The sequence below is a fragment of the Schistocerca serialis genome, chromosome 1 (genome assembly GCF_023864345.2).
Source record: "Schistocerca serialis cubense isolate TAMUIC-IGC-003099 chromosome 1, iqSchSeri2.2, whole genome shotgun sequence".
NCBI classification, from domain to species: domain Eukaryota; kingdom Metazoa; phylum Arthropoda; class Insecta; order Orthoptera; family Acrididae; genus Schistocerca; species Schistocerca serialis.
This window is the reverse complement of record NC_064638.1, coordinates 799295851-799584208: the sequence shown is the minus strand read 5'-3', so window position 1 is coordinate 799584208 and position 288358 is coordinate 799295851. Positions and strand designations below refer to the sequence as shown.

Below are 288358 nucleotides of genomic sequence, written 5' to 3'. Positions count from 1 at the left end.
TCACAAACTTGCTCTACAAGGATAGTATCTACTATTATTGACAGTATTAATCAACAACAAATGAGAACATAACAAAATACTAACACAGAAAGAAAATCAAACGTCTAATGACAGTAACGAAACTGAAAGCAGTTCGCAAAAATTTCTTCTGAAGTTATTTCACCTGAAAACACCAAGAACACCGGTTGAAGACTACTAAAGTTCCTAAATAAACTACTATACACAAACAATTAATTAGTACTTAGCTTTCGATGCGACGCTACAGTTGCAACTGGTCAGAGCCCTGTTCCTTTAAATGGCTATCGCTTCATCAAATAAAATAAAATTGTCTAATGTAATTAAGTTTACTGGCGACAGAATTTCTGTTTACCATGACGTCCGCCTATGTCATTTCCCAACTGAAACCGGCTCTCCCCATTTGGTAATGAAGGAACGTGGTCTTTAATGTGGATTCTGGATTATAACGTCTTTATCTTGGGGTTATCAGAGGTAAAGTAAATCTGTTTGTACCTCTTAAAAGTAAATGCCTGAACCCACGCATTGCACCTGTGATAGTTCGTTCCACCAGACCATTGTGGCCACATTTCCCAGCCCCAGGAGAGTGCTATAACGGATGATGTGCTTAGCTTACAAACTTAATCACGGTGGAAAATATGCGAGTCTATTAAATGGTTAAGTCGATGCAAGCTTCTAACGCGGAGATTATGCTATTCTCATTTCATCAGGAGGATGTAAAGACTCTTCTAGGCATCGTAGCCTTGATGTGAAGCCATTTTGAAATTTTGACTAATTCAACAAATTTCTTAGTTCGGGAAAATCCACTGTGAAGTGTGAAGTTACCGGATAATTCGATTATTACCGTCATTATTACTATCATTTTCTTCATACCGCTGCCGGAACACATGTGCTTGAAGATCATTTAATGCCTTTTGGTCATCATAGAAGCAGTTGCCCAAGAAAAGGTTCTTTCCCTGTCTACGGAATCCTATTCATGTTAATATGTTACTCGTAGATTACATTAAAACTAAAGTAATTGATGAAGACGTTACTTGATAACAAAAACGCGCTGCCTTTCTTCATTTACTTGCGCCTACAAATGGTTGTCGAATACTGCCAAACCAAAAGCCAAGGGATCTTACTGCCTTCCGATATACGTCGCTGTCAGTTCTTCCATATGATTTGGTCAACGTGACATGTTTCAAATTGTGTATGACACAGAATGTTTTAGAAAATCAATTGTTTTCCTTTGCAATAAACTGAAAGATTTTTAATCTAAGCTATCCAAGTTCGTAATTTCGCAATATTAGTTCAAATTTAATATTCGCTTCTATAATGCAGGAAAGTATTTGACAGTTGCAAAACCCCCATTCTTCTCATTGACCTTACACGTAGTCGCTGACCATAAATTCTAGCTCAGAGTGACACCAGTTTAAGTAACCTAATGTAGGGAAGACTGTTTGCCAGTGCTCTTTCTCACAGGAAAATACGCAATTCACTCATTGGGCTCCATAAGTACACCGTAACAGTAATTTCTGTGTGTATACAATGCATACGGATTGTAGAATTTAGTGGTGCTCTCTCTTCCACTTCTGTATACAATATGCCTGAACTAAACGGGCCCTTTATCATTACAGGCTCTGGGCAGCGTAACATCATATTGACAACAGTAATGTGCTTATACTGACAACCTCACTGTTCGTTTTACCTGATTTTGTAATCATTTAAATAAAACAACATGACCTTCCAGTGGGAGACATTTCGTCCCCCTTTTCCTTCTGTGAAATTTGTCAGTAAGCTTTTTGTCTTCCAACCAGCGAAATGCGGCAGAGTACGGCCGGTAAACCATTCACAAACCACGATTTAGTGCCGTTAAGACGATTTCTTTAAACATTGTCGCAGCTGAAGAAATTTAGTTTCTTCTTAAATCGTCGTATGCTGCAACGTTCACAGATGTCTCAAATAGGAAAAGCTCTTTATCCAGGTACGACGGTTATAAAGCAAACTTCCCACAGTTTGTGCCGGGTTGATCTTTTCGTCTGACAGCGCTGCGTAAATATTTTGTGTAAGAGGTATCACAAGTAGTGTTCCTGTTGCTGTGGGAATCATTGGTTGAAAACGAGTTTAACACCAATGGGTACAGGACTGCTAAATATTCAAAATGATTATCGACCTAAGTCTAAGTTCATCCGCAAACTGAGACGTATTTATAATACTGAAGCTAGACTGTGTATCCTTGTCTTCCTTGAGTGGGCATTGGAAGCAATCGGCTTTTGGCGGCCGTGGTGTGCGGACTTCTGGCGTGGGCTGTGCGCTGCGGTCTGTGCGCTTCGCTCGGTAAGTCAATCGCCTGTTGCAATAGTTAGCTGCGTTAGCTCAGACTCTTGATGGATTCATATTAGAAGGAGAGAGGGATCAGCCTAATAGAAGAGACACGTTGAAATTTGTTTTTGACCAGAAAGGGCAGAGACCGAATTCGTTCGAAATTGAGACTTGGCTAGAGGAAGTTGAGAAAATTTCGTTTGAGGATATTATAGGTATTCACCTTTCAATTGTGAGTACCATCGCGTATGTTCAGCTTAAAAACACCGAATTGTGTGACAAAATTGTTGAATCTAGTGGCGGAACATTTAAGTTCAAACATCACGATGGCGATATTAGTGAAGTTCATGTTACGCAAGTTTGCTTTGGATTAAGTACTGTCCGTATCTTTGAGCTACCATTTGAAATCACAACTGAACAGATCAATTCGGTGAAAGCTCTTGGAGAAAAGTGGTCTGTTGCTCACAAGTTCCTCGTCTTAAATGGTATCAGGCAATTGTGAGTTGATTTACACAAGTACATACCCTCGTATATAAATGTTTGTGGTTATCGGGCTATAGTAATGCATGATGGGCAGCCAAGAACCTGCGCGTCTTGCGGCGGTACAGGCCGTGTCCGCTCGTAGTGTATACAACGCAGGCCCAGCTACCTCCGGGCGATGCAGTGAGACCCCAGCCATGTCACGCTCCTGACGCTACACGCTGCTCGCGACATTGAAGTGATAATGGGCGTTAGCGACTTGGCGGTGACAACACAACCAAAGAGTCAAGAAAAAGAACGAAATACCTCTGTTCGAATAGAACAAACCCCGGAACCGATTTTAGTCCATCAGAATGATCAGACTCCAGAAAACAACAAGAAAACGGACCCACCACTTGCCAGCGAACAGGACCGAGCGCAAGAAACCCAAGGGGCAATAGAAAACGTTGAAACCTCCCCAAGAGTCAGCCGTCCAAGGAAACATAAAAAGAGGAGACTAGCTCACAAGGGCGCTGAACGACTGGCACCTCCTTTGCGAGAAAAAGCAAAGCAGATTAGCAACAAACTGCATCAAGAACAACATAGTAATCCGGTTCTGAGTATGCAGGCACCAGACCCCTTGCAAGGTAAATCAAATACACCATGCCCCACGTCAACGGGCCTTTCGTCACACGAAAGATTGAAGCTGCTAGCAAATTTCGATACAGACAAGGCTTTCCCTGAGACTAGAAATGCAGAAAAAGTGACATCGAGAGCTAATCAACACAAAAACTGCGCTGATGAATAGGACGAAAGGAACCAAGATGAAAAATTGAATGAAACTGGAGGAACGGGACAGTCTCCTGCCCCACGAGATTAACTGAACACGCCGAAACATACGCGTGAAAAAGGATTTTCGTCTGAAAGCACTTCGTATGACGAATATTGACTTCGGTAATGAATAGGACAATATGAACGCAGCACAAGCCTACAAAACCGCCACGTTGAACATTAATAAGATACGCTCCTCCCTGCATTTACAACATCTGCAAGACTTTCTATACGCATCTGACGTTGAACTGCTGTTACAGGAAGTTGTTGTTTTGTTGTTGTTGTGGTCTTCAGTCCTGAGACTGGTTTGATGCAGCTCTCCATGCTACTCTATCCTGTGCAAGCTCTTTCATCTCCCAGTACCTACTGCAACCTACATCCTTCTGAATCTGCTTAGTGTATTCATCTCTTGGTCTCCCTCTACGATTTTTACCCTCCATGCTGCCCTCCAATACTAAATTGGTGATCCCTTGATGCCTCAGAACATGTCCTACCAACCGATCCCTTCTTCTGGTCAAGTTGTGCCACAAACTTCTCTTCTCCCCAATCCTATTCAATACTTTCTCATTAGTTATGTGATCTACCCATCTAATCTTCAGCATTCTTCTGTAGCACCACATTTCGAAAGCTTCTATTCTCTTCTTGTCTAAACTATTTATCGTCCATGTTTCACTTCCATACATGGCTACACTCCATACAAATACTTTCAGAAATGACTTCCTGACACTTAAATTAATACTGGATGTTAACAAATTTCTCTTCTTCACAAACGCTTTCCTTGCCATTGCCAGCCTACATTTTATATCCTCTCTACTTCGACCATCATCAGTTATTTTGCTCCCCAAATAGCAAAACTCCTTTACTACTTTAAGTGCCTCATTTCCTAATCTAATTCCCTCCGCATCACCCGACTTAATTAGACTACATTCCATTATCCTTGTTTTGCTTTTGTTGATGTTCATCTTATATCCTCCTTTCAAGACACTGTCCATTCCATTCAACTGCTCTTCCAAGTCCTTTGCTGTCTCTGACAGGATTACAATGTCATCGGCGAACCTCAAAGTTTTTATTTCTTCTCCATGAATTTTAATACCTACTCCGAATTTTTCTTTTGTTTCCTTTACTGCTTGCTCAATATACAGATTGAACAACATCGGGGAGAGGCTACAACCCTGTCTTACTCCCTTCCCAACCACTGCTTCCCTTTCATGTCCCTCGACTCTTATAACTGCCATCTGGTTTCTGTACAGATTGTAAATAGCCTTTCGCTCCCTGTATTTTACCCCTGCCACCTTTAGAATTTGAAAGAGAGTATTCCAGTCAACATTGTCAAAAGCTTTCTCTAAGTCTACAAATGCTAGAAACGTAGGTTTGCCTTTCCTTAATCTTTCTTCTAAGATAAGTCGTAAGGTCAGTATTGCCTCACGCGTTCCAGTGTTTCTACGGAATCCAAACTGATCTTCCCCGAGGTTGGCTTCTACTAGTTTTTCCATTCGTCTGTAAAGAATTCGTGTTAGTATTTTGCAGCTGTGACTTATTAAGCTGATAGTTCGGTAATTTTCACATCTGTCAACACCTGCTTTCTTTGGGATTGGAATTATTATATTCTTCTTGAAGTCTGAGGGTATTTCGCCTGTTTCATACATCTTGCTCACCAGATGGTAGAGTTTTGTCAGGACTGGCTCTCCCACGGCCGTCAATAGTTCCAATGGAATATTGTCTACTCCGGGGGCCTTGTTTCGACTCAGGTCTTTCAGTGCTCTGTCAAACTCCTCACGCAGTATCATATCTCCCATTTCATCTTCATCTACATCCTCTTCCATTTCCATAATATTGTCCTCAAGTACATCGCCCTTGTATAGACCCTCTATATACTCCTTCCACCTTTCTGCTTTCCCTTCTTTGCTTAGAACTGGGTTTCCATCTGAGCTCTTGATATTCATACAAGTCGTTCTCTTATCTCCAAAGGTCTCTTTAATTTTCCTGTAGGCAGTATCTATCTTACCCCTAGTGAGATAAGCCTCTACATCCTTACATTTGTCCTCTAGCCATCCCTGCTTAGCCATTTTGCACTTCCTGTCGATCTCATTTTTGAGACGTTTGTATTCCTTTTTGCCTGTTTCACTTACTGCATTTTTATATTTTCTCCTTTCATCAATTAAATTCAGTATTTCTTCTGTTACCCAAGGATTTCTACTAGCCCTCGTCTTTTTACCTACTTGATCCTCTGCTGCCTTCACTACTTCATCCCTCAAAGCTACCCATTCTTCTTCTACTGTATTTCTTTCCCCCATTCCTGTCAATTGGTCCCTTATGCTCTCCATGAATCTCTGTACAACCTCTGGTTCTTTTAGTTTATCCAGGTCCCATCTCCTTAAATTCCCACCTTTTTGCAGTTTCTTCAGTTTTAATCTACAGGTCATAACCAATAGATTGTGGTCAGAGTCCACATCTGCCCCTGGAAATGTCTTACAATTTAAAACCTGGTTCCTAAATCTCTGTCTTACCATTATATAATCTATCTGATACCTTTTAGTATCTCCAGGGTTCTTCCATGTATACAAGTAACAGATATTAAATTAGAAAAGATACGTGGGTACAACGCCATAGCAAACCCTAGTATCAGTGCAGAGCTGGGAACCGCCATTCTCACGAAAGAAGGCATTCGTGTCACACAAATAGCAAAACTGGAAAACAGTAGAGGAACTGCAGTGACTGTTAACAACGCCCGCATCGTCAACGTTTACGCACCGTCAGGCAACAATAACAGGCGTGCTAGAGCGGATTTTTTAAAATGTGAAATCATTCATCACTTTGGTACACGTCAAGATTATATAATCCTAACCTGCGATTTTAATTCTGTACTTAGCCCGAAAGACCAGACACCGAATTTCAACAAGTCCTTAGAACTGGAAAGAATAGTCCACCAATTGCAGTTAACCGATACCTGGGAACATACCCATGGCGCACAGCCCGGTTTCACATATTTTACCAGTCACTCAGCAAACAGGCTAGACAGGATTTACGTCTCGGTCCAATCTACAGAACCATGTACTCCAGTCGGGGGTCTGGCGCACTATGTTTTCTGACCACGCCGCGTACATCGCCACAATAAATTTGGAAAAAGAAGAGAATTACCGAGCGAGGGGCATATGGAAACTCAACATTACACATCTACAAGATGAGGAATGTCGCGTGGCATTTACTAATGCCTGGAAAGAATGTGAAAAACGATTCCCGCTATAAAATTCTGCCATAGCTTGGTGGTTACAATGTGCTAAGCCTAAAGTAAGGAGAATGCTGATCGATTACTCACGACAGAAAAGCTTCTGGATTAAAAAGACGACTGGGTTTTATTTTATCTGCCTTTGGGACCTGTACACCCTAGACACACGATTAACGGAGGACTTTACCCGGATTCAGAAAATTAAAACAGAACTTTTAGCACTGAAGCGGCGACAGTCAGAAGGTTTTAAAGTCAGAGCGAGAATACAAAACTTTGTAGAAGGGGAAGAAAGAGCTATGTTCCATGTAATGCGTGAGAATAAGAGAGGAAACAGAATAATACTGACAGAAGTTACCTGATGGGACCAGTCACACAAAACAGAATGAAATTCAAAACGCTGCTCATAAATATATCACAGATATGATGTACAACAAACCTACCGTCCACGAGGCGCGGCGAGATCTTGTTAGAAACGTATTAGGTCGAATTAGTACAGAGCAAGTACAAAATCGCACGGCTGGAATAGAAGAGGACGAACTGAAAGACGCAATAGAGCAGAGTCCTAAAAATAAATCTCCAGGACCTGATGGTATCCCCGTGGAATTCTACCAAGTGTTCTGCCAACAAATGGCAAGCAAGTTGCTATGCATGTACAACGAACTCATGAATGGAAATGTTGACGTTCCCAAAGAATTTCCTGCAGGGACCATAGTTCTAATTCCTAAAAACTCATTTAGCAAAGCAATAGAAAACCTTCGCCCAGTAACATTACTCAACAGTGATTACAAAATTATGGCCCACGTATTAGCAAGAAGAATAAAAATGGTTATCAACTCTGTAACTGACCCGTACCAAACGTGTGTAGGCAAAGACAGAAACATCTATCAGAATATATGCGAATATAGGGATATACTATCAACCGCAAATGTTGTTATTGTTGTGGTCTTCCTCTATCCTGTGCAAGCTTCTTCATCTCCCAGTACCTACTGTAACCTACATCCTTTTGAATCTGCTTAGTGTATTCATCTCTTGGTCTCCCTCTACGATTTTTACCCTCCACGCTGCCCTCCAGTACTAAATTGGTGATCACTTGATGCCTCAACACATGTCCTACCAACCAATACCTTCTTCTAGCCAAGTTATGCTACAAACTTTTCTTCTCCTCAATCCTATTCACTACTTCCTCATTAGTTATGTGATCTACCAATCTAATCTTCAGCATTATTATTATTATTATTATTATTATTAACAGTCCATCCTCCTACCAACTCTTTTTAAATTTTTTATTTTATCTACTTTCTTATGTTTTTGAAGCCAAATCCTCATTTTTCTTACAATTTTTTTTCTTCTGGTCGGTTTCCTGTTTTTTCTGTAAGCCTTTGCTATCATAAAAGAGAATAAATATTTCTTCTTAATTAAAGGAAATTAATCTTCCTCTTGATAATGGAAAGACAAGTATATTAAAATAAACTGAACGTGAAGTCTCTCATCCTCACCCGACTTAATTCGACTACATTCCATTATCCTCGTTTTGCTTTTGTTGATGTTCATCTTATATCCTCCTTTCAATCCACTGTCCATTCCGTTCAACTGCTCTTCCAAGTCCTTTGCTGTCTCTGACAGAATTACAATGTCTTCGGCGAACCTCAAAGATTTTATTTCTTCTCCATGGATTTTAATACCTACTCCGAATTTTTCTTTTGTTTCCTTCACTGCTTGCTCAATATACAGATTGAATAACATCGGGGATAGGCTACAACCCTGTCTCACTCCCTTCCCAACCACTGCTACCCTTTCATGCCCCTCGACACTTATAACTGTCATCTGGTTTCTGTACAAATTGTAAATAGCCTTTCCCTCCCTACATTTTACCCCTGCCACCTTCAGAATTTGAAAGAGAGTATTCCAGTCAACATTGTCAAAAGCTTTCTATGAATCTACAAATGCTAGAAACATAGGTTCGCCTTTCCTTAATCTATCCTCTGAGATAAGTTGTAGGGTCAGTATTGCCTCACGTGTTCCGATATTTCTACGGAAACCAAACTGATCCTCCCCGAGGTCGGCTTCTACTACATTTTCCATTTGTCTGTAAATAATTCGCGTTAGTATTTTGCAGCCGTGACTTATAAAACTAATAGTTGGGTAATTTTCACATCTGTTAACACCTGCTTTCTTTGGGATTGGAATTATTATATTCTTCTTGAAGTCTGAGTGTATTTCGTCCATCTCATACATCTTGCTCATCAGATGGTAGAGTTTTGTCAGGAATGGCTCTCCCAAGGCCGTCAGTAGTTCTAATGGAATGTTGTCTATTCCCGGGGCCTTGTTTCGACTCTGGTCTTTCAGTGCTCTGTCAGACTCTTCACGCATTTCATCTTCATCTTCATCTACATCCTCTTCCATTTCCATAATATTGTCCACAAGTACATCGCCCTTGTATAGACCCTCTATATACTCCTTCCACCTTTCTGCTTTCCCTTCTTTGCTTAGAACTGGGTTTCCATCTGAGCTTTTGATATTCATACAAGTGGTTCTCTTTTCTCCAAAGGTCTGTTTAATTTTCCTGTAGGCAGTATCTATCTTATCCCTAGTGATGTATGCCTCTACATCCTTACATTTGTCCTCTAGCCATCCCTGCTTAGCCATTTTGCACTTCCTGTCGATCTCATTTTTGAGACGTTTGTATTCCTTTTTGCCTGCTTCATTTACTGCGTTTTTATATTTTCTCCCTTCATCAATTAAATTCAATATATGTTCTGTTATCCAATGATTTCTACTAGCCTTCGTCTTTTTACCTACTTGATCCTCTGCTGCCTTCACTATTTCATCCCTCAATGCTACCCATTCTTCTTCTACTGTATTTCTTTCCCCCATTCCTGTCAATTTTTCCCTTACGCTCTCCCTGAAACTCTGAACAACCTCTGGTTTAGTCAGTTTATCCAGGTCCCATCTCCTTAAATTCTCACCTTTTTGCAGTTTCTTCAGTTTTAATCTACAGGTCATAACCAATAGATTGTGGTCAGAGTCCACATCTGCCCCTGGAAATGTCTTACACTTGAAAACCTGGTTCCTGAATCTCTGTCTTGCCATTATATAATCTAACTGAAACCTGTCAGTATCTCCAGGCTTCTTCCATGCATACAACCTCCTTTTATGATTCTCAAACCAAGTGTTAGCTATGATTTAAGTTATGCTCTGTGCAAAATTCTGCCAGGCGGCTTCCTCTTTCATTTCTTACCCCTAATTCATATTCACCTACCACGTTTCCTTCTCTCCCTTTTCCTACTGCCGAATTCCAGTCACCCATGACTATTAAATTTTGGTCTCCCTTCACAATCTGAATAATTTCTTTTATTTCATCATACATGTCTTCAATTTCTTCGTCATCTGCAGAGCTAGTTGGCATATAAACTTGTACTACTGTGGTAGACGTGGGCTTCGTATCTATCTTGGACACAATAATGCGTTCAATATGGTGTTTGTATTAGCTTACCCGCATTCCTGTTTTCCTATTCATTATTAAACCTGCTGCTGCATTACCCCTATTTGATTTTGTGTTTATAGCCCTGTAGTCACCTGACCAGAAGTCTTGTTCCTCCAGCCACCGAACTTCACTAATTCCCACTATATCTAACTTTAGCCTATCCATTTCCCTTTTTAAATTTTCTAACCTACCTGCCCGATTAAGGGATCTGACATTCCACGCTCCGATCCGTAGAACTCCAGTTTTCATTCTCCTGATAATGACATCCTCTTGAGTAGTCCCCGCCCGGAGATCCGAATGGGGGACTATTTTACCTCCGGAATATTTTACCCAAGAGGACGCCATCATCATTTAACCATACAGTAAAGCTGCATGCCCTCGGGAAAAATTACGGCCGTAGTTTCCCCTTGTTTTCAGCGATACGCAGTACCAGCACAGCAAGGCCATTTTGGTTAGTGTTACGAGGCCGCAAATGTATGCCGAATAAAATGTGCGATAGTGACAGAGTAGATCATAAGTATCTCCTCTGAATCATGGAAGTAATGGGATTCCCACCACGATTCGTGAGGACTACTCAACAAATTTTGAAAAACAATGTAGCATGAATAATGATAAATGTACAACTAAGTAAAGAGATTGAGTTGACTGGATCCGTACGACAAGGTTGCCCAGTGTGAATGGCCCTTTTCGCAATTTCAATAGAAGCTCTCCTCGCGACACTCATGCATCAGCTGCAAGGATTTCGTATAAAAGGCAAGAAAATAGTGTGAAATGCCTACGCAGATGATGTGGGCGTCCTCGTTATAAATGAAGATGAAGTGGCGAAAGCTCTTCAGATTGTACACACATATGAACTTACTTCTGGCGCCAAACTAAATGAAAGAAAGTCAGGCATCATGCATGTAGGCAGAGGAATACGCATGCAAAATCGGGGACAGTTGACGGAAGTATCAAAAATGGATCAAATGGCTCTGAGCACTATGGGACTTAACATCTGAGGTCATCAGTCCCCTAAAACTTAGAACTACCTAAACCTAACTAACCTAAGGACATCACACACATCCATGCCCTTGGCAAGATTCGAACCTGCGACCGCAGCAGTCGCGCAGTTCCGGACTGAAGCGCCTAGAACCGCCTGGCCACCGCGGCCGGCACGGAAGTATCAACTTCGAAATGTTTGCTTATTGAATTTAGCAGCAACATCCAACACGCCATTGCCGTCAATTATAAAAAACTACTTGCAAGCATACGAGCGTCTGTACAGGGAAACAGTATGAGGCAACTGGACGAGATACAGTAAAGCACTCTAGTGTTTACCTTGAAACGTCCCCTTGGAAAAATTACAAATGACTGTGCTTATACTGACACACAATATTTTTCTAGCGCAACGCAATCTGACTTTCAGAAAACCCTACAAAAGAATGGCCCTGACTAACATTAACCTATACGTTTCACAAATCACTTACCTCACAAAAATCTTGGTTACTCGAACTACTGCAATACGGCGAGCACCACTACTGCCAGCTAAATAAAAGATTCAGACTACGGAAGGCACTTACTACTGATAGGCATAGTTAGCAAATGAAAGATTTTAAAAGAGAACAAACAATGTATTTACCTTAATAGTCATAATATATATAGCAGTTCATGACAAATTACAAAACTCCGCCATCTCTCTCCCCACATCCACCACTGCTGGCGGCTCACCTCCAACTGCGCAACGCTACGCACTGTTCACATCCAGCTGCCGCTGCCCAACACAACAATGGCAGACAACAATGCAAACCAGCCACAGACTGCACACAGCACAGCCAGTGATTCTCACACAGAGCGCTATGTAACGTTGCCAATAAGAAAACATAAACAGCCTACTTACATAGCCCCCATGCTCCCCACCAAAAAATTTTACAAATTGTTTTGGGCAGTGGCCAACAATGATTTGATAAAATTTTTCATAATTACAATAACAAAGATGTCAAATGCACACACTTATTCATACAATGTTGGTCAAAAGCTAAAATTTTCTCACAGTCCATAAAGACAGTCCAGATTGTTCATCACAGTAAAATTCCAGTGTTTTTCTCAAAGTCTGAGCAGTAAAATAAAATGCACACGGACGTAGTGGATTTCCATGCAGTCTTGAAGAAGTAGTGTTGTCCTTCCAATGGAAAGACAGTGCTGACTCTTGACATGCAGACAAGTAATGGGCCACAACAGAGCAAACCCACAGCAGAGTCAATCGAAGTTTTGAAGAGTATTGGTAGGTCATCACAGAGCAGACCCACTGTAGTCCTGGTAGAGATTACGATATTGGTGGGCCACCAGAGGCGCAGACCCACTGCAGTCCTTGTAGAAATAATGGTACTGGTGAATCAGCAAAGACGCAGACCCACTGTAGTCCTTGTAGAGACGGCCAGCAGCCATCTGTTGCAAATGTGTAGGTGCACAATCACCATCGAAGAGTCTTGCGGAGAATATAGCAAGTCCATAAACCACCACATGTCCACTCACAAAAAATTTGTTTGAAATGTCCTAAGAACCAGCAATGCTGTTATCCAGTCCCTTGATGAATTATTAACACACGTGCAAACACTAACAGTCCCTACTTCTCACATATTGTCCATATACTATGACCAACAGAAATGTGTGCAGTGAAATGTAACTTACAAGTTAATAATATGATGAACTGGTGACAATTACAATTTTATAACATGAGAATACAATTACAAAGATACAGAAAACATCATTAAAAACGTAATATTACAGATAACATTTGTAGTAATACAGGCTTTACAAAAGAATCGAAATAACATATACATCAGTGTTACAGGAATTATAAGTACCTACATAAAAGATCAGAATAACTTTTGAAACATCAACTTCACACATGAGCAATAAAACAAAACAGAATAAATAATGTCTAAACACCTTCATGAAGAAAATAACATAGTATTTGAACAATTCTACAACATAAATCTTATTAGCTAAACACATAAAGACAGGAAAAACACAAATACACAAGGGAACACAAACACATAGTGGGATAACACAAGGAAAGGACAGGGTTTCTTTTACTGCAGTATTTTGCAAACAAAACTTTCTTTACTTCTCGGAGATCTCCCTTCATTCGTCATTATTCCCAAAAAGTCCTATCTATAACTGCTTTCAGTATTCTATTCATATTTCTTTCAAAATAATTATTTCTGATTGTACAATACTCATTTTGGCCCAAATCTTTTTCATATAACTTCGCAAAGCATTTTTTCCCTATTGTCCATAGTCTGTTTCTTATATAGTCTACCCCCTCTTAAGCTAACTTAAATCTACTGAGCTCAGATGCTAAACAAAGGGACGAGGCAATGCAGCAGCACAGAACAATTAACACAAACAGCAATGACAAAAAAATACAAAAGGCAAAGCAAGCAGCATAAATTACAACTAATATAAGGCAATGAGCAGCAAACAAGAAAAATAAATCAGTAGTAAAACTGGCTTAAAAGAATAATACAAAGTGAAATTTAGTAGCACTATGCCTGGCAAACAGCAGCAGTAAATGCTATAACGTATACCTAAACATGACAAAGCTCAAGCAGAAAAAATAGTACACTAAAAATGGCCATGTCTAATACCTATGTCACATCTTAATACTAGAGTGATGCATCACAATTTATTCTAGAAAAGAAATTACCAAGTCATTAAAAATAGTATTTATGCAATTCCTGTGAAGGGAAATGTCTATTTGTGCTCTCTCATTTTGTTGGAGTACATCCATCATAAAGTTATTTTTTACTGAATCTGTAGACATAAAATATCTATATTAGTACATCTATAAAATTTTATTTTAACCAATGCTGTAGTGCAGCTAGAAACTAGATATTAAACAAAATAGGCAAAGCAAGGCGTCAAACGTCATTCACTGGCCATATGGCATTTCATAATGTAGTAAACAATCTTTCAACTAGCAAGACAATAGACATAAAATGTTTCTCATCATTTCATTTCAGTAAATATCATAAATTAAGAACTCTACAGTGTAATCATGTTTTCAAGTTTGAGGGTGTCGTATTTACAATGCTTTCTACAAAGGAATGTCAATAGCGAGGATAATGGCCTCCCTTTTTTTTCTACCACCTAATGGCTTTTTCTCAAGGCGGCTGGCACACCTGGCCGCTCAGCTGGGTGCCCACGATGCATTACGTGCAGGTGGTCACTTAACTTTCTTACCGAAATATTTACGACACCAGTTTCCGCTACAGTGACAGTCTCATATGAAAAAAAATCACAGGTTGAGGATTTGCGTTACAAATGTGTAGAAACAAAATCCAATGAATATAACAGTGTTCAAAAAATTTTCGCCGGCATTGTGATACATTCACGCATTTACACACATTTCATAACTCTTAAAGTACGATTCTTGGTTTCCAACATCCTTTTTCACAAGTCAGAGTCCCTAACCACTATTCATTACTCCTTACCTTATTACACATATAAATATTCGTCGACACTTCTTCAATATTTCATCATAACAGATACATAGCATAATCAAATTCCTCATATAGCATCAGCTTATTGACCATAAACATACCTCAGCAGCATAATACACATCGTCGTCGTAAAAATAACATCATAACACCTCAGTCAAATCTCAAAAACGTCGTAGCTTCCTCCAATAATTTCAAAACCTAAAAAAAATACTCTGCTCATGTCAAAAGTGTCATCTGCCTCAAACATACTTTAAAAATCATGATCCCATACCAAATACATCATTCAAAGCTCTCATAGTATCACAATGGTTCCGAAAAAATATGAACAGTTTACAAAGTACAGACAAAATACAGTTTCATAAGTGTGAAGTTATCCAACTGTGTAATTATGTAAACATCTGTCACTGATGTAGTAAAAAGGATGTTTGTTTCTCTGTCAAATAATCAGATAGCTGTGTAATTCTGTGTTAGAGAAATATGGTACCGATGTGTAAAGTTGTATAAGCAAATACCATATTAGCTAGGGCTCCTTGTGCTTGCCAAACACTTGGTACAAAAAGTAAGCGTGTACCCCCCTAAGGATTAATGAATAATACCCTCAGGTGTTACAGATTACAGCAATGGAATGAAATGTGTCATGGAAAACCTTTGTATCATTGTGCTTCAAATATCTTTGAAGATAAATGATTTAAGTGCAAAATTAATCACTCAAATACGTGTCCTGTAGCGCTAAATGTGCGTCTTGCTGTAAGATAATCTCTGTGGAAGTGTTGTAGTTATTGTCCTCTGAAAGCTAAGTTCTGCAGAAGCCAATGTACTTACCTCATGATAAACAAAAGTGAAATGCTTTGCATATAGATATCTTATTTATTACGCTTATTGTTGTGATGAAGAAAGTACTGTGCTGTAACGTATTGTTGTGCTACGAAAAGGCTGTCTCATTGTAGCTATACCACAAAAGTTACTACTAAAACATGTTTTACTTTACAGAATAATTCAGAAAAACTATGCAGATATAAAACAGAAACACTGCAAAAGCAACATTGTAAATTGTCACTCATTAGTAGCGTCGTGATAAAATCGTGTAGCTGTCACATAAACTAACCACTGTGTCATCTGGTATCTCACAGAAAGTACTTTAAATCCAGAATGTATTTTCAAGTAAACCAAAATGTTGCATTAAAATCTCATTAGCAGTACTGGTAAATGTTCTAAGTATGTAAGCCTTATAGTCGTTACGTAATCGTACAACTAACAAGCAAGAATGTACAAATAACAACATTGCGTCGTCTGTTCACTATAACAATGCATTCGTAATTGCTGTTTAAATAAGTTCTCTTGGTTCTTGATTGGATATTTAACTTCAAACATTGTTGCATGTTAACAGATTCTAAGTCTGACAAAGCATACTAGCGATGTAAAGTGAAAAGTTATATGGCAAAGACAAAGTTAAACAAACAGATTATCTTTCAATAAACGGTTTTACATGTGAAATGTGGTGTAAACCTTTACTCTTCCTAGTACGCAGAGTTTCAACTTCAACGCAATTATCATGTGATATACGTCGGATTCTATAAGGTCCATTGTAAACTAGAAAGAATTTGTGACTGAAGTGTTTCTTCTTATGTGACAATGAATGAGCTTTAATGAGAACTTTCTGACCAATATACAATTTCTTTGCATTTGCTTTACCGTGTAGTTTTCTCCTTTTGTCTGCTGCAGATTTTATATTTTTAAGAGCCAAATCAGTTATGTCTTTGTGTCGAATTTTACATGTATTCGGGAAAGGTACAAGCTCTCTGATTCTGTTCGGTGGTTCTTCATTCTTTAGTACAAGAGTGGGTGGTAAAGCAGTGGAATCATGAGGCATTTCATTCAGCACATTTTGAAATAAGTGTAAATATCTGTCCCAATGCTGATGCTTTCTGTGACAATAAAGTCTGCAAAGCTTATTGATTTCTTTCATAATCCGTTCAGACGGGTTACAATGTGGTGAGTACAATGAAATAAAAACAGGTTTGATTTTATGATTCCGAAGCATGCGTGACCAAACAGCAGATCTGAATTGAGGTCCGTTATCTGAAATGACTTTGCTAATGTGTCCAACTTCACGTAAGAAATTTTTAACAAAGGCGTTGGATACAGGCCGTCCAGTGGCTTTACGTAACGGTGTGAAAGAAACAAATTTTGAAGTAAGTTCAACAGCGACTAGAATGTACGAAAATCCATTAGATGCTCTGACAAGCGGTCCCAAGAGATCAACAGCAGCAAATTCTTTTAATTTAGAAGGAATGATAGGAAACAGCGGAGCACGATGGGAGATAGTAGATGGTTTCGCCTTTTGACAAAGTTTACAAATAGACAAGACTCTTCGAATTCTCTTTTCCCTATTGTTAAAATAACAAGCCATTCGAAGAATATGATAACATTTTCGTGGACCAAAATGTGCATAGCTGAAATGAATGTACCAAATGAGCTTATTAACAAAATCGTCAGGAATGCAAAGTACCCATAGCTTGTCATCAGCAGTGCAGCGTTTGCACAGTATGTTGTTTCTAACCAGATAATAATGCCGAATCTGTGTGTGTGTCTTTCCATGCCATTTGCTCTTGATGTCTTTCCAAATCGGATCTTTATCTTGTTCATGAGCAATGTCCTTTAAAGATGTGGTGATGAAGTTTTCAAAGGCGACTTTCTGAATGTAAAGAATACTGAAATTTTTTTCGAAGTTGCCTTCTGTGTTACTTTTCTCAAGCCCAGCCGGTGCGCGTGACAATGCGTCCGCAACAATGTTCTCCTTGCCGTGAATATAGACTATTGTGAAGCGGAATTCTTGCAGAAACAATGCCCAACGTTTTAACCTGTCATGATTTAATTTTCAAGACATAAGAAATTGTAATGCACGATGATCACTGTATACTTTTACGTGCTTACCAGAAAGAAAGAAACGGAATTTGTTAAATGCCCGAACGATAGCTAAAGCTTCTAATTCAGTAACGGAATAATTTTTTTCAGATTTTGTTAGCACTCGGCTAGCAAAAGCAATGGTTTTCTGAACGGTAGTGTCATTTTCTATGGCTTCTTGAAATAAATGGGCACCAAGACCGACTTTAGAAGAATCCGTTCTAAGGCAGAAATCTTGTGACAGATCTGGATGAGCTAGTATTGGCGCGTTAAGTAGCGATTCTTTCAAAGAATTGAATTCCAACTGTGCTTGTTCGTCCCAGTTCCAAATAGTATTTTTTCCAGTGAGAGAACAAAGTCTTGGTGTAACAAGAATTTGCATGTTCAGAAAACGACGGTAAAAATTTACGAGACCTAGAAAACTGCGGACTTGTCTTTTTGTGGATGGAACTGGAATGGCTCTGATTGCTTCTAACTTTTCAGGATCCAGCTGAATACCTTCAGAAGAAATAATATGTCCCATAAACCTCACCTTTGACCTACCGAATTCAGACTTTTCCAAGTTAACTGTAATTCCAGATTCTGCAAAAATACGTAACAAACTGTTGAGGATGCGATTATGTTGTTCCCATGAAGCTTCTGCTATTAGAATATCGTCCACATATAAGGTGATGTGACGTTTTAAGAACTCAGGTAATATGGAATTTAGCCCGCGAATGAATGCTGCCGAAGAAATTTTCAAACCAAAAGGAAGTTTCCGAAACTGATAACAAACGCCGAAACAAAGGAAAGCTGTGTATTTTCTACATTCTGGATGAAGTTCGATCCGATAAAAGCTGGATCTGAGATCAATGGAAGACAACACTTTTACACCATTAAAATTTTGAAGAAGTTCTTCCAACTTTTGCAGCCTGTCTGTTTCAGGAATAATGATAGTATTGATTTGTCTCGAATCTAAGACAAGCCTGATTGACCCATTCTTCTTCTCAACAACATGTAATGGATTGTTGTATGAGCTTACTGCAGGCTCAATAATGCCCTCGTCAAGCATAGATTATATTTCTGTTCTAACACGGTCCCTATAATGTGCTGGAATTACGTATGGTCTAACACAAAATTTAGTATGCTCACGAACACGAAATTGGTATTGAAATCCCTTGATTGTTCCTGTTTTGTGAGTAAAAATTGCGGAATGTTCTTGAAAAATCTCAAAAGGGTCCTGCCTATCAGTGTCATTACAATTCTCAATTGTTTGAATTTTATTCTGAATTAACTCATTAATTTCAAATATGCCGTCGATATCATCCCTGTCAGTACTTGCAGAGTGATTGTTAGTGTCTAGTTCCGTAGAAAATTCCGAACTGTTGTCCAACAGAAGGTAAAGCCGATTAATTTCTTCATCATGGTTTGAGAGCCAATCTTCAAATTTCAAAGCCATTGACTTACCTTCCTTCTCTAAACTTATTTCAGCATCGTGAAAGTTTAAGATTGCTTTGTATTCATTCAAAAAGTCTACTCCCAATATAATTTCTGTCGACAATAGTGGAACAATAAGAAAGTTCATAGAGAAGCTGTGGCTTTGACAAAAGAATTCTAAGTTGGTTTGTTGGCGTACATCTACACTTTTTCCAAAGATTGCACCTTGTAATTTAATCTTACGTAACGGAAGTGTGGGGCAATCGTTCGATTTGTTACATTTGCTAAAGGCTGTTTCATTAATTACTGAAATGGGACTGCCAGAGTCAAGTACTGCCGTAAATTTTACGTCATTTACTGTAATGGGAATCACAGGATATGCAATGTTGTTATGTTTTACGTTGTGTTCCTGGAGTAAGATGTCCCTAATGTCTTCCATTTTTACGTGATTACTAGCTACGGCAGCTGCGTCGTTAGTTTCATACGTACGTTTTGTGGCTGGCAGCGGTATGAGTCATTGCCTATTGTCTCTTTGTTGGCGTGCGTCGTTATTGGAATTTGGAGACCTAACGTCTACAAATTCGCCTTGTCGAGAGGGCCCTGCTCTGTTTGAATCCCGACAGTTCTGATGCAATTCAGGTCTGTCGTTACGATCATATCGTGTGTCGTCATGTCGGTAGATTCCATAGTTTCTTTCTTGTCGGTCACGTGGTGGAGAATTTCTCCCTGAATCGTAACTGCGCGCTGGACTGTTGCGTCTAAAGTTATTCTGTCTCCCCTGATAATATTTATTTTGGTTCCCATATTGTCTGTTTCTCTGATTGTCTCTGTGATAGTCATTACTGTGGAGAGGTGATCTTTCCCTGTAATTATTAGTACTCTGCCAACGGTTGTCATACGGGTGGTGTCTGTTTTGGTCACGATTTGTGTTGTGAGAATAGCCTTGTCGCGTCCAGTTGTTATTTCTTTCATCGTGGAATTGCGACGGATATGACCTGTAATTGTTGTGTTCCTGTTTCCGCTTTCCGCGATTGTCAGTGTCAATTTCTAATTCTCGTAAGAGTCCCTGAAAAGCTTCAATGTCGTCTTTGCAACGTCCTGCCAAAATAATATGTCGTAGATGTTCAGGCAATTTGATTAAGCAAATGCGGATGAGTTCTGAGGGGCTATATGGGTTTGACAGGTACTGATTCTTGTGCAACATGTCTTCAAAATATTTCATAAGACTGGAATATTCAGATTGTTCGAAACGTTTCATCATTATGATGCTATGTTTTACTCAGTCTTGTGTGGCTTGAGACCAATATGCTGAGAGGAAGGCATAGTAAAACTCTCCTTCACTGTGGCAATCGTGAATGACCGACCGCATTCTTACAGCTGGTTCATTCTCTAAGTAGCCACACATAAATTCTAATCTGTGCTCTAATGACCAGTTGGGAGGAAAACAATGAGAGAATTGATGCAGCCACGCTTGTGGATGAATGTCGTTGCCGGAATTCTTAAATGTTTTGAATTTATGTGTAGTAATGTACAGCTTATAGTCAAAATCATCATGTCGGCGAGTCGCATGTCGGTCATTATTACGTCGTTTCGGCGGTTCCATCTCAAAATTCGGTGTGCCTTGCCAATTTCTTTCATAATTTCCGAATTGTCCTGTGTTATTATTTTGTGGTTGTTCCGTATTTCTAAGTCCCTCTTCCCGTATTGGAGCGCGAGTGGCCTCTGAAATACGTAATTCTTGTATTACCTGAGTCAGCTGATCTTGTACTTCCCGGATTTCTCTTTGGTGTTGCGTATTAATTTGATTCTGATTTTGTTTGAATTTCCTAATTTGTTCGCACTCTTCTGTGTCATTAAAGACTACCGGTTTTGTGTTGATCAGATTATCATCTACCTTCGTAGATAAGTTAGTGAACTGATCCGAAAGTTTGGCTACTTTCTCCGATAGTGTACTTATTTCCTCAGTGTGTTTTTCTGAACCAAGTTTCAGAGTATCTACTGTGTCCTTTAAGTTTTCCTGAATTTTTGCAAGTTGCGTAACCGAATCGGTAGATGCAACTGAGTCAAATTTAGCTTGCAAGGTCTCATGATTTTCATGAACAATAGTTTGCAGTTCTTTTATGGCTGCTTCGTGATTCTGTAATGCATTTTCATGCCGCGAAAAAATAGGTTGAAAATGCTCACAAATTTGAGTTTTTACGTCATTACAGACTTTTTGACATTTCGATTCAATGTTATGTAACTCAGTAGTTAAATCTTCACGTGTTTGTTCAAGTGTGGTGTCTAACTTTTGAAGCTTTTGCTGTGTTTGTCTCTGATTTTGTTCCATTGTCTCTAACTTTTGAAGATTTTGTTCCATTGCGTCTAACTTTTGAAGATTTTTTCCCATTTGTTGCATTAATTGTAATAACAATGCATTAGTGTCTGGAATCTGTTCCTCTATGCTTTTCGGCAGTGCATTTGCACCGGCAACATTCACATTTTGACAAGCAGAAAATGTGTCTTGACTTATTTGAGAGAACGGTGAGGACCCAAAACCTGAATCTGCAGTATTTGCAAGATTGTGTCCTGTCATTTCGTATTCCTGAGGCGAGCTGTTCCCGACCGATCGATCGATAATGCTTCCCTGTTCACTACTTGTTTCACTGTCTACGCCATTGTTTGCCGCCCGCTCCATTTCCCTATGCACTATTACCAAATTACTACTTTGAATGTCTGTTAATTCATTACACAGTGGTGCTGGTAAGCTACGCTCGTCGTCACTATTATTTCTCAGTTTACTTTGGAGCCTAGTGTTACGTTTTTCACACGCCATTATTGTCACAATATTTCACACGATAACACAGAGAAGCACAATTTGAAGAGCAAAAATAAGAGAACACATTAACGTAGCACTGAAAATAATATCTCGTTAATTGTAAGCGCAACTGCGAAATACTTGGTGCAAATCTACATGCATGCCACAACTCTTTTACTGTACAAGAATGAAAACTACAACTGCAAAGGAAATTCTCTCTATGATTACGCACTACCAATAAACAATAGCTACACTAATTACACAAACTACAAGAAAAAATCAGAAGATTCCAGTGAGGTATCCTCGGCTAAGGGTCGACATATGAAACGTCCCCTTAGAACAATCTATACAAGACTGTGCTGAAACTGACACACAATATTTTTCTAGCGCAACGCAATCTGACTTTCAGAAATCCCTACAAAAGAATGGCCCTGACTAACATTAACCTATACGTTTCACAAATCACTTACCTCACAAAAATCTTGGTTACTCGAACTACTGCAATACAGCGAGCACCACTACTGCCAGCTAAATAAAAGATTCAAACTACGGAAGGCACTTACTACTGATAGGCATAGTTAGCAAATGAAAGATTTTAAAAGAGAACAAACAATGTATTTACCTTAATAGTCATAATATATATAGCAGTTCATGACAAATTACAAAACTCCGCCATCTCTCTCCCCACATCCACCACTGCTGGCGGCTCACCTCCAACTGCGCAACGCTACGCGCTGTTCACATCCAGCTGCCGCTGCCCAACACTACAATGGCAGACAACAATGCAAACCAGCACAGCCAGTGATTCTCACACAGAGCGCTATGTAACGTTGCCAATAAGAAAACATAAACAGCCTACTTACAACCTTAATCCATAAGAAGAGAAGTTTAGAGTTCTAAAAAAAGTTTTACCTTCAAGGGGATACAAAATTTTATGTTTTCCTTATGAGGATGAGAGACTTCACGTTCAGTTTATTTTAATATACTTGTCTTTCCATTATCAAGAGGAAGATTAATTTCCTTTAATTAAGAAGAAATATTTATTCTCTTTTATGTTAGCAAAGGCTTACAGAAAAAATAGGAAACCGACCAGAAGAAAAAAAATAGTAAGAAAAATGGGGATTTGGCTTCAAAAACATAAAAAAAGTACATAAAATAAAAAATTTAAAGAAAAGTTGGTAGGAGGATGGACTGTTAATAATAATAATAATAGTAATAATAATAATAATAATAATAATAAAAACGACTGAAGCATAGAAGCTAGCTGAAGAAGGAAAAACAAGGTGAGTGTGTGGAAGGGCTGTGAGGTGAGAAGGGAGGCCCTAAAGAAAAAGAAAAAAAAGAAGGCATTTACTCACACGTATACAATACTTTGAATATATCGAATGCTATAGTTAATATTGCTCCCATAAACTAATTTTGTTTTTTTTAATTCTTCTGGGTCTTCAGCGTGCAATATGTGTTGTAGATACAGTCTTAGATAAAAAAAAAATTGACCGCCGGGTCGTTCACGTAAGATAGACAATACAGTTGTGCTCCCCTCAGAATTCTATGTCCAGCAGTATGCTCGATCTGGCAACACTGTAGACTGTGGCACTTCCCGGAGGAAATCATGACTGCAGTCTGAGTACATCAATCTTGACTACGACCATAGTCTTGAGGTAAAATGCGAGACTATCTAATACGATGTCTGGCAACTGAAAACATATGTCGACAAAATTTTTACCGCCCCTTACCTCTCGGTGCTGAAGCTATGAGTGTAATATCTACAATAGATTCGCTTTCTGTCATAATGGCAATAACAGTTCGGTTCAACAATATTTTAGCGAGAGATTTCTTGGGCGACCATCTGCCTCTCTGGGACCCGTTTGCTGCCTACCGGCGGGGGCTGAGGCACTGAGCTACCTCGCCTTCTGCCGACATCTGCTCCACTCCTCACTCTTGACAGTGTAAAATGTTGTTGAGTGGTGACCTCACAAAATCTGTCTACGATTTATGTTTCACACTCGATAGCAACGGAGGCACAAAACCATTTTTATTTGATGAGTATATTATTTCACTAGTATGCAATACATCAATGTGGTACAGTATGAATTTCATTGTTTCTGATCCAGTGCGCTATAATTAAAGTGTCACATCCTGTTCTTTTTCCTTTCACAGGAGATTCTTCAAATAAATTATTTTTGTCATGGATTCATATGTGTTAGTCAAGGCACAGAGAGTAAATGCAATGTAATGTATTTGGTTTCTTTCTTTGATTCCCTATGATAAATGGATGCGAAACATTGTTTCAATACCTTTCAGAACCTGCTCTATAGCTACTCAGTCAAATTGCTTGTTTTGAGGTCCATAAATTAATTAATGGAGAAGTGAATGCTGTTCAAGAGTGGTATTTAAAATATTCAATTGGATTTAAGACGGCAAAACTGCCCATATTTGATGCTACCCAGAGAAAAAGTAAGTTGCTAGAGCCGCTGTTAGCAAATGTCTGCAGAGAGTTCCTAATTGCTACTGTGAAAATTTAGTAATGAAGCCCTATAGTAATCAAGAGGTTCATTTCCTTCATACTTATCACCCTGGCATGTGAGTCTTATGTGGAGAACAATACTGAAATTCGTATCATTGACGGTCGATTCGAATTTCTTCAGAGACGCTTGTATTGTGAAGCAGTTTGGCAGTCAGAAAGCTAAGATCTATGACCATTAACACACTGAGTCGAGAGGACGCGATGTGTAAAGATCTTCTTCCAATTTCCTTACAGAATTTTTCCTGGAAATTCCGCAGCTCCATAAAATAAATCAGAAAAAAAACCTCACACACTCTGGCCCCTACCACAGTTAGAACTGACGGCTCATACAGCTGTTGCGACACGAGACATGGGCAGTACCACGGGGCTACAGACGCACTGCTGCCAGTATGCCCCTCTCATCATGGTATTGGTCGCTCAGCCTCATAACGCATCGTGAAAGATAATAAAAGTTGTCACTTATGTAAAGAATAGAATTTCTTTAGCCAAAAAATTGAATTTTCTGTCTCAGTGTCTTAGTTTACATGAGGATTACATAGCACGAGTCATTCAAATGGAAAGTGAATTTAGCGAGTAAATTCAGTACCATAAGTGGAAGTAATTGCACTGTCACAGTTTCCAGATGTTTGTGACGATGTTGCCAATTCTTAGCTGTGCTAGGAACAGCTCTGTAACAGTATGCGAGGGGAATCTTGTGCTCGTGTCATAGGAGGATACGGTGAGGAGGTGTGGGGTTTGGTTAATATGCAGCGTTTTCTCCTACCAGTTGTGTCAAACATTCAGGTGTATGATCTTCCCACAAAATATATACGAATAAAACACTTACCTTGTTACCTTGTGACAAAAGATTATTTCAGTACAATAAAAAGTTTTTGGAAATCAACTTTTCCCACCTGTCAAGAAAAATAATGTAACAAACACGTTGCACCTCGAAATCGATTGCATCTATGTGAAGTCTTGTGATCATACAAGTAGAATTTCATAAATTGCACTAGAATGTACAAAAATGTTGGTGCGAATGGAAGCTATAAGAAACACAGTTAACTAATTATTCTGTGCCATGTAAAAATCAATTCATTTAAAAATTCAGAAGCGAAGAAACTAAAAATTATGCCCATTAAGACAGAAACTAAAGTGCAGATGCGGGCACTGTGTAGATCTGCGCTTTTTCATCTTCAGATCTATACAAATAATGTATACTAACCAGTGTATTCATTGCTTTCATAATGTTTCCCTCTTGTTTAGTCTTCTAATGATGTACTGGATCCACACCAATGAGTCTGATTGTTTCTTTGTATCCTTCCATCTACTACCTCTGTGTGTTATTGCCCGGTGTTCTGAAAGCAAAATATTATGCCTGCTCGCACGAGGTATTAGAACGAGGTCCACGCAAGAAGGCTAACGAATTATAATTAAAATACACTGAGACGCCAGTTTGTCTGTCGTCGTCGTGTTAAGTCGACAGAAATAGTTGGCTGCTATTGCCTGCATCACTGGCATCCCGTCGTCGTATTCTCTTACTGAGATTTTCATATTACACTGAACACAAGAGCCGGCCGGAGTGGCCGAGCGGTTGTAGGCGCTGCAGTCTGGAACCGCGCGACCGCTACGGTCGCAGGTTCGAATCTTGCCTCGGCATGGATGTGTGTGATGTCCTTAGGTTAGTTAGGTTTAGTTAGTTCTAAGTTCTAGGCGACTGATGACCTGAGAAGTTAAGTCGTCTAGTGCTCAGAGCCATTTGAACCATATCCTTGCTTTACGTCATGAGACGAACACGGCGTCACCTAGCTGATATTTGAAATACACTTCTGTTTTCTCTCACTGTCTCTCTCTCTCTTTATTTTTATTTTTTGAGGAAAGCACCGAGAAGCGCGAGTAATAAGCAAGTAGACATATAGTCTATTTACAGTCATTTTCATCGGGATATATTATGCAAAAATACACCTTTTAAGTGTATTATTGCGTAATTCCAATTATTGACAGTCTATTCGTTAGCTTGCTCGCATTCAGTGGGGTGAAACCTATCACAGAAGCAAGCAAAACACAAAAATTTCTTGCACCATGCGCAACACACAAACGAAATCTTGCTGCACTGACGTGTTCTACATCTACATCTACATCTATACTCCGCGAGCCACCTTACGGTGTGTGGCGGAGGGTACTTATTGTACCACTATCTGATCCCCCCTTCCCTGTTCCATTCACGAATTGTGCGTGGAAAGAACGACTGCTTGTAAGTCTCCGTATTTGCTCTAATTTCTCGGATCTTTTCGTTGTGATCATTACGCGAGATATATGTGGGCGGTAGTAATATGTTGCCCATCTCTTCCCGGAATGTGCTCTCTCGTAATTTCGATAATAAACCTCTCCGTATTGCGTAACGCCTTTCTTGAAGTGTCCGCCACTGGAGCTTGTTCAGCATCTCCGTAACGCTCTCGCGCTGACTAAATGTCCCCATGACGAATCGCGCTGCTTTTCGCTGGATCATGTCTATCTCTTCTATTAATCCAACCAGGTAAGGGTCCCATACTGATGAGCAATACTCAAGAATCGGACGAACAAGCGTTTTGTAAGCTACTTCTTTCGTCGATGAGTCACATTTTCTTAGAATTCTTCCTATGAATCTCAACCTGGCGCCTGCTTTTCCCACTATTTGTTTTATGTGATCATTCCACTTCAGATCGCTCCGGATAGTAACTCCTAAGTATTTTACGGTCGTTACCGCTTCCAATGATTTACCACCTATGGCATAATCGTACTGGAATGGATTTCTGCCCCTATGTATGCGCATTATATTACATTTATCTACGTTTAGGGAAAGCTGCCAGCTGTCGCACCATGCATTAATCCTCTGCAGGTCCTCCTGGAGTACGTACGAGTCTTCTGATGTTGCTACTTTCTTGTAGACAACCGTGTCATCTGCAAATAGCCTCACGGAGCTATCGATGTTGTCAACTAAGTCATTTATGTATATTGTAAACAATAAAGGTCCTATCACGCTTCCCTGCGGTACTCCCGAAATTACCTCTACATCTGCAGATTTTGAACCGTTAAGAATGACATGTTGTGTTCTTTCTTCTAGGAAATCCTGAATCCAATCACAAACCTGGTCCGATATTCCGTAAGCTCGTATTTTTTTCACTAAACGTAAGTGCGGAACCGTATCAAATGCCTTCCTGAAGTCCAGGAATACGGCATCAATCTGCTCGCCAGTGTCTACGGCACTGTGAATTTCTTGGGCAAATAGGGCGAGCTGAGTTTCACATGATCTCTGTTTGCGGAATCCATGTTGGTTATGATGAAGGAGATTTGTATTATCTAAGAACGTCATAATACGAGAACACAAAACATGTTCCATTATTCTACAACAGATTGACGTAAGCGAAATAGGCCTATAATTATTCGCATCTGATTTATGACCCTTCTTGAAAATGGGAACGACCTGCGCTTTCTTCCAGTCGCTAGGTACTTTACGTTCTTCCAGCGATCTACGATAAATTGCCGATAGAAAGGGGGCAAGTTCTTTAGCATAATCACTGTAGAATCTTAAGGGTATCTCGTCTGGTCCGGATGCTTTTCCGCTACTAAGTGATAGCAGTTGTTTTTCAATTCCGATATCGTTTATTTCAATATTTTCCATTTTGGCGTCCGTGCGACGGCTGAAGTCAGGGACCGTGTTACGATTTTCCGCAGTGAAACAGTTTCGGAACACTGAATTCAGTATTTCTGCCTTTCTTCGGTCGTCCTCTGTTTCGGTTCCATCGTGGTCAACGAGTGACTGAATAGGGGATTTAGATCCGCTTACCGATTTTACGTATGACCAAAACTTTTTAGGGTTCTTGTTTAGATTGTTTGCCAATGTTTTATGTTCGAATTCGTTGAATGCTTCTCTCATTGCTCTCTTTACGCTCTTTTTCGCTTCGTTCAGCTTTTCCTTATCAGCTATGATTCGACTACTCTTAAACCTATGATGAAGCTTTCTTTGTTTCCGTAGTACCTTTCGTACATGATTGTTATACCACGGTGGATCTTTCCCCTCGCTTTGGACCTTAGTCGGTACGAACTTATCTAAGGCGTACTGGACGATGTTTCTGAATTTTTTCCATTTTTGTTCCACATCCTCTTCCTCAGAAATGAACGTTTGATGGTGGTCACTCAGATATTCTGCGATTTGTGCCCTATCACTCTTGTTAAGCAAATATATTTTCCTTCCTTTCTTGGCATTTCTTATTACACTTGTAGTCATTGATGCAACCACTGACTTATGATCACTGATACCCTCTTCTACATTCACGGAGTCGAAAAGTTCCGGTCTATTTGTTGCTATGAGGTCTAAAACGTTAGCTTCACGAGTTGGTTCTCTAACTATCTGCTCGAAGTAATTCTCGGACAAGGCAGTCAGGATAATGTCACAAGAGTCTCTGTCCCTGGCTCCAGTTCTGATTGTGTGACTATCCCATTCTATACCTGGTAGATTGAAGTCTCCCCCTATTACAATAGTATGATCACGAAACTTCTTCACGACGTTCTGCAGGTTCTCTCTGAGGCGCTCAACTACTACGGTTGCTGATGCAGGTGGTCTATAGAAGCATCCGACTATCATATCTGACCCACCTTTGATACTTAACTTAACCCAGATTATTTCACATTCGCATTCGCTAATAACTTCACTGGATATTATTGAATTCTTTACTGCTATAAATACTCCTCCACCATTGGCGTTTATCCTATCCTTGCGGTATATATTCCATTCTGTGTCTAGGATTTCGTTACTGTTCACTTCCGGTTTTAACCAACTTTCCGTTCCTATTACTATATGCGCACTATTTCCTTCAATAAGAGATACTAATTCAGGAACCTTGCCCTGGATACTCCTGCAGTTTACCAATATTACGTTAACTTTTCCTGTTTTTGGTCTCTGAGGACGGACATTCTTTATCAACGATGATAATGTCCTCTCTGGTAAGCCGTCAGGTATTTTATCGTTTCGCCCAAGGGGGGGTCCCTCTAACCTAAAAAACCCCCGTGTGCACGCCACACGTACTCTGCTACCCTAGTAGCTGCTTCCGGTGTGTAGTGCACGCCTGACCTGTCTAGGGGGGCCCTACAGTTCTCCACCCAATAACGGAGGTCGATGAATTTGCAACCATTATAGTCGCAGAGTCGTCTGAGCCTCTGGTTTAGACCCTCCACACGGCTCCAAACCAGAGGACCGCGATCGACTCTGGGCACTATGCTGCAGATATTAAGCTCAGCTTGCACTCCGCGTGCGATGCTGGTTGTCTTCACCAAATCAGCCAGCCGCCGGAAGGAACCAAGGATGGCCTCAGAACCCAAGCGGCAGGCGTCATTCGTTCCGACATGTGCTACTATCTGCAGCCGGTCACACCCAGTGCGTTCAATAGCTGCCGGAAGGGCCTCCTCCACATTACGGACGAGACCCCCCGGCAAGCACACCGAGTGCACACTGGCATTCTTCCCCGACCTACCCGCTATTTTCCTGAGGGGCTCCATAACCCGCCTAACGTTGGAGCTCCCTATAACTAATAGGCCCGCCCTCTGTGACTGTCGGGACCTTGCCGGAGAATCGGCCACTGGCCCAACAGGCGAGGCACCCTGTGGTGGCTCGGAAACGATGTCATCACCACTAGGAAGCACCCCGTACCTGTTGGAAAGGGGTAAGGCAGCTGCCACGCGGCCAGATCCCACCTTCGCCTTTCGGCCAGGCATGCGCGAGCCCACCACTGTCCGCCATTCACCCTGGAGTGATGGCTGACCGGTAAGATGCTCACTGCCGGAAGACGCAGCGACATCAGGGGTTCCATGTGATTCCAAGGCCACCGAAGTAGGCATAGGTCTCACCACAGTTGCCCCAACGCCACTACGAGCCGACGCCTGCGCCTCGAGCTCGATGAGCCTAACAGACAAAGCCTCCACCTGCCCCCGAAGAGTGGCCAATTCTCCTTGCGTCCGCTCACAACAACCACAGCCCCTACACATGACTATGTTTACCCTACTCTATACGGTGACAAATTCCCAAGATAATCTTCTGATGAGCTACTCTGATAATCAAGAAACACTCACTGAAATACGAGACGCGAAAACTACGCTAGGTTTTCCCAGAAAAACTATTTAAAAGCTAAGCGCAGCAAATAAGTACAAAAACGCTTTATACAAACAGTACTCGCTGCTGCTGGTGCTGTCGCTCTGGCTGTCACAAGACAACTGCTGATTCAAGTGACTAGTGGCTAACGGCCGCGAAACAAACAAAAGACGGTTTTAGGGCGCTTTCTGTTCTAAACGATCAAGAAAACACTAAGAAATCTAACACGAAAACTACGTAAAGTTTTATCAAGAACTGTTAGTTACTATGCAGAGCAGATAAACACAAATAGAACCCCTTCCTTAGTGGAAGGTCGTAAACAAAATGCAAAATAAACGCTTTATACAAACACTACTCGCTGCTGCTGTCGCTCTGGCTGTCACAAGACAACTGCTGATTCAGGTGACTAGTGGCTAACGGCCGCGAAACAAACAAAAGACGGTTTTAGGGCGCTTTCTGTTCTAAACGATCAAGAAAACACTAAGAAATCTAACACGAAAACTACGTAAAGTTTTATCAAGAACTGTTAGTTACTATGCAGAGCAGATAAACACAAATAGAACCCCTTCCTTAGTGGAAGGTCGTAAACAAAATGCAAAATAAACGCTTTATACAGACACTACTCGCTGCTGCTGGTGCTGGTGCTGTCGCTCTGGCTGTCACAAGACAACTGCTGATTCAGGTGACTAGTGGCTAACGGCCGCGAAACAAACAAAAGACGGTTTTAGGGCGCTTTCTGTTCTAAACGATCAAGAAAACACTAAGAAATCTAACACGAAAACTACGTAAAGTTTTATCAAGAACTGTTAGTTACTATGCAGAGCAGATAAACACAAATAGAACCCCTTCCTTAGTGGAAGGTCGTAAACAAAATGCAAAATAAACGCTTTATACAAACACTACTCGCTGCTGCTGTCGCTCTGGCTGTCACAAGACAACTGCTGATTCAGGTGTTGTCCGATATATTGCTCGGAAAACATATCTGATTCATGTTGCTAAATACAGTTCTATCAGATATCAATTTGGATGCGTACCAAGTGTATAAAAGTATATCTTGAAGTACACAGAAAGGCGCATAGAGGTATTCGTCTGAAACATAGCCATGACCAAGATTGTAACTGGCGTCCACAGCATCGTTGTCTACCACCTTGACAACTAGAATGGTGACAGTGCTCGGCCGGTTACGTTCACTGGCATAAAAGCTACAGCATGAAAACACAAAAATGTTAATAACCCGAAGATCATTAACTTTGGAACCCATAGTAAAGTAAAGTAGTCATCAGTAGGAAGATTTGTTTGAACACAGGCACAGTCTTGTTGGAGGTGGTATGCCGTTGCTTTCCTCCGACCTTTGAGTTGACTTACCTTGCCAGTTAATAGGGAAACCTACATTTTAACGTGGCTTTCGGACCACAGTGCAACTCGGCATTTTTCGCGCCAACAAACACTGTCCGAGGGGAAATAAGTGTAAAATGGCACATAAAAAACGTGGAATTGACCAGGGATCAAACCCGAGGGATTGGTATTTGCAGTCTTGCTGTTTACCGCTTTGCCACCATGTAGCCTCCACTGTGACTTCTGCATGGCATTAAAATTACGGATATCTCGTTTGTGTCTGCTTTGGTACTTGCGGGTCCTTGTACCAAAGTAAAGAGAATTAAATTGAATGTAATGCCTTCAAGTTGGCATAAACAGAAAAGGAGAAAAATGAAACAACATAAACGGTCTCTCTTCGATGCCTCAATCTTCATTGCCGTTGTGCGTCTTATGAGAAAAAACGTGCTCTTCATTAAAATAAACATCTCTGTCTTGTTATGCAAATATTTGCGATGTATTTTACATTAAAATTTTACTAACAAAATTAAAATAGGATAAGTTTTACTTTTGTTCAGAGCATCTTAATGGCTGAAGAGAAGTTAAGCTGAAATTAAACAATATGTGCTTTAAACAAAGTCTTCTTTCTTTTAACACAGTAGACTCAGTACCGCGTCCAGTTCCCGTCCTCTTCTACAACTGCACTTAATCGCCGGGGAACAGAGGCAACAAGCTTTCTGATGAATCTGTCACTCTGTGACATTAAGCACATGCTTTCCAGCATCGGTATGAAGAAAATGATAGTAATAATGACGGTAATAATCGAATTATCCGGTAACTTCACACTTCACAGTGGATTTTCCCGAACTAAGAAATTTGTTGAATTAGTGAAAATTTCAAAATGGTTTCATATCGAGGCTATGATGCCTAGAAGAGTCTTTACATCTTGCTGACATGAGAATAGCATAATCTCCGCGTCAGAAGCTTGCATCGACTTAACCATTTAATAGACTCGCATTTTTTCCACCGAGACTAATTTTGTAAGCTAAGCACATCATCCGTTATAGCACACTCCTGGGGCTGGGAAATGTGGCCACAATGGTCTGGTGGAACGAACTATCACAGGTGCAATGCGTGGGTTCAGGCATTTACTTTTAAGAGGCACAAACAGATTTACTTTGCCTCTGATAACCTCAAGAGAAAGACGTTATAATCCAGAATCCACACTGAACACCACATTCCTTCATTACCAACTGGGCAGAGCTGGTTTAAGTTGGGAAATGACATGGGCGAGCGTCATGGTAAACAGAAATACTGTCGCCAGTAAACTTACTTACATTAGAGAATTTTATTTTATTTGATTAACCGATAGCCATTTAAAGGAACAGGACTCTTATTTCACTTGTACTTGATTGAACTAGAGATGTTGAAAAAGTTGGCGCTGGACTGTGATTCGAATTCGTATCTCCTCTTTCGAGGATCTGAATCTCTCGGAACAGTATAGTTCAATCATTTCGTTCCTTTTCCCAAGACTACAATATTCTCTAGATCTCCTCCGAAGGTAAGTATGTGGATCCAAATCCTTATCCAGCACAAAAACGTACATAATTTCATTTCAAGCCCTATCACGCGCACACCAGCCTGCTAGTGAAAATTAACGTGCATTTTTAATGTCTGTTCATGTGTTGCCTACAATCGCAGTGCCGCGGGGGATTAGCCGAGAGGTCTAAGGCGCTGGTCCCGGAGGAGGTTCGAGTCCTCCTTCAGGCATGGGTGTGTGTATTTGTCCTTAGGATAATTTAGGTTAAGTAGTGTGTAAGTTTAGGGACGGATGACCTTAGCAGTTAAGTCCCATAAGATTGCGCACACATTTGAACATTTTACAATCGCAATAGATTTCGTTATTTCTGGTCAAACACGCACACATCTTTCTGTTGGTGAGTAAGCAATTGATACTTAAGCTATATTCGTGGATGATAAAGAAGGACGGTAGGTTTGCGGTTCGATTGTCGCTCAGGCACTAAAATTTGTATCCTTATTTTAGATTCAAACACCTAGCTGCTGGTAAGGAAAACCTATATGTAACATTTGATTTTATGTGTCGGGCTCCGTCACAGAACTTCACATCATGCGCTTCGTCTTTAAATGCGTACTCACTTTGTTACTTTTGAATGGATGTATATAAGACATCTTTCGTGGTTAGTTAAGAGGGACGAAAGGGTGTTGATAGGAGTCCCGGTTTATTACAAAAACTGTCGTCTTTTATTTTCAAGTTTAGATTTGGTTACTGACATTGGCGAAAATTTCGGTAATTCATGACTCTTCATGGCTAGTCAGCAATATGATATGATTAGATTAGATTAGTACTTGTTCCATAGATCATGAATACGACATTTTGTAATGATGTAGAATGTGTCATTTTAATGAAAGATTTCTTTACATACCATGATTCAGTTTCTTTACTTTTTACTCCCTCTCTCATTCTTTTTTATTTCTCTCTCTCTCTCTCTCTCTCCCTCTCGCACACACACACACACACACACACACACACACACACACACACACACATTCTTTATATTTCTATTTGTTTGTTGTGCTCGAATATCAGCGAGGTACGAAAACGTCCGTGAATGAGTTTCTTAGTTTTGAGTAGACTTATGAAAGAAATATGAAATCAACTATGAGAGTTATTGATTTTTGATGCTTAGTTTGCAGGCAGTTCTGAGTATTATCAGTAATTACGCTCCAGTCCCTAAACCTAGTTACAGAAATGCGATTCAGACTCATTACGTATTCCAGGCCTTCGCAACCGCGTCTTTGGGACGCCAGCTATGGTCACTTCACAGCCCACTGTAGGATCACATCGGTTCGTCTTCTTCCTGCTGGTACTGTAACTGAGACAAGGTATCTTTGGCAACTCTGTGATCGACAAGTTACTTCCTGGTGTGCACGGAATTAAGCATAAAGTTCAGTTGATTTTTCCTGTGATTTCCATTGAATAATCTGAGTGTGTAACAAAAGATTGCAAATTTACGGTTTTCAGCCTAGGAAAGTCGTTGCACGGGGAAATCGCAACTGATCTCGTCCTTTAAATAGTAGTTTACGAGTTCCAGCCACTATTGACCTCGTAAGAGGTCTCTGTGGTAACGCGCTGACATGTGGAAAGTGTCTGTTATGGGTTGCAGTTCCAGTCCCACTGACTCTAATGTTTTCATCCCTTCTGTGAAAGAGTTACGAGCAGTCAGATCAAACATCGATAAGGATATCTCACGTAAATACCTTCGGCCCATAGTGCAATGGTGAAAAACTTACAATGCTGCACAACAGGTAACGCCTCTTTCCGCTGCTGACAAGCAAATTTTGAGTTTCTAGGAATACATAACTTTATTTATGAAATGCCACATTTGCATACCTCTTGAGTATGACACAGCATACCAATTAAACACAGACCCAACCGAAATCTAAGTGAGTAGTATTTTACTAATTCGCGCCGATAGAGGCACGCTTGTGTACAGATACTCAGTTTTATTAAAACACACTCTCGTCGTAAGGTTATTGTGGGTAGTTTTATTTCATTTCTTATATTACAGTGCACAATTTTCGTAAGGTTTCTTTTAGTGTTGTTAAAACAATAGTAAACATGAGAGAGATATTAATCATCAATGATATATGCAAATTCACTGATGTTATCTATAACAGTCTGACAATAAACATGCAGTTTATTGATTACATGCATGTAGAAGACTTGTTCTGAGTTAAAGCTGTCAAACAAAGTATGAAGAAGAATAAAATGCCACTACCACACGACAGCTAATGTAGAAAATACTTTTCTGACGTATTTAGGCACGACGCACTCTCCCCATACATAATATAAAAGTTTCGAGTTGCATCTGCTGCCTGGCCATCTATTAAACCTGAAAAGAACAAAATGTCACAGAAGTTAGCCTTTTTTCCACATTTGACTATTTTGGGTTGAGAATTGAAGGGAATTATGTTCAAAGTACCATTAGATTGATAACTCCAGCAAACAGCAGAATAGCGTTTTCAAAAATGTAGCAGTAAATGTACTTGAACTCACAAGGGGAGGCCGCCAATTGTGAAATTCAGATCCGATTCATACTGCGCATAATAGAAGCTCATGGCCAGAGGTGTAATGTGGCAAAGCACCAAGATGCACTTCTCAGCCGTTGTCGAGAAAATCGACAGTTAAAAGAAACCGTTGCTGTGAAATACTCTCTACGATTAATAATTTTTCTACATCGTCGTGGCGCAGCGGTAAGCGCTCGGGTTCGTAATCCGAAGGTCGCCGGATCGAATCTCGCGCCATGCAAACTTTTATTTGTTTTTTGTAATTTTAATGTCGCCGGATCGAATCTCGCGCCATGCAACCATTTTTTTTAATAGTTGTTTTTTGTAATTTTAATGTGTATATACACACAATAATTCCCGGCAATCAGTTGCAACAATTATGCATATAATAAGTTGTTGAAAGTCGTTTCTCGTGGAAAAACTGGCGACTTCGAACATCATTATGTTTTCCGCAAACAAAGTTGTATTTCACAAATGTTATTAATTGTCTTCATAATGTTAACCACGTATAGTTAACGGAAGACGTAGAAACGATATTCAGAAACGAATACGTGTAGCGTAAGTCAAACGTTCGAATTAGAACAGAGACCCCACGAACACAAATTTGCTGTGACAGGTATGAAATATAAACTCCATTACTCGCTCGTTACACTTGAAGGACAGATGTTGAATGGGCCGGGACGAGCAGCCGCATAACAGCGTAGTTGCTTGCTAACTTCGAAAGAAGGTAGATGCGGTCCCTAGCGCAACTTATAACATCGTCGAAAATCAGTGCGGACGGGAGAGCTTTGGTACACCCTGTTAAATAAACGGAAAAATGGAGACGGTACAATTGGAGAGCGATCCGCCTTCACCAACATGCCTAAGCAATTCATTAATAGTTATATATATATATATATATATATATATATATATATATATTTGAATTACAAAAAACTAATAAAAAAATTGCATGGCGCGAGATTCGATCCGGCGACCTTTGGATTAAGAACCCGAGCGCTTACCGCTGAGCCACGACGCTGTAGAAAAATTATTAATCGTAGAGAGTATTTCGCAGCAACGGTTTCTTTTAACTGTCGATTTTCTCGACAACGGCTGAGAAGTGCATCTTGGTGCTTTGCCACATTACGCCTCTGGCCATGAGCTTTTATTATGCGCAGTATGAATCGAATCTGAATTTCACAATTGGCGGCCTCCCCTTGTCAGTACAGCTCATCTACCGTGAGTGACACTGAAAGGTGGCTACACTGAGCCACTGCGCCAGAGATTGCGCCAAAGAGTATTATTAAGCCGCCTCCACGGTGCTTGTCGAGAGCTCGTAGCAGTCAGTGCCTGTTAAGAACTCGTAGAAGTCAGTGCTTGGAGAGAGCTCGTAGTAGTCAGTGCCTGTCGAGGTCTCGTGGTAGTCAGTGCTGAGATGTTGTAGCAGAGAGTGTTTGTTGAGATGTGCTATTAGGCAGTGCTTGCTGAGATGTGATATTGGAGAGTTCTGGTTGAGATATAATGTAAGGATTAGAATGATTTTCATCAATATAAATGAGGTAATTAACTCAGTTTGTTTTTATTTTAGTGTCCTAAATAATGCGTCATTACAGGTTCAGTCAACAAAGCATCTGGCGTGTGTTCTTGTATTAGAGTGTAATTCTACTTTCCTTGAGCAATTACGGTATTTCTAATTTTCTTTTATCACGTCAGTATAATTGGTATTTAAAAATTCTTGTCTTATTGAAGAAGAACCGTGCCAGATGTGTACGCTGAGTCACACTCCCACATACAGAACAATTACATTTGTGCTTGGGTTTTGTAGGTTTTATAGTTGCTGGGGACTTAATTAATTAACTGTGTTTACGAAAATTTTCATTTCATTCTTTGTTGTTGTTCTTTGCAGTCAGATAGCGTAATAATACTAGTCAGGGTCAACCGATTACGAGACACAGCGTAATCGGACATACAGCTACTAAAAACTAAAAAGTATTTTCAATCATATTTAATTAAGCCCCCATGCACGTGGCGACCGCTGCTTCGAATCGTCCCTTGGAATTCTTCCGATTGTAAAAATAGTAGACAGTAGTATTGTTGTAGTAATTTGTAGTTAGTAATTGTAGTCTATTTTGCATGTGTAGATTTGGTAATTGGCATTCTTCTAATGGTATTTTTTCGCAGAATTTGATTTGTTGTCTTGTTTACGCGTTTGACAATCTAGTGCAATTATTTCAATTGTTCGTTAATCGTGTTTGAGGCAAACATTTCATGTAAATGGTATTGTTGGAGATAAAGAGTCATTGTGTGTAATTTTCGTACAGTGACGAATTTTTTATGTTTTGTAAATGATTACGCGGTCGATGAAAAAGGCGAAAATGATGAATAGTGAGAATGACGAAATTGTTGACATGGCGAACTCGCCAACACAGGACAACAGTATGATGAATAATGGAGTTGAAAACAATTTATTAAGTCGGGAAGACAGTCCGGAACCATTTCAAAATTTTTCTCAATCAGAAAATTCACAGAATACGAGATTAACGATAGAAGATTCTGGGATAGTATCGAACACAGATAGCTTTACAGCTATGACGAAGGAAACTGGTTTTGCGGGAAATGTTAGGGGCGAAAAGAATTTCGAACAAGTTAATATGGAGCAGTTGATGGGTGCAATATTAAATTTGGGATCACAAATGGGAACAATTAAAACAGAGATAGGAACAGTTAAAACAGAGATAGGAACAATTAAAACTGATATGGGAACAATGGAAACACGGTTAGGATCTGAATTTAAAACAGAGATTGGATCAATTAAAACAGAGATGGGAACTTGGGAAACACGGTTAGACTCACGAATAGGGACATGTTTCAAAAATATGAAAGATGAATTAAAGAAAGAAATCAGAGAAGAAGTACAACCGATTTTGAATTCTCACAGTAATAGATTAATTGCAGTAGAGATTAGACAAAGGGAACAGGATAGAGAACAGGAAGAAAGAGATCGCGTGATAGTACAAAAATTTTCAGAGTTAAATTTACAACGTGCACACGATAAGAAAGAAATATTTGAGAGAATCAAGGAATCCGTACCAAATGACAGAATAAATAACCTAACACAACAATATGAACAGTTAACTACCAAATGTGTCACTACTGAAACCCGAGTCGCGACACTTACGGAAGACGTAAATAAACAGAAAGAAAAAATAGGTGATTTAGCGGAAAGAGTTGAGGAGTTATCAGATAAATTGACAAATCTTAGTTTACATGGGGACAGAGATTCAGATGATACAGCACCATTGCCATTTGCAGAAACCGAAGAGTACCAGAACATAAATAAGCATGTTGAAAATCAGGGAAAATTTAATGAACGCGTTAAAAGGGAAGTTGAGGCATTACGAAAGCAAGTCAAACAGATCGAAGGCGAAATTGTAGGAAAAGACAGCAAAAGAAATTTGGAATCGCAGATATCAGAGGGGTTTGAAGAAAATAATTTGTTTCATTTACGGGATGCGACAAGAGAGCGCCAGGCGCGCGAACTTGACAATAATCGTCATTGGGACTGGGACAGACGCGGTAGGTCTTTGTCGCCACGAGGCGAAAATTTTGACTATAAACACTTTTTGATTGTCCGGAAATTTAAGATCTTCCGCAATTCTAAGAATGACATACATCCATGTGCATGGTTAGATCAATTTATGTACGCACTTCCGCCAAAGTGGCCACTAAGTCACAAACTAGAAATTATGTGCGGCTATTAAAGTCCTCAGGGGATTCACTACTCTAAGTGAATATGTGCCGTAGCGAACATAGGGCCCCGAGCTGTAGTGGTGCTATTTCTCTTTTAGTTTTCTGTACCGCTGCCTACTCTTTTACTATTCTTTGCATCTGTCAAAACAACTCTTCGACTATCAATCTATCTAGACAGTAGATAAACAATAACCGGATATGACGATTTTACCCAAAAGTGACTTCGAAAATTACCGTTTGGACTTACTGTATCTTCATCAGCATTCATTCCTAGTTTAAAGGAAATTTTACCTGTTTATCTTCGTGACAATATTACTTCATATGTTGACGATATTATTATTGCTAAACGTTCTTGGAGTGAACACAACAAAATTTTGGATTCATTATTACGTATCTTTGCAAGAGTTGGTATTACAGAGAACTTGGAAAAATCTGAATTTGGTCGTTCTCAGGTGAAATTTCTCGGTCACATTATTGCTACAGAAGGTATTCTTCCTGATCCAGAGAAACTAGATGCTATTCAGTTCGCAATGACATTCCTTTTAAACGAAAATCGGTCGACAACTCTGTTTGGTTAGTTTGTATTCCTGATGAGTGGGTCAATAAATTGATTTGGGATACGCATTTCAGTTATGCACACTTTGGTCCCAGAAAATGCTTTCATAAATTACGAGAAAATTGCTACTTCAGTAATATGGAAAAACGTATTCGATCTGTTCTTGCCAAATGCAAATTATGTCAAAAGGCTAAGCCGCCAACAGTTTCTCACAGAGCACCGTTGTTTCTTATCATTCCAGCGAAATTAAAGGAGATGGCTGCAGTCGATTTGTTCGGTCCAGTGGTTCGTTCTACTAATGGTTTTGCGTACATTTTCGTAGCAGTGGAGTTGACGTCAAAATATGTGTGTTTTACACCTTTACGCAAAGCAACAGCTCGTTCAGTATCTAACGCTTTCATCAAACATTTTCTTAAAGAAGTTGGTCATGTTGATAAGGTTATATCAGATAATGGATCACAGTTTCGTTCTAAAATTTGGCTTCGTACTCTACAGCGTCGTAAAATTAAACCAATTTTCATTTCACTTTTTCACCCTCAATCTAACACTTCAGAGAGATGGATGAAGGAAATCAATAAATTGTGTCGTCTTTATTGTCATCAGAATCACAGAACTTGGGATCAGTATCTTCATATTTTTCAAAACATTCTGAATGAACTCCCTAATGATTCAACTTCTTTACCGCCTTAACTGATATTAAAAAATAAAGCACCAACAAATCGCGTTTCTGAAATAGTTCCTTTTCCGCCTTCACGGAAACTGCGGCATTATGAAGTTGTCAACCTGGCTCTGCAAAATATTGCATCTGCGGCTGCTAGAAGAGAGAAATCAGCTAAGCGTCCTGGTCGTTTAAAAATCTTGTCAGTTGGTCAGAAGGTGTTAATTAAGTCCCACCGTTTGTCTCACAAAGGAAAAGGCTTGTGTCGCAAATTTTTTCTGCTTTATAACGGTCCATATAGAATTCGCAGAATTATTCATGATAACACTGTCGAAGTAGAAACTCTTAAATCTCGACGCTCTAAAGGAATACATCATATATCTAACGTAAAAATTTTTGTGGAATGACATACTTTTGAGAAACCAACAGCTAGATGTAAACATGCGGAGAGTACAAGGATACCGCGCTGTGTTTTGGCGGCGGCACATACTCAAAGCAACAGTCAAGTCTGCGCGCCGCACAAGGCAGTCGTTGACCGCGAACAATTGCTTCCTACGTCACACGCCTACAGCTGATCGAGCGCTCAGTGCGAATGCACTGACAGTCGTAAACAAATACACAGTTTAATTTCTCCGACTAAATTCAGTATAAAGCTATAGTGACTTGATGAATTATGTTATTAACATTCAGTATTTTTCAGGATACGGTTGTATAAAATATTTAAGAACTTCAGGTAAATTCTGTGTGTTTCCGACGTTAAGAGGACGTGCTATCGAGAAATTTTCAGGAAGAATGTAATTTCGAAGAAGAAACTAATAAACTAAAAAGGTAACTATTAATTGAGTTTATTTTTCAGGTAACATATTTCCACTTAGGTACGTACTTTAGACGTAATTTGCTGCTCGCGATTACGTGATTCATACTTTGTGCTAATTTCATGTTCTATGAATTTACGTGTGAAGCGACGTGCTTGCGTACATTTGCTGATTTTTGTCAATGTTTTATTAATGAACAGGATTGTTATTTGTATATATATTATGCATCGCTTAGCTGCATTGCTTTTTCACTGATGTCATATTTTTTTTAATTATGTGCCTGCTGTGCTTATTTATTTAAATTATAATTGTAACCTGATTTATTGTGCTGATGTGTTTAGGTATGTAAGTTATACTTTGTGATTTATCTGCTTGCGCCTTCATGTTTACTTATTAAGATGACATATGAACATTTATTTGCTTATGCTGATATGATGCTAATGACATGTTTACTGCTTTGCGTATGGATTGCATATTTATACATATCTGTTGTTGTCACAACTACTCTTTAATTTGGTATATAGCAATGCTGTTGTACAGTGTACGAACATAGAGTTTAGGTTACAGTATGGTGGTAATTATAGATTGTTCGCTTGGCAGAGCCTCGTTGTAAGAATTGTGCTGCATCCACTTGTTGACATTCTGTTCTCTACTGGTATATTTACTCGCTAGTGCTTGTTTTGCTTACGCTAAATGCCTTATATTTTAAGATAAGAAAATGAACTGCTATAATTCGACGAACGACATTGGTACAAAGAACTTCGTTGAAGTCACATGAGCTGAGGTTTTATGGAAGCTGTATAACTTTATGCTATTAGGAAGGAGGCTAACGACATGACATACCAAAAATAGGTTTAGACCATTGACAATTATTACACTGCATTTTTCGTGAGCAATTGAAATAGGAAGTGACACTTGACACTAGAAATACTCCACATGTTTGCTTCTGTTTGCCATAATTCTTGAAGTGGTGTACACACTGTGAAATATTATGATCATTCACACTCCGTAATCGTACTTAATTACTGAGAGTTATTTGAACTAAGTCTGTTAGAGGTCATGTATGCATTTCTTTGTTTATAATTCATAATGAGCAGAAGATTTGGGTCAGATGGATTACACAGAGGTTGTGTGTTGGCAATGTGTCTTCAGATTGTATGGGATGATGAACTGAAGTTTGCATTAGGATTTTATCTGTACTTGTTCGAGGAGACTGACTAGAGGAAAGAGTTGTTATGGAAGTGAAATGAGATTGGTAATAAGGTTTATATGTATCGACGTATTGAAGAGGTATTATTGAGGTATTATTGAGATTGTGTGAAGTTGATGATTATTGGAGTTTTGGTGGATAAGAGGTAAAGTAAGTGAGGAGCATATATTGGCAATAAGGTTTATATGTATCGACGTATTGAAGAGGTATTATTGAGATTGTTGTGAAGTTGATGATTATTGGAGTTTTGGTGGATAAGAGGTAAAGTAAGTGAGGAGCATATATTGGCAATAAGGTTTATATGTATCAACGTATTGAAGAGGTATTATTGAGGTATTATTGAGATTGTGTGAAGTTGATGATTATTGGAGTTTTGGTGGATAAGAGGTAAAGTAAGTGAGATGCATATTTTTTTTGTTGGTCTTATGGAACAAGGAGGATGAAGATAGCAGACTAGAACACTAAAGTAGAAGGAAGATAGTCTATACACACACTTTGTTAAATCACTAAGCAGTATATACTTTTTTTTGAAGAGAGGAAGTATTTGCGTATCTTGGCTCACTGACAGTTGTTCAACAACAGTACATTTGATCTGGCTTGGCAAACATTGGTCTTGACATGATGACTATGACGTTGACTTAACTATTATTGACTGTTATACATTGCTGCCACTACTACTTGATACACATGATAAACATCAAATTTTGACAGAATTACATTTACACAGTTAACACTATTCAATTACACAGTAGTACTTAATGTCGATGAAAGATGAATGAGTGTGTTTTGTGTGTTTTCCTTTCCTAATCCTACCCACCTATCTCCTAAATATTATTTTATTTGTTTGTTGTGGTTTGCACTGACACCCATAAATATTATAGGTTTTGATATTTGAGTATTTGTAATAGTTAATATGAAAATTATCTGACATCATTTGTGTGTTTGTTATGATTTGTATGTTTAGTGTAAAAGCATTTGTATGTGCATTCAAACTATTGTTCATGCCTGAACTGTCTGATTAGTGAGGGTAAATATTATGGACTGTTACCTGCACTTTTCAACATGATGTGTGACATTTAGAAATGTTTAATTTCTGCTGATGAACTGTGTGATCAGTGATAGTGAATATCATGGACTGCTCTCTGCACCTACTCAACATTGCTGGGTGCCACTAATGGAACTGCTTCTACTGAAATGAAGTCACTTGTTGCTGTCTGCACCTACTCAGCATTGCTGGGTGCCACTGTTAGAACTGTTTCTACTGAAATGAAGTCACTTGTTGCTGTCTGCACCTACTCAGCATTGCTGGGTGCCACTGTTAGAACTGTTTCTATTGAAATGAAGTCACTTGTTGCTGTCTGCACCTACTCAGCATTGCTGGGTGCCACTGCTAGAACTGTTTCTACTGAAATGAAGTCACTTGTTGCTGTCTGCACCTACTCAACATTGCTGGGTGCAACTGATGGACTGCTTCTACTGAAATGATGTCACTTGTTGGTGTCTGCACCTGCTCAACATTACTGGGTGCCACAGATGGAACTGCTTCTACTGAAATGATGTCACTTGTTGGTGTCTGCACCTGCTCATCATTGCTAGGTGCAACTGATGGACTACTTGTATGGAAATGAAGTCACTTGTTGCTGTCTGCACCTGCTCATCATTGCTAGGTGCAACTGATGGACTACTTGTATGGAAATGAAGTCACTTGTTGCTGTCTGCACCTACTCAACATTGCTGGGTGCCACTGTTAGAACTGTTTCTACTGAAATGATGTCACTTGCCGGTGTCTGCACCTACTCAACATTGCTGGGTGCCACTGATGGACTGCTTCTACTGAACTAATGTGACTTGTTGCTGTGTGTACCTCTTCAACTTTCTGGGTGCCACAGATGGAACTGCTTCTACTGAAATGATGTCACTTGTTGGTGTCTGCACCTGCTCAACATTGCTGGGTGCAACTGATGGACTGCTTCTACTGAAATGATGTCACTTGTTGGTGTCTGCACCTGCTCAACATTGCTGGGTGCAACTGATGGACTGCTTCTACTAAAATGATGTCACTTGTTGGTGTCTGCACCTGCTCTCAACATTGCGGGTGCAACCGATGGACTGTTTCTGCTGAAATGATGTCACTTGTTGGTGTTTGCACCTGTTGACCATTGCTGGGCTGGAATTATCAACTATTTGTTTTTTTTTTTTGAATAATTAAAAGTATTTTATGTGAACATTTGTATAAACTGATTTTTTGTGTATTGTGTGAACTCTTATGTAACGTCACATGTATGAAAAGAAGTTGTATTCCTTACTGTATTTCATATATTAGGTTATTGAAAGGTCAGTGCAAAGCCAAAATTTTAACTAATTATGTGATATTTAGGTATTAATATTATCTTTTATTTTTGTCTGTATTTTTCTGGACGAATTTGGTGGTATTTTCACCTTCAATGCTGGCAAAAATACCATCAAATTCTGGCCTGTGGAGGAGGGGCATATGAAAGGTGGCTACACTGAGCCACTGCGCCAGAGATTGCGCCAAAGAGTATTATTAAGCCGCCTCCACGGTGCTTGTCGAGAGCTCGTAGCAGTCAGTGCCTGTTAAGAACTCGTAGAAGTCAGTGCTTGGAGAGAGCTCGTAGTAGTCAGTGCCTGTCGAGGTCTCGTGGTAGTCAGTGCTGAGATGTTGTAGCAGAGAGTGTTTGTTGAGATGTGCTATTAGGCAGTGCTTGCTGAGATGCGATATTGGAGAGTTCTGGTTGAGATATAATGTAAGGATTAGAATGATTTTCATCAATATAAATGAGGTAATTAACTCAGTTTGTTTTTATTTTAGTGTCCTAAATAATGCGTCATTACAGGTTCAGTCAACAAAGCATCTGGCGTGTGTTCTTGTATTAGAGTGTAATTCTACTTTCCTTGAGCAATTACGGTATTTCTAATTTTCTTTTATCACGTCAGTATAATTGGTATTTAAAAATTCTTGTCTTGTTGAAGAAGAACCGTGCCAGATGTGTATGTTGAGTCACACTCCCACACACAGAACAATTACATTTGTGCTTGGGTTTTGTAGGTTTTATAGTTGCTGGGGACTTAATTAATTAACTGTGTTAACGAAAAATTTCATTTCATTCTTGTTGTTGTTCTTTGCAGTCAGATAGCGTAATAATACTAGTCAGGGTCAACCGATTACGAAACAGTGTAATCGGACACACAGCTACTAAAAATTTAAAAAGTATTTTCATCATATTTAATTAAGCCCCCATACAACACTTACCATTACGCTACTAGCTGACACGTAGCTACTGCAGCTCCTGAAGGCAACAACAAATCCTCCAGAACTTCCGCATTCCACAGTGCTGTGTGAGAGTGCATATGGCCAGATCTAGAATTCTGAGAGACAGACAGTTACAGCTTTTCTTTTGCACTGCTCGACGTTTTCAACAAACATATAGCGTAATAGAGTAACTCAACTGGAAAGGAACACTTCCTACACTGTTGGCAGTTCTGTGTAGGTGTCAGTTACGTGATTTTATTTCAGTGATTACAAAATAGAGACGAATGTATGCACTGGGTAGCCGAGGCAGCTAGTTCAAGGCGTTTGGTCAACCAAGTAAATGAATGTACTGAACATGCTGCAAACCACTACAGGGAGCCTGTGTTTCAGAAATTCTCATCCAGTGTGGCACAATGGCGTTATGATAGAAAAATGAGTTACAGAGAAGAGGATTTGGTGGTCTGTTGGATTGTTCATTTGTTCATATACTTATGGTCTGGGTTCGATTCCAACTTCTGCCAATGATTTTTGATATGGAGAGACAGATTCTATTCTCTTCTCGCTACGCCAAATGAAGAAGGTATAATAGCATTGTGGTCTGACATTCACATAAAACATGATATTCCTTCTCTACCAAGTAGTAGTTAGGTTGAACTACAATAAAGTCAAAAGTGGCGACATGTAGAAATTCTATCACCAGTAACCTTTCTTATACTAGTTATATATTTCTAGTGACGAAACAAACGCTATGTAGGGTCACAGGACACTTATTCCATCTTTTATTTGAGCTTCTGTATGACGATAAAATTGGTTCTGAACTGTGAATGCAACTATGACTGACCTTAACACGGAATTTTATCCCTTCGGACAATACAGCTCGACTACGATTTGTAGTTTGTTTAAAACTGCAGATTCCTCAACATCTCCACATATTGTGCATGAGTGGGTTCGAATCCTGGCCTGGCACTCAAGTTTTCATTACGTATTATCAGGCTCTAGCATGAGAACACCTATCTGCTGATGGATAATAATTTTGATTTTTAATGTATTTTCATTCGTTGTCAACACTAACGACATCTGACGTTTTTGACTCCCAGTGAGACACAGAAGTATTTGCGAGATCACTGTAAGTTCAACGATGTTATTCCGAGCTGCTGGTGGAGAAAAATTCGGTAGCTGACGTCTCTTTGTGTCAACAACGATATGTGTGGGTTCGATTCTCAGTCAGCACTGAACTCTTCGTCATATTATTTCTAGTTCAAACACGCTCACATGTCGCTGCTGGTTTAACAAACCCATATTTAATGTTCGTTTTCTCTAGAATACAACAGCGATAGGTGCCAGGTTCTAGTCCTGGGAAGGAAAAAATTAATGTTTTGTCTCGTCATTTCAATTAAAACATCTGGCTACTGCCGAGAAGATCCGATATGTACATTTTGTTGTGCTTCGATATCAATCCGATTAGGTTCTTGGTTCGAATCCTTGCCCAACACAAAGATTTACCTGACGGCTTTTCAAGTAAATTACTTGTGAAGAAGCAATATTTAACATCTTTCGTATTTCGTTAACAGGGGCAATAGATGCGTCTGCTAAAAATGTTTACGTTATATAATTTAAAGTTGATGTTTGCTAACTGATACTGTCCAAAATCGAGGTATATCACTCTCTGTATGCCTAGTCAGGAATGACTGTTAGTTTCCGTCAGTCACGAAATCTTTGCTTAGTCTGCATGACCTGGATTTGAATCCATATGCAGAACGAGACGTTTCTTCGTATCATTTGAAGTTCATACATATTATCAACTAGTTGCTTGTGAATAACGTAAATTTATAATGTCATTTTGTGTTAAATGATAAGTACAGAATATTACTTTGAAGAGGAAATCATGAATATGACGAACTTACTACATGCATTGGTTATCTGACATAATAATGAGGGCGGTTAACATTTCAGGTATGTCATTTGTTGTAATAAATGTCAGCTTACAAGCCTTATGGACTGTCTTATCTGTGATAAGATGTTCTCTATTATTTGTAGTATCGCGGTATTACTTTACATCTTGAGGTATTGTGATACTGAGCAGTGTTTTCTAATGGTGACTTGTTGGATCCATTTTCAATAGTCAAACGACTGTACCAAGGAGCGATTAGAGAACCTGCTAGACAGCTGCGTTATGCGGGTTGCATGCAAATCAGGCGACATGCAATTAAGGTCGTTCAGATATCTTTCAGCACGACAGTACATCTGTGAAATGCAGTATTTCACAGTACATTTCGCTACCATTAACTGAACAATTATTTATAGGTTTTTATGTGGTGGGACTTAGGAAAATAACATACATTAACCCAGGTTGTCGCAGACTGCCTATCACCGATCTATATTGTGTCATCAGTTACATTTATAGGCTGAATACCTTGTAAAACACCTGCTGATGCCAAATGTTCTATCTGGCCAGGGGCGTGACGGATAATAAATTAGTCAATGGCAACACCATCGTTATCTTGTGGTTTTGTTTTTGCTGAGAACTGCCTGAGAGATTCAGTAACCGGCTTAAAAGTCTCTCTTAGTGTTTGCTGTCAATCCAGATGCCCTAACCATAGTAAGCTAATTTCTCTCGAATGGCTTTCCGCTCCTGAATGACTTTCTGCTTTGTTGACCTCTCGGTGTAGACTATTCAGACGTCTCTGCAGTGTGAGGCTTTATATATCTGCTCTTCTTCCTCTTATTGCCTGCTCCCTCTCCCCAATAACAAGGGCCTCTACATATATTTTCCTCTCAATAGCCTCAACCTTTTCAGTTAAGTCGGTTACTTTTTTTACCGATTTCATTAACTAACACATGTAATGCATTGATCTTTATCAGAAGAGATCAGTAATATGTCTCTAGCTTCCTGTGCATACTTCTAACTTTGTGTATAATAGCCTGAATTTTCGCATCCATTTACAATGGAATTTCTGTCTAGGTACACCCATTCTATTGGGCTGAGATCTAGACGTACGTTCGAATTTGTCCATGGTGCAGCGTATACTGATGTAATCACCTCTCTTACCGGGCTATATACACAGAAACTCTTGGAAGTTTCATCTATACCCACCATCATTCAACTTTCTTGTTTTATCAATAACGAGAAACCCATACTGCGAATGATTCCAGCAGTCGGCACATATCTTTGTTCCCAACTGTTTTAGGATTCTGGAATACGTTTGGCTTAGATAAAATACATCAGCACCCATATGACGGCCGAAACAGAAATATTTTCGAATTTGGTCTTGCTTTGCCACAGAAACATCATCCATTATGAACATAGTGCTTGGCTATAATTGTTCAGGTGGGGGCATGTCACTGCTCTCATTTAATGTCGTGTATGTAACACCTTTTACACAGTGCAGTATCTGATGTAATAGCTGATATTTGGACTGAAACAGTGTTTTTGAAATTACAAAAACACGTTCAAATCTGACTTCATCTACATGTTTTAGCAGTGTCATGAGAACATTAGTCCTGCCACATTTGAATGGACCTACAGTAATTGCTCATATATTATCAGAAAGCAGTATTCCATTCTTCTTCAGGTCTTCTTTTGTACCTTCACAGTACCAGTCACCTACAACAAAGTCCTTGTGCCGAGGATGTTTCACCCAACCTGCCATGATACCAACTACGTCAGGTAGTGACAAGTAGAGGGTATATGCAGAAAGACACACTTGGAAGGGTGGTAATAACATAGCCACCATAGCTCCGTCACTTAATTAGCTGAGCTACACTAGCTACATGGAGAATTCAACTGTACATATATATACACATCCATGAAAAGTAACTTCATCATTCTGTCTGATAATGACTGGTGCATAGGTGTTTGATGCAGCTGTCTGCTGCTGCATGATTATAGGTGCAGCACTGAAATTTATGATATTAATAAGTGTAATACTTGCACTAAATGAGAGAGATATGAAAGCAAACGTAAACACAGTTTGAGATTATATATACATATTATTTATTTAAAAATCATACATCGGATGCAGTATCTCAAAAAAGTCATCAGATTCTTTCATTATTTTCTTTGCACCTATACAATATTTCCTATATAAAGCTTCTTGATATGCAATAAATTCCGTGCGTATCTACTTCAAACCAATGGGCATCTCAGGATACTCTGGTTTTTCACACGCACAATTAACCTGTTTCTCTTTTGGCTCTGCGTTTGTGCAGAAACAAAGGCATTGTTCCAAATCATCAACATGTACGCTATGCCCATGTAGAAAGCTTACAACATCATAGTATGTCGAGTCTATGCTCAGCAACCACTGACTAGTCTCTCCAATGGGAGGCATAGTGCAGTATCCACATTGTATAAGTTCACAGCTGAGACGTGCCATAGATAAACACACTTGTCACCTGATTTCTTAATAGTGCTGTGTCATCGTACTCTGTTGTAATAGATAGTGTCACACCAGTAAGGCGAATGTCCAGGGGGCTACAAGTTGGAGAATACTCTGTGTCACTTGCTGTTTGATGTAGCGCTCAGGACAACGTATTTTGTCTTAGTCGAACTTAGAAATAGGCACTTTAACACCCTTCAACACATTTTCAGTTTCTATTCTCACATACAAGACCCAGCCATGATGTGCTTCTATACCCACATTTACATATTTTATTCCACTAGGAGTTACATTGTACTTAGAACTGAAAAACTTGTGCACACTTGATACCTCCTTATCTACGGTATCTGCACTCTGTCCCTGGGCTAGTGCAGGTATGTTCTGCTGGGACGGGTCACATGTCAATGACCAGAACTGTCCTCCAGTCTCCTGTTTAGGACCACCAGCAGAACTTGAGTCGTTGGAGACCATGCATCCTCACCACACAAATCAGTGAGGGGAACAGACAATACCAACTCCTTGTCCTGCTCCAGCAAGTAGGCTATGTGTGGAACTTTCTTATCCGCAGTATCTGCTCTGTGCTGCTGAACAATCACACCGTTGTTCTGGTGGGATGGGCCACATGTCGGTGACCAGTACTGACCTCAATCTTGCTGTTGTTTAGGACCACCAGCAGCATTTGAGACGTCCTCATCGTCCAAATCAAAGAGTGGGACAGACAATAACAGCTTCTTGCCCTGCTTTGGTAAGTGGGCTATGTGTGCTACAGGATCCCATGTGGTCGCTACAGGCTCAGACACACTGAAGGTTGTTGCTGCTGCAGGTCTAGAGATCGGTGCAGGTCTTACAAGATGACGGTTGAGGTTGTTACGGGTCTGGATGTAGCAGAGGTCGACACGTTGAAATGCAGACCAAGACACGAAAACAACCAATAACAATGCTAACTAGAGACAAAGACGTGATATGGAATACTTTCTTTTCTGCTTTTTTTCTGTTCTGTAGGACTGTGCTGGATCTAGATCTGATGCTTCATGGTTCTCTTTCTGCTGCTGCTGCTGGTTGACTGAGAGAGACTGTGATCGCAGAGCTGCTGGGCTGTCCTACATTTCCTCTGATGATGTCACTAGATACTGCCATCCTTTTGGCTGAAGTCTATCATGTGACCAAATTCAGTGTTCCTATTAGTTTGCACCCTTTTTTCTGGACCGCCATCTTGGATTACATCTTGGGAGGGGTTGGGAGGAGGGAGGGGAGTGGGGGAGGGCCGACAGTATCCTCTGATAGTGGTGTTGTCAACTAGCGCAGTTCGTCTCCGAGCCTCAAGGTAAACACCTATGGTTCATTGTAGAGTAGGGCAAAGATGATATGGGGTGTTAGGCAATTTCAAAAAAAGTAAGCAGTTCCAGCACAAGCATCTATCTCCATGAGTTCTGTAACATAACTGCATCATCCCACTGCATTCCTTGTTTGTCGAAGAGTATCCACCACATGCTCATGCATTATCTTTACTTTCCATGCATTGTGTAGGAGGTTATAGATACAGTCCTCAGCTGTTTGATTGCATGTAGTACACTGATTAAATTCATCCCCGCTCATCACCAGCATTTCCTCAATTGTGCACATTGATCCTTGCACCAAAGTGGGTGAACATCTTGCCTCTTGCACTTTGGAAGACTGACTGGACTTTTATCAAACGATCTACAGTTACAGCACACACATTTATCAGCATGACGTGTGAAGTGTAACTTAGCCCCATTCTGCTGCATCTTTGTTATTTGATGAAGAACATTCATCTTCTTCACACATTCAGCAAATATCATAGCATTCCAAGCATCATGCAGGTGGCTACGGACACAGTCCTCAGCTGCATGATTACAGATAATATACCTGTCAAACTCCACCTTCTACAGCACACACATTTCATCCATTGAACACACAGAACACAGTAAACAATTGTGTCCATCCACTCGGGAAGCTCAGCATAGACTGAGCGAATTTCCTGACATTTTTCCCAGGTAGCCATCTCGGATTACATCAAGGGAGGAGCAGGGGGGAGGGTCAACAGCGCTCTCTGGTGGCGGTGTTGTGAAATAGGTCGGTTGGAGTCCAGGCCTCAAGGTGAACACACTGGATGGAGCTACTGTCAAGTGCACAATCAATGACAATTCGAATTGTTTAAATAAACAATATATTGCACTGCATACAAAATAAAGACTTAAGTCGATCTTATGTGGCAACCCAGCACAGACTGAGTTCTTTTCCTGCCAATTTCCAGATGGCCAAAGGGAGGGGAAGGGGAGAGTGGAGATATGTTATTGGAGGTAGCCCAATTGACCTGTTTTCCCAGCAAAATTTGAATTTCCCACCAGGATGTCACTGAGACATCGCCGCATATATGGACGCCATCTTGGATCTGAAATCCTGAATAAATCTGGCAGTAATGCAGAGTGGGGCTGCACTGCCATTGCCCTACTACCTACATGTACGACACGACAAAGCACTTATTCGGTCAACAAAGTCCTCTAAACTCCCTCTGGAATTTTGGTATAATGTGGAAAGGTGATTCCTATGGCAGCTAATGCTGTGCTTACCTCCATATCTAGCCACTATCCCCTGTGAAAGGATTTCAAATGCCATGATATTTTTGAGCCCTCCCATGGAATTTATATAAGTGCATGCCTCTCTTTGAAACTTAAGGTGGGCTACTCCTATCAACACTTTATCACTGCATGTGGACAGTTTCCCCCTCATCTGCTATATTTTGTATGAAAGTGTGGACTTTTTCGTCTGGTTTGCTAACGAAGGTGGGTACTAGGGAATCCACGGCAATGTCAATTACAGGTCAGGAAGGATGTACTTGTTGGAACCCCGGAATTGGGAAAGTTAGGCTAACTGCGGACACCATTCTGCTTTGCGGGGTCGCATTTACCAATGCCTCTTTATGGCAGTGTGTTCAAAAATGGTTGAAATGGCTCTGAGCGCTATGGGACTTAACTTCTGAGATCATTAGTCCCATAGAACGTAAACTACTTAAACTTAACTAACCTAACGACGTCACACACACCCATGCCTGAGGCAGGATTCGAACCTGCGACGGTAGCGGTCGCGCAGTTCAAGAATGTAGCGCCTAGAGCCGCTGGGCCACCCCGGGTAGCGCAGTGTGTAGAACATCATTATCATCAGGAGTTGCTCAAACCTTGCTTGCCATGTCAGCATCCATCTCCAGCTATCTCTGTGACCCAATAGTGAGCATTGGTTTAAACTATACACATCAAAACAAACGAAAAGTATACGGCGCTAGCTGTTGGCTATAACTCAGGAAGCATGGGACCGCAATGGTGTCTTCTTCGTAAAAGTAAACCTTGCGACTTACATTTGTTGATCGATGAACAGCGTGGCGGCGTCAGGCAGTGACACGATGGATCATTGTACCCACGATGGGGCTTTGCGAAGGTGACAGAAGCAACGGGTGAGGTTGGTTGGCATTTTGTGGCTGCAAAGGCGGTGGTGGCGGCGCTTCTAGGCAGACTGGGGCAGGCAGCTTGGACTTAATGAGCAAAGCACTCATCCACTGCATCACATTTCTAAGCAGGATGGCCGCGCACAACGCTTTTACATATCTGCTCATGGCTTAGTACTTTGTATGTAGCACCTGAAAGCCAAACACACACTACTGGCCATTAAAATTGCTACACCACAAAGATGACGAGCTACAGACGCGAAATTTAACCGACAGGAAGAAGATGCTGTATTATGCAAATGATTAGCTTTTCAGAGCATTCACACAAGGTTGGCGCCGGTGGCGACACCTACAACGTGCTGGCATGAGGAAAGTTTCAAACCGATTTCTTATACACAAACAGCAGTTGACTGGCGTTGCCTGGTGAAACGTTGTTGTGATGCCACGTGTAAGGAGGAGAAATGCGTAGCATCACATTTCTGACTTTGATAAAGGTCGGATTGTAGGCTGTCGCGAATTCGGTTTATCGTATCGCGACATTGCTGCTCGCGTTGGTCGAGATCCAATGACTGTTAGCAGAATATGGAATCGGTGGGTTCAGAAGGGTAATACGGAACGCCGTGCTGGATCCCAACGGCCTCGTATCACTAGCAGTCGAGATGACAGGCATCTTATCCGCATGGCTGTAGCGGATCGTGCAGCAACGTCTCGATCCCTGAGTCAACAGATGGGGACGTTTGCAACACAACAACCATCTTCACGAACAGTTCGACAACGTTTTCAGCAGCATGGACTATCAGCTCGGAGATAATGGCTGCGGTTACGCTTGACGCTGCATCACAGACAGGAGCGTCTGCGATGGTGTACTCAACGACGAACCTGGGTGCACGAATGGCAAAACGTCATTTTTTCGGATGAATCCAGGTTCTGTTTACAGCATCATGATGGTCGCATCCGCGTTTGGCGACATCGCGGTGAACGTACATTGGAAGCGTGTATTCGTCATCACTATACTAGCGTATCGCCCGGCGTGATGGTATGCTGTGCCATTGGTTACACGCCTCCGTCACCTCTTGTTCACACTGACGGCACTTTGAACAGTGGACGTTACATTTCAGATGTGTTACGACCCATGGCTCTACCCTTCATTCGATCCCTGCAAAACCCTACATTTCAACAGGATAATGCACGACCGCATGTTGCAGGTCCTGTACGGGCCTTTCTGGATACAGAAAATGTTCGACTGCTGCCCTGGCAGCACATTCTCCAGATCTCTCACCAATTTGAAACGTCTGGTGGATGGTGGCCGAGTAACTGGCTCGTCACAATACGCCAGTCACTACTCCTGATGAACTGTGGTATCGTGTTGAAGCTGCATGGGCAGCTGTACCTGTACATGCCATCCAAGCTCTGTTTGACTCAATACCCAGCCGTATCAAGGACGTTATTACGACCAGAGGTGGTTGTTCCTGGTACTGATATCTCAGGATCTTTGCACCCAATTTGCGTGAAAATGTAATCACATGTCAGTTCTAGTATAATATATTTGTCCAATGAATGCCCGTTTATCATCTGCATTTCTTCTTGGTGTAGCAATTTTAATGGCCAGTAGTGTAGAATGAATTGGAAAGCAATGTTGCCGTGTAATTAATACACAGTGCCCAGGTTAGAAAAAGAAACTGTATTGGTTTATTTGCTCATGGGGGATTCCATGAGGAGGTTTGCTGGGTGGACAAGAGAAGATAACTCCAGCAGACCCAGACCCATATCAAAGGAGAAGGGAAAATTCAGTTGTGAAGAAACTAAGCCATATAGCGTCTCCTCTAGGCGGAGCCTCGGAACAGAAGTGAGATATACTTTTCGATTGTGGCTCCGAGAGCCCTGTCTCACCAGTCAGGTGATCAGGCAATGTGATTTCATTGGCAAGGAGGTATTATGACTCGGCCTGTTCTAGCATGAACAGATCGATTGTTGACACATAAGCTGAAAGGCGACAGACAATACAGACAGACTTATTGTAAAATTTCAATAATAAACATTAGTCGCATTTGCGACCTGGAGGCACCTTGTGCTCCACTCTACAAACACACCTTCTCTTCCCTTTCCCTTGTTCACCCTGCTTCTCAGGAAATATACGCACCTGCACTATTTCTGCCACAACATCTGTAACACAACTTCCTGTGTATTCCCTGAAGCGTCCAAAACAACAAAATCGTCTACACAACTCGAAGATCACTGACACATGCACATCCCTGTGCACCTGGCCCAGGCTCTCTGGCGTCAACAAAACACTCATCATCACCCAATGGGGCAGACACTAGTGTGCTTAAATCAGTTATCCCCACTTGTAATCACTTTGGTACAGGTCACACTCAATCTCTCCAGCACTACACTTATCCCCAGACTCCACAATTCCGCTGGACATCAGAGATAGTTCTTCTACATCACTCTCTTTAACTTAAGCAACGTCACTATTCTGTGACTTGCTTAAATCCCAGGAATTCATGTTTTGGCACCATCTACAATTAATTTAATTTTCCCACTAACAAGATTGTCCACCCATTTGTTACATTCTTCCCTACTCTTTTGAGGACTGACAGGTTTATCTACATTGACGGTAGCTGGACATTTCACAGAAATACGTAAACTACTCACAAGCCTGTTCCTCTCCCTTTCGGCTTAATTCCACTGCTTCCTCTCTTGTCTTTCTTCCTATTCTCTCCAAAATCAACCTATTCTTCACAACCAAAGGTCCACCTTGCATTATCCATTCCTCATGTTCTCTCCACATCTCCTCCCTGTATTCCACGGTTTTGTGATAAGTTATTTCCTTCATTTCAGAATCAAGTGTTTCTAATCTCTTATTCTTCTCCACATTTTCTGCTTGCAACTTATCTACTTTATCTCTTAAGATCCTCAAAACCTCCTGCCTGTTAGATCATTGCCGTATAACACCCCTGCTACCTGTGATACTCATCACAACATGAATGCCTATCAGCTATACAATCATAAATGAGGGAGAAAGAAAACCATAAAAATACTACTATCCTAATACTTCTCACTGCGCTAAATGCTTAAGCCCTCTACACGAAACAAAATCGAATTACGAGAACACTAACAATAACACTATCATATAACTCCTTTACTGCAACTTAATTACTGTAACCCGAGTGGCTGTTCATGTTTATTAGTATCAATCAAACCAATGACTAAACTTAGCTTCACCTCCCGAATTACTACTCACAGTCAACCGTTTATGTACTACTCAACAATGAACCACAAATTTTCCTCATGAGACCCACATTGCGCATATCAACCACTCGAAAATTAACACGTTTACGCCTCCTCCCATTATTGTCTGTGTTCCCCTGTCATCCACTGAACTTACAAGCACAAGTCAACCTCTGACAAAACCCACTGACTTACCATGACACTCGAACTCAAACATAAGCAAATCAAAATACTACACCCAACAATGAAGGTATTTTAGGCATTGTTGCTCATTCTACTGTCACCAAATAGTGTGGTGACAGGCTCAAAGATCCCACTTTGGACACCACTGAGGTGATCAGATGGTGATTGGTTGTGATTAGCCATGGGACTCAGGGAAAACAATTTTAACATTTACAAAGAACTTTTATTAGTTTCAGTACATTGCGTGGTGAGACAGGCACACCTCTCCTTGTTGACCCTGACTGGGGCCGATGAACAGGAGGTGGCTTTCACCTAGTGCTGTTGAGCCAGTGCCTCATGCTGCTGAGGCTGGCAGCCTCTGTAGAGAATGAACATTGACATTGTGCCGCAATGGTCTTCCACTCTGGAGACGGCCCTCAGCTCCACACATGACTGTGATGATGGCATGTGAAGTCTGCTTAGTGTGAGGTACAAGCCGCTGCCATCAGACAGAAGTTGACTGGCGGCTGCTGCTGTGGGGCCAAGTTCCACTGGAAAATCACTGTTGGTGAAGTTGATTGGCAGGTGATGCTGTCGGGGCAAGTTCCACTTTGTGTCGGTGGCGGTGGGCATGGCCGGTCGGCAGGTCAGTGACACCAAATACCGTGAAGAACTTAGTGCAGACAGCAGATGCAACCTTGCCTCAAACGCATGGATGAAGTTGTCAGAACCCAGCTTTCTCGCTGTCTGGCATTACCCTGGCATCGTGTTTGTACCACTGGCTTTGGCAATGACAAGTGCTGTGTATTATAATAATAATAATAAATTATATATAATAAAAGTGGAAAAAATTAAAGGATAGTAAAATTGCACTATTATTAACTTTACCTTGTATTGCTTCTCTTTTTTCTGTGTGTGTGTCCATCGTTCAATGTATTTTAATTATATTTCTCGCCTCCAGAAAGCTCTTATAGTTCTGCTAATCTTACGAAATAGGACCATGGACTTCCTCTTCTACATTTTAATTGTAGATGCAGGCAACCAACTCCAAGGACACCAGTGCCTCTCAAGATGAAGGAAATTCTTCCATCTTGACTCCACTACTCTCGACATAATTCTCTTCTTCTGTGCCGTGATGATGCACTGGTCACTGAAAGAAAGAAACTTAAAACTAACTGCATTACATAGCTTGGTGGCCACTGATACAGTTGGTCATTGCATACGCCTGCAGATATTTTCATACTTTGTTTAAATTCATGGGCATTCGTTTATTCTGTTACCATTCATGATCATTTATGCTGCAAAGAAAATTATCTGACATTTCTTACGGTATTTTGTCATTAGCCCTAAGCTTGCACATCTCGTATAGTTTTTCATAATGCTTCCTTTTGGCTGTAAATATGTTGTATATAGCTTAGTATTTAATTAAATATCTGTGTACATATATCAACATGTTCCTTAGTTCTTAGACGGTAGATGTATTTGCGTAGTATTTCAGTTTAGTTTCTTTGCATTTAGATTAAGTACACAATGCATTCCTGTTTTGGTTTCGCCTTCTGCCAGTCTGTTGCGCATGCGCACAGATCAATGTCTCCTCTGCTGCTACTGACGTCAGTGCATATTGTTGAGCGCAGACAGTTGAGCCATAAGCAAATTTTGTTTGCCAATTTTTGTCGATTTAGGATGAGTCCGTAAGAGGACTTGTTGTCCTTCAGAAAGTTGTGTAACACGTTTCAGTTTCTTGTTATAAATTTTCTTTCTATACTCTGTTCTGTTTTCTTGTGTAACCATGGCTTGTTTGCCGGAGACGAGGTACTGCCAGAAGTAAAGCTGTGAGTACCGGGCGTGAGTCGTGCTTCGGTAGCTCAGTTGGTAGAGCACTTGCCCGCGAAAGGCAAAGGTCCCGAGTTCGAGTCTCGGTCGGGCACACAGTTTTAATCTGCCAGGAAGTTTCATGGCTTGTTTGATTTTCTCCTGTAGTGTCATTTCTGTAGTGGGTACCTTTGATATGGGCGACTCCCACTCATTCGTTTGTTTTGGCTGGAACATCAATTCGTTAGGTGTGAAACCTGTTGAAGAATGTGGAAGGCTATTGACAACTTGCATGAATGGAGTTACGTATTCTACTCATTGGGTGTGTTTCTGAGGGGTGTATGTCCTAATAAACTAGTTAAATTCTTTAAAAACTCGTTCAACTGGGGTTGCTTCTGGGTGAAAAAGGCATACTAATATGTGCTTTATGCCCTGTGAGCTCATAAATTGTTTCCACTTTTGCCCAACGAAATATGAAGCATTATCACTTAGCAGTACCTTTGGTTTACCTGCTCTTCTCAAACAGTCTCACTCAATTCTATTTCTGATATTTGTGGTTGTTGAATTTTTTAATGGCATACATTTTGATATGTTTCCAGAAAATATTGTATAGTGCTACTACATATTTTACTCCCCCTTTACATCTTGGGTATGGACCAGCTATGTCCAGGGACACTATACCTATAGAGTTTTTGTGAGTATTGGGTGTAGCTCAGTATATTTTGACACATTGGACTGTTTTGACTTTTGACATATTGCACACTTTCTTAATACCTGTAGGACTCACCTTCTCAAATTTGGAAGAAAACGAAGCGTTGCAATTTTTTTAGTACATTTGCCTAATCCAAAATGTCCCCATACTTCATGTGTGTGTCTCATGAAATAGTCGATATAATCTTCAGCAATACACACACTCCACTGATCAGATTTTTCATGTTTCCTATAAAACAGAACGCTCTTGTACTACTGTTACCATTTACTTACCTTTCCATCTTCATCTTGTTTAAGGTTTTGCATGACTTTACTCCACCTGCAATCTTGCTGTTGTATAATTTGCATTTGCTTACAAAACTTATAGTAACCAGACTGTTGTGTTGTACTTTGCATTAATAACATTTTGAGTTCTGAATATTACTCTGTTAATTCACCAAATTCCTCTGAACCTTGTGGTAGCCTAGACAAGGCATCTGCAATAACGTTCTGACTGCCTTGGATATAAATGATTTCGAAATTGAATTCTTGTAAATATAGACACCATCTAGTCAATCTACGGTGCAATAGTTTACATGTTAAAAGAAATGAGAGTCACTGATGGTCACAGTCATGCCCCACAAAAAATATTCAAACTTTTTAAATGCCCATATTACCGCTAAACTTTCACTTCAGACACAGAGTAAGACCTTTCTGCTTTGGATAACGTGCGACTAGCAAAGCTGATGACCTTGGGTACTTCCTTACCTTCTTCCTCTTGCATCTGTAATAAGCATGCTTCCAGCCCTTGAGATGAGGCATCTGTGCATAGACAAAAATCCGTGGACACATCAGGGAAGTTAAGAATGTTTGTGTTGACTAATGCCGGCTTAATGTTATTAACGTCGTCTTGACACGTATCAGCCCATAGCCAAAGCCTATTTTTTCGTAAAAAGTTGAGCAATGCATCACTTTTCATCAGTTGTAGCGGTATGAATTTATAAAAAACGATGCTCGTCCTAAAAAGGCTTTTAGTTGTTTTTTATTCCTTGAAGCTGGACAAGTTTTGTCGGATCAGGTAATATACCTTGTTCTGACACAACATGTCCTAAAAATTTGACTTGCTCCTTACCAAAAACTTTTTTAAATTGGCTGTTACTCCGTAATCTGCAAATTGTTAAAGCATCAGTTCAATGAGCCTGATATATTCTAACCAAGTAGGTGTGGCAATTAGCAGGTCTTCTACATAGACAGTGACTTTGCTAAGCAATTCTGGTCCTAAAACCTTGTCGAGTACAGATATAAACAGTCATGCACTAATGTTCAGTCCAAAAGGTAGAACACGGAATTCGTAACTTCTGCCACCACAAACAAGTGCTGTATATTTTCTACTTTCTTCGTGGAGTTTTATTTGCCAGTAGGACCATTTGGGATCGAGTATAATGAAATATTTTGTATTTTAAAACTTTAGAAGGTGTTCATCCAAAATGTCTGGCCTTGTGCGTTCTTCTTATTGATACCTCTAGCATCAAGAACTAATCTTACAGAACCATCTGGTTTGCTTACTGGTAATCTTGGACTACAATAGGGTGAAGGTTGTATAATTCCCCATTTAATCGTATGATTGATCTCTTTCCTTACCGACTCTCGTTTTGCCCATGGAATAGGATATGACATTACACAAAATCTCATGTGGGTAGACATCAAATTTATATTCATAGTCTTTGATTACTCCTGGCTCCTTACTGAAAACATTGGCATACTAATAAAACAAGTTAGAAAGTTCTTGTCATTGGATATCATTTAGTACCTGTGATTCACTTAGCTTTTGCTCTACCATTTCGTAACTAACCTCAGTGTTTGTTTTTTGTTTAGAATCAAATTTGTTTGTGAAATATACACCTGGAAAGGAATATTGTACTATTACATTTGACTCTGATTTTTTTTGTTACTTTCATCAGTTGTTTTGACTAAACGAATAGAAAAAATCTGATCCTTAACATAAAAGTGCCATTTACCATTACCTATATCAATCTGTGTTTGTATGTTCTAAGTGTGTCCATGCGAATAAGACAATTTACTATAAGTTTGTCAATTATAAGAAAGTTGCACTTCACTATAAAATGTTCAGTTTGTTATGGAATAAGTGCCTGATGCTTAACCAATTTAGTCTTATTGCCTGTAGCAGTTTGCACCTTGCTATTTTGTACAGGAAATGTAGGGAATTTGCCTCTCTTCTTCAATTCACAGTAAAATGCATTTGGCATTAGGTTGGTAGGTGAACCTGTATCTAAAATTAACTGTGTGTCAATATTAAATATTTTCACCTTAATGATTGCTTGTATTTGTTCTTCCTGGACTTTATCTACTGTCCCTAACTCATGCAGATACAAATCATTCTTGATATCACCTTATTTGTCAAACCTTATGATACATGTTTGTGGTTTTGTTTAGCCCTCACTCCCTGAGAGGTCAGTAGCCTTGCGATTAACTACGACCGGTTGGTGTTTTCCGACAGCATAGTGTGATTTAATTCGTTACCTGGAGAATTTTCAGTTAGTTTCACTGTTTGGGTACTCCGTCAATTTGTGTCGTTAGCTGCTGTGCAGTTATTTTGCTGCCACATGCTGAGTCAATTTCTAATGTTGCTACCCTTAACGTAAATCTCTTCTACAGCTAGAGGTACATCTTCATAGTCTCTATTTAGTGTGTTAACGTCATTGGTTACCGTTGTTACTGGTTTTGTGTGGCTTCAGTGATTGTGTTTGCATCTGTGATATTCTTTATCTGTTTTTGTACTCGATCGTAATGCTCATTAAAAGAATACACCTTTTGTTTTACCTCTGTAATGTTACTGTTAACTTCAGAATGTATTTCATGCTTTACTTGTGTTTTCATATCATTCAGTTTTTCGTCGATTTCAGTGCAAAAATTTTTGGCTAAGTCATCGAATTTCTGTGAGACTGTGTCTTGCAAATCCTTGAATACTTGTTTTTGTTCTTGCTTCATTGCGTTTAGATCTTGTGTAACAGTGTTTTGTTGCCGTTTTACCATTTTCATATCAAATTATCAATTTTGGTATTCATATCGCTGAGATTGACGTTTATATTATATAATAACTGCCATAGCACTGCATCAGTTTTAGTACTGTGATTGCTGTCTGTTGTACTTCCCAAGTAACTGTTTGTGTTGTGACAAAGTGGTGTTTGTAATGTATTGTCAATATTCATATTTGGATAGCTCTCCGATGTTTCGTTCATGAGTGGTATGTCGCTCTGGGAGATGTGTGACACTGTCTCATCGATTGTAAACGTTGTGTTGTCAACGTTATTCTGTTGTGGAGCGTCGCTATCAACGAGTTAAAATTTCATAGAGTGGCTGAGATACTAGTTACAGCGCTCCTAGCGGCAACCAACGCTAACTCGGCCGCCATGTTCTCCTTAGTCAAAACATTAGGAAAGCGTTACTGTTGTTAGTGTTGGAAGTGTGTCAGCTGTTGTGATATTACTGCAATATTTAACTTTTCTAGTTGACTTTTCTGTTACAAAATATAAAGTCAACATGCCTGCAGTGTGTTCAGCGTTCAACTGCACAAATCGCAGCGATAAAACAACAAATATTTCATATTATAAGTATATTAGTACCGAAATACGACACACGTTTTTTAATGTTTATTAAAGAGTCATGTGCATTGGAACTGTAATTATGCTTAAGACAAATGCAGGAAGTAATTTATTTATCGTTGATTACAGATTTCCTTTAAAAGATAAGGAAATTACAAAAAGACGGGTTATAAATATGAAGCGAGAAAACTGGTTTCCTACTACAGCCAGTTACCTCTGTTCAGCTCATTTTGAAGAGAAATATATGTACCACACAAATGTCCAGAGGCGCCTTTTGTCAAAACCAGTACCTACTATCTTTAACTTTCCACCACATTTACAAAAGCAAGATAATGTATTACGACTACAACCCAGAAAGCGATCTTTCGACAATTTGCAAGATAGTGCTATTACAGTGACATCATTAGCACAAAGTAAGTCAATAATTTAATTTTACTCTGTGTTCTTATTACTTTGAAATACATACTTTCTATTATAATCTTATGGTGTAACTCTGTTATAAACTTATGATGTAACTACATTCTTTCAGTCTGTCGGACCAACATCCGTTTCTGCTGACCACAATTACTGTCTACCAAGCCCTAAGAAGTTGAAAACACAATATAACAGAGTACAAGCAGAGAATGTGCGACTAAAGAAGCGGATAAAGCAAATGAAGCAACTTAGTGTACGACACAAAAGAAGAATAGTGCAGTTACAGACTTTAGTTGCTGGTTTGAGAATAAGGCTATGTAGTTCAGTTTCTGATATGTTAAACAGTGAACATGTAGTTGGTTTGTTGAAGGAGCTATTGGAACTTCAGTGCAGTGCTAAAGTATGCCATTATTCTCAGCATATAAGGAAATTTGCCCTGACCCTACACTTTTATTCTGCCAAGGCATACAGCTACTTACGAAAATTTGTGAAATTACCCCACCCAAGAACGCTTCGACTTTGTTATTGAATTACTATGCTTGTGTTAACTACTTGTAACACATATTTCAAATAAATTCTCTTTCACAGTGTACTGGTTTTTGAGGCTTTACTGTTTACTTTGAAATAGCGACAAAAATATCGCATTTCTGCGCCCGTTACTGTTTCTAATAGTTAACCACAGCATGTTTAGAAGTTTCGCCGTAATATTCTGGTGGTACCTGCTCTAATTGCGCTAATCTATGGGTAACAAGTAACGTTATAGTGGATGGACAGACTTATTTGAGTTGTCTTGTAGTGTTATCTACATCGAAAAGTTTAGCCATATTTCGACAAAAACATCCCTTTTTGCTGTCAGTGTGCACTGAAATCACTGCTGTCTATTGCTTGTTTTAGAAAAAATAAAGCTAGTATGGGCTATTTCAAGTAAGTCAAACGCAGTTACAAGGGGGCGGGACACAGCAGACGAATGCCTTGACTAAAGAAAACATGGCGGCCAGAACTTCAATTTGCTTCAAACATGGCGGACCTATAGCCACTCTATGAAATTTTAACTCGTTGGTCGCTATCATTTGTGACTCCTACGACACTAATCTCTGATCTACTTCAAACTTCTGCAGTGGGCAAGCATGGCGCCTGAACTTCAATTGTTCGCTCTCGCAGTTCTACGCCATCTTAGCTGATTACGTTTTCGCAATCGCTGTCAACAATGGGCATATACTTTTCGGCAATGTTATGAATATGCAAAAAATAGAAATTTCACAAAAATGTTCAAATTTTATACGCTAATTGTTACACTTGATAAATGTAATTTACGTAATGTCAAAGTCATTTTATGTCTATTATAATGTGCAAATTATTGTATTACAATTCTGTATGTTTTACAGATAATGCGTATCAAACTGAAAAATTCCTGTAAATTTTTCGCCTATAAGATTAAAGGAAGGGAAATATGAGGAAAATATTTCTATCTACATCAAAAGAGGCCCTACCAAGCGTAACAATGCAAGCAACTTGCCTAGGTCCTACCTTTGCTGCGCTGAACAAAACAGCTTACGTGACCTGGGTCCAATTCTTATTCCTTTCAAAAATTTTCTCCTAAATTTTGCCTTTTTGCGTTACTTGCTCTCTGTCGTGATTCATGCAGACAGAAAATACAGGCAATTAGTTTTTATAATTCATAACAAGTCACAGAAATTTCTTATTATAACAGTAGTTAACGATCACTACTCACGACCGGTGCCCTGAAGTCCTGGCACACAGGTCGACAGTTGTAATACAAAAAAATATAAATAAATATAACTGAATATGGTTGCGTTACTAAACTTTCTGTGCTTATCTTAATTTTTCTTCGATTGGACTTCGCATACATTTTTAGTTGAAGCTACAGGAGGCAGACTCCGGGAACACTGGCGCTTGTCCTGTTTTAACATCATATTATTCACGCACACATATGATACATCGAGATCGCAACATTTCATATCTAAAATCGCGCATTCTCATCGCCCTTCTGCATACGAGAGTGTCTTAGTGTGGCTGTCTAAAACAAAAAACTGTAACGGCAAGAAAATGTCTTTTCATTTGTCTGCACCTTACCGCACATTAATAATTAACATCCTTGCTAATGCTTCTGTTCGATCAGTGTTTTATTTTTGTTTCGTTCCTAAATAAATAATAACTTTGTGGCATCTTGGGGGTCATTCATCATGTACGTATACAGCTGGCATTTGCAGAAATGAAAAAAAAAACAGGGTAGGCTACCTTCTCCCGCTTCTGGCTACAGATGTGTGGCTTGGTGCCACTATCTAAATTGTTCCGGTTCGGAAATCGTAGATCCGGGGCTGATGCACAGAGCAGTCTGAGTTGTAGTGGGTAGTCTCCACCTGACCTGTGTTTACGTTTAGTAAGTTTTGCTGTTTCCACTTCGGTTATTGCTGTCACAGTAAATGAAAACAAAAAGGAATTCTGTGGCCGGGAGCTACCAAATGAATTAAAATACGTTCGCATAATTACGGAAGGCTAAAATATGGTGTTAGTTTCGGGTTTTTTCCCACCTTGCTGACAGTCGAGCATTAATCACCTTGCAGAACAATGGAGTTATTTTTGTCTGTCTGCTAAAGAGATTTGGCTTTTATTAATCTTTTGCGCGGAGGCAGTCAATTTATTTGAAACGAAGTGTTTAATTTCACACAGTTGGCTAGTTTCAACTGTTCGCTGCATTTCAAGTGCACGTTTTCATTCTTCTAGCTCGTATGGCATTATGCCATAATAATGAACCAAACACGAGATGATAGAGTACTGGTACTCAAAGAAATTTACATCCGAATCTGGGCATACGATTGTGCACTTTAATCCGAATTATGCATTTTAGTATGGTTCACGAAATTCCGATGCTCTTGAAGTATCGTTTGTTGTCTTGTTTCTTTTATGACACAATGCAAGATCTTTTAATGTTTTACACGAACAAACCATACTCTGCATAACAAGGAGCCAATGGAGCCCTGACGGAGAGCCAGACTGTAGTCAAAATAATGTCACTGATTGCAAAAGCTGCTACAAAACCAGTGCTTCCTGAATCTCCCATCCATCCACCACAACATTTTCCGATTGAACATGTGAATTCTCCCTGAACCATAGCCTCCATCTCCCCCCTCCCCTGCCCCACCCCAGTGGCTGCCCAAATTGTCCACTGTCCTCTGAACTCATCTAAAATGCATCTATTACTGACACACTGTTCCTTAATGTGTTCCCCTGTTTTTCCTTCCTCTGGCCACCGAATACAACAGCACATCCCCAACAGGATCACCATTCACCCATGCCATGCCGCAGTGCAGCGGAAGTAAAGTGGCAACTCACTTTCCCTCCTGTAAGTTACTCAACATCTATTTTATGGATAGTAGCTTTTTCAGCAGCCTTTTCAGTATTTTCAGGGCCAACAGTCTGGATGATTGACAGATCTGGCCTTGTAACATTAACCAAAAAAACCGTGCTGTGCTGTTACTGCAAATGGCTGAAAGCAAGGGGAAACTACAGCTGTAATTTTTCCCAAGGGCATGCAGCTTTACAGTATGGTTAAATGATGATGGCTTCCTCTTGGGTAAAGTAGTGCCCCATTTAGATCTATGGGCGGGGACTACTCAGGAGGATGTCGTTATCAGGAGAAAGAAAACTGGCGTTCTACGGGTCGGAGCGTGGAATGTCAGACCCCTTAATCGGGCAGGTGGGTTAGAAAATTTAAAAAGGGAAATGGATAGGTTAAAGTTAGATATCCCCCCCATGAACCATGGACCTTGCCGTTGGTCGGGAGGCTTGCGTGCCTCAACGATACAGATAGCCGTACCGTAGGTGCAACCACAACGGAGGGGTATCTGTTGAGAGGCCAGACAAACGCGTGGTTCCTGAAGAGGGGCAGCAGCCTTTTCAGTAGTTGCAGGGGCAACAGTCTGGATGATTGACTGATCTGGCCTTGTAACACTAACCAAAATGTCCTTGCTGTTCTGGTACTGCGAACGGCTGAAAGCAAGGGGAAACTACAGCCGTAATTTTTCCCGAGGGCATGTAGCTTTACTGTATGATTAAATGATGATGGCGTCCACTTGGGTAAAATATTCCGGAGGTAAAATAGTCCCCCATTCGGATCTCCGGGCGGGGACTACGCAAGAGGACGTCGTTATCAGGAGAAAGAAAACTGGTGTTCTACGGATCGGAGCGTGGAATGTCAGATCCCTTAATCGGGCAGGTAGGTTAGAAAATTTAAAAAGGGAAATGGATAGGTTAAAGTTACATATAGTGGGAATTAGTGAAGTTCGGTGGCAGGAGGAACAAGACTTTTGGTGAGGTGAATACGGGGTTATAAATACAAAATCAAATAGGGGTAATGCAGGAGTAGGTTTAATGATGAACAAAAAAATAGGAGTACGGGTAAGCTACTACAAACAGCATAGTGAACGCATTATTGTGGCCAAGATAGACACGAAGCCCACGCCTACTACAGTAGTACAAGATTATATGCCAACTAGCTCTGCAGATGATGAAGAAATTGATGAAATGTATGATGAGATAAAAGAAATTATTCAGGTAGTGAAGGGAGACGAAAATTTAATAGTCGTGGGTGACTGGAATTCAAGAGTAGGAAAAGGGAGACAAGGAAACATAGTAGGTGAATGTGGATTGGGGGACAGAAATGAAAGAGGAAGCCGCCTGGTAGAATTTTGTGCAAAGCATAACTTAATAATAGCTAACACTTGGTTCAAGAATCATGAAAGAAGGTTGTATACATGGAAGAACCCTGGAGATACTAAAAGGTATCAGATTGATTATATAATGGTACGACAGAGATTTAGGAACCAGGTTTTAAATTGTAAGACATTTCCAGGGGCAGATGTGGACTCTGACCACAATCTATTGGTTATGACCTGTAGATTAAAACTGAAGAAACTGCAAAAAGGTGGGAATTTAAGGAGATGGGACCTGGATAAACTGAAAGAACCAGAGGTTGTACAGAGTTTCAGGGAGAGCATAAGGGAACAATTGACAGGAATGGGGGAAAGAAATACAGTAGAAGAGGAATGGGTAGCATTGAGGGATGAAATAGTGAAGGCAGCGGAGGATCAAATAGGTAAAAAGATGAAGGCTGGTAGAAACCCTTGGGTAACAGAAGAAATATTGAATTTAATTGATGAAAGGAGAAAATATAAAAATGCAGTAAATGAAGCAGGCAAAAATGAATACAAACATCTCAAAAATGATATCGACAGGAAGTGCAAAATGGCTAAACAGGCATGGCTAGAGGACAAATGTAAGGATGTAGAGGCTTATCTCACTAGGGGTAAGATAGATACTGCCTACAGGAAAATTAAAGAGACCTTTGGAGAAAGCAGAACCACTTGCATGAATATCAAGAGCTCTGATGGAAACCCAGTTCTAAGCAAAGAAGGGAAAGCAGAAAGGTGGAAGGAGTATATAGAGGGTCTACACAAGGGCGATGTACTTGAGGACAATATTATGGAAATGGAAGAGGATGTAGATGAAGATGAAATGGGAGATAAGATACTGCGTGAAGAGTTTGACAGAGCACTGAAAGACATGAGTCGAATCAAGGCTCCCGGTGTAGACAACATTCCAGTAGAACTACTGATAGCCTTGGGAGAGCCAGTCCTGACAAAACTCTACCATTTGATGAGCAAGATGTACGAGACAGGCGAAATACCCTCAGACTTCAAGAAGAATATAATAATTCCAATCCCAAATAAAGCAGGTGTTGACAGATGTGAAAATTACCGAACTATCAGTTTAATAAGTCACAGCTGCAAAATACTAACGCGAATTCTATACAGACGAATAGAAAAACTGATAGAATCCAACCTCGAGGAAGATCAATTTGAATTCCGTAGAAATGTTGGAACACGTGAGGGAATACTGACCTTACAACTTATCTTAGAAGAAAGATTAAGGAAAGACAAACCTACGTTTCTAGCATTTGTAGACTTAGAGAAAGGTTTTGACAACATTGATTGGAATACTCTCTTTCAAATTCTGAAGGTGGCAGGGGTAAAATACAGGGAGCAAAAGGCTATTTACAATTTGTACAGAAACCAGATGGCAGTTATGAGAGTCGAGGGGTATGAAAGGCAAGCAGTCGTTGGGAAGAGAGTGAGACGGGGTTGTAGCCTATCCCCGATGTTATTCAATCTGTATATTGAGCAAGCAATAAAGGAAACAAAAGAAAACTGTTCAGATGTTCGTGGAAAACTCAAGAATTCAGTTTACAATGGAGGAGGAGGTAGACGGCAAACTACATTTCCTTGATGTGCTTGTGTTTAGAAACGAAAATGGTAGTTTGGGCACTCAGTGTACCGCAAACCCACGCACACGGACCGTTATTTGCACCGGGATTCGAACCACCACCCACAACAGAAGCAGGGTGTTATCAAGACGTTAGCGGACAGAGCTAGAAACATTTGTGAACCTGAGTTGCTCGACGCTGAGATGGAACATCTCCACAATGCACTAACGCAGAACGGATATTCGTCCGCCGAAATAAAACGTGCGTTGAGGCAGCCACGCAGAAATCATACTGATGTACAGGCTACTGCAAGATCTAAGGTTTTCCTGCCGTTTGTTAAAAATGTAACGGAAAGAATAGGGAGGATCTTGACGAAGCGGAATATTACCGTAATTTACAAGCCCACCAGGAAGATACAGGAATACCTTAGGCCTGCCAAGGACGCTCGCAAACCATTGGAAAAATCTGGAGTGTATAGGATCCCATGCAGCTGTGGTGATGTTTATGTGGGTACCACCAAAATGGAAGAGCACAAGGGAAATTGTAGAAGAGGAGAAACAGAACGATCAGCTGTTGCGGAGCATGCTTTCCAGCCAGGGAACCACAATATTCGTTTCGAGGAGACGCAAGTACTAGCGGCCACGAGCAGATACTACGAAAGGCTCTACAGGGAGGCAATCGAAATCGCTAAGCACCCAAATAATTTCAACCGAAAGGAGGAGGGCGTCAAATTAAACGGTATATGGATGCCGGTGTTAAAGAAGATGTGTACCACTCGTCCACTACTGGGTGATGGCAACGGCGATCGACGGCGACAGACAGCGGCCAATTGCACTGACGTTTTCAAAACACGTGACGTCACGCCGCGGCGCGGGGGTGCGCGGACGCGGAATTTAGCGGCAGTCAGTAGCGAGCCAGTGTGTGTGTTGGACCTTCCATCAAGCTACGGACCCCCTTGAAGATGTCTCCCGCAGTCGGAGACGAAACGTTGGGAATCACCACAGAATTCATCAACCGACCACGGCATAACAGCCCGAATAATTATAATGGACATGATATTTCTGGCCGTGAAAGTTTATAATTTAGTATAATGAGGAGGTATTGAATAGAATTGGGGAGAAGAGGAGCTTGTGGCACAACTTGACTAGAAGAAGGGATCGGTTGGTAGGACATGTTCTGAGACATCGAGAGATCACCAATTTAGCATTGGAGGGCAGCGTGGAGGGTAAAAATCATAGAGGGAGACCAAGAGATGAATACACTAAGCAGATTCAGAAGGATGTAGGCTGCAGTAGGTACTGGGAGATGAAGAAGCTTGCACAAGATAGAGTAGCATGGAGAGCTGCATCAAACCAGTCTCAGGACTGAAGACCACAACAACAACAACAAAGTTAGATACAGTGGGAATTAGTGAAGTTCAGTGGCAGGAGGAACAAGACTTTTGGTCAGGTGAATACAGGGTTATAAATACAAAATCAAATAAAGGTAATGCATGAGTAGGTTTAATAATGAATAAAAAAAACAGGCGCGCAGATAAGCTATTACGAACAGCATGATGAACACATCATTGTAGCCAAGATAGACATGAAGCCGACACCTACCACAGCAGTAAAAATTTATATGCCAACTAACTCCACACATGAGCAAGAGATTGAAGAAATGTATGATGAGATAAAAGAAATTATTCAGATAGTGAAGGGAGATGAAAATTTAATAGACATGGGAGACTGGTATTCGGTAGTAGGAAAAGGAACAGAAGGAAACGTAGTAGGTGAATATGGAATGGGGGTAAGGAATGAAAGACGAAGCCGCCTGGTAGAATTTGCACAGAGCGTAACTTAATCATAGCTAAAACTTGGTTCAAGAATCATGACAGAAGGTTGTATACATGGAAGAGGCCTGGAGATATGGGTAGCTTTGGGAGATGAAATAGTGAAGGCAGCAGAGGATCAAGTAGGTAAAAAGATGAGGACTAGTGGAAATCCTTGGGTAACAGGAGATCCCTATCAGGTCGGATTGAGGGAGGACATAGAAGCAATTCAGAGGCGGGCTGTAGATTTGTTACTGGTAGGTTTGATCATCATGCGAGTGTTACGGAAATGCTTCAGGAACTCGGGTGGGAGTCTCCTAGAGGAAAACAGACGTTCTTTTGGCGAATCGCTACTGAGGAAATTTAGAGAACCAGCATTTGAGGCTGACTGCAGTACAATTTTAGTGCTGCCAAGTTACATTTCGCAGAAAGACCACGAAGATAAGATAAAGAGAGATTAGGGCTCGTACAGAGGCATGCAGGCAGTCATTTTTCCCTCGTTCTGTTTGGGAGTGGAACAAGGAAAGAAGATGCTAGTTGTGGTACGAGGTACCCTCCGCCACACACCGTATGGTGGATAGCGGAGTATGTATGTAGATATCGAATTTGATTGATGAAAGGAGAAAATATAAAAATGCAGTGATTGAAGCAGGCATAAAGGAATACAAACGTCTCAAAAATGAGATCGACAGGAAGTGCAAAATGGCTAAGCAGGGATGGATAGAGGAATAATGTAAGAATGTAGAGGCATATATCACTAGTGGTAAGATAGACACTGCCTACAGGAAAGTTAAAGAGACTTGGAGAACAGAGAACCACTTGTATGAATATCAAGAGCTCAGATGGAAACCCAGTTCTAAGCAAAGAAGGGAAAGCAGAAAGGTGGACGGAGTATATAGAGGGCCTATACAAGGGCAATGTACTTGAGGACAATATTATGGAAATGGAAGAGGATGTAGATGAAGATGAAATGGGAGATATGATACTGTGTAAAGAGTTTGACAGAGCACTGAAAGATGTAAGTCAAAACAAGGCCCCAGGAATAGACAACATTCCATTAGAACTACTAATAGCCTTGGGACAGCCAGCCATGACAGAACTCGACCAACTCGTGAGCAAGACTGACCTGTTTACCATCTGAGGGCAGCACTAAACAGCAAGGCATGCAGTTTTTGTGCCTCTGTATACAATACAGTATATAACAATACTGTACATTACAAGAATGGTGGAGTGTGGCAAGGTGATGCTTACCACAAGTGGTTTGATACATGCAAATAATGCAATGAGAAGGAAAAATTAACATTAATAATTGGCAAGATACTGAGCAGAAAAGGCTTTGTGATGCTGGATTTAAATGAATCATGAATAGGAAAGGTAGTACCTGCTAAACAGCCTTCAATAGGAGTTACTGGAATAATGCTTTATGGGTTTTGTAAAAAGGTGTATGTCTATAGAGTAGCATATGTGTCCTGTATACTGGTGTATGTGCCCTGTAGAGTACATGGCTCTAACGACATATGTTATATGCAGCTTCTGAAAACATCACAGCAAAAATAGGTAACATGAATAAAATTAGCTACAGTTCTGTAGTTATCACCAATGAAAAAATATAATATATAATCCGAGCACTGCTACATTATTAAAGAGAATGTGAAATGTGATAATCCAGTAGAATATTAGGTATAGGTAGTAATATTGATTGATTGCATGATTCAAGATTGTGTATGCAGTACTGAAGTGCGCTCAACAGAAGGATGCATGGACATAAACCTTGAAATTAAGTTAAAGTTGTACAAAGAATATTATGCCTTCACATATGATGAGCAGTCCATTTACTTGACAAAATCCATGGAAAAAGATATGCCAATGAGACGAAAGAAAGGTAAGACAGATGATACTTCACGGAAATGATCTACTTTCAAATACAAAGCCTAGTCAAATGAAGTATGTTGCTTGACAAAATCCGCATCACGCAGCGATGGATACAGACTCTTAACATAAACTAAAAGATGGAATGACTACTCCTCAAGATGGTTGAGGAACACATTTCAACAGGTCACATCAAATGACAGCAGTGCTCTGATTCAAGAACAAATTTTGAGTTTCCCAAAGCAGTTGAGCCATTGCAGCATTAATAAATCTTCAAAAGAATGTCTGCTCCCCAATCTCAACCACAGAATGTTATCAATTGCTTACTGTAAAGTTTCCAGATAAATCAATAAGCAGGTCATACTAGCAAAGTGTGTTTCAAACAGATTTTAATTTGAGTTTTGGAATACCTAGGCCAGATACTTGTAGACAATGCGATTTGTCGTTTAACAAAATAATCACAGCTTCAGATGAAACAGAACTGCACAACATCGAACTTGAGAGTCGGTTGTGTCATACAAAAGTAGACCAAGCCTACAAAGTGCTAAGAAACAAAGCATATACTTGGCCCCAACCAATAACAAGGAAGTCAAAAACATAGTAATGTCATTAAAAAAAATATAAAATCAGCAGGCTATGATGGATTGTCTATCAGTACACTGAAAAGATGCATAGACAACATATCTGATGCCATGGTCACAGCAGTAAATGATGTAATTGCATCAGGTTGTTTCCCAGATAGTCTAAAGACAGAACAAGGAGAATTTAGGTGTGGGGCTAAAGGTTAAGCCTTTTGATAGAACAGATGTCTCTGAAGGAGAGAGGGATCTGGATGAGAGGTTTAGGACTGGCTGGGAAACAGCGAATAACGAACGTTACAACTATGGAATGTTGAATAAATAAATCAATAAATAAAAAAGAGAAGAGGACTATAAACGGAACAAGATAATAGGAGGAAGATGAAACTAGCACAGTTGGTGACGAAAATATTTATTTATGTATATATAAAACACTGAAGAAGAGAAAGTGTTAAGATGACAGACGTAAGTGATAGCTAACAAAAGGGACAAAACAATGAAGGATGTGGACCATATAGGTGATCTAAATGATTAATGGAAAATCTCATATAAGATGTGAAACAAATACTAACAAAGAGATAGAGGGGCTGGCCAGTACTTACCTCAGCTCAGTACAGCCGATAGATACACACAAAACAGAACTGAAAATTTACATTCCTAGCTTTCGGAACTTTGTTCCTTCATCAGAGAGGAGAGAGGGGAAAAAAGGGAAGAAGGGAAAGTGGATTCAGTTACTCACAACCCAGGTTATGAAGCAACAGGGAAAGGTAAACAGGGAGGGTAGCAAGGATGGAGGCATGGTTGTCAGAGGGAAGCCAAAGATATTCTACTGTAAGTACTGTGCCAGCTTCAAACCAGAGAGGATGCATACAGAAGTAAAGAGGTATATAGTATAAAGATAAACACAACTATGTAGGATAAAAAGATGCGTGAATGGCTAAAGAGGAAAGGGAAAGAGGAGAAGACTGAAGAGTGAATGGGAGTGAGGTTGTTTAACGTAGGTTCAGTCCAGGGGGATGGCGGGATGAAAGGATGTGTTGGAGTGCAAGTTCCCATCTCCGCAGTTCAGAGGGACTGGTGTTGGGTGGGAGAAGCCAAATGGCACATACGGTGTAGCAGGTTCCTAGGTCCCTAGAGTTATGCTGGAGGGCATGCTCCGCTACTGGGTATTGGGCATCTCCTAGGCGGACAGTTCGTCTGTGTCCGTTCATGCGCTCAGCCAGTTTGGTTGTTGTCATGCCGATGTAAAAGGCTGTGCAGTGCAGGCATGTCAGCTGATAAATGACATGTGTAGTTTCACACGTAGCCCTGCCTTGAATTGTGTATGTTTTACCAGTAGCGGGGCTGGAGTAGGTGGTTGTGGGGGGATGCATGGGGCAGGTTTTGCAGCGGGGTCGGTTACAGGGGTAGGAACCGCTGGGTAGAGAAGGTAGTCTGGGAATATTGTAGGGTTTAACAAGGATGTTACGGAGGTTAGGGGGGCGACGAAAGGCAACTCTGGGTGGTGTGGGGAGAATTTTGTCAAGGGATGATCTCATTTCAGGGGTTGACTTGAGAAAGTCATACCCCTGGCGGAGTAATTTGTTGATGTTTTCGAGGCCAGGATAATATTGGGTGACAAGGGGGATGCTTCTGTGTGGTCTGGGGGTAGGAACATTGTTGTTGGACGGGGAGGAATGTATTGCTCGGGAAATCTGTTTGTGGACAAGGTCTGCAGGATAGTTGCGGGAGAGGAAAGCACTGGTCAGGTTATTGGTGTAGTTGTTGAGGGATTCGTCACTGGAGCAGATACGTTTGCCACGAATACCTAGGCTGTAGGGAAGGGAGCGTTTGATGTGGAAAGGATGGCAGCTATCAAAGTGAAGGTACTGTTGTTTGTTTGTGGGTTTGATATGGACAGAGGTGTGGATGTGAGCTTCAACAAGATGAAGGTCAACATCCAGGAAGGTGGCTTGGGTTTTGGAGAAGGACCAGGTGAAATTCAGATTCGAAAAGGAGTTGAGGTTATGGAGGAAATTAAGGAGTGTTTCTTCACCATGAGTCCAGACCACAAAGATGTCATCTATAAACCTATACCAGGCCAGGGGAAGCAGCTGTTGGGTCTTCAGGAAAGCCTCCTCCATGCGGCCCATGAAGAGGTTGGCATAGGAGGGAGCCATCCTGGTTCCCATGGCCGTTCCCCTGATTTGTTTGTAGGTCTGGCCCTCAAAAGTGAAGTAATTATGGGTGAGGATGAAGCTGGTAAGTGTGATAAGGAACGAGGTTTTTGGAAGATCTTCGGGTGGGCGTTGGGAGAGGTAGTGCTCAAGGGCGGAGAGACCATGGGTATGTGGGATGTTTGTGTAAAGGGATGTAGCATCTATGGTGACAAGAAAGGTTTCAGGTGGGAAGATCTTCCAAAAACCTCGTTCCTTATCACACTTACCAGCTTCATCCTCACCCATAATTACTTCACTTTTGAGGGCCAGACCTACAAACAAATCAGGGGAACGGCCATGGGAACCAGGATGGCTCCCTCCTATGCCAACCTCTTCATGGGCCGCATGGAGGAGGCTTTCCTGAAGACCCAACAGCTGCTTCCCCTGGCCTGGTATAGGTTTATAGATGACATCTTTGTGGTCTGGACTCATGGTGAAGAAACACTCCTTAATTTCCTCCATAACCTCAACTCCTTTTCGAATCTGAATTTCACCTGGTCCTTCTCCAAAACCCAAGCCACCTTCCTGGATGTTGACCTTCATCTTGTTGAAGCTCACATCCACACCTCTGTCCATATCAAACCCACAAACAAACAACAGTACCTTCACTTTGATAGCTGCCATCCTTTCCACATCAAACGCTCCCTTCCCTACAGCCTAGGTATTCGTGGCAAACGTATCTGCTCCAGTGACGAATCCCTCAACAACTACACCAATAACCTGACCAGTGCTTTCCTCTCCCGCAACTATCCTGCAGACCTTGTCCACAAACAGATTTCCCGAGCAATACATTCCTCCCCGTCCAACAACAATGTTCCTACCCCCAGACCACACAGAAGCATCCCCCTTGTCACCCAATATTATCCTGGCCTCGAAAACATCAACAAATTACTCCGCCAGGGGTATGACTTTCTCAAGTCAACCCCTGAAATGAGATCATCCCTTGACAAAATTCTCCCCACACCACCCAGAGTTGCCTTTCGTCGCCCCCCTAACCTCCGTAACATCCTTGTTAAACCCTACAATATTCCCAGACTACCTTCTCTACCCAGCGGTTCCTACCCCTGTAACCGACCCCGCTGCAAAACCTGCCCCATGCATCCCCCCACAACCACCTACTCCAGCCCCGCTACTGGTAAAACATACACAATTCAAGGCAGGGCTACGTGTGAAACTACACATGTCATTTATCAGCTGACATGCCTGCACTGCACAGCCTTTTACATCGGCATGACAACAACCAAACTGGCTGAGCGCATGAACGGACACAGACGAACTGTCCGCCTAGGAGATGCCCAATACCCAGTAGCGGAGCATGCCCTCCAGCATAACTCTAGGGACCTAGGAACCTGCTACACCGTATGTGCCATTTGGCTTCTCCCACCCAACACCAGTCCCTCTGAACTGCGGAGATGGGAACTTGCACTCCAACACATCCTTTCATCCCGCCATCCCCCTGGACTGAACCTACGTTAAACAACCTCACTCCCATTCACTCTTCAGTCTTCTCCTCTTTCCCTTTCCTCTTTAGCCATTCACGCATCTTTTTATCCTACATAGTTGTGTTTATCTTTATACTATATACCTCTTTACTTCTGTATGCATCCTCTCTGGTTTGAAGCTGGCACAGTACTTACAGTAGAATATCTTTGGCTTCCCTCTGACAACCATGCCTCCATCCTTGCTACCCTCCCTGTTTACCTTTCCCTGTTGCTTCATAACCTGGGTTGTGAGTAACTGAATCCACTTTCCCTTCTTCCCTTTTTTCCCCTCTCTCCTCCCTGATGAAGGAACAAAGTTCCGAAAGCTAGGAATGTAAATTTTCAGTTCTGTTTTGTGTGTATCTATCGGCTGTACTGAGCTGAGGTAAGTACTGGCCAGCCCCTCTATCTCTTTGTTAGTATTTAAAACAAACAGTGGGTCTTACAAATCTAAAATTACTGATATCAAATATGGAGTGCCTCAAGGTCCTGTCTTGGGACCCCTTCTTTTCTTAATTTATGTTTGTGATATACAGTATTGTTCTCCTAACTGTACAAAAATATTGTATGCAGATGACACATCAATAGTGTGTAAACACAAAGACTATGAGAGTCTGGAGGTACTGTGCAACAGTGTAACTAATGAAATAGTCAAGTATTTTAATGAAAGCCATCTAAATGTAAGTGCTTCAAAGGCTGCAATGATGGAATTTAACACAAGGAAACAAATAGAATTTGACATGAAATTATTCATAGGAAATGACATTGTAAAAAAGGAAAAAAGTTCTTGGGAATTACAACCCAGGACAGCCTCAAATGCGACATGCATATTGATTCCTTAGCGTGTAAGCTGTTGAAGAATGTGTTTGCTATAAATATGATTAGCAAATATTGTAAGGACATGTGTGTACTAAAAACTGCTTATCATGCACTATTCTCATCAAACTTAAACTATGCTGTAGAAATATGGGGTGCAACAACTCAAGCCAACCTAAGTACATTATTAATACTACAGAAAAAAATTATCAGAATTATTTGTGGTGCCAAACCCCGAGAAGCATGTCGGAATCTGTTCCCAAAATTAGGTGTGCTTACCATTATAGGTGTATACATATTGAAAGTTATATTGCTTGTGAAAACAATAAATCCAAATTTCAACTGTGACCTGCACCAGTATGATACAAGGCAAAAGTTCAGTTAACATGTAAATAGCCACAGAACAGCTTTGTATGAAAAAAATGCACTTCATGCTGGGCTGAAGCTAGCCAATGCCCTACCAAAAAGTCTCACAAACCTTCCTACTAACAAATTAAAAGATCAGCTAAAAAGAATTCTAATTGAAAACCCTTTTTATTCCCTAGACGAGTGTTATATCTGTACGAAAAGTGCTTCATAAGTACGTCAAGCTCATAGTTTTAAGTAACCTACAACTAATATAATGTTGATAAAAACAATATTTGTAATATTGTGATTGTATACTACCAAATGTAAAATTTATTAATACAAACAAATCTTTAGTTTGTAATTTATAAACTGGCGTATTCACAAGAATAATCTTTATGATGTCCTGAAACTGTATTATTTCTAGGGATTGTATTTGATTATTCGATGTTGAATAAATATTATTATTATGGAAATGGATAAAAGGAGCAACAATACACATTATATGTGTTGACTTACAACAGGTTTTAGTTTGTCCAACACTGTCACATTCCATGGTATTTTACCACAGACTGCTGTTGTCATAGAATTTCACAGTTCAACATTAGGAACTGGAAACATCACAGTAAATTTGTGGGATGAATCCACCGCAAGGAGAGCTTCAGATGAAATAGTTTGTTGTATGCTTAAATTTGTGACAAACAATTACAATATGCATGAAGAAGGTATGGAACACAAACTGATTGTACGGTCTGACTGCTGAGTCGGGCTGGAGAGTTTTGGCACTTTATTTCTATCTGGTGATCTCCAAGCACTTTTTACAGAAATACATCAGAAGTTTTTATATTTGGGTCATAGTTTCCTACCCCAGGACAAGGGCTTTGCAATGATCGAGAAAAGGAATAAAGTGTCAAACATTATTGTTCACTCAGAATGGAAGCATGTTATTGCTGAGGCCTTTGTCAATCCTTCAAAACTGAACATTCAGGAGATGATGACGGAAGACTTCCAGGATGTAGGATCCACTGACTTGGTTTTCAAAAAGCCACCTACTTTGAAAATCACTAATTTACTCTGGCTGAAGCTGTGCAGTGATGATCCTCCAGGTGCAAGCATGTGTTGTAGTCACAATGTGCTTTGGCTATGGGAAAGACATTATACCATAAAATATGGTTGTGAACATCAAGTAAAAAATTGTCTAGTGTGGTTGCTGCACAATGGGACACAAACTTCATAAGAAGAAGAAAAGGGATCTACTGGGCATGATGGATTATATGGAGCCAAAAAACATGCATTTTTACAAAAACCTGCAGTGCGACAACTGAGTTTAATGCATCAAATTTGTGTGTCAAGTTGATGACAAACTCATGTTCCCATACCTCTTTCAAGACCAAAGTATTCAGTTTACAATAAGTATTATTTCGTATGTTGTTGTAATTTTCTTTCTTACTTTTTGATTCAAGACAACCTTCATTACACCACAACAGAGTACAGAGTGATCTGGGATAATGCTGTATGTTGTTGTTGTGGTCTTCAGTCCTGAGACTGGTTTGATGCAGCTCTCCATGCTACTCTATCCTGTGCAAGCTTTTTCATCTCCCAGTACCTACTGCAAGCTACATCCTTCTGAATCTGCTTAGTGTATTCATCTCTTGGTCTCCCTCTACGATTTTTACCCTCCACGCTCCCCTCCAATACTAAATTGGTGATCCCTTGATGCCTCAGAACATGTCCTACCAACCGATCCCTTCTTCTGGTCAAGTTGTGCCACAAACTTCTCTTCTCCCCAATCCTATTCAATACCTCCTCATTAGTTATGTGATCTACCCATCTAATCTTCAGCATTCTTCTGTAGCACCACATTTCGAAAGCTTCTATTCTCTTCTTGTCCAAACTATTTATCGTCCATGTTTCACTTCCATACATGGCTACACTCCATACGAATACTTTCAGAAATGACTTCCTGACACTTAAATCAATACTGGATGTTAACAAATTTCTCTTCTTCAGAAACGCTGTATATCCATTCCTATACAGCATTTTTCCATTTTAATACTTACTTAAAAAAAAAAAAAAAAAAAAAAAAAAAAAAAAAAAAAAAAAAAAAAACTATGCTTAGTGCAATTTTAAAAAGCACAACCAAGTATCTTCAATAGTATACATGCACAAACAATACATATCTGCTATTACATTATTATTCTGCAATTTCCTAAAAACTATAAAATGTGCTACACAGCATTATTCATTTATTGGATGAACTTCCCACAATTTTTAAAGTTTTTCTTCCATTTAAAAAGATGTCAATATGGAGATAATTTAAAAGGAAGTGCTTCTACAGTACATTCAGCTGCTCACATGCAGACAGTAGCTTTCTATTAAACTACCATAATTTGGGCAATCATAATGAAAAATGTTTTATTTCATTGTTTCTACATTGTCCACCAGATTTACAGTTGACATATACCATTAGCACTGGTTACAAAGTATAAAAAATTCAATTCCCAGTTAATTTGTTATTTTCATAACAAATAAAACAATATCAAATATTATTACTATAAAGCACCAGTTCAAATCAATCATGAGAAAGTATGAGATCTTAGTAAGTCAGTGTTTAAGAACATTGCAGATCAAAGAATAGCGAGCCTCCTTCAAAATTTTAAAAGTAAGAGATCAAAACTGCATAATTTATGTAGTGGGCCAAATTTGACGTGACAGAATAACAAAACAGAAACAAAATCTTGTCATATACTATATGATGAAGCATGGTAACCAACTGGTACCGTTTTTCAGACTTGTGTCCCATTCTTCTTCTTCTTCTTCTTCTTCTTCTTCTTCACATCTTCATTTACTCCATCCCTTTGGTTAATATTCTTATTTGCTTACATGAAATAAAATATATATTTGTAAAGTTTTAATTTGATCCTATGCAGAAAGTCAAGCAAGAAATACAGTCCTGACAACAATAAAGTATAGTCAAAATTTCCTTGCTCCTAACTATAAAATTTATTTAAAAGATCAACACTATACAAATAGAATGTATATCAGCCTGTGTGCAGTCTCTTTAAGTTAATAATGTGTTGGATGAAGACATGCTTATAACATGACAGAATACAATTTACATGCTGTGTTATGTAACAAATCTGCAGGAATGAACATTTAATCCGACAGTATGAAATGCAAAATATAGTAAGCATTTGTGCCTGCAAAGTCTTGGAAAGTTATTAGAAATATTCTACAAATATAAGTCTTGATATTTATACCTACGCTTCTTTTTGAATCAAGAAGTAGCCATATTTACACCAATAGTGTATAATAAATGCACTGAAGCAGTAACATCCACCATTCCAAAGTGGCTATGAAATGCCAGCAAACACAATAATACAGAAAGTTTCATTCAAATGCAATTACTCTGAAACAAGTAGCAAGTATATTTCACCTTTCACTGTGACATAATTACTCTGGTAACATTTTTCTACAATTTTAATTAACTAGGCTACAAAGATAACTTCTTCGGCTTATAAGCTGTCAGCTGACGCTGTCAGTAAAGGAAACAACTTCCCTGTGCATATCAGCAACATAAACCTTTCTCTTATAAAGGGGAACTATGTTTGGTTTGCATGGCAGGAAGCATAAATTGTCCCAGCTTTTGATTTTGCCAGATCAGTAGCCTTCTTAGCTGCATCCTTGAGGGCATCTTTCTTGGTTGATCCTAAGCCCTGGTTCATTGTTTCCTCTCTTAATGGGATTGATGTAACAGGAAACAACGAAGAAAGTACATAATTGAAGCCTGAAACCATTTTCTGACAATTTTTGCGAAATCTTTCTACGCCAAATGCTTGTATAGCACGCCCAAATCCAAACACTTGAGAATCTATCCAAGCTGATCTTTCTGCTACAGTCCAGTTCGGATTTTCCTTGCTTACTCTGTATGTCACCTTTTCTATAACACTCTGAAACAGACAAAACAAAATACATTTAAGTTCTAAATAATTTGAAGTTTATTTTGAACTGAAACATACGGGTCACTCAAAATAGTTATTGTATCTGATAACAGTATGGAAATACTTTTCTTTTTTACTTTGTCATGTGTATTGGTTAAGATGTTCGACTACTCCTAAATAACAGTGTTTCCTTTTCATCTATATTTGAGTTTCATGTTTTTGAGTTAGTACTCATTTTGTCTGTCTCTCCTCAACTATAATTTTTCTTTGAAGGAGCAGACTACTGTAATATCCCTTACAGCCACGGAGGGCAGGGGTCCACATTGCCGGGAACCAGGTTTCCTGGAGGGCAATGCAGAAAGCAGGTGTAAAGCTTAACAGTTGCCGTAGTTCAGCCAGGTGGTTGAAAAAACAGTCGCAATTCTACTGGAGGATGACGTTATCGTGAGGCTGGGAAGGCATGAAGGACACAAGGAGGCAGGTTATGGCTCAGGGTCACCTGCTGCCTCTGAGTATTTGTAGCCATTTCTATGGTGGATGAGGCATCAGTGAGATCCAGGTCCGCAGGGGACACTAAGATCTCCACTGCATCCTCAGATGCAGAACTGATAGGGAGTGGTGGTATTGGCGCCACCAGAGGGTCCTGTTTCTTAGCATACTTATTCTTAGTTTGCTTGCTCTCTCGCTTCTCTTTAGGGGCTTGCTGGGAAGATTTCTCTGAAGGAGCTTCAAGCATGGAGGAAGGCCGTGAAGCTCTTCGTCCAGCAGCTTTTGGCTCCTTGAGCCACTGGGAGCCACTGGCGAGTGTCCGCCGTGACGTCAGTGGAGACCCAGGGAGAGAGGGCCCCAAGGGACCACTTCTGCATGAGACGAGCTGGAGGAGGCTGTTGCTTCTTCAGCAGGAGGGAGGGGACCGATGTCCTCTGCCTCTGCGTTTGGGGGCGGGGGGGGGGGGGGGGGGGGGGGGGGGAGGGAAAGGGAGGGCTTGCTCCTGAACTAGGTGCTTTAGGAGCAACGGGGGAAGATTTGGCCCCTACCATCAAGGGGCGGATGTATTGTGATGGCCCGGAGGGCCCGCTGTTCGTGTCACACAGTGAGGAACCACTAACCACTGGCACTTGGGACGGCAATGGTGATGTAGCTGCAGCAGATGTCAACGTCAACCGAACGCGGTGTAATCTTTTGAAATTACGTTTAGCCTCTATGTAAGTCAACTGGTCCAGGATCTTGTACTCCATGATTTTCCATTCATTTTGGAGTACTGGGCAGTCTGGTGAGCAGGGGGAGCGGTGCTCCCCACAGTTGATGCGAGTGGGACATGGCGCACATGGAGTATCTGGCTGCAGTGGACGTCCACAGTCTCGACATGTGGTGCTGGAAGTGCAGCGGGAAGATGTGCCCAAACTTCCAGCACTTAACTTCCAGCACTTAACTTCCAGCACTTAAAGCACCGCATAGGGGGAGGGAAGTATGGTTTAACGTCACAGCGGTAAACCATTACCTTGACCTTTTCAGGCAATGAATCACCCTCGAAGACCAAAATGAAGGCACCGGTAGCAACCCTGTTGTCTTTGGGTCCCTGGAAATGTGCCGGATGAAATGAACACCCCACTGTTCTACATTGGCATGGAGCTCATTGTCAGCCTCCAAGAGGAGGTCACAATGGGAAATAATCACCTGGACCCTGTGCCGTATGGTCACCAGCAAGAGATGACTTAGCCCACTTCATTGTGGATTATCCACCCTGATGCTACCCACTCCGATCAGGGGCTCTCCCCACGGGCACCACCCAGCGACAGCAAAGGCCAACTGGCATGATGGCCGTTGCCAGGAGTCCTGATGCCCCAGTAAGACAGGCATCTACACCTCGGCATATGTGGGGAGTTTGCAGCTCGGTATCAGTAGTGTGATCCCTGTGTTGTCAGGGGGCTACCACCAAATAGGTACATGACAACCCCACCACAACAAAACGCGCTGGATATTGGGGCAGAGAAATCCAGTATTGTCAAGGGGGCAAAAGAGGACAGGAGGCAACGAAAGAAAATGACGTACTCTGGAAAGTTTCCTTGCCCAAATAGTTGAATCGCAGTTGGAGATGCAAAGCCATGACAAGAGATTCAGGAGATCGAATCTGAGGGCACTCGTGCACCATGTAAGGTGTCCTTCCCCATATGGCCTGCACTTCTGTAGAATTTTGAAAGTGACAGGTCAAACCATAGAATGGGACCTGAACTCACACGACCGAAAAGTGAGAGACTCCTTTTAGTCGTCTCTTATGACAGGCGGGAATACCTCGGGCCTATTCTAACCCCCGGACCGGGAACTTTGTATATAAAATTAGGCACATTTATTAGTTTACACACACACACACACACACACACACACACACACACACACACACACACACACATTACTGGCACAATTTCCGAGAGTGTAGTTAGGAAGGAACCAGAGAGTACAACTTAAATTACTGAGAGTAAAACTAGCAGCAATGGAACCTCAACATCACAGCACGTCAGCAATCGTTGGTTAATATATTAAAAAACTAAACCCCGCCTCGATTGCGAAAAAAGCACCTAGTGTTAAAGTGTTAACAATGTTCCACTGGGAAGGTTAACACTTAACACTAGGTGCTTTTTTCGCAATCGAGGCGGGTTTTTAGCTTCTTTAATAGCAGCAATGGCATTTGTAATTCCTTGCTCATTACAAATAGGCTGTGGTTTCTAAGAGTACAGCTTACACTGGTGCAGGCGAAATGAACGGCAATCACATTCTTGTAATTCCTTACTTATCAAAAATATTTTGCTGTCCATTTCTGAATATGTTGCTATTTGTGGGTGTGATTAGGCATGAACGTGAGAGCTTAAACTGACAGTTCAGATTGCTGCAAGTGAAATGAGTAGCAGTGATATTTATTTTCTACATTGTCAAAAATTTTTAGCTGTTTGAGAAGAGACGTGGAGAGGAGAGTAGGCTTTGTGCATGCACAAGGTGAGGTGCTTCTTATGTTACTTGTGTTTGCAGCAGGTGCGTGTTGTACATTTAGCGTCTTGTCTGAGAATCTACATTGAAATATATTTTGATGTAGAATTCTATGGATATGATTTTTTTTTTTCTCTCTTGAGGAGATAAGAGCAGTTTTCAAGTTTTTAAGTTTTTGATCAAATTCTTTATCCGACACTAAAAACCGACAGCACAGGATTGTGAATTGCATCTGAGGGAATCACTTTAATACTGCAAGATGGCAATTCCTCTTCAGCTTAAAAATAATGTCATATGATGTGGATTTGCTTGTTCTCCCTACGAGTCAATTAACAGAAGAAATTTGTTCTCTTGCACATAGGTTGTTACCAAATTAGTCACAAATGTTTTACATAATGCTGTCTTTTAAGTTCAGCACATTTTGACAAAATAATGATGATATTCTTATATTTTGTCGGATCCTCACTCACCATTTTTTGAATCCCCAGTCCGTAAGAGTCATTACTTTCTTATAGACATATGTAGACTGTTGGTACAATTTTCCCGAAAGGTTTATAGCATATTAGGCTGTATACAAGTGAGCTAGTTTGTTCATATTTCAGTTTATTTGCTGTGTATGTAACATAAAAATTGAAAACATAAAATAAAATAAAATAAGAAAAGGAGTTTCTGCATTAGGACCTGACCTCACAGCCTCCAGTTTACCGTTCTGTACTCTTTTCGCTGTGCCAACAGCAGCCTGGAAATTACACTAATATTAATGGTTCATGTCCCTCCTGACTGGTGCCAAGAACAATATATTTTATTAATGCTTTGCCATCTAGAGCTTCCATTTCTGTCACATTTGTTTCTGGCAGAGCCCTGCATATGCCATAAATGGGATGGTGAGGTCACCTGCCTTTCTGTTGCGATGACGTCCAGTGTGAATCGTCCTTTAATGGGCAATAACTGGGCAACCATCTTTTGTTATTACAGTCTTCGTATACGTTAATTTTCAAGTACCATAACTCTGGTCAAAGAAGTGTTACATGCATGAAATTCATAATTCCGTAACTGTGCTCGTGAACAATAATCAAATATTCAACATAGCCATCTGCCCGTCATTTTAAACTACTTTAATGCATATTTTGAGTCCTTCAACAAAAGTTTTGCAAGACAGACCCACTGATAAGAAGTACACTTTAAAGAGGTACATCACACTTCTATGTAAATCACAAGTAGCCGATTAGTATTGGCCTTACCAGTTCTCGAGTGAATTGCTTTTAAGCGGTGTATTGAAATTTGTATTCCAGCATTCTGGAAAAACCACATATCATTCATTAGCTCACAAGGTGAAGCATAGAAACAGTTTGCTTACTTAAAAAAAGGATACATTCTCTTACTTTTGATAATTTCTTTATTTCTGAAATGCAAATGCAAGGAAGTCACACTCACTTCCACTAGACTGCTTTTGTCCACTTTGCAGCCAGGGTGCGGCTCGTCAAAACACTTCTGGCACAGATATGTATTGCTGCAAACACTGGTGTACAACAGTGACCGGCATTATTGCCAAACATGTGCCTACAATTCGCATGCTGCCAATGTTGTTGGTAATATGCAATTTTTACAGCACATGTAATGGGTAAATTAATTTTCAGTGAAACAGAATTCATTTCAAACTGCAAAAATTCTGTTAAATATTCTTTCAAAAGTCAGAAATTTTGCCAACTGAGATGCTATGCATTTGATCAGATGCTGCTGAGACTTGGACACGAGGGAGGACTGAGAAGGAATGCTCACTTAGTTCATACGAGCTGTCCACTGAAAAGTTCAGCTGAATGAACACATAAACGTCAATTATGTCTATATCTTTGATGATTACAAGAGACCCCACACGACGGTATTAAACACTGACATTTCTTATTTTAAATTTTTGTGCTGCACGCCCCTTAGCTGCAGTCGTGGAAATGGACAGCACAGGACTATAACAATACTAGATAAACTGAGAGAAACAGAACAGTGTTTAACAAAGGTTCTTCTGCCAATATCTTGTATCAAGTAGGGCTCTAACTTTTAACAACTATTCACTAGAGAGCACACAATAGTAACTACATGTATCAATAAATCTGTGTAACTAGAAGTTGAGAAGGGAAAAGATGAACAGATTAATTAGTTACCTCTATAAAGTGTTTATTTCTATTCTAAATTTGTGAAAATTTTATACCTTTTTTATACGAATGTTAACCGGCACTGATGCTATAACCTAAACTACAAACACAGATTCACTTAGCTTTCTTGCAGAGGGGTGAATACACTGAGGAAGTCAAATATCTTCGATCACACTGCAGCTTCTAAATTCAATAATGTTAGTTTTCTTAGTGTCACCTTGTCCTACATTATATATTAAATTGTCTATGATTTATTCCATGGTTCCATCTCTTTGCCAATAATCTATATGACTAAACGACTATCCCAGAACCTAGGGCACTGTGCCAGCCACCATTGTCTTGTGGCTTCCAAGGGTAACAGAAATCTGATTTTCAATATTTCATGTAATCATTAACCTAATTAACACATTTAAAATGCTGTCATAATCTACTCATTTACAGTTATAATCTTATGTTGAAAGTTTAACACAATAAGACAAGTATTACAGTTGCAAACTGTGTGTGTGTGTGTGTGTGTGTGTGTGTGTGTGTGTGTGTGTCGGCGTGCGCTTGCTTCCTTGAGCAGGTGTGCAATTGGTGACATGCTAATACCCAGACTTTACTCCTCCAGTCTTTGTGAATGAGAACACTTGGTGACTTCCAACAAACTTCAAGCATAATTTAAATCTTTTCTTAACTTTTTCTTGCTTATATGCTTAAAGGCAAATATTTAACACATTAACTCATTTCTAAACAGACATCTGAAGCTGTTTTATATATGGGAGCTCAATTCTTCAAAGAATCGGAGCTTTACTGGTAATCTTTAACTTCACTATTTCATGACAGAAACGTGGCCGACCTTTTGCTGCCATACTTTGAATATCATAATTTCAAGACCTGCAATCTTTTCAGTAACATGTCACAATCTGTATTGTGTGGTTTTACATGACTTCACTTAAAGTGAAGCTAGCTTGAGGGCATTAAGTTCAAACATATATGGCAGTAGTCTGACAACAGAATGGCCGCAGATAGCCAGTTTATCAACATAGTAAGTCTCTCCTTGGGGCTTTTTTGTTCTATTTCTGTAAACAGCACACACTTTCGCATTGTCTCACCCCATGTCTTCTCAGTTTAAGTATTTATCTTTTTTGTGGCTTTTTCAACAATGTTTTGTGGATCTGTTTCCCATGAAGGGTAGTGTTGTCCACAACCAATACAGACTCTCTTTGCAGTTTCTTTAAACTGTTAAACTGCGAACGACTTTCTTCTCGACCCACTTCTTAAATTACTGGAGTTTACAGACGTTGGTAATCACCAGTATCTGTTCCCACTTTGTATAGTAATTTGCACCTTTCAACAACATTTGAATATCCCCCAAGATGTACAATTACTCAGTTTGATGCCTTCTCCCTGATGCATTTACATGGCTTGTGACTCCAATATCAGTACCTTGCTGACTTTTCTGAATGTTAACTCTGTATCAGCCCAAGTTCACACACACAAAATATCGGCCCACCATCACCCCTCAATTACCTTACCTTCCGCAAACAGTGTGTCCTCCATTTAATAATATTGACCTTATTATCAATTTTTTCTTTCCTACACACATTTCTTCTATTTAAAACCCACTTCCTTTGAGTTGTGTCTTGATGCTGTGCCTTTTCATTAGAAATTGATTCTCCCTTTAAGAACAGGTAAGAGTTTGGCACATGTAAAAACTATCTTCTGCCCCCCCCCCCCCCCCAAAAAAAAAATACCTCAGTAATGTCCTTTGTTTTATGATGATAGAAACTATCAACATGTACATTATGCTCTTCTGAGTGATTCCATTCCTTTCCGCAAGTTGACAAGAGCTGTTTGCTTTGTTACAGCCAAGAACTTCGTTTCTTATCCATTGGACTATTTTCTGTGAAGTGTCACGAACTCTGCAACCCTGCCAGTTGCTTTCATTACACGAACAACCAGATACTGTTTTGTAGCTTCCTCATCAGTGATTCATAATTTGTGCAATTAAACATCTTTCATCTCTATGGACTGCCTCACCAAGTATCCTTTTTTATTATATGATCAATTAAATTTGCGCTGTCACAACATCAAGGAAAAAATATTAGCATAAATCACAACACTTGCAACACACAATATTGCAAACCATGCATACTAAAAATGAGAAGGATCATGTAATGAAGTTACTGCTGTGACGGCGCTGCCCGTGTTTGCTCATGCACATATGGCACTTTCCTCTTTTTGTGCCCCTCGACACAATGACAGGGCACTTCTCCTGTGTGCAATATAATCTTTACGTCTGTTGGAGTGTAGAAACTGGTGAAAGCCAGAAACTTACCGATTGGTCAACCTCTTGCCATCCTTAGCTAGGATACTATATGGCATGCCTCAGCAAAATAGCATTGCAGTGGGCATTCTGAATGCGATGTTGATTCCAATTTACTGCTTATACTGTAATTAGAAGGAGCTTGTTCCCCCACACCTCCCCACCCACTGCAACAGCCACTGTATCGAGGGGTGCAGGACCCATTTCTCCCCTAACCAGATAGGCTTAGTAAGTAGCAGGACCATTGCCTCCAGAACAAATCTAGTTACCAGCTCAGGCAGAAGACCTGAGGCCTTCCTGTCCCTTCACTATGGTTGCCTGACATCTTGTTTCGGTCTACAGCAGATCATTTCATAATGTCCCTGTAGCACAATGGACGTGTGACATTTTTTAACATAATGATGCTGCCAAAAACATCACACTATTATTTGAAGGTGAAAAACCTCAAAATACTTATTGTGACACAATTTATGTCAATGGAACTTCCAAATACTGCAAAACTTCTTTTTTTTTTGTCAAGTATTTACAGTCCATTGGTTTATTAACAGACATTACAATTCCAATGGTCTTTTATTTGTTGAACAATAAGGAAATTTCATGTTACTGGAATGGCCTTTCACCAGTTGTTGATAAATATGCTGATCTGGGCCTGAAATATCCCCATCAACAATATTTCCAGACTTTGAAGAAAATAATATGAAAGCTGGAATTATGAAGTGTGGACTGATTTAAGAATCCAGGGACATAAATTTCATCTAACACAAAGCTGTTGGTGAAAGGTACAAACATTTGGACTTTTACCTGACTACCAGTACAAATGAAATTGTGAAGTTTCCGTCTTACACATTTCGCTTAACAGTGCTGGATCCTGATATGATTGTTAACTGTTTTGTTGAGGACTTAACATCAAAAATCCCTGTATCTGAAAAATTACAGTTGTTTTTGAGTGCTTAGTGTATACTTATGTAGATGAAATTATTCCTTCAACCATGTCAGCTGAACCAAGTCGCTATATACAGAGAACCACCAATCCTCGTGAAAGTTTCCACAACAAGCACAATAGTCAGTTTTAATCCTGTAGTACAGATACACAGAGTGATCCGAAAATATGTTTACAAACTTGACATGGCACATCGGGCCTACAATAAGTATCAGTAATCATGTGGCCACAGGGGGTCACAAATGACACAAGGGGGCGCTACGGTCACGAGAAGGCATTGCAATACAACCGTGGTTGGAGCATACAGAGACTGTCGCCATTCACACTGTGGAAGCGTTGGGAGTAACATGGCTAGCTACACATACCATGAAATGACTGAGAGGCATTTGATTTATGGCATGGCCAGCTGCAATGGAAGAGAAGACAAGTAATTATATCACGCAAAATGTCCCAATAAAGGGGTGCCATGCCACACATTATTCACCACCATGCATCACGAACTACGAGAAACTGGCTCGTTCCATGTGCAATGGACAGCTGTGACGGAAGTATTCTTGAAAGGGTGCAGCGTATGCTGTCAACAAGTACATGAAGTATCCTGCACCACAGATATCCCCCAAACCTCTGCCTGGCACATTGTATATGATGGACTGTATTCATTTCATTTCATTTCCAATGCGCCCAGGCTTCGAAACTGGGGAACAACAACAAGTACATGTAATTTGTGTGGCAGTTTCTGCAAGAATCTGCGGCAGAGTGAAGCTTCACATCAAGTGACCTCTTTACAGATGAGGTGGTGTTCTCACTTGATAGTATGATGAATTTTCACAACCTGCATATGTGGGCGGATGTGAAATCATATGCTACATGTACATGTGCCTCACAATGCAAACCGACTCGTAACATGCAGGCTGGCATGATTGGAGACTGTTTAATTAGGCCGTACATCTCTCATATTTCTGTGAGGGGTTCTGTTGTACATGCTGAATGATGTTCCGGTGCCTATTCAACGTCACATTCAATTTCAGTGCAATGGAGTCCCAGTGCTTCTCAGCAGGCAAGTGAGGGCACATTTGCAGGCAACCTTTGCCGGCCGCTGGATTGGTCGCAGTGCACCAGTCACACACCACCATGATCACTTGATCCATTTTCAACCAAAGTTTTTCTGTGGGTTTATGTGACGGGCCTTGTTTATGTAACACCTGTTACATCACTGAAGGATTGTTGTGGCAGCAGGATGTCTTCAAGATACATCAGGTATCTTTAGAGGGGGCACCATTCAATGCAGCACAGTTGTCAAACCTGCCTGGATGCATCTGGGCGAAGCTTTGAGCATCTCCTGTAGCGGGCATCCCATTTGTAGCATGTGACTAAATAACTGCAATGCCACTTAGTAGCCCCGAATGGTCTTTGCAACCCTAGTTCCCATGTGATTACTGATCTTTATTGTATGCCAGATGTGCCCCGTCAATTTGTAAACTATTTTTGAATCATCCTGTACACAGATTTCCTGAGGTATTGGAGCAAATTCAACTCAAAACCATAATCAATTCCTCAAAATAAATGAATTAAATAAACTCCTTCATGATGTAGCAAGTGAAGAACTTCAAAACTGGAAAAATTACAAGAACACAATATCTGAAATTAGTTTCCTAAAAAATAAAATCTATAAACGCTAACTAAAATGAAAAATATTGCCAGTTTTAAAGACGTGCACCATACATACTAGAGTAGTATTACAATAAATTTGTAAATATATCTAAAAACAAAGATGATGTAACTTACCAAACGAAAGCGTTGGTATGTTGATAGAGACACTAACAAACACAAACACACACACAAAATTCAAGCTTTCGCAACCCACGGTTGCTTCATCAGGAAAGAGGGAAGGAGAGGGGAAAGACGAAAGGATGTGGGTTTTAAGGGAGAGGGTAAGGAGTCATTCCAATCCCAGGAGCGGAAAGACTTACCTTAGGGGGAAAAAGGGACAGGTATACACCCATGCGCGCGCGCGCGCGCGCGCGCGCACTCTCTCTCTCTCTCACACACACACACACACACACACACACACACACACACACACACACATCCATCCGCACATATACAGACACAAGCAGACATATGTAAAGCCTTTACATAAGTCTGCTTGTCTGTATATGTGCGGATGGATATGTGTGTGTGAGAGAGTGTATACCTGTCTCTTTTTTCCCCCCAAGGTAAGTCTTTCCGCTCCCGGGATTGGAATGACTCCTTACCCTCTCCCTTAAAACCCACATCCTTTCGTCTTTCCCTCTCCTTCCCTCTTTCCTGATGAAGCAACCGTGGGTTGCAAAAGCTTGAATTTTGTGTGTGTGTGTGTGTGTGTGTGTGTGTGTGTGTGTGTGTGTGTGCGTGTGTGTTTGTGTCTCTATCAACATACCAACACTTTCGTTTGGTAAGTTACATCATCTTTGTTTTTAAGATATATTTTTCCCCACGTTGAATGTTTCCCACTATTATATTCATATCAATAAAATTGTAAATATATTCAAAAATACTACACACACACACTTTTGGGTGTGAGACAGTTCCTCCATGGATAATGCTAAATGAACTAGTACAAACACCACTAATTCACATTTAACCTTAAGAGGTTCATTATCTTTTGATCTCAAGATGCACGATAATGAGGACCATTCCTTGTTGTTACATACAACAAATACAAAAAAATTTTACAGCCTCGACTAGAGGTGTGTGTGTAAAGCAACCTTTTTATAAGACGAAGACTTAGTCGACTGCGGGAGGCACGAGTCCTGTGCTCCAGGCAGACCCATAACTGTTTTGGGAGGCATGGGTTCCGTCTTTATGACTGCAGGAGGTGTGGGTCCTGTGCAGAAGCTACTGGCAACTAACAAAATCAACTGAAGAATTAACCACATCCTCCAAATAGCTTTAATATATTATAGTAATATGTAGATATCTTAATATTTACTATCACTGCACAAGACGACTGGGGAGGCGGGAGTCCTGGGCTCCAAGTCCTATTTTTCTACTGGGCTGCTCTCAGGTGTGTCTGCTACCACCAGTATCCCTCATTGAAAGTGCCAATATTTACTGTTCATATTGTACTTGTGCATGAGAGTCAGCAGAAACTTAACCGGGCAGAGGCAGAATGGAGGGAGGCACATAGGTACGACCTGTGGTACTTGAGATTCTAAGTGGGGTGGGGGGCGGGGGGAGAGAGGAAGGGGTGGGGGCAGGGGGAGAGAGGAAGGGCTTCCTTTTCTCCTCCCTCCCCTTCCCCCACTGCCTCCTGCAGACACCTACGTACTAGCAATTTCTTTTTTTTGTTTTAACGTGTATGTTTTTTTCTTTTCTCTCCATTAACTATATTTAATTTATTAATTGCTTTTGTTTTATTACAAACCTACCATTCTTGCCTCACCTACTCAATTAACTTAGCATTTCCCCATCTGTAATGTCTATTCTTTCATTCAAGGTGGTTCTCATTGCCCACTTTACTGAGTTTGCATTTTAATTGCAAGGCACAGTTGAATAACTAAATACTTCCAAGGCTAAGGGTGCTAATATACACTTGTAAGGTGGGGTCTGATCCATAGGGCAGACAGATTGGATCCTGGTGACAGAGCAATTTTCATTACTATCATTAGTGGTTATGTCTTAGGTTAAATTGCAAATTGAAGTGAGGACATGAGTCACTGTTATTAATATATTTGTAAAATTGAGATATTGAGCTCTGAAATCCCCTTCATGCTAACAGAAAGAAATAGATTACATGTTGACATCAGGTAACATCCTTCCTTTCTTTCACTTTCATCTGTACATTACTGACATGATGAAGCCACCTACTTGACACACTATTACATCACAGAGAGAAGAGGAAGCCAACCTCAGTATTTCCTCCAAATGATCATGAGTATGAGAAGCTACATTACATGTAAAACAAATGAGAAAAATGTAACTACTTTACTGCCGTTTAGTTGCATACAATTCCTCTCATACAACTTTCCCTTAATTTGATCTGAATTTTTTTTCTGTCACTATTCTTTACCCACACATTCTATAAGGAATTTCAAGCTCCAGCTGTACAAAACACTGATACTACCTGTAGGTCTATATGGTTGCAAAACTTCGATGTCAAGAAAAACGACTTAAATAATCTTCCTGTTTTTGAACAGGAAGTCATCTGGAAGACCTGCATTCAGGAAAAAGTTGATATCACTGGCATCGGTATAATTGTGAGCTGGATAAGATCTACAACAGCCCTAACATAGTATTGTAGGTTTGATGAAAACCAATGTTAGAAACACAAAACGTCAGTCACAATGAGAATTTTGTTATTTAAATTCCTCATATTTCTACGGTTCCATATGATAAAAAATGGCACCCTTATAGGATCACTTTGTTGCCCATATATCCGTTTGTCTGTCTGTCTGTCCCACTGTTCAAAATCCTTTTTATCACAAAGGAGTGCACATATCAAGTTGAAATTTATGTCACACATTAAGGTCTGTGGTCCCTTGGCAACATAAAAAAGAGAAGATTCTAAGTCAATGCAGTCAAAAGACATGGCCATTTATGTTACAAATTTTGATGCTCACAAACTCCCTCATCAAAATCTATAGGGTACTTCCTCTTGATGTAGAATCATGAAATTTGGCAAGAAGAGAAGTTTCACTGCACAAGTAAAAGAAAGATTATAAAACTGTTAATTTTTAATCGTATCACATGAAAAATATTTCTTTTGTTATTTGTTATCTGACTTCAAACTTGAAATTACAACATTCTTGAAAGTCTTGGAGTCCCCGAGATTGATATCTTCCCACTCAATATATAAAAAAATTCAGTTTGTACGGAACCCTCAATGTGTGAGTCCTACTCTTATACGCATTATTTTTTTTTACTTTGAAAACAAAAATTGATTGTTTACACAGATGTAAGTAGTCTGATCAAGATTTGGGTATTCAGCATAATACTGAATATTTACGAATGTTTACTAATGTGTCTAAAAGTTGATTAAAAAAGGTGTTTTTACACAATGGTGATAAACTTCCACCAGTAGCTTTGGCTCATTCAGGGGATGAGAAGGAAACATATGAACGAGTTGTCTTACTAATGGATGCCAATATGCAATCATGAGTGGATAGTCTATTGTGATTTAAAAGTTGCTGCAGTACACAGAGATTTGCTTGCTGGTTTCACAAAATACAATGTCCAGTCACATTAATGTGACCACCTGTCAAAAGCCTGAATAGTCCTTTAGCACTGTGGACCACTGCAAGACGCACTAGAAATGAGTCAGCGAGATTCTGGGAGGTACCACCAGGGATGTAGGGCCATGCATCAGTAGTGCCATGACCTGTTATGTTATGCGTCTCGATTGAGGGCCCATGGTGCAAACAGCCCAATAGAAGTGGTCCATAGACTCTTGGTTTGGTTTAAATAATGCCATGACCAGCTGTGCTGTTTCTCGATTGAGTATCCATGGCGTAAACAGTCCAATAGAGGTGGTTCCACAGACTCTTGATTGGATTTAAATTGGGGAGTATGGTGGTAAAAGGAGTACAGTAAACTCACTCTGGTGCTCTTTGAACCACACACATACAGTGGGAGCTATGTGCTGAGGAAAAATACTGTATGTAGTGGGGTGATAGTCCTCAAGGATAGATGCATACTTCTGTTAATTGATTGTGTCTTCCAGAATGACTAGATCAGCCAGGGAATGCCACGAAAACATTCTCTAGACCGTAACACTCCCTCCTCTGGCCTGAACCCTTCCAACAATTGTTGCTGGGTGTTTGTTTTCAGGTATTTCAGACTGTACATGCCAATGGCAATCTGTCTGAAGAATTACAAAATGTAGTTCACCTTAAAATGCCACCTGTCACCATTCAAAGGGAGACCACTTGTGGTGTTTGCAAATTCCGGCCTTTGTCAACGATAAACAGGAGTCAGCATGGCTGCATGAACCAGGTGCCTGCTGCAGATGCCTATATGCAGCAATGTTTGCTGAACAGTTGCTGGAAAGAACTGTTGGTAGCCGCTAGGTTCATTTTGGCAGTCAGCTGCTCAGCAATTGCATGTCTATTCCCCCACATACATCTCCAGAGCCACTGTTCACTCCTGTCATCTATGGCCCGTGGTGCACCACAGCTGCCTCAGCATTTTGGATAGGGTCATTTTGTCAAGCACAATATACTTTAACCACAATGGCAGTTACATTATACACCATCATGTTACACACTATAATTCAGAGTCCTCTAGCAGTAGAGGGCTGCAAATATGTAGATGTGAAGAATAAAGATGTAGCATGTAAACATCATTTGTTTTAGTTAAACAGCACCTATGGGTCATTCCATGTCAATTCAACCAATTTGAGAAAATGTTCCAGCTGATAGTCTCAGATTTGGCTGAAATTTAGCACACCAATGCTACCAAGTGTGGAACACTCATGTACAAAATTTTAAGTTCCCCTGCCAATTAGTTCCAGAATTATGGCTTGTGAAAGAAGGTGGCATGACCCGGAAATTGCAACCCGCATCTGGCAATCTATCTTCAGACCCAACTTCAGGCCTTAATAACTTTGGAACTATTACGCACAGTCCAGTGAAATTTTTACAATCCAATAACATCCACTTAGAGAACACACTCTATGAATCAAAACACCAACAACATATTTCTGAGGGAAAATAAAAAATTGCAAAATGTGATTAAAAAAAATGTAATACGTTAAAAGGTACATGATGTAGGTGCCCTCTATGGCAAATATATTTCACTCAAAAAGGGTATAATTTTTTTGTGTTAAGCTTAATGTGGCCTAAACACACACAGAACTCATCATGCCCATATCAGTCACAAAAACTGAGTTACATGCACACAAAAATTTGAAAAATTACCTGAAACACATGGGTTTTCGACATGTGGTAGCACAAAAGGGACAAGTGGTATCCAAGCCAAATTTCAAACGCTGCATAAGTAGACCATAATATAATATGTGGCAAAATTTCAACTTGTTATTGCAAGGCATTTGTGTACAATAAAAGTTGACAGAGATGTATTTGGTTACGTTTGCCCTGCAATAACAAGTTGAAATTTTGCCACATATTATATTATGGTCTACTTATGCAGTGTGTGAAATTTGGCTTGGATACCACTTGTCCCTTTTGTGCTACACATGTCGAAAATCCATGTGTTTCAGGTAATTTTTCAAATTTTTGTATTTTCGTGTGCATGTAACTCAGTTTTTGTGACTGATATGGGCATGATGAGTTCTGTGTGTGTTTAGGCCACATTAAGCTTAACACAAAAACATTATACCCTTTTTGAGTGAAATATATTTGGCATAGAGGGCACCTATATTTTTTTAATCACATTTTGGAATTGTTTATTTTCTCTCAGAAATATGTTGTTGGTGTTTTGATTCATGGAGTGTGTTCTCTAAGTGGATGTAACTGGGTTGTAAAAATTTCACTGGATTGTGTGGAATAGTTCCAAAGTTATTAAGATCTGAAGTTGGGTCTGAAGATAGACTGCTAGATGCGGGTTGCAATTTCCAGGTCACGCCACCTTCTTTAACAAGTCATAATTCTGAAACTAATTGGCAGGGGAAACTAATACTTTGTACACTAGTGTTCCACACTTGGTAGAATTAGTGTACTGAATTTCAGTCAAATCTGAGACTATGAGCTGGAGCCCCTGGTTGAACAGACATGGAATGACCCCTATGCAGTCTTTCAAAGTTACTGCACTAGGCACTGAAATGATTTTGGGTTTCTAGATTAGTCTGTGATTCTATTTTACATACAACATTCTAAGAACTGGCCTATTTCCGTAAATATTGGGCACAAAGGACTTGTCAACTTTGCTATAAACTCAAAACACATCAGTTACTCCGGAAAGACACTGTTTACTTTACACACACACAAGACTGATACTGGAAGGGGTTGGCAGAAGAAAGTGCTATCACTCAGTTTACTGATCAAGTTATCTCTCATGTTTTTAATGCACCGCATGCTGGCCTTGGCGACCAGACAGTTGCATGTGTAAGTTGCATCTGCGTGAATGCTTGTGTGTATGTTGTCTTTTTTTTTTTAAGGGCTTACTTGTTTAGCAGTCTTTTTGTTATGCCTATCTGTGACTCAATATCCTTGCTATGTGGTGAGTAGCAATCTATCCTTTTCAGAATATTGTCATAAACATATAACAAGTAGTAATACCAAGTATGTTCTTGTTGGTTATCATTTTCTTCCACTGATCCATTCAGTTCAAATCGATGTGAGCCTTACAGTGTATAACACATGACTTGGTTGTGTAGGCTGTCAAGGCACACTACCACATTTTTATTTGTGCCGTCCACATCTTCTGCTCTGATTTCACATAATATGTTCTCCAATTTCATTCCTTTTTGTTTCCAGCTCAGCTCTTTTCTACTATGTCCCTTTTGACAACAGTTTTAATTACTTTTTTCCCCTGCCACTCCACACTGAATTCAAACAATAATTGATAATCATTTCCAGTTATTAGCAGTGTCGGTCACAGTGTAGTTCTGGTGATGTGTGCTCTTCTCTAACCATCTCTCAGCTTGGAATCAAAATTACAGGTAAACAACTTTCACCTCTGTATTGTATACTCTGAACTTTTTACTTAACATTTTCTCATTTTTATGCCCCTACTGCGTATTATGTAAATTTCATTCACACCTCTTCTACTCAAGTGACTTATTATTTGGCAAGCATGTCGACTGAGGAGTAAAAACTTGCCTAAAATTAGTAAGTAGCACAGACAATGTTTAAAATTAATTTTAGCACTCATGCATGTGACGCAGCTGAAACGGAAAAAAATATCTACATGCACAAAAATTTCACTACACTGCTAATAAAGGCAGTAATAACTCACCTCTTCTGAAATGAGAGTTAAGAAAAAGAAAGGGAGCATGAACTAGGAAAATCTTCATTTATCTTACTGGTCCTGAGACTCTGCCATTTTGAACCTTTTATTTTATGGTAATTAATTTTATTATTGCCTGAGGAACAGCAACAGGAAACACTGTCATTCATAGCACATAAATAGTGCTATTGCTAATGCCACCAAAAGCTGCTTATTTTTTTAAATGCATATCTACATTTTGTAGTTTCTAGGAATGGCAATTATTTCCATTAACATATTTATTAGCAGTTTTCCACATTTAATATCACATTCCTTCTTAAACAACATGTGATACACCTCATCACTGTGAAGGCATGGGTGCATGGGGGGGTGGGGGGTGTGATATAAACAACTTACAAACTCAGTCATTTGGGCGGACGCAGCTTACTACAAAATCATGTAAAGGCTTCCCAGTGAGAGTGACTAGACAAAGGCCTGGTTTCAACTTTCCAACTGAACATTTAAACCAATGAAGCATGTGACATTATTGTGCAAACTGAATTACAGTCTGTGGTACTTTTAGAGAAACCAGTAAAATTGTAGCTTATTTTTTTATTTTTTATTTTTTAAATCTCTGGAGCATTTAATGCTTCCTGTGCACTAATTATGGGGTATCATTAAATCTTTCTTTTTTTATCATCATTTGCAAATTTCTTTTGGAATAGTTACTGCTTACAAGTAGTTCAGAAGTTTGACATCATTACACTAAAAATTTGACAGAAGTGTAGCCTTATACAGAAGTGAACAATAAACAATTCAGACACAAAGAGAATACAAGCTTTTGAAATACGGTGCTTCAGAAAAATGCTGAAGATCAGATGAGTAATGAGGATGTACTAAATCAATCTGTGGAGGAAAGAAATTTATAGCACAACTCGACTAAGAGATCTGGTCATTTGATAGGACACATCCCGAGGCATCACGGAAAAGTCAATTTGGTAATGGAGGGAAGTGTGGGAGGATAAAAATTGTACAGGGAGATGAAGGCTTAACTACAACAGGCAAGTTCAAATGTGAAATCACATATATTCACAAAAAAAAGAGGAATGTGTGCATTCTTACCATAACTCTGACATATCCAATGTTTCTGGTGTAGGTGACCAACAACTTCTGCTTAGGATCCACAACAGACTCTTCAACAACTTTGACTGTTCTGCCACTAATGAATCTTTCACCCCATTTAGGAACTCTGTTAGTTTTTGTAAGGAGTCGTTTTGTATAAAGCTTCTGGTCCCGAACTTCTCTGAATACTGTATCTTCACTCAAAACATGATTGCTGTAATCACAAGACATGTAATATCATACTTCCAGCAGTATCTATTTACAAGATGCTGAAATAGGATCAACTGGAATATACCCCCCCCCCCTCTCTCTCTCTCTCTCTCTCTCTCTCTCTCACACTCACACACACACACACACACACACACACACACACACACACAAGATTAGAAATCACTGAATCCAAAGCTTTCTGAATTTCTAAGTTCTTTCATCATGATAAGTAAAAAAGAAAATATTCCTGAGGGGGAGGGAATAGCATTCCAAATGCTAAACCATCATAAACCCAAAATAGGGGGAATGAATTAGAAATAACAAGGTATGAACAACACATATTCACATTCCACTCATAAGAAGCTAAAGGTTGCCAGTACGTCAACAATAAGAGCTAAAATTAAAATTAATAAAAAGCATGCCTGGAGAAACACAGGAATGTATACATGCTGCATGCTCCTCATCATTAGCAAATCTCTGCTACATATGGGAGAATGGTTTAATGTTGGTTTCCATTTACGAAAGAATCATTACTAACCAATCCAGTTTGCTATCATATTGTATGACAGTTGTATATAAATAGATCACCTGATCTCCAAATCAAGCAAAATTCCAATACAACTAATTAGTGCAATCAGTTGAAACCATCAATGTTACCGTAAGTAAACTTCCATACAATGTGTTTCACATAATTTTTACAAGATTCTTTAATACAATTGTCTCATAACATACTGTGAGGTTACATATCTACATATATCTCTCTCTCTCTATCCCCCCCATCCCCTAAATGACTACAACTAGTTGAATGTAGGGGCCCAAACTCAAAAATATATCCTGTGGTGTCTTGGCACTGTATTTCATTTTATATTAAGTAAAGTTTCAATACTACTGTTTGTGTTGTTTGTTTTATTTAATTAAAGGCTTGAATGATGCTAAGTGGAGATCAAGGGATGCAGCATGTACATGTGCGGACTACGTCAATGTAATTGTAGCCAGTTCCTGACCACTGCCTGTCCCTCACTGCTTTGCACTTCATACTGTGTCATGTTGCTGATATGAAGAAAATGAACTGATTCGCTATTTTACAGCTCTGTATACTGCTCTCAACATAAGGCATGCAAGCTAATGTGAGCCACAAGGCATGTGTACATGGATTTTGCTCAAGAATGCTGTATTTTATACTTAATAAATGTGTTATCACACTCAGCAATTGTCTTGTTTACTTCTTTTGGGAACTAAAAGAGGGTAGTAATCTTGTATGAGAGAAAAATTGCTAGAATACATGTGATATTCACTATATACAGGGAGAATGGGGACCAGGGAGGACTCAGGGTGATGTACTGATCCCCCCAAACTGATAAGTCTGAGGTGCTGTCTATCACTGACACTGAGCTAATGAGACTAACTTCACCTGTTTTGGGGAAACCTATTTTGTCCAGTGTCAAGAGGAGGCAAACACAGAAGGATAAGAGTTCTATTAATATTGGCAGTTGAAACATACAGTGAATGATAGAACCCCTCACAGAAATGGCAGCAAAGAACAGTAAAGGACACCTAGTGCACTCGGTGTGTATGCTTTGGGGGGGGAGGGGGGGGGGGGCTCATTCAACATGTTAAAGAAGTTATTCCAGCAGCCACTGAGTGAGCAGTGTGCAATCAACTGCAGATTGTGGTGCATGTTGGAACATATGATGCCTATCACCTGGGCTTTGAGGTCATACTTGGGTCTTCCAGCAACTGGCAGAGGAGGTTGAGAAGACCAGCCTTGTGCAAGGAGTTTCAACGGAGGTCACAATTTGCAATGTTGTCCCCAGAACTGATCATGGCCCACTGGTTATGTGTCAAGTGGAAGGAATGAACCAGATACTTCAGAAGCTTCTGTGACAAGCTAGGATGCGCCTTCTTAGGGTACAACCATAGGGTCCCACTAAATGGGTCAGATGTGCACTACACATCAGAGACTGTTACTAAGGTAGCTGACTGTGTGTGGGGTGCACACAAAGTGTTTTTAGATTAGGCAACACTCCATCCAATCCAGATAACGATAGCCACAGAACACCCGGACATATTATTGTAAGATCAAAAGAAATGCCTCCCACAGTTGAGAGTATTAAAAATCATAATGGTAAACTGCTGAAGCATTCGCAACAAAGTGTCACAGTTAGAAGCACTTATAAGAAGCAGTGAAGCTCACATAACACTAGCAACAGAAAGCTAGTTGAAACCTGAAATTGACAGCAGTGAGACTTGGGAGGGGGGGGGGGGGGGGGGGGAGAATTGCAGAGTATCTCTAAAGGATGGGTAAATGGGAAATGGAGTTGGTGTAGACAAGAAACTCAAATCCACTGGGATAGAAATTGGAGCTGCATGTGAGATTGGGCACTACTCAGTATCAAGAGTGGGCATAAAATGATAACTGAATTCTTCTATTGCCCACCAGACTCATCTCCTGATGTAACTGAAAATTTTAGAGAAAATCTCAGCTCACTTGTACATACATTCGCCAGTCATACTGTAGTAGGTTACACAGTCATATTGTAATCACTGGTAGGAACTTTAAGTATCCAACAATTAATTCGGAAAATTACAGTTTTGTTAGTGGTGAGTGTGGTAAGATATCCTGTGAAACATTACTAAATGCATTGTCTGAACTACCTACAACAAATAGTTAAGAACCCCATTCATGATGGAAATATATTGGATCTAATGGTAACAAATAGACCTGACCTCTTTGAGGATGTCCACATCGAAACTGGTATTAGTGAGCATGACCTGCTTGTGACAGCATTGATTACTAATGGAAGAAGTACAACTAAAACAAGCAGAAAGATGTATAAGTTCAGTAAACTAGATAAAAAATCAGTAGGGTCATATATCAATGAGGAACTTGAAACTCTCAGCACAAGGCAGGAGCATTTGGAGGAAGTATGCATCAAGTTTAAAAAAATAGTTGACCACGCACTTGGTAGATATGCACCCAGTAGAGAGTTCATAATGGGATGGACTCTCCATGATATACAGTCTCTGTACAGAAACTTCTAAAGAAACGGTGACTATGCATAATAGGTGTAAAAGCATAGGACTAGAGATAGAGAGCTGCTGAATTAAATAGGTTTGGCTGTCAAGAGAGCAATGCACGAAGCCTTCAATGACTACTGTAGATGAATACTGTCCGATGATATTTCACAAAACCGAAAGAAATTCCGGTCGCATGTAAAGGCTGTTAGTGGAACCAAAGTTAGTGTTCAGTCCCTTAGCGAATGAGCCTGGAACTGAGGGCAGCAAAGCAAAAGATGAAATGCTCAACTCTACTTTCAAATGTCTCTTTACAAAGAAAAAACTCAGGAGAATTGCCCCAGTTAAATCCTAATACCACTGAAATTATTAAAATTGAACAAAGTGCCAGGTCCCAATGGAATCCCTGTCAGATTCTATACTGAGAACGCTACCGTCCAATATCCTTGATGTCAATTTGTTGCAGAACCTTGGAACATATTCTGAGCTCAAACATAACGAGATATCTTGAACAGTATGTCCTCCTCACTGCCAACCAGCATGGATTTTGAAAACATTGATCATGTGAAACCCAACTTGCACTTTTCTCACATGACATACTGAAAGCTTTGAAAGGCAGCCAGGTACATGCAGTGTTTCTTAATTTCCTAAAAGCATTTCACTCAGTAACGCACGTACTCTTAGTGTCAAAAGTACTATCTTATGGGGTATCAAGGGAAATTTGTGACTGGACTGAGGACTTTTTGGTAGGGAAGATGCAGCATGTTACCTTGGATGGAGACTCATCGTCAGATGTTCAAGTAACTTTGGACATACACCAAGCAACTTCCTCTTCATGTTTAATGACCTTGCAGACAATATTAATAGTAAGATCAGGCTTTTCTGCAGATGCAGTTATCTGTACATATTACCGGAAAGAAGCTGCATATTTGGTCAGTTTTTGATAAGATTTCAAAGTGATGCAAAAATTGACAATTTGCTTTTAATGTTCAGAAATGTAAAATTGTGCTAAGATGAAAAACACGTAGTATCCTTTGACAGTAATATCATTGAGTCACTGTTGGAATTAGCCAAGTCATACAAATATCTGGGTGTAACACTTTTTAGGGATAGGAAATGCGAAGTTCACATAAGCTCAGCTGTGGATAAAGCAGATGGTAACCTTAAATTTATTGGTAGAATACCAAGGAAGTGCGATCACTCCACAAAGGAGATTGCTTACAAGTCATTTGTGCGACCAGTTCTAGAATACCGCTCAAGTCTGTGGGACATATACCAAATAGGACTAACAGGGGATTGTTGGCTGGTTAGTCTGATGTATAAAGGGACCAAACTACAGGGTCATCAGTCCCTTTTCCCTGATGCAAACATGGCTCAGGATAAAACACCCGAATTACGTTTGGGAAAGTAAAACGGGGAAAGCAATGTGGAACCACACTTAAAAAGAAAACAAATGGAATGAACTGAAAACAGGGAAAATGTACACCACAAACTAAAGTAGAAGAATGTATTAAAACCATAGAGCAGATGATCTGGACTGCCTGATCACAAGAATAAAAGAGGATTAGCCACACACTCTGCAACACACTAAAATGTCCACCCCAAAAGATAAGGCAAGATGACCACATGAAGGGAAAAGATGAACACTGGGACAAACAAATGCAAAGAAAGGGTGACAGAGTTAAAATGGAGGAAGGGTGGAGGCCCCGGAGAGAAGGCCAAACACCCACCCTTATGATAAAAACACCACTCACACATAAAACGTAAAACTAAATCTGCTGCTGAGCCATTGTTGCCCAACACCAAAGGTAGGCTGCTGGGAATGTTAAAAGTCTGTCGCAAAGCGGCTGAAACTGGGCAGTCCAGCAAGATGTGGACGACCGTCGTAGGGGAGCCACAGAGACACTGAGGTGGGTCCTTGCGACGGAGGAGGTAACCATGCATTAGCCATTTACGGCCAATGCAGAGCTGGCAGAGAACCACAGAGCCCTGCATGGAGGACTTCCACACATTTGTAGTCTCCTTAATGGCATACAGTTTGTGGTGCGTACTGCGACTATCCCATTTCGTCACCCAAAGCCTTGCGGCTAAAGACTGAATGCAAGTCAGTTTCATAGATGCCCATATCTAGAAGCAGTTTCCGTATAGCCTGTTTGGTCAGCCTATCGGCAAGTTCATTGCCTGGGATTCTGACATGACCTGGGATCCACAGTAAAACCACGAAACGACTGGACCGTTCCAGGGCATAGATGGAATCCAGAAAGGTCACTACCAAAGGATGGCGGGGGTAGCACTGGTCAATAGCTTTTAGGCTGCTCAAGGACTCAGTACACAGAAGAAATGACTCACTATGGAACGAACGGATGTGCTCAAGAGCATGAGATATGGCCGACAGCTCTGCAGTGAAAACACCGCAGCCATCAGGCAAGGAATGCTGTTCAATATGTCCCCTGTGGACATATGTGAAGCCAATGTGACCGAGAGTCATCGAGCCGTTGGTCTAAACCACTTCATGGACTCAGTACATGTCAAGAATCGAGAAGAAGTGACAGAGGAGAACCACGGAGTTAACTGAGTCCTTAGGACCATGTGAAAGGTCCAGGCGAAGCCACGGCCGAGGTGTACACCATGGAGGTGTACATGATTGGACCCCGAGTATAGGTGGTAAAGGCAAGGACTCCATTTTAGATAGAAGGGATCGGACACGAACTGCAATTGTAAGCCCTGACCTGCGCTGCCGATGCGGAAGATGAGCCGCTGTTGGTGGTAAAAGGAGACGGTAATTTGGATATACAGGAGAACTAGGAACATGTGCACCATAACTTTCAATGGAGTTCGGCCTCCAGCAGGACGCTGGTCACCGGACTCGTCCTAAAATCTCCCGTCACTAGTCGAACGCCACAATGGCACACTGGGTCGAGGAAATGCAATGCTGAGGGTGCTGTCAAACCGTAAACCTGACTTCCATAGTCAAGGTGGGATTGAACAGGGGGCCTGTAGAGCTTCAGCAGTGTAGAGTGATATGCATCCCAGTTGGTGTTGCTCAGGAAGTGGAGGGCATTGAGGTGCTGCGAGCATTTCCACTTAAGCTGTCGAAGATCAGGAAGCCAAGCCAATCGGGCATTGAAAATCAGTCCTAAGAATCAATATGTATCCACTACAGTGAGTAGATTGTCATTATGGTAAATTTCTGGTTCTGGATGAATGGTACACAGCTGACAGAAGTGCATAACACACGACTTTGCAGCTGAAAACTGGCTAGAGCCCATGACTACACCTTGTGGATGGCCCCCTTTAGACACCGCTCAGCAACACCTGTACTGTAGCAGCAGTATGAAATTCAGAAGACGTCTGCATACAGAGAAGGTGAGACGGACAGCGCTGCAGCCCCTGCTAGGCCGTTATTTGGCACTAAAAATAGAGATAAACTCAATACAGAGCACTGGAAGACTCCATCTTCACAAAGATATAAAAAATCTCAGCATGGTAATGTTTTCGAATGTAAGACTTATAATTTGTAATCATTATTACTATAATCTGTGTTGTTGCTTAAATACTTGAAACACATTCTACATCCTAGCGATAAAATCGCATCAAGAATCTATGGAACACGTAAATAAATAAATGAACCTATTTGCAATCACAGTTCTTTTATGGCTTTGGGTGGATAGTAAATAGCCTGAGAGTGTTACCATTTGGGCTTCATGGTCACTAAAACTTGTATTTTCACAAGCTGCCATATGCATTGTGTTAACAAATATTTGGTCCATGGTGGCACAAGCTTTTGTAATTATAGCTGGAATTGTTATTGTTTGTTTTAAACTGAAAATATCTCTTAGACTGAGCAGCATAGAAATCTCCACATACTACTGCCAAATCCATACCTCCATGTATTCTACATAGTAATGTTTCAGTTTATTGAGGACTGTCACAAATTTCAAGTTAAAAGAATAGTTGACCTTACACTGGACAGATATGTGCCCAGTGGAACAGTTCATAGTGGGAGGGAACCTCCACAGTATACAGTCACTGTAAAGAAACTTCTAAAGAAACAGAGATTACTGCATCATAGGTGTAAAGCGAAGTGTAGGGCTACAGATAGAGAGATGCTGAATGAAACATGTTTGGCTGTCAAGAGAGCAATGGATGAAGCCTTCAATAGCAAAATATTGTCGAAGGACAATTCACAAACTCTAAAGAAAGTCTGGTCATATGTAAAGACTGTTAGTGGCACCAAAGTTAGTGTCCAGTCCCTAGTAATGAGACACGAACTGAAATTGAGGGCAGCAAAGCAAAAGCTGAAATACTTAACTCAGTTTTCAAATTTTACATTACAAAGGAAAACCCAGGACAATTGCTCTGTTTAATCCTTGTACCACTGAAAAGATAAATGAAATACGCATTAGTGTCATTAGTGATAAGAAACAGCTGAAATTGTTAAAACTGAACAAAGCTCCAGGTCCCGATGCAATCCCTCTCACATTCTACTCTGAATTTGCCACCAAGTTAGTCCCTCTTTAACTACAATCTATCAGTTCTTGTAAAAAGGTGCAGGTCATACGAGTCTACAAGAAGGATAATAGAAGTGATCTACAAAACTACCATCCAATATCCTTCACAAGGATTTGTTGGAGAATATGAGAACATATTATGAGCTCAGACAATGAGGCATCTTGAACAGAATAACCTGGCCTCAACACCCAAAAACATTGATCATGTGAAATCCAACTCTCACTTTTCTCACATGAAATACTGGAAGCTTTGGATCAAGGCAATCCGGTAGATCCAGTGTTTCTTGATTTCCGAAAAGCATTTGACTCAGTATTGCACCTACACTTATTGTCAAAAGTACCATCATATGGGGTATCAAGTGAAATTTGTGACTGGATTGAGGACTTTTTGGTAGAGAGGATGCAGCATGTTATCTTGGATGGAGAGTCACTGACAGATGTTCAAGTAACTTCTGGTGTGCCCTGTGAAAGTGTGTTGCTGTTTATGTTTTATATTAATGACCTTGCAGACAATATTAAGAGTAAAATCAGGCTTTCTGCAGATGATGCAGTTATCTACAACAAAGTACCATCTGAGAGAAGCTGCATAAATATTCAGTCAGATCTTATAAGATTTTAACATGGTGCAGAGACTGGCAACTTGTTCTAAATGTTCAGAACTATAAAATTTTGCACTTCACAAAATGGAATAAATGTAGTATCCTATGACCATAATATCAATGAGTCACTGTTGGAATTGGCCAACTCGTACAAATACCTGGCTGTAAGACTTTGTAGGATCATGAAATAGAATAATCACATATATTCAGTCTTAGGTAAAGTAGGATGTAGACTTCTGTTTATTGGTAGAGTATTGGGAAAGCACTATCGGCCTACAAAAGATATCACTTACAAATTACTTGTGTGACCCATGCTAGAACATTGCTCAAGTGTGTGGAACCCATACCACATAGGACTAACATGGGACACTGAATATATACAGAGAATGGCAGCATGAATGGTCATTGGTTTCTTTAATCTGAGGGAGAGTGTTACAGAGATACTGAAGGACCTGAACTGGCAGACTCTTGAACACAGACAAAAACTATTCTGCGATTGTCTATAAACACAGTTTCAAGAACTGGCTTTAAATTATTACTCTAGGGATATACAACAACCCCCCTATGAATCGCTCCCACAGAGATCGTGTGGATAAGATCTGAATAATTACTGCATGCATAGAGGCATTCAAACAATCATTGTTCTCACACACTATACATGAATGGAACAGGAAGTGACCCTAATACTGGTATGATGGGATGTGATGTCAATTTCCCATTTCATGGGCGAGATCTGACAACTGGTTTTATCTATCAATGAAGATTTTTCGAGTCTAAAAACAAATTGTCAATCTCTGTTGTAATATGGCCTTCAAGCCTCATAACGACTTTTACTGTGACCCTCATCATCTTCTCCGCCCAAAAGTGACTCTGCAGTGGAGTCTGCATACCGAGTGAATCAGCACTGACATAAATACAATATACAATTTTCATATTTCACTCAGAAACACACACTGTAATGCGGAACATAAACTGCACTCTCCCTCCTCACAATTAACTACCTTTAAAACACATACTCTAGTAGCTCCAATTATGCGAAACCACTGCCGTTGGTTGCTTCTAAATTTTGCATTAACTATAAGTTACTTGTAATGTTACTTTTGCTTGAGATGTGATGTTTCTGTATGTTACGAGGCATTTTAATCCTCTTTTTGTCTGTCTTGCGTCATGACACGGTTTTCTACTATGATCTGCAACAGCTAAAATTATCAGAAAACTACATTGTGCCATATCTGGGTCTGTTAAGGATCTTTCCTAACATCGCATTCCTACTGTACGTGATTCATCGTGGTTTGTTACTGACCTATAGTTCAAATCATGCTATTGACGATGTGGAAGTAAGATGCCTAACAAAGTAATTTCACGATTAATGTTTCAACATACCTGTGCGGGTTGGGATATCTTCTCCAAAATCCTTGAGCAACTTGTTCCCAAGTATAGTGGAACACCGAACTTTGTTCAAAGTACCTCACCATTTTCGCACAAGGAATCGGCGCATAAAATGGGTACGCACACCAGTTTTTCAAGTACCTTTATTTGGATCCATTAATTACATCAACTTCGGAGTAAAGTTACAAAAAATTCTGCCAACTGCTTTTTAACAGTACTTAGGGGAATACACTCATCCTTACGTTCAAGCCATGCTACCTGCTAAAATCGTAGATAAACACTTCAGGGGTACAAACATTGGTGTCCACAGTACTTGTTATTGGGATCGAGTATTCGACTTCGTTTTTGCTGTTTTAGTTCATATTGCCCATGCTGAAAGCTTGCTATAATAAATATTTGTATATCTTAAAAAAGCACAAAAATTATATCATAGAATGTATTCGGTGAGAGCAGAAAGTGTTAAAGTAAATAAGAAGTTTTTTGTGTTGTTGACATTAAAAGATTTTATCTCGCACTGAACTTCACACTACTGTTGACAAATTCATAACAAATGCTTCACACATTGCGCACGGGGAACAATACCCTCTATGTTCATGAAGTGCGATTTGTTACGTATATAGTGTACGTGTGTAGTTACAGACTAGTTTCATGTATTTGGAAGAAAGAGAAGTTATTAGTGAGTGTTGCATAAGTAAGATATTCATGTTTCCCTATTCATGTTTTGTTTCGAGTGTTTCCGCATAATTAGAGAAAACTAGTTTTATTAATGCCCACATGTTAATTCAACACCTTGTTTTGCTAGTTTCTTCTTGTTCAGCGCGACAAAAAGTGAAATGAAGTTTGTTTGCAATACGATCGTAGTATAGCGGTTCCGAGTTCAGGTGAATGACCTATAGGAACGAAAACTTATTCTGTTACGGCTCTCAGTTAAAAATCCCATCGTGTGTAAGAAGAAATATCATTCACACCTCAAAAGCTTATACACAATAATAAAGGTGCATACATAGGTGCGTATTATATGTTGTTACCTTTAAAATGTTGATTTGTCTATAGTTATAGAACTAATACAAAACTTAATTGTAGGGCTACATATAAATATTCATATAGTCCAATTATAAACGACCAGAAAGAATTAGATACGCCCATAAAGTCTTCTGAAACATTTGTGAAAGGTCAGATTATAATCGTCCCATTTCATAAAAAGTGCCATGAACGGGAGACAGCGTCTAGGCAAATTAATTTCACCCTGTTGAATGTTTCTATAGTTCACATATTGGAAATTTAACGTGAGCAGTACAAAGCTTACTGGGTATAGTGGAACAAATAAAAAAAAACGTGTATCATGGAGGTTTGAATATTTTGAAGCATACAAACGGGGGAAGAACGTTCAGAGCGAGCGGAGAAAAGTGACTGTAAAATAGGGCGGTCTTGAAGATCGTCGCGTTAAAGCTTTTGTATATAATATAGAGGTAAGTCGTTAATCTGGATAATGTATTCTCCGTAATGTGTTTCCTGAAGCCAGCATCGATATGCCGCTGTAACCGATAGGACAACACGTGCGCCATTTTCAGTTTTTGACGAGAAATTAACTAGATTTTAAAAACTGACGTTACCGCTGTCTTGCCCTAAATAACTACCCCCACAATGTTAATGGCTGTAATGTTGCGACGCGTGGATAACGTGTATAGACTTGCATTCCGTTTTCTTTTTTAATATGAAAGCAGTGGCATAAGAGTGCGTCTTTCAGAATTTTTTAAGTCTCATTCAAACTGAGAAATGTTACCGACTAGAGAACAGGAATTAATTATCAAGAAATGCCAAGAAGCCTAATAAAACGTAGCGCACATAGTGCGTTGCAAACGATTGGCTGTACTATTGTAATTCGCAGTTTGGTAATTTACAGTAACCAGAAACGGAGTTGTGACAGTAAATGTTATTTAGATATAAGTAGTTATTGTTGTAGGGTTCTTGCCTGCGTTGCTTACCCAAATTCGTGCAACGTACTTACTAGTACGTAGAAGGGTAAAGGGTTGTTGTGTGAATGCTAGCCTCAGCATTAGTGTATTTGGCGAGTATGTACCTTGTAAGAGAAATATCAGCAGTACAGGGTTACTGATTATGGTGCAGTAATGAATGTGTGATAAATCGGGCATCATCTGTTTGCTGTGCTGATACAACGGGAATGAAAAACATAACGGGTCGTTGGTAGACTAGTTCCGCGAATTTCAGGTCACGAATGTTTTCGGGATGCGGTAGTGTTCGTTAGGCGAGTGCGTGGCCGCGACTCAAAAGACACTTAACATAGATTTGTAAGTAAAATCCTATCGTACTACGGCATTCACTACTTACTGTCAATTTCCTGAGTGAGTGGATTCAGCTTTAGCTAATAGAAAACACTTACCAATTTCAGTTGATTCTACTTTGTAGCAATTTTTTTATTGCCGTTTCTCTCTCTCTCTCTCTCTCTCTCTCTCTCTCTCTCTCACACACACACACACACACACACACACACACACACACACACACACACACACACACTTTTTACCGCCATCAGCATGTGAAATGAGATCTGTGGAAGCAGTCTGTAAAAGGAAGTTGTTACAATTATATTCAACTTTCATAGCTTTATGTTTGTCACGTGGGGGGGAAGGGGGGGGGAGTAGGGAGTGCATAATTACAGTAACTTATACCTCCTCCACAGAAGGTTGTGTAACTCACACTTGCATATCTTCTGCAAAAGACTTTAATTTAAAGGGTAGAATGTTAGCTTTAATGTCCTGCCATTAGCGGTGAAGCACAAGATCTGACTGGAAAAAAGTGGCAGGAAATCAGCAGTGGTTTGTCCAAATAAACCATTCTAGCACCTACTCAAAATGAGTTGGGAAGAAGACATATACCTAATAAAAGTGGTAACAAAGGATGGAGACTTGAATACTGCAATTCTCAAATGTGAGTCCAGTGCCTTGACCACTCTGTCAGTTTGCTTGATCCTGGATTAGCTGCTGAAATGGCAGTATGTTTATATGACAACATTGTCATCTGCAAACATTAAGAAAAATATGAATTCAAGGTGTTAAAGAAGGTAAACTTGATAAATTTATTATCATAATTTATTTTTTTTATTTTCAAGGGTGTTTTTCCTCAAATGATTCAGTGAGACCCACACTGTTAATATGGTATGTAAACCATTTGTAGCTCTGTTGTATTTCCCAGATTGAAAACCAGTTTCATATTTAACAGAAAGTAGCAACATATACCAGATGAATCAAAGTTGTAATTCTGCATTTATTAAAATTAGCAATAGTTTTGTATTACTGTAACATACAGCAACAGGTTACTGTAGCTGCTCCTGTCAGCATATTTACCACTTGGCTCATTCTACTTCCAAGGCAAAGTTCTGTCTTTATGATACCTGTGTCACCCCACATATTAATGAGTGAGTGATGTGTGGAACTGGTGTTTGCACCTTAGTGTAAACAACACAGATTTGACACATTTCATATTCTCTGGTCAGAATTAATTCACACTAGGGCATACTACCACATATTTGTTCAAAGAATTTATTTGCATGAATGTCTGTTCCACTGACAAAGAATGGAACTATTATTTTTTCTTTTTATATTTACTGTTGATCTAGATATTGGTTTACTAGCTCATGGTGCTTAATAGAAGATTTTTATTGACCTACATCATTAGTCCCCATATTCAAATTAGACGGAAAGAGGGAGGACTAGAGTGTGCTCTTGGAACTCCCCTCTGAAATCATGATTGTGGTGACAGACTGATCTGTAGTGTAGCTCAAGTGTGGCTTAGGTTGAAAGGTGATAATTTGTTTGAGAGTTGGCAATACCAATGAATATGAATATGCCAAGTAAAGACTGGCAACATATTGACATGTAGGTAGGCTAGTGTTTATACTTGCACCATATTCAAACTCACTTTGCCCTGTTTAATGCACTTTTTGTCACAAAAACTGAAGCTGTATGGCAAATTCAGAAAGTGTATATTAGGTAATGGACATGTCTCAGAGTATTTTGATGCATGTTACGTAGGCCTACATATAAGATTTCTAATTTACAAAAAAATACAAGGGATTCAGTACATAACTTGTACCACAAGTAGAATGGGTCTTCCATAACTTTTACTGAAACATAATTCTCAGCAAGTTCACAAGACCATTTGATCCAGCTCATGGAAAAAATTCAATGTTTTTGTGATTAATATAATGAACAGGCACCAGGAACATTATAAAACTTGCTACTTCCATATTTTTATGTATTTGTAATACCCAAGACATATATTACCTTTAGGCACTTGGGTTGAGTTCTGTAGGAGAGTCTGTAGTAGCATCACAGTGTAAACATATGGTAACACAAAAAGGGTTTCATTTTATCATAAGAGTGATTTTGAAAAAGAAATTTAAATAATTTTAATTTCATTGGTGAATTATTGAACTGATAGTGAATCATGTACTGAATTGTTTAGTCTTATCATTTCTTATGGTGTATGGAGGGTGACAGAATCCTCAGGAATTTGACTCTAGGATTTAATGAGCATTACCAGCATTGAAATCGCTCTTTAAGTTTATTCCAATTTAAGTGCTGTGGATCTCCTACAGTCTAGATATAGAGCATGCAACATAAGCCAAATAAAACATCGTACAGTTTTTTTCTCAGACATCTGTGATGTTTACAGCTTACTGACTGCAAATGCAAGTTTAGTAGTGAAAAGTGACTGTCTAGTAAAGCAATAGGCCTAAAACACGCAAAGCAATTTTTAAGGCTGCTGGTGTTTGTTAACTCCACAAGAAGTTAATTATGTTCTTTTTGCAAAGATGCACTCGGCATGGCAAGGGTGTGGAGGGGAAGATTGACGAGCAACATGCCTCTGGAGAGCATCCCAAACAAGTTGCTTTGGGATTAAGATTGTGCGGTAGGAATGGCCACTATATTTACTTAATTGTTCGTTCAAGATGTTTGTACGTGGGATAAAGCCTCATATAATATACTGTTTTATCATATAAAAACAAAGATGAGGTGACTTACCGAACAAAAGCGCTGGCAGGTCGATAGACACACAAACAAACACAAACATACACACAAAATTCAAGCTTTCGCAACAAACTGTTGCCTCATCAGGAAAGAGGGAAGGAGAGGGGAAGACGAAAGGAAGTGGGTTTTAAAGGAGAGGGTAAGGAGTCATTCCAATCCCGGGAGCGGAAAGACTTACCTTAGGGGGAAAAAAGGACAGGTATACACTCGCACACACGCACATATCCATCCACACATACGGACACAGTCTGCTTGTGTCTGTATGTGTGGATGGATATGTGCGTGTGTGCGAGTGTATACCTGTCCTTTTTTCCCCCTAAGGTAAGTCTTTCCGCTCCCGGGATTGGAATGACTCCTTACCCTCTCCTTTAAAACCCACTTCCTTTCGTCTTCCCCTCTCCTTCCCTCTTTCCTGATGAGGCAACAGTTTGTTGCGAAAGCTTGAATTTTGTGTGTATGTTTGTGTATGTTTGTGTTTGTTTGTGTTTGTTTGTGTGTCTATCGACCTGCCAGCGCTTTTGTTCGGTAAGTCACCTCATCTTTGTTTTATATATATATATATATATATATATATATATATATATATATATATATATATATATATATATATATATATATATATATATATATAATAGAGGGAAACATTCCACGTAGGAAAAATATATCTAAAAACAAAGATGTAGTGACTTACCAAATGAAAGTGCTGGCAGGTTGACAGACACACAAACAAACACAAACATGCACACAAAATTCAAGCTTTTGCAACAAACTGTTGCCTCATCAGGAAAGAGGGAAGGAGAGGGAAAGACGAAAGGATGTAGATTTTAAGGGAGAGGGTAAGGAGTCATTCCAATCCCGGAGCGGAAAGACTTACCTTAGGGGGAAAAAAGGACAGGTATACACTCGCACACACACACATATCCATCCACACATATACAGACACAAGCAGAAAGCTTGAATTTTGTGTGCATGTTTGTGTTTGTTTGTGTGTCTGTCGACCTGCCAGCACTTTCATTTGGTAAGTCACTACATCTTTGTTTTTTTATATATATATAGACACACACACACACACACACACACACACACACACACACACACACACACAGGGTGGTCAGAAAATGTCTGAAATGTTTGTAGCGATGTATGTATAGTATGTCTGCATATCTGTGTACCTTCTATTTCATAGAGAAAGACAGAGAGATGTGTGTATCCATGTTTGGCATGTGAACCATATCACAATTAGTAAATAATGCGATACCATGCCAAAAGACCTGTGGCACCATTAATATGGTGGAGATAAGTGACTCAGGAAAGACCAATGCCTCGAAACATCACAATTATGGGCTACACAAGGTATTAAAAAAAAATGTTATCATAGTTTCGTTGGTTTCACAACCAAACTGTTACTTCAACCTAACTCAGACCCTAGGCTGCACCACAGATTAGTCTGTTGCCACATCATTAAGAAAGAGTGGAAAGCAGAATGACAGTACTGGATCCTTTAGTGTAATTACCGAGCGAGGTGGCGCAGTGGTTAGCACACTGGACTCGCATTCGGAAGGACGACGGTTCAATCCCGTCTCCGGTCATCCTGATTTAGGTTTTCCGTGATTTCCCTAAATCGTTTCAGGCAAATGCTGGGATGGTTCCTTTGAAAGGGCACGGCCGATTTCCTTCCCCATCCTTCCCTAACCCGAGCTTGCGCTCCGTCTCTAATGACCTCGTTGTCGACGAGACGTTAAACACCACTACCCTAACGTAACCTGTAGTGTAATTGCAATCTGTAGTAGACCTAGATGTGTCTAGTATGCAACATAATCTAAGCAACTACTCAAAATAATTAAATCATATATTATTAAAGAACACAAACAACATATGAAGATATTGCTGATGCCAGCTACGAAACACATGATGTCACTGTCCAAAGAATACATCAGTGATTCCCGTTGTCTAGAAGACTGGCCATATCATTAATGGGATGTATTGTATTTATTATATTATTGCCAAGAGAGCAGTTTAATTAACCATGTAGCAATTGTGTATGTCCTCATGGTAGCAAAGTTAAAATGAGGTAATACCACCTTTCATCCATGTATGATACTGTCCCTTAACCCGTGGCTTTCTCATCTGCCCTTTAGCATGTAATGGCTGTGGTGCGACTACAACAGTTAACAACTTGTTTACGGGATGCAGTGTATTTGCTGGCAAGATAGTATCAGGAGGGGTAAGAGTTACATGTTCCCCCTCTCCTACACACATTTTTTCCTGTTGTATATGCTATATGTATGAAACCAGGACCAAAATAACTGTCACAATTTGTCTTTTATTGTCTTCATTTACCTTGCACCTTGTGGTTTTACTAACCAGGACCAAAATAACTGTCACAATTTGTCTTTTATTGTCTTCATTTACCTTGCACCTTGTGGTTTTACTTTGTTGTAATGAAAACTGAATTTTGTACAGAGCAAACATCAATACAAGGATAACCTACAGATAAATCTCTTCAGACTTCATTTCGTATTCATATTTGTTAGCTTCACCAAGTGTCAAACAAAGTTGTCACCTTCCGACCTAATTTAGACCTCAGACAGCGCTACAGATCAGCCTAGTCGCCACAATCGCAAGGGACGCTATCTCACTATAACTTTCACAAAGATATGGGATCTGTTTAGGACAATGTTAAACATCACTTCTCTTTTTACGGGGAAACTAATCTTATATTAATATGTGGAAAAGTGAAAGTAATGCCTTTTGAAACTAATTTTAACCACTTGATCTTCAGAGGATACTTTAAATACATTTATCCAATTTTTATTTAAGTTTAATGTGGTTTTGTAATATTTGTACTTTAGTCCATAGTCTTTAATATTTTACTTTGTTATTGTATTGTCATTAATTTTTTTGGATGAGTATAATGTTTCCTGAAAGTGCACTAATAAAATTGGGGGGGGGGGGGGGGGTTGATACCAGCCAATGAGATATGTTGTTAAAATTTGGGGGGGAGGGGGGGTTGATATCAGCCAATGAGATTTGTTGTTTCACACATTTGCATTCAATATATTTGTGAGAAATTAATAGCAAAAAATGCCATTAGTCTAGGGGTGATTTGATGTCAAGTAATCTAGGGGGTCCACATCACTTCTTTTGTTGAAATTTGACGTGCAGGTTTGGTATTTGATCACAGTGGAGATTTATAAATTTTAATACTTTTTGAGTAGAGGTCTTTTAAGTGGAAGGAGTGTAGATTTTACTGCAACATTTTAAAAATTTTAACCATCTTCAAGGTGTTGTAATTCAATGAGTAATTGTGATAATGCAAAAGAACATGGCAATGTAGTTGAATGGTCTGCATTGTGCACATTATGTAAGCTTTGTCATTTCCCAAACTATTTCTTTGGCACACAAAAGTTGTCAGTAACATTTGTCTTGACAAAAATTCTCCCATGTTGAAAATAGCTTGATGTCTTATCGCATTTGGTTTAGAAACCTCTCCTTTTGTGATCTTATATCCTGTTAGATTATTTATAAATCCTGTATGTTTTGTCACTTTTCGGTTCATAGTTTTTGAGAGAGACAGGTGTGAGGATTATGCCAGAGTGAGTGATGTTTTGGGCCTTGGTATCTTGGAAGGGGTGCGTGATCTATTTGTGAGAGCATCTTTTTCTCTACATATATCAAATTTCCTCAGATGTGTTTTCCTTGGAGTATTCGTCTTCAGCTCACTCTTTTGTCGATGTTTGCTCACAAATAAATTTGCTTTTGAATAGGTTCTGCCTTGAGGGTGCACACTTTTTCCCTTCTTTTTACACAGACATATTTCGCTGAAGTCAAATTTTTTACCACATGCTGTGATTTTTGTGGTTCATGTGGCAACAAGACTGAAAATAACAAACCATTTGATGATGCTCTGTAACTTCAGCAAGACATGTCCAGGTAAAAAAATGTTTGCTCAGGGTGGAACTATCCAAAAGCAAATTTGTCCTGTGGAAATTTGTAACAAATTTATTGCTGTTTTGGCTTTGCTTTCATCTGATGAATATGTGCAGAGTAGAGGGTGCAATAAGTTAGAGTTCTCTTGGGGCTTGTCCTCTTAACAATCAGAGGGTTAAACACAATTTAAAAGACTACATCAAGTGCAAAGTTAATGAGACTCAAAGCTTAATAAGTAGCCAAGTGGCATCTGTTGGTTGGCTTTCATCCAGTTGAGTTATAGTGGTCTGCAGGTTCAACTAAAAACGAGTATATGAAACATTCTGATTATACTCAGCTGTTGGCAGACTAGAAAGGAAGAAAATACACACTTCTGTTCATGCCAAAAACTTCGTATTCTCACATTGGCACCAAGGAGTTTGTCTGCAAAAAAAATCAGGGTGGTATTTAAACTCTTGTTAAAATAACTACAAAGTTGAATTTGAAAATGGTGCAGTAGCAGCACTGAGGAAAAAACACGGCAAAGTTCTTTCTAATGGAATGAAGACTTGAGTGCTTGAATTTTAATGAAGAGGTCAGCAGGCTTTGCACTGGTATGTGGTAAACTAAAATGAGTGTTACTAGACAATTTGATATAATTGTTAATTGTTTATTGAAACAAACATGACCAGAAAATTGGGTTTTCCAAATTCTTGCCTGTAGCATCATTTAAAAGGACTACACACTTTTGATGGATTTGAGAGCTTCCAATGCTGAATCAAAAGCTAGCATGCTTCATCAATGTGAGATTTTAACAGGAAGAAATGTACTTAAATCACTTTACTGATTTGTACAAGGACACTGATTCTGAAGAAACTCTGGTGTACAAGCAGTGCAACTAAGCAAATCATGTATTGTCGCAAGTAAACGACTGCCAGTCAATTATTTTGTTATAAAGATAGCATCAAAAATCTTCTACCTGACTATTCACACCTTTGTTTCGAAAAATCTGAACACTGTGAAGCAAATCCTTGAGTCAGATGTGGTGTCCAATGTTTTTGGTGGGAAAAGTGGAGCTACTGCACATCTCATTGTTTATTTTGTTAAGACTGATTAAGACTGAGCAAAGGCAATGTAAAAGTTTTTGCATAATTAGTTACAGCCAGACATGATACAGTTGTTACTTTAAAGAATCCTATATTTTATCTATGCTCTAAAGTATTGATTTGCATGAGAAACTTAACTGGGCGATGTAAACCTTCAGTAGAAGAAACTAAAAGGAAGTTTGAAATTCTGCAGCAGTGCTATCAATAAATCACTTTTGTTACTTGTAGTTACTTTTTTCTTATACTTACTTTTTTTGTTAGAAGTCACTTTTACTATGTTCTGAGGTGAAAGCAGCTTTAGGCATGTCGCCTGGGAGGGCTGAGGTTGAAAGGGGATTTTTCTGTGTAAAAAGATGTCTTATAGAGAACTGCACATCACACTCAGAAAAAACTGCCAGTGTTATGACAGTAAAAAGTAAAATGAAATTGTATGACAATCCAGAAAAAGTACTTACGAAGAGCTGCTTTCTTTTGGTGCAGTGTGCATACAAAAAAAATACTGGCTCTACCTAGGAGGAGGAGGAGGAGGAGGAAGAAAAGCAAAAACAAAAATATGGAGAGGAAAAAAAAAGAACAGTTCAGGAGGAAGCCAAGCAACAAAAACTTGCTGTGGAGAAAAAGAAGATTTTGTCATGTAGAAAAATATTTAAACAAAAACGACAGCAAGAAGAGGAATAACTTATATCACCTAATAATCTGACCTCTGAGGCTAATCAAAGACTCACAGAAAAAAGGTTTTCAGGAATTGCTATTCCTCTTGGTGAAATAAAGATAAAATAAGTATGAAGCATGTTGCTTTTGACAGATGTTAGTGTAAAAGTTAAAGAAATTATTTCTTCTTATTTGTAAACAGTCAATTATGATCTTAATTGGGCATTTTAATATGAGATATTTCCCCTTTAAATCAGTAATATTGTTTTGAAATATGCATTTTCACATCTAAAAACTGTTGGCAACCCTGTTTGGAGAAAAAGATGCTGTTTCAAATAGTAGTTAATGCAATTGTGGATTAGGGCATTCCTTCTGTGATACAAGATTCAAAAATAACTCACCCTGAGAGCAAATTTGTTTTTGGGCAACTTCCTCTCTCTCTCTCTCTCTCTCTCTCTCTCTCTCTCTCTCTCTCTCAGCTCAAAATTGATAACAGTTTTATAAGCAAACTACCAAGCATTATGGACCATCTTAATCTCCTTTTGTTCTCACTTCAGGTGAGTCTTCTCATCCGGAGGTCTGAGTGACCTGCCTCGCCTACTTTCTAACGTTTCCCAAATTACCCCTTTTTCCGTAGTGAGGAAGAAAGTAGTAGTCTCAGAAGGTAGGACAGTTTTGTGTACTTCTGTATGTGTCTATAACACTGCTGGAATATAGCCTCCAGAAAGTAAGTACTGGCCATTCTGTCTCTTCGTAATTTCGCACTGATGTCAAAGCTGCCAGTGTCTTTGAATTTAACTGATTGTAATAGGTAATGGCTCCACATGCTGGAGCAGAGAACTAGTCACATTAGTGTCTTGCGATTCCTTTACAACTGCACTTAATCTTGCATTTGCCTTATCTAACAATGATTTCACATATTCGTCCCATTTTGTATCATTTCTTTGTACCACCCTGAAATATTTAAAAGTTACTTGCTGCATATTTTAGACACTAATATTGTAATATGTTAAAATTGATTTCTTTTTCTTTTGTAAATGTAATGTCTTGGATTTAAGCACATGTAAAGAGAGTTATGATTCTTTGCACTAAATGGAAATTTTGTCAAACTCTTTCTGCCTGTGAAGCTGTTGACGGGATGTTAAACCCTAATCTTCCTTCCTTTCCTTCTTTCTGCATGTCCAATGTCAATAATTTCCTGCTGTAATATTCATTGTAAACATGCCTTTATTCTTATGGCATGTGGATAGCTGTCATCCTGTAATAAATCTCATTGTAGTGGTGTAGGTGTTAAGCTACCAGTAGGAGAAAAATATTAAGTGCAATACGTTAATTCTGTCTGAAGAAGGCAAAGTAGTTTGTCACTTTGACAGCAGTCATTCTATATCCCCTCTTCCATTTAGTGACTACATGACCTTTTCTCATAGATTCTGTATAAAATTGATTTCATGACCATATTTTCCAAGTAAATGGATAATAGTTAGAGATCAGGATTATTATGCCAGCTGTATTAATTCTAAATGTAATGCCAAAAGTAACTTTGACATTGAAAATTGCTTTAACATCTTACATATTGTTCATCTGCCAAACCTCAGTTGCTAGTGATAATGTAGTAATCATTTTTTGCATTATGTCCATGAGCAACTGAATAAATGCAATTGAAGGAGGAAAGGTAACAACTCATTGAGTAGTTGAATTACTGAATCATCAGTAGGCACATAAAAAATGCTGAAATCATTTCTAGCTTTAGGACAAATTATTCTTTAGAACTGTAGAGTACACACACATCTGCACACCTATATTGTCACAGCTGACTACACTGTGCTGGAACTGCAGCTTGACTGGTGCTATACGCAGGAGGAGTTGGGAACTGTACACAGTGGTATGGCTGGGGGAATAAAATAATGGAAGAGGGCTAAAGGAGGTGGTGTGAATACAAGATGAAATGCAAAGCAAAGTTGTATGCACTAATGGCTGGTAGATCCGGAAGGGCAGGATCATCTGCCTAATTGGAAATGTTATTCCTGTCCGCCACACCCAGAGGCACCCACCCTATATGAAATATGAGAGCTGTGTGTGTTAGTGCATATGATGTAATGGTGTGTGTGTGTGTGTGTGTGTGTGTGTGTGTGTGTGTGTGTGTGTGTGTGTGTGAGAGAGAGAGAGAGAGAGAGAGAGAGAGAGAGAGAGAGAGAGAGAGATAGGGGGGGGGGGGAGACCCAGTGTTGGCTCATAGCCTACTCCTCTTGGAAGATCACCAAGGGCCTGCTAAGCTTAACATGCCCATCTGGTGGACATATCAACACCACCACCACCACCAGTGTTGGATGCCCTCACTTCATGAGACACTGCAGAAAGTTTCAGGATGTAGAAACAGAGTGGTGATCAGGAACTTAATGACACCACTCCTCTGTCCCTTCTGCTGTAAAGGCAAAGAGAAAATTGTCAATGGCATGTGGCATATCCATTAGGTCACCTATCCAAAGTATTGGCCATGTCCAACAATGCTTAACTTCAGTCATCTGACAGGAACCAATGTAGCCACCTTGGATGGCCATTGACATTGCAAGATAAACTGGGCTGGCTCAGGTCATAGGACAGAAATGACATTGGATGTAGGACAGGCTGGTGAAGATTAAGACCAGGAGGATTATGGGATCCAAAAATGTGTTACAGCGGCAGTTCCCATCTGGTTTTGGAGGGAAGGATCTAGATAGCATGGTTGTGAAGCAGTCATTGGAATTGAGCATGTTGTGCTCAGCAGTATGTACAATTACTGGACATTCAATTCCACTGTTGGCCGCAATTTTGTGGTAACCATTTATTTAGGCACAACAGCTAGTAAAAATTCCAGCAGATCTGTAGTATGCTATGACCACTCTCAAAGGTGGCCCTGCCTCATTTAGGACAGGGTAAGCATGGAAGTGGGCTGGAGTAGGATGTACTGGGTGTGTTTATTGGACAGGTCTTGCACCTGATTCTTCCACAGGGTTGCAATCTAGATGACAAAGGCTTGGGAGTGGGTGTGACATAAGAATGGTGTAGGGTATTGGGTGTAAGTAAGAACAACTACGGCAAAGGATATGGTCAAGTTGTTCCAGTCCAGGATGATATGAGGGGGGTAAGGGAGGACTCTTTGCAGCTGGTTCCTGGAGTTCATCAGAGGATTAGGGGCATATGTTGATACGGCACAGGAAATGTGTATGGATAGATTTGGGGGATAATGCTTGTCTGCGAAAAGCCTTAGTAATGTGTTCAATATATTAGGCAAGAAATTGCTAGTACTTAGATGTGATATCCGCAGGTGGTTAGACTATACAGGGGAGACTTATTTGTGTCAAATGTATGACCGCTATAAAATGCAGGTATTGTTGTTAGCTAATGAGCTTGATATGGACAGATATTTGGATATCACCATCAGAGAAATATAGGTCAGCATCCAGGAAAGTGGCACAAGGGCTTAGGGGGACCAAGTGAAGTGGGTGGGAGAGAAGGTGTTGCGACTCTAAAGGCATGGGGAATAGTTTCTTGGTCCATGGTCTAGATATGAATATTTCATTGGTGGATTAGAACCAGACAAGGGGGCTGGGGAATTTGGGTGGCTATGGTTGCCTCCAGATGGTCCATAACAAGTTGTCTTATGATGATGTTTTTTTTGTGCTCATGGCCATGCCATCGGTTTGTTTGTACTTCTTCTCTTCAAATGAGAAATGGTTAATGCGTAAGGATGTTGTGTGTCAGGTACACAAAGAATGAATTTGTTGGTTTGGAGTTGGTAGCATGCTGGGATGGGTAGTGTTAGATAGCAACAAGCACATGGGGATTGTTGATGTGTAAGCAGATGGTGTCACTAGTTAAGCCTAAGATTCCATTCATCGACCAAGGATTTCTCATTACCATATAAATGCAAATTACATTTTGTCACATACTTTTCACTTAATTTATTGGGACATATTGAACATTAATGCGTTTTTGCCGTGTTCAGCATGTGTTCCTGCTCATGTCCTGGAGAAGTCATTCTTCTGCCAAAACCACTGCTGGCGCTGTTAAAGTGACGTAAATTCGTGTGAAATGCGGTATTCTTCAGCAGGACTGGCATGATTAAATTGTAAATCAAAAGTCATTAACCTCTTTTCATAATTTTTCTTCTGTTATCATAACGTGTAGGCTTTCACAGCCGGCGTCTTCAGTAATTAAAACTTCGGGGCTAAGAGGCCGTTGTCCAATAGTAGAAATACTTCTCCCTGACGTTTCGTTGCCAGCTGCGGGCAACATCATCTGAGGTGAGTCTACGACTGGCTGCTAGGCCGTGGAGGTCCTGTTTATATAGAGCGCGTAGAGGGTGCCACCACTCGTCACATGTTGTCAACAGTAAAACTATCTCTGGCTGGCATCATTACTCTCGATCGAAAGTAATCGAGTGTCACATCTTTGGTACAAAGTCGATCGCCATATCTTATCTAACTTCAATCCTTTTTCTTTCCTGTTAAAATTATTGTGGTGTTTAAAAATCTCTACAGCCTCTCTATACATATGTGCATAATAATGCGATGTCTTAGCTAGCACGCTCGTCTCACTAAATTTTATTTCATGGTCACCCGTTTCAAAAACATGTTCTGCTACAGCCGATTTGTCCGTGTGTCCCAGTCGACAGTTCCTTTTATGTTCAGTTAGGCAAGTCTTGATACTTCTTTTTGTGGTTCCAATGTAAACCTTCCCACAACTACACGGAATCTTATACACACCAGGAGTAGCTAAAGGGTGTCTTGCATCTTTCGCCGATCTTAAGCATTCACTAATCTTCTTGGTGGGTCTGAAGATTGTTTCTACTCTGAACTTGGCCAGCACTTTCTCGATGCGGTCCGTAATATTGTGAATGAATGGAAGAAAAACTTTCCCCACCGATGGTGGTGGTTGTTGTTGCACGTTTTCGGACATTTTTCTTCTGGGATGGAGTGCTCGTACCCAACGTACCCATTTTTCTGGAAAGCGGTTCGCAAGTGGTTTAGTTCCTCTTGCAAATAAGCTGGCTCACAGATTTTATTAGCCCACCAATGTCTTGATAATACCTCTCTTCTGCCTGGGATGATGGTTTGAATCCTTATGAAGATAACGATCGGTATGCATATCTTTTCTGTAGACTTTGTGACCCAGAGTCCCATCTGCTCGTTTAATTACTGAGACGTCCAAAAAATTAATCTGTCCATTACTTTCTGTCTCCATAGTGAATTGTATTTTTGAACTGATGCTATTCAAATGCTTCAAAACACGGTTCAGTTCTTCTTCACCGTGATTCCATATGACAAAAGTGTCGTCCACATACCGATACCACTTCAAAGGCCTTTTTATGGCTGACTGCAGTGCTTGCTGTTCAAAAAATTCCATACAAATATTAGCAACGGCTGGACTTAGAGGGCTACCCATTGCCACTCCATTAATTTGTTCATAGAACTCATTATTGTACTGAAAATAATTCGTGCAAAGGCAATGTCTAAACAAAGCTACTTTATCAGTAGGAAATATGTCAGATATGCAAGCAAGAACTTCATTGACAGGAACCATGGTGAACAGAGACACCACATCAAAGCTGCCAAGAATATCACTGGGGCTGACAGTAATCTCCTTCAATTTTTCGATGAAGTGCATAGAGTTTTTAATATGATGATCAATTTTTCCAATAAACGTTTGTAACAAGGTGGCAAGATGTCTAGTCAGCTCTTGAGTAGGGGATCCAATAGCACTTACTATCGGTCTCAGTGGGACATTAGGTTTATGCACCTTAGGTAGCCCATATAATATTGGAGGATAAGCTTCCGTTTTGCAAAGATCTTTTTTATCCTCTGAAGGAATAGAAGACTTTTTTATTAATTGATTGGTAACTGTCAACACTTTCGTTGTAGGATCCTTTTTCAACTTTTTATAAGTGGTAAGATCCAAAAGGTCACTGATCTTCTTGTGGTAGTCTTCACTCTTTCATCACCACGGTAGCATTTCCCTTGTCAGCAGAAAGTACAATAATACTCTTGTCCGCATTAATCTCCCGTAATGCTTTCTTTTCTCCTTGAGACAGATTACTGCTAGGTGGCTTAGCTTTACGCAGTATCCTGGCTGTTTCCGTCCTAACTTCATCAGCAGTGTGTGATGGTAACAGCCAAATCCCCGCCTCTATATTAGCTACAATATCCTCCGTTGGAATCTTCAGTGGAGTAATTGCAAAATTTCCTCCTTTCGAGAGAACAGAAGTTTCTTCCCAGGATAATTCTTTTCCAGACAAATTTATAACCGTTCGAGAATTGTCTATAACCGGTGTTTCCTGTCTGCTCTTCTGTAGATTATCAAACTTCTTCTTCTTCTGCCTAGTAGAAGACAGTTCTGCACTATGTTCCATGGATCTAAATGTTAGCCCATCTACCTTATTCCAATCGCAAACCTGCATTGTATTGCTAATAAATAGATGGAGATTTAATAGTTGACTGTATGTTACCGCCAGTCCTCGAAGTGTTTGATGGATCCGTTCTCGTAGCATTGCCAGTTCCATGCGTGAATAGATACGGCTAGCTTGCGCTGAATGAAACAATCTTCTCACCTTCAAAAACTTCGGAACTGTACCGGTGTCACAACAACGTAGCAAGAAAGTGAGCGAACAAAGCTGCTGGGCCTTCTTCTTGCGTAGGCTCTCCAATCGTCGTACCATAACCAACATACCCTCCCCGTAGAGGCGTCTAATCATAGCGTGTAGGCTTTCATGGCCGGTGTCTTCAGTAATTAAAACTTCCAGGCTAAGAGGCCGTGGTCCAATAGTAGAAATACTTCTCCCTGACGTTTCGTTGCCAGCTGCGGGCAACATCATCTGAGGTGATCTACAACTGGCTGCTAGGCCGTGGAGGTCCTATTTATATAGAGCGCGTAGAGGGCGCCACCACTCGCCACGTGTTGTCAACAGTAAAACTATCTCTGGCTGGCGTCATTACTCTCAATCGAAGGTAATAGATTGTCACATCTTTGGTACAAAGTCGATCGCCATATCTTATCTAACTTCAATCCTTCTTCTTTCCTGTTAAAATTATTGTGGTGTTTAAAAATCTCTACAGCCTCTCTATACATACGTGCATAATAATGCGATGTGTTAGCTAGAACGCTCGTCTCACTAAATTTTATTTCATGGTCACCCGTTTCAAAAACATGTTCTGCTACAGCCGATTTGTCTGTGTGTCCCAGTCGACAGTTCCTTTTATGTTCAGTTAGGCAAGTGTTGATACTTCTTTTTGTGGTTCCAATGTAAACCTACTTTCTTCTGTTAGTTAGGTTTATTAAATTTAATTTTGAGGCACATATAAAATGAACGTATATGTGCATGAAGTTAACATATTATATACTTATATAACTTACGATCTTTCACGTAGAATAACATGACTGTTCTCGAACGAAATTTCAAAATGCAATAGGCAGAGATTTCCAACTCTTCCCTCATCTTCAGTATCCCACAAATATAGTAGGTCGGCTGTGGTTGTTACAGTTCTTGCTCCAGGGAATTAGCCGACTGCAGAGGGGCAGAGCACGTGACAACAACCAGAGCGTGCAAAGTTTAAAAGCTGGGCTTCCAGAAGGTTATAACTGCACACTGTCAGAATTGTGCAGCAATTTTCATGTAGGGTTGATTGCTGCCCTGATATCGTGCAAGTGTTCTTTTTTCACCTTAAAATACAAGTTCCAGTTGTTATTTCCTTGTCAGTATAGTACACATACCACACAGAACCTTACCACCATATCGTTACAACCTGAAAACACCATAAACCCATCCTGCCCGAAATATGTCTTAATTAAGGTGAAAAGCATCTGGAAAACTGTAGGTTTTGAGTTATTCAGTTGCACTTAAACATAACCGAAAAATCACTAATTCAGTGTGTGTCCATTGTTCTGGGAATGATTATTCAAAGTAAAAAAGGCAAGGAAACTTGATGTAAAATGTACACCTTAAGAACAATGAGTGGATATTTTGCTGTAGCAGAAATGAACAAGCACTTATAGGTCTTGAGGTATGCATTTCAGAGCTTGTGTTCACTGGGTTGCTCCCCCCTCCCACACCCACCCCCACCCCTCCTCCCCATTCAGGCCACAGGCCACCACCTTTCTGTAAAGGGTGTTCAAAAAGAAAGCCGGAGGCATAATTACAGAAACCAGTACCTTCATGTGAAGTATTGACCCTGACTGTTGAGACACTTGTCCCATGTGACACGGGGTGGTGTATGGCTGTCCCATAAAATTCCTGGGGCTGCTATGTTAACCAGTTCCGCACGTACAGCTGGACATCGGCATCCGAGGGGAATCGTTTGCCCCTCAGAGCCTTTTTAAGGCGACCAAAAATGGCATAATCACAGGGGGAAAGGTCCAGACTGCATGGAGGGTGGCAGAGAACCTGCCATTTGAATTTCTGAATGGTGCTACAACCATGTTGGCTGTATGAGGCTTTGCATTGTCGTGGAGCAGAAGGACCCCACAGGTGAGATTGCCTGCTCGTTTTGAATTGATCGCTTGGCGAAGGGTGGTCAAGGTTTGCGAGTAATGCTGGGCATTCACTGTTGTCCCGTGCTGCAGGAAGTGAATTAGAAGGGGGCCATCTTGGTTCTCTTAAAAAGGCTCCGAGGGGCAAATGATTCATGTGGACGACAACGTCCAGCTGTATCTGCAGAACTGGTTAACACTGCAGCCCTGGGAATTTTATGAGAGAGCCATTCACCGCCTTGTGTCACAGTGGGACAAGTGTCTCAACAGCTGGGGTCAATACTTCTGACATACAGGTACTGGTTTCTGTAATTATTCCTCCTGCTCATTTCTTTTTGAATGCCCCTTATAAGCTTGGGAAGTAGAGAGCTTTCAATAAGGTATTTATTTTAGAGTCCTTTTTTGGTTTGAAAGCTAGTTTCTGTCACATTCCTGTATATTGACCGTTCCTCCTGGGACATCCTGTACATTATACCTTAACTTTAATTGTACATTTTTATTCTGCAACTGTTCATGAGCTGCCTTTGCTGACCAATCAGTTCCCTTTATCCTTCTTTAGGCTATTTATTAGATGGCCAAATATTGCTTGGTAATTATATTTTTGTGAAATGTTGTCAGAATTTGTTTTAGCAGCTTACACTATCATTTTATTTTGCCATGGATAAATTTTTGAGTGTTTGGTAATATTTCTATTCTTTCTTGAATTGTGAAGGAGGTTATAGAATGTGATACAGTAATATTCTGTAACAAACAGTGGAATAAGCAGACATAACCACTCATTGTGTAGTGAAAGCGTTGAGAGATATAGACCCATAAACTGAAACATGGTAACTCAGTTTATGAACATTTATTTTTCCCCCCCTCCTCCCTCCAATTTTATGTATGTAGAAATGTTCACCTACATAGTCGAGGGCCATATACCTCCAGATGATTATTTTCCTCAGTATCGTTCAGGCTAGGATCCATAATGGCATGGTGGGTGATATTTAGTTAGTTTTTATTTTGTGTGTGTGTGTGTGTGTGTGTGTGTGTGTGTGTGTGTGTGTGAGAGAGAGAGAGAGAGAGAGAGAGAGAGAGAGAGAGAGAGAGAGAGCGATTTTAGTCATTAATATTTTGACTGCTACTAATTTTTTGAAAATTTCTTTCTTTACTTTTGCATGGATAGAAGAGCTTGAAGAAACTCATGAATATCCGAGAAAGACACTGAATCAGGAGGAAGGCCCAGTTGGATACAAATTGGCTGACTGCTCAGATTATTAGGTGGTGAAAGAATTTCAGATAAGGAGGCAACAAGAACTTTTAAAGTAAAATGAATACACATCAGAGAATGCTGCCACAGCAGTATTGTTTGAGGTGGAAGTACCACCACAACAATCTGCAAGTCATGTTCAGCCAACTGCTAGAGCGTGAAAGTTTTTGCGATGTGACCCTTGCATGTGAGGGCCGAACTTTGCGTGCTCACAAGGTTTGTATGAAGTTTCTAAAAGATTTCTGGCAAGACTATGAAGAGTTAGTTCTTGGTTTTGGCTGTAGCGTGTTGTGTGCAATTTTTTCTCATATACATTATTGTAGCTTATCTTTTTCAAACATATTAAATGTCACATACTCGGACACATTTATTTAATAGTGAGTAAATTTCTAGTGTTATTTTTTGAATATTGTTAGCTGTTGTAAAGTACCAGTAAGTTCCAGTTTGAATTTCTAAATTCAAAATGCAAAACTGAGGTAAATGTTTATTTTCTTCCTCTGTGCTTTATTTTACTTAATTTATTGTTTTGACTAGTAGAAATTAATGGGTGTCTTTTGGAATTTGTTTTGTATAATTAATCTGGTTTTTTACTTCTGTGATAATCTTGGCACTCTTGGTATTTTTCCCTGAAATGGATTATCAGCAGTGAATTTCTCTTATCATTGCATTAACTAAGAAGGCCTATTTTGCCATCCATAAAATATTAGGTTGGTGCACAAGTTTGTAGTGTTTTTGTTTTGCATGCTGGAATTCCAGTTGCTGTCGATTTATTTATCGATTGTCAATTTTTATTTGTAGTTCACTGTTGTTATTTGAGTGTACATATTGTCATTGGGAGATATTGATTGGAGTTGCAAATGCTAGAAAATGGAGTGCCAAGCGGTGAAATCTGAACCTTTCCGACATGTACTTCTGCTTGAGTTCAGTAGAGGGGTGACAGCAGTGGAGGCAGCCAGAAATATTTGCACCATGTACGGTGATAATGCCATTGGACAAAGCACAACAAGAAAAGTTTTTCTTTGTATTAAGGAGGATCGTTCCGATGTTACAGTCCGATCCATGAAGCATGGCAGTCCACGCATGTCGAGGCATGGACGGAGATTGCATAGGTGACGATTCAAAATGAGAGCTGTGGTATGTGCATGTGCGTTGCTTGAAGAAAGTGTATATCCTGCAAATCGTGTTTCTCGATTGCTTATGCAGAATTTATCACTTTTCACCACAGTCATCGATGACAACTTGCTATGATCACGTTTAATGTATAAATTAACTACGCCATTCACAGCAGAGTTCTCAGTACCCTACTGAAAGCTCTTTGGTTGATGGTGAATGTGTGACATAGGTGCGTAGAACAAGCCTAAACTCGACTGCCATCTTTCGTGACACAACTATAGTAACTGTCCACGTTCAGAAAGACATTCAGGAATTGATGAAGATTGTTTAAATGTCTCAATCCACAATGATCCACGTCAGTGTACTTGATAACTGGCAGATGTGATGAACTGTGCTCATTCCAAGGACATATGACATTTGTGTGCCATGGGGAAGGTTCAAAAATCAGGTGAATGGGTACCACTTGCTCTAAGCCAGAATCACAATCAGTGGGTGGCCATCTCTGCTTGCTCCTCATCAATTGGCTCACGAGCAACACTGACTTTCCCTATCATGGATTGTTACTGATGACAAGAAGTGATGTCTTTCTACTTACATAAGGAATAGAATGGAAAAGTTGAGCCCTAACAAAGCAGCAACTCCCTGTACAAAAATTTATGCACATCCACAAAAGATAATGTTACACATCTGGTGGAACAGCAATTGTGTACTCAGAATTGTTTCCCTGAGGTGCAACCATCATTGCTGTCATTTATTGTCAGCAGATGAGTTGCCTTGCAGACACAATCCAAGAACAATGACCAGGAAGACTGAGTGAAATGATGCTATTCCTTGATAATGCCTGCTCACATTCTGTTAAGACTGACATTTATTCATCTTATGGCATACATCGCTTATCTTGTAGACTTTATGTACAGTTTAATTACAAATTAACATTCAGACATTGACTATAATCACTAGCCTCATCTGTTGCAGCTAGGAAGTTGATGAAGGTTCTTCTCTTCTCTTGTAAGCTTGAGCTGGACATTCTTATACAAGGGTTGGAACATGAATAGTGGCAACTATTTATTTACAGCTCGCACAAAATAGATACATGTTTCAAAGTTTTACTGACCTTCAAAGCAGTCACCAGCATTGTGTATAACCCGTTGCCAGTGATGTGGAAGTCGTAGGATACTCTTAGCAGTGCCAGTTGTGTTGACAGTTCAGGCGGCACGGTCTATTGCCCAACAAATTTGTAGCAGTTCTGAAGCGAATGTTGTTAAGTGTTTAATTCACTTTAGAAATAGAGTTGAACTCATGAGGGCTTAAGTCAGGAGAGTGCAGTAGGTGGTGTAGCACTTAGCAGCCCTATCAGTCAAACAAATCAGTAACAGCTTGCACTGTACATGCTTGAGCATTGTTCTGCAAAATGATGGTCAGGTCCTGCAGAAAGTGTCATCACTTCTGTCTCTATGCTGTTCATTTTTGGAATACAACCTACGACCAGCTTAGAGACAGAAGTGATGAAACTTTCTGCAGGACCTGACCATCATTTTGCAGGACAATGCTCAAGAATGTACAGTGCAAGCTGTTACTGATTTGTTTGACTGATGGGGATGCTAAGTGCTACACCACCTACTGCACTCTCCTGAGTTAAGCCCTTGTGAGTTCAACTCGATTTCGAAAGTGAATTAAACACTTCGCAGTATTCGATTCACAACTGCTACAAATTTGTCAACACAACTGGCACTGCTAAGAGTATCCTACAACTTCCACATCACTGGCAACGGGTTATACACAATGCTGGTGACTACTTTGAAGGTCATTAAAACTTTGAAATGTGTGTCTATTTTGTACAAGCTGTAAATAAGTAGTTGCCACTATTAATGTTCCAACCTTCATACTATATGCCGGATTGTTTGTTTCTCAGCAATGCATTTGCAATGTGGAGTTGGTATTTTTCCCAATTTGTCGAGGGCATCAACAGTTCTTCTGTAGCGCGTATGCGGTTTAAAGTTGTCTACACTTCTCGTGATTGATTGAAGCCGGGTGACTTCTCATTTGTCAAGAAGCTTTGGCATTTTGATGGGCAGTGTTCTCACCAGTGCTGTTTCCAGAAATTGTGAATGTCGAAGTTGGAGGTCATCATCTCTTTAGCAGTGAGTAGTGGTGGTTTCCTTGATTTAAGTCTTCTTCACTCCCAGCTCAGCTGTATCATTATGTATGGGCAGAGGGTTATTAATTACCTTGTTGTATTCTCTGAGGAGAGCATTTTTTGTTGTATCTCTGATGGTGGTATATGGCTTAGGGTTTGCAAGTATATGGTAGAGGTGGATTATGTTGTGCCACTGATAAAGCTTACAGTGTGATTTAGTGCCACATCAGTTCTGCTTGTGTATGGGTTATAATCCATACTGGTGCACAGTGTTCTGCTACTGAGTAGACAAGGCCAGTTGCTGATGGATGGAGTGTATCTGCTGTGGAGCCCCCCAAGTAGTGCCACACAATTTCTTGTCCTCATTTTGCTTGAAGTCATTGTCAGGTGCTCCTTGCAAGAGTGTGTCCTGTCCAATGTAGCTCCTAGGTATTTGAGGTAGCCGTTACAGTTAAGGCGTTTCCCTTCGAGGATAGCATTAATCTCTCTTCTTGCTGAGTGGTTGCTAAAGTGGAGGCGCGATTCTTTGGCCTTGTTTGGGTTTAGCTGCGAAAGTAGTCTTTCAGTGACTTTAGGTGGGAGCACAGGACATCTTCAGTGGCCTCAAATGATTCATGTTGTACAGCTAGGGCCCAGTTGTTCATGTAGGCAAACTTCCTAGATCGACAGAAAACACCATACAGGAGCTGCATTATGAAGTGATTTCACACCTGTCCTATTTACCTGATCTTGCACCCCCACATTTTCACCTTATGTGCTCTCTGTCAAACAATCTTAAAGGAATTTCCTTTCTGGATAAAAATGTGCTCTGAGCATAGCTCAGCAAGTACATCATCTTGAACCCATGTGATTTCTACAGCTGTGGAATCGAAAAGTTAGCCCAGCATTGGCAGACTGTTGTAAATAGTGAAGAAGAATATATTATTGATTGCTAAAATCTGTTATACGTATCTATTGTGTTTATTAAGTTATGGTAAAAAGCTATGGGGTCAATCCATGTAAAAATCACCCCACATTGTGTCACCCACCATTGGAGATTTCATGAAACTTTGAGTAACTGCTTATGCTCATAACTTAAGAACATCTGTAAATTCTTTTTTGGCCTCAGAATAAAACTTTAATATTGAATTTTCTGTTCTGATAATTTGGCTCTGTGAGAATGTCCATGCACGGTGGCACTTATCTACAGAAATACTCGTAACCCAAGTCGTTTTGAACTTTGAAGCAAGAAGTGGTGGACATTGCTTTGCTAAATGAAGTATTTAAATTTTTAAAAACATAAACAAAGAACAGTAGCAGCTGGAATGCAAATGGGAGGGAAGAGCAGGAACAAAGATATTGACAGCACTTGTGACGAAAACATTACTTCTTGCACAACATGCTTTCTCTTACCTAATATTTGGAAGATTTTCTGTTAAAAAATTTTTATTGAGACTGAAAAATTGTTGGAATTCTCCTTCACAGTTGGGCATATCTCCAGGCCACACAACAGCAGACTGCATGGTCTGCTTAATCCAACAGACAAATATCCTATAGTACACATTAAAAAGATTTGATTCTAATTTAGACATTTAACTTTACATTCTCAGTCAGCACATTATTTCAAAAGTCATTCAAAGGGACATCGAATGTTCCTTTAATATACCGTTTCTTACTTACAGACAAATCACTTCACGAATATTTCTGTATTTTTTCGAAATCTGTTTTCTATTTTTATGCTTTGTTCATAAAGTATGACATTTAAGATATTTAAATATTGCTTGGTATTGTATTATTATTATTATTATTATTATTATTATTAAGAATACCCACTGATCAGCCAGAACATTATGACCATCTACTTAATAGCTGGTATGTCCACACCCATGGGCGTGGATAACTGGGGCGACACTTTGTGGCATGGAAGCAGTGAGGCCTAGGTAGGCTGCTTAAGGGAGTTGGCACCACATGTGCACATGCATGCGCCCCCCCCCCCCCCCCCCCCCGCCCCCTTACACACACACACACACACACACACACACACACACACACACACACACACACACACACACACACACACACACACACACGTCGCCGTAATTCATGTAAAGACCAGGGAGGGGGTGATGAGCTCTGATGCCACGTTCAATTACGTCCCAGATGTGTTCGATTGGATTCAGCTCTTTCGAGTTGGAGGTCAGCACATCAACTGGAACTTGCCATTGTGTTCCTTGAGCCACTCCATCACACTCCTGGCCTTTTGACATGGCACATTATCTTGTTGAAAACTGCCACTGTCGTCAGGAAACATGATCGTCGTGAAGGGGTTATGTGGTCTACAACCAGTGTACAATACTCCTTTACCATCATGGCGCCTTGCACGAGCTCCATTGGACCCATGGATGCCCACATGAATTTTTTCCCAGAGCCTAATGAAACTGTCGTCACCTTGTCTCCATCCCACAGTACAGGTTTCAAGGAGCTGTTCACTTGAAAATCGAAAGATTCCCACCATCCTGTCGGCATGATGAAGAAGGTATCTCATTTCATCAGGCCATGCAGTGCTCTGCCATTACATTAATGTCCAGTGCTGATGATCACGTGCTCTTTTCAGTCGTAGTTGCTGGTATCGTGGTGTTAACATTGGCATGTGCATAGGTCATTGACTGTTGAGGCCCATAATTAGTGTGTTCCGTGCACTGTGTGTTATGACACACTTAAACTCTGCCCAGCATTGAAGCCTGATGTTAGCTCTGCCACAGTTCGCCGCATGTTCTGTTTTACTAGTCTGCCCAGCCTACGACATTTGACATCTGTAAAGAGGGGTGACCACCAAGCCCCATGGTGTCTGGATGTGATAAATCCATTGTGTAATTTATATGGAGTTTATGTTTGCACTCTGCTCAAATGTCTGACCAAAACAGAAGTAAGTGAAGACAATATAAGAAAGCATGATGTCTAGCACAAAACTTCTTGATGGATTCCATGAGGAACATAGGAAACTGGCACAGAAGAGAAAGCTTTCTTCAGCAAAAAGATATTTTTTACGTCAATAATTAGGAAAGAAATAAGAGATTTTTTTTAAACTTTAACACACAGAACTCATCATTTTGAAGAAGTCAAATCTGGGGGAATCATACGACAAATATTGGAAATAATGTAACTCCTTTTATGGTAAGATTTGCTTCAGCTTTGTAACTGGAAAAACTTTGTCAGTTTAAGAGTATAATAAGAATCTCTTCACCTCTGTCTCATTTTTTAGTTATTCTTTATTCAGTTTTCTTTCATGATACATCACAGCAAACTCCCACGAAAGTGAAGACACAAATTGATTGCAGTAACTCAATACTAATTGTATATTCCACAGTCTGGTCTAAAACAGCATGCTTATGGAAAATTTGTTAAGTATAATGGTCGGTTAGTATTCCCAGTCATCAAGTGAGTATACTGAATGCATGAAGTTTTGCAAAATCTAATTAGTGGATAGTGACAACTCCGTCTTACTGTGAAATAAAGTGCTAGCAAAAAGATATTACAACACAAAATGATTGACGTTAGCATTCATAATCTTTTGCTACTGGCGCAGTTGTGGGTAATGCGTAATTTCACTATGTCTTTAAGGGGAGCACACCCTGCCTATCTAACCCATGTTAATTTAGGCAAATAGTTGACCCATTTCTGAAAAACTGTTTCATGCAGGACCTTAATATTTTGACTGTATGTTTCAGGATGCTAATAGTCAACTGTACTGAAATCTACTTTATCCATTTTATACTTTTTAAGAAATACTTTTTCATATTTATTAACAAAAAATATTTAAGTTTTTCTGTAGAAAATATTTTTTGTTAACTTCCTAATGGGGGAATATTAATGAATGTAGTACCAGAGATGGCTTTTTATGTTATGCAGAGTCTGAAAATTTCATTCATTTATCTACGATAGTTTCTAATGTAATGGGGCATATGTACTGAAAACTTTAGTTTGCGGGAAATTGACTTTAAAGAAAAAACTTTTGAAATTTGTTACTTACAGTTAATTAAAACTGTCCTGCTGCATATGATGGCCTTCTTTGGCCTCTGGCAGGTCTTTCAGCTTCTTTTTCACCTTCCTGGATGTTTGTCTTGCTTTCTTGGCCATATTAGATGCAGATCTGCCTGCATCGGCTATCCTCATTTATCGCAATGTTGCAGCCCAGTGATTATATTTTCACCAGAATTAATTCTCAGCTTTTTCAGTACCCAACACTTTCCAATATTACTACAATTGAATGTAATAACAGCATCATGAACTCCTAGTTTCATTGTATGCATGCCTACAAATACAGTTTTAGGAAGGTGGTTCCAAATTATGCTGTTGAAACATTAATTTGTGTTCTGTGTCTGCCCATGCAGACATTTCCTTAGGAGGTTAGGATGAGCAAAGTCTATGAAAATAGGTTTTATTGCTGTAATAACAGTAGCAGGAAGAGAATGCTGGTAAGAATAAGATTCTCCAGTTGCCTGAGCCCTATTGTATTTGCACCACAAATTTTCTCCTGATGGACACAATCCATGACATGGCTTATCATCAGTGGAGGACTTACGGAAGAATATGGCCCAAACATCTCGCTTCATCGCCTCCAGATTTTCTTTATTTCTCCTAATTGCCTGCCCATAGTATACCTGCAAGTTTTCTATTTCAGTTTTAGTTAACCGACCCTGTCTGGTCAACAATTTTCCATCTTCTAATTTTTTTCTTCTCATATCAACAGTTAGTTTTCTCAGCCTTGTTCCCAAATGTTTTTGAACGTGGCCTACACATTTATTTTGCTAATATGGCATGTCCATATGGCTTAGAGTTTACCACATTGTTGTATGCCTTACTGTCACCATCACCCAAATATTTGGTGTGCTGTATGCCTCTTGTTTCTACAGAGTGATGAAATATTTGTTGTACTCCATGAGCTTCCAAACCACCACCTGTTCCTCTAAAGTTAGCCACACAGTTGTGTTCTTCATGTTCATTGACTTTACAATATTTGCAACATTTAGACATTATCTCCACATCTAACACTTTATCGGTGCCTACACTCGTGGAAGTCACTACTCCATTCAGAGAAGTATGTCCTCTTTTCTGCCAACTTCCATCAAGTGCAACTGCAATATCTGAACATTCATCATTTTCTTCCACTGCTTCCCTATCAGCCAGTTTCTTGTTTTCCTCACTGACCTCACATACAGCTTTCTCTAATATTGCAGTCAGTTTTTCAAATTTATTTGGTGGTTGATGTAAGTTCATCACTGAACAAAATTTTCTCCTTGCAGCCGTGCGCTTGCCAATGGATCGTAAGGCATAAACTAATCTAGTATTAATTTCATTAGGGCCACTTGCATCTGGTTTTGAAGAACTCATAAATTAAATCACAGCTGAGCATTTAGTGCAAATGAAATCCAAGGCAATTGCTAGGCCTTTTCTCCCACTGGCATTCTCACAAATTTTTACACTCAGTGACTCACCACAGTGTCTACATTGTACAAATTTAGAAATTACATTTGATAATATTCTCAAATTTATAATAATGTTACTGCACCCCTTGTCACTTACAGTAAATTTGTTGCAACTCTCTTGAAATGGTGAGAGCTTCTTTGATGACGCACTTGTTGAAGAATTACAATTAGAAACATTTTTGTCAGGTGACATAACCTCTTGTAAAGAAAGCTTTATAAACTTGTTTCCTCTAAATTGTTGTTTCTTGAAAATGCCTTTACGTATCATCATCTTCAATAAACACAACAAAACACACGTAAAACAAGCACTGCATCTACATCTACATCTAAATTTATACTCCGCAAGCCACGCAGCGGTGTGTGGCGGAGGGCACTTTACGTGTCACTGTCATTACCTCTCTTTCCTGTTCCAGTCGCATATGGTTCGTGGGAAGAATGACTGCCGCAAAGCCTCCGTGCGTGCTCGAATCTCTCTAATTTTACATTTGTGATCTCCTCGGGAGGTATAAGTAGGGGGAAGCAGTATACGAGGGTTGTTTTTTAAGTAAGGGCCGTTCGCGTGTATAGTCCCGTAGTTCGCACGGACGCCGCAACAAGCCACTGCGCCACTTGCCGGCATCCTTCCCGTTCACACTGATGCAAGTTGCAGCTCTGTAGCTGATGTGTACGCATCGCTGTGCTACTTTATAATGTTTACGGTTATTGAATCGCCTGCCGCGTGTGAGATACGATCAGTGATACGTTTTTTGACCGCGAGAAGCCTATCAGCTGCAGAAACTCATTGTCAGTTAACAGAAGTTTATGGCTTGAATGCAATGAGCGAAGGTAAAGTGCGTCAATGGGTTAGAGAGTTTAAAATGGCCGTCAAAACGTCCATGATGAAGAACGCTCAGGCCGGCCCTCTGTGACCACTGATGATTTGGCGGCTGCAGTCAAAACAAAGATTCGTGAAGACAGAAGATTCACAATTTCCACTCTTTCTTTGGAATTTCCACAAGTTTCAAGATCGGTTTTGTGCAAAATTGTGTCTGAAAACCTAAACTTTAAGAAACTGTGTTCTCGGTGGGTACGCAGGCTCCTCACAGAGGACCACAAAGGGAAGAGATTTGCCACTTCATTGGACTTTTTGATTCGTTACGAGGAAGAAGGGGATGACATGTTGAGTCAAATTGTCACTGGAGATGAAACATGGGTATCCCATATCACTCCCAAAAGCAAGCGACAATCGATGGAATGGCGACACACAACCTCACCCGTCAAGGTCAAATCCAAACAGATGCTGTCAAAGCGCAAGATTATGGCAACTGTGTTCTGGGACCGGTGCGGTGTTTTGCTAGTGGACTTTATGCCAAGAGGAACGACAGTCAACTCAGATGTCTACTGTGCAACTCTAAAGAAGCTCCGCAGAGCAATTCAAAACAAAAGGCGCGGCATGCTGACAAAAGGAGTTTTGCTCCTGCACGATAACGCTAGGCCTCGCACCTCTCAAAAGACTCGGGATTTGATTGATTCTTTTGGCTGGGAATTTTTGGACCATGCACCATACAGCCCCGACCTTGCTCCTAGCGATTTTCACCTTTTCCGGTACCTGAAACACCATCTTGGCGGGCAGCACTTCAATGATGATGTGAAAGCGGCCGTGAACTCTTGGCTGTTGGAGCAGGCGGCCGAATTCTTTGAAGAGGGAATTAAAAACTTTGTTGTACGGTATGACAAGTGCTTAAATAAATGAGGCAGCTATGTAGAAAAGTAGGTAAAAGTGTGTAGAATCAGAAAATAAAAGTTTTTTTACAAAAGTATTTGTATCTTTTTTTTTTTTTTTTTGAAAATAAAAATGGCCCTTACTTAAAAAACAACCCTCGTATAGATACCTCATCCAGAAACGCACCCTCTAGAAACCTCGACAGCAAGCTACACTGTGATGCAGAGTGCCTCTCTTGCAGAGTCTGCCACTTGAGTTTGCTAAACATCTCCGTAACCCTATCACGTTTACCAAATAACCCTGTGACGAAACGCGCCGCTCTTCTTTGTATCTTCTCTATCTCCTCTGTCAACCCGACCTGGTACGGATCCCACACTGATGAGCAATACTCAGGTGTAGGCCGAACGAGTGTTTTGTAAGCCACCTCCTTTGTTGATGGACTACATTTTCTAAGGACTCTTCCAATGAATCTCAACCTGGCACCCACCTTACCAACAATTAATTTTATATGATCATTCCACTTCAAATCATTCCGTATGTATACTCCCAGATATTTTACAGAAGTAACTTCTACCAATGTTTGTTCTGCTATCATATAATCATACAGTAAAGGATCCTTCTTTCTATGTATTCGCAATACATTACATTTGTCTATGTTACAGGTCAGTTGCCACTCCCTGCACAAAGTGCCTATCCGCTGCAGATCTTCCTGCATTTCGCTGCAACTTTCTAAAGCTGCAACTTCTCTGTATGCTACAGCATCATCCACAAAAAGCTGTATGGAACTTCCGACACTATTTACTAGGTCATTTATATATATTGTGAGAAGCAATGGTCCGATAACACTCCCCTGTGGCAAGCCAGAGGTTACTTTAACGTCTGTAGTTGTCTCTCCATTGAGAACATGATGCTGTGTTCTGTTTGCTAAAAACTCTTCAATCCAGCCACACAGCTGGTCTGATATTCCATAGGCTCTTACTTTGTTTATCAGGTGACAGTGCGGAACTGTATCGAACACCTTCCAGAAGTCAAGGAAAATGGTGTCTGCCTGGGAGCCTGTATCTAATATTTTCTGGGTCTCATGAACAAATAAAGCGAGTTGGACCTCACATGATTGCTGTTTCTGGAATCCATGTTGATTCCTACAGTGTAGATTCTGGGTTTCCAGAAATGACATGATATGAAAGAATAAAACATGTCAGAGATATAGGCCTATAATTTTGCGCATCTGCTCAACGACCCTTCTTGAAAACTGGAACTACCTGTGCTCTTTTCCAATCATTTGGAACCTTCCGTTCCTCTAGATACTTGCCGTACATGGCTGTTAGAAGGGGGGGCAAGTTCTTTCACGTACTCTGTGTAGAATCGAATTGGTATCCCGTCAGGTCCAATGGACTTTCCTCTGTTGAGTGATTTCTGTTGCTTTTCTATTCCTTGGACACTTATTTCGATGTCAGCCATTTTTTCGTTTGTGCGAGGATTTAGAAAACGAACTGCAGTGCAGTCTTCGTCTGTGAAACAGCTTTGGAAAAAGTTGTTTAGTTTTTCAGCTTTATGCGTGTCATCCTCTGTTTCAATGCCATTATTATCCCAGAGTGTCTGGATATGCTGTTTCAATCCACTTACTGATTTAACGTAAGACCAGAACTTCCTAGGATTTTCTGTCAAGTCGGTACATAGAATTTTACTTTCAAATTCGCTGAACGCTTCACGCATAGCCCCCCCCCCCCCCTCCCCCCACGCAAACTTTGACATCGTTTAGCTTCTGTTTGTCTGAGAGGTTTTGGCTGCGTTTAAATTTGCAGTGAAGCTCTCTTTGCTTTCGCAGTAGTTTCCTAACTTTGTTGTTGAACCACTGTGGGTCTTTCTCGTCCCTCACAGTTTTACTCAGCATGTACCTGTCTAAAACGCATTTTACGATTGCCTTGAACTTTTCATAAACACTCAACATTGTCAGTGTCAGAACAGAAATTTTCACTTTGATCTGTTAGGTAGTCTGAAATCTGCCTCCTATTACTCTTGCTAAACAGATAAACCTTCCTCCCTTTTTTTATATTCCTATTTACTTCCATATTCAGGGATCCTGCAACGGCCTTATGATCACTGATTCCCTGTGCTGCACTACCAGAGTCAAAAAGTTCGGGTCTGTTTGTTATCAGTGGGTCCAAGATGTTATCTCCACGAGTCGGTTCTCTGTTTAATTGCTCGAGGTAATTTTCGGATAGTGCACTCGGTATAATGTCACTCGATGCTCTGTCCCTACCACCTCTCCTAAACATCTGAGTGTCCCAGTCTATATCTGGTAAATTGAAATCTCCACCTAAGACTATAACATGCTGAAGAAATTTATGTGAAATGTATTCCAGATTTTCTCTCAGTTGTTCTGCCACTAATGCTGCTGAGTCGGGAGGTCGGTAAAAATGTGCCAATTATTAACCTAGCTCGACTGTTGAGTTTAACCTCCACCCATAATAATTCACTGGAACTATGCAGCTTTACTGTACGATTAAATGATGATGGCGTCCTCTTGCGTAAAATATTCCGGAGGTAAAATAGTCCCCCCATTCGGATCTCCGAGCGGGGACTACTCAAGAGGATGTCGTTATCAGGAGAAAGAAAACTGGCATTCTACGGATTGGAGTGTGGAATGTCAGATCCCTTAATTGGGCAGGTTGGTTAGAAAATTTAAAAAAGGAAATGGATAGGTTAAAGTTAGATATAGTAAGAATTAGTGAAGTTCGGTGGCAGCAGGAACAAGATTTCTGGTCAGGTGAATACAGGGTTGTAAATAAAAAATCAAATACGGGTAATGCAGGAGTCGGTTTAATAATGAATAAAAAAATAGGAGTGCAGGTAAGCTACTACAAACAGCATAGTGAACGCATTATTGTGGCCAAGATAGACACGAAGCCCACGCCTACTACAGTAGCACAAGTTTATATGACAACTAGCTCTGCAGATGACGAAGTAATTGAAGAAATGTATGATGAAATAAAAGAAATTATTCAGGTAGTGAAGGGAGACGAAAATTTAAGTCATGGGTGACTGGAATTCAGTAGTAGGAAAAGGGAGAGAAGGAAACATAGTAGGTGAATATGGATTGGGGCTAAGAAATGAAAGAGGAAGCCCCCTGATAGAATTTTGCACAGAGCACAACTTAATCATAGCTAACACTTGGTTCAAAAATCATAAAAGAAGGTTGTATACACGGAAGAAGCCTGGAGATACTGACAGGTTTCAGATAGATTATATAATGGTAGGAACCAGGTTTTAAATTGTACGACATTTCCAGGGGCAGATGTGGACTCTGACCACAATCTATTGGTTATGACCTGTAGATTAAAACTGAAGAAACTGCAAAAAGGTGGGAATGTAAGGAGATGGGACCTGGATAAACTGAAAGAACCAGAGGTTGTACAGAGTTTCAGGGAGAGCATAAGGGAACAATTGACAGGAATGGGGGAAAGAAATACAGTAGAAGAGGAATGGGTAGCATTGAGGGATGAAATAGTGAAGGCAGCGGAGGATCAAATAGGTAAAAAGATGAGGGCTAGTAGAAATCCTTGGGTAACAGAAGAAATACTGAATTTAATTAATGAAAGGAGAAAATATAAAAATGCAGTAAATGAAGCAGGCAAAAAGGAATACAAACGTCTCAAAAACAAGATTGACAGGAAGTGCAAAATGGCTAAGCAGGGATGGCTAGAGGACAAATGTAAGGATGTAGAGGGTTATCTCACTATGGGTAAGATAGATACTGCCTACAGGAAAGTTAGAGAGACCTTTGGAGAACAGAGAACCACTTGTATGAATATCAAGAGCTCTGATGGAAACCCAGTTCTAAGCAAAGAAGGGAAACCAGAAAGGTGGAAGGAGTATATAGAGGGCCTATACATGGGCAATGTACATTGAGGACAATATTATGGAAATGGAAGAGGATGTAGATGAAGATGAAATGGGAGATATGATACTGCGTGAAGAGTTTGACAGAGCACTGAAAGACCTGAGTCGAAACAAGGCCCCGGGAGTAGACAACATTCCATTAGAACTACTGACGGCCTTGGGAGAGCCAGTCTTGACAAAACTCTACCATCTGGTGAGCAAGATGTATGAGACAGGCAAAATACCCTCAGACTTCAAGAAGAATATAATAATTCCAATCCCAAAGAAAGCAGGTGTTGACAGATGTGAAAATTACCGAGCAATTAGTTTAATAAGTCATGGATGCAAAAACTGATAGAAGCTGACCTCGGGGAAGATCAGTTCGGATTCCGTGGAAATGTTGGAACACGTGAGGCAATATTGACCCTACGAATTATCTTAGAAGCTAGATTAAGGAAAGGCAAACCAACGTTTCTAGCATTGGTAGACTTAGAGAAAGCTTTTGACAATGTTGACTGGAATACTCTCTTTCAAATTCTGAAGGTGACGGGGGTAAAGTACAGGGAGTGAAAGGCTATTTACAATTTGTACAGAAAGCAGATGGCAGTTACAAGAGTCGAGGGGCAAGAAAGGGAAGCAGTGGTTGGGAAGGGAGTGAGACAGGGTTGTAGCCTATCCCTGATGTTATTCAATCTGTATATTGAGCAAGCAGTGAAGGAAAGAAAAGAAAAATTTGGAGTAGGTATCAAAATCCACGGAGAAGAAATAAAAACTTAGAGGTTCGCCGATGACATTGTAATTCTGTCAGAGACAGCAAAGGACTTGGAAGAGCAGTTGAACGGAATGGACAGTGTCATGAAAGGAGGGTATAAGATGAACATCAACAAAAGCAAAACGAGAATAATGGAATGTAGTCAAATTAAGTCGGGTGATGCTGAGGGAATTAGATTAGGAAATGAGACACTTAAAGTAGAAAAGGAGTTTTGATATTTGGGGAGCAAAATAACTAATGATGGTCAAAGTAGAGGGGATATGAAATGTAGACTGGCAATGGCAAGGAAAGTGTTTCTGAAGATGAGAAATTTGTTAACATCGAATATAGATTTGTCAGGAAGTCGTTTCTGAAAGTATTTGTATGGAGTGTAGCCATGTATGGAAGTGAAACATGGACGATAACTAGCTTGGACAAGAAGAGAATAGAAGCTTTTGAAATGTGGTGCTACAGAAGAATGCTGAAGATTAGTTGGGTAGATCATATAACTAATGAGGAGGTATTGAATAGGATTGGGGAGAAGAGAAGTTTGTGGTACAACTTGACTAGAAGAAGGGATCGGTTGGTAGGACACGTTCTGAGGCATCAAGGGATCACCAATTTAGTATTGGAGGGCAGGGTGGAGGGTAAAAATCATAGAGGGAGACCAAGAGATGAATACACTAAACAGATTCAGAAGGATGTAGGTTGCAGTTGGTACTGGGAAAAGAAGAAGCTTGCACAGGATAGAGTAGCATGGAGAGCTCCATCAAACCAGTCTCAGGACTGAAGACGACAACAACAACAACAACAACAACAACAACAACATGCACTTCTATTTCATTACAGGATAAACTACTATTAACAGTGACAAACACGCCACCACCGGTTGCATGCAATCTATCCTCCTTTGTAAAAATTTTGGCAGAATTTATCTCTGGGTTCAACCAGCTTTTCGTACCTATAATGATTTCAGCTTCAGTGCTTTCTATCAGCGCTTGAAGTTCCGGTACTTTACCAACGCAGCTTCGACAGTTTACAGTTGCAACACCGATTGCTGCTTTTTCCCCACATGTCCTGACTTTGCCTCGCACCCTTTGAGGCTGTTGCCCTTTCTGTACTTGCCCGAGGCCATCTAACCTAAAAAACCCGCCCAGTCCACGCCACACAACCTGTGTAAGTATAACAACTACTTGCAATCACACTTGAACAAAACTAATCATGTGTTTGAAAGTGTGTTGTTTACATAAAGAAAATTCCTAACGTGCAATGTGGGGGTGGGGGATATAAAGATCTAAAATATATGCAGAAAATTGGGCATGGCACATAAGCACACATGGTAGGAAAATGCTCGAAAAAATTTTTTTCAGCAAAATACTTTTCAGAGTACTTAAATCAAACCAAACCTCATCTTTCGAAATATGATGAAAACCAAAAATTGATTTTCTTCGTCGTGAACTACAGCGTGGTGCCCTGAATGAACTATTATTTAATATATTAAATCTCCTTTTAAAAATGTTTGATTGTGATGCACTCCCCCCCCCCCCCCCCCCACTCCCCCCACCCCCAACTCCCAACCCACCCCCACCTTTCACTTCCTTGTGTGAGGCAAGCAAGGGCGGCAGCCGACTGGAGTCGGCCGCTGTATAGCCTGTACAGGCTTGAGAGGATGAGCTCCATGATGCCTCATAGATACTGTTCTTTTTAACAATAAATGAGAGTTGATTGTATTTTATATATTGATTACAAACTTATCACAATTAAGTAACAAGTTTCATGTATTAGTTCAGTTGGCAAAATGTAATATAAATAGAAAAATACATTATACATCAGCAAAGACAACTAGACTGCATTTTTCGTTTCACATCAGTGACAAAAAGAAAAAAAAATCATAATTACACTTTTTCAATGTTAGCTGCCTTTTCTTGAATTGAGCCTGCTATTTTAAACGTCAGGAAAGAGAACAATTATATCTGGCAACCATGACATAACTGAAGGGAAAGAAACTAACTGGAGAGAAACAGTGAATCAAGAAACATAATATTTTGCAAATAATAGCCTCAACCATAGTAGCCAAAAGAAGAATGTTTGGAGCCACTGTATTTTGGGGAAGTTGGATATTTACAGCAGCACTGGGTCCCAAGAAGTACCTCGCATCTGTTCGCACATTGTTTTCATTGAAGTTTTGAGGTCAACATATGATACTGCTGTTGCCAGCTGACTGTTGTGAGACTGAACAGTTTTTCAATGCGTAATAGTGGATTGATGCAGCTGAAATGCTGCTACAGTAGCAGTTGAGACTGACAGCAAACATAAGCTAGTTGATCTTAAAGGTGAACAAGGTGAAACTGAACAGCCGGTGAGTGTAGAGTGTGTTTGTGAAACTTTGTCACTGGAAGAATATCAAGAAGAGCCAAATGAGGAGCATTAGAAAAAACTTGACAAACAACTGGAAGATCATATTGCAGAGTCGAGAGTAGAAAAAAAAAGTTAAAATCAAATTAATTATGAATAATTAAACACTTGAAAACCTAGGTTAGAGGAGGAACTTGTTAAAAATAGCATGTTCGTGAGAAGAGTTCAATGGTAATTGAGAAGTACAGCATACTGAAGCTGTAGGAATTGTGCAGGAAGTGTCATCCGAGGTAAGTGCCCAAAGAAAATTGCAGGAAAATCATTTCTTGCATGTAGCAACTTGAGTTAAAAACACGGGAGTTCAAAACTTTAAAAAACAGAGTGAACTTTAACGGTCACAGAATTATGGAATTAAAAGGAACACCCCAACAAAATCCTTGGGAAAAGTGTATACTGCACCAGTAGATTTTGTGCATGGAATACAACACACTGAAACTGTTACAGGAAATCACTAGGCAGATGGCAAACATTGCTGAGCGCATAAACATTAAATGTACTGAAAGGACTACTTAGCAAACACAGAGATTGTAAGACCAACACTATTGATTTGAAGAATCTGAAAACAAGGGAGAATTCAAAGGGAAACTGTGCCATCAACCAGAATTACGGGGAAAGCTAGCGAGTGGTAGGAGGAATTTTTGTCTAGACAGTGGAAGTCATCTATGTAATAAATTTTCGTGTTTCAAGCCTTTAAGAGGATTTTGTGGTCTAGAGATTTCTCAGCAAATTATTTTTTATACTCGAAAATCGTTTCAGTGGAAGCATGCATACATCTGCGCTAGACCCTCTCGGCGCTTGGGGCAATTGCATCTCCAATCTCTCTCTCTCTCTCTCTCTCTCTCTCTCTCTCTCTCCGTAAAGCTATTGTAACGTTCTAGGTCAAAGAAAGTATTGAAACGGATGTTGTACGTGCTCACCGCATGTCTCAGGTACATGTTTTCAACAAAAGTGAGGATGAAAAAAGCGGTTATGGTGCCACTTTTTCCAATGAATTCAGGGATTGACAATTGGTAGCTCTATTACTGTTCAGAAAGTTCATATAGATGGAAGCAAGCTGCCGGCCATGGTGGCTGAGCAGTTCTAGGCGCTTCAGTTCGGAACCGCGTGACTGCTACGGTCGCAGGTTCAAATCCTGCCTCGGGCGTGGATGTGTGTGATGTCATTAGGTTAGTTAGGTTTAAGTAGTTCTAAGTTCTATGGTACTGATGACCTCAGATGTTAAGTCCCATAGTGCTCAGAGCCATTTGAACCATTTGGAAGCAAGCTAAGATGAACAGGACACTGGATACTTTTGATCATAAGCCACCAGAGGAATGCAGTTATTGAAACTGTTGTTACTGATGACAATTTGATGGAGAGATGCCTTGAGCCTGCATGCAGCACAACAGTAAAGTCATTAATTTGGACTTATACTCCAAAACGCATGTTCTTGAATGTAAAAGTCATCCAAATTGCTAACAGTCAGGTGTGTGTTGATTTTAACAATGAATTTAAGGGTGTCCTGCTTTACGTGATTCGTAGGAATCGTTATCAGCACCACGGCTTGCTCATTCACCATGATAACTGAAGCAAAACGCTTCAAAAATTTGGATTGGTGCTTAGGCCGGTATACACTATCAAATTTCTTTGTCCAATATCTTTGTCAGATATTTTTGTCAAAGAAATTTGATGGTGTATTAGGGAACTTCGTCAACTGTCGTAAAATATTTGACCAAATGTAGGGCGTCGCTGTAGATTTGATCAAAGAAGTCGCTTGTCTTCTGTTCACTGCAATGCGACATGTTACCACGCAGAGCATTACTGCAGCATTCGGTCATCTGTAGTGTTTTTATAAACATTGCTGGTAAATACAGTTGGTGTGTACCGACAACTACAAAATTAGTAGAGATGTATGAAGCTGATGAGGCGCTTTACAGTGTGACACACCCTGAATACAAAAATAGATTAAGAAGATATGAGGATACACTTCACTGAGCACATACAGAAATGTATGCTCTTCCATTCTTAAGTAATTGATGTACGACTTGACGTCCTCCACTATAAGCTCATGTAAGAAGTTTTGTTGAATGCTTTTACCGTGTCGTCGTAAAACCAACTGCTTCACCCAGGTAAGTTCTCCCCCCCCCCCCCTTCCCCCCCCTACAGCTTTTCTCTCCCGCATGTGCATACAGTACAGTTGTGGTACATGCCACTGCTGCTGACACCAAGTTGTTGTTGTCAGCCATCTTGAACTTTGACAAAAAATATGATGACAGTGTAATACCTCTTTTTAGCACCATGTCGAAGATCTTTGTTAAATATATTTGACGAATATTTGATCACATCTTTGACAAAGAAATTTGATAGTGTAATCCCGGCCTTATTCCAGAGCAGTGTCACGACTAGAATTGTGGCTAGAGAGACTCGCACTTCAGAAAATGATTTCTTCCAAGAAGAGGAAGGTATATTGTATGGCCCAGAAATAGTAGATTATTGGCAAGTTGCAAAATTTTAAAGTTATAGACACAAAAAATGAATTCAAAACTTTAAATGCACATTCCTTGAGAATTTTTTGCTTGTTTGCATGTTAAAAAAAATTGTAAAATTAGATGCAGGTTTCGATTTAATAAAATAGGCACTTGTAATTTTGGTGTGAACCTCAAAATACAGCACTTTTTCATGATGTTCATTATTTATTTACATTTAAAGGCAACAAAATAAGTTGATTTTCTCTACCTGCGTTTTCAAGTGGACGGCATTTTGAAATGCTCTTCAGATTCATAACAGAAACTAATTCTGATAATGTAGCCATTTTGTGCCAAATAGGTTCATCAATTTAAATAATATTTAGGAAATGTACTTTTGTTTGTGATTATAGATTTGTGTGAAAAAATGTTTTGCAGGAAAAAGAATGCTGAACATGAGCATACAATAATGCTCAGAAGACTTGAAAACCCCCTTAAGAGGAAATCTATCCTATAGTCTTTTTACAAACATTTGAAGATGCTTTTCCATCAGTATGGAATGATAAAAAGAAAACCAAGGGCCGCAGCTGGAGAGTGGGCAGTCCTTAATGTGAAGTAATTCCAGAATTGGAAGGATTTTGAGAGGCAGTTTAAAGAGAGATACTGATCTGAAGAAGACCAGCAGAAAGTAACCCTAGAATTAGTGGACCCAAAACTGTACTGTCCTAAATGGGGTTGGGGTGGATTGTGAAAGTATTTTGAATGGGACCAAACAAGGATAAATTTGTTGGATGAACCTAGTAATGAGAGCCATCTAATGAGAGTATTAATCAGTAGCGTGCCCGCCCATGTGCAGGAGAAAATGACTGGCAGGGAGTGATCGAGAGTCAGTTAAATTTTAAGTTATTGGGAACAATTGGATATACTTAATAAAGCTCGCGAAGAAAAAAATGGAGAAAGCGTGGTCAGAATTCACAAGTGGAGGCTCAACCCCAAGAGGGACAGACAGTGAGCAAAAGTAGTTGCTGCACAGTGGAGGAACGAAAACTAATGATGCATGTAAGGGGTTCAAACACAAAGAAAGTGAAATAACTGTGGTAAGATCAAATGAAGGGTAAATATAAACAAACACAATTGTTAAAGTTGAGGAAACTGAAAACTCTTTGGATGCAAAGTGATTGATTTGCTCCAAGTGACTGTATTGCTACGAGTGTTGCAGTGAGCTGCCGGCTGTAAATCATTACGATTAAACTTATTTTTATATTTTTCTAAGCTGTACTCGTTATAGTTTGAAGTTAATGTAAAGAAAGTGGGGTTTTAGCTTGCAGTGAATTTTTGTAACATAAATCTAATGCAAAAATTAAAAATATAGATTTGTGTTTCTCTGATATTAACCTGAATAAACTACTGCTTGCTAATCATTCCAAGGTTTTTCCATTGTGATGAGAGAGTATTATTATTATTTCTTTCTTGTCTCAGACGTTATGTCCGGTTAAAAATGGAAGGTGACGCGGACCTTGATCAAGCGTGACTTCCTTTTAACTGTACGGTATATGTTACATTGCATTTAGGAACTTTTGGGTAATTGAACAAGTGTCAATAATTACAGATTTCTGTAGTTGTATATATAAGTTTGGATGTAGCTGTATTGCATTGATGTACTGGTGGATATTGTGCGGTATGACTCCTGTAGTTGATAGTATAATTGGTATAATGTCAACTTTATCCTGATGCCACGTGTCCTTGACTTCTTCAGCCAGTTGGATGTATTTTTCAATTTTTTCTCCTGTTTTCTTTTGTATATTTGTTGTATTGGGTATGGATATTTCGATTAGTTGTGTTAATTTCTTCTTTTTATTGGTGAGTATGATGTCAGGTTTGTTATGTGGTGTTGTTTTATCTGTTATAATGGTTCTGTTCCAGTATAATTTGTATTTATCGTTCTCCAGTACATTTTATTATTATTATTTGTAGGACAAATAATAATGAAACCAGGAAAGTAACACCTGTGTCATGACTAATGACAGCTAGTACTTAATTTGATGGTTCATTTAAGTTTTTCCAAGTAGTAACATTCTGTGGACTTTGTGCTGGGATAATTCATTGGGACACCTTCTGTAATGGGTTGAAATTATTATGTACAGGATTTCTGGGTGTATTTTTAAGGATCTTAGGATAGCCTCTGTATTAGACTAAAAGTGGTCATTGAGGAGAAACATCTTGTTCGAGTAAGAAATGTTAAGGTTCTTCATAGTTTTGTATTGGGGGAAAGGTGAGGGCAAATCTTTCACCCATAGATGTACTTTTCCCTTCATCAGATCCTTGAGTCGATAAGTATTGTATTGGGTAAGGAGGTATCCAGAACTGTTTCAAGAAAGTGTGTTCCCTGTGGAATATGAAATGTAATGTATTTAGTTGTTAAACCCTGGGTGCAGCCAAAGTGCTACTATCCAAAAGAACATGTGATATGACATCCCAAATTCCCAAGAAGATACCCAGATTATATCCCAAAGTAATTAACAAAAACCATATTAAGGGGGAATGCAATGGAAAATGTAAAAATTTATTAAAAAAATCATGCAGCCATATTTATTAATGTACAAATCTAAAATTTTGCATGTGTAAAGCAAAAGAGCTGTGGTTTAACAGAAAAATATAATAAAATATGCAGGATTAATATTTTGCCAGAAATCTGAATTTTTATTTTTTTATTGTCTTTTATAAAAAGCCATAACTCAAATTCTAATCATGCAATTAATCTGAAAATTTTGTTGTAGTGTCCTGAGAAGGATGTAAGACCACTGAACTGTAGTTATTAATTCGTGGTATAAATTGTATCATTAACAGAGTTTTAAATTTTGAACATCCAAAATTAACTTTTTTCTACATACAATCATCTAAAAATCAGAATGTAACTGCAGGATCTCATACTTTTTAGTTCCAGGGAGGCAGCAACACATGAAAAGTTCCTGAAAATTTCATAGCATTAGTCCCTATCAAAAGGCTTCTAATAATGTAAAAAATGTAAAACATAGAAAATGGGGTTTAAAGATTTTCTTCTCGTACTTCTACATGTAATAAGCTTGCCTCAATTTTAAAATCCTCCATACTGATACTCCTCATCCTCCAGGTTTCTCTTCTGTCCTCTTCGAATCCGTCTGGGCTGTATTTGCAGGTAACACACTGAACTGTTAGCTTTCTTGACACTGCTCTCGTTGATGGTGCAAAATGCTTTTGTTGTAAACACACCAGGATCTATACCAACTTTCTTCAGCACTTATGCAGTTATGCCATTATTTCTGTTACTATAACATAAAACTGCATCATACACACCTATTTTGAGTATTTAAAATCCACAGAATGTCCTTTTGGGCATCTAATCCAAATTAAATTATTGAGGCTTTCATTTGCATTTTGTGTCTTCCCGTGAAGACACTTCCTCAATACATAAGGGTTTGCGTGAAACCTGAATGTGGGCTTAACTGCATTCGTAACAGGTTCTGGTAATAAGTGTTTATGTGAAGATGTCTCATTTCTGTTGTTGAACTTACACCAATCATCTTTCGGATACAGATTGTGCATTGGTGTTTGGTCAGTGGATAGTTTGTGGAAAAAAATTACCCACACAACACACCTCATTGCCTCTAAATTGTGTGTGTTTTTCCTGATAGCTCTCCCATAAAATAACTGAAGAAAATCAGTTTCTTTCAGAGTAAGCATTTCTTTTCCTCCCAGTGGTTTTCCATCCTCAAGTACTTCACCTTTCTTCTCTTTCAGCAAGTGACGCCTACCATCAAGCCTCTTTTGGATGTATCCAACACATCCCAACTTTTCTATTGTTGTATTGTACGGATTTTTATCTGTTACAGCTTTGAACGAAGAGGAGTCCCCATCACCAAGGTGTGATTATGTTGTAGCTGGTGATTTAGCATATCTAATACCATACTGGTCCACAGATCTGGAGAACATCCTTGCAACTGCAGCAGCCTCCATGCCCCCACTTGAGCCACTATAATTTTTAGAACATGCTACTGCATGCTTTTCTTGCCACAGTTTCTCAATGTCTTCATTGGACATTTTCCTTGCTGCGCACTGGTGACAGTATTTAGACATAATTTCTACATCTAAAACTTTACCTGGATCAATACCAGTAACAGATGCAAATCGAGACAGAGATGTGTGATGTCTTTTCATCCAGGTCCCATCCCCAGGATCTATTTCTTTCTGGTTATGTTCACCAATTCCTCCCCTGCTTTCTTCATAAAAGCTTTGGCATTGTCACATACAGCATCAGACATTTCTTTATTTATTTTTTCAAAGCTTGCACAACATGGAGGCATGTCCAGAAAACCACACAATAAATTACCTCCTTCCCTTCCCTGCCATCTTCAAGGCATCTCAGAGCATATGCTAACTTTTTAAATTGCTTTCATAGGTACCAGTGTCAGTTTTTTTTGGAGGAGGAAAATGAAAATTTGTAGCCACACAAATTAATTTAAAATCGCAAGCTATTCTCACTCTTCTTTCTTCAACAACAATTGTGCATTCCGTATTTTTACAGCTAACACACGAACATGAGAACTTTATACCCTGGCAGAGAGACTCTAAATCAATAAGTCTGAATCCAGAGGAATCCATATAAATATCATTCATGCATGCGTACAATTCTCCTGTCTCAAGTTTCGATGCTGAAGCTGAGAGCTTATGTTCTTCATTTCAAGCTGCTTCCTCTTTTTTGTTGGTAAACAGATTTCCATGAATCCTCAGTTTCCTAAACACAGTTTTTCCACCACCCATTATGTGTAAATCTTGACTTACATGTATAGGTTTGCGAATTCAACCTTCCACCTACTAATATCTGTTAATATTGTCAAAAGATAAATAAACCACTTGCAAGAAAGTTTTCAGGCAAAGATATAGATGCCAGCCAAAGATATCGAAAGAAAATAGCCTTCACACTGACAAAAATTCCGCTGAAGCAAGTAGTTTCCCAAATGTTGGAAAAGGTGGGAGTGGCCACCAGTGCAGAGTTAATCAGTTTAATAATTTAAAAGCATTTCTAAAGTTGCTATCTTGATAAAATTCACACACAACATAGTTTAAACTGTGTAGTTGAAGAAAATAATATTTTTGAAAAACGATTTTTTGACCAAAATCCATTATATTCCCTCTTAAACGGTACCCAAAACATAGAGCATTAGGACTTCCTAATACCACCCAGTCCAGAATTGCAACAAAGCACAACAAACTTTATGTTCTTATGAAGTGGTCAGTGACATAAAGTAATAATGGACATACGTATTTCAGCCCATTCCCGTAGAGGGCGTAATATATGTGGTCAGAAGGTTATAAAGTTGGTGGGAAGGCTTTCTTTCTATACAGGCTAATACACAGAGATATCTTCATAGATTCTTCTTAAAGGGAGAGGACACAGCTTTAGAAAAATGGAGTAAAAGTCAACACAGTATGACAGTTTCTAATTGATGAAGAAGAAGCTAGAGGTTTATCTGTTACAGCTGCTAACAAAATAAATTTTATGAAGCAGGTCCTAAAGAATATTCTTGCTATACTTGGTGCATGTAAGCTTGTCCATTGTTGACATAAGTACGTAGAACTTAGGTGAATTACATTGAAAAATAAATAAGTGTTGTAGTCCATTCTTGATATAGATTCTTTAAAGAAACCCAATTTTAAAGAAGTTGAATGACCTTAGTGCCATAATCAGCCAGTACAACTGTGAAATATTAATAAACGTCATTCAATCTTAGCATGGGCCACAGCAGAAGCGTCATCTATATATGTGGGTCCTGAAATGTTGAAATAGTGAAAGCACGCATATTATGTGAGACATAGATTGATAAGGAAAGGCAAAAATAGAAGAGAGAAAATAATTGATGTACTTTGTCATAATCTCCTAATTTGTTGTATTGGCTGGAGAATATAATTACTTGTGCACAGTGTTGCTTACGAACTGTCAAAATCATAAAGTATGAGATGAGTCCTTGGTGTGTATGAAGACGAGTGTATAAACAGGGGACTGTGAATTTACTTTTCATGTATACATTGATTAATACTAATCAAGCAGATACTGGATTTGTGAAATGGACAAAAAAGAAACAAAAAGGTAAGAGGTGGAGTTTTATTTATAGTTTCAATAAGTGTTGATATGCCATTAATATTAGGAACAGACTACCTTACCTGTGGTTACAGAGCTAGCAAGGGAGGGGAGTTATGTAATGACACAAAATTGTTGACATTAGCATTCTTTCTCCTAATGCTGATGCAATCGCAGGTAATGCCTAATTTCACTACGCCTATAATGGACTGTTATTTAATGTATTTCATTTTCTTTCAAAAGAATTTGATTCTGGTTGTTGTTTTCCTTTACTGTGTGTGAGGCGAACAAGGGGCGAAGCCAACTGAATTTGGCCCACCGCATAATGTAAACTGGCCGCTCTTGTGCCTGCCACATAGGCCAAAGATATTTAGAGGATGAGATCCATGATGCTTCATAGATACTGTTCTGTTTAACAATAAATAACTGTTGATTGTTGTTAGAGATTGTGGAAAACTTGTAACAAAAGTAATGTCTTGTACACTAGCTCAGTTGAGCAAAGTGTAATATAAATGGAAAAATAAATTACATATCAGCAAAGGCAACTGGACCACATTTCTATGTCGTAGCTATGGGAAAAAGAAATATTGTTATTACATTTTTCCATGTCATCTGCAAGAGCCTGAGAACAGTATCTATTAAATGAGTTAGCATGTTAGGCCTAATGGAAGTGTTATAGATGTAGCCACACATTAATGGAAAAAATTAATTGGACAGGTACTGAAATTGTGTAGAAATGGTAGACAGTGGAGGAATGTCATGGAGAGCTGTGTTGATTAGACGTGTTAAAAGTCACCCATGTTTGATTAACTTTGAGTGGGGAGACACAGTGGTCAGTATAATGTGTAACGGAGCCAAAGATTAGAATGTGCAACACAAATTTTTGAGGCATATTTGGTGTAACAAACAGAGTGATAAAAAAATTAGCATAGCATAGGAGAAGGTGATAGAAGAGTCAAAATACTGTAGCCGAAAAACTACCAGCTGATCTCTCTCTGACAAGGAGAGGTCCCCAGTAGTGGGATAGAACTATATATACAGTAATGTAGGTTAAGATCCCAGGTATCATACTCTGCAGCCATTCACCCTGGTGAGCCTCATTTGCGTGTAATTGACAAAAAAAGTTTCGGAATGTTGCATGATGCTCAGTAGCATTAAAAATTTGTATTATGAAGACTGGTTGTGAGGTGCAGTGAATAGGGTAAGGGTTTCACATGCAAGAGGTTGCAGGTTCAGATCGTGTCAGGTGCATGAAATCTTTCTTTTTTTTTTATTTTTAAATCTTTTTTGAAATGAATTTGATCATTTTAATCAATTAATTGGTGTAATGTTATTTTTTTTTTAATTTCTGTTCCTTTGTCACATTTTCATCACCATATGAACTTTCCATTCCATTAGGAATTTTTGTGAATGTGGATTTATTTATATTTATATATTACCATACTCAGTTATTTGAAAATTTTGATCCATTGGTTAAAAAGCAAAAGACAATATAATCTATTTATGTTGACTGTGGAGTGAGAAATGCAAAAACTCAGGCATGACCATACATTAACCAACAACAGAAGTAAACCAGCTGTCCTATGGAAAAACCTGTGTTGTCTTAGTATAGGCAAAGTATAAGCCACAGGTGTTGCCATTATCCCAGCCAATGAACTGAATCGGTACTTCAAATTACCTACAACAATTGAACCACAAACAAAATAGAGTCATTGATTACTTAATGGGGATAACTATTTTTTTTTTTTTGGCATGTTAATTGTCACAGAAACATAATGTAGCACAAATTCCTATTACGCTGTAGACAAAATAATGCAGAGGAAGATTTAAATGAAGGAGAGGCTGATTAGATTAATATTGTCCCTGTAGAACTTGCCATTTATGCTATTATTTAAAATGTAACTGGCACATCACTGTTTGAGACTCTCAAAGAGCAAAACACACAAAAAAGACCAAGCTTCAAAATATTTTTCAAATTTATTGTAGTTCTGTGATAAATTACAGTTCTTTTCTTTCCTGCTTGTTTCACCACAAGATTGTTTCATATTCTCTGAACAAATCTTACAAACCCATTTTGAATGTTGTTTCACCTGAATTGTAGGAATTTTAACAGGAATGTTGCATCCAACAAGCCTATTACTGATAGCTGCACTAGGAACAATTTCTTGAGCAAGTGTCATACCTTCCTGGGGAATTGTCCTTCAGCAATTTCTTCAGTTTTTCCCCACTAATACATTTCTCCTTCTAATCCAGAATCATTCAGTGGTTCCTCTAAGAGTTTTCAAATTTATTATACACTCAGCAAACTTGCCATTTGTAACAGAATTACAGAACTCATCAAAATTAATGAGTACACACGTATGAATCTCACGATAACGCATGCACGCAGTGGCTCTGTTGGTCACAACAGCAACTCCTATGTTTGCTACTTCTCCTATCAAAGTAATTCTTTAAACTGGCAACAGAGGGCAGCATCTGTCCAGGGACAGGCAGCAAGATGTCCATACATTCCCATACCAAAGCAGTCCAGTTTTCAAGTGATTTGTGGCTCGTGTGTTGTGAAGCATCACAGCCAAAGATATATCAGGTGAAGTCCTTTGAACGCAGTTTTGTGGCTAGAGTAAATGCTTGGTTGCCAAAGTCTTAATAAGATATATAATTCACATTGGATCAGATATGCTCAATAATGTTCATGTCTGTGGAGTTTGGTTGCCGGTGGAAGTGTTTAAACTCAGAATAGTGTTCCTGGAGCCACTCTGTAGCAATTGTGGATGTGTGGGGTGTTGCATTGTCCTGCATTCATTGCCCAAGTCAGTCGGAATGCACAATGGACACGAATGTATGCAAGTGATCAGACAGGATGCTTATGTGTGTGTCACCTGTCAGTCGTATCTAGACATATCAGGGGTCCCATATGACTCCAACTGCACATGCCCTAAACCATTACAGAGCCTCCACCAGCTTGAACAGTCCCCTGGTGACATGCAGGGTCCATGGATTCATGAAGTTGGCTCCATACCCATACATAACCATCCGCTCAATACGATTTGAAATGAGACTCGTCCGACCAGGCATCATGTATCCAGTCATCGACAGTCCAATGTTGGTGTTGATGGACCCAGGTGAGACGTAAAGCTTTGTGTCGTACAGTCATTAAGGGTACACGAGTGGGCCTTGGGCTCTGCCCATATCGATGATGATGTTTCGTTGAATGGTTCGCACGTTGACACTTGTTGATGGCCCAGCGTTGAAATCTGCAGCAATTTGTGGAAGGGTTGCACTTCTGTCATGCAGAACGATTCTCTCCAGTTTTTGTTGGTCTCATTCGTGCATGATCTTTCTCCGGCCACGGTGATGTCTGAGATATGGTGTTTTATCAGATTCCTGATATTCGTGGTGCACTTGTGAAAGGATGGTTGTACGGGAAGATACCCACTTAATCGCTACCTCGGAGATGCTGTGTCCTATTGCTCGTGCACCGACTATAACTTCATGTTCAAACCCACATCTCTCTGCATTTGAATACGCATGCCTGTACCAGTTTCTTTGTGCTTCAGTGTATATTGTTAAAATAATTTAATTATGAAGTGCCCATGATGTAAGGAGTATAAATTCCTCTGCTATTGTGCCAAATGTCCTGCCAAGGTCTCTATGAATTGATCTGCCACACCACTCCTCTCCATGATCCTAAAGCTCACTAACAATGAACAAATTTCTGACTTTTCCCACAGTACAAATGCTGAAAAGAGGCAGCTGAACATGTTCTCTACATGGACCTTAATTCTTTTTCCTCGTGCCATGAGATGATAAAGGCTCTCAAAAAATTCTTCCCCCACACGTATTAGTGTGATATTACTACAGTGAACTCAGAATTATGACGCAAGTACAAAACTCATTCCATGAACCACCCATTTACTTTTTTATATTTCAGTCTTATCACCAAACAATGGAAAATCCAGGATGGAATGTAACAATATTTGAGAAGGAAAGTTGCTACTCACCATATAGCAGAGATGCTGAGTCACGATAGGCACAATGAAAAGATTCACACAAAACTTCTGGCCATTAAGGCCTTTGTGAGCAACACGTGCACACGCGCGCGCAAGGACTTGTGGTGGATGCAGCCGTGCCATCTAGCAGCCACTGTGGCCCTTCCTGTTTGGAATAAATAAAATTAATCATTTATGTAATTTACCCCTTCCCCTCAAAAAAGCTGTTGGATGAACTTCAATAGCTGTTTCACAACCAGTCCCATTTGGATTCCATCTTCGCCAGTTTTTAAAAGTACCTTCTCTGAACTGAACTGAGAAAGTGGGAGTGTACCTCCTAGTTATCATTTGGTTGCCCAACTATTTCAACATTGATCTCCATCTGCTCCTGTCTTCCACATGGCTCTACTTCTTTCTTCATCTCCTGCAACAGCTTCACACTTCTCACAGCTCCCATTTCTCCGTTTCTGCATCTCCATATCCTCATTGGTTGTTGGTTCCACTCTTGAACCTCCACCTTTGTTCCAAATTGTTTATTTTAGCTGCTGTTCACTATCCTCCTATAAGCTCTCTGTTTCACTTAAGTTTCTACTTGCCTTTACTGTTGTACACATTGGTTTCATTATCCATTTATCCATTACGTGTACCACCTTATTGAGTCCCTTAACCTCACATTGCGTGTGCGTGTGCGCACGCGCGTGTGTGCATAAGTGCTTGCTCATTTTCTTTGTTACTTTCAACAGAAAATGAGTGTACAGAGAGCAAGCTGCTTATTATAGGAATGTTGTTAAAAAGGGGCACATAGATTCACCTTGCATTTACATCCACACACTGCAAAGTCTGTGAATTGCATGGCACAGGGCATTTCCCACTGTACCACATATTAGGGTTCCTTTCTGTTCCATTCATATGTGGAGTACAAGGAGAATGATAGCTTAAATGGTTATGAACATGCTGTAATTACTCTAGTGCCCCCCCCCCCCCCCCCCCTCTCTCTCTCTCTCTCTCTCTCTCTCTCTCTCTCTCTCTCTCTCTCTCTCTCTCTCTCATAATGGTGCACCAATATGTAGATGTGACATGTACCTAGATGTCTTGTATATGACTGTTACTTGAAACTTTCTAAGGAGGCTTTTGCAGGCTGAGTTGTAAGTTATCTTTTTAAGTGTCTACCAATTCAAGTTTTACAGCATTTCTGTGATACCTTCCCATGAGTCAAACTCTATTTGTGCCACTCTTCTCTGGATACATTAAAATCCAAGGGAAAACCCTGAAAAGTCAGAAATTACAGATTTTCTTTTTTTTTTTTTTTTTTTTTTTTTTTTTTTTTTTTTTTTTTTTTTTTTTTTTTTTGCGTAATTTAATACTTCAGACAGTGTAGTCTTAGAAGAATTTCAGAATTGGGCAAAAATGTGACAAATCGAGAGATATTCCAGTAACTTGAAAACATGTAGGGGGAATATTCTGACAAGTCCAGGGAATGTAATGGGAAAATTTAATTACGTTATAATTCCTAGCTTGTGTAGGTCTGTTACGGCTAATATTATCATTGTCGCCAAAGTCATTGTGTTTAATTTGACCATTTTAGATTGGTTTGTGGATTTTGTAAAGGAAGTTCATTGTGCTGTGTCAAAGTAATATAATAAAGAAAATAGAGACTTATCCACTCATTAAGAAAAATATACTATGTCTTCAGAGAAGCTGACCAAAACAAGAAGAAATTTGATGGCATTGTTGTTGTTGTGGTCTTCAGTCCTGAGACTGGTTTGATGCAGCTCCATGCTACTCTATCCTCTGCAAGCTTCATCATCTCCCAGTACCTACTGCAGCCTACATCCTTCTGAATCTGCTTAGTGTATTCATCTCTTGGTCTCCCTGTACGATTTTTACCCTCCATACTGCCCTCCAATATTAAATTGGTGATCCCTCGGATGTCTCAGAACATGTCCTACCAACCGATCCCTTCTTCTTGTCAAGTTGTGCCACAAACTCCTCTTCTCCCCAATTCTATTCAATACCTCCTCATTAGCTATGTGATCTACCCATCTAATCTTCAGCATTCTTCTGTAGCACCACATTTCGAAAGCTTCTATTCTCTTCTTGTCCAAACTATTTATCATCCATGTTTCACTTCCGTACATGGCTACGCTCCATACAAATACTTTCAGAAACGACTTCCTGACACTTAAATCTATATTCGATGTTAACAAATTTCTCATCTTCAGAAACGCTTTCCTTGCCATTGCCAGTCTACATTTTATATCTTCTCTACTTCGACCATCATCAGTTATTTTGCTCCCCAAATAGCAAAACTCCTTTACTACTTTAAGTGTCTCATTTCCTAATCTAATTCCCTCAGCATCACCCGACTTAATTCGGCTACATTCCATTATTCTCGTTTTGCTTTTGTTGATGTTCATATTATATCCTCCTTTCAAGACACTGTCCATTCCGTTCAACAGCTCTTCCAAGTCCTTTGCTGTCTCTGACAGAATTACAATGTCATCGGCGAACCTCAACGTTGTTATTTCTTCTCCATGGACTTTAATACCTACTCCGAATTTTTCTTTTGTTTTCTTTACTGCTTGCTCAATATACAGATTGAATGACATCGGAGATAGGCTACAACCCTGTCTCACTCCCTTCCCAACCGCTGCTTCCCTTTCATGCCCCTCGACTCTTATAACTGCCATCTGCTTTCTGTACAAATTGTAAATAGCCTTTCACTCCCTGTATTTTACGCCTGCCACCTTTGGAATTTGAAAGAGAGTATTCCAATCAACATTGTCAAAAGCTTTCTCTAAGTCTACAAATGCTAGAATCGTTGGTTTGCCTTTCCTTAATCTAGCTTCTAAGATAAGTCGTAAGGTCAGTATTGCTTCGTGTGTTCCAATATTTCTACGGAATCCAAACTGATCTTCCCCGAGGTCGGCTTCTACCTGTTTTTCCATTTGTCTGTAAAGAATTCGCGTTAGTATTTTGCAGCTGCGACTTCTTAAACTGATAGTTCGGTAATTTTCACACCTGTCAACACCTGCTTTCTTTGGGATTGGAATTATTATATTCTTCTTGAAATCTGAGGGTATTTCGCCTGTCTCATACGTCTTGCTCACCAGATGGTAGAATTTTGGCAATACTGGCTCTCCCAAGGCCTTCAGTAGTTCTAATGGAATGTTGTCTACTCCTGGGGCCTTGTTTCGACTCAGGTCTTTCAGTGCTCTGTCAAACTCTTCACGCAGTATCGTATCTCCCATTTCACCTTCATCTACATCTTCTTCCATTTCCATAATATTGTCCTCAAGTACATCACCCTTGTGTAGACCCTCTATATGCTCCTTCAACCTTCCTGCTTTCCCTTCTTTGCTTGGAACTGGGTTTCCATCAGAGCTCTTGATATTCATGCAAGTGGATCTCCTTTCTCCAAAGGTCTCTCTAATTTTCCTGTAGGCAGTATCTATCTTACCCCTAGTGAGATAAGCCTCTACATCCTTACATTTGTCCTCTAGCCATCCCTGCTTAGCCATTTTGCACTTCCTGTTGATATCATTTTTGAGACGTTTGTATCCTTTTTTTCCTGCTTTATTTACTGCATTTTTATATTTTCTCCTTTCATCAATTAAATTCGCATTAATAATACTTCAAAACATTTAAAACTGCAAACACATGACACAGGAGAACCATGTAAGTGTAAAAATAATTGTTTTGCTATTGTCAGCTATGAAAATTGAGGGAATATTATTAATAAGATGAACCAATTTGAAAATTGTGATGAAATAAACGTTATATAAATGGTTCAATCACAGCAATCCTATACTGTGCAGGCATCCCAGAAGTGAAGAGCAAGAGGCATAATTTCAAGATACAACTTATAAATCCAGTGTTTGTGTTACCCTTAATGGAACTGTCCAAGAAGTACATGTTTGCAATCATTCATTTGTGTCATGGCAAGGAATAAAGGAGGACAAGGTAGATCATTTACATAAGGAACTTAAATCTGGAGACCAGTCTCCGCGAGACAGCCAAGGAAGACACAGAACCCTCCAACAGGCTTTAACAGATGTAACCATAAATAATAAGACATATTAGTTCATTTAAAGGTCACAAGAGCCACTACAGTTTGACAAAGATAGAAAAATATCTACATATCTGAGTCCTTGAATATACAGAAAAAAAGTTCACTATGTTCAAGTAGTAGTTCAAATATAAGAATGTATCGTATGAAACGTACCACATTGCGATCAGTTCAAATTTCAATGTAAGTTTTAGATATCCATGATCTGATCTTATGGTCTCTATGATGAATATGTAGTCAGGAGGAAAGTTTGGAGAAGGAATAGTCATCATCATCATCATCATCTACTGAAAAGAAATGCAGCCTCATTCTGAACATTGATGCAATGAAACAGCCCGGAATTGCATCTTTGAAAGCAAAAAGTGTTCTATGATGGGAAGAAAAAGCAAAGAAAAAATGTCAAGAGTCCATCTATAGTTGTTGTAACTATGGACTACAGTAAAAATTTCCCTTGGCCAAATACAAAAGGCAAATTAAATTCATTATATATGACAGTTGTCTGTATTTATTTTTAATGTTTACGTTTTGGGAATGGGATAGTTATTATTAGGGATCCATACCACAATCAGTAAAAATGAAACCCTTGTACAATTACTTTGTTGTCCTGTCTGTCTTTTCAGCTGTTTAAAAACATTTTTCTCGGGAACAAGTCGGAGCGTATTAAATTGAAATTTGCATCGCATACTCAGGTATATCCCCTCCCCCCTGCCCCCCCCCCCCCCCCCCCCCGCCCCCTCAATGAACCATGGACCATGCCATTGGTGGGGAGGCTTGCATGCCTCAGTGATACAGATAGCCGTACCGTAGGTGTAACCACAACGGAGGGTTACCTGCTGAGAGGCCAGCCATATGTGTGGTTCCAGAAGAGAGCCAGCAGCTTTTCAGAAATTGCAGGAGCAACTGTCTGGATGATTGACCTATTTGGCCTTGTAATATTAACCAAATCGGCCGTGCTGTGATAGTACTGCGAATGGGTGAAAGTGAGGGAAAACTGCAGCTGTAATTTTTCTCAAGGGCATGCAGCTTTACTATATTTACTTGGGTAAAATATTCCGGATGTAAAATAGTCCCCCATTCAGATCTCTGGGCTGGGAGTACTCATGAGGACGTCGTTATCAGGAGAAAGAAAACTGGCGATCTACATATCAGAGCATGGGATGTCAGATCCCTCAATTGGGCCGGTAGGTTAGAAAGGTTAGAAAATTTAAAAAGGGAAATGGATAGGTTAAAGTTAGATGTCGGTGGCAAGAGGAACAAGACTACTGGTCATGTGAATAAAGGGTTATTAACACAAAATCAAATAGGGGTAATGCAGTAGTAGGTTTAATAATGAATAAGGAGTGCAGGTAAGCTACTACGAACAGCATAGTGAACCCATTATTGTAGGCAAGATAGTCACAAAACCCAGACCTACCACAGTAGTACAAGTTTATATGCCAACTAGCTCCGCAGATGATGAGATTGATGAAATGTGTAATGATATAAAAGAAATTATTCAGATAGTGAAGGGAGATGAAAATTTAATAGTCATGAGAGACTGGTATTCGGTAGTAGGAAAAGGAAGAGAAGGAAATGTAGTAGGTGAATATGGAATGGGGGCAAGGAATGAAAGAGGAAGCGGCCTGGAGGAATTTGCACAGAGCATAACTTAATCATAGCAAACACTTGGTTCAAGAATCGTGGAAGGAGGTTGCATGCATGGAAGAGGCCTGGAGACAATGAAAGATTTCAGATAGATTATATAATGGTAAGACAGAGATTTAGAAACCAGGTTTTAAACTGTAAGACATGTCCATGGGCAGATGTGGACTCTGACCATAATCTATTGGTTATGAACTGTAGATTAAAAGTGAAGAAACTGCAAAAAGGTGGGAATTTAAGGAGATGGGACCTGGATAAACTGAAAGAACCAGAGGTTGTACAGAGTTTCAGGGAGAGCATAAGGGAACAATTGACTGGAATGGGGGAAAGAAATACAGTAGAAGAAGAATGGGTAGATTTGAGAGATGAAATAGTGAAGGCAGCAGAGGATCAAGTAGGGAAAAAAATAAGGGTTAGTAGAAATCCTTGGGTAACAGAGTAATATTGAATTTAATTGATGAAAGAAGAAAATATAAAAATGCAGTAAATGAAACAGGCAAAAAGCAATACGAACGTATCAACAATGAGATTGATAGGAATTGCAAAATGGCTAAGTAGGGATGGCTAGAAGACAAATTTAAGGACATAGAGAATTACATCACTAGGAGTAAGATAGATACTGCCTACAGGAAAATTAAAGAGACATTTGGAGAAAAGAGAACCACTTGTATGAATATCAAGAGCTCAGATGGAAACCCAGTTCTAAGCAAAGAAGGGAAAGCAGAAAGGTGGAAGGAGTATAGAGGGGGTCTATTCAAGGGTGATATACTTCAGGTCAATATTGTGGATATGGAAGAGGATGGAGATGAAGATGAAATGGGAGATAAGATACTGCATGAATAGTTTGACAGTTTTGGATTCCTTAGAAATTTTGGAACACGTGTGGCAATACTGACTCTACGACTTATCTTAGAAAATAATTATGGAGAGGCAAACCTACACTTGTAGCATTTGCATACTTAGAGAAAGCTTTTGACAATGTTGACTGGAATACTTTCTTTCAAATTCTGAAGGTGGCAGGGGTAAAATACAGGGAGCAAAAGGCTATTTACAATTTGTACAGAAACCAGATGGCAGTTACAAGAGTTGAGGGGCATGAAAGGGAAGCAGTGGTTGGGAAGGGAGTGAGACAGGGTTGTAGCCTATCCCTGATGTTATTCAATTTGTATATTGAGAGAGCAGTGAAGGAAACAAAAGGAAAAATTCGGAGTAGGAATTAAAATCCATGGAGAAGAAATAAAAAATTTGAGGTTTCCCGATGACATTGTAATTCTGTCAGAGACAGCAAAGGATGTGGAAGAGCAGTTGAATGGAATGGACAGTGTCTTGAAAGGAGGATATAAGATGAACATCATCAAAAGCAAAATGAGTATAATGGAATGCAGTCTAATTAAATCAGGTAATGCTAAGGGAATTAGGTTAGGAAATGAGACACTGGAAGCAAAATAAATGATGATGTTTGAAGTAGAGAGGGTATAAAGTGTAGACTCACAATGGCAAGGAAAGCGTTTCTGAAGAAGAGAAATTTGTTAACAAGTACAGATTTAAGGATCGGGAAGTCGTTTCTGAAAGTATTTGTATGGAGTGTAACCATGTATGGAAGTGAAACATGGACAAGAAGAGAATAGATGCTTTTGAAATGTGGTGCTATAGAATAATGCTGAAGATTAGATGGGTAGATCACATAACTAATAAGGTGGTATTGAATAGAATTGGGGAGAAGAGAAATTAGTGGCACAGCTTGACTAGAAGAAGGTATCAGTTGGTAGGACATGTTCTCAGGCATCAAGGGATCACCAATTTAGTATTGGAGGGTAAAAATCATAGTGGGAAACCAAGAGATGAATACACGAAATAGATTCAGGATGATGTAGGTTGCAGTAGGTACTGGAAGATGAAGAAGTTTACAGAGGATAGAGTAGCATGGAAAGCTGCATCAAACCAGTCTCTCGACAAACATTGAGCTTCTATGTCAGTGCGGTCAAAAGACATGGCCATTTATGGTACATACTTTGATACCCGCAGACTCGCTCATTAATACCTGTAGGATACTTCTGCTTGACATAGAATCATCACATTTAGCAAAGAAGGAAGGTTCTGTAGTACAAGTAAAGGGCAAAAAGTCAGAAAATTGTTAATTTGTAATTGTATCATACAAAAAAATTCTTCTGTCATTTGTTATCTGACTTCAAACTTGAAATTAGAGCACTCTTGAATGTCTTCGAATCTCTGGAATCGATATCTTGCCAGTATCAATGTTGGCATAACAGCCAAAAATTGTCGAAATCCTAGATTCGCAAAATGGATGAACTTTCTATATACATAATTAAGTTTGTACGGGAACTTAAGTACGCAAGTCCTACTTGTACCTGACCAATTTTTTTATTATCCAGACAACATCAGCTGAAAAGGAGCAGATGAAGTTACAGCATTCCTTCATCATTTTGTACACAATTTTTCAAATCTATATATCAGAAATCTAGAGATCGTTTGGGACTTCTGCAGAGGGCAAAACAAGAATGCCACTGTGTTCAGATTCTTTCACCATCTAGTCAATACAGAAAAATGACTGGGCATTGTTAAAATCATATTCCCCATAAGACGTTATTCGTGCCTTGGTTGTGGTAGAAAGTACAGTGGAGCCACAGTATTTCAAGATTCTGTGCAATACAAGATGGTCTTAAGAAAATTAAAATTTTACATAAAACTAGAGTAGAAATATGTTTTCATATGTTGTCCACATTTACATTTTACGCACTTTCGAAATTGTGACATTTTGAACTTATTTTACATGTACAATACAGATAAAACTGTCACACTTAGTATTTTTGCTCCTAATGCACAGAAATAACTTTGGCCTCGACTGCTAATGCATTTCTATTACAGATGAACAGGTACCATTAGGTTTTGAGGAATATGCAGCGACAGTGATCGTTAAAATACAGTACACTGAAGTAACACTGCCGTATACATTTTCAATTTTTGACTGATAGTTGTTGTATGTACTGTAGTTGGTTGTTTAGTAACATCTGAATTGTAGTGAGCCCACTAACTGTGTGTTTCTTACTGCTTTAATTCATACATGACAATGAGTGGTAGGATTAAGAGAAAATTTGTGCTGTCGAACGTGAAACTGGAAGCTTTAAAAACACTAGACAAAGGAGAAGCCAACGACCTTGCCACAGTGGTAACACCAGTTCCTGTCAGATCATGGAAGTTGAGTGCTGTCGGGCTGGGCTAGCACTCGGATGGGTGAAGGTCTGATTTGCTGAGCGCTGTTAACAAACGTGGTGCACTCAGCTCTTGTGAGGCAAATTGAGGAGCTACTTGATTGAAAAGTAGCTGCTCAGGTCATGAAAACTTACGATGGTGGGAGGGCGGTGTGCAGATCACATGCCCCTCCATATTTGCATCCAGTGATGCCTGTAGGCTGAGGATGACGCGACAATCGGTCAGTACTGTTAGGATCTTCAGAGATCTGTTGAGATGGAATGTAGTTTAGTTAGACAAAGGAGAAACATTAAAAAATCTTACTGCTGAGTATGGAGTCAGTGAAGTGACAGTTGGGGTTTGGCGTAGAAATAGAGGCAAAATTGAGAAGTTTTAATCAAACAAATGTTCTGTTTCGTAATTTGAATGGAAGTCAATGAAGAAATCTGAGTATGAAGAAACGAGTCAAGCTGTTCATTTGATTTACTCAACAAAGACAAAAAGAAAATCAAATTTCAGGGCCTATTCTGCAAGAAAAAGCTATATTTTTTAGAAATAAGTTAAAGAAAGGTGAGGACAGTTTTGATGCAAGTTCAGAATGGCTGGATAGGTGGAAGAAGCAACATAGTGTAAGGCAGCTTGACATTTTTCGTGAAAATTTCTGCAGAGTCTCAAACTATTACACAGTTTAGCGAGAAATAAAAGAAAAATTGTACCAGGAGAAAATCTTACTCCTGATCAGCTGTATAACTGTGATGAAATGGCGCTATATTACAAAATCCTGCCATCTAAAACTCTAGCCTGAAAAGAAGAAAAATCTGCCTCGGCCTACAGAAAATATAAAGAGAAGTCAACAGTTTAGTGCTGCATCAAATGCAAGTGGAAACCAGAAACTGAAGCTGCTGGTGATAGTAAAGTCTACTAATCCTAGAGCTTTAAAAAATGTCACTGCTTTAGCACTACTTGTTACATATGTCCACTAGAAATCTGCGTGGATGGACAAATATTTTTAAGAAGTGGTTTTTTGAACATTTTGTTCAAGAGACCCAGAGATACCTAAAGAAAAAGTGCTTGCCTTCCAAAGCAATCTTAAAGCTTTGACAATGCTGGTTCATGCCCTAATGAGGAACAATTACAATAAAATGGTATTTGCACATTGTTCTTACTGCCTAATGTCATGAGTTTAATACAGCCTATGGATAAAGGCATTTTACAATGCTTGGGAAGAAGTGTCGTTGTTTGCTTCACACACTTCTACAAACACAAGGTGAAGGAACCATCAAAGAATTTCTTTAAAAAAAAAAAACTGCGATAAAAGATGTAGTTTACTGGATAGCCGATTCATAGTGGAGACACAAAAAAGATGTTGGCAGAACTGAGGAAAAGTTTGCTGGATGTGAAAATGCTAATGCGAATGATGCTTCAAAATAGACCAACAGTTTGAAGTGACAGATCTTGCAGTTATCAAAATGGTTACTGAACCTTCTGAGGGCAGTGACAGCGAGAAATTGCCTGAAGTAATTGTACCAGTGACCACTCACACCGAGGGTTTGACAGTGCTAGATGTGGCATTGCATTATATTGAGCAGCGTGCGGAACTTACTATAACTGACACCATGCCTCGTAGATGGTGGCATAAAACCGCTGCCAAAAAATGAGGTTCTATTTTAAACCAGAGGACAATGGACAATTTCTTTAAACTATAACTTATATTTTTGCAACTGGATACGCTTGCCCATATATGTACATACAACACAGTATGTACTACATTGTTTTTATTATTTTTTTGTTATTGTGCTCATTAAACACTTATTCATGATTTAACCATTGATTTGGTGATATTTTTGTATTATCTGTGTTTTTTGTAATTCGAGGTAATGTCAGCCTCAGTTAGCTAGAATTACTGGGTCTCTACAGTATTAGTATAATTGACCAATGTCAAATGCTGAAGGAGTGGTGTCAAGTTTTCTGGAATTTCTTCATGCACCCTTTGCCACCTGTTGTCATTGATGTTGAGGAGCAGCCAAATGTAATCAAAGGATGGACTGCGCATCTGGATAATACAGTATACGAAAAGAAACTCCCTTACCAATCCAGGACAATAAGAGAACAGGAAATCACACAGTGTAAGGAAGCACTGGTTTAGTTTAGAAGCAGCCTGTTACTAAGTTTCGTTACTGCTACCTGGGAGGAAAAGACAAGCTACTTACAAGCAGAGTTCAACCTCCCATCTGCTTGAAATCAACATACTGTAGCTCCTTCATGACAGTAAATGTATAAGTTTTTCTGTTCCACAAAGTAAGTTTCTATTTTTTGAGGTCTGTAACTATTTGAATTTAGTTATCCTGATTATTTTACTGACAATTTGAAAATATCTACTGAAGAGTGCAGAGATTTGCAAGACCAGAAAATATTTTGCTGTAGTGAAGTGCAAGTGTATTTAGATAGTCTGCTTCTTTAGTCCCACCCATTTAAAAAGGACAGAATAGTATCTCATAATGTATTGTTATAAAATTACATTTATTGTAATGAGAAATTAAAAAAAAAAAAATTAAAAAGTGGTTAGTGTTTGAAATCTAGTGGCTACTTGCAATATGTTATCGACTTGGCATATTTTTCCTATGTACAAGTTGCTTAATTAGATGTATATAATTTGAGCAGTATGATCACCTTAAACAGAAATAAAGAAAAAAACATGATAAATTGAAAGATTTTGAGCCTTGAAACTTTAAATTTTGTCTCCTGAAAAAAAAGGATTTACAGATTTTTTTTTTCTCCTGGACTCATCATTTAATATCAAGTGTCTTGCAAGCAACCTTCTTTGTAGGCCAAGTGCCACACCAATGAGCCAAAGTCTGACCACCTGCTTCACCTACAACTAAGCCTATGTGATCATTCCGTTTCAGGTTCTTCCAAATTTTTACACCCAAGTATTTGTTTGAGTGAACGGATCACATTTGTGAATGATTATATTGTAGTCATGGGATACTAACTTTTTTCATTTGTTGAAGTGTGCATTTAATTACTGAATGTTCGAAGCAAATTGCCCGTCTCTGCACTACTTTGAAATCGTATCAAAACTGGCTGAATATTCATGGATCATTTTTCAGACTGTACTTCATTACAGATAACCGCATTATATGCAAAAAATTTGTTACTATTAATATTTTCTGCCAGGTCATTGTATACAACAAGAACAGAAGGGCTCTCAATACACTTCCGTGCCACACACCTGAAATTATTTCTACGTTTTTTTATGCATTTGTGTCAAAGGTAACGTGCTGCATTCACCGTACCAAGAAATCCTTAAATCCAGATACAGATAACTGTACCTTCATTAATAAGTGTTGATCTGTCATTGAGTCAAGTGCTTTTTGGAAGCAAAGAAATACAGCATGTTCCTGATTACTTCGATCCAGTGCTTCCAGAAAGTCATGTAAGAAAGCAGTGAGTTGGGTTTTGTATCATGAATATTATTAGAATACAAATTAAATTGGGGTATTACTCCGGTTTTTCTTTGTATAGGGGCATCTCCCTCTCTCCTCCCCCACCTCCACCCCACCCCACCCCACCCTCTCGTGATCAGTGTAATGTCTTACATTCCTCATCAATGCAGACAGTCGTACAGTAACTGCAATTGTGCCAGCAGGGTATACGTAGTTATGCTAGCCTAACATTTGGTTCCTGAAGAGACAAAGGAAACTTTTCAGTAGTTTTAAGAGAAATAATGTGGATGTTTGAGCTGATGTAACTACAATGGCCTTGCTATGTTGGTGCTTCAAACTGCTGAAAGCAAGTGGAAACTACATTCGTTATATTCCCAGGGACATGTTCAGAGAATTTAGAAGGAGAAATGGATAGGTAGATGTTACCTATAAGTGAAGTGTAGTGGCAGGAAGAACAAAATATTTAGTCAAGTAAGTGCAGGGCTGTCAACACAAAATCATATAAGGGTAATACAGGAGTAAGGCTAATAATCAATAAGAAAGTAAGGTCACGAGTAAGATACTACAAACAGCATAGTGAACCCATTATTGTACCAAAGATAGACACATTAGTACACATCTACGCGCATATTTGCTGTACATATGATGTAGGGATTGAAAAGATGTATAATAAACAAAAGAAATTATTCATAACTTTATGGGAAATGAAAATTTAACTGTGATGCAGTTTGTAATTCAGTAGTCCAAAAAGAGTAAAAAGGAAAAATAGTATGAGATTGAGAGATTTGTTGACACTAGATTGTTTCAAACAACTGAACTTTAGGATGAAAGTAACTTTTACGTGATGTGTCACTGCTAAATAACATACTCAACAAAACTCGAACCAGACATAGATAACTGCTATAGTATAGTGTAGAAGGTAGATGAAAGAAAAAAATATGCTGTTAGACGAACAGAAATGACACCTTTATTCAAAAACTACAACTACACTGAAGTCATTGTGATTTATGATGGTCCCCTGAACATTGCAAAAAAAAAATATTGCTGCACACCATTCTCAGTAGGGTGTGTGATCAACATGGATGGCAGTACATGCTGTGCAGTGTGCTTTCATGCTGACCACAAGGTTGGAAGCAGTTCTTGTGGCAAGGAATTCCATTTCTCCATGAGCGCAGTTGACAACTACTAGATGGTCATCTAGTGCGTGTGAATGTGCTGCAATATGTATGCTCAATGCATCTCTCACGTGTTTGGTGGAGTTTAAGTTGGGGGAACAGACAGACCAGTCAGTTTGTCAAATATCCTGTACAACATCTAACAAATAATTGAGGGCTTAGAGGAATTTGTGGCAGGCTGCATCGAACAAGTCAGAAGACTGATGATGGGGGTGGGTAAATAAAGAGAGAGATTTTGAAAGCATAATTCAAAGTGCAAAACATTTTCAGATGCTGATTTGACCTGGCTGTAGTATATTGGTTATCAGCTACAGATTAATATTGAAGGAACTTCACAAGGGTGGGAAAAAGTGAGGGGGCCTGGATAAATAGACAGAACCAGAGTTTACTGAAAGTTTCAAATGGGACATTAGGCAACTATTGACAGAAACAGTGGATGAAATTCCAATAGGCGTATTTCATCCACAGTGGATGCAGTTGAACTCTGTGACTGTTCTTTTATAGGTGTAGAGTAATAACTGCTACCAGTCATAGTTGAAGGTGACTTTATTTAACACACAACCAGCTTCAGGCTTGTATCCAATCATCAGGTGGTTTACATTCATGTACTTGTTTCCATACTCGATGTTGGAGATCACTGTTTAAATTAAAAAAGACAAAACTGAAAAGATTGAAAGGGGCTAAGGGACATGTGTTGTAAAATATTGTAGTACTTACATATAGCTGGAATGTCCATATCATTTTCACATTATAATTATCACTTTTTTTTATGAATTCTTGCTGGCAGATGATTTAAGGTTAAATAGACTGCCACCACCATTCCTCCAAAAAAAAAAAAAAAAAAAAAAAAAAGAAAAGAAAAAATAAAAGCTAGTTGTTAAGCTGGATGGCATCCATGTGTTCCTGCTATTTTATAGTGAACTCCTTCCTGTCTGACCTATCAACTAAGTTTGTTAACAAGTAGCTTGGAGAGATGTTGTGAAGCCTGTAGAGGGACAAGGGAAAGCCTTTGGGGAAAAAAGTAATTGAATGAATATCAAGAGCAAGGCAGACGGTGTTAGTTATTTGCATGTTTTGTGGATTGTAACTGCAACCTGTTGCTATGATGTGGAATGTAAGTCAGTTTTATAATTAATATGCTCCATCCCTCCCTCCCTCCCGGAGACCAACTGTATCAGCCCCACCCCATTCCTAACTGATTAAGTAATTAAAATATGCCGGCCGGAGTGGCCATGTGGTTCTAGGCGCTACAGTCTGAAGCCGAGCGACCGCTACGGTCGCAGGTTCGAATCCTGCCTCGGGCATGGATGTGTGTGATGCCCTTAGGTTAGTTAGGTTTAATTAGTTCTAAGTTCTAGGTGACTGATGACCTCAGAAATTAAGTCGCATAGTGCTCAGAGCCATTTGAATTAAAATATAAATGTTCTTGGCACGACAGATCACTGTGTCAGACATGTTAACCGTGCAAGTTGTTCTCTGTGAATGGTTGCATGTTGAGGGCTTTGTTGAACACTTTTTGAGTGCACTTGCAGTTTTCCTCTGTTACTTTCCTAACTCTACAGTAGAAAGTTTGATTGCCTTATCTCAGTGTTCCCATTGGAAGTAATCTCTGTTGGTCCCAGATCCTAATGTGCATTCAATAGACAGTGAATTTTGCAGTGGTTTGCAGAAAAATTATGATGCTACTACAGTGAAAGTTCCAGAATACTGGGATGCCACCTGATTGATTCAATTTCAAAACTAGGAAATGGGTTTTCATAATGAAGACTATCTGAGAGCCAGTCTACAATCAACTTTTGCGTCAAGTCATGGAGCCTAATTACAGCTATTGATCATCAGATTAATTCACCCAAATAATCTCCATATTACTCAAATGGCAGTAAAAAAGCATACTTAAATATTTTCCTGTGTCAGGTTCACTTTTATGTGAATTTAATAAGCATACCTAAGACGTACGTCCTGCCAGCCAGAAATCTAGTTGTAGAGTGGATACATACTGTTTCTTGGGGCACTGTTAACTTTTAAATGTAACTTGTATATGGTGAAATAAACAGCCGAAGTACAAACATGTTGCATGTAAGAATGCAAATACTTACACTCCCTATCAAGCTACACAATTTCTTACGTGGCTGCTCAGTGCACCCTTTCAATTGTTCGATCTAATTTGCCAGTCATTTCATGAAGTGAAATTATTTTTGTAATCATAATCTGGAAAAGCAATGTTCTACAGAAAAAATGTAATAAAATTAAGAAGCAGTTTTGGACACGTAGATAGATATTTAAAAATGGTTACCAGTTTCAGTCCATTTTAGACCATAATCAGAACATAGTGACACAGAGCAGAAACTGTATGTATGAGGCATGGATGTCATTGCAGCTCGAAGACAATTTTGTCCATAGGAAAAGTACTCCAAATTGGCTAAGGAAAGCATATGCAGTACACCTACACCTCCCCCTTTGTGCAAGAGTTAAAGTGGATCATACCTTTGATTCGGAACCAGTTTGAACGGAATGCAGTTGTGCAAGAGTGTCCAAAGTGTTGGAAGTTAAGTTGCATTTGTTCAGTGTATTGCAAGCAGGGACTAGCAAAAGTATGTGTTGCTACGGAGACTTACGAAAAGTTATAAAGGGCTTATGGAGAACTTACTACATCCAGGGCATATGTTCAGGTGACAAAATACCATTTTATTTGGCCAAGAAGTAGTGGAAGGCAAAGCTTGTGCATAGATCCAAAATGTGAACAACAAATGATAATGTGAAAGTAGTGAACTGATGATGAGATAGGTAGATAGATAGATAGGTAGATAGGTAGATAGATAGATAGATAGATAGAGGAGAGAGAGGGGGGGGGGGAGGAGTTAATTTGAATTTCTTAAGTGTCCATCATATTTTAACAAAGGATGTGGATGCATGAAAACTGTGCAAAATTTGATCCAAAGAACCTCACAACTAATAGAACAACAATAATTGGGAGGGTGTGTCAGGAACATCTTCAAGTGATCTTCAAATGGAGTCTCTTCATTCACATTATCATAGGTGACTAGGCATGATTTTTCAGATATGATCCCAGAATTAAACACCAAAGTCTGGAGTGGCATAACGGTAAACTCTCCCTGTTCAAAGAAAGTGAGAATGAGCAAACCCAAAATCAATGCTTTCGCCGTCTCCTCATCTTCCTGTCTACAGTTCCTGGATTCCCCATTAAGAATATGTACCTCCAGAACAAATTTTCAGTCAATCTTCTTATTGAGATGCTCTTGAAAAACTCAAGGAAAGCTGTACCTGAGCATCCAGGACTGGATGTACTCGGATGTGCATCGTGGCTATGTGCCATCACACAACTATCTCTGTCCATCTATTTTTGGCAGGAAATGGTATCCCTGTAATTTCCTCAGTCCACCTATTTACTGGATCTTGGTCCGGTGACCTCATTTTATTGCCCTGTTTGAAATCTACTTAAAGGGTATTTCTCTGATACTTCCAAGTGTAACTGACCATCTGAAGTTTATTTTAACAGAAGCCTTCCAGGATTGCAACAAAAACTGGAAACATAACATTTGCCACTGTGTAACTGTCAAACTAGTACACAGGGGACAACCTTGATGTGTGAAAAATAGTAGAATTCAAGCTTATGAAAAAATTGCTCTCGTTACATTTTTAACTCATATTTGTGTAACTAGAATCCACATAGGCAATAAAAAAGATTATACAGGTTTGCCACATGTTCTGGAAATCAGGGCATTTCCAACACATTGTGAAAATATCAGGTCCCTCATTCGTACTGCTTCTCCTATTCCTACCACTCCCCTCAGCTTGCAGTCAGTGCTGCCACCACTTCTTGCCGATAGCCTAGCAGATACCAACGAGAGGCAGGTTATGCATGAGGAGTGGTTTGTTTGGATCTAATTCTTAGAGGCTGTAGATGCAGTGGCCAGAGATGTGGTCATTTGTGCGTGAGTTGTGTCTGGGTATTTGTGTGAATATGTGTACTTTCGTTTTCTGATGAAAGCCATGGCTGAAATTCAGTTGAGAGTGCGATTGTCTTTTCTACGTGCCTTTCTGCAGCTCAGCAATCGTGTTTACGGTGAGTTGCTACCTATCCTCATTATTATTGATTCTCAGAGTATTTGAACAAGTTACCTGTTGCATGGATTGACCAATGTGGTCTCATTTCATCAACATGCTGTCCGTGGCTCGAGAATAGCTGGCCACATGGGTGGATATACACAATGAGGCAAAACTGGAGTCCGTTTCTGTGGGTATCTGTAATGGATTGGGCCTGCTGATCTGAAGCACATTTGGTCCTCACTAATGTGCAGGCCCTGCCTTTTGGATCTAGTCTCACCGATCTGCCTGCAGGCAGGGTCTGTTTGTGTGTGGCATAATGCAGCGGATTTTCATGGTTTATCTTTCTGCAGAACTGTTTTGAAATAGGCAGGGCACATTCTGAAAAAAGTTTGAATAATATTACTATCTACTAGTAGTAGTGAATTAGTTACTCAAGAATTAAATGCACAGAGAGAACTTTCTTAGGACATTGCATTCTGATTTCTGTTGTGCAACTGACACTGACGTTGTCGACACACCACTTTCTATAGTTCCTAACGTTCTGACGACTTAAAGTGTGAGTGTGGATCTGTGTTATATCAGCTTATTCCTCCAAGCCATCTTCCACTTCTTTACGAGGTGACTGATGTGGAATTTGCAACCACTCTTCTTTACTGAATAGCTGGCTGCTGGAAACCCTCTTGACTTCTTCTCTGTCGAATAATGCTAGGTACATGAATTTTTAGACTCTTTCTACTTATGACATACAAACTTTAGTTTTTGTCAACTAACGATGTATTTGACGTCCATACACAATAAAAATCTCACTTTCCACGTGAATATGTAACTTCCTGCAAGTCTCTTGTACAGTTGGACGTGAGAAACAAATAGAGTTACAGTTAAAAGAAAGTTGGCTTGGATACCATGACCTTTCTTAACATGAATCGTAAAATGAGTTGCCTCTAACAAGGTTGCGTCAAGAGTCTACAAGAGTACTTATTCAACTGTTCTAATTTTAATAACAATAGTCAATGACACAATGAGCACAGAGCTGCATATAAACTCCATGGTTCTTCCTTACACACTCACTAAAACATCTATGGATTGCCCGACAGGTACTTGTCGGTGCCGTCCAACTGCTGCGTCTACTTTCTTGCCGCAACTGATTTTAAACCTGCACACACAAACATCTGACACGCAGTAGGTAGGATTCTACCATCCCACACTCATATCCAGAATATCGTGTGTTCGAGATGGTGGAAGGCTGAGTGGTTCTAGAATTTACACAGAAATTCTCGAATCGGTACAAGTTACTGTCACGACATGCTGAATTGTGACTGTATATAATGTCGTGTGCCTTTGTCACTGTGTGTGTATATGTGCCTTTAAACATCATGTTAACAGAACAGTTCGCTTTGTGTCTTAGACATTCTTTTTAATAGTCTGTGACACTCTCTCCAAGTGAAAAAGGAGTGGTGACTGTCAATATGATAATATGTGAAAAAGAAAGTTTTTTGTAGTCTGACTACACTATGTAATTAAATAACAATATAAATAACAACAGATACAACATAATATTTCTGGCCTGGGATAAAAATGGATCACTTTCAATGTACTGAGTGAGCTGCAGCTCCTTTCTAATATTTCCTAACCTACTCTTTTTCAACCGGATAAAGAAATTAACAGTTCTCAGAACCATAGTAGTTACTGTCTACTTTGGCATGTCTGTTTTTCAGTACTTTGAATTTTGAATTTTTAATGTAAGTACATGCCAGCCACTGTATCTCCAAGAAATTTTATAGTTTTCTAGAATGAATTTTCCTTTTGATATAAATAAATATTTACATTCTCCATCACCTTTATTTTTATAATAGTTGTGTAGGAAGTTTATACAGTATTTCATAAATTGCTACATTTTGATCATAGATTGTTGTACACTCCAAGAAGAAAGTTTGATATTGTGAGAAAATTGAAATTTAAAAGTGTGTAACTGTTTATATTTTTATCTTTACAGGTTGTGCTGTCAGCATGTAGTACATACTTCGATACAATATTTTCTCAGTACGAAGAAAAGAATCCTATTGTGATTTTGAAGGATGTTAAGTTTGCAGATATACGAGCACTTGTTGAATTTATGTATCGTGGAGAAATCAACATAGATCATGTGAGTATCAGTGCCTTGGTTCATTCTGCTTGGAAATTTTAATTGATTATATGTTTGTGATCTAATCAACTCACCTCGCAGCTCCTCATGCCCTACCATCCCATTATCATCGTAAGCACTTTGCACTAGTAAGAGGATTGGTTCCTTCCATTGCCACACCAGATCACGTCGTACAGGACATTTCAGACAAGCTGTGGTGATTATAATTATTAAATTTGGCACTGAAATTTATCTGTGGCTCAAATAAAAATCAGATTAGTTATAGTCAGCAATTATTCTCATTATTTCCCCAGGTAATAATTGTGAAATATTGTTTGGGTACACTGGTCATGTAGATCAGGGCAGATAGTCGAGACCTCAAGGAGCTAGTCAGCAATAGCTGAGTTTGTGTTTCGGAACTCTCTCTCTCTCTCTCTCTCTCTCTCTCTCTCTCTCTCTCTCTCTCTCTCTGTGTGTGTGTGTGTGTGTGTGTGTGTGTGTGTGTGTGTGTGTGTGTGTCGCAGGAACTTGAGAGCTTGTGTTGACTTCAAGGGTGGAAATTATTGGTACAACCTCAGTAAATGTCCCTCAAACTAAAGGCAAACTATGCGCCCATCGAGTGGTTTGCTGTTGAAGCAAAAGGGTAGATAGCGAACAATCTCCGAAGCGTTTGCTGTATTCCTGTTGCATTAGACTTGCTCAGGTATTCAGGGCTGTGCTCTTTAGCATTTACTTCCTTAGTTCCTCACTGAGTGAAAGGGTGCAGTTGTATGACACTGGACATGTATTCATGAGGAGGAGCAGTTCAAATTCTTGTCTGTCTATCCGGATTTACATTTTGGAAAAAATAACTAGCTTCTACTCTGTGTCTAATGACCTTATTGTAAATGGGGCATTAAACCCATAACTTAATCTTCTTTCATAGATTATCATTGGAATCAGTGTCCAAACTCTTAAAATTTCCAAAGTATAATCATACAATCTGGGAGAAATCAGGCTGAATCTGTGTAAAACTCCTTGATGAATAATTCTTGAGAATGATAGTTCTGAAGAACTGTAACAAAATACTTGTCTCAATACATTTTCCGTAGAAATTCCTTCGAGAAAATTTCACAATTTTATGTGAATGAATCTGGGAGGTAAAATAACATTCAAATCTTACCATCTATATGCAGATACCAGACGGAGATTTAATTGACGACTCTTACAGAAGTAAAATTCACTGACAAGACACACCAGTTATAAATTGTTGGGCCAGTTCTAGAATATTATTTATGAGGTTGGGACCCGTACTGAATCAAATTGAAAGAAGACACAGTGAACAATCAAATACTAGCTGTCTGATTTGTTGCAGATTGGCATAGTCAGTGTGGAAGTGTCATAAACTGCTCAGCAAACTGCAGTGGAAAATTCAAAAAGAAAGGCATTATGAATTGTGGAGAACCTTTCTCTCGAGATTCGGGGAGCCCATGAACAGCAAAAATGAAGAAAATTACTGGCTCCAACACGCACCCCATGTAATAGCACATTAACAAAATTAGGTTTCAAGATTACGCCGAGAAATACAAGCAATTCTTTCCGTGTTGCCTCTGTAGATGGAACAGTGGGACATAGAAATTATGATATACTACTAGATCCTCTGCCATCCACTGTAGAATGGTTTGTGGAATAGAAGATGAAAGCAAGAATTTGTTTTTCCTTCTTTTCCAAACGAGCCTTTTTACACATATTTAAATAATCTTAATATTATCATACATTAATTGCTTTAGGTCTTAAATATACTGACAGAAAAAAAAAATCGAGGAGGAGTTGTGACATAAACAAAAGTGGGTAAGCATGTTTCTACATCTGAAAGATGATGTCTAATCCAATTTCATGCCAGTCATGTAAGAGTGGCGCTAGTAGTGCCATTATGAGAACAAAAATCAGATTTGCTTTAAATACACTCCATAACAGTTGTGAGCATTAGTGCCTCTGGGACTGGACTGGTGAGTTGATGTGTGCTAAGAATATTTTTAACACGCAAGGACCATTAGCAACAGCTCACTGAGTTTGAATGATGTGTAATAGGGCTATGAGAAACAGGATGTTCCTTCTGAGATACTGCAGTGTACACCATTTTGTCAATGTGCTGACTATTAAAAAGAACACTACCTCCATTTGATGATGATACAAATTTCTGTTGGTAAATTAAAAGAAAGGTACTAATCAAACAACGGAAAATCTTAGATGGAATGTAGAGTAGTTTCAGCTCTCTGGGACTGCAGACATGAAGGCAAGTTGCATTTGTGTGTGTGTGTGTGTGTGTGTGTGTGTGTGTGTGTGTGTGTACTGCTGACAAAGGCCTTAACGGCCGAAAGCTATAACTGTGTGAATCTTTTTATTGAGATACTGCTGTAGCCACCATACATGATTGCTGCCTGCGGTGGTCATGATAATGTATGGACACAAGATGACCAGGCTCCGGACACCCACATGGCACTACCAAGAGAGAAGACCACCATGTTTGGCATGTAGCTCTGGTGCATTATACTGCATCTGCAGCAGCAAATTGAATTGCATTTGGCACTACAGTGACAAAAGGAACTGTTACAAATTGGTACAGCTATGAGCCAGAAGCCTTGTAGTGTGCAATGCACTGACTGCATACTACCACCATTTGCATCTTCACTGGAATCAAGCAAAAGCTCATTAGAGGGCAGGGTGAAGGTCTGTTGTGTTTTCTGATGAAAGCTGGTTCTGCTTTGGTGTCAGTGATGTCTGTGTGTTGGTTAGGAGGCCTGTTGAGGGCCTGCAACCAAACTGCCCGCATGCTGAAAACACAGGACCTATACCTGGCATCGTAGTCTGGGGAACAATTTCATATGATAGCTAGAGCACTCTCATGGTTATCCCATGCACTCTGACTGCAAATTTGTACATCACTCTGCTGATCCGATCTGTTGAGCTGCCATTCATGAACGGCATTGCAGGGTGTTTTTTCCAACTGGATAACACTTGCCCACAAACCACTATTGCAACCCAACATGCTCTATAGAGTGTTGACGTGTCGCCTGGACCTGCTCAATCACCAGATCTGCCTCCAGGCGAGCACATGAGGGACATCATTGAACAATAACTCCAAAGTCATCCATGAACCGCATTAACTGTCCCTGCATTGGCCGACAAAGTGCAACAAGCATAGAACTCCATACCGCAAACTAATGTCCAGCACCTGTACAACACAATGCATGCAAATTTGTATGCTAGAATTCAACAATTTGGCAGTTACACTGTAATGCACTTACTTTTCACATTTGCAGTGGCTTATCTCACACTACATCAACATGTGATCTTGCAATGTTAGTCACTTAAATGTGTTACCTAGACATATGCATTCTCAAAATTTCATTGCTCTACATTAATTACTTTTTGGTGTGTCTTTCTTTTTTTTCTTTAAATCAGTGTGTGTATAGGGCTAACTTTTAAATTGCTTCCGGAGCTTATGTTTATTCTTTTGATCAACATTGGAAATCTCATTGACTTTACTTTGCTTATCCTAATGTTTATTGTATAAGCATAGAGAGAAAATTCTAGGTTGATAGATATTTAACATAGTTAAGGTCTGCGATTTCCGTTACGTTGTTTCACCTATTATATTCTCTGATGTTTTCTTGTTTTTCCCCTTTCTTACTGTAAGTTCTATGGCAAATGAGTAATTTATATTTCAGTCCCATTTGGCTAGTTTACTAAAAGCCGCAGAAGACTTGAGAATTAAAGGCTTGGCAGAGGTTTCCTGGCGATCTGAAACCCAAGCAAATCAATCTGTAGAGGAGAATGTGAACAATACTGACACCCGATCATCACAAATGGACACAGTGGTCAGTGATAATGAAGTTGAACCACCACTGAAAAGGAGGAGAGGTCGTCCTCCCATGGATGCAAGCAGTCCTGTCTTCCATCCAAAAGTGACAAGTGTGTCAAGTGTTGTCACCAATGAAGCAACTTTTAGAGTAAGTCCTACAAAATAATTTATTCTATTGCTCATTTTGAATTAGTTATATCACATTGTAGCCGCACGGTTGGAGGCGCCATGTCACGGATTGCGCGGCCCCTCCCGCCAGAGGTTCGAGTCCTCCCTCTGGCATGGGTGTGTGTGTTGTTCTTAGCATAAATAGTTTAAGTAGTGCGTAAGATCGATGACCTCAGCAGTTTGGTCCCTTAGGCATTCACACACATGTCATCACTTTGTAATAGTAAATATGTTCATTAAATGCTTATACTTCTCATTAACTTCAGAGTGTATGGAACAATTAGTGTTTGTTTTTCCTTTTTTTTTTTCTTTTTTTCCCCCCTCACTGAAAGTTATTGAAATCTGCCATGTTTTCATTTAACTTTGGAATATATTCTGAGTTAAGTTCTAGATTTCTTATATGTGGGGAAAGTAACATTCGCATGTTGGGTAAGTCAAAAAAGCTGTATCTTCATCAGTTATTAACATTAACTGAAGCCTTCAGGAACTTCCAAGTCAGGTTTCAACTAGTGACCCATAGCATACCAACCAGCAACGCTAATCACTACAGCACTCAGCATGCACCACAGCTTACAGCATTGCTCCCTCTCCTGGAGAAACAGCAACCCACCGATTCAGAAGTTCTTTTTGTATTCAACTATTGCACCTTAGCTCGAGATCATGTCAATGGTCCTGTTATGATGGTGCTTGCGGATCCTTGCGACTTGTGATGAGGATAGTTCCTCCCATCAAAGATGTAGTTTTTTTGAACATCGTATCACTAATCTGCATCTCTGGACTGTAGGATTGTTTTATACAGAGGGCATGGATGACATCTCTGCCCTTTGTCTTCTTGATGAAGGTTTGTAATCCTAGACTTCACCTGAAGCATTAGACGAGTAATGAAAGATATAATACAAACCAAAGCAGCCCTTTAGTAACTTTCCAATAGTCCTACTTTCTGCAGAGCCAAAAAATCCAAACCAAGTCTCCTAAACTGTATCTGTGCTTTGCACTTTAGCACTCACTCTTGGTCCTTCTCCTGGGCGTCGAGAGTCGGAGCCAACTGTCTTGCATCTTCAGTCCTGGTGATGTTTCACATAGTCATATTGATCATCATCTGGCAGAAATGGGAACAATGTATCCACTGTCATTTTGGCCTTGTGACCATGTAGCAGGAAGATTGGTCTGAAGCCTGTAGTGTCTTGCTTCGCTGCATTATACTGAGTGTCATGATTGACAGTATCATCTTTCAGTCTCTCTGTTCAACATCAACATACATGAATGGCATACCTGCCAACATCTTATCAAAGTGAAGTGTTCTGTGAGGCCATTCATTTGTGGTTTGGTCCCTTCCGAATCTCTCTCTCTCTCTCTCTCTCTCTCTCACACACACACACGCACACACACACACACACACACACTCCATTATTGTAATATTTCATTAATGTGTATTTCCTGTACTGTATTTGTTGCATTTCTAAAGATACTCTTTTGTAGTGTGCACATTTGTGAGAGTTAACTTGGGTGAATGAATCTGCATGTGTTTACAACTGTTCTGAATTACAGTTGTAATTGTATTGTCCATTCACCTGTTAGTTAACTTAAGTACCAGAATATTATAGGTAAGAAAAATTTTTGCCTGCTTTCAGAGTGATGGAGAACAGCATCAGTCATTTCCTTTCAGGCTTTACTTAAGCAAATGCAAATTTCAACTAATAACTAGCCATTATCATTACAGTATTTAGAGTTTTAATACATGCCCTATTATGTCAGCTGCTGCTGTTTGGGCTAAAACTAGAAAGGAAATGACGGATTCTTGCTCTCCATCATTTTGAAAGTCATATCACACTCATTGAGTGCATTCCACATTCTTAGTAGAAGGTAATTTGTGTGTCTGCTTCTTCTTCAGATGTAAAATAATAAAAATGTGGGTAGTGGAAATATCCAACAGCATTTCAGTAATCTTAAGTCAAAGTGCTTAGGAAGACTAATTCGTAATTTATATCCATATCATCAGTACTTTATCCATTCTGTGTATGATCTTGATGAGGCAAGTTTCATGTGATAAAATATGGCTTTTTTCTTTCGTACAGGACAGAACTGGGACATCTGATGCAGAAAATGAAACTTCAGCTTGGGATGAAGCAGAAAATGAGGTGATTAATTGTGATACTTCAGCAGAAGCTACTCCAGCTGCATCTTCAGTGAGTGTCCAAAGTTATTCAACACTTCTCTCACACCTCGCCAAGGGCACCCCGACCCCATCACAGGTACCTCACCTCACCACACTGCATGTTAATTTGCTGACACATTCATACTTTTGTTTGTTCTAAATTTGCCAGTGATTGTATTTTGCATTGTTTTGGTTCATAATTATTTCTAAGGTATTATTCAGAGAGAGAGCTGTTTTTTGGGTGGCACATTCTGACTCCATAGTCAGCACAAAGTTGAGGCTGTAGGCTAGCATAGTTTATTTTTTATGGTTCTGTACCTCAGTCGGTAAAAACAGAACCCTTATAGGATCACTTCACAAACCATTTGTCTGTCTGTCAGACCATTAACGCCCCATTTTCTCGTGGTATAAAGTTTAAATTTGTCACATACAGTACTTGGCGGTGTGAAAAATTTAAGTTTTGAAGTCAAACCATGGAAACTCCAGGTTGATAAATCAACAATGTAAGGGAAAGATAGATTGTTAACGTACCGTAAAGATGATACGACACATTAGCTTTTAGCAACAGCGGCCTTCAATGGAAGCAGCAATAAAGAGGGGGCAGGGAAGGGGAAGGGATAGCAGTGTACAGATGAGGGGAGAGAAGAGCATAAGAGCACTGTCTGGCAGTGTCTGCAGGGACTAGGGGACTAGACTGCCAATAGGCAAAGTGTTGGGTGGTTGTGAGGCAGGGAGATGGAGGGGGGGGGGGGGGGGGGGGTGATGGGCGAGTGCGTTGGCAGACGGCGGCACACAAAATGGATGAGAGGCAAGAATACATAGGCAGTGATAGGACAGAGGGTTGGAAACTTTTGGGTGGAAATACGGGGATAGTATGTTGCCTTAAGTTGAAGCTGGGATAATTTCAGGAGCAGAGAATGTCTTGTAAGGACAACTCTCTTTTGCGAATTTCAGGAAAGCTGGTGGTGAAGGGGATAATCCAGATGGCTTAGGTAGTAAAGCAGCCATTGAAGTAAAGCATGTTATGTTTAGCTGCATGTTATGCCTCAGGATGGTTTACTTTTCTCTTTGGTCACAGTATGGCGGTGGCCATTCATTCTGATGGACTGCTGGTTGGTAGTCATACCAATATAAAAAGCTGTGGAATGATTGCTGCGGAGTTGCTATATGATGTGGCTGCTTTCACAGGTGGCCCAGCCACTGATGGGGTGGAATAAGCATGTGACAGGACTGGAATAGGAAGTGCTAGGTGAGTGGATTGGGCAGGTCTTGCACCTGGGTCTTCCACAGGGATTATATTCTTGCGGCAATGGGTTGAGATTTGAAGTGGCATAGGTGTGGACTAGGATGTTGTAGAGGTTGGGCGTGCGAAGGAGCACCATTTAAGAGGGGTAGGAAGGATATTGGGTATGATGTCCCTCATTTCAGGGCATGGTGATAAGCAATCAAAGCCCTGGCGAAGAATGTGGTTCAGTTGTTCCAGTCCAGGGCAGTATTGGGTGACAAAGGGGGCACTTCTATGTGCTTGGTTCTTGGGGGTGGTTGGAGGATTGGGGGTGTGAGGAGGAATGGCATGAGAGATCTGTCCACAGACCTGGTCTGAGGAATAGTCCTGTCTGTGAAGGCATTTGTGAGACCCTCAGTTTAATGGGCAAGGGAGTTCTTGTCACTGTAGATACACCATCGCCAGGTTAACAGTCTGTATGAGAGGGATTTTTTGGTGGGGAAGGGTAACAGCTGTTAAAATTTAGATACTGTTGGTTATTAGGTTTAATGTGGACAGAGGTGTGGATGGAGCCATCAGAGAGGATGATGTAGTCATCATCCAGGAAGATAGCATGCTGGTTTGAGGAGGACCAGGTGAAGTGGATGGGAGAGAAGGTATTGAGGTTGCAAAGGAACGAAGATAGGATGGTTTGACCCCTAGTCTAGATCATGAAGATGTCATCAGTGAACCCAAACCAGACTCCTCCACTTATAAGTTCTGCCAGAGTGATCCCATATCATAAGTACAGAAACTGAACCACGTTCTTCATCAGCACTTTGATTACCTAACATCATGCTCAGAAGTGAGGGATATCCTACCCTAGATCCTTCCTACCACTCCCAACGTGGTATTCCATCACCCACTCAAACTCCATAATACCCTGGTCCATCCCTATGCCAATACCAATCACAGTTCCTTGCCTCTAGGACCATACCCCTGTGGAAGACTTGCCCAATCCACCCACTGAGCTCTTCCTGTCGTAGGTTTACCCTACCCCACCAGGGGCCAGGCCATCTGTGAAAGCAGTCATGTCATTTACCAGCTCTGCAACAATCATTGCACAGATTTTTAGATTGGTATGACTAACAACCAACTGTCGACCACGATGAACAGCCACCACCAAGCTGTGGCCAAGAGCAAAGTAGACCACCCTGTGATACAATGTACAACTGAACATAACATGCTTGATTTCAGTGGCTGCTTCGCTATCCAAGTCATTTGGATCCTCCCCTCCACCACCAACTTTTCTGTATTGTGTAGATGGAAGTTATCCTTACAAGTCATTCTCCGTTCCTGAAAATATCCCAGCCTCAACCTAAGGTAAACAACTGTCCTCCACACTCTACTGTCCCACATGCGGGTGCATTTACCTTTTGGGTGCATGTCTTTTTGCTGTACAGCGGACCCTCCATTTGATGAATATGGACACCCACTCCTTGAGGGAAGCCGCTGTGTTCTGCCGGTCATGTGCATTAATTGACGCAACCATCGCTCTTCACACTCGCCAGGTCTGGTTGATACGAACAAAAATGAAGTACGGGAGTGTGAGTCTCTTGGTTGTTTATCCTACAGTGAGGCTCATCAGAAATGTGACTTTCTTCATCCTGTTTCTATGGCATCTAATTTTGCCTCTGTTACATCCTTTCGTCTCTTCCCTCATCCTTATCCCTGTCTGTCTCACTCTCCTCTCACCCTCCCCTGCAGTTCCCATGCCATGCCCTCCAGGTGCCACTTCCCTTACCTGACTGGAGGAATGTCCCCATTCTTAATCGCCTGTCAGTGATGGACCCCCCTCCTGAGGCTCCTTCAACCCCTCCTTTTGCTACCCCCCCCCCCCCCCCCCCCCCCCCCCCCAAGTGTCTCTCAGAATGGAGACTTCACGGCAAACAGACCTCCTATGCTCCTATGCTCATATGCCCACAGCCCTAACTGCCCTCCTTCAGCAACTCCCCCCTCCCTTTCTCCTCCTTGGGGATTTTAATGCCCATTAGCTCTTCTGGAGCAGTGCTTTATTGTCTAGTTTGGGTCTTCTCATAGATCAGTTTCTTGTGGACCACAACCTGTGCATTCGTAATGAACCCATTGTAATGCCACTTGTGGCACTTTCTCTGCCATTAGTGTTTCATTCACATCTCCTAGCCTTCTCACTTCATTACACTGGTTGCCGCATGATGAACTCTGCAATAGTGACCATTTCATGCTGATTCTCTCATTCCCTTTCCACCTCCCAGTGGGCAGGTTACCCCACTGGGCTTTCCATTGTACTGATTGGCCTCTATATTTGTTCCACGACCTATTTACCTGCCTCTTTGTCAGGTTGTATTGATGAAGTTGTCTGTTATATGCCCAGTATGATTATTCACACCTCCTGCACTGCTGTCCCCCCGCTCAGTGGGCACTTTGGTCACCGGTTGGTCCCATGATGGAGTGTGGCCACTGCCATCACCATCACCATCTGTGATCACTGTCGAGCCTTGCAATTCCTTAAGAAGCACCAGACCTCTGCCAATGTTATTACCTTCAATGCCTTCAAACTAAAGCCTGTTATCTAATCAATCAATCAATCAAACAGGGTGTTGGGAATGTTTAGTCTCCTTACTAGGTTCTTCTCTTCCTTCGTCACAGGTGTGGGCTACACTCTGCAATGGCCTTCTTCCTCCTCGGGCCTTGCCCTCCTAGGTGGTATCAGTATGGATCCATTGGTTCTTGCAGAACACACTGTGACCAAATTTGCAATGACATCTGAGTTACCTCCTTCCCAGCTGAATTCCTCCTCCAGAAACAGCAGACTGAAGCTACCCACTTATGTTTTACCCCTTGTCAGGCAGAATCCTGCAATGAACCTTTTACTGAACAGCAGGCTGGTCCTCTCCTTTTTCCATGATTCAGCTCTTGGCCTTGATTCCATCCCAAACCACTTGCTTCAATCTGTCATACACGACGACGTCTCCTGTGTAGATGTTAAACCGTATTTGGCTCCAAGGTTTTTTCACCTGTCAGTCGAGGGACAGCATCATGATTTCTGTCCATAAGCCTGGTAATGACCTTTTGTCCCTCAATAATTATTGGCCAGTCAGTCCGACCAACAAATGAGCGAAGTAGCACAGTGGTTAGCGCACTGGATTTATGGACTCGCATTCAGGAGGGTGACGGTTCAAACCTGCGTCCACCCATCCTGATTTAGGTTTTCTGTGATTTCCCTAAATCGCTTCAGGCAAATGCCAGGATGGTTCCTTCGAAAGGGCACGGCCGACTTCCTTCCCTAATCCAATGGGATCAATGGTCTTGCCGTTTGATCTGCTCCTCCAGATCAGCAAACCCAACACTGCAAGTTATTTGAACAGATGATGATTTATCGGCTCTGTTGGGCCCTTGAATCTCTGAACCTTTTGTCTCCCTACCAGCGCATCTTTCAGGGGGGACAATCTCCAATTGATCATTTGGTACAGTTTGAAACTGCAGTTTGGCACATCTTTTCTCAGCGCCGCCATCCGCCACAGTTTTCTTTGATCTTTGTAAGGACTAAGACGTGGCTTGTTGCCATCACGTCTTTCCTCCACTTCATTAGTGGGGTCTTTGGTGCCCCCCTCTTGATTTTAATTTGCCAGTTCGTCACACTGGTTGTTCTGACTTCGTGTTGGCATGTTCTCTGCAGCCACCTATCCTCCCATTCTCTGTGACCTCTCCAGGATCAGTTTTGCAGCTTCACATCAAATTCCTTTTCGCTCAATCATGGGCCGATACTGGGGAAGCAACCCCGTCTAATAATTGGGGACACCTGCCACATGGTGTCCTTCCATCCGCCTCTTCCAGCGGGAGTCTACCGCCCTCTCCCATCTTTGTATTGGCCGTACCAGGTTGAGCCATGTTTTTTACTCCATAAAAAGCCCCCTTGCCTTAGTAGTTGTGGCCTCTACTCACGGTGTTCCATGTTTTGCTATACTGCTTTTGCCTTTTGGCCCTTAACACTATATATGTCCTCCCTCTGTTGTTGTCACAGGAGTTAGTCCTCCCAGATTTAAGTACCTGAATTTTCTTCCAGAATTGGAGCCCCTTGGTTAGCAATGATATGGGTTTGGGAGGCCTTTGGCTTGCCTCCTTGCCGGCCAGGCTCCCCCCTTTTTCCTATGTTTTGTCTGGTCTTTTGTGCCATTTTGTTTCCTCTTTCATTGGGTTTTCTTCCCCTGCTGTTGTCTCTGTTTTGTCACGATGGTAGTATGGTGTGGGGATCAAGATGTGTCTGCGTCGGTGCTGGTGACCCATCGTGCCTAGTGCATCTGGGGTGCCCCCTGCTCTTTGTCCATTTTCCCTGGTATTGTTCCTCCCTTCTTTTCTGTCACCTAGAATCATGAGACTGATGAACTCGTTATTTGGTCTCTGCCTCATCACCAGTGAACCAACCATCCATCCCTGTTAAAAATGTAGGTCCCCCTTGCCTAGCTGGGGTGGGGCAAGTTAGGAACACGCAAGTCACTGGAGTGGTGTCCAGTAGAAAGATTATTATTATCATCTGTATATATAATTAAGTTTGTATTGAGTCCTGCTCACACCTGTCCAGTTTTTTTTTTACGTCTATTGCAGTAGTGACACACACAAGGTTATTGGGAGAGGAAATACCAGGAGAAAATGTTTGGTTGCTATTTTGTTCCTGTGAAGTCCAATATTAAAAGAAAATATTGGTTTAAAACTGTTTCCTACATTGGCCATACTGAAATTTTACAAGTCTCTTAAAAGTTAAAAGTTTGTCGATATGAGAGTTCAGTTCGATGCATTTACAAGAACAAGCTAAAAGCCAAAGATTGGGGTAGTTTTGTCTTTCAGTTAGACCTATCACACCAGCTCCCATTTCCTGTGCCATGCATTTGCAGTTTGTAACAGGCCAGTAAAGCACCCTTATTTGTCTGGGGTGGTATTTTCATCTTCACATTTTTAAAGTGATGACTCAACTGTGTAATTAATATTTACTATCAGAAAATTTGCCCTACTAGCTCGGACTGAGTTGTTTGACAGGCCACTAGTGTTTTGTCTACTGTCACTACCAATCCTGTAAATAAGATGTTACTGTTAGCATCATGGCTTTCATATTCATTACGAATGCTGTGTTGTTTTGTTTGTGTTTGCTGATAGTGAAATGAGTGATTACAACACAGTTCCACTCCATAGCAAACACTATCTTTAACAGTTTTTTTGAGAGCTAAGATTACTATAGTTATTTATGTAGATGCCCAACATGAAGCACAAAATGCAAGTGTAGTGGTTGCATTGCTTAGGAAGACAAAGCTTTGTCCCATTTTAGCGGTCTCATTTTTAGGTCCAAAAAATCTTCTTTTTTTTTTTCAAATGATAGAGTGCAGCAATCAGTCCTTTCTTCTTTTTTTTCCAGGTTTTATTATGCAAATCCAGATTTCTACTACTACAGTAGTATTCAAAGAACTGTGACTGAAGCCCAAACAACAGGGATCTAACATGCATCAAGATTAAAAAATAGTGCTTTGATAAAGGCTAGGCACTAGCCAAAATCTGGATTTGCGTAATAAAACCTGCAAAAAAAGGGGGGGGGGGAGGTGATTGCTGCGCTCTATCATTTATAAATTTCATAACAGTTGCTGAGTGCACCCAGTTTCGTAATGGAAAGTAACCTGATGATCATTTTTTGCATTACCAGAATTTTTCATGTGTGGAAAGTTGTACTTATGTTTGATATCAGTATCTCACATCAGCAATTTTATCAAAATTTCATTTTCAAGTGAGTGGCTGCATCACAGCTCACCTTCCCCCACAAAACACACACACACACACACACACACACACACACACACACACACACACACGCGCGCAGATTGGAGCAATTGTGTTCCTGATTGTGAATCCTTAGCACCGGCTTGAATATCACATGCTCGATGTTGGGCAAGCAGGATGTAGACTGGTATTACAGATTTCAGATCAAACTAGTAGGTTGTTCTTCAAGTAGCATAAAGAGTGTCATTATTCCAGGGTGTCATTAACCCAATGGTTGTGACACTATAGTGTGAGATAGCAAACAAATTAAGTAGGTGTGTTTGACCTCATTTCTGAGTCATTTATGAAATCCTAAGTAAATTCAAATGTCTGGGTTGGAAGCTTACTGATATGCTGTGCATTGTCACTGTCTGGGCGCAGCTGAGTATGTGAGCCACTTGCCTACTCCCTCATTCTTACTGCTTCTTCCCTTTCTACCACTCCCATCAGCTTGCAGTCAGTGCTGCCACCACTTCTTGCTGCTAGCCCAGCAGCTGCTGAAGAGAGGCAGGGAGGCATGAGGAGTGGTTTGTTTGGATCTGATTCTCAGAGACTGTTGACACAGCAGCCAGAGACAGCTGTTATGTGTGCATTAGTTGTGTCTGAATGATTGTGTGAATGTGTGAGAGTGTAATTGTCTTTTCTGTGTGCCTGTCTGCAGCTCGGTGATCATCTTTACAGTGAGTTGCTACCTGTCCTCATTATTATTGATTTTCAGAGTACTCACGCAAGTTATCTATTGCATGGATTGATCACTACAGTCTCATTTTGTCAACATGATGTCAGTGACACGTAAATAGCTGGCGATAACAGTGGACTTCCGTGATGGGCCAAAACTCCTGGCCATCAAATCGGGCCTGGCTAACAGATCAGGCCTGCCTATCTGAAGCCCATCATTTCTCACTAATGTGCAGGCCCTGCCCGTTGGATCTACTCTCACAGATCTGCATGCAGGCCAGGTCTGTTTGTGTGTGGCATAATGCAGTAGATTTTCATGGTTTATCCATGGACTCAGGGCTGCGGTACTCCTTGGCGGACTAGAGGCCACTGATAGTGGACTTCAGGAATTACAAGAAACATTGTACAGTGCGTCATTTTATAGATATTTTATTTATTCTAGCACATTTTGACACTTTTAAAGTAGTTTATATATTAGAAAGTATGGATGATAAGAGGAAGAAACTTGTCGCAGTCACTAACAGCTTGTATGCTACGTACTCACGTATTTCACGAAAGAAAAGCCACACAATACCTGTAAAATAATGGACATAACACAGTGGGCAATAACAGACAATAACAAACATAGTAGAACCAACATTTATTGGCAGTCACCTATAGTGTTCGTTTACACAACTCTTCCCTGTCTTATACATTTCTTTCAAGAGGCCTACATTTTTCTGAGGTTATGGATCAGTGATGATGTAAATCTGTCTTGCTACTCCAATGAAATATGTATTTTTGTCACCAAATGTGTTTCATTTTATTGAAATAAAATAACATCAGTTGTGTTAATGAAACATATACATACCATTTGGCTTGCCTTTCTCCATCTCAAAATAGTTCATTCAAAAGATGTTGATGTTAGTACTTAAGATTTTTGCTCACTTATTTAGAAATACAAAAGTCCTTACATTTTTTTGTCAACTTATGTCTTTACTAACCCTTGAGATCTCAAAATTTGCCCCTCCAGGGGCCAACAGCTCTTTTGTGGGGTACGTGTGTGGCGCGCACGGGTCCCTGAGCTACTGCAGCCTTTATTCTTTTCCAGGCTGCTTTCCCTGTCCTTCCTTTCCCATTGTCCTTTCCTTTCCTTCTCTTGGTGTTGTTCTTTGTCAGCCCAGCTATCCTCATGACTTAATTTTGTCTTGCAGTTTTGGCTGGTTGCTTTTCCCCCTCCTCTCTGGCTTTTCTTTTTTGGTCCCCTTCATGGGTTTGACCTCCATTTCCAAATTTGAAATCTGCCGTGTGAGCCAGATGGGGAAGAACTCCCTCCCTAACGTCTTTGACGTGGATTCCTTTCCACCTCCTCTTCGTCTCCTTCTCCCTTTTCCCCCTTCCCTTCTCTCCCTGCCAAAGCCCTTTCGCCTCCTTGCTAGGTCACCTGCTTGGTAGCCAGTCCGTGCGGTGGGGCTTTATGTATCCATCTGGCTGAACTCCGTGATACCACAGGGATCATGCTGCTGGCGCCTGTGCTGTGAATGCCTTGAGCAAGCCTACAATTGGTTGCCCATCTTTTCAGGGCATCGGAACTCCTGGCAACAACCGTCCTGCCGTTAGGTGCTGTCGTTGGGTGGCACCCACAAGGTGAGCTCCTGTTCAGAGTGGGGGTGGTACCAGGGCGGACATTTGGCACATGAAATATGTTGAACTGTCTGGCTGCTCTACTGTGGTCGATCCCTTCCTTAACGTAGTTCTGTCTCAGTTCCTGTTTCTGCGTTTCCAGCCACGCCTTCATGGGATACGCCCTGGGAAGAGAGCCAGACATGCCGGCTTGAGGCGAAACCCTTTCCATGTTTCCTGGTCTGTACTAGGACTGACAGGGAGACTTTTGCCACCACCAAACCCCTTTTCTTTGTGGAACATACTGAGGACAAGTTTGGTGAAGTTGACTCATTAAGCAAGATGAGATGTGGCTTTCTCCTTAGAAAGACAACTTCTGCCAGTCAGCCAGCCTCCCTGTGTGCCTGCGACCATTTAGGAGACAACCCCATGGCTATTGCTCTACATCTACATCCACATCCACATCCACATCCATACTCCGCAAGCCACCTGACGGCGTGTGGCGGAGGGTACCCTGAGTACCTCTATCGGTTCTCCCTTCTATTCCAGTCTCATATTGTTCGTGAAATGAAGGATTGTCGGTATGCTTCTGTGTGGTCTCTAATCTCTCTGATTTTATCCTCATGGTCTCTTCGCGAGACATACGTAGGAGGGAGCGATATACTGCTTGACTCCTCGGTGAAGGTATGTTCTCGAAACTTTAACAAAAGCCCGTACTGAGCTACTGAGCGTCTCTCCTGCAGAGTCTACCACTGGAGTTTATCTATCATCTCCGTAACGCTTTCGCGATTACTAAATGATCCTGTAACGATGCGCACTGCTCTCCGTTGGATCTTCTCTATCTCTTCTATCAACCCTATCTGGTACGGATCCCACACTGCTGAGCAGTATTCAAGCAGTGGGCGAACAAGCGTACTGTAACCTACTTCCTTTGTTTTCGGATTGCATTTCCTTAGGATTCTTCCAATGAATCTCAGTCTGGCATCTGCTTTACCGACGATCAACTTTATATGATCATTCCATTTTAAATCACTCCTAATGCGTACTCCTAATGTGTGCTCCTCACAAGTCACTCAGTATGACACAGGTGTAATTTTCCATAGGGTCCTTATGCTCGAGTTTGATGATGAACTTATGGGTAATCAGGAATGATGTGGCATTTGTTTCATCAGCATGTCCAGAAATGCCCTAAGGACCATCATGTTGACACTGGCACTTTCATCGTGACATTTGAGGGGAATACCCTGCCCGAGAAGGTCAAGGTAATGGTGTACAGAAGCGACATGAAACTGCACATTCTACCTCCCGCGCGTTGCTTCCACTGCCTCAAGTTTGGCCACATATCCTTGCGATGCAATGCCGCTCCCGTCTGTGGTGACTGCTAGCTGCCCTCTTCATGTGGGAGCCTTTGCACCCCCAACACCTAACTATGTAAACTGCGCCGGTTGCCATTCTCCCCACTAACTAGTGTGTCCAGTGTACATGAAGGAAAAAAGTATTCAGGAAATAAAGACCTTTGACCGTCTCAGCTACTTTGAGGCCCGGATGAAATTTGACAGACTTCATCCTGTAAACCTCTCCTCTACCTTTGCCTAAGTTACGCCTTCCCCTCCTCATCCATCACCCTTACTCCCATCCTGCTGCCCTTCCCTTTCTTCACTCTCGGTGGCTCCCATCCCTACCCCTCCAGGAACCACTCCTCCTCCTCTTCCCCCTCCCCCTCCCCCTCCTCCATGTCACCAGGGAAAGGTCCTCTTCTCTGGCTCCTGCTAGGGATGGAGCTCCATCTCGGAACACCCCTCCCCAGTATTCTCAGGACTGGAAGCTTGCACCCTCTGGCCGGAGGAGAGATCCGCACTCAGAGGTCCCAAATCAATTCGCTCTCTATCCAATCCTGACATCACTGCCACTTATTCCCTTACTGATAACGCCTCCTCCCTCCCTCCGAGGGAGAAGAAGAAGAAGAAGAAGAACAAGAAGAAGAAGCAGCAGCGCAAGTCAAAGGACGAGGCTTCCGCGGCTTCCCAGAGGGCTTCGCCCCCTCCACCTTGTACTGAATAACACCCAGTTTTTCTAGATGTCACCACATCCTCGTTGGTGACTACCACCGACCAAGTGATGTGAGCTCAATTTGGTTTCTTTTTCTTACCTGGACTCTCATCACACAGTAATCCAGTGGAATTGCAACACATATTATCGCCACCTCCCGGATATACAGCGGCTTGTTTCCTCCTACTATTTGTTCTATCTTGCTTTTCAAGAAACTCAGTTTCATGATGACCACTCTCTAATGTTTCATGCTATTGGGCATTCTGTTGAAACTGTGCTGGCCCCGGAGTAGCATCTTGAGGGGTCGGCACTTTGGTTCGCACTGATTTCATTAGTGACTGGATCCCCCTTCATACCAACCTGGAAGCGATAGTGGTTAGAGTGCAGATGACTCTGGCAATCACTGTTTGCAATGTCTGCCTCCCTCCAGGCAGGCCACTTCCTTGGGGATTTCAATGTACCCCCCCCCCCCTCTCCCCCCCTCCCGTGGGGGAATGCCACTACATCAGGTGGGGATCTTATAATTGACCAACTTGCTACAGACTTTGATTCGTGTCTCCTCAATGAAGGTTCCCCTACCCACTTCAGTGCCACTCATGGCACCTTTATTGTTGTCGATGTCACAATCTCCTCCTCTGCTCTAGTGGCTTGCCTACATTGGTCAACCAGTGATGATAATTGCATTGATGTGATCGTGCAGGGCACCTCTGCCACTATTCTTCATACTGCTGACACTGCTGTCCCCCTGATCCACAGGTCTCCCTCACTATCGACCAGTATTGTGGTGGACCAAGGACATATCGGTCACTGTCCAGGACTGCCAAGAGGCGCTGCAGCAATTTAAACACCACCCTCCACAGGCCAACTTCCTCACTTTTAAGTGTCTTCTTGCTAAGGCTCATTACCTTATTAAGCAGAGTAAAAAGGAATGCTGGGAGTGCTATGTTTTCTCCCTGGGGACATATGGCTGTTCATCGCAGGTTTGGTCCAAGCTCTGTAGCCTTCTGGGCTGCCAGTGACAGTCAACTGTCCAAGGGTTATCCTACAAGGTGCTCTGGCGACTGATCCATTGGTCCTTGCAGAACACCCCGCGACACACTTTGCGACAGCTTCAGCATCCTCTTCCTACCCTGCCATCTTACTCTGGCAGAAACACAGAGTTGAATAGAGCTCCTTCTGTTTCAGCCCTCACCAAGCTGAACCCTATAATGAACCCATCACTGAACGGGACTTCTTGCAGGCTCTTACCTCTTCACTTGACACCGTCCCAGGCCCAGATTCCATCCACAACAAGATGATCCAACACTTGGACATTATGCAGAAGCAATATCTACTCAGGGTCTTCAACCACATTTGGTTCACAGGTGCCTTTGTCTCACAATGGTGAGACAGTATAGTTATCTTCTTCCTTAAGCCTGGGAAGAACCCAGCAGCCCTCGACAGCTACTGCCCAATTAGCCTGACGAATGTACTTCGTAAACTGCTTGAGAGGATGGTTAGCTTCTAATATGTTGGGTACTCAAATCTCGCGACCTTTTGTCCCCGTATCAGTGTGGCTTCTGGGGAGGACAATCTCCAACTCACCATTTACTTAGTTTGGAAGCTGCAATCAGACAGACTTTTACTAACTGTTGGCACCTTGTCACAGTCTTCTTTGACCTACATAAAGCATATAACACAGATTGGTGCCATCGCATTTTAGTTACCCTCCATGACTGGTGCCTTCTCGGTCCCCTTCCAATTTTTTTTCACGAATTTTTATTTGACCAGGTTTTCCAGGTTCAGTTGGTTCTTCACTTAGCACCCCTCAAATTCAGGAGAATCCCACAGGATTCTGTATTGTGTGTGCCACACTCTTCTTCATAGCCATCAATGGGCTTGTAACCTCTGTTGGCCCTCAGGTTACCCCGGCGTTGTATGCTGACGATTTTTGCACTTGGTGCAGCTCCCAGTCAGTAGTGTTAGCTCTGTGCCAGCTTTAAGGTGCCATCCAATGGACCTCTGCATGTGCTGTATCTCAGGGCTTCCAATTTTCTCCCACCAAAACGTGGGTTTTGCATTTGTGTCCTCAATTCGTAGTACACCCAGCTCCTAGATGTTGCAGCACAGTCCTATTTCTTGGGCCCTTTTTCTTTTTTATGGAAAGCTGATGTGGCTGCCCCATATTTGCTTCCTGAGGACTACATGCATGCGGAAGCTTAGTGCTCTCTGCCTCCTGGCCCACACATCTTGGGTTGCAGACCATGCTACTCTTCTCCATCTTTACCATGCTCTGGTCTTGTCCAGACTAGGTTATGGAAGTCAAGTTTATGGCTCAGTGGCTTCTTCCACTCTAAAAATACTTGATCCTGTTCACCATTGTGAGGTGTGTCTGGCTATTGATGCCTTTCGCACTAGTCCCGTTGGCAGCCCCTCACAGAAACAGGGATTCCCCTCTACAAATACGATGAAGCCCACTCTTGTTTTTTTACACAATCACCATTCGCAGATTCCCTGACCATCCCATGTACTCTGTCCTCTTTGCAAGCGAAGGACGTCGTCTCCTGATCATCACCCACGGGTGGCATTGTTGGTTGGAATGCATCTCACTTCCCTCTGTCTAGATCTCCATCTCCATTCACTGAAGTGCGCTACTTGTATATCCTCTCACAAGCCCCCTTGGATGGTGCATAGACCACTTGTTAGGACTGACCTATTCCAGGGTCCGAAGGTCTCGGTCACCCCTATGGTTTTCTGGAGTCTTGTACAGTCCATCCTTGCAGAGTTCTAGGGTGCAACCATCTTCTACACTGATGGTTCTAATGTGATAAAGTGGCATAAGCTTTCATGTCTCCTACCGGCTTAGAACACAATTTATTGCCAGAATCATGTAGTGTGTTCAAGCAGAGCTGCTGGCTGTTACTAGGGCCCTCCATTTCATTACTCAGGCCTCCCTCCACAGTATTTTAATATGTACCAACTCATTGAGCAGCCAGCTACTCTCGTCATCCTTTGGTCTCTGCTATCCATGACCTTCTCTCATCCCTTGGTCATGCTGCCTGCTCAGTTGTCTTTCTCTGAGTCCCAAGTCATGTGGATATCAGGGAATGAACTGGCTGACCATTTGGCTGGATAAGCTGATACTCACCCTCCATTCCCTTTCATGACTCCAGCTGTGGATATGCAGGTCTATGTCAGATCTTTCTTTTTCCCAAATGTTGAATGACATCTGGAGTGCTACTGCTCTCAGTAATAAACTCCGCACAATCAAGGAGACTACTATGCTTTGGTGCTCTTTCTTCTGCTCCTCTTGGAAGGAGTCCACTGCTTCATGCTATCTACGCATTGGTCATGCCAGGCTCACCCATGGTTCCATCTATGTTACCTATGCAACGAACCATCCCCACAATATGGTTGTGGAGCCAGACTGACGGTATCCCAAACATTGGTGGAATGTTCCCTTCTTTTGACCCTTCGTGCTGAGTGTAGTGTTTCTTAATTTTAATGTTAGCGGATGATTCACAGGTGGTTGAACTAGTCCTTTAACCTTTTATGCCTTTTACTGAGTGTGTTTTAACTTCCTTGTTTTATAGTTTGACTCCCCTGACTGGATCCATCCACTTTTAGAGGACCCTCTTTCTTCTGTGAGTAACTTTGGAATCGAGAGACTTCGGACTCGCTGTTTTTAGTTGTCTTTCATTGTTAAAGTGATCAGTCTACTGTCATATGAACACAAGTCACACAATATTAGTTGGTGTTATTCTCAGAGGCAGTTATTTGTATTCTTATTGACTGAATTTTAGTTACACATGACTTGCTCTTTGAGTTACTGGAACTTGTCACCACTGTCTACAATAAAGTAAGCATCGTTTTGATTAAGTTTAAAAATGCAGCATTTTTTCCCCAAAAACACATTCCTTTCACATATCCCATTAGATTAGCAATGTTATTACTTGTGTTTTAGTTGTAGACAGTAGGATATAAACCTACCCCCCCCCCCTCTCTCTCTCTCTCTCTCTCTCTCTCTCTCTCTCTCTCTCTCTCTCTCTCTGTGTGTGTGTGTGTGTGTGTGTGTGTGTGTGTGTGTGTGTGTGTGTGTGTGTGTGTGTGTTTTGTTGATGTTGTTGTTTTCATGTTAGCACTGTAAAATATTATTTTGGGAGGTGGTAGTAACATCAAAACAAGAAAATTTCTAATAAACATGGGCTCTAAAATACACACCTTAAGAGCTATGAGCATGTATTCAATAGAAGAGATGTTTCATTTTATGGTTACTGCCGTCTCTCAAAATATTCAACACCTGTTTTCAACACTCTGCAGTTTGAAACAGAGTATATGGTAAATGTTCCTTTAAATGCACTTTCAAAATCAGCTTGCAACACTGTTAATTAAAAACTTAGACAGTAGCTACTGATATTACCATAACTTCCTTATTTCTTTCCGGCCTCCTCCTCCCCCAAAGGAAACATTCATACCAGGTCTATGAACTGAAAGTTCTTGATAACTTGTTGCAATTTATTTTTAATCAAAGTGCTGCATTTTTTTTGTTTATCTGATGGGATATCTGTTCTAAGGAATTGCTCTTCCATTGTTCCAGACGTTTTTCCAAAAATCATAAATGCTAAGAATGAAAAATTTGAAGATGAACTGAACAGTTTTTGTTTTGTTATAGACAGTAACAAATAATATAAGAACAAAGTTTACTCAGCTCTTAATAAAAGCCATATAATTTATTCTATATGAAAATATTTAGCTTGCAGATTTCCCTCAAGTTTTAACTTTACACCTAGTAGCTCCACCTTTACAGTCCAAATATGTACAATAATTCCAACCACAGTATATGGAGACAAATCAGTACTCATTTGGGAGTGCATAATAAGTTGAGTTAGAATTACAGATGGGTGTTTCATTGAAGTAGCAATGGGCATGACATATCAATATACTGAAGGCAGACTTGTATGAACGCTAAAAAAAAAGTTATTAGATTCCCTCCTGTATACACTGTATAGAGGTGTTTTGAGTGTAAATGTGGATGAAAACATTTTCATTTTCTTACATGACAGTAATAATAAGAATAAGAATAATGTGGTTCCTATACAATAGTTCATGAAAAGCTAAAAACATTCCAGTCTCCTGATATATGTATGTTAAAAAATTTGCAAATCATGTTATAACCTTGCACCAAAAGCACTAATATTGCAAATAAAAAGACATGGTGAAGCCATGTCTAGAAACCTTGGAGAAAATATTGGCAGTAAAGATATCAAAAGTGATGGAATCAATTAATAAACACTCCCAAAAGAGCAATTTGTAAATGAGTTATAATTTCAGATTCCCCATCTTTTCCATGTGTTGTTTCAGGATGTCATCCCCTTTGTGTTTAGAAACTTTTTTTATTACCATTTTCTGTAGACATTCACTCAATGTTAACATGCATCTTCTCCATCTCTTCTACTAATGTGAAGGGCTATTAAAATATGTCTCCAACTTGGTTGTGCTTCTAAAATGAATATCTGCTTGAAGTTATGTTTTATTGTACATATTATTTCGTTTTTATACTTAGAAAAATACTATAGCATCTACAGTCTGTAGCAGACTAGCTTATTAACACAGCAGTTTGTCTCCTGATGAAGTTCCATAGCTGAAATATCAAGGTATACATTTAAAAACAGTGTGGCTGCTCAGAAGCTTAATAAGTTTGGCTGCCACTGATATACATAATTTTGAGACAATATCTTCCAAGAAATGTAGGAAATCTATTCTTGGAAGACAGAGTCTCAAAATTTCAGCAGTAAACCTTGCCATGTCAACACAATAATACCCTTGTGGTGTCAACTAAGACTTTGCTGCTGATCTCTGTAATGCTACCACTATTACACAATGATCCCCCTGAGCAAATATAACGCTGTTTCCTAACTCTTTTCCTTCCCCTCTCTTCCCCTCCCTCTCTTCCCCTCCCTCTCTTCCCCTCCCTCTCTTCCCCTCCCTCTCTTCCCCTCCCTCTCTTCCCCTCCCTCTCTTCCCCTCCCTCTCTTCCCCTCCCTCTCTTCCCCTCCCTCTCTTCCCCTCCCTCTCTTCCCCTCCCTCTCTTCCCCTCCCTCTCTTCCCCTCCCTCTCTTCCCCTCCCTCTCTTCCCCTCCCTCTCTTCCCCTCCCTCTCTTCCCCTCCCTCTCTTCCCCTCCCTCTCTTCCCCTCCCTCTCTTCCCCTCCCTCTCTTCCCCTCCCTCTCTTCCCCTCCCTCTCTTCCCCTCCCTCTCTTCCCCTCCCTCTCTTCCCCTCCCTCTCTTCCCCTCCCTCTCTTCCCCCTCCCTCTCTTCCCCTCCCTCTCTTCCCCCTCACTCTCTTCCCCTCACTCTCTTCCCCTCACTCTCTTCCCCTCACTCTCTTCCCCTCACTCTCTTCCCCTCACTCTCTCCCCCCGTCTCCCTCCCTCTGTCCCCCCGTCTCCCTCCCTCTGTCCCCCCGTCTCCCTCCCTCTGTCCCCCCGTCTCCCTCCCTCTGTCCCCCCGTCTCCCTCCCTCTGTCCCCCCGTCTCCCTCCCTCTGTCCCCCCGTCTCCCTCCCTCTGTCCCCCCGTCTCCCTCCCTCTGTCCCCCCGTCTCCCTCCCTCTGTCCCCCCGTCTCCCTCCCTCTGTCCCCCCGTCTCCCTCCCTCTGTCCCCCCGTCTCCCTCCCTCTGTCCCCCCGTCTCCCTCCCTCTGTCCCCCCGTCTCCCTCCCTCTGTCCCCCCGTCTCCCTCCCTCTGTCCCCCCGTCTCCCTCCCTCTGTCCCCCCGTCTCCCTCCCTCTGTCCCCCCGTCTCCCTCCCTCTGTCCCCCCGTCTCCCTCCCTCTGTCCCCCCGTCTCCCTCTCTCTGTCCCCCCGTCTCCCTCTCTCTGTCCCCCCGTCTCCCTCTCTCTGTCCCCCCGTCTCCCTCTCTCTGTCCCCCCGTCTCCCTCTCTCTGTCCCCCCGTCTCCCTCTCTCTGTCCCCCCCCGTCTCCCTCTCTCTGTCCCCCCCCCGTCTCCCTCTCTCTGTCCCCCCCCGTCTCCCTCTCTCTGTCCCCCCCCGTCTCCCTCTCTCTGTCCCCCCCCGTCTCCCTCTCTCTGTCCCCCCCCGTCTCCCTCTCTCTGTCCCCCCCCGTCTCCCTCTCTCTGTCCCCCCCCCCGTCTCCCTCTCTCTGTCCCCCCCCCGTCTCCCTCTCTCTGTCCCCCCCCCGTCTCCCTCTCTCTGTCCCCCCCCCGTCTCCCTCGCTCTGTCCCCCCCCCGTCTCCCTCGCTCTGTCCCCCCCCCGTCTCCCTCGCTCTGTCCCCCCCCGTCTCCCTCGCTCTGTCCCCCCCGTCCCCCTCGCTCTGTCCCCCCCCGTCCCCCTCGCTCTGTCCCCCCCCCGTCCCCCTCGCTCTGTCCCCCCCCCGTCCCCCTCGCTCTGTCCCCCCCCCGTCCCCCTCGCTCTGTCCCCCCCCGTCCCCCTCGCTCTGTCCCCCCCCGTCCCCCTCGCTGTCCCCCCCCCGTCCCCCTCGCTGTCCCCCCCCGTCCCCCTCGCTGTCCCCCCCGTCTCCCTCGCTGTCCCCCCCCCGTCTCCCTCGCTGTCCCCCCCCGTCTCCCTCGCTGTCCCCCCCCGTCTCCCTCGCTCTGTCCCCCCCCCGTCCCCCTCGCTCTGTCCCCCCCCGTCCCCCTCGCTCTGTCCCCCCCGTCCCCCTCGCTGTCCCCCCCCGTCCCCCTCGCTGTCCCCCCCGTCCCCCTCGCTGTCCCCCCCCGTCTCCCTCGCTGTCCCCCCCGTCTCCCTCGCTGTCCCCCCCGTCTCCCTCGCTGTCCCCCCCCGTCTCCCTCGCTGTCCCCCCCGTCTCCCTCGCTGTCCCCCCCGTCTCCCTCGCTGTCCCCCCCGTCTCCCTCGCTGTCCCCCCCGTCTCCCTCGCTGTCCCCCCCGTCTCCCTCGCTGTCCCCCCCCGTCTCCCTCGCTGTCCCCCCCCGTCTCCCTCGCTGTCCCCCCCGTCTCCCTCGCTGTCCCCCCCCGTCTCCCTCGCTGTCCCCCCCGTCTCCCTCGCTGTCCCCCCCGTCTCCCTCGCTGTCCCCCCCCGTCTCCCTCGCTCTGTCCCCCCCGTCTCCCTCGCTCTGTCCCCCCCGTCTCCCTCGCTCTGTCCCCCCCCGTCTCCCTCGCTCTGTCCCCCCCCCCCGTCTCCCTCGCTCTGTCCCCCCCCCCGTCTCCCTCGCTCTGTCCCCCCCCCCGTCTCCCTCGCTCTGTCCCCCCCCGTCCCCCTCGCTCTGTCCCCCCCCCGTCCCCCTCGCTCTGTCCCCCCCCGTCCCCCTCGCTCTGTCCCCCCCGTCCCCCTCGCTCTGTCCCCCCCGTCCCCCTCGCTCTGTCCCCCCCCGTCCCCCTCGCTCTGTCCCCCCCCGTCCCCCTCGCTCTGTCCCCCCCGTCCCCCTCGCTCTGTCCCCCCCCGTCCCCCTCGCTCTGTCCCCCCCCCCGTCCCCCTCGCTCTGTCCCCCCCCCGTCCCCCTCGCTCTGTCCCCCCCCGTCCCCCTCGCTCTGTCCCCCCCCCGTCCCCCTCGCTCTGTCCCCCCCCGTCCCCCTCGCTCTGTCCCCCCCGTCCCCCTCGCTCTGTCCCCCCCCGTCCCCCTCGCTCTGTCCCCCCCGTCCCCCTCGCTCTGTCCCCCCCGTCCCCCTCGCTCTGTCCCCCCCCCGTCCCCCTCGCTCTGTCCCCCCCCGTCCCCCTCTCTCTGTCCCCCCCCGTCCCCCTCGCTCTGTCCCCCCCCCCGTCCCCCTCGCTCTGTCCCCCCCCCCGTCCCCCTCGCTCTGTCCCCCCCCCCCGTCCCCCTCGCTCTGTCCCCCCCCCGTCCCCCTCGCTCTGTCCCCCCCCCCGTCTCCCTCGCTCTGTCCCCCCCCCCCCGTCTCCCTCGCTCTTTACCCCCCCGTCCCCCTCTTTACCCCCCCGTCCCCCTCTTTACCCCCCGTCCCCCTCTTTACCCCCCCGTCCCCCTCTCCGTGTCCACCCGTCCTCTCCCCCCGTCAGTGTCCACCACCCTCTCTCCCGCCTCTGTCCCCACCTGTCTGTGTCCACCCCTCTCTCTCCCGCCTCTGTCCCCACCCGTCCGTGTCCACCCCTCTCTCTCCCCTGCCTTTTTTTCTTATTTTTCCTACCTGTTACATTGTTAAGGGACAAAGACTGACTGAACAATATTCAAAAATGTGTTGAACAAATGTTTTTAGGCTATTATTTTATTAAAGGTTTTCATTTTCATAGGATTATGTCTTTAAATATCAGCCTGAAATCTGCTTTTCGTAATACTGGTTTTGTGGGGTCATACCACATTAGATCACTAAGGACAGGTACTATCAGATGTTTTATAGTCATTACTGTTCTAGTGATTTATCAAAGAGTAGTGGATCTTTTTACCTACTTAGGTGCCATATGTTACATTTATTTATGGTTAGGATCAACTGCCAGTCCTTGCACCAATTGTGAATCTGCAGGTATTCCTGCATTTTGGTACTGTCTTCTGGCATTGCAACCTTACTACGCCCAACAGAACCATCTTGAACAACGTCATGGTGTTTGACATTGTCCACTAGATCATTCACATATATTGAGGATCACGATAATAGTCATATATCACTTTCTTGAGGCACTACTGAAATTACTTTTACATATGTTTTGTTCCCTCAAGAAGGTGTCGGATTCTATCTCCTAGGAAGTCTCGAATTCCATCACAGTCTGTATTTAAGATTTTGTTACTATTCACTTCACCGTCAAGTGAAGATCAGTTTGTCATGTGCTTTGCTTTCAGAAGCTGCAGTGAAAATGAGGCTTTCAGGGGTTTCAGCAGCAGCTTGAGGTGCCCCAGCTTTTGCCACATGTGCCCCAACATCACCACAGGTTCATTCAGCAAGCTGAAGCCTGTAACCATTGGCCTAAACAACTTCTAGCTTTTTCCAGACTGTGGGCAATTCACCTACTATCTCCACAGAACAAGTTTACTGACTGCCTATTTCCAAATATGTAACACCATATAAAGCCATTGGGAATATGTGTACAAATCAGTCCAAGTAGATTGCAGCAAGAGGTCATATTGCTCAGCTGTGATGCTGCCCGTGGTATAAGTTTTTTCATCTTTTATTCGTCAGCTCTGCTGTCTTTTGGAATAGTAATGTATGCAACTTACAGTTCCCATTTCTCCCTGATTCTGATTTTTGGCTGTTGTGCTCCAGTGTTCAATCAATGGGATTCCTACAGTAGTCTGGCTTTTGGATTTTCTTGCACTGAAGATATTATTTCTAACATAAGTTTATCATTCATGCCACAGCTTTGCTTGTAATCTGTCTGTGTGACCTTTGCAACAACTCAGTTGTTGATCAGATTGTTCCCTCAGAGGTCTCTGTCTCATATAGTGTGCTACTCCATGTTTTTTCTTTTTCTTCCAATGTCTCCCCAACTTCCAGAAGCCTCTGGACATGTACAACCTGTCCATCACATGCAGAGATGTAAGACATGATTAATTATGAAGTGAAGTGTTTCATGTTTTTTTTAAGTTGTACAGTTTCACTTGTGTACAGTCCACAATGACTGCAGTGTACCTATATGGCCCAGATATTCATGGTTTTGGTGTTATTGCCACCATTCAGTTTGCATTTTGAAAATTTTTCTGCTCCTTTAGACATATTCTTTGCTGAACAGTTTTCACATGGTCAAATGTGATTTTGTCCAGTTGCAAAATGCCCATGTATTTGTAGAGTTGGTAGCACTTGATGGCTTCTCCATTTGTCATTGCTATGCCTTCCCTTTCTGTAATCTTCTATGTTTTTAGTGCCACTTGGTCATATTTTTCCTGGCTGAATTCCTTATTGATGCCAATGCTGAATGTCTGGGCTGTAATGATCAGTGACTGTGTTTTGACTTCCAGTTCTATGAACTATACACATACAGTGGATGAGATTTTCCACAAGTGTTAGGCCAATCTCTGGCCCACATATGTTTCCATTGTTATCATCAGTCGTAATGAGTCACGAAAGTGAGTCACCTTAGATGAGTGCTTTCTTGATGTTGAACAATCTGTAACTCCTTATTTCCAACAAAAGTTCAATCTTGTAGTGCTACACAGTATTTTCTGTAACATTCCTAATTTTTTCCTTACTCCATTGATTTCCAGGTATTTTGTTGTCCAACCATCAAGCAGCGAGTCATCCACTTTTGAAGTCGATGCACAGCACGTGAAGATTAGTTCTCTAGCTTTTGCAGTTTTCTAGAATAATTTTCCAATCAAAACCTGGTCTGTTGCATTTTTGCTTCTTTATTTGTTGCCTTTTTTTCCTCCACTTGCAGAGTATTAATTTCTTCAGAGTAGCCATTAGTTTTATCAGCTTATTGCTGGTCTACAACTTAAACATAGTGGGACCAGAATGAAAAATGCTCCTATCAAAGCACAAAAAAGGCAGATATGTCCTGGGCAGTGTTGGGGACTTAAAATATGGGAACTAGCATTCCGATTTATGTGGCAACTTCAAAGATATGTAAATCAAAACTTCTTGATATATTCACATTTTTTTATTTGTTAGTATTAGTACTCCTGTCATATAATATAATGCATCATATCAAGTAAAGTAACATGATGTTATGTCGTGTAACATGGCACATGCCATCATGTCGTTAGGGGCCCCAACTTATAAAAAATATTGGGGATCTTGCCCCGAGAAATTTTCTAAACTTTAGATGAAAAACAGCGAGTTTTAAAGTTTCTTAAGCATTTTAGAGTCATATGATCAACATTATAACTTCGAAAACTGGACTCTTGATGACTTGACACTTCAGGAAACTCGACAAGCCCAACACTTTTTTGGCTTTGAAAAAACAAACAAAACATGAACACACACGGTATTTTCGTAAAAAGCTAATTTAATTTACAGTAATAATCATGCTTATAGACTATTACAGAGAAGTGAGTATACAGCTCTGAAAAGACTGAAATTATATTTAAATAAATCCTAAACTATCATTAACAGAATAAAACATAAAATATTGTTGTTGCACACTAATAGCACTTTGATTAATAAGTGAAATAGGTAATTTAAGCTTACTATGAACCATGAACCATGGACCTTGCCGTTGGTGGGGAGGCTTGCGTGCCTCAGCGATACAGATAGCCGTACCGTAGGTGCAACCACAACGGAGGGGTATCTGTTGAGAGGCCAGACAAACGTGTGGTTCCTGAAGAGGGGCAGCAGCCTTTTCAGTAGTTGCAAGGGCAACAGTCTGGATGATTGACTGATCTGGCCTTGTAACAATAACCAAAACGGCCTTGCTGTGCTGGTACTGCGAACGGCTGAAAGCAAGGGGAAACTACAGCCGTAATTTTTCCCGAGGGCATGCAGCTTTACTGTATGATTACATGATGATGGCGTCCTCTTGGGTAAAATATTCCGGAGGTAAAATAGTCCCCCATTCGGATCTCCGGGCGGGGACTACTCAAGAGAACGTCATTATCAGGAGAAAGAAAACTGGCATTCTACGGATCGGAGCGTGGAATGTCAGATCCCTTAATCAGGCAGGTAGGTTAGAAAATTTAAAAAGGGAAATGGATAGGTTGAAGTTAGATATAGTGGGAATTAGTGAAGTTCGGTGGCAGGAGGAACAAGACATCTGGTCAGGCGACTACAGGGTTATAAACACAAAATCAAATAGGGGTAATGCAGGAGTAGGTTTAATAATGAATAGGAAAATAGGAATGCGGGTAAGCTACTACAAACAGCATAGTGAACGCATTATTGTGGCCAAGATAGATACGAAGCCCACGCCTACTACAGTAGTACAAGTTTATATGCCAACTAGCTCTGCAGATGACGAAGAAATTGAAGAAATGTATGATGAAATAAAAGAAATTATTCAGATTGTGAAGGGAGACAAAAATTTAATAGTCATGGGTGACTGGAATTCGAGTGTAGGAAAAGGGAGAGAAGGAAACATAGTAGGTGAATATGGATTGGGGGACAGAAATGAAAGAGGAAGCCGCCTGGTCGAATTTTGCACAGAGCACAATATAATCATAACTAACACTTGGTTTAAGAATCATGAAAGAAGGTTGTATACATGGAAGAACCCTGGAGATACTAAAAGGTATCAGATAGATTTTATAATGGTAAGACAGAGATTTAGGAACCAGGTTTTAAATTGTAAGACATTTCCAGGGGCAGATGTGGACTCTGACCACAATCTATTGGTTATGACCTGTAGATTAAAACTGAAGAAACTGCAAAAAGGTGGGAATTTAAGGAGATGGGACCTGGATAAACTAAAAGAACCAGAGGTTGTACAGAGATTCAGGGAGAGCATAAAGGAGCAATTGACAGGAATGGGGGAAATAAATACAGTAGAAGAAGAATGGGTAGCTTTGAGGGATGAAGTAGTGAAGGCAGCAGAGGATCAAGTAGGTAAAAAGACGAGGGCTAGTAGAAATCCTTGGGTAACAGAAGAAATATTGAATTTAATTGATGAAAGGAGAAAATATAAAAATGCAGTAAGTGAAACAGGCAAAAAGGAATACAAACGTCTCAAAAATGAGATCGACAGGAAGTGCAAAATGGCTAAGCAGGGATGGCTAGAGGACAAATGTAAGGATGTAGAGGCCTATCTCACTAGGGGTAAGATAGATACCGCCTACAGGAAAATTAAAGATACCTTTGGAGATAAGAGAACGACTTGTATGAATATCAAGAGCTCAGATGGAAACCCAGTTCTAAGCAAAGAAGGGAAAGCAGAAAGGTGGAAGGAGTATATAGAGGGTCTATACAAGGGCGATGTACTTGAGGACAATATTATGGAAATGGAAGAGGATGTAGATGAAGATGAAATGGGAGATATAATACTGCGTGAAGAGTTTGACAGAGCAGTGAAAGACCTGAGTCGAAACAAGGCCCCCGGAGTAGACAATATTCCATTGGAACTACTGACGGCCGTGGGAGAGCCAGTCCTGACAAAACTCTACCATCTGGTGAGCAAGATGTATGAAACAGGCGAAATACCCTCAGACTTCAAGAAGAATATAATAATTCCAATTCCAAAGAAAGCAGGTGTTGACAGATGTGAAAATTACCGAACTATCAGCTTAATAAGTCACAGCTGCAAAATACTAACACGAATTCTTTACAGACGAATGGAAAAACTAGTAGAAGCCAACCTCGGGGAAGATCAGTTTGGATTCCGTAGAAACACTGGAACACGTGAGGCAATACTGACCTTACGACTTATCTTAGAAGAAAGATTAAGGAAAGGCAAACCTACGTTTCTAGCATTTGTAGACTTAGAGAAAGCTTTTGACAATGTTGACTGGAATACTCTCTTTCAAATTCTAAAGGTGGCAGGGGTAAAATACAGGGAGCGAAAGGCTATTTACAATTTGTACAGAAACCAGATGGCAGTTATAAGAGTCGAGGGACATGAAAGGGAAGCAGTGGTTGGGAAGGGAGTAAGACAGGGTTGTAGCCTCTCCCCGATGTTGTTCAATCTGTATATTGAGCAAGCAGTAAAGGAAACAAAAGAAAAATTCGGAGTAGGTATTAAAATCCATGGAGAAGAAATAAAAACTTTGAGGTTCGCCGATGACATTGTAATTCTGTCAGAGACAGCAAAGGACTTGGAAGAGCAGTTGAATGGAATGGACAGTGTCTTGAAAGGAGGATATAAGATGAACATCAACAAAAGCAAAACAAGGATAATGGAATGTAGTCTAATTAAGTCGGGTGATGCTGAGGGAATTAGATTAGGAAATGAGGCAATTAAAGTAGTAAAGGAGTTTTGCTATTTGGGGAGCAAAATAACTGATGATGGTCGAAGTAGAGAGGATATAAAATGTAGGCTGGCAATGGCAAGGAAAGCGTTTCTGAAGAAGAGAAATTTGTTAACATCCAGTATTGATTTAAGTGTCAGGAAGTCATTTCTGAAAGTATTCGTATGGAGTGTAGCCATGTATGGAAGTGAAACATGGACGATAAATAGTTTGGACAAGAAGAGAATAGAAGCTTTCGAAATGTGGTGCTACAGAAGAATGCTGAAGATTAGATGGGTAGATCACATAACTAATGAGGAAGTATTGAATAGGATTGGGGAGAAGAGAAGTTTGTGGCACAACTTGACCAGAAGAAGGGATCGGTTGGTAGGACATGTTCTGAGGCATCAAGGGATCACCAATTTAGTATTGGAGGGCAGCGTGGAGGGTAAAAATCGTAGAGGGAGACCAAGAGATGAATACACTAAGCAGATTCAGAAGGATGTAGATTGCAGTAGGTACTGGGAGATGAAAAAGCTTGCACAGGATAGAGTAGCATGGAGAGCTGCATCAAACCAGTCTCAGGACTGAAGACCACCACAACAACAACAACATGAATAAGGTTCAGGGTTCATTAAATAAAAACAATATCTCAAAGTTAATGCTTTAATACAGTTAATAAAGTTAATACAGTATGTCTAATACTTTCAGTCAAAAAGTATGTAAACAGTGGGTTTTAATTGAGTCTTACATCCCAAAAATATTTAAGTATTTGAGAATAACTAATACTACAGTGATATAGTAATACATTACTAAACTAGTACTAATATTTCGAAACTGAAAATTTAACATTATGCATGTATTTAGTTCTCTATTTTATAAAGATCTTTAATATTGCTCTAAATGCCGTTATTATGGCTAGAGTGCCTTTAGAAAGGTGCAAATGTTGATCATGTGACTTGATTACTGAATATGAAGTCATTGATGAGGTCGAATATCTAAGTCATCCGAAACATCTCGGTGGGCATGAAAAACAGCCAAGTTGTTGAATCGCTTCTTCCCATTGTTAACCAGAGATATGACTTCAGACGTCTAAGGGCACTAAATGACCATTCTGCTGTTGCTGTTGTGATTGGAACTACTTGGAGAAGCTTAATGCACTTCACTACTTCACATAACATTTCTCCAACTGCAGGCTCTTCTGTAATGTACTTTCTTACATCACGCATGTTTTTTTAAGACCATTTGTTTTTTATTAGTGATATCGGCTAACATATTCAAGTGTAAGCGCAGTCTCTCAATTTTCTAGGTCATTTTTTAAAAACTCAGTTGATTTTTCCAGATTTTTCCAAATTTGTTTCATCTCTGTTTACTCAAAGCAAGCACTCTTGTTAAACTGCAATGACCTGTGTGACTCCAGTTTAAGCAAACTGATCAGTAATGCAAGGAAATAAGATTGCCATTTTTCTGACAATTACTTTAATTTTCTGCATGCTCATCGATAAAGCTTTAAATGGTCGCTCAAACAGTACAACATTTTGTATGTTGCTGGGCATAATTCTGATTTGGTATATACATTGTTTTGCATGTCGAAAGAGTTTTCAACAATTAAGTCACTAGTGAATAAAATCCTTAACGTATAAACAATGAAATGATAACCAACTATAATAACCAGATTTTTTAATTGTATCCAAATGCAGCACGTAAATACAGAGCATTTGTACAAAACGTAGTTTCATGTCTAGTTGCACGATTTTTTTGCTTGTAAAACCCGAATGATGAAATATATTTGCAAAAGCTTCTAATAATTATCTCAAGAACATGTTTTTTTATCGGCACTTGTATCTCTTTAAACCATGTCAGCAGATGTGATTCATGTAAAACTGGATTTTATACGCATTTTGTGTGCAACTTAGAACCACGGATAAAGCTTGCACAAAACAAGATGGCCATTACTTACGTGTATTTGTCTACTTTCTCACAAAATTTGAATCGATTTGCACAAGTTTGAAACATTGAAATAGCACGGGTGTAAAAAGACTCGCAAAATCTGAATGAAACTAGATGTTTCAAAGCAAGTTCTCAATTTTATCGTAAGATTGCATTCTTTATTTATTTGATTCACTTCAAACCGTTTCCACGCATTCAGTTCACATGGGAGTAAATTTTAAGTTTTCATATAGTTTGACTTTAAACCATCCTTTCTCAGCAATGGATAAATTATGTTTTCCCATTCCTGGCGTATAAGCAATGGCAGTGTAGTAACTACAGTGGTAGCTTGAACTAGCGACCGTAAACAACAGAAGTGCATTTGACTGATAAGTTGTGAGCATGCAGTGTTAAGTAGTGGGTGTGGGACCCTAGTGTGTGTGGTGTTGTTGTTGTGCAAATTGTAATTGTCACACATTGCAATGAAGCAACTAACTGAACATCTGTAAATTAGCAGTTCATAATGTTCTTTTGAATGTTTTGTAGAAGAGGAAAGTATGTGGGGAAGTTTATCCCTCACACCTTGCATCTCAAACAAAAATAAATGACGTTTAGATGCCTGCCACCACTTGATTGGTATAAAAAAGCAAGCAATTCTTTTCTGGATAAAGTCATCACAGGTGACGAGACTTGATATTATCACTGCGACTCTACCACAAAACAGCAAAGTGCATAATGAATCATCTGGTTCATAAAGACTGAAGAAAGTGCTAATATAATGTGAGAGTTAAACATCATACCAATGAAGGACTTTCCTAGCAGTTTCACATTGATGTATGAGCATTCTATGCCTTGTACTCAAATGTAAGGGGCTGTGTAGAATACCTGAAACAGTAAAATCACCATCTTAACTTTTTTGCTCTAATTTTTAATAGTCCCGTCTGGAAATGTTTTGGACTGACAGGGTACATCAAACACATCTGTTACCATTACTATGATTGAAGTCAAAACCATTAATTATTAATTTCTGTAGGATCAGATTTGACATATAGATATAAGAACGTGTTGTTTATATATTTTTCAGGAAAGTTTTGCTGAACCTGAGGAGAAAGAAAAGTTAAAGCCTACGTCATACTCAGATGGTAAGTGTAAGAAGTTTTCTTCTTTGAGAGTAGCTTGAATGTTTCAAAAAGTGGCCTGTATTTATGTCTGTATTTAATATTCCACTTAATATTAATTGAAAATTTTTATTTGCTAAAAAACTGTAACTCATATCTGTTAAATTTAAACATTTTTTACTATTCCTGTTTGGATTGCTAGTTTTATTATTGTTTCTGTTTTCATTGCTTTTTTTTTTAGGATTTATTGTATGATATTTAAACCTATCATTAGGTAACCATATGAGGGGCAAAATCCACAATTATTGCTTGCAGAAACTTGGAGAGAGTTTGGTGGGTGAGGTTTTAACTTTATAATTTTCATCTGTGATACTTAGCTTTGAAACTGGCATAATTTGGGATTGTTCCAAACAAGATTACAAAACTGAGAAATGAGTAGTAAGTAGATTGTTGCAGCCTTGAAAACTGAATGTTTCAGTATATTCTGAAAATATTAGATACATTATTTTTGAGTTTATTACAAGAAACAAAAATTATGAAAATTAAAAAAAATGTTATCTTCGATATTGACGAATGACTTTCCTAAATCTTAGAACTTAAAAATAAAGAGGAAATACAAAAACAAGTTATTTGGTTTTTAAAATATTTTTTACTCCGCCATAATTTATTTTCGTGTGGTAATCTCAATAACTGAGACACAAAGGCCAAAGCAGCATTCCTTCCATCACCATTGCTTTCCTTTCTGATGTGCTTACCAGTACCTTTTTACTCTGACTAGAAGAACTTCGAGATAGACGTGTGTATTATATGCCATTTTATTGCAAGCCATCTGTGTTCTATAATGTCTTTCCCCTCTCAATTTGCCCAGATGTTCACTCTTATAATTGTGTTTTTAGCCAAGTGATACACTTTGCCATTTATTTACCAGATTCTCAAATAAATGTCTAAAATACACACACTCCTCACACAAATGAATGGGGAAGAAACCCTTATAAGCGGTATAGTGGGAAGCACCCAATGCTATGCATTTCAGTGCCAAGTATACCTCTAGTCTAGATGGACGACTTGCCTTTTGAAAACTTGGGTGATGCTGAGAACTTAAACCAAACCAGTTAGTGTAGTCTGAATAAAAGTTGCTAACACCATAATTCATGCATGAAATTTCAAATTATTGATCTGAGTTCTGTTCCTCTCTCTGAAGTCAGAAGGCCTGCTGCTCTACACCTGTCTGTAATTCTCCATGCTGTTTCTTGTATATCCCTAGTTACCCTATTCCATGCGATTGAGCACTTGTGATGGTTCACCTTCTTTATTTATTTCATTGTTTGTTGTCCTCGGTGTCGATGTGATATTAGCTTAAAAATGGGTTGTGGAAGTACAACACTGACTACTTTAAATAATGTAGCCAACAGGTGCACAGTTGTGTTTCACAGTAGTTTACTTTCCCTGTTAACAACTGCCCAATAATACACAGTTATATATGGCCAGTGCACTATTATTTTAACTTTCCATAAGCCTCATTAGTAGTTTGCAGGCAAATCTCCACATGCTGCTACAATAGTTTCCTGTTGAACATATACGAGCAGTGAACATCTAACCACAAAGTTCACAGTTCTTGAAGAATAGAGAGGTATGTATGCAGCTTTAACACACGGCCTAATTGTGTTACACTTATTTCATGGATGCATTGTTGTTGATCTAACCAATACAGGTTCCTTGTCTGAAACTCGGCCGTGGACTGACTGTCTCAGCACCAAAAATTGGGCCCTTATATATCCTCATGATAGGAGGTGCTGAAACTATGCATTGTTCGAAGTTAAATTTACAGAAATTACAGTTAAAACTTAACTCATTAAATTAACTGAATACATCGAAAAATTCGTTCCTTTTAAAAGTTTCTTCTGTTACAAGATTTAGGCTGAATTATTTGTTTAAATGATGAAATTATCATATATCATTATGCAAACAATACTTTTGACAAAACTCCCTTAAGAATACCATTAGATGTTCCTCCAAATGCTTATAATTAGTAGAGAATTTATATTTGTTTATATGTCAACAATAGAATGAAACAATTACTGGTTTCACCTTATAACAAAAGATACCATCTAGGAATAGTCAAAATGAATCAGAGAATCAATTACCTACATAAAACTAAGCCCAAAATTAGATCTGGTGTTATAGTCTTCAAAACTAAGGGCCAACCTTTGTCTTTTATGAAAATGCATATTATACTAATGTATGTTAATGGTAAGTAGTTAAAAGTGAAAAAATGAATTTTAAGGTGGCAGATGGCAAAACAAAAGGGGAAGTAAAAAATCCCAGCTTGCTTCGTCACACGCTAAATCACAGAAAAGGCTTTACAATTATCCACAACTGACTGACAAAATGCTTTGAGCCCTACATATGGCAAACAGATCACAAAGTTAGAGATAACTGTCATTGTGGTTATTATAGTAGCATTAAAATTACTTGTTGACTTGACATTTCATACCTTGAAACAGAGTTTTTCCATTCATAACTTTAGTGTTATGCTTAAATTGTCCACTGTTTCCAATGTAACACAACAAAGCATCAGTGCACTTGAGTAGTGCACAGCAGCTGGCACTCTCAAAGCAAGTGTTATTTAGTAACTGGAATGCTGAGCCCTGCTTGCACTTTCTACCACTGCAACAGCTCATTCCTTGTTTCACCAAGCCTTAAACATTAGCCAACTGAGAGCCATTTTGGTAGTGCCATTGTGGCAGATGTCATGCTTTGAAAATGGTCTGCTGACTGTGAGCCTCAAAATTATTTTAGATTTGACACAGTAATACAGGAAAACATTGTTGTTACTTTGCATTATCGTGTCAACTATAATTAAGTGGCAAAGTACACTGTGGCATGCAGATCACGGTGTGCCACATTTTATTGGACTGCATTTTATTTGCTGATCAGCAGACTGCAGTGATTTGCCGGTGGATCTGCAGTCTATTTTGTGTAATCAAACAGATGTAGTTTGCGTTTTAAAGTTTTGTGAATTATCTCGTCTTTTTAACAAGATTTTGGGGAGATATTTTTAATGTGTCAACAGGGTGGCTGGCTCACCAAGCTTTTTGTAAGTGGTCAGCCAGTCTCATTTCCCTGTGTTGTTCTTTTAGCTCTTCTGTGTCTTGATTTCATTCTGTTTTTCTTTCTTGATTAGCTATCTTCCCTTCCCACTGGTTTTAGTGCATGTGAGAGTGCCTGTGCGATAGTGTGTGGTCATTTAGAGTGCATGCATGTACGACAATTTTAGTTCTTACCCACATTTGAGTGTTTTAATAAATGTCATGGTGCTGATAACCTTGCCATTGGGTGTTAGGCTGGGAAATATGTTCAGCTGCTCTGCAGTTTTCATTGGCCATGCTCAAAATCCACTTTAAGAAAAGGTTCAACATGTGTAAAGTAGAAGTACTCACAGCCTTAATGGGTACTGCAGCAGAAGAGATCACCTCACTTGCTTAGAATACCTAAATGCCGTTCACACAGTGCGGTACATGTATCCAACAGATGTGCCAGTCCTAGGTTACCTAGTCTACCTAAAAGTATTTGGATGAAGGTGTCCTTTTACTTTTTCAGTCAAGTCACATGCAAATATAGTGGAATCTCATTATTATGACCCCATTTAGCACAGCGGGCAGGCTGTATCATGGGAAGTCGGAGAAAATGCAGGATTTTTTTTTTGAATTCCAGGGTTTTTCCAGTTTCTTTAGTTTACAGTTAATGTTTTGTAATTTTGACTGGTAAGAACTGATACACTAGCAAAGAATTTTACTTTGGCCCGCCGCTGAAGAATACTGCAGCAATAAAACATAAATGAGAGAAGAACGCCAAAATAAAGCTTTAGTTGCTAAAAATTTGCACAATTTACAACAAAACACTGTGCACATGCAAGCATCTGCTGATAGCAAAATGTATCAAAGGCTTTAGGACGAAAACTATGCAAGACTGTATAACGACAGACTGCTGTTGATGAGTGTGGCACCACAACTAATTAAATTTCTAACAGGTGGAATGGTGGTTTGAGAAGTGCTTCATTGAAAGTAAATTTCCTTTTACGCAAGATGAAGGTGTTAAGTGTGAGAATGTCTGATGATGAATTTATCTGACAGTGTTTGACTCTCATTCAGAACTAATATTTTGAGGATCAGCCATTTATGCCATTATTTAAAATTTTACAGCACATTTGTGTTTATATATCTTAAAGGATAACACGCCAGAAAAGACCAGTATTATATGTGAAAGCTTAGCTTTTCTTGTAGCTATGCTGTATGTATATTAATTAAAACAATTAACTTTTCCTATATGTGTGTGTTTGTGCTACTTAAGTCATGTTACTATTGGCTGACTACATTTTGTGTTTTCTCCTCTGAATATGTGCTGTCATTCGCTGGCAAGATCACATGACATGAACTATGATTGACTGACAAAAGCACATCACACTCTCCATTTTAGTCCTTCAGAAACCAGAAGCTGTATTTGGTGGAATTCATATTTATATATTCGTAATACGAAAATATGCCACGTACATGTTGCTGCGCATCAAAGATCTTTCCAAAACACATTGTGTTTTCTGCTAGATTTTGTTGCCTAAAGTGCTGGGAAGTTCTATACCGATGTATAAAACCTATATCATTCAAAGGATTGATAAGTTTTACAGTTCTGAGGGAAAGTATGTTGTCACATAACTTGGAAAAAATCTACTTTCATCCAGGGTATAGTGTATTTTCACCCAAGAAAAAGATATTTTTAACTGGGAAATCTGGGATGCCCCACATTCAAATCAGTGATAGTCTGTCACTCAGTAAACCACCTTTAGCCGTAGGTGGCTCTGTGGAGGTGAGAGTATGTTCATGGTAATCACGTGCAGTAGCTTACACATGTGAAAACACTGTCTCTGTGATGTTGGAGAACCACCTTAGGCACTTCCGATCTCAGAAGCCCGAGTTTCTGTGTGATCTCTAATTTGCTTGCATCTTGCGCAAATTATCAACCTGTGTTCAAAGTCTATTCTGACGTTCTGCTATGTTCACTGCACTCCTTTAACAGACTGCTCAAGTATCATGCCTACACTATCGCCATATCTCACATCTAGCCGCAACATTTATGTGTCATATATGACACAAAGACAAATAGAACAATCCTTGCCATGACTTTTAACCACTGTTTACATTTGGTTCAGCTTATTATTTATTTCTTTATTTATCGTATGATGATGCAGAGCTTGACTTAAGTACATAATTTTAAGAGTATACAGTGTAAGAAATGACAAGCAAAATACAGGTACAGAATCAAATGTCCAAAGTATTATACTAAATTATGTACACATTACACAAGTTCTTAGATTTCTAAGTCCAATCTGTTGATCCAGTTGAGCCCTTCAGGTGATGCATGGTGGATGTCATTTATTGGTCCCCTGAAGGCTCGTTTCGGGCATTCACCAACAATGTGATTTATTGTTTGCAGGGCAGCTCCACAGTCACGATCTGGAGATGTTGCCCAGCCCCATTTGTGCTTTAGATATCCGCAGTTCCCTTGTCCTGTTCGGATGCGGTTGATAGTTCTCCACTGACGTCTGGGGAGTGTGAAACCTGGAACTCGCATGGAAGGCTTTTCAACCAGGTGACCGTTGAACACTGACAATTATTCCTATTGACTTCTCCATACTTCGTTGATGTTAAAGTCGGAGGCTTCAAGATGACGTGCAGTTCGCCAAGGTGGTTTTCTCGACTTCAGATGCTTATGTTCTGCTATTATCACTGTGTACGGGTAGCTGAGGGTTCTTCTGAATGTTTCTCCAGATCTTCAGGAGAGCATCTGATCTTCGTAGAGCTGGATGTTGGATGTTACTTAAAACTGGTAGCCATGCAGTTTGAGTGCTACATATGCAGCATTGTCTGGTTGAGTTGCACATCTGTCTTGCTACAGTGAGCACTGTTCATCCATGTCGGGCAACAGTATTCAGTGACAGAGTATGATAGTGCCAACGCAGTTGATCTTAGGGTTTGAGCACTGCAACCTCAGGAGGTACCAGCAAGCTTCTGAATGATATTATTACGGGTCTTCAATTTTTTGGCCATGTTGGAGAGATTTTGTCGGAAAGTTAGGGACCTATCAAGTGTCATTTCGAGGTACTTTGGAACTTTGGAGTGCTGCGGTACTGTAAGGTTTGTCCTTGGAGTTTAACTTCTGGTTTATAGTCAGAGTGTCTGTTCCGTATGTGGAATGCTGAAGTAACAGTTTCCTGAGGGTTTAGGCGGAGGCACCATTTCCTGAAGTGTGTGTCCAGGATTTCCATGTCGGCAGTGAATGTGCTTTCAGCAGTGGTGAAACTGGAGCTCTGGGCTGCCAACCAGATTTCATCAGCATATATGAATTTCCTTGAGGTTGTGGCTGGCAGGTCATAAAGGTACAAGTTGAAAAGGAGAGGGGCCAGTACAGATCCTTGAGGTAGTCCGTCACTTAATTTGAAGACTTTGCTTCTGTCGTTATCAGAGTAAATCTCGAAAAGTCTGTTGCGTAGCATCTTGCTAAGTAGGTTTGTGAGTTTCCAACACTGAATGATCTTCACAAATTTTAAGAGAAGGCCTTCTCGCCATACGGTGTCGTAGGCAGCAGATAGATCCAAGGAAGCAGCTATGCTTGCGCCTGTCTCCTCATATCCATTTTCAATACGGGTTGTTAATGCAAACACTTGGTCATTACAGCTTCTACCAGGCCTGAATCCAGCTTGTTCTATGGGTATTTGTTTATTAATTGTTTCATAGATCCAGTTGTAGATGAGTTGTTCAAGTAGTTTGTAAGTAACACTTAACAGGGCTATTGGGCAGTAACTTCCTACTTTTATTGGGTCTTTGTTCAGTTTAAGGATTGCTATTAGCTTGGTTTTCTTGAATAATGGTGGGAGATTTCCAGTGGAGAGAATGTCTGAGAAGAAGTTAGAAAGCCATATGATAGGTGCTGGTCCACAGTGTGTTAGAAATTAAGGGTACATCCCATCGAATCCAGCTGCCTTCCCAACTTTCATGTTTCTGATGGCGTCTCTTACTTCCTCTTCATCGAATGGATTGGAAAATTTAGAGGAATTTGGGGCTGCTCTTTTCTTGGCGTTGAGCTGGGTTTTGATTTCCCTTCTTGTGTGCTTATCAGGGTGTATCCGACCCGGGAGAAAACCGGGAATTTTTCGTTGTTTTAGTTTTCAGTTAAATTTTTGTAACTTTGACTGGTAAGAATTGATACTGTAACAAAGGATATTGCTGTATCCCGCTACTGCAGAAAAATAATGCAACAATAAAATGTGAACAAGGAGGAGGAAAAAAAAAACATAAGCTGCAAAGGAAATGTGCCATATACAACAACAAAATGCAGTGCTCATACAAGCGTTTGCCAACAGCAAAATGTGTCAAAGGCTTTAGGAAGACTATGCAATGCTTCATAACAACAAATTGCCTCCGATGAGCATGATGTCACAACTGTTTACATTAGATTCGTTTTAGCGCCAAATTCATATTCTTAAAGAGAAAAAAAACCATTTCACAAAGTACCTAGCATCCAGTGGATGTTGGTCTATTGAGTACTCACATGATTTTGATGCACGTCCCTGTTGGTTTTTGAACACACTCTTGATTTCTGAATGAATCGTAAGCCCCACACGGTAGCCGTGCGGTCAGAGGCAACTTGTCACGGTCCGCGCGGCTCCTCCCGTCAGAGGTTCGAATCCTCCCTCAGGCATAGGGTGTATGTGCTGTCCTTAGCATAAGTTAGTTTAAGTTATATTAAGTAGTGTAAGCCAAGTGACCGATGACATCAGCAGTTTGGTCCGACAGTAAAAAGAAGAAGAAGAAGAAGAATCGTAAGTTGATTTTTGAATGCGTGCATAGTGTACATTATGTCTCTGTCAGGGGAATCCTCGTCGCATCTAGAAATAAAGTTTCCTGCAGGCAATAGGGGACCTGGCTATACAAGCTGAGCGGAGTAAAGCCGAATGAGTGAACGCAAATCACACTCTGATTATGTTGTTGTTTGGGTTTGCGAACGATGAGCGTTGTTTGAATTACTAGGGAAATCCATAGATTCAGACTACCAGAGTGGAAGTAATCGACTAACAAGAATGACAGGTAAGAAAGCTTACATATTATCTTCTCGGTGTATCCAGGAAAATGAAATTTTCTCAGAAAATTTTTAGCCAGATCGCTACACTAGTAAGAGTCAGTTGTACAGTCCCCGTCTAGCAACCGCTTAAGTTCTATTCTGGAAGTACTGCGGAAAATGGTTTGTACGAACATAACAATGCCTAACCGGAGAATAATCAGGGATAACTAAACCCGTGATTCTGGCAGGGTTAGTGAAGTTAACCGGCGAATAAGTTTTGACAAAGGCAGAAATAGTTCCAGAATTAATCATGACAAGATTGTTTGTTAGAACGAGGAAGGAGAAGAAACAGGGATCACACAAATTAGGGAAGAATATGAGGATTCCAAATTTATATAAAAATCTCGTACTACTACTTTTCGATCTCACGCTCGAGAAACTGGAGCATATGAACGAAATGTGAAACTATTTTCTAACATAAAGCTTTTTGCTTTTAGTAGGCCTAATAGGCATTTTATGTTGGTCTTCTGAATTATATTCTGTCGTGTTATAAAAATGACAATTTGTGCGAAAACAGTCTCGTTTATTTGGTGTGTGCTACAATTTCTGTAGTGTTAGAAAGGCCTATTTTGTTTTTATCTAGCAGACAGTGACAAAATAGACGTAATGAGATCGAGAAACCACACCAGTCTTGGGTTCTATTTGTATTAACAGCTTACGCAGTATTAGACTGCGATATTTTGATTTTTCATGTAGCAAAACGTTCGACGAACTTTGATGAGGTAATAGATTCTTTCGCAGAAAGGAAAGCGCGCCATGTAAAACTGTAGCAAGATTAGAGAGAAAACAATGCTAGGCGCTAAGCATTGAAGTAATGTGTACTGTATTGCTTGTCTCTTGTCTTTATTGGTTTTATGTATCCTATATTTAATTTGATGTCACCCAAAACAGAAAGTTATTAGATAACAGGCAATAAAGAGTGCAAATTTTCTGAAAAGTTCTTGTTCTCCCATTTACAAATAATCCCATCTAGTATTAATTGCGAGTGGGTGTGGTTATTTTTTTTTAAAAAGAGGGACAGGATGTGAAACTGGGCGACTGGGAGCAGGAGAAGCATCACAGGACATTTTAATTTCCACTGTCCTGAATATAGTTTGATGGCATCCAATACAAAATATACACGTTTCAATTCCACGGTGCGAAATACAGTGACGTGTGATAGAAGAATACTGTGTGAAGAGGGGTAGCACTGCACTCTGGCACACTTAAGACCAAATAACATGTCTTACATTTCCATGAAAATATATGTTATATGTATCAGACCCTTCAGAAAGATGTGCCCTACAAAATAAACATGTTTTTGAAAATTCGATTTTTTTAAAATTTTTGACATATCTTAAATGCTCGAGGGATGGGGGCTGGGAGGGGGCAGGGGACGCCACTATCTTAGTATTGTCCTGGTTTGGAAATGTCGTAGATCCGAGGCTGATGCGCAGAGCAGTCTGAGTTAGAGTGGGGAAGTGTGTAGTCTCCACGTGACCCGTTTTTACATTTATTGATTTTGCTGTTTCCTCTTCATTTACTGCACTCACGTCAAATGATAACAAAATGGATTTCTGTGGCCGGGAACTATCAAGTTAATTAAAATACATTCATATAATTATGGAAGGCTAATATACGTTATTAGTTTCAGATTTTATTTTATTTTCACTTTTCTGACAGCCATGCATTAAACGCCTTGTAGAACAATTAAGTTATTTTTGTTGGTTTGCTAAAGAAATTTGGTTTTTATTAATCTTTTACGCTGAGGCAGTCAATGTGTTTGAAACAAAGTGTTTGGTTCCACACTGTTGGCTAATTTCAACTGCTTGCTGCATTTCAAGTGCATGTTTTCATCTTCTACCACGTGTGGCATTATGCCATAATAAAGAATCAAAAATGAGTTAATATAGTACTGGTACTCTTTAATCTTTAAGTATTGGTACTCTTTAATCTTTAAGTATTGAGTGACATATCTGGGTATGGGTGCTGTGAAGCTGAGTTGTGAAGCACAGATTAGGTGTATATCCTCTGTTCCAACGTCCTGAATGACGTAGGTGGATCCTTGGTATCAAAAACTACTTCCAAGTTTACGGTTTCCATCCATTCACAAAGAGCTTCACCATTACTGTCATTTTCACAATATCCCCATAGATTATGATGGCTGTTGAAGTTGCCCAGGAATAGAGATGGTAGATGAGAAGTAGGCCAGTTTACTCTGGGAGGCTTGTCAACATTGACTATTGTTACACTATAAATATTTGCTGAAATTGTGAAAATATCGTTTTTGCTGCTCACTGAAACTACCTGATAATTTTTCATATTATGCTTGACGTAAAGTGCAAGACCATATTTTAGGTGGCTATTTGAGGCTATTAGTTTATATCCTGGTATTTCCTCTCTGCTCCTTATCTGTTGATCGTCTGCTGTGTCTGTTTCTTGGAGTGCAATGACGTTGACTGCATGGTTTTTCGATAGTTTGGATAGATAGTCACATTTCGACCTGCTTATTCCTTCGATGTTAAGTTGGCATATACGAATAGATGGTCCAATTCTACGAACTTGTGTGTCCTGAGAAGGACTTTTTGGTTGTTTCTCTGCCTTCTATGACTGGGAGGCCTTTTCGGGCAGTTCAGTCTCATCCTGTTGTTACTCATTTAGCACCACCCAGGAGGCACATGTGACTTCGGGTATGTCATGGACGTGAGTAACCTTACCCCAATCTGGGTTAGTGAGCAGCTCATCCATAGTTGTACCTCATGTAGCAATCTCTTATGGGTACTACCTGCTGCACAGCTTGAATGGCTGCATTGGACACTGGAACCTATCCTGGAGAGTTCCAGTCGTTACATGTGCCTTGTGTATCCAAAAATATATTAAAATCCAGATGCAATAATAAAAATGATGATAGTGATGATGATTGATAGATAAATTGCTATTCACCACACAGAGGTGGTGTTGCGCTATAGACAGGCACATTGAAAAAATTCTGGTAAATATTATACGTTTCAGATGTAGAAAACATATGCTCGCATGTGCCCCTGCCCCCCCCCCCCCCCTCCCCCCACGCGCACGCACGCACGTGCGCGCTCGTGGCCACTGTCATCTCTGGGCACGAGGCCTGACTCTTAGCACCCAGATACGATAGAGACTGTGTGTGTGTGTGTGTGTGTGTGTGTGTGTGTGTGTGTGTGTTTTTTTTGGTCAACACTACCTCTTTGTAGTGAACAGCTATTTATCCATTTTAGATTATATTTCATCTGTTTGGCTTCAGTTAAACGTGTACTTCATGTCTACTTCATAGTTTTTTCAAAGAGTGATGATTCATGGTTGTATGTTCTTCACATCAACTAACATTGTAAAGTTCCACACCACACAAGTAGCCCTCAGAGTTGTTCAGATACCCGTAGCCACCTTGCGTATGATGTAATTGTGATTAGGAACTTTGTATGAGAAGGGTTAACATCGAGGTAGTATAATATGCAGCTCTTGTAGTTAGTTGGCACAATTAGATTTTGCAGTGTAAAAATGAAAAATATTTTCACTGTAAGATTAACATTATAAAAAATCATTCTTTATGCAGTGTCATCACAGTAAATATCTTTCAGAAATGACTTTTGCAATTAGAGAATTTTTGAAATTGTGTCCTATATATGTTCAATAAGCACAAAATATACCAACGATGAAATTTCCATTCAATTCCATGGCACCTCTTGATGTTCCTTCTTGATGCATGTGAAACTGGCAGCAAATAATGTATATTGGTGTGTGTTGCTACTATCTTATGTGTAGCCTTTTCAAAAAGTCTTTATACTGATAATAAGGAAATTGATCTATAAGTGCATACATTATACAGGGTGATTCAAAAAGAATACCACAACTTTAGGAATTTAAAACTCTGCAACGACAAAAGGCAGAGCTAAGCACTGTCTGTCGGCGAATTAAGGGAGCTATAAAGTTTCATTTAGTTGTACATTTTTTCGCTTGAGGCACTGTTGACTAGGCGAAACAGATGAATCTTTCGTTTCAAAGATTGTGTTTAGTGATGAAGCAACTTTCCACACTAACGGGAAAGTCAACCGTCACAATGTCTGTATATGGGGCACTGAGAATCCGCGGGAAACAACTCAGTATGAACGTGACTCGCCTAAGGTGAACGTTTTCTGTGCCATTTCAGCCAATAAAGTTTTTGGTCCCTTTTTCTTCGAAGGTGCTACTTTAACTGGACTACAGTATCTGGAGATGTTAGAGAATTGGCTGTTCCCTCAGCTCGAACAAAAAGCACAACAATTCATATTTCAGCAGGATGGAGCGCCACCACATTGGCACTTATCTGTCCGTAACTACCTGAACGTCAACTACCCGAGGCGATGGATCGGCCGCCAGGCAGCCCGTGACAGAGCACTTCATCACTGGCCTCCAAGAAGCCCTGATCTTACCCCCTGCGATTTTTTCTTATGGGGGTATGTCAAGGATATGGTGTTTTGGCCACCTCTCCCAGCCACCATTGATGATTTGAAACGAGAAATAACAGCAGCTATCCAAACTGTTACGCCTGATATGCTACAGAGAGTGTGGAACGAGTTGGAGTATCGGGTTGATATTGCTCGAGTGTCTGGAGGGGGCCATATTGAACATCTCTGAACTTGTTTTTGAGTGAAAAAAAAACCTTTTTAAATACTTTTTGTAATGATGTTGAACAGAAGGTTATATTATGTTTCTTTCATTAAATACACATTTTTAAAGTTGTGGCATTCTTTTTGAATCACCCTGTATATTTCTGTATTTATGTAGTTTACTAACCTGTATTTTAATCTATCTGGAAGCTGAACGTACTTGAAAGACACACACATAAATGACTTTATTAAAATTTAATTGTAAATTTCCCTGTTCCTCATAAGTACATTTGGTAATTTATCAAACCATGTAGGGATTTAGTATTCTGTGGTTTAATAATTAATTCAATTTCCTCCTTCCTTATTTGCTATAGTTGTATGATAAGTGTCTGTGCCAAGAATGAAAATTTATCCTGTACGACAAATAATTACCTTAGAACACGGGCCTATTTTACACTCTTGTCTGTGCCAATAAAATCGTAATTTTACTAACTTGATACTCACAGGAAGCAGTACTTAAATGTTTCGTACAACTATGGTGAATCATAATGTTATCTACACAGAAGTAATGTAATACAGAGCCAACTGAAACAGGTGTGATTATTGCCAAGACACATTCGAATTCAGAGAATTAAAATTGCGCAGCTTCTAGAGAGATTTATGTGGGACACACTGTAGCTCACTGTGTTGTTATTTTTTCATAATTTTATTGAAAACAAAAATAATGCAAGGAAAAGATAGATTGCTACTTACCATAAAGATGACACATTAAGTTGCAGATAAGGACAACTAAAAGACACACATTAGCATCAGCCACAGCTTTCTCCAGAAAAAACGTGCGCGCACGTACACACACACACACACACACACACACACACACACACACACACTTATTCACACAAAGAAGCACATCTCACTTGCACATGACCACCATGACTGGCAGCTTGGACCAGCATGGGCATTCAGATCCATGCTGCTGGAGATGACAGTCATGAGTGTGTGAGATTTGCTTGCTTATCTGAATAAATGTGTTGTGTTTCTCTTTCTGACAAGGGCTGTGGCCACAAGCTAATATGGAAGGGTCTTTTAGTTGTGCTTGTCTGCCACTTAATGTGTTATCTTTATGGTAAGTAACACTCTGTCTTTTCCTTACATTGTAAATATTCCAGACTGGAATTTCCATTGTTGAAAATATAATATAAAAACTGCTATATAACTTAATGCATGTTATTCCTACTTTTCATAAGACATGCTCCCCGGGTACTGATGTTGGGATACAAATCTTGTCAGAATCACCTGAGGAAGTGTTGGGCACAGCAGTTATCTAGTTTCCCACAAGTTTAGGGATGCTTCTAGACAAATATGCCTTAGATCAATATTTGTCTATTTTCACAGTCATCACAGATACCAGGTCGTGATTTCCTTCAAACTGAGTGATGGTATCATTGAACTACTCGTAAAGTGAAGATTTCCTACCAGTTATGGCAATAATTGGTTGGCGATTGGTTTTCTTTTAAATTTTTTGTATTTCAACAAGTTCGCTTAACCAAAAACAACTCTTTTCGAAAAACGAGCAACAGTGGCTGCTCTTTTGACAAAACTGTATTGATTTCTGTGTTGCTTGTTGCAACAAAAAGATCAAAAGAATGTGCAAAAAATTGAACACACATTTGGAAGGTTGAAAAACGTGTCAGTTGATCTCATGTGTGAAACATTGCTCATTATTATGGCGATGACTTTAAACTTACATTTGGTGATAATAGCCTCATGCTGTGAGTGCATAGGAACTACTATTATTTATAGTTGTTCACCTATTGTTTCCTTCACAGTAGTCAAATAGTTTTTAATTTTACCAAATAATTGGTTATTAGAGACTTCGATAATGTTTTACAAATTTGTAAACTACAGTTTGGGCTAATATGTTTTAGTTTTATTAAAATGTTGTTTATATAATGTCATGCAAGTAGAATCGTATCTTAAGTTATTTGTGTAATCAATCGCTTATCAGCGGAACATTTCCAGACTGGCTAAAATATGCCAAAAGTAAGCCCCTTTACCAGAAAGGGGATGAAGAGATACCACAAGCTATTGACCAATTTCACTTTTGCCAGCTTTCTCAAAAATATTTGAAAAGGCTGTGTTAAAGTATTTCCTTAAGCATCTGACTCCAAATAATATATTGTCCAAGTCACAGTTTGGCTTTCTTAAGGGTTCTGATATAGATAAAGCTATTTACACTTACAGTGAGAATGTACTTAATTCATTAGATAAGAATATTATGGTGTCACCAGCAATGCTGCGAAATGTTTTGAATCTTATCTAATAAACAGCAAACAAAGGGTGTCACTGCAAAATACCTGTGCAGTAAGCAGTCAGTCTTCATCTGATTGTGAATTAATTGCATGTGGTGTTCTTAAAGATTCCATCTTGGGTCCATTGCTTTTTCTTATGTACATTAATGACCTCTCGTCTGTTGCATTGCCAGATGCTAAGTTTGTTTTGTTTGCAGGTGATACAAACATTGCAATAAGTAGCAAGTCAAGTACAGATTCAGAAATAGCTGCTAATCAAATTTTCACTGACATTAGTAAATGGTTAAAGATAATTCACCATCATTAAATTTTGAGAAGACATACTATATGCAGTTCAGAACCTGTAAGAGATGTCCTTCCAGCATGTGTATGACATGTGAAGACATGCACAGCAAAGAGGTTGACAGTGTTATAAATTTCATTACCTACTTCCAACCAATAGCTTAATACATAGTATCAATACTAGGAATAAGAAAAACCTACATAAAGACCTAAAATCACTTAGCTTGGTCCAAAAAGGAGTCCAATATTCAGGAACACACATTTTCAATAAATTGCCAGCAAGCATTAAAAACTTGGTTTCAGATAAAGCACAGTTTAAACAGGCCTTGAAAGGCTTTGTGATAGGCAACACCTTCTACTCTATAGATGAATATCTTAACAGGGACTGTTAGACCAGCTTAAGTAAAACTGTCTATTAGATGTCAGTTTTGGCAGCACTTAGTCACAACAGTCAAGATTAGGTATTTTGTGTGTGGTACATTTATTAACAGTGCATATCAATCTTTCCTTCTGACAGTGTATTAATTCTGTAAATATTAGCAGATCCAGTTCACTGTAATGTCTTAACTTATTTTTCAAATGACCAGGGCAGTAGGTATTATATTCAAATGTTTTGTGTTTTCTATGTTACACTTTCTGACATGGTCCACACCCACAAGAATCATCTCATTTTTTGGGTCTATGGAACGAAAACTGAATCTAATCTAATCCATAATATTATTTAGTGTGGTTGGCTTCATAACATTGACAGATTTACGTATGGGTCGGTGCATACAAAAATTGCTTGGGTACGTGTGTCACAAAAGAAAATATCTTGGTTAGCTTCCTGACCTACAAGAAATTATCTGCTGGGAGTAATGGCATTTTCCTTTTTTTATCCTGTACAGTAAAATATTATACGTCACTTGAAGCTCTTCTAGATGAGCACATTCACATCTGCAGCATTGAAAATTATGTGAAAAAATTAAAACATCTTTTAAACAGTGAAACTTAAAATGAGAATTAATGAACAGACAGTGTATTCTATAACCTATACATCCATATGTAAAATTTAATAATGTAATGTAAAAACCGCCGTTATAATAAACAATATCCAGGTTGAACCAAACTCAAATTGAGAGCATTGATTAAGAAGGGATTAGATTTAAATGCGACTGTTATCAGCAAAGAAAAGCAAAAGAGCAGAGAGTGGGAGGACTCCTGTGTCACTTAGCAATCAGCTCCATTCAGAGTTGAGAGTGGTTGGGCAGCAGTGAGTGGCTACCGGGAGCTAACTCGCCAGCAGTTCTATCTGTGCTGAGTCTAGTGTGGTAGTGGAGCAGTGAGCTAACTCGCCAACTCTCGGAAGTCAGTTACTTGCAGCTTGCTTGCTTCCAGTTGAGTGGCCGAGTGCACCCAGTCTTCAAAGCTTTGTGTCTTCACAGTGAAGAGCTGGCTCGTAGTTCCTAGCAAGTCCCCCCCCCCCCCCCCCCCTCCCCCCCCAAAAATCAAGAATGAAAATACAAATTGAGAAAGTGTTTCACATTTTAATGCAGTGCTCTAAAGAAATAAATTTTTTGTGCTTTCTGTTCTTTTCATCTTGGACAAAAGCTGCTCATAAACAACATACATATATGTTGTCTGTAGTGTATTTTTCTACGGATTGGGAGAAGTTGCATACTGTAATGGTCTTTGACATAGTGACTAATTCAACATCTTACCTGGGATGCCATTGCAGCATCCTGCCTTAGAATCTTTGTTCCATTCACTGACATTACTGGATAGGCAGTTTGGACATGAAGACCTAACACTCCTTTTTTCTGACTCATGAGTTGTTTGCTCTATAGAAGAATATAGCTTTTTGAATTAGTTCAAGAACACCTCGCCCATCTCCACTACTCCTACGTAACTGATAAAAAACGCATTGAAACCATTAGACTACTTTGTATAAAATTTTCTATTGTTGCTATCAAATTATGACATTATGTTGCTGCAGTCATGGACTGTGCGGCTGGTCCCGGCGGAGGTTCGAATCCTCCCTCGGCCATGGGTGTGTGTGTTTGTCCTTAGGATAATTTAGGTTAAGTAGTGTGTAAGCTTAGGGACTGATGACCTTAGCAGTTAAGTCCCATAAGATTTCACACACATTTGAACATTTTGACATTGTGTTTTTGTGTAACCTGTGCAGACATCAACTAAGTATTAGCAGTGCACTCTCTGTCCTCACCAAAGCAAATTTGTTGCATCCCTTTCAACATGAGGCTCTTTCTTCAGTTGTCAAATATAATTTATTATTATTTTGAATTAATCATGTTGAGTCTTCCAATCTTCCTATGATAATTGTATCTAATCGCTACATTGACGAAGTAGGTAGGAAACTTACCTGAATTTAATGTTATGTTACGCATTCAGTTTGTTGCTCATTGGACACTAGCATTTGCATTTAAAATTTAGGTGCACCAGTTACGACAACACCTTCAAGTGGCATAACAAGTCAGATAGCAGAGCAGTACAGGGATGTCATCAAATTAAATGACTACCTGACAACAGGAAGGCGGCAGCAGTTTTGGGAGGAGCCATTCACAAGGCGGATAATGGATGCTATAAAGAGCAAAGAATTGGAAATGAAGACTGGTGCTGAATTACTTGGTGTGTCGTACGGCACCTTGTATGGGCGGTATAGAGATGCTTATGGTTGTCTGAAACATCCTTACCGGTAAGTTCTAAATATTGTAAGGTGTTTGTTTTATTGTTGCCCATAGAGGTACTTTTTTTATTTATTTTATTTTTTCCTTATTTATTTGAGGGGAAGTTTTACTTTAACTTTAGTTTTACTTCAACTATAGTAAAACTTTCCCTCAAATAATTAAAATAGATTGTAAATTATCTGCAAAAAGTCTATAAATCACAAAATTGTAGATTTATTTATTTATTTTTATTTTTTATTTATTTTTTTTTTTTGTGAAATGTGTGTGAGAAATCCTTGATGCCATTTGACAAGGAGCCTAAGTGTGAAACTAATTACTGTATATCTAAAAACAAAGATGATATTAATATAATAGAGGGAAACATTCTACGTGGGAAAAATTTATCAAAAAACAAAGATGATATTAGTATAATAGAGGGAAACATTCCACGAGGGAAAAATTTATGTGACTTGGTCTTGGTCTTTAAAAATGTCTGCTTGTGTCTGTATATGTGTGAATGGATATGTGTGTGTGTGCGCGCGAGTGTATACCCGTCCTTTTTCCCCCTAAGGTAAGTCTTTCCGCTCCCGGGATTGGAATGACTCCTTACCCTCTCCCTTAAAACCCACATCCTTTCGTCTTTCCCTCTCCTTCCCTCTTTCCTCATGAAGCAACCGTTGGTTGCGAAAGCTTGAATTTTGTGTGTATGTTTGTGTTTGTTTGTGTGTCTATTGACCTGCCAGCGCTTTTGTTTGGTAAGTAACATCATCTTTGTTTTTAGATATATTTTTCCCACGTGCAATGTTCCTATTATATCCAAACTAATTACTGTGAAATAAATCAGTCGTTCAAAAAGCAAAAATTAGTTGCAGATTTTTTGTCAGTGATATTTGTCTTGTATCCTTTGTGAAAGAACTCTGGAAGATTTCAGAGACTACCCCTCCCTTTTGTTTTTTCCCTAGCAACTGTGATGCTTCTCCAATAGGCAGGAACCAAACAACTGGCTGAAATAAAGTTTCTTTGTTCGGTGACCACAGTCATAATACATTATCTGAAGAAATCATTGCTGCCACTAGACTGTAAGTTTTTACTATTAATCTGTTTCACTATTGTGGTTTTGGCTGTAGAGCCGTTTCGAAGCACAAAGGCGAAAGAAAGTCGGTAAACATCCAACACATCTGAACAACACATTGTCATCAAATTGTTAAAACACATTCATGGATGTATATACCAGCTGTATCCCCTGTTTTTAATTTTCCCTCAGATTTTGTAATGAGGCAACATGTACACTTATGTCGTGATATTTCAATGCTGAAATGTCAGATATTTACTGATTTATTATTTTTTTTTTTTTACCTTTGCAGGTAAAAACATCCCTTCAGGTGAAATTGTGATTGTGAAATAAGAGTAACAAAAACTTAGTCAAATGGTGATATTGATTTCATTAAACAAAATGGCTGTTTTTGCGTAATTCACTTTGAAGGCAGATGTAGCAACCAGGAGAAATTCATAGTTAGAATAACGAAAGAATTTGGTGTCATTTTTTTCAACTAGCAGATGTTCTACCGAAGTCTGGTAGGAGATAAAAGTATGTAGAGGGGTTGCACAAACATTGCTCCGCAGGACACAGATGTCCCCATGGACTACAGGTGCATGTAGTATAGGCTACCTGCTAGACAGCCCTATTGATTATGTTCTGTGCAGTGTACAAGCTACTTGTCCGCCCAGCCTGCGTTCACTCAGCTGAGGCAATATGATCACATAGAGTATAATCCAACTGTCTGACTGCCTTCAGATGAGCATTCCAGTTGGAACTGCCTGATACAGAGCACTCGAGGTGGACTGGATAAAACTGAATTCTAACATGACTAAGCAAGAAAAAATGTTTCATTCCCCAAAGGGCCCTCAGGAGCTAAAAACAGTGCCACTATATTGATAGGATGCACCAAAAGATAACTGCGAAGAGTTAATGATGTCTAAAGTTTTATGCATCGTGGTCGCTGAGGAATGGATAAATTTCCTATATTTTTTTCGTTGGATCGTCTTGGAGGATGTAGTGCAGGAAATTAATTGAACTACCATCATGGACAGTAGAATATCATTTGGGTGAGGTTGAGTGTATTGGATATTTACATCCCTACCTTAACCACCTGTTCAAAGGATATTTGATTCAAGGCATGAAACCAACCATCTGAAAGCAGGAAGATATGATCATTACCTCAAAAAAGGTGCTGTCAAAAATCCCATAGTCACTCATTAATATTTGCTTGCTGAACACTCTGTGCAAAATATAAGAGCGATTCATATAATCAGATAATTGCACACAGAATGTTAACAGATCTTGATCAAACACACTATGGTTTCAGGAAGGGAAAGCTGAACAGTACATAGTAAACCGAGCAGTTGCAATCATTGATAATGACTTACTTGACTTATTTCGTGTTGCTCTTGTGCAGAGCATAGGGCTTCAATGAAGCTCTCTACAAACATTTTCTTGGCTTCTCCCTGCACTGTCCTCCTCTTTGCTGACTGTGATCTTCCTTGTTTCCTTTTACACTGTGAGGTACAGCAGAGAGCATCTCTCTCTGCAGCATCCTCGCTTTTTCAGAGGGTGTGTCTGATCCAGCTCCACTTCCTTTTCTTGATTTGGACAGCAATAGGTTCTTCTTGCATTTGATTCCAATGATTGGAATTGGTTTACCAAAAGATTTTAAGGATTCTTTTAAGACATCTATTGATGAAGACTTGCAAACCATTGGTGATTGTAGAGGTAAGCTACCAAGTTTACATCCACATACCAGCACTGCTTTCGTGTTTGTTCTAAATATTTGTGGTTTTGTTGTTATGGAAATCTCTCTCTCCCTCTGTAATGCATGCAGCTGAATGAAGGCCCCATGGTTTCATGCTCTGGCTTCAGCAGCAGCTCCTCCATCTTCAGTAACAATACTCCCAGTGTATGTGAACTTGTTTACTTGTTCAACATCCTCATCGTACACTCTCAGCTTTCTCAGATCTCTTGTATCAATTTTCACGAACTTCATCGTGGTGGCATACACTTTCAGCTCAACAGTACTGGCTTCATGTTCAAGATACTGCAGCTTTCCCTCCATGTCAATATGGTTTTGCAAGAGGAGGATGTCGTTGGCAAGCTCTAGATCTTCCAGTCTCTGTCAGTCCCCATTGTATTCCTCTCTTTTTCTTCTTGTTCTCCAATTCCCATATCACGCCATCCAGCACCAGTAAAAAATGGTTGCAGATAAAACACACTCTTGGTGAACTCGAGGCTTACTCTCATGGATGACTCAGCATATGTACACTCCTGGAAATGGAAAAAAGAACACATTGATACCAGTGTGTCAGACCCACCATACTTGCTCCGGACACTGCGAGAGGGCTGTACAAGCAATGATCACACGCACGGCACAGCGGACACACCAGGAACCGCGGTGTTGGCTGTCGAATGGCGCTAGCTGCGCAGCATTTGTGCACCGCCGCCGTCAGTGTCAGCCAGTTTGCCGTGGCATACGGAGCTCCATCGCAGTCTTTAACACTGGTAGCATGCCGCGACAGCGTGGACGTGAACCGTATGTGCAGTTGACGGACTTTGAGTGAGGGCGTATAGTGGGCATGCGGGAGGCCGGGTGGACGTACCGCCGAATTGCTCAACACGTGGGGCGTGAGGTCTCCACAGTACATCGATGTTGTCGCCAGTGGTCGGCGGAAGGTGCACGTGCCCGTCGACCTGGGACCGGACCGCAGCGACGCACGGATGCACGCCAAGACCGTAGGATCCTACGCAGTGCCATAGGGGACCGCACCGCCACTTGCCAGCAAATTAGGGACACTGTTGCTCCTGGGGTATCGGCGAGGACCATTCGCAACCGTCTCCATGAAGCTGGGCTACGGTCCCGCACACCGTTAGGCTGTCTTCCGCTCACGCCCCAACATCGTGCAGCCCGCCTCCAGTGGTGTCGCGACAGGCGTGAATGGAGGGACGAATGGAGACGTGTCGTCTTCAGCGATGAGAGTCGCTTCTGCCTTTGTGCCAATGATGGTCGTATGCGTGTTTGGTGCCGTGCAGGTGAGCGCCACAATCAGGACTGCATACGACCGAGGCACACAGGGCCATCACCCGGCATCATGGTGTGGGGAGCGATCTCCTACACTGGCCGTACACCACTGGTGATCGTCGAGGGGACACTGAATAGTGCACGGTACATCCAAACCGTCATCGAACCCATCGTTCTACCATTCCTAGACCGGCAAGGGAACTTGCTGTTCCAACAGGACAATGCACGTCCGCTTGTATCCCGTGCCACCCAACGTGCTCTAGAAGGTGTAAGTCAACTACCCTGGCCAGCAAGATCTCCGGATCTGTCCCCCATTGAGCATGTTCGGGACTGGATGAAGCGTCGTCTCACGCGGTCTGCACGTCCAGCACGAACGCTGGTCCAACTGAGGCGCCAGGTGGAAATGGCATGGCAGGCCGTTCCACAGGACTACATCCAGCATCTCTACGATCGTCTCCATGGGAGAATAGCAGCCTGCATTGCTGCGAAAGGTGGATATACACTGTACTAGTGCCGACATTGTGCATGCTCTGTTGCCTGTGTCTATGTGCCTGTGGTTCTGTCAGTGTGATCATGTGATGTATCTGACCCCAGGAATGTGTCAATAAAGTTTCCCCTTCCTGGGACAATGAATTCACGGTGTTCTTATTTCAATTTCCAGGAGTGGAGTTATTGTAAGTATCCCTCATAACCTGTAGTATCTTCTCTGGTATCACGCACCTTGCCAAAGATTTCCACATATGACTCTTTTTAATGGAGTTGAATGAAATACAAAACCTGCAAAAAAAAAAAAAAAAAAAAGAAGAAGGAGGAGGAGGAGGAGGATGAGGTGGAGGGGGGGGGGGGGGGGGAGAGAGAGAGAGAGAGAGAGAGAGTACTAGCAATGAGTTTATTTGATTGTTCAATTATGACTCTAAGTTTGTTTATTTGAACTGTACGAGAACAGCTACTTCTAAAACTAGCTTTCTCCTTTTTCTTATCTGCAGTCTGAATAAGAAAGAGAACCAAAAGATGAAGGTGATCCTGAAATGGCAGAAAATATGTTTAATTCAGAGCCACTTTCAAAGGAAGAAATAAAGACGGCAATCTTACAGCTAAAGAATGGAAAGGTTCCAGAGTCAGATAATGTTCTCGCAAAACTTCTGACCATTGACCTGGACCCAGCCACTGATCTTCTCCACCATAAAGATGTGGAACTTGAAAAGTGTGAGTGCAGGAGTGGAGAGGGTGACTCCCATCAAATTTCCCAAAAAGGACACATCACTAACTGGCATAATTTGAGGGGAATCACCTTGCTTACAATTCCAAGCAAAGTGTTGGCACAGATAATCCATAATAGAATCAAGGTTCAAGTTGAATCATTGATGATTACCATGAATGTGATGTCACTGCTGTGATAAACGGTGTCAGGAGTATTTGATAATCTTTCAGGACTGAAGTTACCAACATGTTTGTGTAACTCCTTCAGAGACTACCTTCGCAGTAGAGTACTGAATGGACATCTCCTGATTCTACTGCCAAATGAGAAATAACAAAAGGATGCTGTCATAGGTCTCTCTGTGGCCCTGACTTCTGCGATGTTGTGAGCAAGTCACTATTGGAAATGATAAAGGAGTCACTGATGTCATTAGTCATTACATATGCGGCTGATAACCCTCACGGTAGTTACTGGAAATTCTACAGCTCAGATAGGGCAAATGTGTAACCCAGCAGTGCTGTGAACAAAACAAATTGAGGATTGCAGGAAATGACTATCTACATGATGCTGATGGGAAAATTGTTGAAAACAAGGAATCCGGGTATTAGACAAAATGGTGCCTGGTTAGTAGGAAAATGGTAAACTGGTATTTGGGGATATATCTGAATGAGAGTAGAATGTACACACATTTGGATGCAACAGATGAAGGCATGCAACAGGTGAATGGAAGGGCAGGAGAGTGCAGGGAAGGATTTTGTGACACCACAGGTGTATATATAACAGCACAGACTGATGTGTAGAGCAGGGCAGGGTAGCACAGCACCTGCTTCCGCCTTCGCCGCACAATGTCCGGGACACAGTTTACTGTGTGAGTATAACACATGCTCCCACTGGGTAGTGTCTCAGAATGATGACAATGAAGGTGAAGGTATTGGAAATATTGGTGGCTATAAGGAGGTTACATCTTGAACTGATGGTCATGCATGATTGAGCTTTCTTCATTAACCAAACATCAATGTTGTAATGATCAACTAAAGAAAATGAAGAAACTTGATCTTTCCAAGCTTACACAACATTCCATTGTGCATTGCAAATAAAGGCCAAAGGAAAGAGCAATTGAACACCTGTCAGTAACCCTCCCTACCATTTCTTCACATTGATGGACCAAGCAAAATATGCCACTGACAGGTCAATATTTCATTTGAGGTAAAATATCTGAAGTGATTTCGCTAACAGAAGCATCTCTCCTAGGAACTCACAGACTTACTGCTCAAGAACTCGAACCACCGTGGAACTATGATGCAACAAGTGCTACACATCCATTGTACTCATCAGAAGCCAGCAGTGTGTCTTTGACACTTCTTCAGAACTCAGTAGATGTGCCTTCAAGTACAGCTGTGGAACCGTATGCACAATTCATGTATAGTAACAATTTCTCTAATTAAGTTTCCAAAGTAACCTGTCCAACTCTTGCTTAAATCGTTACATTGTAAGAAATTTCAGTAAAACTTAACTCAGGAACATGGCGAGTTTTTCTTCACTTGCAGTTGGTTTTTAGGCATTACACCCCTTAGAAAATGTAGATTTCCGCATGAGCCCATGAACCTAATGGAGTTCGGTACCTTCACATTTGAAGGACTGCACACTGGATTAACAAGGAAAGACTCTGTGACAATGGCTGAACTGTCTCCCAGTATGTGCACGCACTGTGGCGAAAAATATTTCCTTCGCTAGGCTGCCCCTGCCCCTACCATTTCCCAATGTGCACCTGGCGTAACCCTCCAACTGCAGTCGATGTCTATTTTTTTTGTATTACATTGCAAACCATTTACTCAACAATTAGTATAGTTGTAAGAATTGTGTTAAAGGATTGTAACAAGAAAACTGAAAAATAAATTTAGAAGTGATTTTTATTGACATTTAGTGTATGTGCATGTGGGAAATGTGAAAATCGCGTTCAGTGCTATAAACACAGGAGCACTTTATTGTAATTTTTCTGAGTGTGGTATATCTTGAAGCACGGTTCCATACACAAGCTGGCAATAATGATTATTGAACTTCTCATGCGGGAAGACCTAACTGTAAGTGTGGGAGTGAGACTTAAGAATGCATAAAAAGTGACTCCCGGTGTTCCAGAGCAACAGAAGGATTCAATGTGAAAATTGTGCCTTCCAGTGTACAAACAGCGGACCTACACAATCTTCCAGAAAGAGCTGAATGCACACATTTACATCACCTGCAGATGAGTGGTTAAGCTGGTGTCACACAGGATGTATTTCTCATTGTTAACCACACCTGATGTTTCCATTGTGATTGGTGTGTGCATAGAAACGAGCTAGTGCATAGCATGGAACATGCACCTCAACATAATTTTCTGCTGTAGCACTATCCAGTGAGAGTTCTTGGCTGTATCTGGTTTGTAAAATACACGGTTTGTTTATGAAAATGAATGGCTGTAAAATTCCTATATTAGCTCTGTTAAAATGCACATTTCCTTCCTTGTCCATATGCTAGTCATTTTGTTCTGTCTGTTGTATCCACACACAAAAACGTCATGGATATTAAACATGTTATAAGGCAAAAAGGAAAGTTCCATGTCCAGTCAGTAATGACACCAGTTTATAAACTTTTATAAAAGTTCCTTTCAAATAGTGTGGTGCAAATGCACAATAGTCTTCCACATACAATAAAAAATTATTTTATCATTTTCACTTTGTAGTATAACCGTAAGTTCATTCTTACTGGGTCTCTATGCAGTACGGTAGCAGAATTCTGAGAACACATGAAATATAGGACTTGAAACAAGAAAGTATCAAATATCCTACTGAAAGTAGTGGAAGCTCTCTTGTACATAAAGCCAGAAAGTGTTTAAGTGTTCTATTATTGCAATATTACTGTTACATTTCTAAACTTTTATAATATAATTATAAAACTGACTCAGTCAATATTGCCACAACCTGTGGTGAATGCAGGACAGTGTCATGGTTAGCATCACTGGTTTACTGTGCCTCATACTTTGAATCCCACCGTCAGCAATTATTGATTATTATTTGTGTAATGCAGCCAACCAGTTGCAAAAAGATTTTACTTTAATGTGGATTTTCACCAATTATAGGTGTCTTCATCTGGAAGTCCAAACAATTACATGTAGTACCAGATGAACACATTTATAAGGAAAATGCTCATGGTGAAGGGATTTTGTTCATAAATCTGTTCATCTGGTACTATATGTAATTGTTTTGGCCTTTTTGATGAAGACACCTATAATTGATGCCGACACTAGGTTAAAGTAAAATCTTGTTGCAACCAGTTGGCTAAGTTATATAAATCCTATTCCTGTACGGTTGCTGGCTCACAGCCATGTTTAAAATTGTAAGAATTATTGAGTATTTAGGTTTTATTGTTTCAGGAGGGTCCTATGTTTGTAACATTTGTATATGCTAGAATATTTGGTGTTTGTATTAATGCCAGCATTCTGGATTACTTGAAGTTTGTATAAATAGCTGCACTCTGTAAAGGAATTCAGTTCTGTTCTGGCTGTATGTCAGAGTTCGTAAGAATGTGCTTTCAGTGCTAAGTGTTGTATTTCGTTGACAATCATGCTTGTGGGAATGGACTTGATTCTGGTTATGATGTGACAATGTCGTAGCAAGAGGTTACAGTTACAATTCATGGAATACGCGGGTAACTAATTATTGCAAAATATATATATATATATATAAAAACAAAGATGATGTGACTTACCAAATGGAAGTGCTGGCAGGTCGATAGACACACAAACAAACACAAACATACACACAAAATTCAAGCTTTCGCAACAAATGGTTGCTTCATCAGGAAAGAGGGAAGGAGAGGGAAAGACGAAAGGATGTGGGTTTTAAGGGAGAGGGTAAGGAGTCATTCCAATCCCGGGAGCGGAAAGACTTACCTTAGGGGGAAAAAAGGACAGGTATACACTCTCTCGCGCGCGCACACACACACATATCCATCCACACATTCATCTGGTACTACATGTAATTGTTTGGACTTCCAGATGAAGACACCTATAATTGGTGCCAAATCCACATTAAAGTAAAATCTTTTAAAGTAAAATCTTTTTGCAACTGGTTGGCTGCATTACACAAATAATAATCAATAATTGCTGATGGTGGGATATATTATGGTTACTCACTTACCTTTGTAGTCAGTTTTTGTGCAAGTGTGTTAATTTCCAAAATCCAGCAAAGAAAAGCTGTTCAAATCCTACAAAGAATGCAGTGTTGTGTTCTTATAAAGATCCCTGGTCCCTGCCGACGACGTCAGTAGGACTTTTCATGTTGTTTGGAAATGATTTGATGGACTTACAGATCAGAAAACAAGGTGCCAAATATTTGCATGGGTAAAGCAACGTCGAAAAGAAAGAGAAATGAGCAGTAACCTAATAGCTTAAAAGAAGAAAACTGAACATATGAATTATATAATGGCAATACCTGTGAAACTAATCTAGGAAGAATAGTGTCTAGTATTGTATCAGACTTGGAGATAAATTAATCGCCTGGTTCTTTTGGAGGAGGTTGATCCACATGCTGATGAGGCACAGACCCTATTCTAATTATCTCAGTCAATTTAAGTTGGTTGGTTGGCTGGGGGGGGGGGGGGGGGTAAACCAAAACAGCAAGGTCATCAGCAGCAGTCCCATTGGATTAGGGAAGGATGGGGCGGGAAGTTGGCTATCCCCTTTCAAAGGAACCACCCCAGCCTTTGCCAGAAGCAATTTAGGGAAATCATGGAAAACCTTAATCAGAATGGCCAGATGCAGAATTGTACAGCCGTCCTTCCAAATGCGATGGATTTAAGATGAGAAGCAGCAAAAGATGTGAAGTTGAGAAACTGAAACACACATGAACATGTAGTGATAGAGTACCTTAATCAAAGTTTCACAGTTCATGCAGACACAGATAATTTTAAAAGGTCGAAGTTCATGTGACATTATATGTGATAGAAAAACGTGCTGTTCCAAACAGTATGACCAAGCGAGGTGGCGCAGTGGCTAGCACACTGGACTCGCATTCGGGAGGATGACGGTTCAGTCCCGCGTCCGGCCATCCTGATTTAGGTTTTCCGTGATTTCCCTAAATCACTCCAGGCAAATGCCGGGATGGTTCCTTTGAAAGGGCACGGCCGACTTCCTTCCCCGTCCTTCCCTAATCCGATGAGACCGATGACCTTGCTGTCTGGTCTCCTTCCCCAAAACAACCCAACCCAAACAGTCTGCTAGACACTTATTTTGTGAATGAACTACAAAAGTATTTTAATTCTTTGAGTGGAACAGAACACAAGATTTGTAATGTCTTAAAGTATTACTGTAGATTCAGCTTTAGAGGGACAGTGCAAAGAAATGATGATTGACGTTAGCACTAGACAAGAAGTGCATGTTATTCTCAGGGTCTACATGTCTCAAGTCTTGAGCTCATAATGTGTACTTGGATCCAGCTTTTTGTGCCCTGCTACAGAGGAAGGGAAGACAGTACATCACATCATCAGGGTCTGCATTGCAGAACAAAGGACCACAAGCACATTTGGTGAGTGGTGATGTTCATGCCAAAGACATTGAAGACCAGTGTGAACACCTGTCTGAAAGTAGTAGTCCAAGTTTCCGAGTCTGACATGGAGTGCTGGCAGTGCCCTTCATCATGTGCAGATAAAACAGTAACAGAATGATGACCAGTTAATACTTATGTCTAGCTTTATTTTACCAATTTCTCTTGTCTTTTTACCATTACATTTAACTTCTTTTCACTGTGTTTTATGTTTGTTTGTAATTAAATAATACCTCACTTTTTCAGTCTCATTCCCTCCTTCCCATTTATGTTTCCTCCTCCTTTACATAAACTTTCTTTCTCAGTATTTTGTTTATTTTTTATTTATTTATATATTTATTAATTTTTTTCAATAGTTGAGTAATGTAATTTGATGTTGGTTTCATAGCTGTATAGACAATTACGAGGGTTGAATGAAAAGTAATGCCTCGACCTTCATTAATTGGGTTTGAATGGGAATATTTTAATAAATCAAATGCAGAAATAATCCTTAGAATGTGATCTTTAATTACCGATATTCACTTTTACACATAATCACCAGCCAGTTGGATACATTTCTGCCAACGATGAACAAGTTTTCTGAAGCCATCACAGAAGAAGTCAGCACTCTGTTTCTGCAACCACAGTCTCACAGTTCTCCCAATGTCTTCATCAGAAGCATAATTATGTCCTCGCAGATCGTCTTTCATTATCAGGAACAGATGGAAGTCAGACAGTGCTAAATCTGGACTGTATGGAGGATGCTGTACAGTGGTGAGATTCAGCCTCTGAAGTTCTGCTGTGGTGGCACTTGAAGTTTGTGGTTTGGCATCGTCATGCTGCAGGAAAACATTTCCTTTGGCATCGTCATGCTGCAGGAAAACATTTCCTTTTTCTTTCGGACCCTTGTCAGCTGCTGCTTCAGAACTTGTAGCATTGTGATGTAATGCTCTGAATATATTGTTGTTCCACAATCAAGGATATCAAAATGGATAACACCATCTGCATCCCAGAACACTGTGACCATGATTTTTCCAGCTGGGGGCTGCGTCCTGAATTTCTTTTTCTGGGGGCGAGTCTTTGTGTCAATATTCCATAGACTGACGTTTTATCTCCAGCTCGTAATGGTGTACCCACGTTTCGTCTCCTGTCACAATTGAATAGAGAAATACGTCACCTTCATTCTCGTAATGTGAGAGGAGTTCCTGGCAAATTTCAGGTCTGTGCGCATTCATTTCAGGAGTCAGCATCTGGGGTACACATCGTGCACAGATCTTCCAATAGCCAACCAAAGCAATAATGTGACCCCCATCTTCTTGTGAAATGTTGACTGTGCTTGCAGTTTCTCTCTGGATGATATGACGATCGTCCTGAATCAATCTGTCAACATTTTGCTTGCGAAACTCGGGGATTGCTGTCCCAGGACATCCAACTCTTTGTTTATCACATAGGTCAGATGTTCCCACCTCCACATCTTTAAACATAATCGCCCATTGACACACAGTACTCATATCAACACAATCACTATAACCTGCTTTCATTCTGTGATGAATCTCCATTGGGGTAACACCTTCTGCTGTCAAGAATTCAATGACTGCACGTTGCTTAAATCGCATTGACTGACGGTCTGCGCAGGGTTCCATACTTTACACTGTAACAACACAACCATTCAAAGCTACGACTTGCCGCCAACTGGAACTGTAGGGAAGAGGCTATGGAACAAGCCAGTACCTGGCACATACCAATGCTGCCAACTGTTGAAAAGTTATGATGGTAGAGGCTTTACTTTTCAGTCAACCCTCATATTTATAAAAGAAGGAAACCATAGATCGTAATAATAATAATAATAATAATAATAATATCTACTTCTGACTAATTATTCATTCCAAAATTCTTAGAAGTCTGGTGTTTAGGGCACATGTTGCCATTGACATTCGTTGGCAGCGCTGTTGGATAAAATTCTAGAAGATATCCACCCTCCAAATTGTAAAAACTACTGAAGAATGTAGATTGTTGTTGATTGTCCATTACGTATTGATGTTATCATCTTAGTTGCAAGTTGACAGACTACTTCTTCGTAATATGTTAGAGGCATATTTGAAATGAAACTGTGAATTAATTACAAAACTGAAGAAATTCCTCTAAAATTAGCGAGTGTTAGTGACTTTGTAATTATTCTTTGTGAGAATCCTTACACACTCCAATCCTATACCTCAAGATGAATAGAGGACACTCAGTAGATTAGACAGTGCTGCACCAGCTTTTAGCAAACCTCAACAACAATAACAACAGTGAATTGTTGATAATACTATTTTCCAATTAAAGTTACTTGATAGTTGACATTTCACACTTTGGAGCCATCTTTTTTCATTCAGACTGCTCAGTGTTACTGCCACAACAAATGGGCAGTTCACTTTCAATTCCTTTTATGGCTTTCTTTTCTTTGATATGTTTGGATCCTGAATCCTAGCACTAACTAAACACTACTGGATCCTTTTGCACAAGACGCCATTCAGCATCACATATTATATTCAAAGAGATTTATAGGTGTACATTAGATTAGCTTCGTATGACATTGCATGGAGCCAAACTTTCTGAAGGTTGCAATTCATTGTCCTGACTGGGTCAACAGAGTTATAACAGTATTCTGTAGTCTGATAGCATAACTCAATGGGTAGGGTACAGACCTGACATGTAGAAGGTTGCGAGTTTGAATCTTGTCGCCTTCTTGGAATTTTTTTGGTCATTATTATTATGGAAAGGACTTCGTTATTTTTATTCATTTAATCAGTTTAAATGTAACTTTTTACTCCTAATACTCTGCCGTGTTATCACCACCATTGATTGACATTTTTATTTCCACTTATTTTTCTTCCTATCATCCTTATTTCGTTTGTAATCTGCCTGTGTTGCCTATAACCTGTAACAGAGTCCCATCTGTGACTGCTCATTGGTTGCTAATATGGCAGCTTGTGCAGCCAGTATGAGGATAGTTTTAGGTAACCAGTGATAGTGAGAAATTATAGTTTGATTTTAGTGCTGTAACTGAAATTTTTCTGTCTTGAGTTTTCTCATTGGTAGATGTGAGCATTGATTGCCATGAACAAAGTGATCATGATTGTAGTTGTGCTGCAAGATGTTGACCAACATTTCCTTGTATACATTGCACATCACAAGGTTATGATTGCATAAGGACAAGAGTTTAGCTGCAGGGCTACAAAACGTCTTCTGTCACAGTTCAGTCACTATTCATTTAAAATCGGCTGTCGACAAAGCATCTAGCATTTCAGTCATATTTCACTGTAGCTGCTTAAGACATTGCTACGTGTTAACCCCCTTAGCAGTATTGTGAAGTGTTCGGCTGTGCTTGTGTGTCAGCTATAACTGAGTGGCAACCAAAAGCCGATGTGACAACACTGTAACAGCAAGTGACAGACATTACCTACCAAGTAATTTCAATTTGACTGTTTAAACCAAACTGGGAAACTGGATATAAAGGAACATTGACTCATTCTAAGTCAGTGTTGTTGTACCAGTGGAATTTTTCTATTGTGATAAAGAGGAAGCAGAGTTGTTATTCCAGTCATAGGACTTCGGGTAAACCTTGTACAGTGAACAAAAAAGTTCTAGAATCAGTTTAAAATGTCAGTATATCATTTAACAAAATGTTGCTAGTTCCATAACTTGGTGTAGAATCTGTTAGATTTCTCACACTAGAAATTTGGAGTACTGTCAACATGGAATCTGGTGGCTTCTTGAAATAATGGGTGCTTCATTGCTATTAAAATTAATTGAATTGTAGAAATTTGGATTTACTGACACACTTACACAATAAGGACTTGTTTACCCAACACTGATTTCAAAGAAGAATGAAGAGTTTCAGGTATATGAGTTTAGAGTTGTAGGTGTGGGCTATGTGGGTTATTTCACATATAAATGGGATTTTACTAATACAGTGGAACTCCGTATAGCAAGCATAATTCATTCCAGAAAAATCTTATTCGTAGTGTGAAACACTCATTAAGCAAAACAATATCCCGTATAAGTTAATGTAAAATACAATAATGTGTTCCATGGAGAAAAAGTACTAAAAGTTTTATCTTATTCATGCCATTTATTAAAAACAATTATACATAGAGTATTATGTACTTTATTATTCACGATACACAACTAATTCCTTTTTACTAGGAAGCTATCTATAGTCATTTGTTTCTACTGACGCTTCAGCACTTGGCAAAAATGGGACACAGAATCATCATCAAATAAATTTGTGGCGCGCTTAACCATTTCTTTATTGGGGTGATGATTTTCATTGTATGATGCAACTGATTCCCACGCTTTCAGCATTTCTCTTATTGCACCAGAAGATTGCTGCTTTGCTCTTGCCACCCCGTCCTCCTCCTCCTCCTCCTCCTCCTCCTCTGAAGAAGAAGAAGAAGAACTCCTCTCCATAACTTCTTGCTGTGCAACAGACTGCAACTCCATAAGCTCTTCCTTGTCATTTCTTGGCTGTGATCTTCCACAAGTTCATCAATATTATTGTTATCCATTTAGAGTCCAGTCTAGTCTACTCTTGGCCAAAGACACAATCTTGTTGACTACAGGCTCCACAGGTACTGACTAGGCTAGAAATAATCTGCTGGTCCATAGGCTGGAGTAATAGAATGGTGTTGGGAGGCAGAAATTGGATCTTGATAAATTGAAATTCTTCAAGAAGGTGGTCTTGTAGGCCTTGAAACTGGACAGGAGTGCTGTCCATAACAAGCAAGACGTTGAATGGCAGACTCATCTGAAGCAAACATTTTTTCACTGAAGGACTAAACACTTCATTGATCCAATCACAAAAAAGATCAAGTGTCACCCGAGTCCTGTTGTTATGGTAAACAACCAGCATTTTAATTTTCTAATCACTGCTTGCATTGGCACAGAAAAGCAGTCCAGAATATGAAACTGTTGTTTATATACTCTTGTCACTCCCTTTGGAGCATCTATCCCCTTAATCTCATCCTCGTTCTTGAGGATAGTGCTAATAGTTGATGTGGACTGACCATATGTCTGTGCTAAACCATCATTGCTCAAACCATGCTCGCGTTTTTGAGTGATTTTTACTTTTCATTTCTAAGGTCATTCTCTTCCTCTTACGGTCGTTTTCTTGTGGCTTTATCTTTAGGGACATTTCTATGAAGGTTATTGAAATTTGTACACAAAAAATCAGTGTCTGAACAAAAGCGTAGAAAAATATGGGATCACAAGCTGCACTAAGAAGGTAGCAGAAAGAGTGCTAAACCCAGACTGCAGTAACCACTAAAGATATTGTTCATATGCCGCTGTCGACAATGAAAGGTGTTCATATTGTAGAACGTTTCCCCCACAGCACGCGAATGGCTGGTGATGTCACACTAGCTAATCATCACTCATTACACAAAACATCACTTGGTAAGCGAGTCATTTTCTTATGATTTGTTTTGCTCGTTATGTGAATTGCGCATTATGGGAGACACTCGTTAAGCAAGATTCCACTGTAGATTGATGATAATCTTTGTTCCTATTACTTATATCTTACATATGTGGCAATGGTTAGTTGATGTGAAAAAATTGTAATTCCAATATCGGTCCCCCTGTAACAGGTGGGAGGGGGCAGAGTCAGTTATCAGTTCAAAGATCATGGGAAGGACTTTCGTGTCTGAGCCAAGAGAGCCATGCCAATTAATGTGCCCCTGGTAGTAAGAATAAATGAACTTTATTTGTGCTTGTAAACTGAGTACAACAAAAGTTATTCAGATGTGAATCCACACTACTTGCTTCCTGTCCACCAATATGGTTACTGTCATATCACTGGGAGAGATTTTACAAGGGCGACATTAGTGCGACCGTATCTGTGGACAGCAGTAGAGCTCACGGAAAGTCCAGGAGGGAGGAACGTGGTGCATGCACACTGCTGCTCGACTCGCTGCGGCTCACTTTGGTACCGTCGCTCGCGCACGCCAACGCCAGTAGCCCAACGCCGTGTTGGGACGCGGAAAGGGAGACAAACTTGCTGCTGTGTCCAAGCTTCTGCTCATGCTGGCAGGAGATGGCTGTGGCAACAACAAGAAGAAGCGAGGCCGACTGCAGCACAAGAGGCAGTGCTACCGCTGCCAGAAGATCGGACACGTCACCAGGACGTGTAGGGACGCAGTCACTTGTCTGAAATGTGCCAAGGCGCATGACACGCGCGATTGCGACAAACCACCACATGTTGCCCCTACGTGCATTAGCTGCGGCGGCGCACTCGCTGCAAACGCTTGCAGCTGCACGTACTTGAAGCAGCGGACATCACCGCCAAGAAAGCGGTACTTGGAGAAGAGGCAGCGGTGCCGCCACCCCCTCCCAAAGGGGGAAACGGGGAGACCGCAATCTCGCCCAGTGCCACCACCGACGATGCTGTGGCCGCTCTCAAAGCCACGATGGCGGCAGAGAGGGTGGCAGTGCAGAAGGAGATAGTTGCGCTCCACCGACAGCTGCAAGAGCTGCGGGAAGAATTCAGGACGCTGCAAAAGAAGACACCCGCCCCCGATGCTACCCCCATGGTGGTACGACAAGCTGGGTTGGATGTGTCGACACAAACGAACGTCCCCCCGGAACCTGTAGCAATACAGGAAACAGGGGAGACGCACATGGACGTGGTGCAGCCTATACCGCCACCACCTCCAAATGGGGAGAAGAAGACGCAGCAGGATAAACAAGATCAAGAGGGAGGAGCGATGCACTCTGAAGTCATACCGTTCCTGGACATCATGAACCTGCCAGTGATACTCAAGGTGATCACCACCATGGTGCGAGATGGGCGGTACGACATCAACAGAAACCCTTACCTTTTCGCGCAAGCAGAAGGGAAACAGAAGCCACCACTTCCACACCGCCCATTCGAGCTACGTGACGGATATCGGCAATTATGCTCAAATTCGTCTCAAAGGAGGACCTTCACACCATCAACTCGAACCTGGTCTTTACGCCGCGCGACTGGGGCTTCATCTTGGAGGATACAGTCGCGCGGCTGAGGAAGGAGGTCCAAGATGGACAAAGGAAGCTCTCACCCGAGCTGGAGTCCGCACTAAATAACATCACGCATGAGGGGAAGAAGAACTAATACAACGTCAACTGCCAACTCCACCACCAGCATGTGTGCATGCTAGCAGCCAAGATTTATTACCTAAACCACACAAGGACCATCCACAACGAGAGGCACAACTAATCCAACCCGTAAGGATCTAGGAGGAACAGCTACCCACAGCTTAGCCTCCGATACCTCGGGCCAAGGACTAGGCTCGTATGTACAGCAGGAGTGTGAGCGCCAGGAGAGAGGTTCTGGTAAGGTGGAGGCCTGTAGCTGACCGGAGTTAGTGTGGCTGCTGTGCCCAATGTGGAGAAATGAGCTCCATTGGACAGTCTAAGAACATGGCTGGTGCAATCCAGGAGTGAAGGTGAGTTGCGTGCTGGTGGACTGCAGATGTGGCCAATGCTAGAGTCCAACATGGAGAACTCATACGAGGTGCGGAGTGGACACTTGGATGCAGCTCAGAGTGAACAGTTGCACTGGGGCGAAGGGAGCTACTATTGGGAGACTGGCAGGATGCAGTCAGTGGCCTGAAGTGACTCACAATGTGAGCTGGTGCAGAATGGCCAGGTGGCATCCTTTATAGCTGCCTGGTGGAAGAATACTGCCATGGCGATCAGCAGGCAAGTGATCAGAAGATTAATTAATGCCCACAGTGGCAACATTTGTTGTGGCAACTCTTTCACTGCTAGTACGGAAGTGTGTTACTGTGGCAGTTGCAGGAGATGCAGTTGACAATTCGATGTGCTTGTGTTATTTTCATACTGTTTTCTTGCGATCGCCCGCAGTGGTGTCGCCAGTGGCTGGAAAGATGGCAAGCCACAGTACATGCCTGAGTGATTAGAAATATAAGTAAATGGAAGTTGGGATGGATGGACAAGTCACTGAAAGAATTGTGCAGTTATGGTTGATTTTTTGATGAAGTAAAAAGTGCAACTTTTAGTTGTTGAGTTATCTCTGAACTCTGAGCTAGTAACTACAGTTGCCATGTTGGACTGTACCACAGTAATGAATCAACATTGCAAGAGAATTACCAAATGTCTGTTTAATACCTGACAAAAAATACTCCCAAATTTTCAGGGTGCGAGGACAAAAGAGAACATGCCGCTCATTATGACTTACACCCGTAGATATCACCATTTGCTTATACAGTAGACACATTTTATCTAACAGTATGAAAAAGATATATGTCTATGGGAAGGAGAACTGTTCTTCAGATGGTATTATTAAAATGGCCTGCAATTATTGAAAATCAATTTTGGGTTGCAATTTTGTGCTCTTTGATACATATGCTACCGAGCAATGGAAGTGGTGGCTGGAGGAGCAAGTACATAAGATTCCTTCTCCACCTTTTCTGCACACACTCTGTCTCCCGTGTCCTCACCATGGTGCTCATTTGTCACAAGTTGGAATCCTTTGGCCAAAGGCCCATGCATGGGGCTGAACCTTGCCATTGAACAGTACTGTCTGGTACATGTATACATTACTAGATGCTCATTTGGAAAGGTATGATTACCAAATCGTCAGATAGCACAGTGCAATAAAGATTTTACTGCCAGAAGCAAACATTGACCTCTTTTAAACAATTTCTTATAATGTGAAACAATAGATCAAGAGAGTGTTCAAAAATGGTGTGGTGAAATAGGAGCCATATCTTCATTCTTTGGCTCTGCATTATTACTGATTTATTCCTGTGTGGATTATGTTGTATATTGCTGCTTTTCTCATAAATTATAAAGCTAGTTCAGTAAATATTTAAGCATTGATTACCTCAACATGTCAGTTTTGACCTCAATACGAAGTAGAAAATAAGAATCTTCTGCTCCCCACAACTGATATCGGCAAATGTGCCAACCCGGTTCTGCCTCATAGTGATAAATTTTTGTGAGCAGAGAGGGTATTGTGAAATGACAGTAAAGGGCACGGGAGGGGGGCAGCATATATTGCTTTAATGAAGTGAAAGAGCAAGAAACAGAAACATAAGAGGTATTATATTGTTGTTTAATTATCCTGCCCTGAAGAACTAAATGTATCAGAAATTCAGTATTGAAGGAATCATTTGAAGCAATTACAGTGCATCATTGTATTGAATTTTATTGAATACTTTCCTTCAGAAAGTCATTTTCTAGAAAATTGTCATTGTGGTGTATGCACATAGCTCAAATTTCCACAATAACACCATCAAGGGCTTCCTCGCGTAAATTCTGAACCTTGTTAATTTGGAATGTACAATTTGTGGATGCAACCTTTCCTTTCACTAGCACCCATATATTTTCTAATGGGTTCTACTGGCAGTGGCAACAGGAAAACCTCACAATCTCATGGCCATTTCTGCTGCTAAATTAAGCCTAAATAGTTCAAAATGATTGTAAAGATGCTTGTTGTGTCGAACTTCCTCAAACATTTTTGCAATCATTAGCAGCTCAAAATTGAATGTTTTCTCTTCTAGGCTCTGCACATGTAATTTATTCCTTGTCTGTGTTTGAATTATTTCTCCTTTTTTAGGTTATAACTGGTATTATCCACAGAAATCACATAATCCTCTTATAAATCATGTAATAAATGCCATGTATTATGTAGTGTTTAAACACACTTTTATTCATCTTTTCAAGATAATCATTAGATTTGCTAAATGTAGAGGTTAGCTTTGCACTCTTGATAATGTCATATTGAGATGGCCCTTTGACAGGCAGTCCTTCTGTTTTCTTTGCCATTTCGCCATTTGACACTTTCAGCCATTGTCTTTCGAAGCCTACCAGATATGGTTCGTGGCATGGTTTCGATTGAAAATCACAAAAAATAATAAAATGGCAATTTTCTTTTCAGATGTTATACATTTTTCTCAGGAAATTTGCCCTAGCTGCTTCAATATTGAATCTTTCCAGCATAATATGTCTTTCATCGAAACTTCGTTTCTTAACCGCAGGTTTCCATTCTCCATCCTTCTGCACAGACTTTCTATATTGTTCTGAGTGAAACACCCTACAACTTTGTAGTTGTGGTCCGTGAAGCTTATAAGATTTCGTCTCTTCTGGGATTGCCTAAATTCTTGTACCTTCTGTATGTCTTTGTGTGTCTTCTGTCATCTCAAATCACAAACAAGAACAGCAATAGTACACGATGAAAATGACAGTTCTCTTTGTAATCAATGCAACACTTCCGTACAGCGAATGTATAGGCAACTGAATCAGCAGAAAGGTAGGTGTGTGTGTGTGTGTGTGTGTGTGTGTGTGTGTGTGTGTGTGTGTGTGTGTGTGTGTGTGTGTGTGTGTGTGTTTTATAGACACTGCTTCTTATGATATTATCTGGGCAGCAGCTGTTACAGAAATGACATTGTGCTAACAGTGTGCTCTTAGCCATGAGTCAAGCCAATCTAGGTCGGAGGCTTTTCATTGGCAGTTACAAACAAAGGGAAGACAAGGTGTGGGAGAACTAGCATCCTCCTCCCCAGTTGCTTTTGTTTTAGTATGAAACATACTAATAACTGTGACCTTATGTTAATTTCATACTAATAACTCTCCGTCCCCCATGTGTGTTTCACATCAAGTAATTTAAGTTTTCTTTTGCCTACAGTGTTAGAGATTTCTGGTCAGAATCTGGTCCTGCTGACGTTCTAGCTAAAGTGCAGAGGAAAGAAATCACACTGTTTCGAGCAGCAGAGATGTTAAATGTGACAGTGACGACTCTTGCAAACTACCTTTCTACATTGCGCCAGTATGAAGGAGATGAAAGCCTTGATGATGCAAGAGATCACGATGATATGTTTGGAGATACATATAAAACACCAGTTAAGAAATTTACGTCAGCTCTTGAAAATAATCCTGATATCACTATTGTGAAACAGGAACCACCAGGGACAATGATGAACCATGAACCGATTGATAATGATAGTGCCCTTCCTTCAGTTGGAACAAATGATGCAGACCATTCCGACACAAAAACTGTTGGTAGCCATCTACCAACAAATGGAGTAGATGACGAGGGAGGTGAATAGGTAAGTATTGTTGGTTGCTCAGATGAAAACTGCTTTGTTGTTGTTAGTGATGGTGGTAATGATGGTGATGGTGATAATAACAGTACTAATAAAAGTTCAATTTGGCCATGATACTGCATAACTGTAATGCATAGGATTTCTGCAGAGTAAAATGGTGCGTCTGGGAAACCGCTTTTCTGTAATTAAAAAGCATGCCACAGTGACTGGTGTTAAAGAACGTAAAAAATTTGACAACTTAGTAAGGATGTAAGTGTGGTAATGTAAAAGATGATGGCAAATTAGAATAATCTAAATAAATTTACAGATAATCAAGAAAAGACATTGAAATAAATTCAGCAGATGTAACTTTTAAACAAATGTAAAAGATTTGGTGGAGAGGGGAGGAGGGAAGTTAACTTAGAAAACCAAGGAGTATTTCATTTGGTGAAGGAGAGGAGGTTCTTCGTTTGGAAACATTTGTATGTTTCTAAACTGTGTACTACCCACAACAATATAATTTCATTGTTTTATGCCACTTTGATCCTGTTGTAGTTGTGAATTTTTTAAGTTGTACTGATGAAATATTTTCATATTGCTTATGCCAGTGGCCTTGCCACAGTGGTAACACTGGTTCCAATCAGATCATCAAAGTGAAGCACTGTCGGGTTGGCTAGCTCTAGGATGGGTGACCATCTGGTCTGCGGAACACTGTTGGCAAGCGGGGTTCACTCAGCCCTTGTGAAGCAAGCTTAGGAGCTACTTGATTGAGAAGTAGCTGCTCCAGTCTCATAAACTCACATACGGCCAGGAGAGCACTGTACTGACCACGAGCTCCTCCATATCCGCATCCAGTGACGCCTGTGAGCTGAGGATGACACGGCGGCTAGTCGGTACAGTTGGGCCTTCATGGCCTGTTTGGGTGGAGTTTAGTTTTTCATATTCCTTATTGTCCTGTCTTTGTTGTAACTGTCTCGTGTGTTTTCTTCATTTGAGAATCATATGATATGCTGCTAGGCCAAGTTAATCTTCTTTGAACAGGCATTTCTTTTCTGCTGTCAGGGTATAGTTCCTTGCAGAGTTACAAGGCACCACTTGATGTTTCCTCTGAATTTTTTTGTTGAATGCTTTATGGCTGCATTCAGGTAGCTATTAATAAATAATGTAACATTTTCAAATTGACAAGAACATAACAACCATAAGCCTCCCATAAGAGCTGAGAAATGGCACTAATATAAACATTCATATATGGACAGTGATGTTACAAAATTGTACCCATTGTGTTAAATTGCTGCTATAGTCTTGATTTATACTGTAACATAATTTGAGATGTGTTTTTGATAAAACTGCTAAGTACTGTCTAGTAATATCTCTTTTTTAATTTTTTTTAATTTTTTCTTCTTCCTTTTATCACTAGCCTCTTCTTGCTCCACATCTCCCTCTCCAGTGTCACACCATTTCCATTTCAGAGTCCACATATTATGGGCTTCTCCTAATGAAGCTACTAATACTTACTTTTGTTTTGTGTCTGATGCTCAGCATTTTGGATAAATTTGAAGAACATCATTGTGATTAAGAAAATGAGAAAATTGCATTAAATTCTATTTAGTTACAAACAATCCAGCTCAGTTTGGGGCCATATACTGTACTTCAGAGCCAAAGAACTCGCATAATGCAAATCTTCCTCTTCCTTCTTTAAAAAATATCTAGCTCATAAATCATTGCAAATTATCAACAACAACTTACTATTGTCACAGTGAGAGTTACTTATATAATTTGAAACATTTTCACATTTTACTGTGCGTTCAGTGTATTATGTCATCTGCGTTCCCCCCACGCTGCCAATATTATAGAAGATTGACATGTGTCACAGCGTAATCTGAACTGCAAACATCAGCATGTAATTAACTCTATGAAAAAATAAAGCTAATGCATTAATCATTCATGTATGACCTTATGAGGATACGCTTCTATAATATAATCTGTTAATTATTATGTTGCAGCAAATGTCATGGTAAACCAACACACTGGTTTGGAACCATCTAATAGCAATACACTTATGGGTGCAGACATATAGTGAGGTTCTGCTGTGCTTGTAACTATAAGAGCAATATTAGCTGTGTAATGAAAGAGGCCCTGTTATTGAACAGGTATTAAAGTGGAAGCATTGAAACACAGAAAACAGAGTTATAAATATTACTAGATTGCAATGTCAAATGTATTCTTTTATTTTCGCACACAGGTAGCCAAAATGTTATAACTGGCATACTGACTATCTTATCAAAATAAAAATGTTGTAGGTTAACTTTTTATGGTTGGGGTTCAAAATCAAGTAAAATTTTTGAAGGACATCATAGTTGCCTTGGTTGCAAAAACTGTTTGTCCATGAAAACAGTTACTATAGTTTTGACCATGTGGCCATTTTCAATCAGTTTTCTCTGAAAATTTTTTGCTTCAACACATATCAAAACTATGAAAACTATTTTACATGTGCAGGGTAATTATAAAGTCCATGAAACATTTTAAAAAATCCGCACAGGGAAATAGCTAAACATAACATTTGGTGAATGGTGCCCCTCCACATATCCACAACTGTGTATGAGTTTACCTGAAAGAGACATTGCCACATTGCTGGATAGGTTGTGTTGCAACCGCTGAACTAGCACTACTCAAGTGCCCACAATCGTCACTGGACTCAATGCTTTGTGATTTTTGCTTGCGGCATTACATCATTGATAATGTTTGCATTCCATCTGTATCGCAGCACTTTGAACTGTGACACTGCAATGCAACAGCTGTTCTTACCATCACTCCTGAACTGATGTGGGTATAGTTAGAATTGGACCGTCGAGTAGATGTGTGCCGTGTGATAAAGTATGGACACACATAACATTTATAAACACTCTAAAAGAAAACAAACTTTTTGTCTTTTACATAACCTATTGTTTGTTAAATTGCTCTTGACCATTTATCTCTGTCGATTTTTTGAAATGTTTCATTCACTTCATGCTTAGTCTGTATTGTCATCATCACTTCAGTGTGCTGAATATTTAACATTGTCATCATCTTTGGCATAAACAACATTAAACCATTTCACATACATTACACTGATGGCAACTGAGACTGTTGGTGGGAAGAAGATATTCAGAGGTCATGTTTTTCTGCCTGGAGAACGAGTTCTTGTCTCTGATAGTGGGCATCAAGAACCAAATTATGTCTGCACTCAGGTGGTGAATGATAACGAAAGTTTACATGTTGCCAGCTGACGTGTTCACTGCATGTCTTTCTACTCAAGGATAAACACCACGAAACTGACCATATACATGAATTTCCACAGAACAATTGTCCAACTTAGGACATTCAATAGCCAGTTGTTCAGTTTGCGCTGTGGTATGATTTGGAGGCTTTCTTCCAACACCAGTTTCCTCAGACTCGAGAGATGGGAACTTGTTCTGCAGTGTATCCTCTTATCCCACCACCCAACTGAAATCTGAGACAGTTCTTACATAATACGAGGGTTATTCCAAAAGTAAGGTCCGGTTATAAAAAAAAATCAAAACTAAAATGTTTTTTCAAAACAATTGTTTTATTTACATTCCTTACATCTTTATCTATTTTTCTACATAACTTCCATACTTATTTAAACATTTGTCACATCGTTCAACAAGCTTTTGAATGCCCATGTTATAGAAATCGGCCGCCTGTGACGATAACCAGTCCTTAACTGCTTCTTTCACTTCATCATCTGTGTCGAAGCGCTTGCCGCCGCGAAACTCCTTTAAGTAACGGAACAGGTGGAAATCACTTGGCGCCAGGTCCGGACTGTAAGGAGGATGGTCCATCTGTTCCCATCCAAATTTCTTGATCAGAGCTTGCGTTTCATTTGCAGTGTGGGGTCTGGCATTGTCATGCAACAACAAGATTCCAGACGACAAAAGACCACGTCGCTTATTCTGGATTGCACGTCGAAGTTTAGTCAGGGTAGCGCAGTAGGCGGCTTTATTAATCGTTGTTCCTCTCTCCATAAAGTCGACTAACAATACTCCACGTCTATCCCAGAACACAGTCGCCATAACCTTACGTGTTGAGATTGTCTGCTTTGCCTTGACCTTGACTGGCGATGACGTGTGACGCCATTGCGTTGACTGACGTTTAGACTCTGGAGTGATGTGAGAAACCCATGTCTCATCCCCTGTGACAACATTGTCTAAAAGACTGTCACCTTCCTTATGATATCGCTCCAAAAAATCAAGAGCAAAAGCCATTCTTTTCATTCGTTGGGGCTCAGTAAGCAGCCTGGGAACCCAACGGGCACACAATTTGTGAAACTTCAAATGTTCAGACACAATTCTGTACAAAGTTGTTCTACTCACATTCGGAAAATGCATGTCTACGTCTGTAATAGTGAATCGGCGATCTTCACGAATTTTTTTGTCAACCGCATTGACCAAATCGTCTGAAATCACTGATGGTCGGCCACACCGTGGTTCATCGTGCACATTATCCCGTCCTTCATTAAAAGCTCGCACCCACTTGCGCACTTTACTGTCGCTCATTATGTTAGGACCGTACACTTCAGTAATCTGCCGATGGATTTCCGCCGCTGAATTGTTTCTTGCAGACAAAAACCGTATCACTGCCCTTACTTCACAATCGGCGGGCTGATCAATTGTCTTAAACATTGTAAAGTGACACTGTGAACTACACTCAGCAACAGTAACAAAGCGAATGGCAGCGTTTGACGCGCAAGGCTTGCCGGGAGTCGGCGCGCATGCGTGTTTTGTCATTGGCGCCAAATTTCAATAGTTACGGCGAATCGGACCTTACTTTTGGAATAACCCTCGTAATTGAATTGTTTAAGAAAATACAGATTTTGTAAAGGTCTCTCCCCTACCATTTCTATTTATAGTTGCAACATTACTCGTATCCTCCATCACTGCTTGAGTATTAATCACTGTTTAGAATCTCTGTTACATATCTGCAAGCCTCATTTTGTGTCCTCATTCAGCCTCAAAAGAGAATATAATAAATGATGATAGGAATTTTCAGTAAAGTTGTAGACGCTCCATATATTCAAATTACTTTCAGTAGACATTTATTTTAACACCAGTGCTGAAATGATCAATTTGCTGTTTCAGATAGTTAAAAATTTTTTAAAAATACCGTCAAACCTAAATCAACGAATGATAGCTGACAGTGATTAATTGTAACTGATTGTGACTGACTGACTGACTACCGAAGACAAATTGACAGTGACTCGATGCTTAACAGAGATTGCCTGATCACAGCTATTTATTTGCCACTAGCAATTGCATTGTTCGCCATGCCTGTTTTCAGATGTTCATAGAAATATTTTTAATGTATGTTCACAAAATAATAAAATACATATCAATTAAATTTTCAATGGATATTTTAAAAACAGGAATTATGGACAGTACTTGTACACCTATGTAAATTAAGTTATTTTATTTAACTAATGACAAATTATTCTGTAAATGACTTTGGTACTGTCCTCTACTTTTATGGACACAGTATTCTAGTGAACTCCATCAAAGGTATCCCAGAAACAAAATCTTATGTTTGAAATATTTCATTAACTAACATATTTTCTCAGTAATTATATTCATTTTTAGCAACAACAAAAATGAGCTTCAAAATAGTAATACTGGATTTTTGTAAGTGTTACATTTGAGAAGTTGTCAAGTTCTGTGTTTCTTACAAAAATAATGTTTTTTCAACAGCAAAATTTCCTAAATTTAAAAATTTAAAAACAAGATAGGAAAACTTATGAAGGCAGAAGAAAAGGTATTTAAAATGAGATACTGTGTATGTGAGGACTGTTCAGAAAGTAATGACCAATAGGTCACAAACCAGAAACGGCAATGAAAATCCAATGAATTTTTCACATATATTTTGGGCATTGTTTCTAGTACACCTGTCGATCATGTTACATCGCTGTTTTCAGTTCTGAGCAGTCAGTCAGCATGTAAAGATGCCTAGAACAGTAGTGTCTGCCACCAGGAATGGGTTATCACTGCACACCTGATTTCAAGCAACCTTACATTAGGTAACTGTCATGCATTTTCTTCTTCATGAAATTCTTGGTTGCACACTGCAGAGACAATGAGGATGACCCTACAGTGTTTTTGACGGGAAGTGTTGATCACCCACCTTACAGCCCAGACTTGGCTGCCTCTGATTTTTTATTCCTGCTCACATGAACCACTGGCTATGAAAACAACATTTTGGCACAGACAGTGAACTGCAGACTCGCATAGAGAAGTGGCTGAAAGAACAACCAACTGCCCCCTATGATGAGGGTATTGGAAAGTTAGCACAATGCCAAGACAAATGTCTTAAATTGGAGCAGCAACTATTTAGAGAAGTAACTGGAAGATATTGCAAACTGTTGCAAATAAAATGGTTTTTGGTTTTCACTGTGGTTTCCATTTCATGACAAATCGGATCTTACTTTCCAAATAGCCCTCGTAAATATTGAAACGGACACAGCTGTCAAGCTAGTCAATAAATGGGGCCTTATATTTTAAACTATACGAATCGTGAAAAGTAAATCTCTTTAAAGAATTTCACATTTTGAGTGACCTATGTACATACATAAGAATAGAGGAAAAAATATTATTTGTAAGGAATGATACCAAGACAAGTGAATCTGGTCCACCTTGCTGTGTTTCAAATGTGTAGTACTATCCAAATACTTTCTTCTGCAGCCTTCTGTGTAATGATAGGTTGTTGAAATGAGAATGAATCAGATTTTATACAATTCATTGACAAATTATGCTTCTAGTTAGTTGTACAAAATCTTTCATGCGAGAGGGGAGGTACTTTCCTAATGCAGCTGTTGGGAATTTATCACAAATACAACTACTTTGGTGCAGTGAGGTGTCTTGTATCTCATACTTTGCCACTGTTATTGTTGTTTACTTTTATCATTGACCACAAAAATGTTGTCGACATGATTCTGGTTACAGCTCTTTTGGCACAACATTCCATGATCGGTACCAAGCATACCTGGCATCTTTTAACATTCTCTCCAGTGATTTTCGTAAATCATTTTGTCGTTTATGTGAATGCACCGGTATAGTCACTGCTTTTCAGTCCAAATTGCCAGTCCTTTTTTTAAATTTTTACTACATTTACATGAAACTTCCTATTTGTTAAAAAAATTTCCCAAAATTCATCAGGTTTTTTTTTTCAAAATTTCTTAAATACTCTTTTAAGATGTAGATTCGTAAACCCTACAGCTAGATAGATTGTAATATTGTCTATTACATTGTACACTCTGGTGCCTCCTCTACCAAACATATCCGCATTATATTAGCATTGCTATTCATAGCTCCAATACCTGTAAAACCAACTAATTTTGGCTCATTGTTTGTCCAAGCCTCCATATTCCTTACAAAGATCAACCTACATAAGATCTTTTGAACTAATTATCTCCTCATCCACAGTCTGTCTCTAAATACAGTACTACAAGTGTTGTCACCTCATACTCTTTTCCATTTATCAGTGACAAAAATGTTATCAGCTTTTACACCAGTTCACTTTTACCAATCATTTGAAACCACAATCTTCATGTCACCAGCATGATCGTTAATAATTTTCTGCGCAATATCTGCAATTTTTTGTACAGCTATTGCTTTCAGAATAGAATTTTGGTTCCTCATTCTGTTCCAATTTTTACACACACCACAAGCATATGTTCTTTATTCTTCATTTTCATATACTTGTACTTGTTGTATCATGTATTTATTCTCCTTCAAATAGAAATATTTTTTCATTGCTCCTGTCTGCTGTTAACTGCCCCAGTTGAATGGATTCCTTATTTTCTTTCTTGGTGAGTTGGTAGTTCACTTTCATGCCATCTTCTTAGGACAGTGTTTTTATTTTAATGTTGTAAATAGGACAGATTGCTACTCACCATATAGAGCAGATGTTGAGTCAGAAACAGGCACAACACACACTCACACACACACACACACACACACACACACACACACACACACACACACACACACAAAGGCTTTCGCAATCACTATCTCTGCTCTGACCACCAAAGCTGGGCATTGTGGTGGCGGTAAGGGGGATAGGTGGTTGACTCTGACAGCTCGCTGAGTCCTTTTACCTGGTAGTCTCTGCAAATCAAAATAACAGTGATACAGCCAGTGTTGACAGATAGGATGCTTCGAAAAGACCACCCAGAAACAAATTCATGGTACAGCAATGGTCACCTTCATGGCACCATCCTATAATAACCTATTCATGGGCCATGTAGAAGAATGCTTCCTAATCACCAGAATCCCAAACCCTTCATCTGGTTCAGAGTCATTGATGTCTTTATCTGAACCGAGGGTGTGGAGACTCCTCTAAAACCTTAACACCTTCTCCCTCATTAGTTCCACTTGGTCCTCCTTAACCTGCCCTCACTCACATCATTTCCCATCTTTGCCCTCACCATCTGTCTCATTTAACCTCTTCACTCCCCAGTCCACTTCGTTTCCCCCCTCCCCCCTCCAAACTTCATTTCCCCGTCTTTGAATACCCACATCTGCTTCGTTTACCCTTTAAGCACACACCCATCTGTTCCATTTTCCCTTCAAGTACACACCTTCCTGCACCATTTCCTCTCTAAACACACATCCAACTGCTTTGTTGCCCGTCAAAGCACACATCCATCTACCGTGTTTGCCCTCTTTGCACATTCCCATCTGCCTCGTTTCCTCTCTTTGCACATTCCCATCTGCCTCTTTTCCTCTCTTTGCACATTCCCATCTACCTCGTTTCCTCTCTTTGCACATCCCCATCTGCCTCGTTTCCTCTCTTTGCACATCCCCATCTGCCTCGTTTCCTCTCTTTGCACATCCCCATCTGCCTCGTTTCCTCTCTTTGCACATTCCCATCTGCCTCATTTCCTCTCTTTGCACAACCGTCCGGAATGGCCAAGCTGTTCTAGGCGCTACAGTCTGGAACGGCGCGACCGCTACGGTCGCAGGTTCGAATCCTGCCTGGGGCATGGATGTGTGTGATGTCCTTAGGTTAGTTAGGTTCAAGTAGTTCTAAGTTCTAGGGGATTGATGACCTCAGAAGTTAAGTCCCATAGTGCTCAGAGCCTATCTTTGCACATTCGCATCTGCCTCGTTGCCTCTCTGTGCACAGTCCCATCTGCCTCGTTGCCTCTCTGTGCACAGTCCCATCTGCCTCGTTGCCTCTCTTTGCGCAGTCCCATCTGCCTCGTTGCCTCTCTTTGCGCAGTCCCATCTGCCTCGTTGCCTCTCTTTGCACAGTCCCATCTGCCTCGTTTCCTCTCTTTTTGCACATTCCCATCTGCCTCGTTTCCTCTCTTTTTGCACATTCCCATCTGCCTCGTTTCCTCTCTTTTTGCACATTCCCATCTGCCTCGTTTCCTCTCTTTTTGCACATTCCCATCTGCCTCGTTTCCTCTCTTTTTGCACATTCCCACCTGCCTCGTTTCCCCTATTTTTGCACATTCCCATCTGCCTCGTTTCCCCTATTTTTGCACATTCCCATCTGCCTTGTTTCCCCTATTTTTGCACATTCCCATCTGCCTTGTTTCCCCTCTTTGCACATTCCCATCTGCCTCGTTTCCTCTCTTTTTGCACATTCCCATCTGCCTCGTTTCCTCTCTTTTTGCACATTCCCATCTGCCTCGTTTCCTCTCTTTGCACATTCCCATCTGCTTCTTTTCTCTTCTTTGTCTCTCCCCAATTCTCTTTGTTCCCTCTCTTTGTTTCGTCCTTAATCCACATCGATGTCCCCCCCCCCTCCCCCCCCCCCCCCCCTTGCCTCAACCCCCAATCCGCTTTGTTCCCTGTCTTTGCCTCTTCCCCTCATTCGTTTTATTCCCCACTTTGCCCCTCCCCCCACACCCACTTCGCACCCCTCTTTGCCCCACCATCCACCTTGTTTTGTCTCCTTGCCCCCGCCCTTTGTCACCATTTTTGTGTGGTTGCCCTGTTGTCCCCTCTCTTTGTGTGGTCCATTTCCTTGTCCTCCCACCTTTGTGTGTGGTCCACATCCTTGTCTGTAACACCCCCGCCCTGTGTGTGTGTGTGTGTGTGTGTGTGTGTGTGTGTGTGTGTGTGTGTGTGTGTCTGTTTTACACATGAACGTATACGTAATAGCTAGATGTCTTAAATATTATCCGTTTATGTGATGGTTTAATTATTTGAGTGTTTTTTTCTTCTAATTTCAGATATTAACTGTTTGATTCCTCAAGGCTCTAACAGTACAGAACATTCCTGAAATGAAATCAGCTTCTTCAAAGATGCCATCACACCTTTTTTCTACATTTTCTGATATTTGTATGAAGAAAATTGTATTTAAGTGATGGTTACTCGGGAATGTGGTACAAATGGTTCTAAATTGATGTAGCCATGTGACTGTAATACAAGAAATTACTGCTGTATGATAGAACTGGGATAACCTTTTGAAGTCCAGTGGTTTTGTTTATTTTTATTGCAATGGATTTGACTGGCAGATGTAAAACATACAGAACTGGATCCGCACTCCTCTTTTGCATCTCAACACAGACTGAGAAAAGGGACACATTTATGTGATGTGTGACTGGTATTCAGAGTTTTGTGCAATCAGTTGTTCTCTTTGTAGACTGGAATGAACTGACTGTGTTAACAGCCACATCGTCTATGCTTTGTAGACAGTCTCTTAATTTTATTTTACTTTTTTTTATTTATTTCTGTTTTGTACTGAGGAATGTTTACTGACTAAATGATATTGAATGAAATGATCTAGCGATATTGTTGACAGAATATTTAATGTTAAGGAAGATATGGTAAAAGCCTATTATAATGCAGCTTTCTATTTCTCACAGTGTGCATTGTAATAGACATATTTCAATTAAAACTGATGACTCCAAAATTAACGTATTTGTAAGTCATTTTCATTCTTTCTTAATTGTCCTTAGTTGCATTTGTCGTGCTTGGGTGATAAGTTGCTTTTTGTAGTATTTTGTTATCCAGCAGGAGTAATTATTGTTTCAGTATGGTGACACTCTTTATCACTCATTGGAAGTAATACCACAGTGAGCAAAGGAAATGTTGAACAGTCCTGCAAAGAGGTCACCATATTTGCAAAATTAGTCAAGAACAGTTTCATAAGTTAAAAACAATTTAAGTTTGGCAATAAAACAAGTACCAAAATGTTGTTTGCACCACCAACATCTAACTCGTACTTTTGATACGAGTTGGCAGTTCTGAGGAAGAAAATGAAAACATTATTGCTGTGTTATTTTAGGCTTGTACTGCAAGTCTGAATTTTTGTTGTACTGATTATTATTTCTATTCCTGTGATATTTCTGGAAATAACTGTTTCAAGCTGTTGAAAGGTGTAATTATCTTATATCTCACACCTAGATTCGATGGTACATCAAGGTGCAAAAACCCACTTCTCGCAATCACAGTATCGTTACTTTGTTCGGATGTTTAAGAGTGCTACTAAAAGTTGGTTCATAATGTTACTATTCAATCATTTACATTGCTATGTTCATTTGTTGTTTGTAAATGTAATGGAAACATGAGAAAGTGACTGTGTTAAATATTGTAGAAGGTAACAATCTACACGTCTGGTGATGTCACAACAAGCAATCTTGTGTGCCATCCCCAAGTTATAGTATTATATACAAATACTGTAATCTACAGAAGCTAAAATCAATAAAAGATAACTGTGCTGATGTTACTTTGACAGACACTACCATCAGAATGACTACCACAACTACTTATCTCAGTTGTTTAGAAGTATCCTTTTGTTGCCAGAAAATAAGATAATGTATCAACTAATAACCATAATATTCAGTGAGGTTTTTTCTTTCGAATGCAAACCATGAGATGTCGCCAAATGCGTAAGTAAAATGATATTCCAGTATTGTGAAATTAGTTTTGGTTGAAGACATGGCAGGTTTTCACTAATCAGCTCACTTCTGTGTAATATGCATTATTGCAGTGACATAATGTATGAAGTTGCTGCTTGGGTATTAATCTTCATTTACTTTGCCCATTACTGTTGTTACAAAGCTTACATTGTGGCTTTTGTATGACTTCAGTTTCCAAAAATGAGCAAATAGTCAGTTTGAACATGAATGATAATTTTAATTCCATATACTGGTCTGTGCCCTGATGTAAACGACAGTTAGCATATTCAATGTATTAATTTTCACTGTTGAAAAATCTTGTCATGTTTCTCTATTTCAGCAGAGACAAACCAAATTAAGCAATGACATCACCAAATCAACCAGTATTTTTGTAATTGAGCAAACTGTTCAAAAATAACAAATCAGGATTTGGAGGCCTTGGATAAAGCACGATGTCTGTCAGTATATATAAATGCCGTGAATTATTTTATTACTGAAACTTAAGTAGTTTCTTTTCTATAAACTGAAAGTGGAGGGGGAGAGAAAGGGAAGGAAATATTGATGTCAGCTGCATCGGGACTTTAAGCAGAATCAGTGGCAACAAGTGAAAATCTTTATGGACTGTGATTCGAACTCTGCATCTCCTGCTTACTAGGCAGTTGTGTTAACCACTGTGCCATCCGGACCCAGTGTTTATTGCAATTGCGCAGACTATCTCCGCTGACCCACAGTCTCATGTAGTGCCACATAGCCACAATCACCGCCCGTATCCTCCATGCTTGCTACTTTGAGGTTCCTGCTGAAGGTAGAACGTAATTGTGCATCTGCACTGAAGGTGGTGGATTTGTTGCCCATTAATGTGAATCAGTTGTATGAATGTGTAGTATCTGTTCTTTTCGATGTGTTGGATTCCATGTGGTATCTGTTCTTTCAGACCACACATTCAAATAAATACGTTCTGTTAAGAAATTGCCTCTACAAGAACACTCAGCCATTATGTATTGTACACATGGCTTATTTTATATTGAATTAGCAGAAAACTGCTCATTTTCCATATTGTTGTTGCTATACCCCACTTTATTTTTTTGCTTTCTTTAATCTCCTTAGAACAACTGATGGATAACAGTATCTTTTCTTTTTCTTCAATCACAAAACGTTTCCTGTCACTGTACCCATCTCTCATTAAGTTGGGATGTATCGATTGGAGCATTTTTATTATGCCAGTTCTCCTTCACTTCCATCTTTATTCATCTCAGGTCCTATTCTTCCAGATGTTGTAACACTAATTCACTCCTACATCTCCCTTCCCAATCATGTGACTAGCAAACACTGCATTTTTCAGTCAGATTTCTTCTCATACCATCAACATTCTTTAGTACAGATCATTTGATGCTCAGTCTCATTTTTTATCTTCTCTGGCCTGTATCTTCCCAAGCACTTACCTCTCTTTTTTTCTTTAGTTGTGCTGCACTGTGTCAGACTAATGTTGTAATCTCAATTGCATATAATTCTATGTTGGGCTTTTTTGTCTAGTTGTGTCTTGCCTTTGCATCTCAGCGATGAAGAGGTTGGCAGAATCTAGGCAGCCCATCTATGAATTGGTTTCTTGCATTTGTTTCATTATTTGCTACCTTCCAATGTCTGATCACTCTGTCAAGTGTGATGTAGAACTTTTGTTGTTTATCTTTGTAAGTAAAAGTCTGCCAGTACTGCTTTCTTTATCTTTACACGTACCTCTGTCTTTCATCTTTAATTGGTACTTTGAGGTAGAAGTGCTCATGGAGTGCTTTCATCACTTATTTGGTCCTCATTTATGTAAGGAAAATATGAAATTATCACATTTGTAATATTTGAGTTTTTCACACTATTTAGAAACATGCTGAGTATTGCATTAGTTTAATATATGTGGCTAATGAAATCTCAGAACTCTCATTTTTAAATTGTGCTAAATATCTTATACTTTATGTTGTATACAGATATTTGTTTAAAATTTGCTTATGTAAGGTCTTAAAAGACTGCACTTGCTAGGATAATGGATGTATAGTATTTAAAAGCTATGGTTTTCTTCATTAATGTTTTGCTAACTTATTCTAGTCACTGTCAAGAAAGAAAATCCTACTGTATGCATGTGTTTTATGTAACTATTCATCAATTTTTTTTATGGTGGAAATAGCACTGATGTACATGGATGTGAAACAGCATACAAATCATCTACCTGAAGTTGCCATGGTATTCTGAGTTTTAGAATCTTTCAATTAACTATCAGAGTGGGCATTCCATACTGTGAAATCTGATGGTTAAATGAAGTGACTTTTCACATTAATTTACTGTACAGGGAACATCATAACCATAATTTTCCATTATAGTATTTCTAGAGTGCTGCTGTGTAAACCATTGAAATAGCTTATATAACGAGAAAACACACACACACACACACACACACACACACACACACACACACACACACACACACACACACACACAGTCATTCACTCTAACTTCACTTCGAAATGTTCTCAGCAAAAAAATGAGGTGTGTGGTAATCTAACGGGGCATTCACTCAGTACGCTTGTACCGGTAACAGCTGTGATTTTCTCTGTATGTGGCCGCATCCATGGAGCTCTTCTCCATAATCTCACAGTACCTTTAACACCAAACAGCTTATGCAGAAACTGAAACACACCAAGTAAAGCAGTGGCCACCATAATAGTGTATGGAAGCAATGCAAAAATAAAAAAATTATGATATGGAAGTCTTTTGTTGGAAACCACATAAGTGGGTTTACAAAAACAAACGGTTGCGAAAAGTGGGTTTTGAAACTATTAGTTATTTATTTACTTGTAATGTCAGTATTTATTATATCTCTTATATAATTTATAGAACCATAAATTAGTGTTAAATGCGTTGCAGATATAATCAGTATAAACTTATGATTTTATCTAGTACATAAAGTATGTTTTAGACAATCGTATTTACATTTTGATATGTTTACACAGCCATCTGACAAACATAAGTGTTCATGACAATTTTTATACTTTTTTTATGTCAGGTTTTCTGTTGTGGCATTTTAAAGACATAGCAAGGACCAAAGAACTGACAGAATAATTTTTGAGATATAGACTGAACCATGATCAAAGTATTTAGTTTGTGTGCATTGTATTGTGTAGTATTTTCACAGAGCAGTGTGATCTTTGTGTTTGTGGCAATGTGTTTTTGAACCTTGTTTTGTAGGTTCAGACTGCAGCAGAAGCAGTGTATGCATATCAAAATGATTTGAGAAAATTTATTTATGTATTTTTACCTGTCGCTGTGGATAATTTGGCCCAAGTTTTCTTAAATAATTTTTGTTTTGTGCTTCACATTTTTTCCATTATGTATGAACTCATTTTTCATTTGAATGTACAGGAATCTAGAATTGGTTTGTAATTAAAGATAATTGTCTGTATACACACTGTGAAACAATCCTTGTATGTACATTTTTCATTGGGGTCTTATTTTAGAGATTTTCCTTGGTTCTCTTAGTTTTGGTAGATAATTATCAGGTCTTCATTTAGTGGATACCAGTGCCTCATGCAAAGGAACATAAATTAATACAATCACTTTTCTAAAAAGGTAATTGTGCTACATTTGCATCATCTGTAACCAAATATGTAACTGACATAGCTATGAAGAAGATACATTATTAAGAATATATATATATATGTATACATACATGTAAAATTCAATTACAAATATATGAATGTGTATTAGAAGGGAAAAAAGAGAGGAAAACACTCACACAAAGTTCCTATATCAGAATATAATTCTTGCTAATTTTTATATCTCAGTATTTGAGCAACATTATAAAAAGGAAATGTAGCTGTGTATCAATTTGATGAAACAACTTTTTACTTTAGCATTAAATATTAATGCTTAGGTGTTTGTTGTAGAGCGCCTGTTTTGAATTGAGGCAAAAAGAGGAAGATTAAGCTATTTATCCTCAAAATATTCTAAATGTTGGATAACTGAGAGGAAAGTACACTTTATATGTACTAAACCTATTTCGGAGATTCATTTCGGTTCTCATCATTTGTACATCACCCAACACTGTTAGCAGTTTACCTCAACTTTTGTGTTGTAGCTATTGTTCTTGTTTAATTATTTATGTTGTAAGCAATTCTGTAGTTTATTTTCATTTGTAAATGCATATTGTAAGTTTAATGTACTTCCTTTGCCGAGATATTGTCACAATTGTATGAAAGTTTCACAGTTGTTTTTAAACTAAATGGGGAAATTTACAGGTGAAACACACACGAACGTTTTTCTTATGTTCTGATTTAATGTCCATGCAATATGCGTTTTATCACTTATGTCATAAAACGCTGCAAACTGAATCCAATAAGCAGTTGAACAGTGGTGGTTTGTGCAAAGCAGAATTCTGAAATTGAGGTTACTCTGGAAGTTGGTTCTTTATTTCTGCCATTGAGATTATGTAAACTGCAGCTGCAGTTACCATCTCTTCACCTCTCACTTTCACTCATCTCTAGTGCAATGTGCTCTGATTAAGTACATCACTTTCATTCTTTATTTTAGTTATGAATCAGTTTTTTTTTCCTTTTCTTTTGTTCCTTGATCATTGAACACTGACATTGCTTTTTTACAGATTCAAATATAATTTCCACATTTTGTTATTTTTCTGGTGTAGTACTGTTTTATGTTAAGTCATTTGGTTGTTCTTGGCTCTGTAGAGATTCTGAGGCCACCACAGTGACAGCAAGAATTGTGACAGAGTGTAAGAAACTTAATGAAATAATTAGAAACTACTCCAGTCATAGGGCAAGAAATTATCTTATCTGCACTGTGTAAAGAAAAGTAACTTTAGGAAAGTTGCTGTTGGACAGCAACTGTATAAATAGATAGCTGCTTAAAGAGTTTCATTACTCAGATTTCTGATAGTTTAAATGCATGAAAACTGAAAAATATTAGTTCATTGCTTTTCCAATTGTTTGTTAAATTGAGAAATAACTTTTATGACAGCAGCTGTTTTTTTATTCTGCTTTTGTAGCTACCCACAAGAATTTCAAGCATTATTTCTGCATTTAACTTCCTAAGATATATTTTAGGTTACTGAATATGCAGCTGCAGTTTAGGAGAAAAAATAAATAAATTTGTGGTTGCTTATTTTTCTCAGAATATTATTCTTATTAGTTTATATTGCTGAAAAAATTACAAGTTAGGCCTCTGCCTGTTAATATAATATGCAAGTGAATCTCTTGCAAATTCTTATAGTGAAAAATATCAGACAGAAGTAGGTTTCATTTGATTTAAAAACTCAATTTATGCCATTTTCTAGATATCTATTGTAATACTTTGTTTGTATCTTTTTTTATTTCACACACAATCACAGATAATTGATTTGTCAGTTTATCAGGTTATGACCATTTGAAATGAGAGTATATCACAATATATTTCAAGACTGGAAAAGATACAACAAATTCATGGAGTGATTTGAAAGCTGAAATCCTGTGAGTCATTACACTTACCTACTTAAAATAGATATTTATATTGGTGTCAGTGTACAGTCAGCAGAGGTACCTTAACTTCTGTATTTGTAACTTTGTGACCAATATAGTAACTGTTTTTGTGCATTTATTGTTCACAGGGGTGATTTGATATTTTTTAGCCAGGTTTTAAATTTCTGTCTGATATATCCCACTTAAGAAATAAGCTTTTGGGAGTGAACGAAACACCTTGAACGCCATGCATGTGTGCTTCAGCTCTTTACCAGTGTTGGTGTAGGACATGTGAACGAATCTCAGTCTTTAAGATATGTGTATCTTTCAGTCTTTTGATATGAATATATATGCTGTACTTGCTGTTGGGGATTCTTTCCTACACATGATTTCGCCATTTCAGGACAAGTAGGAAAGCTCGCGTAATTGCACATACTACATTTTTTTTTTTCCGATATAAAATGAAGATGATAGTTTTGAACAGCATTTTGCTAGTGTGTTAGGGAGAAACTATTTTTAATGATCTCATATTTTATCAAATGCAAAATTTATTATCCATATGTAGCTTTATTAACATAATTTATTCTCCAGGAGACTGATAAATGTTTTTTGTCACGTGTGTGTGTGTGTGTGTGTGTGTGTGTGTGTGTGTGTGTGTGTTACCACCATTCTTTTATTGCATGGCAACATATTGACACCTATATAAAGATGTTCTAGCAAATTACTTGATTTTCATACGTGTGTTGCTCATACAGTCTTGAAAGATTTGAAATTGTAGTGCCATCATTTTCCAAGGTGATTGTATTCCATTGATACTATTCCTAATTTTATTTTGAACAGATGGTATTACATAAGTTACTTTTTAAAAATATTATTTTTGTTGGACATCTTGATTCAATTAGTGAAGTTTTGCGAGATCATTGAACTGAAAGCAGTTAAAGTGATTGCATTATTTTTTTCTACAGATGTAAATCTAGCATTTTGTCTTGGTTTTCTGTTATAGCATTTTTTTCAGTTCATGACAGATTATTATATAAGTGTAGCGATTGTTTCATCAGGTTTTTGCCTTTTGTGTAACTCAAAATTCTTTTGTCAGGAAGAATGTGAAATTTCATGAATGATAAAAATAGTGTTTCATTCCATGGTTCTGTATTGCACAATGATCACTTTAATTCTGACCAGTGTAAAGTTAAACATACAGGAAATATTACATTCACTGGCAAACAATACAAGTAACTTTCATGTTTCTCAGACATTATACACAAGATACCATTTTAAATAGTCTGTCGTGAAATTGTTTTCACACAACTGCACTAAAATGATGATATGAGTATTTCTCACAACAGTTGCTGCTATTATACAGCTACAAAAACTTTCATCATTATTGAAGAATTAAATTTTATTTACTTTATGGAACTATTTTTGTGATGATTAATCTTATGAAGTAGCGCATTCTTCTGGATAATAATAGAAATTAAATTCAAAACTTGTAGTACGATTGTGTCTCCTTTATACACTGTATACTGTTCCCTGTTTTTCAGGATGCTGTATTACAAGAATTGATGCTGTTCTGGGAAGGGGTAAAGGGGGTATTAAGATAAAGTTCCAATTTGAAAGTTGGTTATCTCTGTGTTTCAGTCGCTTTCTACTGTGGTATAAATTGTGTTTCGTTTCGTAATAAATACCTCTTCCACAGGTACTCATTACCGTCCAGTTCTGTTTCATGTGTATATCATCATCATGCAATGAGTGTAGCAGAATCACTTAATAATTTCAACAAGGTGGATTCTGCCATATAAACATCTTTAATGTTCCGTGATTCATTTACTTCTATAATTTGGTGTTACAATCAATTTGCTACGACTGTTATAAGACAGTAACACATTCTAAAATAACCAAACACTGATGAATTCATGTCATATAAAACTTTTTACCACCTGATACAGCAAGGTGAAGAATTACTTTCTTCAAATATGAAAGGGTTTTTGTAACATGCACACTTTTACTTATGGATGTTAACTTTGTAAAGTCTCCTCAAAATGTTACATCTAACATCTGACTGTGGGAATTAAAATTACAGTAAATGCACAGTTTCTTCAAGATCTGAATAGGTGTGCCAAACCCGTCTCTCATTAATGTAAGGTAAAAGGAAGAAAATCTGAAAGAAGTTAAATCTTCATTATTCCTGTCACCTTTTATGACTGTAGGAAATAAGAAATTCATATTGTGCATAAAAACTGATATATGTTGAGAAGTTTATTATAACCTACTTGTTTCGCAGCCCTGTACATTTGAAGGGAAAGTATATCATTATAGATGTTTGCTAATAAGACACATACAGGACATTTCAGAATATAAATGGATAATGAATACAAAATATTATTTGAATATATTATTGTTATTATTAATTTTCATATTTAGCACACAGTTTGCAGTAGAAAATTGTTTTTGATTTTATTTCTTACAGACTGATTTGTTTTGGTGACAATTTCTTCAGATGAATAAATGTGGAATTATTGTTGTTGTGCGATATAAAGTGTCTCCCTACTGTTTATCACACCTTTTTGTTTCTTAGTAAACATAGACATCAGGAGGGCAGGATCCTGATTCAACCAACCTATTTCAGTATATCATTGCCTGAGTAAAAGGAATACTTTTACACAGAAAAAACAGATACAATAACAGTACATTTCTGTAATTTACGATATTCTGACCTTTTTAAGCCACCCTTGTTCATAATACTGATCTAAAATACATTCTGTATACATGGTTGTGTTCTGATATTAATTTGAAATTGGCAAAATGTTAGTGTTTTATTGCTTTAGTATTCTTAGAATAAGTGATTGTGCTGAGCTTGAAACATATCTTGAATATTTGAAGCATATTTTGAATTCTTCTTCTCTTGCCAAAAACTTATTAAATAAGGAGGCTAAATTAAAATCTGGGCTAACTTAAAACTAAAATATTTTACTTTGAGTGTCAGAATGCACAAATAAAAACTAGTCTATTCTGTTAATGAGAAACAAACAAACCCAATGCTAGGCTTTGTATGTTTCTTTTGTTTTTAAAAAAAAACCTAAAGAAGGGGACATGCAAATATATAAGAAAACATACTCGGAACACTTAGATAGTCGTAATTATTCTTGTTTCATTGTCCTCTCTAGAAAGGTGCTATTTTCATTTGATCATCTGTTGTCAAACAGACTTTCTTTTTTTGTACTTCCATTGATGTTTCATATTTTTAAACTAAGTTTTAAATCAATGTGTATTATATCACTGTTTTGGAATCATAAGGAACGAGTGACCTTTCCTGCTTAAAAACATGCATGTATGCTCTATTATAACGACATGCTATGAACTATATCTGCCCACCGATATATCTTGTCCTTTTAGAATGAAATGGTTTTGAATTGTATTTGAAAATAATTTCTGGCCAAGCTATTCAGAATTCTCTAAAGACTGTGTTTTATTAGCCTTTTATAATTTTTGTTGTTACTATTTAGATTGGATTGGAGTGACAGTATTCAAAGTTTTGAGTTTACATATTGCTGCAGTAATTGTTTGGATTGTAGTTGAAATGTTCGCTTCTTGCATGAAAAACCAATTGCCTATCTGTCAGTTATCTCTCTGGCTGTGATGTTCTGTTGTAGACACCATGTTGCTTGTAGGAAACATTAAAATCTGCTACTTGCAATACTTTTTGAACTGGTGTTTGTTATTTTTGTGATGATACATATTTTGTCTTTTCTTTATGATATTATTGGAGGTTAGGTTCTCAAATAATTTAGAATGTGTTTTCAGAGAATCACAGTGTGTGTTATTGTGTTTATTGCCATTCATCATTCACACTCTATCTGTTGATTCAGTGCTTGAAAATTTAAGGATGCAACCATAATAAATTTGTTATAATATTTGCATTTGTGGTGGTGTCACATTGTAGTGTGTATACAGGAGATATGTAAATGTGAAGTGCAGTTAGCAGTTTGTGTGACAATGTTTCTGCAAAAAGATATTGCATGATAATTAAATACATGCAGCAGGTGCACTGTTGATTTGAACAATACGTATTACTACCTGACAGTGATGGTTCCAAAGATCTGTTCTTATTGAATATCAAACCAGATATGCTCATTTTCATTTCCAAGTCATCGTGCATTATGTCGAAGAAAAATTATATATGTGTCAGATGTAAAAAGCATTAACACATGCCAGCCCCACATTTTCATATACCATGAATGATATATGAAATCTGCTAGATAAATTTTATAAGTACTGTTAAGTTGCTGTTTGAATCCATTTTGCAACATTGTTTGTTGTTACATTTTATGTTTATTCCGAGGCAAATATTTAGTTTATAATACCCTTTCCAGAATGAGATTTTCACTCTGCAACGGAGTGTGCGCTGATATGAAACTTCCTGGCAGATTAAAGCTGTGTGCCAGACCGAGACTCAAACTCGGGACCTTTGCCTTTCACGGGCAAGTGCTCTACCAACTGAGCCACCCAAGCACGACTCTCACCCCGTCCTGACAGCTTTACTTCTGCCAGTACCTCGTCTCCTACCTTCCAAACTTTACAGAAGCTCTCCTTCGCAGGAGAGCTTCTGTAAAGTTTGGAAGGTAGGAGACGAGGTACTGGCAGAAGTAAAGCTGTCAGGACGGGGTGAGAGTCGTGCTTGGGTGGCTCAGTTGGTAGAGCACTTGCCCGTGAAAGGCAAAGGTCCCGAGTTTGAGTCTCGGTCCGGCACACAGTTTTAATCTGCCAGGAAGTTTCTTATAGTACCCTTTGTTCAAGATATGTTACTAACAAGTTCAGTTTCATGTTTTCCCACCTTCTATCATCATGCATTGACTACCAGAGATGCAGTATAATTTACAGTGAAACAGAATTGTAGAGGTTATTAACACTAAATACTGCTATGCAGGAGATTGTGTAGACCATTTGCTATTCATTGAATGCTGAGTGAAAGAACATCTGTGCCAGTGCAAGAAGCTTGATTTGGGTATTCCTGGAATTCAGGTGTTTCCATTACTTAATGATTTTTACGTTTTTGTTTGAATGAGAATGCTCTTTCTTGACTGTCATACTGCATAGCACATAGTACATTGTTGAAATGGTTCTGTGTTCTCAGAATAAAATTATTGTGGTTGTTCCAGTAACATCACAATGTAAATTGACAAAGATTATAAAATTGTAAGTTGTAAGTACATGCCTGTGTTCAACAGAAACTTATGGTTAAACTGTAGGGGCTCCATTAAAAAAAAGCTGGTCAAATACCAGAATTATACCACAGTCTGACATATACAGTAATGACACTGCTGTGAAAATTGTTACTCTCAGATAGTCAAAATGACGTTAGTGCTTCAATTATATAAGCTGAAACTTACTCATGAAGGAATACTTTTAAATATGTGTATAATAGCAGCCTGCTCCACTAAAAACAGGGGGATACAAACATACATTTGATCTGTGAGAAGCATACATTTCTGCTTTTGTTCTTGACACAAAACGGTTTTTTATGGAGTCTAATGATTCTTACGTTCTTACACATCGCTCAAGTCTAATACAAATATTTTTGTAGATGTAATTATTTTGCTTCAAAGGCAAATATGTTGATTCTTGCTGTTTGTGCCTCAGATTTAGCAACAATTATGGAATTGGTTTCTCCTGTGGTGGGAACCACTTTTATTCTCACATCTGTGTGGTTTTTCCTGCAGCTACAATTGTGGTGGCTTATTTGGTATGATAAATAATATAGGTCTTACATTCCATACAAGTTTCCTGCATTCCACATTCACTGATTTGACTGGAAATGTATTGAAGAAAACTGCACACTGTTGGAAAAAAAGAAAACTACGTTCTTCAGTAAATATCTGTACTGTACATTACAAGAGAACTGCAGATAAACTGTCCTGTAATGTACCGTTTCATATGTCCCTGGGACCTTCAGAAACTAAAGAAAAACAAATCTTGTGTCATTTCTTAATTAGTGCTGATTGTAATTGCACTGCATGTGTCCTCTATTGTAAAATTCTAGTTACAAATCAATATAAGTGATACTGTTAACACTCATACCGTATTATATTCAGAAGTGTAGCGTTCTGTCTACCTTGAGAGCTGCCATTGTAGTATATAACAAGCATGAGTTGGGAGTGTTGTGACTGTATGTGTTAGACTCTGATTATACTAAAATATAATTACTTGTATATCACTGGAGTATGACTACCCACATACATTTTGTTGTCACAAAAATAATAACCTGATACATTAATATTACATCACAGGTTAGAAATTTCTGCATCCATACCTCTTCATGCGTGTATTTCCACTCCTTTTGTACTGTATCAAAAGGAACTCATCTGTTACAGAATGTAGAGACCTAACATTTGGAGATGTCTGGCATATCTTAAATATTCCTATAATGAGTGCAGCAACCTTTCCTTCTTCCATGATCCAAAACTTTTAGTGAAGTTATTGCTTTTTATAACTAGGTGTACTAATATTGCTACAAAGTGTGTACCACATACAATTATTTTCATGCTTCTACAAATGTAAGAATTAAAAATGTAACTTATGGCTACTGTAAAGCCACACAGGAAATATAACCTCTTCATTTTTTTACTTCACTTGCTAACTGAAATGCGAGATTTTGATCTTTTAATAAGCAGAATCCTACTTCTATTTGTTGTATAACAAGAGGTATGAATTTCACACGTCCGGTTTTTGTTAGCAGTGTGGTTACATGACTTGTGCTGGAACTGACACACTTCTGGGATGCTTCCTGGAATTGACACTACAGTAAATTTGGATAATTTTTCACCACTTGAATGAGGTTCAGTTTTTTCCCAAAATGGTGTCAATCATAATTTCACTGTGGAATAATAATTTTATTGGAAATCAAAGAGCTATGATTTACATAAAACTTAACACTATTTTACACCATTAATATAAATGTTCACAATCTGGTTTTGCATAAGAGAACTGTGGCACAACAAGTTGTGATATAACAAATTACTTTGTTTAATATATGTCGCTGTTCACTTATTAATTGGTGAATTCTCATCTATGTTGGATGACACAAAAACATATTTTTGTAAGTTATTTTCTTGTTTGAAACACACCAAGTGCTTCAATATTGAAATGCCTTACCCACTTTGCCATATTTACCATTGCAGACATTTCCATGATGTGCAACAGCACAAAAACTTTCACACAAATCAGTACTTGAGTTCCTTTGAAACATTTGCCTTAGATGTTGTATATAATGTACTTCATGCTAAATTTGCCTTTATTGTTATTTGTATATATCAAAAGGACAGTTTTTAACACATGTACTATGCTTGTGTGATCATTGCAGTTTTGTGCTTTCGAAAATAAATCCAATACAAATGGAGTATGCTATGGAAGTTTGTATGGAAGAATTGTTATGCAGAATAATCTGTGTTAGTGTAGTTTGTTATTGTTAATGCTTGAGTCAAGATAAGCCCAGTATATCATTTAAAAATGTAAGACTATTAAATACCAAATATACTTAAAATGTTTCAGTATATTTTGTATACAATAGATTTAGGATCACATATCATATATTTGACCTTAGACTTAGGTTAGTATGTTGCCTGACATTTTCATCGATATGTATCTGATTATACAGTCTGACTGTTGGAAAATTTTGAATTGTGCAATTTTCATAACAGGTGGAAATTAAGTGCAATGAGTTTATTGTTTTTCTTTTTCAGTTATTGTTTCCATTACAAAACAAGGTTTTTGTTAGTTATGAATGAATATTATTTGACGATATTTTCATATATCCACATGTTCTAATGAATGTTTTTCTGTAATTGGGATTGTTTTACTGCGGCTGTTATAAATGGAAAGTGATATTTATACTTTGTTGTGGAATGACTGGGCTTGATATGTTTTAATATGCCATAGTACATATATCTACATAAATATGCATTTTGTCGTAGATAATAGTGAGGGGTTATGGCTATTCCATTATTTTGATAAGAGTGTAGCCTGTTTGGCCCTTAAAACAAAATAAAAATAAAATTAATAGAAGTGCATTTGTTTCATTTCAGTTATCCTCTGTATTTTCAAAAATAATTTTGCATGTATATACATTTATATCAGTGGAGCATCTCATATAGTGTAATGTACAGTGCTCTAAATTAAGAGACAGGTTGCCAAGCCAGGCTTGAATTCAATCCATTTGCCATATTAATGACCCTATTTCTTTTACACGGATAAATTCTGGTGTGGTATTTTGACAGTTTGCATGTCTATTTAAACAGATGATGGCCTAATCCTCAGTCTCAAAATATAAATGCACAAAGCTTCAAATATGACACCTCATAGGCCAAAGCTTACACAATTCACCGAGAGATGGTGCACATGGCTTTGCTCAGTTAGTTGCACGATGACTGTATAAAAGTTTCATCAATTTCTTGCTGTATCAGATGTGTTTATTAACTCAAGCTTTGTTACATCCTCTGTCGTCATTGTCAGACTTTATCTGAAGACCATTTGGTACTCTCTTTAGTTGGCCGAGTTAATGTCACAGAGTTGTCACAGTAATGGAAATGCCTTATGCCACCAGACATTGTGTTGCTGTCTTATGATGGATGACCATCAGTAGCAATGCTTGTTTTATTAGATGGTGGGTAGCTCAGCTTATTTGCCTGCAGCCTTTCAGCATCAACTGTTCATTTCCATGTACCACCAAGGGCTCCAGTTAGGAGGAGGAAAGGGTCATACCAGTGAGCATGCATTCAAAATGCGTTAGTCATTAAACATGTCAAACAATGAAAAATCCAGGTTGGGATAATGACAATATTATGAAAAGGATAGATTGCTACTCACAATATAGAGGAGATGAGACACAGACAGATACAACAAAAAGGCTGCTATACATATGAACCTTCAGCAAAAAAGCCTTCTTCCACAATAGGAAACTTAGCCACATTCATGCAAAAAAAACTCTCGCACACAATCACTGTCTTGGGCCATTGAGTCCAGACTTGGTGGCCATGCCGTGTGTGTGTGTGTGTGTGTGTGTGTGTGTGTGTGTGCTTTCAAAGAAGGCCTTTGGCCAAAAGCTCAGATATATAACAGGTTTTTTTTTTTTTTTTTTTTTTTTTTTTTTTTTTTTTTTGGCAACTTAACATTTTCTTTATTAAACGTATCGCTTGCATACCACCTATATGAATATGTATTTTGACACTTAATGCAAATGCTTTTTTTATTATTATTATTTTCTTTCTTCTATTAGCCATCAAACCTGCTCTTTATGAGAGTTGTGTGTGCTACTTTTTTTTTTAGTGCAATTAATTTTTATAATCAAACAAATAAAAGTAAGATTTACACTAATATTGGTTAGAGTTCATACTACACACTGTATTGTACACTACTGATGTTTTAGTCGTTTGGTCTCAAGTTCTTGTTTTCTTTCCTGTCAGCTACTCTTGGCCAACTCCATGCTTATTGGACCCCAACAGTATTAGGTTTTGAGTTCTGAGGGTGTCTTTCATTTTCGTCCTGATTTTGGACCTTCTTGTAGAAATGTCCCTGATTCACTAAAGTTCAAGGGAAGAAAATCTTGGAGAGAGGAGTGGATAAAAATTAGCTCTTCCTGCTGCCTTGCAGGATTAATGGCATGGGAGCACTGAAGTCTACAAAATGTTAGCACTCCAAAACAAAGGCTTGTCAGGATGGGCTCCTAAGCTGTTCTGAACGCAGTCAGTGTAGGGGAAGGAAAATCTTGGAAAACAAACCCATTGGCAGCTAGGCCAGCAACCAACTGGAGGTATAACTTCATTGCCCACAGTATCAGTACTGTGCCACAAAATGCCATAGGAAGGAACAAGATACTAAAGAACTTATATTAAAAGAAGAAATGTTCAATATAGAATGAATCTACAAAAATATTATATATCATAAATGATTAGCAGAGAGAAAAAGAGAGAATGCCAATAAAACAGAGGATAACGTAGATAAGAGTTGGGAGAAAATCAAGGAAATTACTGAAGCAGCAGCTCAAGAAACGTTAGGTACACGAGTTATAAAGCATCAGAGGAAAATAAACACCATGGTTTCACAAAGAGGTTAAAACAAAAGGACGTGCTGATTTCCAAACCAGGAGTCGTACGAAGATAACAAAAGAACTCGTAACAAGGTAAAATCAATGAGGAACACTACGAAATCTTTTCTAAAATATATTAGATGGCTTATATGAGCTTCAGAAACAAATCTGCAGAATGGTACAACAGAAGAAAGAACTAAATGAAATTTTGAAAGTGAATGACATAAATGAGGAATCTTGGGCTGAATATCTAACAGTTGTTTAAAGGTAAAAACTGTCAGATAATAGAAAGATATCAGAGATCAGCATACAAGTAAACAGTGGTGTAACTGTTTCAGATGCAGAGGTAGAAGAAGCCATAAGTCTGAAAAAGGAAAATCCCCAGGGAAAAAAATGGGGTTCCCAATGAATTACAAATGTATTTGGATATTCACTAAGGGAACAATTAAAGTTAGTTAACAATGTTATTACTTGAAATAAAGTTCCAAATGACTGGAGAACTAGTATCACTATTGTCATGTACAAGAAAGGAGATAAGAAAGACCTGTCCAATCACAGAGGGATAAGTCTATTCAGTTCAACTCATAACAAAAATATTGGGAAAAAAAATTAAAATCCTTGCTGACAAGCAATATGGTTTTATATCTCGTAGGTCATGCACAGGTGTTGTATTCATTCTCATGTAGGTTGTAGAGAAGTCCATTGAATACAACAGACCTGCTTATCTTTGTTTATTGACTTGCAGAAAGCTTTCAGTTAACAGGTGTGGTAAACCTGATTTACAATTATTGCATTCTTATCAACTTAATCAAGCAGTTGAAAACGTTTATTCCAACTACTACATCCAGGTCAACTAGCTGTAAGCCAGTTAACAGTGGTACGTAAGACTAGGTGACTCTTTGAACTCACGACTTTTTAATATATTCATAGGCAATGTGATGAAGTAAATATTGCGTGGTGATAATAATAGAATGGGGACACAAAAATAAAGTTGTTATGCTAATGATGCAACCTTGCTAGCGCACGGTGAAGACGATCTGCAGAAACTTTTACATATGTAATTTAATGTGCCAGACAAAAATCTAAATATGGTCATATCCACTCAAAAAATCAATGTATGACCATATATGTAGAACCAATTAGACTGGAAGTAGGTGGAATAATTATTCAGTGTGACATTTAAATACCTTGCTACTGAATGGTTCAGCAATAGAAACGTCAGAAAGGGGCTTAGAGAACTCATAGCAAAAGCAAACGAAGTTGCAGGGTGTTTCAATGTTAAAATTTAGAAAAGAAATGTATAGGAAAATATGCAAATGCAAGAATAAACAAAACAATAGTGAGACCAGTTATGACCTACACAATTGGAACAAGACCTGAAACATCAAAAATTAGATGACTTTTGGAAACTATGAATATGAAAATTTTGCGGAGGATTACATGGAAGGTACTGAGAGATAGAAAAGTGAAAGCCTTAGAAAAGAATGTAAACTGGACCCCATTAATGAATACATACACATGAGAGAGCATGAATGGAATGGACAGGGTGTGTGAACAGAAGATTATGAAAATTCTTAAAAAATAAAATCACCAGCTGGTAAAAGAAATATAGATCGTCAAAGGAAAAGATGGAATGGCAGCCTCTATGCAGACTGAGGTGTACTAAAGGAAACAGGCTTTATACAAGGAAGAAGAATAAGATGTGTAATTTATATCCCATCTCTTCTTATCAATGCAAAAAAAAATTAACTAATATTCACACAATGTAAATATTTTTCCATGCATTCATTTCTTATGCTTATATCCATTGTACAAATCATACACAAATATACTGAACGAAGTCGTTTAAGACAGTGGACTTGCACCCAGGAGGAGTGTGCGTCAAATAACTGCAGAGCCTTACTTATTTAGGTTTTTTTTGTAGCTTCTCTAATCATGTAAATTGAAGGCTAGGTGCTTTGTAAAGAACATGGTAGTTCACACCCCATCCTTGGACAACCAAGCCTGTTTGCTTTCTCATGACAGTGGTAGCAGTGAGACATACAACCATACTCTATCTTATTTTCCTTTCTAATATATTTTAAACATGAATTAATAGCTGTAATTAAAATGATATCTAAAATGCATCCTCAATCAAATATCAGTAAAAGTATTTTACTTCCAAGCGGTAGCTCAAATAGGATGAGTTTTTTTTAGTAGAGCAACTTGTTTGAGTGTGTCAATCAAAGAAAAAATAGCGAATATTCGAAGGTCTGATGAAACAGATGGGACAGGCAGTATGGAGCCCTTGATCAGGCCAAAATGGTCAGCACAAAAGAAGCAGCGTGTAGTAGAGAAGAACTAGCCAATGGAAAAATGTTGAGACATCAGAAAAATAGAAACAGAAGGGAAGCAAAACTATAATTTTCTATTCTGACACTTGTGAACGAAATCCACTATTCTCTTGACACAGACCGTGGTATCTTGGTCACATTCACCACCTTTACGTCATCCTGGTTGGACCGTGTGTTCCATATCTCATTCCTTTGCCATGTGGAACACATCCTTCTCAGCACTGTTGCTGTAAGGCATATTCTGAGCACATTCTCTCTTCTGTTATCTACCTACATTTCATCTCTCAACCTTGCCCTGTCACCACTCTAAGGTAAACTTTTTTCCCTTTTTTTTTCTCTCAATTTGTTGCCTGCCCGTAACTCCCTTCTTCCTCCCTCTCTTGTCTTTGTCAACAATCCTCTTACAATTTATCAGGTTTTCAAATTCATCTCTTACATGCATCTTTTTGTTGAATTCTTCTCATTCTAACTGATTAGTATATCCTGACCCAAGGTTCTGAATATATTAAGGTAGTGAAATGAGTTAGCTGATACACCAATGAAGAAGGCATGTTGGGAACACCGTGTGGTACACTGTGGCATTGTTTAACTTTTGAGGTACATATCCACACACTTATAGGTGAATAAGTGGTGTATTTCCTTCATGACACTGATTGATGTGCTTCTGAATTACACATGTAGACAAAGTAATGTACAGCTTCCTGTTGATGTAAGGAAATCAACTAGTCTGACTAAGCTAAATTGTGCAGCAGTTAAGACACTGTAAGAAGAGGGTTTCCAACCCTCATGTGCCCAAAATACCTTAACTTTTCTTGGTTTCCCTAAATTATTTGGGGCAGAAATGCTGGGATCATTTTCACAGCCACTTTTCCCATCATCTTTCTCTGGCTCCTTAAAGGTTGCAGTGTCATTGAGAAGAAACCCAACCATGCTTCAGTTAACTGTTAGTGATTATGCTTAAAGTATACAGTAAATAAGTACATTACATCTTAAGCTGACTTGCGATGCCTAGATCTTCAATTAATAAAGGTTTCTTTCCAGAAACTTGTAAGCCCTAGGTGAGTTTCTAAACAAATTCTAAATATACAACTAAATTATGATGCCTTTCATTGGCATAATTTGTTTGAGAAGTTCAGAGCCACTAAACAGATGTCATTGTAATAATGGATTTTGAAGCTCAAAGTGTTGTACTCGCCCTGTTTCTGTTTCATATAGAAAAATTAGTGGATAAATGATGTTTGTGAATACCGTTTTCTCATCAAAAGCTTCCTAGATCATCCATTCTATATATCTCTCAATCCTGGCAGCATTTATTTTCTGGTGAACTGAACTAATATTAAAGCTCTTGAGCTGCCTTCCAGATGAGTTCATTGAAATGGCGCAACATTTTGATGATTGTCTCCATAAAATTCTTGAAATGGTGTCTAGGATGTGATTTTAGGCAACCCAGGGAAAGGGGGGGGGGGGGGTGATTCTGCCCTTCACAGTGTCACATAATGGGCAAAACTGAAGCGAGGCACCATTCTCAAGTCCTGTCATGTTCAATCAGGATCCACTTTGTGTGCCATCTGGTTGTCTCATGGCTAAGGACATTTAAACTGCATATTGTGACCAGTAATGTTCAGAGCTCAGTTGACAGCCACTATCTCTGTTCATAAGAACACCATTGGTCCTGATTTCAATGACTTCAGTATGCTGTTCCAAGAAGATATTTGAGAAAATTTACTACTAGCTGAGGCAGTGCGCAAGGT

At 39.9% G+C, this 288358-nt stretch overlaps 3 protein-coding genes across 9 annotated transcripts; 2 read left to right on the top strand and 1 right to left on the bottom strand.

The window, feature by feature from the left end:
* The first annotated feature begins 63398 nt into the window (after positions 1–63398).
* Positions 63399–64589, top strand: LOC126458242 (THAP domain-containing protein 5-like). Its single transcript, XM_050095146.1, has 3 exons — positions 63399–63561; positions 63682–63965; positions 64082–64589. The coding sequence occupies exons 1-3, from the start codon at positions 63491–63493 to the stop codon at positions 64108–64110; spliced, it is 384 nt and encodes a 127-aa protein (XP_049951103.1). The 5' UTR covers positions 63399–63490; the 3' UTR covers positions 64111–64589.
* A 17155-nt stretch (positions 64590–81744) lies between these two features.
* On the bottom strand, positions 81745–111669 carry LOC126483894 (protein preli-like). Its single transcript, XM_050107165.1, has 3 exons — positions 111370–111669; positions 101652–101865; positions 81745–83296 (listed from the first exon to the last, which is right to left on the bottom strand). Exons 1-3 carry the CDS (start codon positions 111459–111461, stop codon positions 82949–82951), a joined length of 654 nt encoding a protein of 217 aa, XP_049963122.1. The 5' UTR covers positions 111462–111669; the 3' UTR covers positions 81745–82948.
* A 231-nt stretch (positions 111670–111900) lies between these two features.
* On the top strand, positions 111901–267720 carry LOC126483868 (longitudinals lacking protein, isoforms H/M/V-like). 7 transcript variants are annotated; one of them, XM_050107098.1, is made up of 10 exons: positions 111903–112066; positions 112178–112382; positions 131760–132059; positions 181459–181608; positions 185298–185579; positions 187675–187851; positions 216850–216907; positions 234678–234939; positions 256406–256826; positions 267034–267720. In XM_050107098.1, the coding sequence occupies exons 3-9, from the start codon at positions 131904–131906 to the stop codon at positions 256824–256826; spliced, it is 1506 nt and encodes a 501-aa protein (XP_049963055.1). In that variant the 5' UTR covers positions 111903–112066; positions 112178–112382; positions 131760–131903; the 3' UTR covers positions 267034–267720. The 7 variants fall into 7 exon arrangements, with proteins under 7 accessions (XP_049963108.1, XP_049963055.1, XP_049963100.1 ...); XM_050107151.1 differs by lacking the exon at positions 256406–256826 and having other exon boundaries at positions 111901–112066; XM_050107143.1 differs by lacking the exon at positions 112178–112382.
* The last annotated feature ends 20638 nt before the right edge of the window (positions 267721–288358 follow it).

Bases quoted from the DNA above. Each gene is read 5' to 3' on its own strand.
- LOC126483894 (XM_050107165.1), bottom strand. From the start codon at position 111,461: ATGGTGAGGTACTTTGAACAAAGTTCGGTGTTCCACTATACTTGGGAA. The intron at 101,866-111,369 runs GTATGTTGAAAC...TTGTGATTACAG, and splicing joins AGATATCCCAACCCGCACAG to CAATCATGTTTTGAGTGAAG. The intron at 83,297-101,651 runs GTAAGAATGCAC...TGTCTGTTTCAG, and splicing joins TTGGATATGTCAGAGTTATG to AGTGTTATAGAAAAGGTGAC.
- LOC126483868 (XM_050107143.1), top strand. From the start codon at position 131,904: ATGAATACACATCAGAGAATGCTGCCACAGCAGTATTGTTTGAGGTGG. The intron at 181,609-185,297 runs GTGAGTATCAGT...TTTATATTTCAG, and splicing joins GAGAAATCAACATAGATCAT to TCCCATTTGGCTAGTTTACT. The intron at 216,908-234,677 runs GTAAGTGTAAGA...TTTAAAATTTAG, and splicing joins GCCTACGTCATACTCAGATG to GTGCACCAGTTACGACAACA.
- LOC126458242 (XM_050095146.1), top strand. From the start codon at position 63,491: ATGCCTGCAGTGTGTTCAGCGTTCAACTGCACAAATCGCAGCGATAAA. The intron at 63,562-63,681 runs GTATATTAGTAC...CGTTGATTACAG, and splicing joins ACAAATATTTCATATTATAA to ATTTCCTTTAAAAGATAAGG. The intron at 63,966-64,081 runs GTAAGTCAATAA...ACATTCTTTCAG, and splicing joins AGTGACATCATTAGCACAAA to TCTGTCGGACCAACATCCGT.